Here is a 287,671-nt window from a genome sequence, read left to right on the forward strand (position 1 = left end):
AGTTATGTCTGATACAAGCAGCACCCCAGTGTCCACTATTATCCACCTGCAATCTCAACATACCTCCCCTACAATGATGGATGGCTGCCCTGGTGTCAGGAGATGTATATCTTGAGGGTGGATATCTACATAACATATGTGTATTCAATGCCATAGATACGTAACAATGACCTGTTGTCATTAATTTGATTAAATTATTTTAAAAAGGTGATTCTTATTGGGCATGTGTCTGATTAAACATTTCATGTTTTTAAATTTATATTTAGACATATTATCCTGATGTCAGATAGACTAGAACAGCAGCAGGTCTAAGAACTGTATAGATACTGTGAAAACATAACTAATGAAATGAACACCGCCTATATTCAGAAACTGTGCCTTTAAACAAGCCATCGGGACTTCCGTAAAGATGTGATGTCACACCGAGTGTGTGACATCACAAGTGTTGAAGAGCTGATGCTGAGACACGTTAGGCAATGCTTGCTCAGGCCTGTAATAGCTGTCCAATTGGAGCAGACTGAGCCTTTTGGGGAGGGGGTCTTAACGAGACAGGCACTAAAAAGTTTTTTTAAACAATAGTGCATGACAAGCAATTATTTTTTAGTAGACTACCTTAATACAGTTTTGCATTTTGAATTGAGCATGATAATCTGTTGACCAGCTAAGTGAGGAGAAAATCAAAACACAATCTTACTTTATTAAAATAATAATTGGAAAGTTTTTAGTATTCACAGTATTTAGTAAAATCATGACGTTTACTGTAATTGATTTATAGTTTAGACCAATCTTATTTCTAAAAGTAAGCTTATATTGGTGTCTCAAACATTATAAAAGCTGCAAAATACAGTTCCAGCACTCACATATTTGGACTCGGTGTAAAAAACCTTTTCATACATATCACCTGTAGGCTTGAGATTCTTACCTGGCAGGCTTGATAAAGCAGCTGGTGCTCAAACTTTTTGATGCCGAGGATGTTCTGGAACATCTCGTACAGCTGGTCCTTGCTCAGGATCAGCTCGGAGGCCGCGCTGGCAGTCATGCGCTGCTGTGCCTTGCGCGGATCTTCGTCGCCGCGGTAGATGGTGTCAAACTTGGCCATCCAGGAGCTGAGCACCGTCTCCTTGCTCAGGCCGTCAATCTCTGGGAGGCTGCGCACGCGCTTCTCGATGTGCCTCTTGAACACTTCCCTGAAATCATTGGCTGAAAAGCCGCCGCTCTGGACCATTTTAGCCACACGGTCACTCTTAAGGAACACCTACATTGTGAGAGACAATATAATTTATTGCATAAATCAAAGAACTTATTTTAAATTATTAGCAGAAATGATTCATAGTAGAGCATTTTTGTCACATTCAGTAAATCTTTGCCTTCATCTGCAAAAGAAAACCATTCATTTGTGTTTTTTAACTTTGTATTGAAAAACCAGAGGCATATATGTACGACCGTGACTCAACATGGCTGCATTCTGTCTCCTGTGAAATGACAGACTAACAGGGACAGAGACAGGCGTTCAGCTATACTGTCACATCATCGAGCAAAGTAACCATCAGAGCTGACTGCTTTGTCGCTCTGACAGTCACATTTTGTTCCTAGCATCCATTATGGTTAAAAAGCAGCGACTACTGTACTGAAACATTGCAGTGCAGTGGTACATTAGCCCTGTCATTTTGTGTACACTCAGTGGATAACAAATCTCTGCAGGCTGAAATTAATAAGATGTTAAGTCAATCTTTGGTTTCCCCGTTGTGGAGAACTGCAGACCGCAGCATTTAGGGAGATTTTCGCAAAACGACAGAACACAAAGCAACCTGTGATTGTCCATAATTTAGCTAATAACAGTGTCCCTCACTGCTGTGGACAAGAAAATTAGCATAATTTTTTCATTATTCAACCATTTCACTCTGAGACGGCGTGAATAAAGATCCACACACTGCAGACAAGGTGCTAAATAATCCTAGAGAAATGACATTGGATCATACTCACGCATTATATTTACGTAGTGCAACAGAAGTTGGAGGTTAAAGAGTGACCAGAAAAACAAGTTTCTATCAAACCACAGTTTTCTTACCACAGTCAGACAAAGACGATGATGACATATTGATCGGAAGTGTTTCCAGTTAGGTTTACCTCAGAACATTTTCCAGGATGCTGCAGCGTTCTGGTATCATACTCAACCTCTTAGCCACACAAACACTATAAGGAATATTACAACAACACTAAATCAAGTCGTACTTATCTTGACAGCAACATATCACTACCAAACAAAAAGGAAATGAATACATCCAGTATCACATCTTTAAACAATCTTGTACTTTACTGCTAAATGTATTGCTATATTTATCATATTCTTATCATATTTTTTCTGTTTTTCTTAGGTTAAATTTCTTATTATTGCCTTTACTGCTTTTATTTGTTTTATTGTTGATTAATTCTTTTTGTTTGGCTTAACTGTTGAGTGTTTATTCTAACTCTGTTTCAAACTCTGTTTTTAAAATTGCTATATAAATAAAGTTTAAGAAGACAAAGAAGAAGAAGAAGAAGAATGAGAAGAAGAAGAAGAAAACTATTGGTATTTCTACTTCATTGCTAATAAATGACAAACCATTTGCACAGAGTGAAAGGAAAGAAAAATGTCTCCTGAAATGTCATTTTTATATGTTTAGAAGCCAACCTCACTGACTCTGATGATGGTCAGATGAGACGTTTGTCTTTGCAGTATGTGAGCGAGCCTTCTACAAGACTGCAGCCCGTCTACAGTTATTATAATTTCCCAGCTCTCAATTATAGCACATTTTCACATTAACATCACATATCACATAATAAAGTAACCTTCCGATTAGCTGTCACATACTGCAGAGGGCATCCTGTAATTAACCTCGGTGACAGTCCAGATATGTGTTTCCTAATGGTTACTTCACTTTTTCACAATGGCTACGCTTGTTTTTTCCATCATAGATTTGGCCTTTAATGTATCCTCAGTCTACCCCTGCTTTAATACTATATGCATGTTAATAATGACTTTTTTCATCTGCGGATTGAATGGTGAGCTTTGAAAAGATGGCTGTGTCAGCCACATGCTCTGACTCATAATCTGCACAGTGAAAAGCTTCAGCCACCATTTTACCACTCAGCCGTCTGAATACAAGCATTTTGACAGGGAATAGCAAGAGGACTGCGCCTAGTTTTTTTTTTTTTGACTGAGAGCTGGTCGTTTCTGGTTTTTAATCTTCTGCTCAAGCGTTCCAGAGAATATGGTGCACTTATTTTTTCCGATATGAATATTCAGCTGCATTTTTACATTTACGATATGGATGATGTATGTACAGATAGCTCAACACATTCAGGGATCCATTTGAAAAGCATCTGCACTTGGATAACAAAATGGTCCTGGCTGTGATTGTGCCGCTGCAGTTATGGTGCGTTGGTACCTCGTTGTAGCTCTGCACAGCATTGATGAAAGCCTCATCAGCCACAATTTGTGTGTCTCCGTTGAGGAAGGCCTGGAAACGATCCTTGGTCTGTTGAAGCTGCTGCTTGGTTATCTGCGGAAGTGAGAGCAAACAGAGGACACCTCAGGGTTAAAGCCAGGAAGATAAATGTGTCAAAACAAGCAGACTTTACTTCAAACCACAATTTCAACCCATTTTTAAACAACTGGTGGTGACAGGGTGAGCACAAACATCCTTTTCCCTAGAAGCTTCCTAATGTTCCTCCTGGGGGAGCCCTCCGAGGCGGGTTGGAAGATGTAATCCCTGGAGTGTTTACCGAGTCTACCTTTGCCTCCCCTTTTACACAGTCATGCTCTGCACACCTTTAAAGGCAGGCAACCAGGAGGCATTCTCACAGAGTGCCCAAACCACATAAATGTGAGGCAGCATCAGCTCTATAACAAGGTCCTGCCAAATCACTCACATGGAATGAAACCAGGAACCTCATCCCACAAACTCATTCTCTCAGTTACAATCCTGAGGTTGTGACTGTAGGATCTACTGAGAGCTTTACTTTATAGCTCAGCTCTGTCTTTACTACTTAAAGCCTGATACAAAGCCAGTATTACTGCAACTGGTGCCCCTAAACGGCGGTCAATCTTACAATCCTTTTTTTTTTATTTTTTTATTTTTTTACCACCGCTCATGAATAAAACCCAAAGGAACCTGAATTCTTTCTACTCGGATGCTCCCGCCCTCCTATCCTGAGCCGAGCGATCCACCATCCAACCTGCATCACGCTCAGCTGCGAACAGTTCCAGTGGACATTGTAGGTCACGGCCCGATGAAGCCAAAAGAACAACATCATCTGCAAATAGAAAAGATGCCACCCTAATATAAGCCAACTGGATGAACTCCAGGCCTCAGCTGTGCTGTGATATCCTGTCTGCAAGGGGATGTGATGGGTCACAACCTTGTCAGATATCAATGTAAAAAAAAATTAGAAATAATTCCAAATGTTATACTTTGAATATACAGATAAGAAAAGCATTATAAGAACTATGATAAAACCATAAAATACAATTCATTTGAGACATAGCCGTGGCTCCATGAATGGCACTCCTAAATGTATGCAACAACTATTAGAAGGACTCACTTTTTGAATTTTATAAAGTTATTCTTGGTGCACTAGTTATGTTGGTGACCGCCTGATAATTTCTGAAACACCACTAGCTGCTTACGGGTTTCATATTTCCAGTGAAGTAGCTCAACGTCTCGGCTTCTTAGTGGATTGGCCAAGTTTCGGACAAACATCCATGGTCCCTGGAGGGTATATGAGAGTATGAATGAAGTATGAACTCCCTTTCCCATTTTTCATGTTTATAAACAAATACCTCCAATAGAAATGACATTCACATAAGCCCCAGCTATGTTTTGTGTTTAGTGCACGCAACATATGCTTACATGCTAAGCTAAAATCGTGGGACATGTTCTTAAGCCCGTTGATCATCAGCATGTTAGCATTATCCATTGTGAGTGTGACAGTACGCTCATGGTAGCATCGGAGGGAATATTTTGCTGCAATATCGCGAGTGGCCACTTTGCAAAATTGGAAACAAGGTTGAGCGGTGCAAAGACTTTTAAATGTAGACATCAAATATTCAGGTACAATTAAGGAAAACGATGTACTCTAAATGTATGGAGAAGCTCCTCTGGTTTAACATCCTGAGAGGGATTTGAAAACGTGTCATTATATTTTCAATTAGCACTCAACAGTCTGTCTTCCATTAAAAGATTAAGCCAGGAGATGTTTTGCACACGTGTGATGTTTCCTCCACCCATGTCTCCCTGTCGATCCTTTCTCACTCTGGTCTACATGTCCAAGGATTGATTTCACACATGGTTACAGAGTCAGTGACCTAACCATCAATAGACTGACAATCTCCCCCTGACACCTGCTTTAAATCTACAGTTCAAGCTGTTGTGTGTATCAAACAAGCACAAGGGCCTGCTGGGAACGTGTGTGTATGTGTGTCTGCGCGCCTTCAGCTGAACATTGCAAGTGACAGACTTTGGTGTAGGAGTGAGATGGAAAAGTACCACATATCATGTTGCCTTTGAGGCAATCGCAACACCATCTGCGTGTCCATCGTACAACTCCAACCCCCCTTCAGCAGGATCATGTAAGTGCCAGATTTTGGTGCAATAAGAAAGATAAACAAAGGTGAGGTGGCTTAGAAAGGTTTACGAAGGTGCAAACCAAGTTCCACCAAATATTCCACTCCTGCTACATCCAATTTATGGCTGTTACGGAAGAGTGTAGCTCAGGATGTAAAACCACCTAATGTCCGAACATAAAAGATCCACTTACAACATAACAGCACATCAACAACATCAGAGATCGATACTCGTGTTTCTTCTTCAAGGTTTCAGGTTCATTCATCTCTGAAACAGCTGGATGTGAGATTGAAGAGAAAGCGTGGACCATCCCTGATATGTTTTAATCGACCGTGGTGTTCAAGGAATATCCTGAGGCAAGGAATGTTAATATTAACACCAGCATGCAAATCAGCCCGGTCTATGGAGACACACAGAGGCTTAAGTCGACGTGTTTGTCCTTTGATTGGTGTCCAAATTCTGAAAGTGAGAGGGTCAGGATAAATACATCAGACGGTTTTCACTTTGCATCTTCTATCCTCAACAATATAAAAAAAATAACGCATAGGCGAACATTAATTTGTGAGACTTTTCATTACTCTCTCTCATGAGAACACATTGCTTATTCAATTCTGAAAGTGCTGTTTCCTAAGCTGGAGTCTTATTTAGACTTAACATTTAAATCAGAATTAATACATGAAAAAAAAAAAAAAGTGTGCATACAAGCTCAGTTCGTAGTGCAGGCAGGCTGAATGATAAGCTACAATCAATTCAGCAACGGGCAAATGAAACCAAGAAAACAGCGTATGAATAATGTACCGAGGTAGAACATGGGCTGAGATGCTTTCTGTTGAAAGGCTGCTGGGCTTTTGAGAAAAGGCACAAAAACAAACTTGAACCGAGCTGACTGAAATCTTTCAGGGCAGAGACAGCACTTACACCTCGAGACCTGAGGTTGCACATACCACAGCTTTCTTCAGAACGACATAACACCGGCACATGGCAACGGCTTTACCGTTGAAGGTGTCTGACAATGTTGATAAAATAGACCTCTGATCATTTTTATTGTATCATTATGTTAGAGCTGTAATTAGAAAATGGAACAATGAGTCGATTAATCAATTGACAGCAAGAAAATAATACTTGATCAGTTGCTCCAGTAATTTTTTCAAATTAAATGTCAGGATTTTATGGATAAGGCTAATTATGTGTAGGTGCTGATGAATAAAACAAACATTTGGACAACACTGTCATGAGATCTGGGAAAAAGGGAATTCTTTCACTGTTTATTGGCATAAACAAACCAAAAAATTCATCAAGAAAATAATTGGCAGATTAATCAACAATTAAGATAACAGCCAGGATAAAATGCTGGCAGTTTATGTTTCTGCAAAACCATGAAATAAGTTTTGTGTATTGGCATTTTGATGAAACGGGTCATATAATGTTCACATTACATGTTAATGACCTGACTGTTAAAGGGGTGGGATGAGGGGATGGTTGTGGAGATACTGATACTCTGTATCAATATTTGCAGCATGAAACAACTGCATATATTTGATGAGGGACCACAGATTTTTAACACTGTAAGCAACATAGGTGTCATTTATAAAAAAATAATCTGAAAAAGAGCTTGCACCGAGACATGTCTGCTAGCAAACTAAAATGGCTGACTGACATGCACTGGTGCTGTCTGGTAGATGTAATATTGGTCCTGATGTTGTGGATGTGATGCATATGGATGATTGTTACTTGGTCGGTCGACAATAATGTGTGTTTGTGCCATGTGTTTTCCTATTGATGACTCTGTAGCAGCACCTGTAGCTACATCCTTCTGATGTGCCAGTATATGTTTTCTTCCCCAGCCCTTATGGCCCCACCTCTCTTCAACATAAAGTGACGCCCTTGCCAGTGAATATCTTTAAGGAGAACTCGAGACCTTGTTTCCATCCTTCTCGGTAGGAACAATTCAGTGTTTTTAAAGAGATCTCAGGACATCTCAAGCTGTTGTGCCTAAACCTCACCTGAGCATAAGGACAGCAGCGTTGCAACAAAAAATAAAGAAAATTGGACATAAAAAAGCGTAGAGTTTACATATCCAGTCAGAAACAAACACTTCTAACAATTAAATTGACAATTGTGTTAAGAACAATAATAATATCTGCTGCTCTGGCTGTATACATGTAGCCAGGGACAGTGTGACCTCTATTAACCTTACATATTAACTTTATATTCACATATAGCTGCAGTAGACTCACTATGATATTACAATAAACTTGAGGCGAGGGGGTATTGGCGCTCATCCAAACACTGGCAGAGCACATTTATGTTTTACCTGAAGATTTCGCCGTGAAAGGTCAAAGCTAATAATAGTTTTGCTTCAGCTGACAGTTTCTCTCGGCCGATCTGACTTTATGTGACAACGCAGAAAGCTGCTAACTCTGTGAGCATCTGCATGTTTATTTGGCGAGCTGACACTGGAGTACACGGCAGTGAACCATGTGGAGAACAGACAGAAAAAGGATTGTTCTGCTGCATAAAGTATTTATGACTTTCAGTTCTGCATGCTCTTTATTTCTTTGCTGATTGGGGAACTGTGCTGATTAGCAAACCGCGTTGATGGATGAGAAAAAAAATGCCTCCAATTTCATCAGTATTGCCAGACTCCCAAGACATACTTTCCTGCGTTGCGCTTATTGATTCTCTCTCTGTGGCTCTTATCAGGATTGCAGTGTTACACTGTGATTCATTGGCTTCCAATGAAGTGGGCAGTGACATTAATCACCCTTCACATATCAATAGAGGGGATATGCACATTGCATTGGCCTTATTTACAGTAACTTCATTACAGCTCAAAATGACTATGGATTTGAGTATACTTGACTGTGTGGCTGAAACAATATTTCAGTCACTGTGAAACATTCAATGAGCTATAAATCTTTAATTAAAAACTGACTTCAAGATGAATTATAAACATTTGTACAATACTTTACTTTATGTAACGTCTTGAATTTGACATTTTCCTCATGTCGCTATTTAATAAATAGGGTAGATAAGATGATATAACCCTGGGGATAAGTCTGTCGGCTTTTACTTAACATCATTTCAAAATATACTCTGCGTCTTGAAGCCTTTTGAGGCCCTGAACACAGGTTCATGATTTTATCCCCCTTCAGGCACATGTCTTGCAAAATGAGAGCTGCCTTTAGTGATTCTTCAGTGAACCGAGAAAGATTATTTCTACATTCTGCTTTGTCAATATGTGTTTGGTTCATTTTGCCACCATTTTCCTTCATAGGAGGGAAGGAAGTAGATTTCAGATGAAGGAACTATGAATATCTTTTTTTATGACTTATTTTTGTACTGTTTAAACTGTGCACATCAAATGAATAGCATCAAAAATGTAGAGGTGAATCATTTTAAAGGGCCAGTGTTTGGTATTTATCTTCAGAAATGGAATTAATTCTTCATTAGTTTTTTTTCATTTGTGTATAATCACCTGAAACTAATAGAGTAGTTGTAGTTCTGTTGCATTAGACTGAGCCTTTTATTTCTAAAGGGACAGTGGGTCTGTCGCGGCATTATCTGAGTGGCACATGCACGAGTTTATCCGCCATTTTGGACAGCTGTGTACTGCAACATCACAAACAACATTAAGAACTGCACTAACCCTGGAAATTTTGTTTAGTTAGCTTGTGATTCCATGTACTGATTCATATGATTGGACGGCGATACTTGGGCAGCCACTCACATCGGGTGGTGACAGGTTCCTCTTCCATGCAGTCGGCCATGTTTCTACAGTAGCCCAAAAGGAACGAACCAAACACTGGCTTTAGAGGGGGCCTTTCACATTTTTAGCGGCCACTGTATGGGGTTGGCGAGATGAGGGAGTCATTAGTAACTTGCAATCTGCAAATTCACCACTAGATGCCACTTAATCCTCCATACTGGCCCTTTAAAGGATGTTAAATTGTTCAGAGCTGTCAATCACCACCTCCTATGTGATGAGGGCGTCGTTACATAAAGGATCTCTAGATCGTAGAGACTTTTAAAGGCCAAAGTAAGGATTTTTTTAAATAATACTGAGGCCATGAGTCATAAATAAAGGTTCCTTCAAAGTCTTCCCCATACCGTCAAGTACAAACATCTGTGGGGAAATATCGATTCCTTTATTTATTCATTCATTGGTTGGCCTTAAATATATCATGGTCTGACAAATACTGCAGTTCTTTGCACACCAGGGAGTCTCACAGACGGTGTGCTGGATCAAAAACTCAAACTCTAAGGCCTGATTGAATTATGTGTCACCACTGTAGCATAGAGTTTCTTACAATATGAGTTGCATTGTAAGTGTTTTGTCTTCTCATCGGTTGGTCATTCACCTTGTCCACTCAGCTTTATCTCTTTTTCGATGAGGCAGAGAGCCACATATGAGTGGAGGTCATATTCAGATAAAGTGATTAAGGTTCTTTAGAGGAACAGCTCCTCTTGCGGTATCCCTCTGTGTGTTTGACATGAAAAAAGACTGAACCAGAACAACAGCTGGTTACATAACACCTGTAATACACACTAATCATATACAATTATAACAATTGTATTAGTATTTATTATACAATCTCTTTGACGTTTTTAATCAACATGGCTTGTGAAGTATACAACACATCAGCTGTCCTTGCAGTGCCGTGATGAGTGAAGTAATTAGCTAATTGAATGCAGTATATACTGTAGCTATTCAGCAGCGCCATAAAGCTTCTGCTGTGCTGACTCACTCCTAAGCTTCCTCTGGAAGTTACATAATGTTGGGAAATTAAATTAGGGTTTTTCCAAAATCAGATGGCTGCAAAACACAGTTCAGTAGATGTTCAGCAGTTTTCAGTGGTGCTGAATACACTATTGAAACTAGACCAAAGTTTTAATCCACAGTGCTGAATCTAGAAAAGAGGCCACTGACCACCAACATTGTTCTGATTTGTCATTCTAAAAAGGAGGCTGAGCTTTTGACGGGCTCAATCATGCAAAGTGATGATGACAGGATATTATGCAAACTAAATGTTCCTCTTGTGTGCTCCCCTCTGCTGTTGGTCTCCAGCAAACATGGTATCACTGAATCCTCTGGCCAGACAAAGCATCTTTCAGTCATGTTGCAGATGACACCACCGACCCACATCTGAGTAAACAGCAAACAGGAGTACAGGAGCAAGCGCTGCGAGACAGCTGCACAAAAGCCACCAGCAGCAGGCCTCATCAAACAGGAAAACACCAGCATCATGTAGTGAGCGTGGCCAACAAAACTACAATTATACAAAGACAGATGCACAAGCTATTATCCCAAAACCAGACCTAGACATAGATTTGTTCTGGAGGCACACACTCGCACGCACAGAGCGTTGTGTGAGTAAATACCACTCCACTGGGTTAGTAAACAGCCAGGTGTATACTCTGCAGACGGAGCCTGACACACGGCAAACATGGATAAAACAGAGAGCTCCGGCTCTGTATAACCAGACTGTTGTCATATTCAGGAGCTGTGGCGGTGCTGGTGTATACAGCAGAACACTGTGTTCCCATCTTGCCCCTTCTTGTAACAGTCATCCATTATCACACCACCAACTCACTGGCAGCAGCCATACAGCTCGACTGGTTCCTCATTATGCTCATTCGGTTACTGAGCAGAAAATAAGCCTTTAACCTGATATAACCGAAACAGTATGGGCATGTGAGCTTCTGTAGTACAGAGGGGATCAAATCAATGGGACCATTTTGCATAATTTGGTCCAAAGCAGGTCAAATCAATGCTGCTTATTCCATTGTGCCGCAAGAATCAAATGACAAATGCTTACTGAAAAAATGAAGTGTCGTTTTTTGTATTTGTTGTGCCTGAATTTGATTTTATTCATCTGATGACTTATCATTAAACTAATTCATGTCTACCATAACAATGGCCTATTTGTTAATGTTCCATATGAATGGCTTGTTAAATTAACATGTACATGACCCAACCCGTCCCCCTGAGAGAACCAACGGTGTACTGCAGGTCGATGATGAAGGAAGCTTTTCACTACATGGTCAAATCTGACACTGACTTTACATCAAAAATCACATCATGTCAAATTAGTAAAGTATAGTAGACTTATAATTTAATTTACTTCATGGCTCATACAAATTAAATTTAATAGTCTACTATTTTCTTAGCAACTCTGAGGTAATCTGTTTCCTGACTGGAGAACTTTCACTAATGTTATAACAATGCAAACCTTGTATCTTGCTGCCTTTCCATGTAATATATGATGTTAAATAGAATATCGTTGTGTTTTGTACTGTTGGTTGGACAAAACTTCCCCTTGACTGAAACTAAATGATTAATTAATTCAAATAATTAAAAATGATTCTTATCATCTTCTATATCCTGCTGTTCTTGCAAAAGAAAGAATGGTTTTCAGCACAGCTTTTTGATATGCGAGTCCAAACGATCACTGAGTGGTCTTAGTTAAATTTGGACCTTGTACTGTTTAAAGGTTAAGGCTGCAACATTTCAAAAGTTCAAACAGCTAAAAAGGCCAAGCTTGAAATAGCTCCATTACAAGATGGTCTTCTTAAACATAAAAGAAGAAAAATGGGCCTCTTACGACAGAGACATTTCTATTCATTTATTATTTATTCATTTTATGTTGCATTCATCTTCTTTGTCCATTGTTTTTAAGCTATGGTTCAAGATTAACCCGAAATGTGACCTACTGCAGCGCCGTGGTCTGGCACCCAAATATAACTGTGGCTTGGTATCTGTGTCTGAAGCTGGTGCATTTAAGACAATCATCCTTTTCTTTCCACCCTCCCATCACAAATCACTTACTATCTTTTCCCCTCTTTTCTCTGTCTAGTAAATCTCTCTCCCTCTCGCTCTCTCTCTCTCTCTCTCACTCTGCCTTTAAAGGTGATTATCTTAGATATTTTATTTCTCCGTGCCAATCTGTTCATCTTGTCAGATGCTCTGTATGGTTTGCATTGTGTGCATTAATCAGTATGAAATGCTTCAAGAAGTAATGAAAAATGACCACACAGACAACATTAACGCAACTTTGGAAACAGGATCTTTGCTTAAGTGTTTATTTGGAAGACTGGAAAGGAAAAGATTTGTACAAAATTCTAGGATGACGCCAATTTACCATTGCATTGTGAGATTGATGATAGACATGGGGGAAAATAAGCTTTATATAATAAACATAGCTGACTGATCACAGACTTGGGTGAGGGATACTAGTAGAGGTTAATAGCCTGAAACTACTAGCAGCAGGCTAGCATGCTTTGCTGCATTCACATGCTGATGGTCCAACTTTCCAATTTTGAAAGTTGTTCTCCTGACTTCTGTGTTAATGTTGTGCTCTTTATTCATACATGCATGCTCCTCAATAAGCAAACAGCAGACCTATCAGCATGGATCCAGTGTGATTATTCATGATGTCTTACTGCATTGGTGTTTGGATGATAACGCTTATCCTGTTCTCTGACATCGATGAGAGCTATCACAGCGACGATTTCAAACACATACAGAAGCCTCTGAAACAGATTGTGTTTGACAGAAAGGGAGTGGTGCACTGGCTCTTTCTCGAGGTGGCACAGGAACATGTGACACCCATAATAACACAGGAGAAACGTAGAGTGTCTACCTGTCAAACAGCATCATGGCCGCCGTTTGTTGTTGTTATTTATGCATCAGTGGGAGTCATCAGACAAAGAGGAAGATGGAGGACTACAGTAATGATCCTGCTTCAGCTCTTACCTCCGTCTTCTTTTCTTTAATGTGGAAAATCACCACTGCTAATCTCTGTCTCCGCCTCTCTTCTCTTTGTCTTATTCCGGTCCATCTCAATTCTTGGTGCTGTTCCTGGAACATCAGAATTAATGATGCTCGAGGACCGTCCAGAGTCTACCTTTTGAGCAAGCTATCGGGTCTGAAATGACTTTTACTCATGCTCAGAGTCTATTACTATACTGTTCACTAATTATTTTAATGAAATCAACTGATTTTTTTCTGTTTCTTCTCAGCTTTCTCTTGCTGTTTGATTAGGTTTAGGAAAACATGGTTTGAAGGGATATCTTCTCGCATGTATATTTTTCAGATCTTTCTCCCCAAGTCACAATATTAAAAAACAAATACATGATTGATCAGTTGATGATGGTGCTGGATCAACGTAGTGTTATGATATCAGATGGTGCGTCTTAGTCCAGTCACACCCTTGTGATTGTCCCTTTGCAGCAACATTTCACAGGGTTCAGTGTAACTGCACAAATATATTCTTGTGTCCTAATCGACCACCGACCAGCGGCCTGCCGTCATTTCATGCGTTTCTATAAGCATGATGATGTACATTGTGTTCATCAAAGAAAACTTTTCTCAAACAGTGATTACAACTTCCATACCTCATAATTATGACCTAGAATCTCATAATTACGAGAAAACTATCTTGTAATTATGAGAAAAGAATTACGACAATTACAGCGTAGGGAAAAAAAATGTGTGATTAGAACAGTTTGAGAAGACAGAAAAGTGATGACATGGGCTGATTTAATTCTGATTTGCTTCAGTTTAACTGCTTGGATTGACGCACGAATAGGCATTGAAATGGTTGAGTAATGATGATTACCATGTTAAGGCTGCACAGGCGTCTTTAATTGCTGGAACAGTTGAGCACGTACGTACTAAACACTCGCTGATCTACTTGAGGTTGCTCTTAAAGGTCCACCAATCTCAGCAACTACTGGATGATCTAAAGTTTCAAACCTTAAAGGTCCCATATTATGAAAAGGGTAAGTTTTCTCTGGTCTCTACATATATAAGCCTGTCCTCCCTAAGCCTGCCAACTTCCAGAATAAGGAAAACCAGCTATTCCTGCACGGTCTCTGCAGCCCACCCACTGGTAAAACAGCGCTCCTACAGGCTGTTCAGATTCAGCTCCTTTCGTTACGTAACAAAAGGAGTCATTATCATAGGCCAGCCTCCTCTGCGCGATGATAGGAGATATCAGAGAGGGGGCCTCCATCCCCGAGGTTGTCATTGGAAAATACAAAAAAATCCCAATAAAATAAAATGATAAGATTTGTGGATTTGAATTATTTTAATTAGTTTCTTTTTTCAGTGCCAATACTTGTTTCGATGCCAATACAACTGTTTTCAATACAAATGTTTCAATGACAGTGTTTCCTTTTTCAGTACTGGTTTTGTTTTCAATGCCAATTTTTTTTTTGGATGCCAAATTTTAAAGTCACCGTTCTGGCTCCATATCGCAACCACTTGTTGCAATTGTTTTAAATAACTATTATGAGTACCAATCAGGTTAGTTTAGTTTTTGCTATTTAACATGATTGTCTTTTTGTTCTATTTCCGATTATTTAATTTTATCTAATAAGTTCTTCTGGTGTTGCCTGCAAGGCTGTAATGGTTTTAGTGGTTTGAAGTGACTGAATGTTCACAATTTTATTCTTTTATCACACTAGTGCAGTGCCCGTAAGAAAAATGTTCTCCTATGGAAAAGTGGGAGGTTAAGTAGCTTTTTCATGGATGGCCAAATTAGTCAGGGATATTTAGGTTTGTTGTGAAATCCAACAATCCAGGGTATAATTGGCCGTTTTTGACTATTCTTGATTTTGCCATTATATTTCCCCTTAAAAATTATTTACTTGGTCTCATTATTTTCAGCATAACCTCACATGTGTGACTGTACAGTTATTTTTTTAATTTGACATACTGTATTAACACAATGGACCTAAAATCAGTAGAAAGAGTAGAAAAAGTTAGATTTTTTTACTGTGAAAACCACAAATGCGTTTAACAAACCATTTTTTATTACTTATAATGCAAATATAAATTGTTGTTTGCTAAATACGTGCATACATTTTAAAAATGTACAAAGTTATATGTAACTATTTACATTTAAATGCAGGCAATGCTCAGGTCTGCCTGTGCTCCTTCCAGCTGAATAAAGAGCTGCACTGCCTGCTCCACATTCAGCTTCTCCTCATTGTTCTGACTCATCAAACAAAAAACGACTCTACTACACACTAAACACACTACACCAAACACTACATAACACACTAACTATACACTCCCCATGCTAAATGTCACAAATCTCTCAACTCTCAATATCGCTGTCTATACACCAACCGTCGTTGCCTGTCAATCATCCGCCTTCGTCCCTCCCACAACTTCCTGTTCCTCAACAACCAAACTTGCTGCTTTGACACTTTCGTGACAAAAGCCCATTTTTTACCGTTTCTTCTGCACCAGACACAAAGCAAACGTGACGGCAATGTTCGCGAAAAAGCGTGGTGGACATTATTTACCCTAGGTCCGGTTTTGGACGTGCCGGTGGGTCCGGTCCATTGACTCGGAAGGTGGGCCGTGTAGGTTGGCTAGCGGCTAGCAGCTAGCTACACACGAACATCCACAGATTCCGATTCCACTTTGTTGTCCGCGCGTCTCCGGATCTCCTCATTAATCCACAACAGTCAGTTTAGATGCACAGAACAGAACGGGACCGAACCGCCGGCAAAATCCCGGTCCAGCTCACGCCGCTGCAGGTATAAATCCGCTTGTTTCTTAAGGTGGGGGGTCGCGGTCGGCTCTGCAGTGATTGGCTCTGCTGCGCACGTGACTGTGGTGGCTCGGTGGACAATGCTCTTGGAATTTGTAAAGCATTCATGAAATAATTTATTAACGGTATCATTGCAGTCCAAACAAATGCGAAGTCGCACACGCTTGAACCACGTAGCAGCCATGTTGTAAGTCTCAGGTCAGTCTGATCCTAATCCGCAGAGATATTTGAGGCACACAGACACAGACAGACAGAGATTCCTTGCTTTTTATAGAGAGATTATCCTACATTTTTTTCCGTGGCTTTGGCTTTTTATGAGCCTGTTAGGGTTAGGGTTAGGGTTTTGGGACAGCCTCTGTGTTGTTTGACTCAATGTCAACATGAATTGGGGTCACCCTTCAGTGATTTCTTCAATATAAATAAAGGTTGAATTAATAATTTTTCTAATTAAATAATGCCCAAAAATATTGCATTCTGACTGCTAAAATTACAATTTTTGCTGGTTTTCCAAGTTTTATATGATAATTATTTGAATATTTCTGGACTGGGAAAGTTAGTCTGGAGAAAAAACATGCGCTTTTAAGACATTACATGAAGATGTGATGGAATTTCCACCATTTGTTGACGTTTTATAAACCAAAATGATTGAGAATCACTAGAATATTCAAAATTAAAATAATGCATCCATAGTTTCACAATGTTTTTATTTTCTATGATTACAATAATAGCAAAAGCAAATGTGATGTTAGTCCATGTTTTTCAGAATAGGTATAAATAAAGCTTATGAATTGATTAAGTTATACATTTGTGTTTCTGTACAGTAATAAGTGAAACCTGATGCATTTCTGACATGAAATCTCAGCTCTGAGCCACTCACTCACCATTTGAAGCTGAAGATTGATTTATGATTGACGTTATATTATTTGTTGAAATTGGTTAGTACAAGCTGACATAAGCACAGCTGACACATGACACTGACTTGCACAGACCGATTTTGAAACAAAAAATAAAACGATTATTGACGTATATTGTTGAATAGGCGCACAGCGTGACTGTTTTGATTTGTTGTAAATGGTTAAAAACGCATTTTCATTCCAGATCAGCTTTAAGAGAGACTCTACATATGCTCAAAACGCATAATTTGGCCTGACTACCAACTACGGCTGCTGATGTCTGATGTCCATTTTCGACAAATAGGCTTTAATTTTCCACTTTTTTCTGGCTCATGTGTAGCATGTGGGGTAGGGATTCAATCTTATATGATAATAATTTTAAAAAAAAAGAATGACAGGAGCTCTGCAGATTAATCTGTCTCAATCGATGCATACATCACGATGAGATATCAACTGTCCTCAACCAAACAATTCTGCCTCGTGTCTGAGGATTGTGTCCCTCAGAAAACTTAAATTTCTTTATTGTTCCAGCAGGATAAAGGGTGAGCAAATCTCAACTGTAGATGTAGAACATTTTTATACAAAATAAGATGCAGCTTTGGTCGACAGACTAGAAAGGCTCCTTGATGATACATACGATCTCCTTTAATTAACAGGTACAAGCTGCATCCTGAGAGAGAGCAGTTGAAATAGAAATATCACTAAATGATGTATTGCTTTCAAACCAGAGCAGTTACATCTCTGCCTCTTGTGAGGAATAATCCCTTGCCACTTTGAAACATAAAATATTTTACATTTGCACACGAAACACTCGCACGCCATAACATTTGCATTTCTGCAGCTATTTTTGTCAGCACATGACTCCCCCGCTTACACATGCTAGGTCACAGGAATGGCTTATATAAATTAAATGCACTAGGGCAAATATGAGTCAATTTGATCCTGATTGTGATTGCTGCCTTCAAAGTAGTAAAAACCTCCGGGAAAAGACGGTGTTTTCCTTCCAGCAGGTAAGATCTTAGCCTCCTCTCATGGTTACACGCAGAAAGGGGCAATGTTTAATTTTGGTCCTGCACAGATTGGAGGTGTAGGGGTGTTTCACCTGCTGCTTTTCAGCTGTCATCGCATTAGAATCCACTTTCATATCCAAACCATTGATGAACACCTTTATTCTTCAATACAAGTGTTGCTAAAACATGCTAAAACGTCTGCTACTTAATGGGAGACTGTATCATTCCACAGCAGCAGCCTTCAAATGCTGACTGACGCATTTCATTGTTAACTCAAAGCTTGACTTTCACACTGGCTTGCAAAGCTCCTTTCACTGACGAAGGATGTCTTTTTTCCGGGACGAACACCATTTAACGATCTTACATAATAATGCAAATTATTTCAATGTCATTCTTGCACTCTTCTCCATTTACTGCAGCCGCTCTGCTGTGTGTCTCATGAACATAATGAGCTCAGGCTGCTTCACCTCAGCTAACTGTGTGTCTACATGTATGTGGCTCACATGTCATCTCTGATGTCACTAAAGGAAGACGAGAGAAATAGAAAGCAGTGACATTAAACACTTAACTGGTTTCTATATTTAAAGTTAATGACAGTCCTTACTGCATACACTGGTTAGAGCTTATTCCTATTAATTTTTTAATGTTGCTAATTTTACTCATGTCTCTTTCGATGATTTTCTTCTCCCTCTTCTTCTCCCTCAGCTCCTTCTGCTAGTTTCTCTCCTCATGTCAATGTGTAATCCTTTAACCAGTGGTTAAAAGAGTAGTGAAAATCTATACTCCAGCATGAGTAAAGTTACATTACTAAAATATGAATCATAAAAAGTAAAACTACTGATAGTAAAATTACAAAAAGTAAAAGTAAAGTAAAAGTATTCTCCTCAAACACTACTTGGAATATTAGCTACATTTTAACCACTGATGTTTAATGCATTATCAATAGCAGGCCTTCAATCAAAGGGGTTTCTATTTCTCCAAGTCTTCAGTCTAAATTTCTCCTAACTCCTGCTGAGTTGAGAAAAACTTGAGAAATACCGCAAAATGGCTTAATTATTGTAGTTTGAATAGTTGTAATTAGTTACTCCACTCCTACCTTTAACCGGCTCAGCTGCTGCAGTAACCTAAATCATTTTCACTTACTACAATGTTCATCAATTGAAGAAATAGGTCAACAGGTCATGAAAGGTTATGTTATTATCTCAGTGTTTCCCCTGGTCTGTATGTGGAAGTGTCCTTGGCAAGATACTGAACCCCAAACTGCTCCTGATGTGCTGGTCGGCACCTTGTATGGCAGCCACCACCATCAGTGTATGTATGCATTACTGTAAGTCGCTTTGGACAAAACAACTGTTAAATGTGTATTTTCACTGTGCGCTGCTCTAACCACCATGGCGAGACATTCCCCTTGCTTTTACCAACACAAATCGCAAAAATCAACAGATTTGATACACCGTCATATGAAAATTGACGGTTATTGTACCTTATGCATTTGATTATCTGAGGTATTGGATTATCCTTTATTAGCGTTAAGAAAATATTGTTTATTTAAACATAACATCTGTCGGGAGACAAAAGCACCTGTTCAAACAAAAAACCTTCTGTTTTTATCTCATCACAGGTGCACTGGGAAGTTTTGGTAAAGAAATTTTAATGAGAAGAGAAAAATCTTCATTGACTGATTTTATTTTTACTTCTCTGCCTGAACAAACTCAATAAACAAAATTCATTTTCATGACTGTTTTACTTTTTACTGTTCATATGTGGCAGACCCTGCCACCTTTCTAGCTTCAAAAAGTGTTCTTAGAACATCTTGTTTATTCAGTTATGGAGAAAAATAATATTATTATTATTAATATAGTAAATATAATAACAATACTAATAATAATACAGTAAAAATGTCATACTGTTGCAACCCTACAACAAACACTATCCAGATACAGCAAGTCATCATTAAGAACCACAGCTTTTGCATTAATCACAAACCAATTATTATGAAATAAAACGTAAAAGCATAAAATCAAACCTAGTCTATGTGATACCAGTTGACAATTGGCATCCCAAGATCTTTTGCCAGGCTCAGCACTGAACATCAAAGTAGCAATCTTCCTTTAAGAACCACTGATTTGCATTCTCAGTCCATTTCACATTCACATCACAAAGCCTGCTGCACAATTCAGATCCTTTCCCGCCGAGTATCAATGGACGGCACACTGTATCATATTAGAACGCTGAGCCGAGACGCTCTCCATTAAGTTAGCCTGCTGGCAGACGAGTTGATTGGGTCAGATTATCGTCGGGGCATCACACTTTCTAATTGAAAACATACTGAACCCAGGAGATTATTCAGCTCTGAGATACACACTCGTTGTGATCTGTAAAAAGCATTTGGGTTTGATTAAGCAGGATTAATTTGCAGCAATTTGACTCTTGTTCGATGTTGCTTGGCTGTGCGAGCGCTTCCATTTGTGATTCAAATTCAAATCTGCAATAAATAAGTATATTGGGGCTTTTAGGCCATCTGTATGTACAGTAGACTGACTCTTGATATAATAAAAGCAACATTATGTAACTTTTTTATCTTAAAATAAAAGCTTCAAAATAATGTTGATGGTGGAGTGTCTTGTTTTTGGATCCCATACACTGAAATGAGCAAAAAACACAGCCACAGTGGACTTAATGTGTCTGTAGCTTTGAGTTGATGTTGACGTGAGCATGCTAACATGCTATACTAAGATGATAAACTTTACACCAGCTTGTTAGCACTTTTACTAAGAGCATGTTAGCATGCCCATGTCAGCATTAGCTCAAAGGAGAAGTACATCATGAAGTCTGCTGTGTCTGTAAACTTTTAGTCTTATTAGGAAGGCAAACAAGAATAACAACAACAAAAAAACACAGAAAGATTAATTTATTAATATTTTAGTTTATTTTGCTGCTCAAGACTGTTTTATGGCACAGCAGGGCTTTGAGCTAATGAGGACATCATTATGCTTACATGCTCTGATTGAAAATGCTAACAAGCTGATAGTTAGCAGGTGTGAAATTCACTATTTTGTGATATGGTATCAGTTTAGCATGTAAGCATGCCAATGTCAACATCAGCTCAAAGCACAGCTGTGGCTAAATACAGCCACACAAAGTCAACTGTGGCTGTTATCAGTCAGTAAGGACAACAAAAATATATTTGCACAGAAACAATAAAAAGCTTCAACATCCTTATTTATTGCAGATCTGAATGATGATTGGGAGTTCTCATACAGTCAAACAACATCAAACAGGAGTAAAACTGGTTAATGAAACCCAGATGCCTTAATGAATCACAATTAATTTTTGAGGGTATTTTGTTCATAGATTTGTTCATTTGTTCATGGTGTTAGATGAAAAGTCAGAGATTACAAAAGTGATTACGATCCATCCTGATGGAGACATCAATGTCTGCACCTTAATTTCATGGCAGGCCATCCAACAGTTGCTGAGAGAAATACCACAAATGTGAACCTTGTAATAGCACTAGAGGGAAAATCACAGGATCCCCAAAGTCATTAGGATTCTTCAGGGAACCATGAATGTCTGTACTAAGATTTGTGCCAACTCATCCGCTGGATGCTGAGATATTCCACTGTACTGTTATTGAAGTGAAAACGTTGGACAGCCGGTGGCACTAGATGAAGCCAGGGGTTGAACAACTTCAGTAGACTTCATCCTCTGGAGATCATGAATGCTTGCACAACATTTTTTGGCAAATCATCAATTAAGTCTTGTGTGTTGAGCTATTTCAACATCGCCATCAAAATAAAATTAAATGTCTTTCTAAATTGCTCAACTCATTATTACATAACACATCAAAATAATAACAAAACTCTGTTGTTTCAGCCACAGTAACCCCCCAAAATGTCCTTGATGGTTAATTCCTCCGTGCACTCAGTTCATGTGGCTTATGGCCGTCACATGAAGGAGGCGTTTGCCCTCCAGGACTATCCACAACATCCAGAACATACTTCCATAAATTACCCCCAATACATTCTATATCTGTCAATCATTAACTGACAGCACATTTAGGGATGGGGGCAAGATAATTAGCCTTGCATGCAAACACATGTGCCACCAGTAAAATACGCACCTACACTCAACCAACAAATGAACAGCAGCAGCCTTCAAACGGTTGCTTGTGAGAATGTCTTTCAGACCGAATGGGAAAATATCTCCCTCGCCCTTCAAAAAAAGGAAGCAACTGCCTGTTACTGCCCTATTGTGTTACCCTTTCACAAGGTTACAGCAATACATTTTCAAGAAAGCAGCAGTGGAGCTCGCACACTCTGCAGGCTGGCCTGTTTCTCTGTGATAGCCCATCACTGCCGTTTGTGTGCCAGAGCTCCTAATAACGGATTATCATGGAGCTGCTCCACATGTTTCGCTGAGGCCTCTAAGTCTTTTTCATTACAGAAATTGCTCCATCATATTTCTGTGACTAATCTATAATGGCCAAAATTGCAATAGGCTACATATTCGATGGTGCTCCCAGTTTCCTTAATAGGTGATTGTTTATGGATGTTTGAGGAGGCCACGTTCAAAGGAGGATCACTGTGGAGAGTTCCGTGTGCTTGGTCACAAATATCTTCTGCCACCGCCACACGGGACAGAAACATGATTAAATGGCTGTGAAATGCCATGACTCTACAAAATGCACATAGCCTTCGGAAAAGTAATCAACTCGCATCTTAGTGCTCCGTGTTGATGAATGTTTCTGTGTGATTAGTTATCCTCTTTCAGTGTCATTTCAATTGTTTTTTTTAAGCCAAAGGATGGACATTTGGAGCAAATCATAGTCTTGCAGCAGCAGACTGGAGGCAGACAGACACACTTTGATTCCCTGCTCTGACAGCAAAGCATTGGATTTGTTTGTCCAGATATTCACTCACCCACAGCGGAGGCTTGTGGCTGCCTGAGCGACCAGATATGAAAGTGCATTAGTAAGCATGCACAACACTATCAGTAACCTACGCCGGACGGGACCACAAACAAAACACATAGATGCAAAACACGGTGGTTTATGCCACCCACATGCACTCGGGCATGAGTCAGCACAAAAATCCAGACCATATGGTCTAAACTGTGTCCAGTGGAATTGTCTCCAGGTTAAACAAAAAAACAACGCTCGCAAGAGCAATGCCCATGTTGTTTACAGCGCTCCCTCGCATGAGTGACACATGATCGGCCAGAGATTAACTGAGCTGAATGAATCTCCAGCAGGTACACACTGGGTGCCATCTCTGTCTTGTGAGGAGAAGCTGCTGTAGTCTCCCGTTGAAGCATGTGACGATCAGTGTTTTCACACATGCACCTACAGTACAATTGCATTTGTTCCTAAATCTACCCATGACAGGAAATTGCCTTTACAGCCTTGGAGTACAAACGGCAGATGGTCTATTTCTGGCGTGGCAGACAAATGTACAAACGACTGGCTCCAACAATCAATTCCACCTTCCTTTGGTACAGTACAGCAGCGCCTGTGCACGGTGACTTTGACAGTAAGGACACCATGACCCAAAACTGGCTTCAACATCAATGGAGCACCACAGCAGCAGTGTGAAACCAGGATGAGGGCCCTGTCCCCTCACAGTACAGCACATAAATCACATAATCTGGAGCCTATGTAACAAATAATACATCAAATTCAGTGCTTGGATGTAGAAAAATTGCCCTGAAATTAATTAACTCTAACCCATTGAGAGGAGCCAGGCTCATCTGCAGAGGAGAAAGGCTATTAAGCAACCTTCCTCAAGAGGTTTGTGCCTAAAAGTCACCTTGGGAGGCCAAATTGACGGAATAAGTGATGGCGCAAACGGATTGGTATTGGGTATCCGCCAAGAAGGCAGCTGCATATGTAATGGAGATGCATGATTCTGGATGACATGTAGCCAAAAAAGGGGAATGTCTACATCCTGGTTTTGTTTTTTAGTTTTTTGTTTTTTTGCTTGGTTTTTTTTGTTTGTTTTTTTCTCCGGTTATAGTCGCCATCCACCATCTCTTGAACGCCCTTTCAATTGATGGGCTTGATGTCACTTGTGAGTGTGTACAGAGGGGCTGCACTCAGCCTGCAGCTCTGCAGTGCCATGTGTCCTCTCCTCTCACTATCCCGGAGCTTCGAGCGCTTTTTATGCCTCTGTGTGCTGCTGTCATGCTCCGAGGATTTCAGCATTTTTTTTGCGTCAAAAGACCAAACAATCAGTGGCCTCACCGGGACCGTGCTGGAGCCTCTCCGTGCGCTACCGGATAGGCCTAGTGGCCAAACCACCACCACCCCCCTCTTTCTCTGTACTCTACCTTATGTAGGTCATCAATGACAACATCTGCGATATGAAAGGAGGCATTCCGTCAGCATGTGCTTATTAATGATGCCTTTTGCAGCCGACGGGGCCCTTACCTTCTGCTGTCGCCGTGCCATGTCGGTGGGCTGTTTTGCATTGAAGGGGTACGCGACGCATCGCATCACAAAAACATACAGCTGCAGCTTCTTCTTGCGCTCGTCCTCGTCCCTCTGCAGCTTCTCCAGGTCCTCTTTCTCCTCGCTGGCGGCGGACGGGCTCGGGCTGGTCGGACGGGCGCTGCTGCGGCTGCTGCTGGGCGCCAGTCCTCCAGAGCTCTCGCTGGTCCTGCTCGGAGAGATGCGGGATCCGGCCTGAGGTGCCATCGCCTCTTTGCTCTCCTCCTCCACTATCCCGTCAGATTCCTCCTCGCTGGACGACGGGTCTAACATCTTGCTCTAGAGGTGATAGCCTGACCTACAACAAGGTTTTTTCTTTTTCTTTTCTGGTGTGCGTGTGTGAGAGAGAGAGAGTGCGTGAAATTCCCCAATGGTGGCTGAGTCTTATCCGTGCCTGGATCTCATGTAGAGTATGCCCGATGTCAGGACGGGGATAGGCCCCGGTTGAGCTCGCTCGCTGGGAGATGTGAGCAGGACGAGTGGAGCTGGAGGAGGAGGAGGTTTTTTAGTCTGCTGCTTTCACGCTGAGCTCTCTCCGCCTGCGCCGACCGCTCGTCGATGCTTACGTATCCTCTGTGTTTTATTGGCCAGTCACCGCTGCGGATGTGAGAGGGGGAGGTGAGAAGAGAAGCGGAGGGGAGGGGCAGGGGGAGTGTAGTGTACAGATGAGAGGAGGGAGAGCGGCTTCTTCTTCTCTTCTTCTTCTTCTCTCTCTCTATGTGTGTGTGTGTGTGTGTGTGTGTGTGTTTTCCCTTTTTTCTCTATGAAAGCGGGTGATGGCCTCTCCCTGCCTGTCAGGCGGGGGGACGGAGGCGCGCGGAGCTGGGAGCTGGCCGTGGTCCTGATGGGAGAGCGAGAGGAGAGAGTGAAGGATGCGCGCCTTTCTCTCGTCCTCCGTCTCATCCCGACGGTCTGCAGTGCTTACACCTAAGATGGCTGCCACAGGACTCCTATGATATTGTCACCGAAAACGGGGAACATTGCTCAGTTTATGGGGCTGCGGGTGTCGAGAATGGCTCCTGATCCGAGTCTTGATGGTGAAGGGTGGGGTAGCCATAAAGACCCAACCTCTCTCCCTCCCTCCTTCTCTATCTCTCTCTCTCTCTCCCATCTCCTCCCTCTCTGCCTGCTGGCTGCTGGTCGACAAATTGATTGTTGCAGCATGTGCTGGTATCTGCTGTCAGGACGGTGCCCAACGCTGCAGTCACGCAATAGAGATTTATTAATGAAGCCTGACAGAAATATTCATTTCAGTCAGTAATACTGAGCAGTTTGTGCCTAAATGCAAAAGTGTTGCAAATCAAACACTTGCATGATAAATGGTATATAACATAATAATTAGGAATGCACCATATATAAAGGACAGATAAATCATCAGCCCGATAATGGAAGATGTACATTATCGGTTATCGGCAGTCAAATCTTAGTGCAGCATCTACAGCAGAATGCACCTTTAAAGTTGTTTTGTGAGCAGCCAATAAACACAGAGGAGGACAACAAACACAGCCAATGTCAAATTTGTAATGTCAAACTGCTGCACCTGTTTAGAGCCACGCCAAGAGCCACACATGTCATCACGTTTTGTTTTTTTTGGGGGGGGGGTTTACAACGCAACACGAGGGGAAAAATTCTAGCTATACAATCTCATCATCTATGGAATATCAACAAACCATTTTTGGTCGCTATATTTTAGCCTTTTTTGCACTCACATGTGCATAAAAATAACAGGAGTGGAATGTTTCTATTATTCTATTATCGATTATTTCATTGGTGTCAGACATGAGAGTCAGGTAATTATCGGTTATCGTATCGGCTGAGAAAAATCCATTCCAACATAATTACTGCTTGAATACAGAGTTATTTAACACTTATCTTAATAGGTATATTGTTCTTTGACTGCAGGAGTGACAACTGGCCACATTTACATGAGACTAGCAGCAGGTTCACTTTGTGAGGACAATGATAACAACTTGCGGCAACATTATTCGCTCTACTTTTAACAAATTATAGAATCAAAAACAGGTTAAGTATTATGAATTGGACCAGAACAGGTAGTTATTGGCCAACAGGACATAGAAAATGCAGTGTGATTTGATTTTGACTTGTTGAGTCAAAGACAGCAGCTCTAAAAAGACAATGCAGAACTCTCTGACCCTAACCAGGGGATCTGTTAACCTGTTTACACTGATAAAGATGAATTAGGAGAGACACTACTGATGTAGAAGACGTGATTAAGGAAGATATATTATTATTATTATTATTATTGTTATTATTACTACATGTAACCTGCAGGGACACATATAGAACACCCCACCACAGCTATCTAACAACCCCCTGCTTGCTGTACCACATATCAAGCCAGCAGCTCGCAGTAATGACAGTCTATGGAAAAAGGATGCAGATTTAACCACAGTTGATCGGATAATAATATCTCCCCTGCTGATGAGTGTGAGCTTGTAAAGCTGGTCTGACCACCTGCTCATGACTGGATTTATTCTAACTCTGTTATGTCTGTCTATTTACATCTAATGCTTTTTAAACCTTTTTGACTTATGACCTGTCAGAATTAAGTCATGTCTGCTTGTGACTCCTTCTCACAGGTAGTCTGTGAGTTTGTAGACAAGTCACTTTTAGACCTGAAATCAGTCACTGACTGGCCTCCATCTCAACATGGCAACACGTTTTATATCAAGACAGAGAAGCAGAGGCATGAATAAAAAAAAATGAACGATGATTTTATTTATTCTCTGCTTGGGGTCCGCGTTCATTAATAGTCACTAAGTGCAACTGGAGTGCACACTGACACAAACTGGACTGTTCAGAAATTCAGGGTGCTGCTGGAATATGCACGATCTGATCAATATCGCCATGTTGTTGCTGGAGCTTCATATTTAACATTGCCTCAGGACTATCATTGCAACTGACCAGTCACATGTTTTTTTTATTGTCATAGCTTTGTTACTCGGAGGAAAAGAGAAAATGATATGAGAAAATCTTGTGCAAAGAAAAATCTGCACATGGAAGAAGGTGGCGTTTCAAACACGTGTTTAACTTTGTAAAAGGGTTTATTTTGACCAGAAACCTAACCACATATTATATTTTCCTCACTTTTGCTCTGCTCTTGCAAAAGTGGCGATACATTTTGTTTTATATTGATAGGGACATTTTTCTATTAGGCCATTTTCTGATGGTTGGTGCTTGTGTTAATTCATAGAGAAAGATCAGATTGTACTTCTTTGAACCACCACGCTGTCATTTCAGTCTCAGGATCTGATTTATAGACACACCCCTCCAGTAAAAGGCTTGTGATTTCTGGAAAGAAACATTGCTGTTGAGTTTTCTCAGAGAGTGTCATCGAATTCCATTGTATATTCAAGTGAAGGAAGACACCTCTATGGCCAATATTTCCAAAACATGACATCACACACCAAAACAATCAGGATGGATTAATAGTAGAACAAGAATAAAAATATGTGTTGTATGTTTTAGGGTTGAATTGGCCCTGTAACGTAGGAACACGTGGTGTAAGAGCACAGTTAAATTAAAATAATGAATGTATTAAAACCAGCTTTTGACAAAAGGCCAATCAGTTAATAGATCAGACCTTTAAACATGTCTTTTCTTTTCTTCATCTGCTCAGATTCTTTCACTTTCGGGTTTGAGTCAAGGCTTAAGGATCCCCCCCCCAAACTGATGTTACCCTCCTGACCCTGCATTGTGCTCACCTCCCCCACCATCACAGTACCAGCACACCCATAACAGCCTTTATACTGTGAGTTCAGCATGCACAGAGGATGGGCGGCCCTGCCTACTTCACCTCAGAGATTAAATCGACTCTGACAGCTGGACTGATGGGCCGCTGCTCCAGATGTTCCATTCGCATCTGACCAGCAAATTCCCTGCAGGTACCCATGCTTTCAAGGACTCCTCAGCTCCACTTTTTATTCTAGTGGCTCTCCTGTCGCCCTGACTTGGCATTTAATAGTGCCTCTGTAGTTCACTACACACTGCATTCCCTTGTGTAGTCCCAGCATGAGGCCTGCCTGTGTTCCCAATAGTCCTCAGCTCGTTAGGTTTTCAACAGGCCACTGCCAGCTCCTAAAGGGTGAGGCAGTTAGCAGAATGACACCCTTCCGTATTCTGCGACTGCACACTCTCCAGATGCCCCGGTCCAGCACTAACCTCAGCAGCAGAACTCTCCAAACCTTTTAAACATTAATAATTGACTGGTGTTCTCTGCCCCGCTCCTCCACTTCAGCCAGAGTGTATACACATTAAATGTTGATGTTCTGCAGGGGAGAGCAACACAAAGGCCAGTGGAGAAAAAAGTCACAAGTTTTGTCATGCAAAAAGAGCTTGAATTATTGTTTGTGTTTCTTTTGAGACAAACATTTATGACTTCATTTTGTGGACTGAGGAAAAAGGGTGATACCTGCACACTTACTCCACGCCACAGAAGTTAGGTAAAGACAAAGTTTCAATCCAACTTTGATCATCATCAGCTCAGACTGTTCTTTAAAATGGAAAAACCACGCTTGATTAGTATTGGGAAAATATACTGTTTAGGCTACAAATACCTGATTTTGTCAACACAAACTCTGCTGGAGATCTCCAGATGCCTTGAATACCGGTCTTTTTAGCCACAAACACGGGAGGAATATGTCCCGGTTTCACCCTTACAGATTCCAACGTAGTCTCGAACAGTGGTCACTGGCTTTGCAGACTTCTCACCTAGGTGTAACGGCATCATCATCCCCTCCGCCAACACTGATGATGTGAAATATTTAAGTATAAAGCTGCTTTGAGGTGCATCAACATGTAACAGGGCAAAATCCACCTGCTGATGAGGATCATTCAGTGCAGCATGGATGAATGTTCAAGAACAACTACTCAGTGGACTTTGGTGTGATTATTATCTCAGCTCCTGTGTTCTGAGATGAATTGTAATGTTGACAGTGTCAAAATGTCATGAAATATTTAGTCACATGACCAGCTGAAGAAGGCAACTTCTTAACTTCATATTCACAAAAATCAACACATCTGTCAGATAAATACGAACTCAAACACAGGAGCCGTGTAGCAAGTCTCCTGTTGAATTCGTTTCAACCTGCGGAGAATAATGAATTCTGGAAACACGGCACACTGGGTGCTCAACTATGATGAGCGGATATGAGATGAATCATTTGAACTCCCTTTGACCTGCTGTAGAAATTCATTATTAATTGTAGTCATACTCTACAGGGAACCATCTCATTTTATCGTCACACCTGCTGCCAGTCTGAGCACCGTTTTAAGAGCTTCTTTTTTTTCTCCATTAATTCTGTCTCGAAGTGGTTGAAGACCTGTGAAGAATACAAGGGTCAACAGTAAAATGTGAAATAATAAAACCGCACAAATGGAACCAATAAAGCCGCACTGGAGTCGAGTTCTGTGCTTTAATGTTTTGCATGTCTCTCTCTTTGTATGCCGTCGTGTGTGTGTGTGTGTGTGTGTGTGTGTGTGTGTGTGTGTGTGTGTGTGTGTGTGTGTGTGTGTGTGTGTGTGTGTATGTGTGTGTGTGTGTCTCCGGGGAGAGTTGACACAGACAGCATACAGTATGTAAAGCACACAGTGACGCACCAGACAGCGCAACGCAGCTGAAACATCACAGAAGAAACTGCATGATGATATATTCATGTCTTCCCTGCCTCATTCCTGCTCATTTCATATAGTGTCCCTGACATTCTATGCATATACAATACATGTTTATTTAATTCAGTACTATGTTCTTAAAGAGCGAGCGGGGAGAGAGCTGTGAGGAACGGGATTATTTATGCAGAATCAGATTCATCCTGTGCACTTGAGCTCGTATAGTTCAGATCTGTGTTGCTCTTTTTCAGACTTGAGCTTATGGTGTTTAGTCACCATTCATAAGCTCTAAGTTCAGCTGCATTTGGAAAAGTTTTTTAAAAAAAGGGATTGTCAGAGTGGAAGTGATACACAAACACACACACACTGAGCCTCAGCGTCTCTGGAGTTAGCTGAGGAGCTCTTTGAAATATTTAAATGCCAGGAGCGTTTTTAATGTGAGATTGATGGAATAGGGTCAGTGTCAGCGCTGCAGCTACTATAACCATTTTCAGAAAGAGGGCTTCACACCAAGCAAATACTGTAAAATGACGCTCAATATTTTCACCAAGAACATGTTTACATCCCGGGTTAACTGACATTTGAAGATAGGTGCTGCAAAATACTATCATTTTTTAACTTTTTCATGTGAAACTGACTGGATATATGGATTGCAGAGGAGGGAAATGCTTACCGGAGATGGGTGGTAATTGGCTTTCAAGGAGAAAGGCCATTTAGAAGAAATTAACAATCTGTACAAACCCTTTTACATAACACAGTCGCTCGTGGTTTTTTTAATTTGTTTTTTTCCCAAACACAAAAATAGAAGATGGAGTTCTGATATTTTCATGTTCCCTCTGTGAGGTGGGATCTCAGCACGTCCCCAAGAACCAATTCAGTCTTTAGTTTTATTGCTTTCACATCCTTTTCTGTACAAATCTACTGTTTCTTGTTAACTTACATATTATTTTCCATATTCATTATCTAACAGCTGGACACACTTAACAAAATGAGCTGTGCTCCTTTTGTAGACTATTTGCACAGTTAAGCTACCTTTTTTTATATATAGTTTCAGGCAACTATGACATGGTGTTTTTTTAAGCAAACAGATTTTGCATAAACTCAACCTTAATCACGGGGCTTGCATCTTTTCATTGTCTTTTTCTTTGCCACAGGCTATAGGTTGTCCTCTGGGAGACAAAAAACACTAAATCAACTAAATGGATAGGTAATTTCTTTAGTGGAGGCCCTGTGAAAATTACCAGATTTATGCTTGTCGCTTCCTCGCACAGTTTTCAGGGTAGAGAGGGGGAGATGATGCCAGAAAAAGATTCATTAATAATGCAGCGAGAGGCTGGAGCCTCACCACTTGCACATGATGGAGAAAAAAAAAAAAAGAAAACTACAGCTGTTACACCGGCATAATCTTCGCGCACAACAGTAGGAAAGTTAAGGTGCATTTAGCTTATTGCACATAAAGGAGATACAACCTTCAGCTGGATTTTGGGAGAAAGAGAGAGAGATTAAATGCAGCAAGTAAGTAAGAAGAGCCCCTCTCTGCAGTTTCTCAGATTTTCCTCTCTGGCAGCACAGCTAAGTACTGCCCTCTGTTGGCGTTGAGGTGAACTGTTGTGTCATTGAATAACCAAGACCACAAATAACCTGAATATTTGACGAAAAGTTTGTAGTCTCAGTTGGAAGCAGATGAGGAAAGAACAGCAGAAAATTTGTGGTTTAAAGGTAAAAAAAAAATACAAGTTTTGATATTTAGCTTAACAATCAGTATTTTTTTGATAATCATTATGTGTTAAGGTAGTCAATCCTAAGAAATTCATAATGATAATAAGTCTTAACATGTGGTTATATGACCAGGGACTAGAAGACCAGAAGAATACACATTATATTACCAGGTAGGAAAGTAAGAGGGTCGTTGATGTTCTATCTTCAAAAAGCATTGTATTTCGATTTATAGGACAAGAATGGGAAACATTACCTGTAATGAAATGATAATGAAGAAGAAAAAGATGAGATACTGCAAACAAGAGTGAGACCAGAAGAACACTGTGTTGTTAAAGATATAGCTCAGCTGTCAGTTTAGTCATATTGGTCCTTATAAGAAGAAAAATGAAAACCTCAGTGTCAAAACAGTTGTAAATGAGACATATTATGCTCATTTTCAGGGTTCATAATTTCATTTCTGGGGTTACAACTAGAATAGGTTTGCATGTATTAATGCTCAAAAGACACATTCATTTCCTCATACTGTCCAGCACTACAGCTTTCAAATCCCAAAACCTTTTCTAAGCAAGAGAACCAACATAAACACACTGTTTGTGGAGCAAACATACGTAATGGAAAATAACCAAAAGAAAATACAATGTGCTAAGTTTACCATAATAAAGCTCTTCAAACTAGGTTTTTGACACAGGGCTATTCTTGAATATCCTGGCCACAAATGAACTTATAATGCAAGACCTGCCTCGGTTGATATTGGATTTTAGTGATGCAATTTCCCTGTCAGGTACTCAAGTTATCCAATTACCAAACCTAAGTGATGTAATGAAGGATTGATTATACATAATAGAGTGAGTTTTTATTTAATTTTCTGTGGAAATTAAGAACCTTACACAGATCTCTGCTCTTTTTTGTTTGTTTGTTTGGTTTAACAGAGCAAGATACTAATGAAAGTTCCACATGCACGCATCTCCACAGCACCAGCAACCACAGTCACTTGATTTGGAATTTGAAAGTAACTCGAGGTTTTGATTACAGGTGCAAATTGAGCCAATATATTCCCGCTTCTTTCAGCTTTGGCTAACAAAAACAATCTATTCTTGTCTTTGGCCAACTTGGACAGAAGAGTTTACTGTTATTTCGACTGAATCAACCTTTTTTTTTTTACCCAGTTTACGATCCTGTCAGCCTCCTCTGCAGCATTAACGTTTCTCACTTCTAAAAGTCCTGAATGTTGCTCTCAAATCCTTTTCACCTCAAAAAGCAGCCAGTGAGCTGTTGTGCTTGTTTTTCCACTGCAGACTGAAATGTGATCAGTCATTTTTCCATTCAAAAGCTGTGCCCATGCCTGAGGGAATTAGTCGCACACTTCTGTTGACTTTTCGCACTGATTGTTATTCTTGTTTTTAATCTTAAATTGCCTGCGTCAAGTTTCCAGTGACCCAATTACTTCTATATATATCCCACTGATTCGTAAAGTATATTTTCTACCCTAGCAGCTGGATATCAAACTCTGTTTTATCCACATGAATGAATAACGTTTTTTAAGGTCGTTGAGTGAAGATTTATTTTTATCATTTAACAGTTAGGAGAGGATATCACACATGAAACAGAGCCCTCTGACACACAGCGATGAAAAGTTGAAATCCAGCTGTTACTATAGTTAACAGCCAGATTAGTTTCTGTTTACTTCATGTTATAACTTATATTTTAACCCAGTTTGTTTTACTTTATATTGTTTTTTTAGTCTTTCAGTTTCTCTTTTTATTTTATTGTAAATTAATTTTTTTTAAATCAGTCTTTTATCCCATATCACGGCCTCCATTATGTCTCTGAGGGACTTGTTTCATTTCTTCAATGCACAAAATCAGACCAGTGTGAGCTAACACTAATTATATAACTAAAATTCCAGCGCAGTAAATTATTAATTTACCAGGGTAATGTGCAAATTCATCCTCAGTTTAAAAATAAATCTGTAATACATATTTGTCACCAAAAGAGGTCAGCAAATTCCTTTTTATAGAGATGCCATCAACCAAATCATCAGAGGATCAGGAGACAATAAATTACAATTTAAGGATCTGCAGTGATCAAAATGCAGAAGCACGTTGAGCGCTGATTAACTATTTCAATATCAAATGTTGTTCTGAGAGGAGAAATACTAGATTTGTTGTTTGAAATAAGAACCAAAACCTCATCCTGGATTATTTAATATCCAAACGTAAACTGTGCAAAATCTGAAACTCTTTAAACTTTAGTCAGATTATTCAATCAACAATGGTATAGTTAAATACAGCTAAATACGTGTTGAATCGTGTTAAAACAGGTTTTTAGAAACCCAAACTAAAGGTGCTATGGAAGGTCTAAAAACTGTCAAAAAAAATATTGTGTGTCACAAATGCCACCAGTTTTCTATTCAAATCAATCAATCAAATTACACAATGTACATTAATTCAGAAAGACAAAAAGACAAACTCATGACATCAAATCTGAAGCTGTAACACAAAGTCAAAAGTTTATGTTTGAAGATAAACTTCATGAAGCTGCGACTGAACTTTATTTTGAGGAAAAGAGTTTATATGCTTAAATTGTTTGTGTCTAGTGAAGCTATGCTATCATATAAACAGGCCGGATCCAATCGGTTATTTAAAGGTTGCTTTGAGAAGAATAAGAAATGTCCTCGTCCCAGCAAAACTCCTACTTTAGTGATTTGGACTACTTTACTGATCCATTTTCTCCATCAGATTTTCTTTTCTGCACACTTGCATCTAGAAACACGCTAAAATGTAATGTATGTGTATTTGCTATGATGGTAAATCATTGATTGCTTTTCTAGTCTTGACAATTCGAAGCGCATTACAACACTTGGAACAATCACACATACACTGACAGCAGAGTCTGCTATGCAATGTCATGTTCTGATATCTGTTATAGACCAGAACTTGGTGGCGAGCCTCCACATATCTCAGTGCCAAATGAAGTTGCAAGATGGTCTGGTTGATATCTAGGCTGCTGGGAGACATTGAAGCTAAAATGAAAGCATCATCCACATAATCCATACAGTGGCTCTGGATTATGTGGATGAATCTTTCATTTTTCTATGATATAGGCCATTTGCGTCAATAAAGTCATACATACTTTTGACCCTTTTTAGATCCAGTTTCACCAAGCTTTCTTAAGTACCATGTTTGGATGACCTGAACTCTGCCACTATGTCTCATTTGAGATATTATACATTGTTTTTCATTGATTGGCTAACACATTTTTGTGGGTTTGGTCAAATTACTTAAAATTGCAATAACTCATGAACACTTCGTCCACTTTCAATCACATTGGCTGAGGTGTACTCAATGAGGCCAAGATTAAGATGTCTCAAGTGTTTCAGGGCTTTAGTTCAAGAAACAAAAACTGTAATGGCCTCATTCAAATGTACTGCTGCAAGCAAGTAGCCTTGCAGGAGCTGCAGCAGCTGAAACCTTCAGAAGCTGGAAGTTCAGCAATCAAACTGCATTTTCTTCAGTGAGAGCAGAATGTCGTTCTCTTTGATTTATGTTCTGAGTCTCTTTTTTTAGAAAAAAATATATTTTGAGATCAACATCCTTATGGCCTCACAGTAACAGTAAACACCTTCTTCACACGCATTCTCGCTAATATTGTGTTTACGTTTAGTGCAGTGTTTGTGAACAAATGAAGAGGTACAGAGAATCTCAGACTCCTCCCTGGGGAAGATATCTGCTGTCAGCCCTCCCCTCCCCTGGAAAAGAGTCGCGCTCTTGTTCCTGTCTTCATCAGTGGCTTCTCAAACTGATGACAAAAAGCTGTCGACCCGGCACGGAGTTGGAGTTGAGATCTGTGATTTTTAAATGTGTATGGTTATATTTGCTCCGGTAAGTCTCATTTTTCCATCGGCTTGTCATTTTATTCATTTATCTAGTCACTTTGGTTGTATTGATTTTTCTGCTTTCTTTCCACTTCTAATGCACACTGCACTGTATGAATTACAATATCAAGCGAGAACTCGGTGCTTTTGATCCATGTTTGCTGATTGAAAAAAAACACTTAATGAAATGTCTGCCTGGTTCAGCATCAGTGCAGTTTGTGCCACTCATTTAAAAGAAAAATCTGTGCAAAGCTGATAACACGGAGTAAAACTCTGATTATTCTCCATAAGAGCTATAAAGATAAAATGGGTAACAGACTTCAGACCTGTGTGTTACATCCTCAGACTGAGTGTCACTGTACTGCTGTGGCCACCCTCCAGCTCACAGTCAGCAGCTCTGTTAGTTGTCTTCCGACCTTTGAATTATTCAGATTTTGTTTTCAAACCAATTATAAATCCTAATATAACCAGTCAGGCTGTGGTTTATATACGAGTATACGTGTTGCAGTATTATGATCCTTTTATGACTATTCATTGTTTTTGCCTTTGTAGATTTTTGCCATCTGTGCTTTTGCAACATGTGGAGGATACTATGGTCACCTCCAGGTTAAAGTGGACTGTGCAGACAGGAGGCAGGGTAACCTCAGCATCAACATTGATTTTGGCTACCCCTTCAGGTAAAGCAGTTGTTTGTGGTTCATTTTACATAAGTCCACCTAATCACGCTATTGATCAAATTCATTTGCCATACTGTGTTTACTGCCGATCTTGATACATGATTACATGAATGCATGAAGAACAAACAATAATTGTCATGTAATACAATTTCTGTGACATTAAATCACATTTTTGACATGTAACGGCACATAACCGATTTACATGCTTCGATTTAGGTTACTTTCAGAATGTGAATTCACAGACTAATTGACAAAAGTGAAGAAGCTTGTGTTGTGTGGGTTTAAAAAATGAATAAATACATTTGTAAACATCGAAATAAAGTTCATAAAGAGTCGTTTTAGATTTTATATTTTCTAAATATTTCAAAATGTATGTTAAACATTATTACAAGTAGGCAGTTTTTTTCTCCTCGCTCTGGGCCCCCTACTGTCAATGAAAGACCATGGCATGTGCTTTTTAATGCTTATGCCTTTCTGCCCAGATCATTTATTATTCTCATTTCAGGAAACTGGTCAGACTTAAGAAAAGAGATTTAAAAGCTGCACAGCTCTCCTCCGTCATGTCAGGTTCAGCAGGGAGGAGCTGTTCTCTATCAATTTAAGAACAGGAAGCTGAATGTCTAAGTAGAAGGCCTACCCAATTTAAGATCCCTGAGTCTGAGAGGTTTCACTGCATCATTAGACAGAAATCTACCTGGAGTGCAGTCAGGATTAATGCGGGTGGTCCCCTGTGATGATACAGCACTTTATAGCTATATCTCTCATTGCAGCAGGCAACTTGATGTGCCTCATGAAACGATAATGAGGGACAGAAAATGGTTATATTCGTTCATTGTGACTCCTGTGGACCTCTATGTGCTCAGGACTATCTGGGGTTAGGGTTAGGTACTCATCTATGTGATTATAAAAGATCGTTAAGTTTCAGGGTGGATGCTATGATGGATTATAATCCTTTCGACAGATGTGAAACTACACAGCTGCCTCGTTTAACAAACAAATGAATGGTGTGTATGTATGTGTGTTTTTTTGTTAACTCTCACTGAAGTGAGGTCGACCACCCACAAACTCCTACACATGCTTCAGAGTGTCAGTGATGGCCGAGTGTCTAATTAACACTTCAGCAGACTTGACACGTGTGTCTGTGTGTGAGTTCAGCACTCTGGTCATGTATTAATAGCACATGAACCCAAATTTAACAGAACGAAAGAATGATTTAAGTGTTATTTATTTATCTTTTTAGTTCTTTTGAAACTTAATATCAGTTAAATGTAATAAATAAGACATTTCAAAAGAAGCTTTCATCTTTTGAGTCCAAACATTTCGATTGCAGGTTTTTGGATTAGAAAGTGTGTGTGTGTGTGTGTGTGTGTGTGTGTGTGTGTGTGTGTGTGTGTGTGTGTGTGTGTGTGTGCGTGTGTGTGTGCGTGTGTTTGTGTGTGCGTGTGCGTGTGTGTGCGGCATGTGTGCGTGCGTGTGTGTTCACACATTGATTGATAACAAAATAGGCAATGACTAATGACTGAAATATTTTTAGACGCAGCTAAATATATAAATTCAGTTTCATAATCTATAACAATGATAAAAGCAGAGTCCAAATCTTTGCTTTAAGGTCCAGAGTGCAGGATTTAAATGAGCCTTTTCTATATATCCACAGAGGGAGTGGTGATCTACCTGATGTGAATGATCTGAGTGATCCACCACTTGGACAAGCTCACACATATTATTGACATAGAAATTATGAGAACATTTTTGGCAAAGCGTTACTGTACACTTTGTCAAAATATTTGGGAAGTAAACCAACTTATTTGCTACAGCAGGCAGGTTTTTATCTATTTAGGTTTTTTTTTTAAAGGCAATATCATGCATTTGTTTGTACTACTTTGTTTGCCTTTATGCTGAATGTTTCACATTAGGAAGGTGGCTTGAAAAGCCCTTTTGTTTTTGTTTTTTGTGGTACCTTTTGCTCATTTCTCTCTTAGGTTATAGCTTTTTATTTTCTAGTCGTATGTACTGCATGTATTCCTTTCTTTTCACTGAACTGTATTGTCTTTTTTCATATACGATGTAAAAAAAAATGCAACAAGCGACCATGTACATTTATCTGAAATAATCATCAGCAATTGTAATAGTATTCATGCAGTAACTTGACAAGATCTCTTGTTTTTCTAGCTAGCACGTGCACTGCTTACATCAGGAAGCATAATTCAGATGGGGTACTGGCCGTCTTCCACAGAGCCTTTCATGTACAACCACAGTAGCCCAGAACCGACAAAGCAAACACTGACTCTAGAGAACGCCTCTCACCTTTAGTGGCCACCATAAGAGAGGGTGAGATCATACACATAGCGCCTTTAACTTACAGCAAAAGAATGTATTTTGCCACAATTCGCTCAATGGCTGCTGTTTTGCCCCAGTGCTGTATTGTTACTCTTGTGGTCAATAACCTATCCCTTTATCCACAGTTGTGTTAATATTGTCACAGTCACACAGTAATTAAATGGCGCGACTGAAACAACAAATGTAATTATTTTTGCTTATAAAAAAATTGTAATAATAAAAAGGTTGGGTAAACCCAGCCATTGAATAAGCCATTGATTAAAGGGTAACTCCACAAATTTAAAGCCCTTTAAAGCCCTTTGTGTCTATAGCTGCAAGTAATCATATAAATTGCCTCAGGTGATATCACTTAGTGACTACGTTGCATTTTGGGTAATGTAGGCACCGGGTTTTAAAAGGAAGAAGAATGTTTGGAATAAAGACGGTGATATTTCTGGTTCTGCTGTCCATAAAGTGCCCAACAGTGTTGTGCATTGCTATACCAGTGGATTGCTTTTTCGAAACTTGGTGCCTAGATTCCCGCAGAGGTCAACTTAGCCACTGAGTGACATCACTGGAGCCACAAAAGGCAGTAATACTCAGGTACCCAAGACCTTTGACACACTTTAATGTGTAGATTTGGTGAAGTGAACCCTTTAATTTGTTTGTTGGCAACATTGAACTTGGTGCCCTCAAGGTAACATTTTCTCTCTTTGCTACTGTCTGAGTGTGAGCTTGTTAACTGTTTCCCTTCCTGTTGTCACACAGACAACCCAAGCTATACATCTGCTGATGTCTTCTCTGCCTCCTCATGAATCTCATCACTTTTGTCCCTTGTTGTCTCACAGGAAAGAAAAAAAAACAGATTTGTTTTCAATAAAGTACAACACGGTTTCCTATCTGTTTCTATATTCTTGCAAGCTTGAAAATTCATTTTTTTAGACAGCTAATGAAATTGCTCTCTGAGCTAAAGTGACAGGTTTTCTTACATATAACAACTTTTTTCTTTTCCTTTCCTCTTTCGGTCTCGTAGATTGAAAGAAGTGCATTTCAAGGCTCCCCTGTGTGACGCGAAGAGAGATGAGATTCTTTTCCTGGATGGTGACTTTTCCTCACCTGCTCAGTTTTTCCTGATCGTGGGTGTTTTTGCTTTCCTGTACTCTCTGCTGGCAACCATTGTCTATGTCTTCTACCAGAACAAGTACCTGAAGCACAACAGAGGCCCGCTTGTGGTCAGTCAACAAAAACTCTTCCAATGTCCCAGCATGAATTACATTTCTATGACACACAACATTAATTTTACTTGTGTTATTCTAATTTGTGACTTCCTTCCTTCATGTTTCTACTCTTTTGTCCTGAGCAGGATTTTCTTGTTACCCTCACCTTCTCCTTCATGTGGCTGGTCAGCAGCTGCTGTTGGGCCAAAGCTCTTTCGGATATCAAGACAGCCACAAACCCAACACAGGTGCTTCTGCTCTTCTCAGCCTGCAGAGCTCAGGAGAACAAATGCACAGTTACCCAGGAGCCTCGCTGGTCACGTCTCAATACATCCGTGGTAGGTGTTCAGTCTACGAATAAAGCACCGCAAAACACAACTGGATAAAACAAGCCATTTACTCCCATCACTTCTTCTATCTCCAGGTTTTTGGTTTTGTAAACATCGTCCTGTGGGTTGGAAACATCTGGTTTGTCTTCAAAGAGACAGGTTGGTACAAGACAGGTCAGAGATATCCGACCAGGAGCGCTTCTGGGAAACGTGCCAGTGAAATGCGACAGCGGCTCTACAGCGAGAGCAGCTTTGAGCAGTCGGAGGAGAGTTTCGCTCCACAGCCGTCCAGACAAGACAGTTTCAATCAGTCAAAGGTGGAGTTAAAAGGTGGAGGTCAACATGTACACAGACAAAGTAGCTTCAGCCAGCCCCAAGTAAGCTTGAGCTTACCACACGCATATCTCGGTAAACAAGTCGTTTATGACAGGGAGAACAAAGAAGTTTCCAAGGGCCCGAGGATATTTGTCAATCAGATGTGATTTAGTTCTTCGGTGTCATGCTGTGAATACATCACACATAACTTGAAAACACTGATAGTGGTAATGATGTTTTTCTCCATTGGATGAATTAATATAGCTACACCAGTTGAAAAAAAAAACATTGACGTCATTACTGTAATCTCCCAAAGCATTAATCTGCAATGTTTCTAGTCTGTTTGTTTTCATTTATCTTGAAAAGTGAATTTTGCCAATAGGCAGGTGTTGCTGTGTTGCTCTGTGAGTCTCAGAAACTTGACAGTCAGACTGAGAATTCTTACTTAGCAAAACTAATAATAAAAACAATTGTTTGTTGCCACCTTTCTGCCCTTTCGGAGCACCTTGTCAATGCCTTTTTAGCCACTAGAAGGGACATGATATTATCGCTTAATTAAAAAGGACCAAAACAATTACAAATCAAAAATGTAATAATTAATTTGGATGCTTTTTTTATTATTTCCTCCAGTGTTGTAGAGGCTTGTGTGCATGTAAAATATCTTAAAATTTAAGAAGGTCGAGGTCCACCTCCTAATAAGTCCCACCTTTTAATTCTTTGACTTTGTGACATCACACTACATTGAGGAGTCACAGATTTGCATCATTTATGCCTATAGCGGCTAGTTTGGCACCTAAGAATTGATTTAGCAAAGCAGCTTTGTGATTTAGCAAAGCTGCTCTGCCAGCCGTGCTGGTTCAGGCATGAGTGAGCTGACCTATCAGAGCAGACATGGCATTTGGGAACTGGTGGCCTTAAAGAGACAGGAGCTAAAACAGAGCGTTTCATACGGAGGGGGACCGCAGTGCTGCAGCACTGGACAGTATGAGAGAAGCAATGTGTTTTTTGAGTATTAAAGCATTTAAGCCTATTTTTGTAGAACCCTACAATAGAATTATGAACCTGAAATTGAGCAAAATATAATGATAATGTAACCGCAGAAAAACTAGAACAACAACCACACAGTGGTTCTGACCCGTGACTACTCAGTAGACATTATTACATATTTAGATGATTACACAGTACTTGTGTGTCAGACCACAGCTGTAAAGTTACCTGACTGCATCAGAACAAATGTTGACCAGGTGGCTTAAAGTATGAAGGGGCCACCCTCCTAATTTTGGCGCCCCTTGCTTGGACCACATTCATCTTCAAACTTGGCCTTCATTTTGATCTCAGTTATGTACCGGTGAAGTTTCATGACTGCATCTTTCTTTGTGATGACAAAATCTGTCCACTGATAGCTAGATAGATAGATAGATAGATAGATAGATAGATAGATAGATAGATAGATAGATAGATAGATAGATAGATAGATAGATACCAAGGGGAAATAAGGTCATTATAGCAGTGGTACAAATCTATTTAAAATGTAATGATAGTTCCCGCTACAAAAGGTGTCTCCAGGACCACATTTTACTATGATGACACACTCACAGAATCACAAACTGAAAACAATATCAGCCAACACTTTGGCAGCTATTAAAAAATTACATAAAGCTGGAGAGACCTGATTTTGATGCAGAGTACCTTTAACACAGACTGTAATGTAACTGCTAACTTTAGCTTGCATAGATTTAGAGATTACATTTTCAGAGATTACATGGCATTTAATTACTTAATATATGGTGGAAAGTATTTACAAGTGCTACATAGAAGATGTTGATAGTTTGAAAATTAAGGTGAGCTCAGATGTAGTGTTATTGAGAATTTGGGGTGCTATGGACTCTCCGTGTGAACTTCATTATTATTGTAACCAATTGTTTTCTTTTGGCTTTCGAAGGTTTTGACCATATGATTCTCTTTGAATAATATAAAATAAAATTTGGAAAAAAGCGATCTAGTTTCATTAGCATAGTGTCAGGACTTTCTATCTGCTGTTGATATTGAACTGATTTCTCCTGATTTATATTACACGTCTTCATGTTAGATGTCAGAAGAAAATAATTTTTGAGGAAGCCAGTTACTCAAATGTACAGTATACATTACAAGCCTTTAGAGTATGTTTGATAGAAAACGTGTACAGTGTGAGTTCAGCAATGCTTGTAATCAATGTGCTCTCAATAAATATTTAATATATGATTGTCATTTATTCCCTTTACTGATAGATTTCCTGATGTTATCATTAGTGTGGTACTGCGGTGTCTTCGTTGTACTGCGTTGTTCTTTCATTTTACTTTTCAGGATTTTTTGTATAAATACATGTATATTCACATTTCATTACAGCTGTGACAATGTAAAAATTATTCTCTTTTATATGTTGCATCATTTGGAATGTGTAAAACTGCTTATGTTACATTTATGATCCATCTCACTAAGATATCCTTAATGACCTGACATGATTCATTGACTGTAGTTACAGTAGGGAAGATGATGGTGATATAATTCACAAAACATGACTGAAATGTGTTTTCAGTAGCTTAAATGTGTGCGTTATGTGATACTGAGTTCATGTCAGGTATTTAATTTAGTGTTGCTGCAGACGTCTCCGGTGTCTTCACCTAAATCAAAGTGAGTGTGGAACTGTTGTTACCATGGTTTTTTACTTGTGGTGAGAGCTGGCAGCCTCTTCATTTCCATTAGAAAAGGAATCCAGAGCAGAGGAGACAGAAAGTGAGGAAACACTGAGAAAGAAACGCATGGAAACAATACAGGGAATCAGTAATGAATATTGACTCTCGCAGAGACGCCGGTGCAGACATTAAAGCTTGTTTCACACTGAGTATCGGGATGATCTCCACTGCAAAGGCCAAAGGGATAATCCCTTAGGGTGTTTATGTCATCCAGTCTAAGACAGTTAACACACTGTAAGACTCTCTAATACCCAAAGCTTCTCACTCACACTGCAACCATCAAACAACCTTTGGAGTGTGAACACAATTTGAGTTTACTTAACATGTGGACAAATTCTCATCAGCAAATTATATAAGTATTGCTATAAAATTCATTGATTAGTTCCTACCTACACAAAACACCAAGTTCCAAGAACCACGGGCAAAGCACATTTTCCTTATCATTACCCTTAATGATGAAAAGATTATCATTAAACCCTCTGTCCTGCCTTGATTTACTCCATCAGTTTTACAGATGGAGTTCAGTTTACTGGGTTATTTATCAAATTATTCATATTTCCATCCTACAGCCCCCTTTCCTTTTTGGTTTGTTTGTTTTGCTTTGTTTTGTTTTTGTTTTGGCTTCTTTCTCAGTTTTTCTGTCTGTCCCTCTATTTATTCATTACCTCTACTAACTTAATTTTGTCATCCAGTATCCCTCTTAGACTAATGTCTAGTTTATGTAATGTCATATGATATTCCGGAGTTGTGTTCAAGCACACAAATGTTTAAAACAATAATAATAATAAAGTAAAGAATAGAAAAGTAAAGAAAGAGTACTGCATAGCCTTTAATGTAACGTGCTGATGTCATCTGTGTGATGTCATCTGAGTGTAGTAGCCAAGTATATATTAAATGACTGTGGTTATTGTGTCTCCAACAACTAAACCAATATTGATAATAATAAATGCGAACATTTTATCATCAAGCTCACTCTCTCTCACACAAATAAACCATGTCGTCTTCTCCCAGGCCTCCTCACAGCCTGGAAATATATCCAGTGCGTCTCCAAGTTTGTTATTAAGACCTCTGTATGCCGCTCCTCCCCTCGGATCCGAGCAATTAGAACAAAGAGAGGCGACGTTCGTGTCCGCCGCCCCCCTGACAGAGACACTAAGCGCATGCAGGTGTCCAGAGGAGGCTCTTTGAAGAAAATTACAGCGTGTGTGCGCGCAGCATGACAATTAGGGTCAGGTTATCAGCAGGAAATAGAGGGCTACACCATGAGATGGACGGGCCCATCGGGTATGGCAGAGGGGTGTATTTATATGTAATAATCCCCTGTGAGCTGGTGCATGTTATGTGTAACATTTAACGAACGGAGGAAACATAAAGCAGTCCTGACTTTTATGTACAAATGGAGCGCAAATGTGGGGAAGATGCTACACAATGTTCCCCATATATCCCTAAAAGACACGTGTCGATTCCTCGTAGTCACCTGCAGGGGGCATCCTCTGCCTGTCTTATCATCTATAGGAGCTCGCCAGCAGAAGGTCCAGCTCGTTTTATAATGATGAAACAATCTAATTTCGCTCAGCTCTCGCTCTTTACTCTATTTACGTTAACACAAGAGCAAATCTCACATGTATTTGTACATGTATGCACTGTGTAAAGCCACAGAGTGTGACACACTGTTAGTGTTAATGCACTGACACCGGCCTCAAGAGGGTGGTAGAGCATCACACCAGACATACAGCGGTTATCATCCTGTCTGCGGTCGACAGGATTTTCCATTTGACTGAAGCCAAGTGACTTTCCCCTCTTCACCTGCTCCCTTCAGCTGTCACTGTGAGATAAGAAAGGACATAAGAGGAGTTTTTAAAGAATTTATGGTGGACCCGTTGACAGAAATGGAATATTAGATTCACAATAACGCTTTCATTCGTGTATAATCCCCTGAAACTAAGAATGTTTTTTTTCATTTCCTTAGAATGACCCCCTCATATTCACAGAGAGGACGTGCTCATCCACAGAGTCCGCCATGTTGCACCGCTATGATTCCACATGAGCCCGGGAAAGACAAACCAAACGCTGGCTCTAGAGGCTTTTTGTAGCCACCACAGGGCAGGTTGAGCAGCTTCCATTAAATCCTCCACACGGGCATGTTCATTATTCATTCTTATGAAAACAGCCAATTATTTTCAGATTTAGTTTCCACAATGGACCCTGTTTACCCGTGTTTATGTGTTTAAGCAACTAATGTGTAGAACAATGTTTTTTAATCATTTAAAAATGGTTGTCTCTGTTAGTCGCTTGGACACAAAAATCATGGGAAAATAGGGTCCAAGTTGAAAAATACTAAAGTTGCCATTTGAAATGTTTGATTTTGCGAATTAAAGAGAAGCACTTTGCCGTATTTCCATGTAAATGCTCTTACCCTCTTAGACATTTTCACTATTCAAACATATCTTATATTTATATCTTACATCTTATAATATCTTCAGTCATATTGTCTGAACCTGTAGGTGTATAAACCATACCCATGCCCAAAGATGTCAACCTATTTGCAGACCTGTGTTCAAACTCAGCACTTGTACACATTCTGAATGCCATCTGTCTTGCACATTTTCATACCTCAGTTATTCCCTGTGGTTTTCAACTTCTGTTGATGTTGCACAAAGTCACATCATAGTGAAGTAATTACTGCAAATCTAACATGACTAATTGGTTGAGCAGCAGTTCCTGGAACACCCTCATATCTTTATGGACATGTTAAAAGGTTCACACAGGACTACAACGATGGATAACAGTGTGAATCGCACCCATGTCAGGTCAAAAGGGAGGTAAACCTGACCTTATGTTCTCTGTCATTATTGCGTAGTAATTTTCCTATAGGTTGAGGTTTCTTCCATGTTTTTTTCTCCCCCCCCGTTTGAATGCTTTTTTCCTTGCTCAAACTGAGGGTCTAAGGACAGAGGATATCGTTCACTGTACAGATTTTAAAGCCCACTGAGGAAATGTGACTGTTATTTAAGGGTATATAAATAAAATGTATGTGAATATACAACATTTTAATTCAAATGGCAACATGACATCAGCATGGGGAAAAGGGGATCCACCCTCTATAGCTTCACTTTAGGTTTTTATTCCTTTTATTCCCTGTCAAATGTTTTGGTTCTAAGTCTTTTCTTATCAAATTCAAAGAGACAATGTTGGCATGGTTTTCTCTAAATGTATACTTTATTCAGAAATAAATGAACATACCAGTACTGTGTGTTTGGTACGGAGTCTGTTTGTCATATCGTACTCCATAAAGCAGAAGATCAAGCCTTGTTTTTCTCTTTGGAGCTTTTTTTAAAAATCTGAAAGCAAGCAAGGAAAAATGTCCTGAGGTTTGCGTATGCCATTGTAATTAAGACAGAAACAGACACTTCTGTCTTGCTTTTAGAAACTCTGGTCTACATCCTGCACCATGCTGCCCAGTCTAATAGTGAATATTATGCAGTAATGGAACCAGAAAAGGGAGCAAAGACATCAAATTCAGAAACGAGAAAACAGTCCAGTGTTGAATCAAGAAGGAAAGGGAAAATAGAAAGCATATCAAACAACCACTTTGACAAACACACATAGATAACAGGATTACACAGAGTTGAACTCTTTGCAAAACAGCCATTGGCAGCTGCCATCAGTGCTGTGAAGTAAGCTCGCTTATTCATGAAGATCCAAGCTCCATAAGTGATATGGAATCCCAGGTAGGTCGTCACCTTGGGTGAAGTCTCGTTACAATGTTTGAAAACAATGACCACCCGTACTGCCAAAAATACGCCCATGTCATTATGGAACTTTTAAAGGATTCACATGGGATTACAAGGAGGGATTATTTCCATGCCTGCTTAAATGTCTCAGTGTCAGACTGGCAGACACACCGCAGCAGCTGCTGCTCTTGGTTCCGTCTTATCAAGTTCAAGGGACTAAGGAAAGTGGATGTCATATAATGCTCAGCTTAAAAGTCCTGTAACACAACTTAAAGATAAAACTAACTTTGCCTGAGGGACAAATGTTAGCCTTATAAATATTCTGTATCTCAAACCAGTTGTAATTAAACCACATAGTATAGTTCAGAGACGAGTCGACACAACAGGATGTTTCTTTTCAAGCATGCGTTTATTATCTAGTCTGTCTTTTTTTTGTCTTCTTTTACATATAATACATGAAAATGAGAGCACTGGTTGACCAGTAAAACATAATAACATGAAAACAGCAGAAAGTGTGTCACATTTCATCAGGTTTAGTTTGACTTGAGAATTGATGTGTCTCTTTGTGTCATTCAATGCTGTACAGTGAGTCATAGTTCATTCACACTCTCACGCTCTCTCACTCACTCATAGGCTCTTGCATGCACACAGCCACACAAATGCTGCACAAAAGATCATTTCTGCAGCAATAGCATTTTCTTCACATTTACATATTAACAGGTGAGACACAATTCCTCTTGTGTTTGGTCCAGAGTCCGTTGGTCAAATCCATGAATCCATTTGGCAAAAGTTCAAAACTTTTTTCCCTTTTTTTTTTAAATTCTAGAAGCAAGTAAGAAAAATGTCCATTATATAACACAGTTGCTGAGATTTGAGAGCGTTTAGGAGGCAGTAGACACTTCTGTCTTGCTGGCAGAGACTGAGGTCTCATCCTCCACCATGCCACCCATTCCAATAGTGCTCAGCATGCAGTTACGGAACTGAAAGAGAAGCAAAGATAGCAGAGTCAGACACGATGGTTTGAAGTTTGAAGAAAGAAAAAAAATGGAAATACTAGAAACTAACTGACCTGTTTGTTGAACAGCACATAGATGACAGGGTTGTACAGAGCTGAGCTCTTTGCAAAGAAGGCAGGGATAGCTGCTGTCAGAGCGGAGAAGGCAGCTCCCTTGTTCAGGAAGATCCAGCCGGCAAATGTGGCGTATGGAGTCCAAGCTACCAGGAAGCCCAAGACCATCAGGACGCACATGCGTGTTACTTCCCTCTCAGCCTTCTGGGTGGACTCTGACTCCTGCTGCTGGGCTGCAGCCTAAAGAGTTTGATAGAATTAAAGATAATCAGCCTCTCGCAATGTGTTTAAGAATCACAGGATGAAGAACATGCTTATAAACTTCACTTACAGCTTTGACTGTCATTACAAGGCTTCCATAGGTGAAGAAAATGAGGAAGACAGGGACGAAGAAGTGGACAACGAACATGTAAATGACAAATGATTCATTGTTGAAGCCTGGAGCCAGAGTGTAGTAGTCAGGTCCACAGGAGCACTGCATGCCCTCAGGAAGGTACCTGCGTGAGGTTTAAGAAGAACAAATCATGTGTTTATTCTACAGCAACTAAAGGCATCTGATTTGTGTGGTTTAAATGGTTTACAAGTCAATGAATCAAGTTCAAGATAGAAAAGAATGTGTGAATTACCTGGACCAGCCGAATAGAGGAGGAGCAGCACAAGCCAGAGCCATGATCCAGGTGAAGATGACTCCCGCTGCAGCGTGAGTTCCAGTGAACTTGAAGCTTCCCATGGGTTTGCAGACGACAATGTATCTCTCAATAGCCAGGACGACCAGTGACCAGAGAGCAACTTCACCTGGAAGAGAAAGGGAAGAATTGTTAGTATTTCATGTTTGCTGTGCCATGTCTTGTTTCAAAGAATTTCCTGCTTCTTCTTTTCCGACCTCCGAGTGTGGCCATGAACCCCTCAATAGCGCAGAAAGTGGCTCCGAGGATGAAGTAGCCGTTCATAGCAGATGTGATGGTGATGGTGAATCCAAAGGCGCACATGATCAGTCCAGCCACAGCCAGGTTGACGAGGATGTAGTTGAGAGGCTGCCGGAGCTTCTTGTTCTGAGCCGTTACCAACAATGTCAGAGCGTTGATGGGAGTTCCAGTGCAGATCAGGAAGAACATGTAGAAAGCCAGAAGCTTGAACACCATGGGATCCACCATGTAATACTGTGGGTATTCAAAAGGACTTCTAACGATCCCACTCCTGTTGGACATGGGAATGTAGAAGTTCTTGCCCTCAGTGCCATTGGGCTCGATTCCTCCTTCCCAAACCATCTTGAGTCGCTTACTTTGCCGGAGCTCGGATCGTCAGGCAGTGGTAACTGTGTGTGAGGTCACTCAGTGCTCTGCTGTCCCGGGTGCTGTTTTATACCTTCCTGGGGTTATCCGCAAATTGGCAAAGTTAGATTACAAGAGGATTGTGAGAAAGGGACAGCTCAACTCAATTTGATAATTGAATTTAAGAAAGCCGGTGGTGATCGTGCAAGGGTGGGGGGTGACCACCAGACAAAGCTTAACATCTTTGTCTTCCTGTTTGTCTTTTACTAGTTCTGTTTCTTCGCTGATAAATGATGTCTTCACCTATGTGTTATGAATAAGCAAAGAATAAGGACAAAATTTTGCTTTCCATTATATCCAAATTTCTTATATGTGTATGACCTTTTCTCTGTTTATAGGGTGGTTCAATCTCATGGTGATGGAAAGAAAAAAAAAAGGATTATTGTCGGAGAAACAGTTGAAGTTGAAATAATAAGTCTTTTAAAATTATTTTCGACCAACTGATAAATAGTCAGTATCTCTCTGAGATGGCAATGATTACAATCTAAAATTGATTTTAAAAGAAATAGATCATGAGGTTGCTCATTACTTATCTACGTTTTAGAAGAAAGAAAGAGTTATGTTCCATTTAAAAAAAAATGTCGCGCTGCTTTTTCCGACTCTCCAAAAACAACATCTTTCAGAAAGTCTTTATTTTCGAGGATGGAAGTGAGAATTGGATGTAGGACCGGAGATCAGGACAGTCGGATGAGACATCCAGACACAGGCTGGGAAACAGGGTAAGTACCCATTTAAGAAAGTCTGACTATGAGATTATTAGAAACTAACTGGATACACTCGTCTCGCTGAGTTTGTCAATTCTGTGTCTGTTTGTTGGGCGATACACACAAGTCAGTAACTTATTTCAGCTCTATGTTACACCAAAACTGTAATGGTGAAGTGGTGAGAAACGCAGTCCAGCTCCTTTGTAGACCTGCACACAGGCTGCGCTTCCCCATGGGTAGTTTATCTTTTAACTAAATGACCTTACTACGGCTCATTCACTCGTTTATAATCAAACCTCTTATCGTGGAGCACTTCTTGTGAGGATCGTGAAAGTGTAGGTCAAATCGGACAGCAACAGCATCTAGATGTCCGAGTTTTCCGAGTTTTATTTTGAAGTACCGTTTTCTGCCGCGCGGTGCGACCGGAGGGGACTTGTATTTTCATTTTAGGCTATACTATATCGCAGGCAAGACGTCTAGTCAGTATTTACTTTCAAGTTTAAAACTATATTGTCCATTAAAAACACACGCGAAGCTTCTAAATTAACAATCCAGTGTTAAGATTAAACAAGTAGCTCCGCACCAGTCAGTTTGTCTAATAAAGCAATAAATACGATTTTAAAAAGTTATTTGTTTTTGTTGTATGGCATGTATTTGACTGAATATCAGTAATTATAACACTAATTACTTAATTGTCAAACTTTTTGAACATGTTAGATCAATTGGCCACCAATAAAGCCTAATTATCACCTTGTCTTTTCTGTTTATATGTATTTGTTCTTTATTTTGTGACTTGACTTGGGAGTACCTGGAGACTTGGACCGAAAGTCTTGAGTGTCTTTTTTTTTTTTTTTTTTTTGAAAGAGGTTAAAGAATTGAATGTTTGACAAAAAGCAAATATAAAGAGAAGTGTACAGACAAATATGAAAGCAGATGTATTTATCAGAACTTTATTGTTCTGTTCTATTTCATTTTATATTGTGAGCCTGGCCTTGGGGAATCACTCGACTGATTTACTTAATTGTCATTAGGGCGTCTGTATCTCAGGAGGTAGAGTGGGTCATCGAGTAATCAGAAGGTCGATTCCCTCCCTCCATCCTGATGAGTAGTGTATGAATGTGTGTGTGAACAGATGAATGTGACAAGTGTTGTGTTACTGTAGCCTGGTTAAAATGAGTTCCACCTTAAGCAACTATGGCAGTAAAACTCTTCTTACACATTGATGCATCGGAAATAACAATCTTGTGAAGTCATATATAATAATACATCAGTCACAGGAGACATTTTACAACACGTTGACTGCTTCTACTTATATGCTTATTACATTGTATATGATTATAAATGCACTAGGCCTCTATTTGCATTTCTTGAATTCAATAGTTGTGTTAGAATTAGAAGACATAGAATAGCTCATTATAGTTGTCACAGAGAATTATAATTGTGATGCAGGTAACATCAGTGGTGAGATTCAGATCCTTTATTTAGGTTAATGTACGATTATAAAATGTGGAAAGGCATTTACGAGACATTTTTAATTTAGAGAAAAATAATTCAGAAAGAAATTCTTGCAAAATAAAAAACATTCAAGTGCTCATAGTGGCATTGTTGTAAATATTATCATCAGATTGAAATAGGATACAGAAAACAGGATATAACTGTGTATTATATTTTATACACCAACTGTGTTTTCTCACATAGTTTTAGGAGATAGACACACTCGAGTAATGAACAAGTTGTTTACATTTGACCTGAGTAAATCACAATAACGCTGTAACCAGCAGTTTAAAGTGTATAAGCTTTGTGCAATAGTGTAGTTATACCTTATAGGCTTCAACAGCAGAATGAACAGCACATGCTGACATTCAGAAATTTAAACTGTGTTTCAGTTTTCCCTCAAAAAATGTCCTGATTTAGATGACTTTGCTCAGTTGAGTCAGTGTTTGTGGTTGATCCTCTGGTTTGAATGGATACTTAATCTGAGGGTAAGGTAGTAGCAGGATGCCCATAATCCCTACGGGTTTGCAAGGGTCAGCTCAGGTCCCACCAGCCTGTTACTTAGGTCTACTGAAGAGTGGCTCACACAGGCTCTCTGGTAATTCCCAGTTTACTAAAGTAGGACAGTTGAAATCAGTCCACACTTCACAGTGACACAGAATAAAAAAGACAGAGAAAGCTCCAAAATGCCTTCCTAGGATACAATGAAGATTTATGTCTAACTGGTTCACACTGGGGTTTCCAGCATTTCACTAAAGGCACTGAGCATACAGACAAAGGAACAGGACTTTAAAGAACACTGGTGTCAATCGATTCAAATACCACTAATATTTTATAATATAAAGAACAGTAAGTCACCCTACAAAATAAATTACATGTAGGCTAAAGTTTATTTAACTTGCTCACCTAAGCTTTTTTTTCACAGCATAACATTTTTACAATATTGAATATGTTTAATCCAAACATTAACAGCATCAGACAATATGCACATTTAGCAAATAGGTAGTTGTAGATTGGTGTTTGTGTAATTGCTTCTCATAATTAAAACAACCAGACAACACGGGGAGGTTCCAGCTTTTTAAAGAGCAGCCTGTTTGTTTTGTCATTGGCACTTGGATAGCAGGATAACACGGAGCTGGATAACACACAATACAGCCATAAAGAGACACAAAACAACCACAAAGAGACACAAAACGACAGGATTAAAGGGACAGTGTGTAATATATGTAAGGGATAATGCCCGACGAGGTGTCCATAAACAGGAGATAATGGACGACGCGGAGGCCTGAAAACCGTCCGACGCGCAGCGGAGAACGGTTGCCTCGGCAAAGTCCACTAACTCCTGTTTATGGACGCCTTGAAGGGCATTATCCCTCTTATACCATGGTCACTTGCCAAAGAAAAGAAATTCGGACCATTAATTTACATTTTCATGCGTTTTACAATCAAAATATAAAGTTTTTCACAAGCCATAACTTAGTTTCCCAGTGCTGTGTTCCGATATCCATACTTCCATGAGTACACTTAAACGTAGTACACTATCCACACTTACTAAGTACGCAGATTTCAGCAGGTGAGTATTGTTCCAAATCTAATACTCCGTGGTGCACTTACCGGAAATTACGATCGCGACAGCCGCCGCGGCGGCAAAAACATCCCGCTTTGAACGGTGAACATAAGACATCTACGGCTATACTTTTTAACAATTACAATCCTGCAATATGGCTCCGCTGCAGGCCCTGTTGTCTCAGAAGCTATTAAAAAAAAAAATCCGAGCGGAGCGCCTCTGCCTGGCTCCGCTTCTTCCGCTACGTAGACAAGATCGCGGCCGTTGAGTGCGCAAAGTGTACATCGTTGCACACTCAACGATTTTGCCGTTATGAGTGCAACATCCGGGTCCTTTAAGTACACTTCTTTTCACCGCGATAGATATCGGAACACCCTACGTACTCAAACTAAGTATAGTAAGTACGGAAAGTATGGATATTGGAACACGGCACTGGTAACGCCTGAGGGTTTGACTAATACCTGGAACAATCATTACTCTCCCGTAAGATTCTTATGCAACGGAGACGTTGTTCACTCCTCCAGTAAATAGGATGGACCATAGATACGACTTGGCAATGGGAGATATTCTAGTCCGCTCAGCGATGAGCAAGAAAGTTAACGTTATGCTAGCAATATTCAAAGTCAATAACATTACATACGGTTAACAAACAGTAAATATAATTTGACAGTATGCTAGCTAACACGATTAGCTAACTAACCAGTCATGTCATTGTCCCCAAATCAATAGCAAGATGTTCACGAACAAATGACAAGCCGTGTGTAACGTCACTGTGGCCGCAACCTGAAGCAGAGAGTTGAACAGCGAACGGATGTGAGATTATTCGCTTATCAGTAAATTTAGAGGGGAAGTGTACTTTCTGCAGCTTGTGTGTTACAGTCGCCACCCTGTGGTGTTCAGAGGATAAGACACTGAAGGACTGACTGACTGAACTCAGTGCAGGAAATAAAATATTCAGATTTGATATGCCAGCTAGCGCATTGATTTACAGCGGTGAACAGTCAATTTGACTCGAACTAATTAGTATGTGTCCATATATCAGGGATTAATGAACACCCTGCAGCCAATCAGAATCGAGTATTCCCCCAGACCATGGTATAACAAGAATTTAGCGCCATCTAGCTGTGAGGTTCTACATTGCAACACTCCTTGGCTCACCCCTCCCGTTCTGAAGACGTTGGAGACGTTCCGGAAGCTACAGTGGCCCTGACGGACAAGAAACTCATTTTCAAAATATGGACTCTTTCCCAACAGCGTCGAGTATTTCTACTGATCCAAGTAATGAGGTAAAGATTTAGTTAGTTATTAAGGCTATAAAATTAGAGGTTATAACTAAAAAGCTCCCTCTCAGTTCTGCAGTCAAGCTGGCTCTGAACGAAAACGCGTTTAGCCTTACTACGTAGTACCACTAGTGCTTTGTCTCCCTCTCGGCAGTCCATAGTTTTTTTTAAACCGGAAAGACATGGCGGCCTTCATAGAGCTTGCCCGTGCTATGTATATTCAGATAGGTAATTCTTCGCTCAGGAGGATAAGTCAGATTGTTGGCAGAGGTAATTGTACACCAATGAGGACTTACTTATGAACGAAGACGTTGATTTGAGTTAATAAATTACTTTAATCGTTACACACTGTCCCTTTAAAAAAAACACTAAGAGATAAAATAATGGCACAAAAAGACTCAAAACAACCAAAAGAACGCACAAAAAACACATGGAAAAATAAACAACCATGAGACACAAAAAAACTACTTAACAACTACAAATCGATGAAAAAGCAACCACAAACCAGTTCAATAAGGTGACATTGTTTATCAATCCAAGGCGTTTGGTGCCTAAACCTAACTAATGCATAAGCACAGCACAGAAACATACATTGTCAACATTGTCTCTGTTGATTGGACCTCATTTAACCCCAGAATGATGTACAGTGTCTTTAATCACTTCATCTACTGAGGTGCAAAGTTTTGTTTCACAAATTAGTCATAAAGAATCTAATGAAAATGAAAGCTCTGTCCAGCAGTACAATGCCCCATAATTGAGGAACTATTTTAAATTATTGGTTCTTTAAAGGACCTCCAAAAGTCACCATTGTGCAAACGTCAGTAAGTATTTCATCATACCACAATGATAAAGTAGTTCTTGGGCAACAACCATTTATTAAGAATAGCATAAAATAGCTGAAATGAAATATGTCAAGTAAAATATTTGAAGAGAAAATTATTTAGAATTTTAAGTGTAATCAATATTCATCTTTTTTTATTTTTGGATGGCCCCTCTGACATAAACCCACCATACCCACCTGAACATCTTTAGCTGAGGCCATCATGAAAGGTTAATTTAGGTTTGGCCACTGCCACATAGAGCCAAGCTGGAAGTAATATCTTAAAAAGCTCAAATTGGAACATCTAAAAAGTCACAGACTAATGTTTCAACAAAAAAAAACGACTTTGAAGTTTTATAATTATCTATATCATGTTATATAGAAATGAAGCTTGTACTATCATGAGTAGCAGTGGTGATAGCAGCACTTGTAGCATTTGTAAAGTACCAATGTTTTGACAGTGTGTATTTTCAGTTCAAGTAAAGCCATATACAGAGGTTTAAAAAAGAAGCATACTCATGTATATAACATCTTCCCTTGTACTTTACCTCCATGTGTGGCTGTGAATCCCTGATCAAACAGGCGGTTTAGTCGGCGTGTTGAAGATGTTGAAGCAGCAGCAGCCCGACATCGGTCCGAACACCAGTCAACAAGGATGAAAACGAGAGGTTGCCCTAAATTCCTGATGCAGATATGATGGGAGGCCATTGATGGGAGTTCCACCTCAGATCCGGACAAATATAAATGAATTTTCCTGTAAATTACCAGACTAAACTGTCACTGGTCAGAAACACTGTCCAGTCAATGTGAGAACTTAGAAGCCCTGTTCCTCAATAGATGTTCAATCCTAATGTTGATGTGCATGATTGCCAACTGCTTAATTAATTTAATTACAGTTTGTTGATTTATAAATGGTGACAGACTCAAATTAGTGAAATCAGATTTAAGATTTGTTAATGACCTTATCCCGGATACTGTACTGAGCATCCTTCTTAATTTGGTGTTAAGGTAAGTAACGAAGGTGACGCACGGTCTGCCTTTAGCATGCAAGTAAGGTCAAAGCATGTCGCCTACCATTCCTCCAGTCAGTGAAATGGAAATAGAAGAAGTACATGGATTATTTCTTTCAGTCAAGTTAACTTGTGTGTACAGAAGACACCCCAATATCTCAGGAAATTTTATTTTTCTTTGTTCTGCATAATTCTACAGTATATCACTGTCAGTCATAGCATGCGTCTGTGTCTGTCTGTCACTCTTGGCCTATCGTGAAGCTGACTTTAAGCTCCTTTCGAGTAATTTAGGGACACTCAATACATAGAAAACAAGGATGACTACATTAACGAGCAAAACTACCTCATGGAAGCATGAACTACGTTAAACAAGCAAAAATGACTTACAATAAGCCCATACCTATATGTCAACATCACGAGCAGCCTTTCTTTGCATAGAATTCAAAATGTTATTTTGTTTCTTTGTAGTCTATGGTTCATAAACAATTGCAGTTACTGTTCTTTTGTCAACAATGGACTTTTTTGCAGAATGTGCTCTTAAAATAAACACAAGACATTTTATACCGTAAGTTCTTGACCACTGATAGTATCACTCTGGCCCAAGGAAGATAGACATTATACACTGTCTTTCCAGCCTGTGACAGTAAGCTTTCTCCTGTCTTATCCAGGTCAGTTCAGGTGTGAGACTGAAGTTAATCACATTAGGACAATGACGCCTACAGTTCATACAAATGGATTCTGGTCTGGCCTGAAAAAACAAACAAATGCATAAAGATTAAACACAGTAAGCAAGGAAGTAAAGTAAGGAAAGTCTAGAAAGTTCTAATCCCCAGGTCATCAAATACATTTCGTCTCCACAATGTACACTTAAATGTCTGAATGAGACTCATCAGGCATTCGTCTGCCTGCATTTTAAAACAATTTTATTTTTTAATTTTATTTATTTATTTAAAAGGGACAATGCACATCAATTGACATGTTCAGTTTACACTCAAAATGTAAATATGCCAGAGTTAGCAAAAAAGCTAATTTTCATCTGTAGCAATATTAGGTGCTCGTCACAAGTGTAGTATAAAAAAGACATTGGGGAACACAAGAGACAGCTGTTTGTGTTGTGTTCATGTGAAACTAAAAGTCAGTGTTTATTTATTTTATCTCAAGACATTCACACGTCACATGAAAACACACAAGTGCATGTTTTTTTTCCATTATTTGAAGTATATTATTCCTGAATGTTTAATCTCATTGGCCCATATTTAATACAAACTGACCGGTGCAAAAATCAATGGGCCTCTTTGATGAACCGTTCTTAGGAACAAATTTGTTCTTAAGTCCCACTTCCGAAGATTTTACGAAGATTGTGGCATTCATGAATTTTTTCTTATCTAGGATTTTTTCTTAGGCAAGAACAAATCCTACGAACACTCAAGAGTACTCTTACGCACATTTCAGTGCCAAAATGTTGGCATGGTTGTGTTTTCTTCTCTTGTGTAGTTCAATAAAATGCAATATTACAGTGATAATTCTGTCATATTTATTAATTTATTTATTCATTTCATATTTTTGGTAATTTACAAAGAATTTAAATTCTAAAATAAATTAAATGTGCCAATGATTCAAGATAAATCAAGTAAATTGGAAACATGCCATCAATTAGTAACCCCCCCACCATATTTATACGTGGCATTTCTCCATCCAAGGCCCGCAAAACAATGGCATATATATTGCTCCTGCGGCTTTCATTAATGTAAGAACACGGTTGCGAACAATTCTGAGGCTTACGAACGCGTTGGTGAATCTGACGTAGGGTTTTCTTAAGGAACCTCTTAAGAACAACTTAAGAAAGAATCTAAGAAGATTCTTAAGAAGATATTGGTGAATGAGGCCCAATGTCCTTAGAGAAGAGGTAAATAATGTACACTACACCATAAACTTAGACAGTCCTTTTGATTCCAGCTTTGGTTGGCTTCTTTAGAAGGAGTGTACTGAGTGCCTAGATAATGTCCTGAATGAAATGAACTTCATTACATGTCTTTAATCAGGATTAAGATAATTCATCCGGATCTGGAAATCGGAGCAAATTACTTTGGGTGTTAGGCTCTGTAGCTGGTGTTAAGGCCAATTACTGACCTCTGACAAACTATTTGGCATCTTATAGTCCTGTAATCCAATTCTGGCACATTAACAATTGGGTTAGTGGTGAGGTATAAAAGTCACACACAGCAGCCCTGACTCACTGTCCATCAGCACTTTCAGGTTCTTTAGGAGAAGAAACTCAATAGAACAACAGACCAGTCAAGATGGTTTGGGAAGGAGGAATCGAGCCCAATGGCACTGAGGGCAAGAACTTCTACATCCCCATGTCCAACAGGAGTGGGATCGTTAGAAGTCCTTTTGAATACCCACAGTATTACATGGTGGATCCCATGATTTACAAGCTTCTGGCTTTCTACATGTTCTTCCTGATCTGCACTGGAACTCCCATCAATGGCCTGACATTGTTGGTAACGGCTCAGAACAAGAAGCTCCGGCAGCCTCTCAACTACATCCTCGTCAACCTGGCTGTGGCTGGACTGATCATGTGCGCCTTCGGATTCACCATCACCATCACATCTGCTATAAACGGCTACTTCATCCTCGGAGCCACTTTCTGTGCTATTGAGGGGTTCATGGCCACACTCGGAGGTCGGAAAAGAAGAAGCAGGAAATTATTTGAAACAAGACATGGCACAGCAAACATGAAATACTAACTATTCTTCCCTTTCTCTTACAGGTGAAGTTGCTCTCTGGTCACTGGTCGTCCTGGCTATTGAGAGATACATTGTCGTCTGCAAACCCATGGGAAGCTTCAAGTTCACTGGAACTCACGCTGCAGCGGGAGTCATCTTCACCTGGGTCATGGCTCTGGCTTGTGCTGCTCCTCCTCTATTCGGCTGGTCCAGGTAATTCACACATTCTTTTCTATCTTGAACTTGATTCATTGACTTGTAAACCATTCAAACACAGAAATCAGATGCTTTTAGTTGCTGTAGAATAAACACATGATTTGTTCTTCTTAAACCTCACGCAGGTACCTTCCTGAGGGCATGCAGTGCTCCTGTGGACCCGACTACTACACTCTGGCTCCAGGCTACAACAATGAATCATTTGTCATTTACATGTTCGTCGTCCACTTCTTCGTCCCTGTCTTCATCATTTTCTTCACCTATGGAAGCCTTGTGATGACAGTCAAAGCTGTAAGTGAAGTTTTTAGGCCTGTTCTTCGTCCTGTGATTCTTAAACACATTGCGAGAGGCTGATTATCTTTATTTTATCAAACTCTTTAGGCCGCAGCCCAGCAGCAGGAGTCAGAGTCCACCCAGAAGGCTGAGAGGGAAGTGACACGCATGTGCATCCTGATGGTCTTGGGCTTCCTGGTAGCTTGGACTCCATACGCCACATTTGCCGGCTGGATCTTCCTGAACAAGGGAGCTGCCTTCACCGCTCTGACAGCAGCTCTCCCTGCCTTCTTTGCAAAGAGCTCAGCTCTGTACAACCCTGTCATCTATGTGCTGTTCAACAAACAGGTTAGTTTATATGAAAATGATCTCACCTAAAATTATGACAGCTAAAACCCACCAGGATGTGTACTAAGATGCTCATTTTGTTCTCTCTTTCAGTTCCGTAACTGCATGCTGAGCACTATTGGAATGGGCGGCATGGTGGAGGATGAGACCTCAGTCTCTACCAGCAAGACAGAAGTGTCTTCTGTTTCTTAAACATGGAGACATTTTCTTATACCTGGACATTTTACTTTCTCCTGTCTACTGGATCTGGAATAATCCTCAGTGTGGATTGAGTGAAGTTCAGGGACGTGAACAGCTCCTGGAGCAAACTCATGAACTGCATTTTCTCATCTTTTATTTAAAGGATGTTGGGAAGTGTTTGTCTTGTTGACGTCAATTCAAAATCAATGCACATAATGATAAGATTTGAGAATGCTTGTATGTGGATGCTCACTTTGTCTCCCCCTGCTGTCCGAAGCACAGTGCTCTTTACATATTTCAGCTAACTGGCATCATTGAATCTACATGACATCCTTTAAAAAGCATTAGGTTTGATGCTGTTACATCAGTGGGAACACATTTTGTACTGTTTTTTTCAAAGTGAGCAACTGCATATAATGTATAACTCTATTTTTGTCATTTGCTGAGTTGGTCATCATGAATTGTAAACATTGTATATATATATATATATGAAAATTAGTATAGAAACAATAAATGCATGCATAAAAATGTGTTGCCATATTGAGTTTATTTCAAGCTATAGACAATAGAAAATTACTGCCAATACAGGAAAGTTGCAACCTCAAAAGGCAGTTCATGAGACATATTGAACTCTTTAATTGATCAAGATTTAAATGGGTTTAATGGACCACACAGAGAAGCTCAACGTCATCTAAACTGATTGACCAAATTCAACTCCAAAAACGGTTTTAATGTGTAAGCCTTAGGTTGTTTCTACATGATGCCTGTAGAGGGCATCAGTCTCCACAGCAGGCACATTACGATCATGTCATCAGGGTTGACTGATCATGGCGGTAACCGAGACAGAAAGGAATGCTCAGACCTAGCTCCAGTTAACATGGACAAGAGCAGGCTTAAGTATACCAGAGTGCTGCAGTCATTGTTGGCCTCACATATATTGGCACAATAAATGTGTTGAATGCAGAAACTTCATTTGAAACAGATAAAAGTTAGACTAAAGATCTAATGAGCTGGGGCGGCGGTGGTTGAAATTTTGGGCAATTTGTAAATTGGAATTAATATGAAATAGGATGTGACAGGATAGGGAGAAGTCAATGTGAGCCTTTAAAATCTGACATGAGCAGCAATTTTTATTGAGTTAAAACTTGAGATTTTATCTAAGATACAAGTGTACTGGGCTCCCTTTTTGTGTAGGAAGTCCAGTACAGAATCATTGAACTTTATTTTTCACACCCAAAACACTCTGTGTATTTATAATATCAAGGTTAAACCAAACAAAACTGTAGAAAAGGTATTAAGTTATTAGTCAACTGTTTTTTGAGGGGACACCTACAAACAAAGTATAGGCCTTGCAGTACCTGAAGTGCAAGACATAAAAACACTTGCCAGTAAGTACCAAAACATCTACAATATCAATATGCAACTGACAACATAGTCTTGTCAGAAAGTGTGAGAGTTCTGGAGGTGACAAAATTGTTTGCTGTGTCTGCTTGGTTGTTTTTGTTTATTTTACTCAAACTATCGCTTAAAATGAAGGGGTATTAAGTATATACAGTGTATTTGAACAAAAACTATACTAATATTAATACCAAAGCATCTTATATAGCAGCGTTTTTCAATCTTCGCACTGGGGGCTTTATTCTGCATGTTTTGGATGTTTCCCAGCTCCAACACACCTGAATAAATAAGATCAGCTCATCATCAAGCTCTGCTGAAGCCTGATAATGAGACTATGATAAAAAAAAAAAACATTGTTATATAGTATACAGTTTATATATAAAGCTATCACACATTTTGGAAAAAGAAGGCTAAAATTGACAATGCTGTCGAATGAATGTAATGGACTGAAACCCCAAAAATTTAGCCTGAAGATATAAAGTAGAGTTACATTTTAATAGGCTTCTAAAATAACGAATTCAATTATAATACAGTTTTCAAAAATTTTTCAAATCACAAACTGGTAAAATTAGATTACTGAGACCTACAAAACAATGTACCTTTCTTTCACATTTACAGGTTCTTGTCATCTGGACACTCAGAAATGAGAGCCCAAGGTTAAGTTTTGAGGAAGAAAATACACATTTGAGGTGGTGTCTGGAGAGAGCCCTTTGACCTCCAGACCTAAATGGTGATTCCGGTCTGTCTCCTAAACCCTGCTGATTCCCATTAGCGTAACACCAGTTGGTCGAATGACGTCTGGACCCACCTTAATCACTATGCTATATGTGTGCCCCCATATTTTCCCCCACTCCCTGCTGTTCACACTCTCCAAAGAGCAGATTTCTTGTTTCTTTCTTCTTAATGTATAAAATGCTACTGTTTCAGTTGCTCTAGGTCCACTCACCGGCTCAGAACCGCTCGGTTCACCAGTTTTACCGGTATTCTTTGAATGGAATGAGGCAGGGCCAGAGGCTGGATGCTACTATGGCAGGCTGGGAAGACAACCCACGCAGTTCAAATCAAAATAACCCTTCTACTTTGTCCTTAGCTAGCTAGATTTATTGGCGGGGCTGGTGGGGAAGGACACAAATGCAGACATCTGAGACAGAGCGGGTGCAGTTTAATACATTTGTTACAAAATATCAAGACACAAAAAGCTTATGGGAGGGTGAGGTAGACAATGACCAAAGAGCAGTCCAACACAACCAAACAAAAGGCCAACTACACAGGTAAGGCAAATAGAGACACAGGGAACTGAGGCATGAGGCCTCTATATAAAACATAATATAGCGATCTGGCATGGAACTACAGAAGAGAACGTTTATAAGCAGTGAAGGCTTACTAGGGAATGAGGTGCAGGTGGGGAGGCTCAGGTGGCTGCATGGCTGGTGAAACACAGGATGGGTGGGGCAGGCAGGGAGACAGGCAGGCAGGCAGGCGATGAGGGAAGGAGGGAAAGTCTGAGGACCTCTGCTGGACTGATGGCAGGTCTGGACAAAAACAGAAATATAGAGTCAACACTTAAGTTTTTCACAAGTTGAAAGAAAATATATAAAACCTTTTCTGTGCACACAAAAGGTTTTCTAACTTTCAAATTTGTAGCATATCCACTTGACAAGTGAGGCATATCAAGATGCTGATTATTCAGCATTATTATTGCACAGGTCTAAAAAGTGCAATTCTATCACACAACACAGTGCCAGAGATGTCACAATGCCGTACAAAGTCTGCCATCTTCATGGTACAGTAAAAACTGGGATTCATCTGCAAAGTGCACATTTTCCCAGTCCTCACAAAGAGCTGCAGTCAGGTCAAGACCTTGTTGTGGGAACAAGCGCACAGTAGAGCTTCCCTGAGACACTTTCTGACAGTTTGTGTGGAAATACTTTGGTTGTAGGAACCAACTGTTGCATCAGCTGTCCAGGTGGATGCTTCAGACAATCTTGCAGGTGAAGAAGCCAATTGTGGATCTTGGGCTGGTCTGTGGTTGTGGGGCCAGTTATGGTGGTGAAATTAAAATTCTGTTAACCGGCAACATAACTGGTGGACTATCTTGCAGTCAACACGCCAACTACATGTTTCTCAAAATGCAACATCCGTGGCATTGTGGCTGTGTTCAGACTGCAAATCTAAATCTATTTTTTGGCATATCCACATTGTCCTGATTTCTACAGTTCAGACGTTCCTGCTGCTCAAATCCAATCTCAAAGTGTCTCTTGCATCATTTGGAGTGCGATTCACAATAACAAGATCAAATCCAGAGTGATGGAAGTGCATCAGAGCAGCTGAGCAGAATTCATGTTGCTACCAGCAATTTGGAGGGTGATGTGATTGATCCTGTTACCACAGCAAGCAACCCAGGCAGACATGTTGGTGATACCTGGACTCCGAAATCCAATATGATCACCTGCAAATAAAAGTGTCTCCATCTTTAAAACCCTGAGTTGAAAACTAAATCAGATTTGACTGCTGTCTCACTTGCACTGAGCATTGTTGGGTGATAAAACTGCATGTTTTATATTGACCTTTTACTGTGAGGAGCTCAAGACACACCTGTGCACTAACCATGCTGTTTAATCACCTGCCAAGTGGATGGATCGACTTGGTCCAAGTCGGTGCTCATATGATTTAAACAAATCTGTGCTCAGTGTTAGGGAGTAAAAGCCTTTCATATCTCCGATCCTTTAGATTAAACTCATTAAAAAAAACAAAAGTGTTGCATTTGTTTTGTCATGTCTTTGTTGAGTGTAAGTGAGCAGGGAAAAGTGAGCAAGGGCTGAGGACAGGGACTGAGAGCATTGGGGAGGAAGGAGATGAGACAATGGTAGAAGAGGGGAACCTTTAATCTTATCCTTGGCCTAATCTCAGGTTTCCGGTCACAGACACAGCAAAAGCTTTGGGCTGTTTGTAGACCACACTTGTTCGCACTGAAAAAGTAATGAAAGAGATGGCCTTCTGTGTCTTTCATAAATTAGTGTGTAAGTATAAGTATCCAGGGTCCACTTTCCGTAACTCAAGTAAAAACAAGAGGATATCAGCAAAAGCCTTGGGCAAGCGGCTAAGTGTCTGCATTTAGAGCCACCGGCCTGCACTTGAGCTCACCATCTCTTCCTGCCAGCAATCCTCCGTATGATCACCTTTCAAGTCACTACCTGTTTGGCGTCACTTTTGGGTCCACCTGTTTCAAAACTACAATCGTTCCAACCAACACATATGGATTCCTATCCAACAAGTACAACCAAGTATGAAGTCAACCATTTGAATGTAAATTAAAATAAAACCGCAACCGCCAAGACATCTTTTCATGAATGCATTTATTAACTTCTTCTAAACTTTTTTTGTTTATAAAATATATACAGAACATTATGACAGAGGTCAATAGATCTGCCAACCCTTTCCATGTCATGAATATACACAGATTCTCACACACTCGCACATCCAAACATATCCACACAATGATAACAAGAAAACATTTCAGGCTGTGTTTCACGGATGTTTTGCCTGATTCTCTTCAAGCGGTTTTAGAGTCCAGGTTTCTATCACGGACGCACACAAACAAAAACTGTGCCCAGGCGTGTATTCTTAGATTAATGTCCACTTGTTGCATTCTCTCGTATCCATTTGTTTATTTCCATTTTCAAGACAGACATTCAGAATCCAGAAGACATCAGGAAGGAGGATGTCCGCAGTTGTGAACTTGTTAAGTTTAAGAGGCAGTAGACACTTCTGTCTTGCTGGTTGATACTGAGGTCTCATCGTCAACCATGCCACCCATTCCAACTGTGGAGAGCATGCAGTTACGGAACTGAAAAAGGAGAAAAAGCACACATTGGTGAGAAATCAAACAATGTTGTACATTTCTCACAAGAAGAAACCTTCATTTGAAGGAAATAATTATAACTAAATATTGAATGGCTACAATCTCAGCTGCTCTCAGCCATCGGTTGGGTAAAATTCCGCCTTTGTAAAGTTTTTATCACTTGTATGTAGCAGCTGTAGTAATGGATTGATAAATAACTTTTGGTTTGCCAGGTTGTGGCTCATGTTCATCCTCCACCAGCAGGACACCTGATTTGTCTTTTCAGGTTATCAGTTCTCCCCATTTGACCTCTGACCTCCTAGAAAAGGGTTGCAGAGTGTCTAAAACTCACGTATGTACTATTTACAATTAAATCTGCAGACCTGGAACATCTATAACTGTTGATGACTCACTAACTTTTGCTGTTGTGAGAAACTCTTAACTGCATTCCAGATGTTAACTACCCATTATCAAATATATATTAAAAAAACATACAGAAAAGCAGACCTGGTGTTTGATTTCCTTTTACAAATAACTTGTGTATAAGACTCAAAAAAGATTATTCCCAACCTGGATACCCAAAAAAAAAAAAAAAAAAGCCTTATAAAATGGTCACTTATCATGAAGAGACAGCATTGGGGCAGTGAGGCAGTTTAAATATAAACCAACCTGTTTGTTGAATAGCACATAGATAACAGGATTGAACAATGCCGAGCTCTTTGAGAAGAAGGCAGGGATAGCCATGGCTGTGGCTGAGAAAGCAGCTCCCTTGTTGAAGAAGATCCAGGCAGCAAAGCTGGCATATGGAGTCCAAGCCACAAGGAAGCCCAAGACCATCAGGACGCACATGCGTGTCACTTCCCTCTCAGCCTTCTGGGTGGACTCTGACTCCTGCTGCTGGGCTGCTGCCTGAAATGTGTTGAACACAAGGAACTTAGTAAGACATACAGTCTAAGAACATTTATTTGAATTTCAACTTATTCGCTTTAACTATTCTCTCATTTGCATGAAATGATCCATCAATTATTAGAAAAGATTATTGGCGGATGAATAGATAATTAGTCGTATCACTGAAATAACTCATGGTGGATGTATGTTGATCATCAGAAAGATTTGCTGAAAGAATTTGGATGAACCTTTTTGACATTTAAGTTATATTGATAATGCACTTAAAAATGTTGTGGAGCCGAATCAGTCTTACATTAATAAAATAACATTAATATAACTAAATTAAACTACAGGTACAGGCTTGTTAAAGGGAGGGGCAATTAAAAAGACATTGCCTGCCACCGTATCAGGTACAGTATACCTACAGTATACCTACGGTATAGCCACAGTTAAGATGATAAGACTTACAGCTTTGACTGTCAGCACAAGGCTTCCATAGGTGAAGAAAATGGTGCCGACTGGGACGCAGAAGTGGCAGGCGAACATGTACATGACGTAGGACTCATTGTTGAAGCCTGGGGCCAGAGTGTAGTAGTCAGGTCCACATGAGCACTGCAGACCCTCTGGGATGTATCTGTGAGAGAACAGGGGAAATTGCTCAATACTGTACACTGAAGGAAACATTTAAGCGTGCAAATTTACACCACAACATGACTGGAGCAACAGTGCAGGATTCTTTATCCACTATCAACTTTTAGACTGTACAAATATCTCGTTTGACAGCAGATCATCAGAGGACAAATTTTGTATTTTTTGATCACCATCTATTTGGGCTCCATTTAACTGTGACACAACACTGAACATCTAAATGTTCAGCTTGGTTCATGCTTGATCCAGGTTACAGCTGGCTTAGTGCAGTGCAGTTGTAGGAGTTTACTGAGAAATTTAAATGCATTCAAGTACTTTATTTAATTACAATGGAAAGTTATAGATTAAACAACAAATCTCCACCAGCTGCCACACTGAAATGCTCCTTGCATGTTATCCATGAGTTCCTATAATACATTATCTAATCTTTAACAAAAAATAGAATCAAGACTGCATACATGGTGCTCATTACATTTAAAAACTTTGAAAACATTTGGCTGGTTTGATAATGCTTGTATCTGAGTAGGATTCGAATGCCGGACTTGTACTTTTAATGGAGTATTATTAGACTGTACCAGTGCTACGTTTACTTAGGTAGAGGATCTGAATACTTTACATCACAGGGACAGCAATGATTAGCATTGAAGGAGGTCTCATCAATGAAAAGAGAGAGAAACTGAAAGGTTCTTGACTGCTTGCAAGACACTATTCATCATTACGACTACCGTCAGTGTTAAAACTTTTACTGTTAGTAGTTTGTAGCTATTTTGGTTTGTAAAGCTTACCTGGGACACTGTACAGAGTGACAAATGTGTATATGTGTGCGTGTATGTGTATGTGTATGTGTGTGTGTGTGTGTGTGTGTGTGTGTGTGTGTGTGTGTGTGTGTGTGTGTTTGTGTGTTTGTGCGTTGGCTGCTGTCCAGGTTTACCAGCATTAGCTACTGGGTCCTGCCTGTTCTTCCAGTGTCACTTAGACGAAACTAAAACAGACTTTAAACACCCCTTCAGAAACCAGAGAAGCCAAGAATGGATCACAGGGTGATTATTTTGTATCTTCACCTACAAGCTTTGTCAATTTGAAGTAACAAGATAATCAACTACTTATCAGGAGATAACAAGCTTTTTTGTCCTAAGATAATGAAGAAAGATAGTAGGCCTTAGTTTCTGTGTTTAGAATTTCTGATATTTTTTAGATTCTGACATCTGCCTTTATACAGGACAGGTTTTTTCAAGTGTATCTTAAATTACTAAGATACTTTCATTTACTTCCAACAGTTTTTGGCTGCTGTAATTGTTCATCCTGCCCTTGCTTTCCTGATTTTTTTCTTATTTTAGTGTAGGCACAGATGTTTGATCGTTGAATTACCTGGACCAGCCAACCAGTGGAGGGACAGCACAAGCCATAGCCATGATCCAGGTGAAAGCGACGCCAATTCCTGCGTGAGTTCCACTGAATTTGAAGCTTCCCATTGGTTTACAGACAACAATGTATCTTTCAACAGCCAGGACTACCAGTGACCAGAGAGCAACCTGACCTGGGAGAGAGCAAAGAAACAGAAAACATACGGTTATAATTGAAGCTGAGATTTTCTTAAATTTAAAAAGTAGCTTCAAAGACGTTCTTATATCATACCTCCTAGCGTAGCCATGAATCCCTCAACAGCACAGCCCAAAGGTCCAAAAACAAAGTAGCCACTGATGGCAGTGACGAAGGTGATGGTAAAACCAAAGCAGACCATAATCAGTCCAGCCACAGCAAGGTTGACCAGAATGAAGTTGAGAGGTTGCCGCAGCTTCTTGTTCTGGGCTGTGACCAGCAGTGTTAGGAAGTTGATGGGGAAGCCAGTACAGATCAGGAAGAACATGTAGACAGCAAGCATTTTGAATAGAATTGGATCCCCCAGGTAGTACTGTGGATATTCAAAAGGACTCCTGGCAAGCCCCGTCCTGTTGGACATTGGGATGTAGAAGTTCTTTCCCTCAGTGCCGTTGGGCTCCATTCCTCCTTCCCAAGTCATTTTCGCTGCTAGTCTGTTGTTGTGTGGAGCTTCTTTGGCTAAAGCAGTATCAAGCCCCTCTGTAACTCATTGGACGTCTAGGAGTTTGCTTTATACTGGTCAAAAGGGGGATTATAGGAGGATCATATCTCATACTGCAATATAATTTGGGCCAGCACCTACTCTTCTTATTTACAAGCAATTCATAGATGTCAGAAATCCTTTGTAAGAATTGCCACCAACTCTTCTTATCTAGCCCCAACAAAACCACTATTTAAACAATTACAACTTCTTACAATTTATGAGGTGAACAAGTACCAAACAGGGGTTCTTATGTATAAAGTAATCTGCCTTCCTGCATCTCTACCTAATTTTTTTCCAAGCTATTTTGAGTTTAACTCACATTATCATACACATTCTACAAGAAGAAAGAATGATTTACATATTCCTTTCTGTAGGACCTCTGTTGCTAAATTCTCATTTGTCTATCAAGGTGCAGTGTTGTGGAATGATATAAAACATTTTTTAGAATCTAGTTTCTCTATAAATACATTTAAAACCAAGTTCAAACAATACCTACAGACCTAGTCACATCTTTACATCATTGGGTTTTAATTGAAATGAATCTGCAATTTTATGGATATTTTCTGTTTGTTGTTTTTTTTTTTTTTTTTTTTTTTTTTTTTTTTTTTTTTTTGTTTGTTTGTTTTCCCCTTTTTTTTCTTTTTCTTTTCTTTTTCTATTGATTGATCTGTTTTAGTGATTTTGTATTGAGGGGGAGGATCTTATATAAGCCCTTTGGGTTTCTTTTCCTCTCCTGCACAATTATTTGTCTTTGTATTATTAAACAGAATTCTTGTTTTATCATTGTGCATATAAATAAATAAATAAAAATAAAATAAAATTATGAATAAGTCTTTAATCCAATCATCTCTTATATTCTTTAACACCGGATAATCACAACACTTGAGGAGTTTTAAAGTTTTAGCGGCACTCTGTCTCGCCGTCTTGCTCAGTTAAAGAGGCCCACTGCAATTGAGGAAGAAAACACTGAACCTATCCGAAGCATTTTTATTTTTAATGGTTAAAGTTATTGATTTCTAATTTACAACCACAACTGATTAACTCTTACACAGTCAATGGTTCCTATGAATTGTTAAGTCATTAATACACAAGTTAGTGGATTTGGATCCACTAAGATTTGGGATATATTCTAATGTTTAACAGCTTGTTTTTGAATTTATTTATAAAAGTGTTTTATTTTATACATTTATTTCCTAACAAATAAAATAATTTGACTCACAAAAAATCATGAAATCTTGTTTTATAATTATTGTTATTTTATGCTTATCTCTTTATTACCCATTGTCCTCATTGTTCATCGATCAATAGTTTAACTGTAATCAAAAACAAAATATGAAACCTTTTTGTTCTTTTAAAATATAATGTTTATTTCTTAATTCAGGTAGAAATACTGTTAACTAGTATAAAACATTATTTAGATTATATTATAGTTTACTTACTATACTTTATTTACAGTATATAGTATATGAAAATTACATTTAAGTCATACGTACTTTTAGCGTCATTCTTTTATCGATGTATAGTATGAGGGGACTGGAGGGTGTTCAAATATGCACGTGGTGGACAGTAATAAGTGCTTATGTCCTATTGTGAATATGAAGGTTTAGTTTAGACTCCAGAAACCTGACTGCTTTTTCAGTCACATGATCAGTCCTGGGTAGGAAACTTTATCATTCCTGAACATTTACCACCTTTGGTGTCATGTTGGTACTTTTAATGGGGGAAACTGACTATTGGTAAACTGAAACTGATACAAGAAGGATTCTTGAATTATAAATTATAGAATTGTAGAGGATATCATTTTACATAATCTTTGAATTTATGTTATTATTTGAAGTGTTTATCATTTTACTTCCCTCTTCTTGTTAATTGCTTTGATTGATTTTGTGTCAGCCTTTCCTTGCTTTACTTTTTTTGTAGGGCACTGGTCACTGTAAACTTTACTCATCCATGTCTGTATCCATGACCCACTTATCCTGTAGGGAGTATGGCTGGCTAGAGCCTCTTTGCTCACATTGGGCAAGAGATCAGGAATAACACAGCTAATAAGTTTGTCACAGGGCTGAGCTCAGCTGACACATATACTGTCACTGTTTCAGTCAGAGTGATCAAATCACCTGACATGACTGTCATGTCATAGATTTATTTGTCCATGTGCCCATGCAAACACAACAGTTGCATGTAAGTGCAGGGACATGATTACCAATTGTCTTTCATGTTTGGTGTGAAAAATGCTAGTTGAGCTACACTTTAAACTACTGTGATACATCAAAAATACAATTCAGCAGACAGTTTTGGATACATGCATTTATTTACCTACATTTGCAATTTCATAAGCATTTATAAAATATATACAACTGGCTGGGAAAATAAATTCCAGCCCACAAAAAATAAAGATGCCATACAGGACAAAGTAAGTGTCAGTACATTTTTATAATGATGAAGACAAGTCATCCAGAGAAGTTATGATGCTTCTGTCATTTATTCTGAAATACAATGTTACTGTACAGCATGGAAAGGGTTTATTCCGGATGACTCAGAGCCTGAAAAGACCCCACTGAATTTAACCAAATGACACCACTCTCTGTAAATACTTGTTAAAAGTCCATGCGTAAAAATCCATTATAGTTGCTGAGATTTGAGAGCATTTAGGAAGTAGTAGACACTTCTGTCTTGCTGGTGGATACTGAGGTTTCATCCTCTACCATGCCGCCCATTCCAATGGTGGTCAGCATGCAGTTACGGAACTGAAAACACAAGACATTGTATGATTAGACATTAAACAAAATTCATTTTAACAGTACTTTAATATTATAAATAATAATATATATATATGTATATAAACTACTGTGTATATATATATATATTATATACTATTATATATTATATATATATATATTCTTGAGAGGCAAGAGGAAGATCAATTTTTTTTTTAAGAAAGAATAACTGGTTGAAATAAATCATTACCAAATCTCAGTATCTCAGTATCATTTATAAAATATTATATATATATTATATCATTAAAAAAAGTTTCTTCTTTGGAAGAAAATCCACTTAAAACGGTTGAACAGCGACAGCTGCAGACGGAGGAGACAGAGCAGTCTGTGAGAGGAGCAGGGAGCAGGAAGGTGGGGGCTAGAGGAGGACGGAGGGCTTCTGTCCTCCGTGGGAGGGATCTCCTTCCATTGACTCATTCCATTGATTTTTTCATGCTGATCTATGATTGGCTAAGACACGTAATTTGACGCGCTAAGGGAGGCCGTCCTCCCTTACCAATCAGCAACCAGAATACAAGATTGACAGCAGGTTGGTCCAATAACAGTTCCCAAATTTCATTCTCACATTTATACAACCGTAAACAAAAAATACTACTATGTATTTTACAGCTTTGGAGTTTTCAGCGAAATTGGAATCGGTTTCAAAGGAAATATAAGCAAATTTCTGAAAGAAAAAAAACTGTTAGGAGAAATCAGAGAGAAGCAGTCAGAAACATAATTCATAGTTTTCGTTTCTTTCGTTCGTCCATCTGGAGGACATAAAGTTAGAGGCACAACCGGGACAGCAACACAGCACAGGGGGTAACGCAGTTACCTGCTGTTCAGGTGACTGGGTTCGAATCCTGACAGAGATAGAAATTTATGTATTTTTTTGTCTTGTATATTAGCCTTTTAATGAAATGTTTTTTTAAATAAGTCTTGTAAGTCATTGTTTTATTGCTTAATTTTCATTGAATATAAGAAAGTAGGGTTAATTAGTTGACTTGTATAAAATAACATGACACCGTGGACTGGTTTTCCTCCTGTCCTCCCCAATTTTTTCAGTCACCAGGCACCACTGATATATATATATATATATACATATATATATACATATATATATATACATATATATATATATATATATATATATATATATATATATATATATATATATATATATATATATTAGGGCCGGGACTCGATTAAAAAAATTAAACGAATTAATCAGAGGCTTTGTAATTAATTAATCGAAATTAATCGCATTTTAATCGCATATAAATATTTGACCTGAGAACAGTGAGAAGCAATTTTTTTCACATGGATTTTAGTATACCATTGAATGATGACTGAATACAGAAGCTTAAGAAACAAAAAATTGTTTTTGTTTTTTCAAGACCAACAGACTAGTGCAATTTTTTTATATATTTTTTTGGCCTTTTATGGCTTTATTGACAGAGCAGCTGAAGATATGACAGGAAACAGGGAGAGAGAGAGGGAGTGACACGCAGCAAACGGACCCAGGCCGGGAGTCGAACTTGGGTCCGCGCGCTCTACCCACTGAGCTAAACGGCGCCCCGACAAGTGCAGTTTTTGCCATAAAGTGCAGCAATAGCATGCTCTTATCTACGCTGCCATCCGTCCGCTTTTGAAAACAAAATTTCCCATCCATGGGGCCAACCAAAGCAGTCTCATCTGCTTCTTCGTTCATTGTTGTTGTCTGAAGTCATGAACGTTAGTTGGTGCTCCAGTATAATCGGTACCCCTGAAACTCTTCCAGTGAGAAACGTTCCGCGGTGCAAAAATAAGTGCGATTAAAATGCGTAAATTTTTATATATATATATATATATATATATATCCTGTGGCTCTCCTGAAGCTCTCCATCAACTGGTGTATGAACAATGATAAATATGTGACAATAGAATATATGAAACAGCTTTTCATATAAAATATGTATGCCTATAGATGCATGTGAAATATGCATATACTGGTTACTGGTTATATATTGTATAACTAATTAATGTTCTCTGATTTTGATTATGGCAAATTTTTTTATTTACAACTACATATCTTTGCTTCCTGTGACCACTGAGCAAACTCTTATCAAGATCACAAGATAAAGCTACAATGAAGAACTCTAGCAAGTCGATCTTGAGTCACTTTTATCATGTGTGTTTATCCCATTTTAAGGACAAGTTTTGAATTATTTGTGCATGTAGATAAATAGATAATAAATGTATTAAATAAATTTAAGTTTGATGGTGCACTGTGAAGGTGTGTCATTTAATATGATATGAATATAATTTTCTCACGGTAAACTTTTACAGAAAAAAGTTAGAAAATATATTAATAAACACTTAAAAACTTCCTTATATTTGCTTTGAAACACTGAATAGGGACTTTAAAGTGTAAAGATTATTCCCAATGCGGTATTAGAGTATTAGAGTGTATTAGAAGTTATCTATAAAGCATAAGAAAAACGCTTAATAATCATTCATTTCAGCAGATAAACACCTTTTAAAAAACGGTCACTTATCATGAAGAGACAGCACCGTGCAGTGAGACAATAATAAACCAACCTGTTTGTTCATCAGCACATAGATGATAGGATTGAACAATGCCGAGCTCTTTGAGAAGAAGGCAGGGATGGCCATGGCCGTGGCTGAAAAAGCAGCCCCCTTGTTGAAGAAGATCCAGGCAGCAAAGCTGGCATATGGGGTCCATGCCACCAAGAAGCCACAGACCATCAAGATGCACATGCGTGTCACTTCCTTCTCAGCCTTCTGGGTGGAGGCCGAGTCCTGCTGCTGGGCTGCAGCCTGGAAATGACATCAACATCAGTTATTTTCTGTATTGCATACTTTCTGTTGTTTTCACCGAAGGTAAAAAAAGAAACGAAAAAAAAAAAGAAATGAAAACCTGTGAATGTTTTCTTTTCAAATACGTATGATTATATGAAAATAAAAACAATCACATTAAAGCCACTGTCTCTTACCGCTTTCACAGTGCATACTAAGTTTCCATAAGTGAAGAATATGGTGAAGACAGGAACACAGAAGTGGCAGCTGAACATGTACATGACGTATGATTCATTGTTGTAGCCAGGGGCCTGAGTGTAGTAATCAGGTCCGCAGGACACCTGAATACCCTCTGGAATAAACCTGCAATACAGGACATAAAATGCGGGGTGCTTAATATGAATTGTAAGATTACAATATTCAGTTACAAGTGAGACTCTAATCTACAAGATGATACCACTGTACAGTTGAAACATAAGGATTTCATGAAGAAATCTTGAGCATCAAATAATTCAAAAAGTTTTGGCATTTGCACCAAAAAGCAGAGATCAAGTTACGTCCTGGTTGAGTCTGCAGAATGTGACTGGAAGTCTGGAACATGGACCATCTAATCCCATCCTTGTTACCATGGAGATGCTGCCAGGTGGGTTTATGTAAATAAACGTTGCCTTCAGATATGGAAAATGTGTGAAAACTCAATATAAATATAATGAGTTATATTTTTGGGAATATATCAAATTCAGGTCTCAGGAGCTAGACTCACAGTAATACTTGCTGAAATGACTGATGACTCTAGATTAAGGGTTTAAACACCTCCTTTAAAATATAACATTAATCCACACGGTTTTAGTTGTGTGAAGTTAAGGCAATGATAATCATCGTAGGTGGGAACAGCGAATCCCTACACTATATGTAAATGCTACAAGGTGCTAATGCATGTTAAGATTGCATGCAATTACTTAACATATTCATTACATAATGTGCAAAAGTGCTCGAAATGTAAAACACAGGTAGCAATGAGAAATAGCTTTAGTGCAGTATTCATCTCATGACGTTTAATAAAAGGACAAGAAGTCATCAAATTTGTTTGTTAAATATGAAACTAATATTTCAAGACCAGTGTCATTTGATCATATTAGTTTGTTTTTCAGGCATCACCTGGCACCTGCATCAGTATAGTCATGAATTACTAAAGTGGATTTAAGAAAGGCTTGTACCACTGAACCTCGCAACATCTATTTTCAGTCCAATGAAGAATCTGTAACATGAAATTTTGTTTTTTTTCTGGAGTCATTAAATGGGACAAATCATCACATATAAAACAATGTTGGAGCATTATATATTGATTCACTTTGTTTACATTTACACTGTTACCAATGCTATAGGTAAACTAGATGTTCATTTGAGTTATGCTAGTTTGAAAGTTAAAGTCTGTCTCTTCTTTCCCCCTTTACTCACTCTGTTATCACAAGAAGTTCTTGTATCACCAGAAGCAGGAGCAGTCACGTGACCAGTAAACACACCTCCAGCATATATAGATCATGTTAAGATTTGACAGATAACTCCCACAAACTTAGCAATATAGTCATCCATTGTATAGAGGAGGAAGACTTTGAGAGTATTTTTTGCTCTGCAAAAACTTGATGGAGGTTATCCAAAGGCGATTTTCCTAATGACCTCAAAATATATAATTCTTTTTTTTCTAATTCAGTGGTCTAGTCACTATGGTGGTGTTTGTTCTAAACCTGCAAGATCATGTGACTTCTTGTGTCCCTAGTGGATCTACTCTCATAACATCACCAAATCGCAATGTCTGAGTAGTTAGGTTGGTGTTCAAATAGTTGCAAACCAAGAAGAAGAAGGAATGAGCTGCGTAGGAGCTAAGTAGGAGTGTGAATTCTGGTGTGGTGAGGACCTCTCTATTCAAGACATGTAATCTACTTTGGTGGGGGGAGTAACTCATTACCTGGACCACCCAACAAGAGGAGGGATGGCACAGGAACAAGCCATGATCCAGGTGAATGCACAACCTGTTGCAGCATGAGTGGCTGAAAATTTGAAACTACCCATGGGTTTGCAGACCACGATGTATCTCTCAATAGCCAGAACCACCAGAGACCACAGAGACACTTGACCTGTTGAGGAAAAACAGAGACAACAGAAGTTGTGATGGGAACCCTCAAAAGTTTTGCCCTTTGTTGTAGCAGCTTAGAGCTCCACAGTCTCACATGACCAGTCAGGAAATGATGTTGTTAAGTAACCAATAAACTGTAGTACAACAACAAGTGAACATCCCTTTTACCAAAGTTTACCTCCAATGGTAGACATAAATCCTTCAATAGCACAGCCCATGGTTCCCAAGGAGAAGTAGCCCATCAGGGCAGTATAGAAGGTGACTGTGAATCCAAAGAAGACCATGATCAGTCCAGCCACAGCAAGGTTGACCAGGATGAAGTTGAGAGGTTGCCGCAGCTTCTTGTTCTGGACCGTGACCAGCAGTGTCAGGAAGTTGATGGGGAAGCCAGTGCAGATCAGGAAGAACATGTAGAAAGCCAGTAGTTTGAACATCCATGGATCTGCCAGATAATACTGTGGATATTCAAAAGGACTCCTCACAAGCCCTGTCCTGTTGTTCATTGGGACGTAGAAGTTCCTTCCTTCAGTGCCGTTCTCCATCTTTCTGTGTTAGGATTTGGATTGGCTGTGTCGATTAGGCTTGGAGCACAGGTGTCCACTCTCTGACTTGTTGCATGTTATACTGCAGCTATGGTTATAAAGGCTCCTGGGGGATTGACTCACAGTGGTTCAAGAAGATAAGAGAGGATCTACATGAGAATTTAGCGAATTATCTGTCAGAGTATAATCTCTGAGAAAAGAGTTTAGCTTCAATGGAATGAGGTCAGAGATTCACAAAGGTCACATTTGAAACAGACACATCCCTCTTTTCCTTTTTTTCTTCGTGTAAGGAGCATTTTTACCGCTCACTTCTTCAGTTATTTCAACGTGAGGAAAGCACACACAAAAACCAGCCCAACTTTTCTTTTCACGATCACGTTCAAAATACATTCCTGTCCATCTATCCGTTTTTATAGCTACTTCAGTACGAGTTTTCCTTTGGAGAAGTTGTGTAGGACTGCAACTCAGATCTGATTTTTGTCAACAGTGTAATTGAATGATGCAACTTTAAATGAAACATAATGTGTTAATAAGCTAATTAGCCAAACACCATTTAAGGAAATCTCTGACAGTTAGCTTTAACTTGATGAGCTGACTATCCATTTAGTGATGGCAGCACTTTGTTAACAGGATTTAAGAGTGCAGGCAAGTAAACAGCCACTGCAGCAATGCCAGTATATGTGTAGATAGATAGATAGATAGATAGATATGTATCGAACAAGCCCTATTAAAATGGGCACCGAAAACTCATCAGCTGTTATCAATCAGGATCTCTCAGAAGAAGTTAACAGACCATGCTGTTATGATATACACAACTTTCTATAATCACCATGGATTGTTCAAGTTAATGTTTGTTTATTTTTGAACCAGCAGATTTGGTCACATCCACAATAAATTCAGATTTGAACCAAATGTCATGAATGTTTTTTGTGACAAAGTAGTCTCCTCCTCCTCTCTTTTCATTCAGGCTCCCTTATTCTCCTGGCTCCTGGGAACATCTCTCTTTCCTGGCTCCCGCTGCCTCACATATTGACAGATCTGGATCGCCATATCCTGGGCTCTGCTGGAATATTGCTCTCCTCTTTTTTACAATCTCCTTATATTTGTATCTTTATTCTAATGTTGTCTTTGTTTACTGCTAATTATATTGTGTGGCCTGCCTTTTTCCAAGTCACCATGATGGAGAAGCGGTCGTGTGGCTTGGACATCACTTGGCGATTCCCCGGCCTGCTCATTCACCCTCCTGGATCCACACACTTGACGTATATTATATAATTTGTATCAAATATTCTGTCAATGCAAATTGTTAACTGTGATTTTGTTGTTCTGTTGTGTACATGCAACATGTATTGCATGTCCAACCATCCTGGGAGAGAGATCCTTCCACTGTGGCTCTTCCACAGAGAAAGGATCTGAAATTGATTTGATTTGATTTGATTTGATTTGATTTGATTTGATTTGATTTGATTTGATTTGTATGTGATCCACTCATTCATCACAGAAAAATGCTATAGAAATCACTGGGAGTGAAGACTGCCAGCAAAACTGAATGGTTCACTATAACAACAAACACAAACTGAACGTTCAATAAAGTTCAATACTGTAAATATTCAAATACACTGCAAAAGCAACAGGTATGTTCAACAAGTATGTTGTAGAAGTTATAAAAGTTCAGAAGTTCTCAGCCTGTGTGGTAAATCCTTTGGGTCAAAGGTTCCCACTGAAGACTCAGGGTTATCCATTAAGAAGATTATTGGTTGGTTATGTTGTCAGCATGGCTTGGTCAATGTTTGCAAACTCATGGATACAGGTCTGATCTATTCTTCAGACTTCTTCAGTGTTTTGGGGTTACACTGTCCAAATGTCGTCTCAAACTGTGTAATGTACAGCACTTGCTTATAGCCTGCATTATTGCCATGATAAAGAATACATAGTTTTATGTTTTCATGACAGATATACAGAAACCAAGAACAGACATGCTTGCAATTATGTTTCTATTTGTCTTGTTATCATGAGAAAATAAAAGTCAAATTTCTTAAGATAAAGAGATAATTTACTATGCAACGAACAACTTCATGAGAGTGTTTTTTTATTATTATTATTATTTTGGTATTTCATGGCTTCATTTGACAGGATGGCTTTAAGAGTGACAGGACATGGGATGAGAGATATAATGGCCTGCATTATTGTCTTCATAAGTGGACGCACCTTCTAATTAATGATTACCTGAGGTAATCCTTTTACAGGAAGGTCTAGTCTATGATGAGGTTATTGAGCTTATTTTATTAGAGAGTCAAAACATGTATAACCTGAATAAGGATAAATACTTAATACTGACTGAACCACTTTGCTTTACCTAAAATCTATTGCCTCAATTTTGCTATACGGTAATGTGCAGCAATTCATGTCATGTTATTACAATTACTGACTGTTCATGATAGGACAGCGTATTGTAGTACAGTGGGATCAAGTGGTGCTCCATGGAGATCAATGGATTTTACGTGTAAGAAACTGTATGTTACCCTTACAATTTTGTGTTTTCATTTAGTTTTTCATACTGTGAATTATATAATCTGGATATACTGTAGTGTGTACATACCGTGGCTGGGTGATACTGTAGATACATTTAGAGTTAAATGACCTTCATTATACCACACAGCACTTAAATTATATGGTATTCTAATGAGCTTCCATACACTTGAAACATTAGAAAGCAATAATAAGTATTTCATATTGAATGGTGTTTTTACGACCGACAGTGGTTCAGTTATAGATTCAATGGATTTTTAATCCTGCCCATTAGAGAAAGGCTGTTTGACCTGCAGTAAGTTAGAAGCTGATTTAGGAGTTACAGATGACATTTATTTCAAATGTATTGTGAGAACCTTTTATTTATTTGTTATGGCCCTCCATTGATATTGTGGTAATTTATAATGCAAGTTAGTTAAACTACATTGATAAGTGATAACATTTGTACCTATATATTTCTACAACAAAATAAAAAAACATGTTCTATGACTTTCTTAAGCTATATTCAAGCATAATCCTTGTTTACAGAAACATAGGTAGATCAAATCAGACACAAGGTTAAGCAATAATGTAACACTTCACAGGTGCAACATGGAGTGAGTTCAGGAGTGGATTTAAATCCCATTTGATTAAAAAAGATATGATGGTTAAGAAAATGTTTCATCAATTCAACAGAATGGCTTTGAATAACATTTTTAAGCTATATATTGTAAATCTTAATATACTTCAAAAGCAGAATGACTGTTCAACAACACATTGTAGGTGTTCGTGTGTTCACAGGCTGTATGGTAAATCCTTTGGGTCAAAAGTTCCCACTGAAGACTCAGGGTTATCCATTAAGAAGATTATTTGGTTGGTTATGTTGTCAGCATGGTTTGTCCAGAGTTTGCAAACTCATGGATACAGGTCTGACTCTATTCTTCAGATGCAAATCTTGAATGCCTCTGAGATTTACTACTTTTTACTAGTGTTTTGGAGTTAAACTATCCAAATGTTGTCTCAAACGGTGTAATGTGTAGCACTTGCTTATAGCTTGCATTATAGCCATGATAAAAAATACATAGTTTTATGCTACCAAATTACAGATATACAGAAATCAAGAACAGACATGCTTGCAAATATATTGTTTTCATTGTCTTGTTATCATGAGAAAATAAAGGCCGAATTTCTTCTTCAAAACTTCATCAGAGTGTTTTTTTTAAATGTTATTATTATTTTGGTATTTCAGGGCTTTATTTGACAAGACAGCTTTAAACTGACAGGAAATGGGATAAGAGATAGGATGACTGACATATAGCAAAGGGCCACAGGTTTTTATACAATGTCCTTAAACAGGCATATCAAACTGTATTCAAAAAAGCAGTTACCCCTTGCCTGAATTATTGCCTTCATAAAAGAGAGGCAAAAGTGTTTTGCTACCAATTGATTGATGGATTAGTGTTTACAGTTTTTCTTTATAGTATCAACCCCTCCAAGGTGCTTTAACATTTACCTGTCCATTTGAGATTCAAGCAGGTTGTTCAAACTTTTACCTTTATAAACGTTTTACTTGGATAAGCATAAACTGTCCTGTCCATTCCCCCTGTGAGTGGAGTCATCTGTTAAACAGCAGTAACCTTTGGCCGTCTGACACTGAAGGTGCCCTAATAAATTTAAATTATTAGATTACAACCGTAAATCGACATGCCTTCTAATTATTGATTACCTGAGGTAATCCTTTTACAGGATGCTCCAGTCTTAGATGAGGAAAAAGTGCTTATCTCATTAGAGAGTAAAAACATGTATCACCTGAATAAGGATAAATACTGACTGAACAACTTTGCTTGACTATTAGTTAATTTTTGGGCCCTTGCCATACGGTAATGTGCAGCAATTCATGTCATGGTGATGAAGGTTCTCAGTCATCCAGATCATGGTAAATCCAAGTGCTGTATAGTAGGCAACTGCTCTTGTTTCAGTTTCTTGAAGAGGTTTCAGCTCTCATCCAAAAGGCCTCCTCAGTTTTAACGAACTGGAGGGGAGTTTGCAGGCTTTCACACACTGTGTGGGTGATGTCATGTTATTACAATCACTGACTGTGTGGTAAACACAGCCAATTTTAATTTCCCAATACCAACTGAAAAGACATAAAAGTTTCACAAAACAAAAAATTATCACATACATATTGATAATATGGACACCACCAATGAGAAATGTTGTGAGTTTATCATGATTTGATATTGAAGTAAGCTGATTTCTCACAGAACAGTTGTGTTTGTTGAGGGTAAATGTTAATCAGTTAACATTTAAACATTAACTGATTTAATATATGAAGATATATTTGTTTGTTTATTTGTTGGCCTCACTTAATCTCATGACTCTTATATATTCTAGTATTAATGGAATGAGTTCAGGAGTGTATTTAAATCCCATTTTTATTCAAAGAGATGTGATGGTTTAGAAAATATTTAATCAATTCAACTGAACGGCTTTACAGTCATACATCTTTCGTCTTAGTGGTATTTACTGTGTTTTTCCGACTCTCCGATATCATAAGACCCTTTGAGAAGATGACTAAATGAAAAAAAAGATCTACATACTGTATTTATACATTCGTAATAAAAAAATAAAAGCAAATACATGGGGGGGGGGGGGTCACGTGATGACAGCCTAGGAGACGGTCGATTTTGCGGGAGCTCCGCCAACACCCTTCATATTTTTTGCATTCCCTCTTAAACCACGTTTCTTTTTATAATGCCAGTGTTACAGTATGACTCTTGAACAATTCTGGACAAAACAACACCAAACAATGCGAAAGGGAAAGATTAAGCCGCGACAGCCGACTGACAACACGCAAAGTTACGGAGCTAGCCCAACATGGCAGCGAGCATGATGAAGACGGTGAGGAGGCAGAACTTGACCCCGGACTTGCAAAAGCGCTGGATTTGATGACCACTAAACTAATGGTGGCTATTGATAACAAACTCGACCCTTTGGCTAAAACAGTCCTCTCTCATACTACCGAGCTGAAGAGGGCTAATGACCGTTTGGATGAAGCAGAGGCTAGGATGCTACAGCTCGAGACCGCTAGCGAGCCGCAAGCTAACCGAATGGTAGCTTTGGAGAGAAAAGTCGAATCCCTCCTCGACCACATAGACGAACTGGAAAACAGAGGGCGGCGGAAGAATGTCCGCATATTCAACCTGCCCGAGAACATGGAGGGGAGAAATGCTTTGGACTTCTTTGAACACTGGCTACCGGATTTTCTCGACATGGATGCTGAGCGGGGTCGAGTCAAGCTAGAACGGGCTCACCGCTCTCTAAAGCCCAGGCCCGGGTCTGACCAGCGACCGCACCCCGTCATCATTCGGTTCCACGCGTTCCCGGACAAGCAGAGAGTGATGGCAGCAGTCGGGGATATTACTCTGGAGGGAAGTTAGATATCCTTCTACCACGATCTGTCTGCTTCAGTACTTCGCAAACGGAAAGAGTTTAATGAAGCCAAACAACATCTCAGACAAATCGGTCCTGATTACTCCATGCTCTTCACTGCAAAGTTACAAGTGTCACTGAATGGCACCAAGAAAACCTTCCTCTCCCCCGACAGAGGCTCTGACCTTCGCAACTAGTGCAGCACGTCAGGAATGACGCATTCTCCGACCACATGAGAGCTAAGTTTGGACAATCGTTCATGTATACTGGTGACTATACTGTTTTACTATACATCTTACATTCATGTGAATGATTATTCATTATCATATGTATTAAGGTATCCCCCTTGCTCAATTATACACCAGTGTTCATTCAGTCTAAGTCCAGCTGGCTCAAGAGCAGATGACGATTCATATCTAGAGGCTTACAGGTTTAAAACGTTTGTTTATCATGTAATAATTGGGTGTTGCTGTGAGCCCCGGTCAACTGGCTTTGCTTTCTTTCTGTTTACATGGTGTGAGAAACACATTCGGCCCCAGTGGAGGCGCCCTATGGAACAGCAATCCCTCCGCAACCTGGGGAGGGACCCCCATTATCCATTTTCTTTTCTGTCAACATTTCCCTTTTTCCTTTTCTTTTTTTCAACATGTATAGTTTCTTACTGTTGTGGTTCCATATGTTCTGGTTTTTTTGTTACTCGTAGTTCATGCCCAGTACTGGTCTTCTACATTCAGTGTATCATGTCGACATATTCAGGTAAACTACCTAAAAACACGCCCCTAAAAGCAGTACAATGTAATATAGGTGATATAAAACTGCATCTCTGGTCATCTGTATGGATACTCAATTCAGTTCATTATAGTTGCCAAAAGTATGATGCCAACTTATAAGTTAAAACTCTGTTCATGGAATATAAGACGCTTGAGGGGTAATGTGAAGCGAAGAAAGGTTTATTCTCTGTTGAAGAGGGAGGGGGTAGATGTGGCTGTACTTCAGGAGTCCCACTTGGAGGACAATGAGCATCTCAAACTTAAATACAGTTGGGTTGGCCAGGTGTACTTTTCCTCTTTTACCAGCAGTAGCAGAGGGGTTGTTATATTGATACACAAGAATCTGCCATTCCAATTAAAAAAGTGTATAAAGGACAAGTACGGCAGATTTGTGATTATAAATGGTGTCTTAAATGGCAAAGAAATTACTATCATGAATCTTTATTGCCCACCTAATTATTCTCCAGATTTATTAACTAAAGCATTTTCAGAATTTGCAGAAGTATCCTCGCCACTGGCCTTGGTGGGAGGTGACTTTAATTGTTTACTTAATCCTGGACTTGATAGACATCCCCCACAAAATTCTTCTCTGACAAACCAGGCTAGAGCCCTCTTGTCGACTTGTGAGGAAATCAACCTGGTTTATATATGGCGAGTATTACATCAATCTGATAGAGAATTCACCTTTTACTCCCCTCCTCACAAGTGCCACACACGCATTGATTATTTTTTTGTACCCCAGTCTGTGATGCAATTTGTGTCCTCCTGCTCAATAGGCAATATTGTGGTTAGTGATCATGCAATTCTGCTCCTTGAGGTGTCTCTTGACATAGAATTTGTTAAAAGTAAATGCTGGAGTTTCAACACGCGTCTCCTGAAAGATGACAAATTTATCTCTTATCTGAAAAGTGAATTTAAAATATTTTTGTCTATTAATTCACAATCTACTAACAACCCATCCTTACTGTGGGAAACGGCTAAAGCATACATCAGAGGTATGATCATAGGTTACTCAGCCTCGAAAAAGAGAAAACAACTAGAACAGCAATTAAAACCCCCCAAAAAGCTGGCAGATATTAAAAGTGCATTTAGCACAACATCAGACCTGTTACTGTTGCAGAGGAAATGCGCAATACAGGCTGCACTGGACACTCTACTAACCCAGCAGGCTAAGAGTGCTCTACTCTTCTCAAAGCAAAGGCTATATGAGTATGGGGATAAGCCCAGTAAGTAGGGTAAGTGTACCTATTAAGCCCACGTACCATATAAGCCCACTTGTGACTTCTGAGTCAATTTTAAAAAAAACTACACCACCATTTTTGCTGGTTGATGGTTCTTCCAATGAAGCTGCTTGTTACATAAATTATTCTTTTGATTGTAAGCCAATCAGATTTGTCGATCTTGAGTTATCGAAGCACATGTGTGACATGTGCCTGCTGCTCCCAGAAGAAGTTACAAAAAAACTTAGGTGATTTTGATGCCCTGAAAACCAACATTTTTTTTCCATATTTCTACCCCTGCTTTTGGTAAACTAGTGCAGTGCCCGTAAGAAAAATTTATTCCTATAAAAAAGTGGGAGGTTAGGTAGCTTTTTCATGGATGGCCAAATGAGGCTGTGTTTGAAGGTGGGACGTCAGGGATATTTAGGTTTGTTGTGAAATCCGATATTCCGGGGTATAATTGGCCGTTTTTGACTATTTTTGATTTTGCCATTATATTTCACCTTAAAAACTATTTACTTGGTGTCATTATTTCCAGTACAACCTCACATGTGTGACTGTACAGTTATTTTATTATTTTGACATACTGTATTAACACAATGGACCTAAAATCACCAAAAAAAAAACATAAAATCCAAGTAGAAAAAGTTAAATTTTTTTACTGTGAAAACCACAAATATGTTTAACAAACCGTTTTTTTTTTTTTACTTATAATGCAAATATAAATTGTTGTTTGTTAAATTTGTGCATACATTTTAAAAATTTACAAAGTTATATGTAACTATTTACATTTAAATGCAGGCAATGCTCAGGTCTGCCTGTGCTCCTTCCAGCTGAATTAAGAGCTGCACTGCCTGCTCCACATTCAGCTTCTCCTCATTGTTCTGACTTATTAAACAAAAAACCGACTCCACTACTTACTTAACACACTACACCAAACACTGCATAACACACTAACTATACAGTCCAAACACGCTAAATGTCACAAATCTCTCAACTCTCAATATCGCTGTCTATACACCGACCGTCGTTGCCTGTCAATCATACGCCTACATCCCTCCCACAACTTCCTGTTCTGCTTGGACACTTTCGTGACAAAAGCCCGTTTTTACCGTTTCTTCCTGCACTAGACACAAAGCAAACGTGATGGCAATGTTCGCGAAAAAGCGTGGCGGACATTATTTACCCTAAGTCCAGTTTTGGACGTGCCGTTGCGTCCGGTCCTTTGCCTCGGGAGGTGGGCCGTGTAGCTAGTGGCTAGCAGCTAGCCTAGGCTAGCTACACACGAACATCCACAGATTCCGATTCCACTTTGTTGTCCACGCGTCTCCGGATCTCCTCAGACCCGAACAGACTCTGTCCGGACTCTTTTAGTCTCATTAATTCACACCAGTCAGTTTAGATGCACAGAACAGAACAGGTCCGAACCGCCGGCAAAATCCCAGTCCAGCTCGCGCCGCTGCAGATATAAATCTGCTTGTTTCTTAAGGTGGGGGGTCCATGGTGGGCTCTGCAGTGATTGGCTCTGCTGCGCACGTGACTGTGGTGGCTCGGTGGACAATGCTCGCGAATTTGTAAAGAATTTATGAAATAATTTATTAACGGTGTCATTGCAGTCCAAACAAATGCGAAGTCGCACACCCTTGAAACACGCAGAAGCCATGTTGTAAGTCTCAGGTCAGTCTGATCCTGATCCGCAGAGATATTTGGTAAACACACACACACAATCACACACACAGACAGACAGACAGACAGACAGACAGAGATGCCTTGCTTTTATAGAGAGATACTCATTTGTTATTGAAATTTAAGAGATTAGTGCTTTAAATAAAACATATGTTAGAATTTTACTAGAATTAGAATTTTTTCTTTTGCAGTCAAAATATGTGTTTTAGCATGCTAGCCAACAGCCCACATGCTGTATCAATACAGTCACTGCATAGCATTGTTCATTGCAATGACATAAAGCATGATAAGCATGTGTAGTTTACATTTTTGTAGGCAGAATATCCTATTGTACTGTTAAATAGATAATACATGTGTATATTTATCTTTATTTATTTTTTAATTGACATTTTTACCAAGTGGGCTTAAAGGGGACACTAGCAAAAAAAACACACCATTTAGGGTGGATGTAAATGAGTATAGCTAATTACTTAAATGCACGATCAATTGATACTTTTCATGTTATGTTAGTACAGCATATATAGATTCATGTCATGTAGTTGTTTTTTAATGTCATGTGTGTAGAAAAAAATATTCTGACTTTTAACCAGAAATTCACTGATGTTCCCTTTAAGCCCACCAGCTCACATTAAGCCCACTTAGCTGTGTTTCAATGGAGATTTTCTCCCTTTTGACTTTTGAACCATTTTCCTGCCTAACATTGACCTCACCTAATCAATCAGCTTCATAATTCAGATAATTAAACACCCAAATTTAAATATCAGTGATGTTGCATAGGTCAATTCATTCTGGATAGGCCTACATTCTGTCCTACTTTTAGCATAATTTTCAACCCTTTACTTTTCAGATGACATGACTAGAACACGGAAAAAGTACAGCTCATGCAAACACATTGCAGAAGCATGCCGCCAATATACAGGGCGGGAACAATGACAAATCTCTCAGTTCTGGCAAGAACTTACTCTTTAATGTTACTCTACAATGGTTTTAATGGTTTCTATGTAAGCTGTTTTTATGTTTTAAAAATCAATTAAAGTTATTTGTTTAATTGTAAATACTGACTTATTTATTATCCTTAAAATATTAGTATTGAACCAGTACACTGCCTTTCTTTCAGTCATTAGGTCTTCAGAAATCTAGATAAAAACATCTGCACTCTCATCCAGCTGGCTGGACCAGAAATTTTGGCCAATTGCAAATGCCAACAGTACAATGTAGGATAGAGATAGACAAAATGACAACACATATTGAAAAATGAGGTATTCAAGAGTAATTTCCATTCTAATTTTGATTTTGTCAATGAATAGTTTTTTGGCTACATTCCAAAGAAGACATGTTGTAAGTTTAGCTTTTTCTGTGTTGACAACACAGCAAAAGGCTGATCACGCCTATTTCAAATGCAATTTACAGGCCAGAGGAAAGGAGTGGAGACAAAATAAAAATAGCTATTGAGAGCTAAGACATTACATTTCTTAATAGAATAAGTTTGGATTGTTAAGATTTTTAAATATATATATTTATTTATCAACAAATCATGAAGTGGGCTTATTTGGAACACCCATGGGCTTAATGGGTATATTAAGTACCCATTAAGCCCATGCCAGACTTTTGACATATTTTGACAAATTAAACTATGAAAACATTAAAAATTGGTATAAATGAATTATTGACACTTCAAATGAGACATCATTTTAACTAAAATGTTCTCTCTTTAATTGGGGCGGTATATATTAAAAATGTCTGAAAAACAGATTTGGTGGGCTTAATAGGGACATTTACCCTATCTATCTCATTTGACCAAAATTAAAAGGGACCCTCAAGTGATTCCTTCAATTTTAGATGGAAATGCACCCACCACTTTGATAACAAAAACATTAATAACACTTTCAGGCAATTTTATGCTAGGTTGTATGAATCAGGTCAACCACAGGGAGTTTCAGATAGGATGGAATCCTTTTTAGGGAGACTAACCCTTCCATATCTGATTCCCAAAAACAAGAATTAGATGCTCCCATCTCCAGGGAGGAGGCCTTATTGGCACTTAAAGCCTGCAATCAGGCAAAGCACCAGGGCCTGATGGCATGAGCAGTGAATTTCATTGGGAATTTCAAGATGTGCTTGTGGACCCCTTCTTGGAGATGTTGGAACATCACTGGTAGCCTCCCCCATTCACTAAGAGAAGCTGATATCTCCTTAATTTAAAAAAAAAAAAGGAAAGTCCCCTGAGGACTACTCAGGATATAGGCCTATTGCTCTTCTGAATCAGGACATTAAATTACTATCCAAAATACTGGCATTACGTCTCGAGAAAGTTCTTCCTTTCTCATCAGAGAGGACCTGACAGGCTTTAGGCCTGTCCTGGACTGGCAAAGTACTGAAGCTGCTTAATGGCTGGCTGAGTGACTTTATTTGGAGCAAGAGAAAGCCCAGGCTAAAAGTAGCAAAATTACAACTCCCTAGTTCGAAGGGTGGCTTAGATCTTCCCAACATCAGATGGTACCAGTTAGCATCCCATTTAAGATTTATAGCAGAATGGGTCAAGGAGGATCCTACTTCTGACTTGCTGAGTTTAGAAAAGTTGCAGACCTCAGGCTCCTTGTTAGGCCTTTTGGCCTTCAAGGACTTAAAGTCAGCCAGGAGCCATTGTAAAAACAACCCTATAATCTCTAATGCATTAAAAGCATTGTTTATTACACAAAAACTTGAAGGGAGGTCTGGACTAACATCTCCATTGGTTCCTATTCAGGGTTATCCTAACTTCTTACCAGGCATGGGGGATGGTGGGTATAACACTTGGACATCTCGAGGGATAAAGAGGATGCGTGATTTATTTCAGGGTGCATCCATGCTATCGTTTGCCCAACTCCAAGAAAAGTATAATCTCCCCAGGCATGACTTTTTCAAATATCTGCAGATTCGGGACTTCATAAGCAGGGGAACTACTCTTAATATTGATGCCACTACATCGGCAGTTGAACAATTACTCCTCCTTGGCCCAGCTAAGAAATCCATCATTGATTTTATAATGTCCTAAGCCAGACTGATGTGATAAATGTACAGGATGTTATGCAGACGTGGCAAGATGAACTTGGTATGGATATTGATGGGGATAAATGGACTAAGTTATGGGCTCAAACAAAGAAAATATCTGTATGTAACCGTGCCAGATTGCTGCAATTTAAGCACCGTTTACAAATCTCTCCTAACAAAAGACATAAAATGAACTCTCAACTCTCACCTGCATGTTTAAAATGTAAAATCTCAGTGGGCACCTATACTCATTGTATTTGGTCTTGTCCTAATATTCAAGCATACTGGATTGATGTTTTGCAAGATCTGGAAAATATACTTGGTGTTGTGTTGCACATGGACCCTCTTTCTTTAATCCTGGGTTACCCCAGTCAAGACACTATTGTGGATGCTAACTCTACCAGACTGTTTAATATCCTCACATATGCGGCAAGGAAGAACATCTTTCTGTCCTGGATAAGTGATAAACCCCCCCACTAAATCAAACTGGCACAGGATAGTTATGGAATGTTTTCCCCTTGAGTACCTGTCATGTCTGCTTTACTCTTCAGTGGGACAGTTTATGAACATTTGGACTCCATATCTTCACTTTTCCGGCTCTACAGTGGCTTCTGTGCTTTCAAATGTTGTCCTTGGCTAGCCTTTGGCTCTTCTCCTATGTCTTGCTCATAATACTGAGCAACCTGGTCATTTTGAAAATGTCAGAACTACAATCTGGGGTGTATATTTACTCATTGTACTGGTCGGGTGTATGTATAATGTAAATGTGTATAGACTGTCCAGACCAGTGTTGTACTGAGCCTTGTTGTTGTTTTATATGTTAACATGTAAAAAGCTCAATAAACATATTTGAGGAAAAAAAAAAAAAAAGCAGATGCATGGATGGATGGATAAACACAAAAAACACAAACTGAACTTTTAGAATAAAATTTTATTAAGAGTTAATCATTGTAAATATCTAAATACAATGCAAAAGCATTATGACTGTTTAACAAGTATGTTGTAGTTTCTTCACAGACTGTATGGTAAATCCTTTGGGTCACCCAGGTTCATCCATTAAGAAGATTATTGGTTGGTTATGTTTGTCTACATGGTTTTTTCAGTGTTTGCTAACTGATGGATTATTTGACTAACAACTTGCCCCTGGCCTGCCTTATTGCCTTCATAAAGAAGAGACAATAGTGTTTTGCTACCAAAGGATTACTGTTTACAGCATTTCTTTACAGCATCAAATCCTCCAAGTACTTTAACATTCACCTGTTCATTTGAGATTCAAGCAGGTTTTTACAAATCTTTTACTTGGATAAGAATAAACAGTTTTGTCCATTCTCCCTGTGAGTGGAGTCATCTGTTAAACAGCAGAAACCTTTGGCTGTCTGACACTGAAGGTTCCCTGATATAATTAAATTATTGAATTACAACTGTAAATCCATGTGCCTTCTAATTAATGATTACCTGAAGTAATCCTTTTACAGGATGCTCCAGTCTTTAATGAGAAAATTGAGTTTATTTCATTAGAGAGTCAAAACAGGTATTACCTGAATAGGGATGAATACTTAATACTGACTCAACAACTTTGGTTGACCTATAAATCTATAAGTTATACGGTAATGTGTGGCAATTCAAGTCATGTTGATGAAGGTTCTCAGTCATCTGTATCGTAGGCAACTGTTCTTCAATTTCCCAATACCAACTGAAAACAGTCCTGATAGAAATGTTTGATGACATAAAAGTTTCCCAAAACAAAGAACATTGCATACATATTTATAATATGAACACCACCAATGAGAAATGTTGTGAGTTTATCATGATTTAATATTGAAGTAAGCAGATTTCTCACAAAACAGTTGTGTTTATGGAGGGTAAATGTTAATCAGTTAATATTCAAACTGTAAATGTTTAAAAATATGAATATGTATTTGTTATTTTATTCTTGATATGAATTTATAAAGATAATGTGTACCAATTTGTTCAAGGCAAATATTGGCTCTATTATTAAATGAATTTGAGTTAACTGAATCACAACTACTTTTGAACAGTTACAGATGGTAACGCTTTATGAATTACACATCATCGCTGTAAGCATGCAAGTGTGTGCAGTCAATTCTGATACTGTAGATACACTTAGAGTTAAATGGCCTTCATTTTACCATGTAGCCCTTAATTTATATCATATCGCAATGAGCTTCCATACACTTTAATGCAGTTATAAGTATTTATTACTGAATGGTGTTTTTACAGATGACAGTGGTTGAGTTATAGATACCATCGATGTCAATTGATTTTTTAAATCCTTCCCGGTATAGAAAGTCTGCCTGACCTGTGGTAAGTGAGAAGTCGATTGGTTGATTACAGTTTTTGCCTAATGCTTAAACACTAAAAGTGGTTGCTATGCCCAAAGCATCACAACATCTAACTTTGCTGACCATGCACTAAACAAAAGCACCAAACCTGCAAACACAATAAATGCTTTGCACTGTGTTTGAAATTCTCCAACACACTTCTTGCAAAATACTACACACTGTTTTTTTACATAAGACACATTGTTCAAAAAGGAATACAAAACACAACTCAAATTGGAAAAGCACACAGACTCACACACATGAAAACATTTAAAATCTAATTGTAGACCAATCAGTCTCAGCCATAGCAGTACAAATACACCTGATGTGAGCTCAGCTCCTTTGTGCCAACTTTGGAAACATGGAGGCAGAAAAAGGAAAAGGGAGCGGAAGAGCAGCAGCAGGAGGAGGAAGAGGACAAAGAAGGGGAGCAGGCAACAGAAGGAGACAAATATCCGATGACATGAGGGCCACTTTGGTGGACCATGTTATAAATCATGGCCTTACAATGAGGGAGGCTGGGCAGAGTCCATCCAAACCTAAGTCGCTACTCAGTAGCCTCAATTAGAACATTCAGACTGGAAAACAGGTATGTTTTGAAGTTTCCACACTAAACTGTACCAAAGAAATTGCAGTATTGCACATTGTTCAAACGCACAGTACAATACATTGCTGTATTACTGTAGGTCTATGGGTCTAAAGTACAAAATGTATGATGTTTCATTTTCTACAGAACTGCCAGACGACCTGCACAGGGTGAAAGGCAGGCTATGTTCAGTGATGAACAGGAGGTGGCCATAGTCAATGTTGTTTTGGCAAATAACGAAATCCAGCTTCGTGATTTGAGAGAGCAGATCATCACAGATCAAATAACCTTCGCTGGCATCAACACTGTCAGCATATCTACACTCTCCTACATCCTTAAAAAGCACAACATCTCACTGAAGAAGCTGTATAGAGTTCCATTCGAGAGGAACAGCGCGAAAGTAAAAGACCTACGTCAAGACTATGTGCAAGTAAGCCACACACACACACAGACACACACATTACAGTATTGTGTGTAAATGTATATGTGATAGTCCTGTGTTTTCAATCACACTATATTCACTGTACATTATCTACATTTTTCTGTTTTAGAGATTCCTGGAACTTGATGCAGCTCCACAGCAACATGAGTTCTTTTATGTAAATGAGGCTGGGTTCAACCTGGCGAAAACCAGACGTCGGGGCCAAAACATTATTGGGCAAAGGGCCATAGTGCATGTCCCTGGTCAGCGTGGGGCAAATATCACCTTATGTGCAGCCATCCGTGTACAGGGAGTCCTGCATCACCACTCCATCCTCGGTCCCTACAACACAGCCCTCATTATTCGCTTTCTGGACACACTTCATGAAACAGTAGTCCAGGACGGGCCAGAGCAGCCCCAGTTTGTTGTCGTCTGGGATAATGTCAGTTTCCATCGGGCTGCTCTGGTCCGGGACTGGTTCACCAATCATAATAGAGTCATTACACTCAACTTGCCACCATACAGCCCATTTCTGAATCCAATTGAGTTCTTTTCAACCACATGCCCGCATGCCTCTTCTACAAGCCATGGAAGAGGCATGCGGCGACATTGAGGTGAGGTCCATACAGGGTTGGAGTCGGCATGCAAGGAGATATTTCCCCCGTTGCTTGGCAAGGGAGGACATTCAATCAATCAATCAATCAACTTTATTTATAAAGCACTTTTCATACATGAGTATGTAGCACAAAGTGCTTTACACAGGAAACATAAAACAATAATAAAGAAAGCCCCTCCCTCCCATCCTCCGTACTATATACATGCACACATACGTACACACACATACACACACACACACACACACTCTTACTACAGGAAATAAGGAGACATGGCAAGGCACTGAGGATTGAGGAAACGCCACCTTTGGGGCCGTCCACACTGGGAGGAGTCACAGGCTGTGCCACTGAGATTTGGTAATGATTTATTTCAACCAGTTACTCTTTCTTAAAAAAAAAATTTATCTTCCTCTTGCCTCTCAAAAATAGAGGAGGACCAACCTCCTCTGCCTCAATGGACGAGCCTCCTCTGATGTGCATAAAGCACATCTGTGTGTTGTTGCTGCTAGGAAAGAGTGCAAACAAAGGTGCATGTGTTTAATGTTTTGAAGCTAAAAACAGTTTTGAAATGGGATTGGTAGGTTTTGTTTCAAGAGTTTCATTTTGCCGTATAAGTTAGGAGTTTTTCTCCATGTGCTGTGTCTTACTCGACCTGTGTGTTAAGTTATGACACAGTGAGCCAAAGTCTGCAACGTGTGTAAGCATTCGGCAAAAACTGTGAGAAGCAACACATTACTTTTATTTAAAATGTATTGTGAGAACCTTTTATCAGTGTATTATAAACTTCAGTTATCGTTGTGGTAATTTATGATACAAGTTATTTGAACTACATTCAAAAAATCATGTTCTGTGCCTTTCTTAAGCAATATTCGGCTCTTCACAAGTGCAACATGGAGAGAGTTCAGGAGTGGACTTCAATCCCATTTGATTCAAAAAGATATGATGGTTAAAAAACATTTGAATCAACTCAACTGAATGTCCTTGCAGTCTTTTAGTGGTATTTACTGTGTTTTCTGACTCTCTGATATCATGTGACCCTTTAAAACAATGGCTAGATGAAAAAAGATCTATCCACTGTATTTACACATTTATGAAATAGATTTTTTTTAAAAAAGGAAATAAGATTAAAAGGTAAAATGTACCATTTATAAAATAACCCATCCTTAGTCAATTGTAAATTTATGTTTTCCATTCACACATTTTAATCATATGTATTTTAAGTTAATATCTATTACAACAAATATTAAATTCCTTAAAAACATTTTATTTTGCAAGACGTATTTGTAAAGTTTCTAGCTGATGTTTATAAATAATTCTAATTACTAAAAGGTCCTATTTGTTTTGAGTTCACTCCCAGTTCTACAATCCCAAAGCTTGGAAATGAGACTCAAAAAATAAAATGTGTTTTATATGGATTTACAAATCAACCAAATCATGGTTCTTTTAGATGAAAGTGATGTGTAATGATAATATGATGATACAACCATATATGGTCATGCCCTGGATGTACAAACAGGAAACCATCTGTCACACTTAAGTATGCCAATTCCCACAAGTGGGATTTCCACACCAAGGAGCTTGTGTTCATCTGCTTAGCATCCAAAAATTGTCACCAGCAAGCTGTTAAACCGGAGGGGTTGGGCGCTTTCTAATCTTCAATCCTCACAAATTGGATTCACACCTTGTGCGCAAGTTGGAGTTGTTGAGCAGGTTGTCTGGGAGTCAGGGCACGCATTAGAGATGACACCTGTCTCCTTCAATTCATGTTGGCTTCAAAGGTGATTACAGAAGTTACACAGTGACTCTAGAGGCCAAAGACCTCAGGTTTACTCTAAAAGCAGTAACTGAAGGTCATATTATATCACGTATCAGAGCCAGTTCTGCCCTTAATTAATTACAATACAATGACATTTAATGTACATCTCTGTACCCAAGCATGTTCGTTGAAATATTTAGATGTAACTGCCTATACTGACACAACATGAATTGTGCCTGTCTTTGGGTTAGACCGTAATGTAATTAAGATTCTTTAGATAGATAGATAGATAGATAGATAGACAGATAGATAGATAGATATATAGATAGATAGATAGATAGATAGATTAGGGTGAAGGTGTAGCTGATTGGTCAGAGGGGCAATTTGCGTATGTTGGGCATCTGGTACAGCGAGGATGTGAAAGCTGAGCTCCAAATGAGATTGATAAAGAAGCTTGGATACCCTTAAGCCTGGGGCAGGTGAGAAGTCCAATAAGCTTAGATCAAAACGGTGCATGCCTCACACCTAAAGTCACACATAAAAACAAGCTAATTGGCATTAAAGCTAATTGGCATTAAAGCTAATCTCTTTGTAAGTCAGGAAGACACATTATATGGCTGGTGTAGGACATAATGTACCATGTTAAGACACATTATATGACTATGTAGGACATTAAATACCATGTTAAGACACATTATATGACTGATGTAAGACATATAATACCATGTTAAGACACATTATATGTCTGATCAGGAACATAATGTACCATATTCAGACACAGTATATGTTGGATGTAGAACATAATGTGCGATGATAAGACACATTATATGTCTGAACTAAAACATATTGTCCCATGTTAAGACACATTATATGTCTGATTTAGAACATAATGGACCATATTGAGACATTACCACACATAGACAGGTAGGTTTGATTATTGTTCTATTAATTTTTCAAGTGTAAAAGTTAGGTTGGTTGGTACATTGGAAGTTTGTTGTGAGTTGATCCTGTCAGGTGATTCAGTTATTAAAAGATGAAGATGGGAATCCTATGTTTGAATCTGAAAAATCGAATGAACTGTGTGCTGGGTTGTCTTTGTAGGTCACTGTGTTGCCGTGGGATTTTCATTGCATGTGTGAACACTTTCTCTTAGGCCGTGCTGTCACAGACTTAACATAATGCCTGATGAGACCTGTGCTGTGTCTTATCTCTGATTCCACAGTGGCCCAGACACCTAGACACTCATGTACACCAAAGGATTAGGATCTAATGCTCACCTCTCCAACGTACATATGCATCAATTTTACAATCCATTGATACTGCATCCAACAAATTCCCAGTATATTCCCCAAGTCATAAAGTTCTGATAATGTTAAAGGAATATCTCTTTGAATTCATAAATATAATAATGGCAAGAACACAAGAAGTGATTTATGACTGTCACTAAATATTTATTTCAGAATAAAATATTTGCACCATTACATCGAGACAATGTGTATCTGATTATCAACTCACTTTTTAAGGTTTAATAATCATGTAGTTACCATGTTCATTGGTATCTAAGGGATCGTAACAGGTGGATCAAATGTATGAATAACATTTGTTTGTAGAGCGTCCTCTGGTGCGTCAATTATTGTCAAAACTGTTTTAGAGAGGTGTTGATTTAACTTTACTGGTCAATTTGAGACTGATAATTGTGGTGCTGTTGAATTGTTTTGTGAAATATAATATAAAAAGGTGTTTCTTACATTTGTCCATCGAAATTATATCAATGTGGGAGGAAAAACTTACAGTTTTTCTCTATTGTTTACACACATTTTCTGAAAGCATGCCTCATGCTGTCAGAACTCTACACACAAATTAAGAAAACACACACACAATGGGCAAAACCCCTCAATTCTCCTGCAAAATGAAACTTTACATTCAAAACAATGTTATTTCTTCTCAAAATGGTATTTTGTTTTTAAAAGACACACACAAACCATCATATGAATAGACATTTATAAGAACCAGTTGAACACTGATGTGCTCAATGTAAAACACTGTGATGAATGGAAAGCACTTCTTCTCCATTGATCATAATGACTTAGGCCTTTTTTGTTCAGTTACACATTCTACAGTCAGTACATACATAAGTGTGTTGTAAAATATTTGAGAATATTGTTTTTATACTCAGAACACACAAATACACGGTAACAGATATATTTTATTTTTCCCACAAAAACAATGTACACAGTGTATATCCCAACCAACACAAAGTTGCATTATACAACAATATACGGTCTACATACAAAACAACAGAAGAATTTACTGTACACAGTTATAGTAAAAAAAAAATTGTAAAAAACTGTGCAGCATGTTCTCCTCTGTTTCAGTCTGGCAACAGCACCTCATCCACATCACAAGCCATGTTTTCCCTGGCCAAGTAGCACAAGAAATATCGCCTAGCATGGTGAATCCAGCCATGAAAAGCAACCAACTGCTATATATCCACATGCGTCTTCCATAGCTTGGAGAAGGGGTATACGCATTTGTGGATTTTGGTCATACACTTTCCATCTCCAGGCAGAAAAGCAATTCTCAATAGGATTGAGGAATGGAGAATATGAAGGGAGATAAACAACTATAAAGCGTGGGTGGACTGTGAACCAGTTACGAACCAGAGCAGCCCAGTGGAAACTTGCGTTGTTCCAAATGACAACATACCTGAGCTGATCTGGTGGAATGAGTGTGTTGTGTAGGGTGTCCAGGGGTCCGTTTCACAAAGCAGGTTTAGTGAAAACTCTGAGTCTGTTAACCCTGAAATGAGGGAAACTCTGAGTTTTCCGTTTCACAAAGGGAGGTAACTCAAACCAGAGAAAGAGGGGTAACTCTAGCCTGTTTCACAGAGAGAGGTAACTTAAGCTCTCGGTCAGTTACCATAGTAACATACTCTCTGAACCTAACCTGGTTGGGACCAGGTTTTTCTAAACAAACCTCGAGTTTCTCTCTGTCTCCGCCCTCTTTCAGCCACACACGGTATTTGATTTCCTCATTCATCCAGTCAGCAGGCGAATTTTGCCGTAGTATAGTTCTCATTGATCATTGCAAAAATCAGTCAGTAGGCCTACATTAGAAGTTATATTAGGTGGCGACTATTTTCACATGGCATGTCCTTTTGATAATGATCCCGTGGATGAAGGTGCAGCATTAGCCTACTGTGCAGAGAATTAAATATTCGTCGGGAGATGATTATCAGACCGCGCATAGATGTTCTTGCATTTCCAGACAATTATCTTTTTGAGCGGTACCGTTTCACGTCACAGTCCATCATTTACATACACAACCTAATCCGTCCTTACATTTCCAACATTACCAACCGAAGTCATGCTCTCACATCCCAGCAGATATTGTGTGTTGCGCTGCGTTTTTTGCAAATGGGAGTTTTTTTATACAACATCGGAGATGCAGAGCACTTGAGCAAGGCAACTGTATGCAGAGCGGTCAGAAAAGTGTGCCTCGCCCTGAAACAGCTATTACCCATCTTTATCATTTTCAGCTCCTCTGCCTCCGTTAGAGGTGGTGGTGCTGGGCCACGACCCGTTTTACAGGCATCTGCTTTCTTTCTGTTGGCTGAGTAGAAGTCTGTGTTAGTTTAAATAGGCTTAATTATTTAACAGAACATGATATAGATGAGAAGACATTTATATGTGTGAAAACAGCATTATGTTGGGGATAAAACAACTGTACAGTCAAACAGCCACTTAATATTTACTTTACAATGTAAAACATGATCAAAATGAGGTACCCCCATGAGATTATGCCGAGGTCTAATGTTTTTATGTTTCATCTTAAGCTGCAGCCAAGTGCGCTTCTCCCCCGCTGGATAGCACCTAAATTAAATAAATTAATAGGCTACCACTCAAGTTTCCCCCTGTAATATTATTGTGATTGCAAAGGACTACATTTAAACTTAGGCGTTGACCTGAGCACCAATGTTCTCCCACGCCGTCTCCCTCTCTTTTGCTGCTGCAGCGGTGTTACACTTCCTTCTAAAAACGTGCTCAAACTCACCGTATGAGCGCATTAATATTTCCAATTTCAGTGGGATGAAAAACGTAGCCCTCCTCTTCCCCGTTGCCATGGTGACTCGTCGAATCGGGGCTCCATTGATGCTGTCTTTTTATACTTGTGGTGCACGTGCTTAACTCCAGGTTAAACTACTCGGAGTTGATCAAACTAACTCAAATAAGCTGTTCTGGAACCGAAAACCCAGAGTTTCCTATCTCAGAGTAGATCAACTCAGAGTTCAGGGTTAGACTCAGAGTTTGTTGAACCTGCTTTGTGAAACGGACCCCAGGTGTTTGCCCATGTGATGAGTCAGTATGCATAGTAGGGCAATTAACTTTAGAATTTTCAATGACAGTGTGTTCCTTGTGAAAACAAGAGATTTTCTGTATGAAAATTGTGCCAAATGCAGAGAATTGTATGTAGTGTTTTGAAAAAAGTGTGTTTTAGAACTGCATTTTGAGTGTAAAGCAGGAATTGTGCCTGTAGTTTAGCAGAATTGGTTCAGGGGGTTGGTGCATGAGTTACATGTTGTGGTCATTGTGTCTCAAGTACCAATTTTTGTGTGTAAACAATTGAGAAAAACTGTAACTCACAAGCTTCCAAACCTCTCTGTATTTGACAGTGTAGCCGGCAGCTACCCCCTCTACTGGACTGATGATGCATCACTTCCTTTATCTCCACCTTTATCACATTAGCACTCATATCAGCTGCTGCCAATTTACTGCACATTGAATATGAAGTCCTCTCTTTTCCCTAATTTCGGATACTATTATAAAGATGATACTGGTTATCATTTAGAGTAAGTTCTGTCTGTTCCATTTTGCTAAATACATTTTTAGTGTGTTTTATTTACGTGGGAACTAGGTCATATTTATATATCATGTGCTGCATGTTTTCCTCAACTTTTTGCCCTGACAATAAATTATAACAATCAAAAATGATGTTATTATAGAAACAGTAAGAAGCAGAGGACGAACAGGAGCAAGAACAAGGACACCAATTTATGACTAAAAATGGCCTTTAATGCCTTGAGTATGTGGGTACCTCCTGGACAGATAACTAAATACCTACAGTGAACCAACAACATAATCACTAAAATAAATTGGAAATTGTGAAATGTCCATATTATGTGTATGTTACACTTGTTTGTGTTTCCATTTACCACTGAAGCGCCCTCTGGTGGTCTATTTTGTTCTGCTCAGCATAGTTCAATCTTTGGCTGGTGGTTCTTTGATACAGCATTTCTGCCAAAAATAAAAAATACCATTATTATGTTTATTTATACTGGTTTCTACTATTTGTGTTAAAACCATACCAATTTCCGTGATAGTGGATGTATTTGACATAATATGAAAGGTTTCACTGTCTGTATTATTGGTCCTGTTTTTTAGGTGATTCAATATGATTTGTATCTTATTACAGTTTTTCTCGATTGTTTACACACATTTTCTGAAAGCATGCCTCATGCTCTCAGAACTCTACACACAAATTAAAAAACACACACACAATGGGCAAAACCCTTCAATTCTCCCGCAAAATGAAACTTTACATTCAAAACAATGTTATTTCTTCTCAAAATGGTATTTTGTTTTCAAATGACACACACAAACCATCATATAAATAGACATTTATAAGAAACCAGTTGAACACTGATGTGCTCAATGTAAAACACTATGATGAATGGAAAACACTTCTTCTCCATTGATCATAATGACTTAGGCCTTTTTTGTTCAGTTACACATTCTACAGTCAGTACATACATAAGTGTGTTGTAAAATATTTGAGAATATTGTTTTTATACTCAAAACACACAAATACACCGTAACAGATATATTTTATTTTTCCCACAAAAACAATGTGCACAGTGCATATCCCAACCAACACAAAGTTGCACATACAACAATATACGGTCTACATACAAAACAACAGAAGAATTTACTGTACACAGTTACAGTAAAAAGAAAAAAAAAACTGCAGCATGCTCTCCTATGTTTCAGTCTGCCCACAGCACCTCATCACATCACAAGCCATGTTTTCCCTGGCCAAGTAGCAAGAGAAATATCGCATAGCATGGTGAATCCAGCATGAAAAGCACCAAATGCTATATCTCCACATGCGTCTTCCATAGCTTGGAGAAGGGGTATACACATTTGTGGATTTCGGTCATACACTTTTCATCTCCAGGCAGAAATATTGAGAAATGGAGAATATGGAGGGAGATAAACAACTAAAAAGCATAGTTGGGCAGTGAACCAGTTACAAACAGAGCAGCCCAATGGAAACTTATTGTCCCAAATGACAATGTACCTGAGCTGATCTGGTGGAATAAGAGTGTTGTGTAGGGTGTCCAGGTGTTTCCCCATGTGATTTAGAATTTTCAATGACAGTGTGTTCCTTGTAAAAACAAGAGATTTTCTGTATGAAAATTGTGCCAAATGCAGAGAATTGTGCATAGTGTTTTTAAAAGAGTGTTTTTTAGAACCGCAATTTGAGTGTAAAGCAGGAGTTGTGCTTGTAGTTCAGCAGATCTAGGGGGTTGGTGCATGAGTTACACGTTGTGGTCATTGTGTCTCAAGTACCATTTTTTGTGTGTAAACAATTGAGAAGAAATGTAATTGACAGTTTTTTGTTTTTTCTTTTTATTTAAAATTAACAAATAACTTTAATAATGCTCTCTTAATGTTATCTTAGTGACCTAACTGTATGTGAAGATTAAAAAGCATCTGTTTTCTTTTTATATTTGCATAGAATTATTCCTATTCAGAGAGGAGAAGGAATTTCCCATCAGTACAATGAATTTTCATTCACACCTTAACATGCACATGATTTTGAGAACCTTATGAGAATCTTTTTTGGTTTGTTTTTATTTAGAGCCGTTTTAATTATCAACATTCAACCCTCATAAATACACAAAAGACACAGCTCCAACCTCATGTCCCCTCCTGTTATTAGTGTGTGTGTGAGTTCAGCCAGCAGATGCCCTACTGTCTATATCCATGCAGCGAGAACAATTTTATAAAACACAATGGATATAAATACAAATATAAATCTATATAGGAAAAAGTGAGACACTCTTTTTAAGTGACATATTACATAGGTGCATGGATATATTCCTGCAGCTACAGAGGCAATGTCAGAGATGTCAGAAAATATATTGTCTCTAATGTTTTAACTATAATTTCGCAGCGCCTCCCAGAGGCAGAACTCTACAAGAGCTGAAGTCTAGCATAAACAGCCTCAGATGTGTATTTTACAAGGTACAGAGATATATTTTAACAGAATAACAAAGTCAAGAGGGCTCATAAACTCATGCAGTTGTTGTGACAGAATTAATTTTAAAAAAATGCTTTGCAAGAAAGATAAAAGAACATAAAAGTCTTGGGAAAGGTTGTGATTCTAAGAAACATGCTGTAGTTATGACGTACTCATGTAATGTTCTGTCTTTTTAATAAAAACAAAAAAACAACACAGTTACTAAATGCACTTGGGCATCATATTGTTGTTTTGGTATGGGAACATAGCAGGAGATAAAGAAGCAGAAATTAGTTCTAAAAGACACCAGGAAATCATTTAATCTGTTCTCTTAGTCGTTGTTCAGAATCTAACTTCTGCATCAGACGATATGTGACATATGACAAGTTGGACTTTCTCAGCGTTACAGTTTTTTCCAATTCCAATTAACACAATTTTGCAAACTAGGCTGGTTTTATCAAAATACTTAACACAATTCACAAAACCACACACCTAAACTGCAAAATACCCAATATATCCTGTAAAATGAAGCACCCCAACCTAAACTACATATAGCATTATCAAAATCAAACTTTTGCACCAAATGGCACACACTTCATTCATATTACAGTTTTTGCTGAATGCTTACACACATGTTGCAGACTTTGGCTCACTGTGTCATAACTTAACACGCAGGCTGAGTAAGACACAGCACATAGGGATAAACTCCTAACTTATAAGGCAAAATGAAACTCTTGAAACATATCCTAACAATCCCATTTCAAAACTGTTTTTAGCATCAAAATGTTAAACACATGCACCTTTCAATTACTCTTTCTTAGCAGCAACAACACACCGATGTGCTTTATGCAAAATACAGCTGTATTCAGTACTTTGGATGGTCTCTGACTTTCAAAGTCAAGTTTTGTGAAAGATTGATCACTACAGTTGATCTAGACGCGTGAAAACAAAATGGAAACGCTTCAGAATTATTTTTTGTTTTTCAGGTTTTTGCAAAAGTAAAAAACAAACACAAAGATGGCCACATCACCTCATCCACATCACAGGCAATGTCCTCCCTTGCCAAGCAACAGGGGAAATATTGCCTTGCATGCCATATCCAACCCTGTATGGACCTCACCTCAATGTCGCCGCATGCCTCTTCCATGGACTGTAGAAGAGGCATGCGGGCATGTGGTTGACGGTCATAAACTTTCCAGCGCCATGCTGAAAAAAACTCCTCAATTGAATTCAAAAATGGGGTGTATGGTGGCAAGTTGAGTGCAATAAATCTATTATGGTTGATGAACCAGTCCCGAACCAGAGCAGCCTGATGGAAACTGACATTATCCCAGATGACAACAAACTGGGTCTGCTCTGGCCCGTCCTGGACTACTGTGTCATGAAGGGCTGAGTCGTATGGACCGAGGATGAGTTGTGATGCAGTGTCACTGTTGCCTGCTCCCCTTCTTTATCCTCTTCCTCGTCCTTCTGCTGCACTTACTCGCCCTCTTCCTCTTTCTGCCTCCCTGTTTCCAAAGTTGCCACAAAGGAGCTGAGCTCACATCAGGTGTATTTGTAGTGCTATGGTTTAGACTGATTGGTCTACAATTATATTTTAAATGTTTTCATGTGTGTGAGTCTGTGTGCTTTTCCAATTTTAGTAGATGTGTTTTCCCAATGATTGCATGAGATTTCCTTTTTGAACAATGTGTTTTATGTAAAAAACTGTGTAGTGTTTTGCAAGAAGTGTGTTAGGGAATTTCAAACACAGTGCAAAGCATATATTGTGTTTGCAGGGTTAGTGCTTCTGTTTAAGGCATGGTCACCAAAGTTAGAGGTTGTGATGCTTTGGGCATAGCAACCACTTTTAGTGTTTAAGGATTAGGCAAAAACTGTAACAGATTTTTGTCTAACTAACTACACACTGTTGGGCATTATGAAAGCACTCTCATCTTTAGTATGCTTTGTCGTAATACTAAAATAATTCAAATTGTAGAGAATTCTTCAGATTGTTCACATGCACAGAAATATTTGCAGATACACACACATGCTGTCGAAACATTTATTCTTTTTATTTTTCACCAAACAAGTCAGTGCAACATATGCACAGCAGATATGTTTACATTATAGTTTACAAAAATATGCTCACAAAACAGTAAACTGAAAAAGAAAATTGCAGAAAAAAAATGCAACAATGCGAGAGGCTGCACTCTCTGTCCAGCCTCTTCCATTGTCAGCCCAGTTGATGACATGATCAACTAAAGTTGCTCTGATTTAATTTTAAAGTTGTTGTCTTCTTTGGCCATGACCTCCTCTACCAGCTCTACCCCTACCTCTCACTCTTCCTCCCCCTCTTATTCTCACCCTCCCTCTTCTTCTCTCTGCAACATCTTCCATTGTTGCTCACCTGTGGTCTTTTACAGTTTTTATTGATTGCTTTGACCTGTTTAAACAAACTAGAATCCACTCAGTTTTCATCATCACTGTCTCAGAAGAGCACAAGACACCTCTTGCAGATGTGTTAACCCTTTCTCATTGGATTGACACATTTTCCCCACCCTTTTGCAGAACAGTTAACACAGATGTCATTCAAGCAGTCCAAACTCCATTGTTTTAGCTATGGTAACCAAACAGAAACCATCTGTTCCTAACTATTAGAAACTACCTACATCAGTATGAAATCACTAAAGCACCTGTTTCACACTCCTAAACACAAATCTTCAATGAGCAATCAGTCTGCAGGCCTTAAAAAGTGCAGCGGCTGTGTTGTTCTTTGCCAACATGGATTGAAGAGGTCTAAGGCAGATGAGAGTGAGAAATAGGTGCAGAGGAATGTCAAGGTTGGATGACATGCAAGAAGATTTTTCCCTTGGTTCATTGCAAGAGAGGATAATGAATGCGATGTGGATGAGGCCATGTGGCCCCATCGTCAATACAGAAGAGCCTGAGTATCAATAGTGGCTATTTCTTATACTCTACAGTAATAGATTGTTATACTTTACTGTAATATTTTATATCTTTAACTTCTTTTCCATGTTTTAAAACAGGTCAGTTGTTCAGGAAAATGCTTGCTGTGAAGCTGCAGAAATGTTTTGTGGACTATGAGACTACCAGCTTTCTTATTTTCTTATACTCTAATAGATTCTATTTTGGTTTCCATGTATTTTGTGTAATATTTACAGTATTTCAGTTTTCAGCCACAGTTCGAAAAAAAGAATCAATGGAATCAAAAAAATGCATCAAAGCATTTATGATTCTGGATTCAATTCTTTGCAAGACGGCAAATTTGACAACAAATGGCATGAAAGCTACGTAGAGTAATAGGCCACAATGAAAAGCAATGGTGCACCGATTCGAGTGCTGTATTTTGTATTTTGTTGTCCACTGTGTAATGGTTGATTGGAAGAGCTCATACACTTGTTTGCAAGTTGTGTTGTTTGAAAGCAAAATTAGCTTTTGTTGCATATTTTAAATGTTTTGGTACGGTTGCAAACAAAATGAGTAATTTCGACCATGAGTGCCACTGTTTCGGCCTGTGTGTTAACTGTTTTGAAAATGTGGAGTTTGAGTTGACTGCTGCATCAAAGCAATCAATAAAAACTGTAGTGCTAACTTCCTGACTGAAGTGGTAACAATTAAAAATTGTTTGGCCAGGTGGCACTTATAATGGTCAATTAGCTTATGTAGTGTCAATTTGAATTGCAGTGTTTTGAAATGGCAAAAATGTGACTTTATGTCAGATTGTTGTGTCTTATGCAAAGAACCGTGTTCAGTGCATTTAAAAGGTGTCATTTTTAATTGCAAAATGTGTGTAAAGCAGAAAATTTGCTTAAAGTTTTGGAGATGTGAGAAGAGGTTTTGCTCTCTGTGTGTAAGTTTAAATATTTGTGTTATGAATTTTAGTGTGTTATCAATTGGAAAAAGCTGTGATACCTGAAACTGTCTTTTTATTGCTTTTGTTCTTTATTTTTCCATTAATATATTCAATTAATTATCATAATTATAATTACAGTTTTATTATGACAACTAACCTCGGATATAAATACAGTTGAGCCGAAAGTCAGTGTGTGTAAAAGATAAAAATAATTATCCCATAACAGGGGAACATAACAACATACAACAACATAATAACAACATAACAACATAATCACCAACATCAATTCTATATGCTGCAGGGATGTGGCACACCAATTAGCAGGCCGATGCACCGGAAGTATGCTATCACAAGAAATAACCCTTATTTCAACAGAAAAAAACATCAAAGCTAGTACTAGTGCCACAGCAAAATTTAAATAATATCACCACAAATCAAGTTGTGAACACGTTTTGAACTCCTAGTGCTTCAGACTGGAGACCAACACCAGCTGCAGAACAAGATTCAACTGTAAATCGCCACTATAACAACACATGGTAATTTCTAACCACAGGTAAACACATCCTAATACAACATTATATAGAAATGGGCTTCTCTGGGATTTTGTTTCCCCTGAGTTTTTGAGTGCAACACTATCCTACCCTCTCAGTGAAGTTACATAGTGCAGAAACAAGTGATGGGGGATAGAGTGACTGAAACAGAGACACTACTCACCCTATTACAAGACACTGTACCATCAACGTGATTTTGAATCTGTTATTTTGAGTGAAAAAATTTACATAATGTGGCTTTAATATCAGAGACAATTTCATCCTTTTCCACATTCTGTAGTAAATATCAAACAAATTCAATATTCACACAACAATCCCATACCTATATGCACTCCTACATTAGTTAAGTTAACCCTTGGTCAAATCTTAATGTGCAGCTCCACCAATTTTGAATATCAAGTTTTTTTTACAGGTCTTCAGGAGTCTTACTGCATATGTCTGAAAGGTAGTGTAAATATATCCAGAAAAAGCTGTGTGTTAATCATCTAAAATGCCTAAGTTGCATTGTGGGTAATGTAGACAATTTCTCTGGTTCTACTGTATTAATTGGAATGAAGCTGGCAACTGACACTGTGTTAATTTACATTACTGTGTGTAACTGAATTCTTTGACGAAAGCTTGTACTTTTTGTGATTACAGGAAAATCACAAAAGGAATGCAGTAGTTTTATATTGCAGCCCTCATAATGTGTATTTATCCTGTGATCGAAGTTTAAACGGTAGAACAATGGAGTGTTATATTACTCTGTAATTCAAATAGGTAAAGCTCTGAACCTGCAGTGTGTTGAATTACAGCCTGAACTAAGGTTTCTCATGTGTTAAATGGACAGGTGTGGTCTCTTATGCCTGAGACACCCACTGCATTGCACAGTTCCATCATAAAGTGCTTCACTTACCTAAAAAGCACCTTTAACTCTATAACTAATTTACTACTTTATACACCTAAAACTATATTTATAATTATATATATATATTATATACCTATATTTTCAGTAAGTATTTAAATATTTATGTACATTAATCACAGCGATTTCAATTTCTAAATGAATTAGCTTTGAGTAAATGTTCCCTTTTTGTCTGTTTTTTTGTTTGTTACCGAATAACTATAATAATGTATATTATACTTAGTATTACACTATTTTAAAGTTTGTATTTAACTTTTTGGGCTAAATGTAATTTAGAAGTACACTGCAAAACTTCTTTAGAATATTGCTTTAATTGTCAACATTCTTAGTCTTGTTATCCACACTACTCAACACCTCATATCATGTAGAATTTAATTTCATCATACTCCATCATTATGACTCAGAAACTGTATATAAAACAATTTTAATCAAAGGAAATAGATTTTTTTTCCTTCCAAAATATAAATGATTTTGTAGTTGTGACATGTCATACGTATCATATTTGTGTCAAGAGGTAGAGGGTATGATTCTGAGCAGGACGGCTGCCAGGTCAGAGGCTACAGTTTGACACAGCATTCCAACATTTGTAAGTGTTGCTTTAAGTTGTTTTTGTGCCTAAACCTAACCAGACCATAAGCACAGCGCTCTCACAACATAAATTTGATAATTTAAGCGGAAGAAACATAAACGTCATGGTTTGCAGAAAACCTGTATTGCCAATATTTCTTCTTGCAATTGGGTTGTTTATTACTCTCTCTTAATTTTTTTAATCTTACAGTGTGATAGTGAATATCTTCTGTAATGTATATCATTATAAGAAGTATACAGCCAGCTGGAACATACAAGAGAAATAGAAGGTATTTTAATGGCACAACCTGGAAGATCAGATCTCCTTAATGCTATCAGATGCTACAAACACTGTAGTATATAAGGATTTGTTCGACATTCGCTAATAATGTTTTTGTTTTGTCGGTTGGTAAAACTGTTCAGCATTTCTCTCCTTTATTTTTCTTGGATTCTAAATAATGGCTGATCTCCGAACTCTGTCACTTCTGTCATCGGGACTTTCTGCGGTGCGCAGTGTGTGCAAGCTTGTGAAAGTCAGAAATGCTTCTTCATTTGCTGCCTTCTTTAATATACGATTAGACAAGTCCTTTGCTGGAGTGCACAGTACTTTTAGTCTCTGTGTGGAGAAAGAATAGGTTAGTGGTGATGAAATAACACATTTTATGAACTATAATCATCCTAATCAGGAGGAAACAATGCAAGGTTGTTATAGAGCTATAAGGTCAGTAGAGGGATGGAGGATGGAGGTTGTGGGTGGTTGGATGGGCCACTAAACATCAGACTTTAATATATGTAACAGCTGATCGTTTAACTATAACCAAAATATTGTTTTAACAAGAACAATAATTAAATAATTCTATTAACAGATAAGTTGTCAACTATTATGTTAACTGTAAACCATTCTGAAAATTAATTAATCAATTTGAATTTTTATTTTAAGGGAATAAAAAGTTAAAATTCTCTCATTCCAGCTTCTTAAAAATGATTATGTCCTGGTTTCTCTACTCCTCTATGACAATAAATGGAATATCTGTGGGGTAAGGACAAAAAAAGACATTTGACAGTGTCTTCTCCAGCTTTGGGAAACACTGATCGTGTTTCCAACAACTAATCGATTAATGGATAAAAAATTGACCAATTATTCAACAATGCTAATAATTGCAAATTGCAGCCATGAATTTAATCCAAATTATAATCCTTCTCTTGCCCTTACCAAGTTGGATAATGCCTACATTTTTTATTGTTGCAGGTGCAAATAAAATTCTGCTTTGATTATTAATTATTTTATATTTTGCAACTAATCTTACTCTATCATCTGATCTACTTTTGTTTGTAACAGTGAAAACATGTGACTGTACCTGTCTTAGAGTTCCCGGAGTTACAATCACTGCATACAACATCCACAGAGGAACCATGAGTGTTGAGGAGAGCGTGAAGAATCCTCCAATGGCGTAACCCCACCAGGGGTATTCATAAGTGTTGTTGAATTTGAGTGGGGTATATTTGACCAAGGAGAAGAGAAATGTGCACTAGAAAACACACAAGCAGAGAGGAAGAAGACAGTGCATAAAAAACACATTCAAAATGTCCTTCTTTTTTGCTTTTAATTTAGTTTAATAAAACTTACAACTTAAGAAAATGTACAATGGAAACTGAGACTGCATTGTTCAGGCAGAATACTGACACAGGATTGATCACTTACAGTAAATGTAGAATATGTCATTTCTGCCACTAGGAGTCTCTCTATCGAAACAAAACTAAAGATGTTTGCCAAGTGCTGTTTACTGATTGGAGGAGAAGACTTTTAAACATTTTTGGGATTAAAAAGTGGATTTATCTTCACTCCTGTTTATCAACCTGACTGCAGCAGCCATCTGCAGAGCTGACCTCTGTTTTTGGGTGTTTACGTTCTGTAATGTTGATTGCTTACTGACGCTGGAGGGGGAATACACTTTACATCATGAAGGTAACATCACAGAGAGGATAATGGGAAGTACAGGAGTGAGAAATGGAGTCTCTCGTGAGTGGGCCACTGAATTCAAAGAGAGTTGCTCCCTGAATTTAACGACACGGACGCACACATCTGATGTTAGCTTATGGCTAGTGCACAGTAAAGTAAACTAGTTTATTAGGGCAGATAAACACTGCACGAGTAACGCAAATAAACACAAATGTTCCTGCTGCCAGACTTGCCTTACTGTTAATGTATACATCATTAAATAACTGCCACAGCTGATATAATTGGAGCCAGTGATGAGTTAAGTTACCTCTTTTCTTATCTTATCTTCCTGACTTACACAGATTCCTTAAAAAATCCACTTAAAATGAAACTGAACAGCCTTGGGTTGCAATACAGCACTGCAATGATAGTTCTGGTTTCCATCTGGTTGAGACATTGACTACCTTCAGGACAGAAGCCTCTGGCAGCTGTCAGATACACTTGCCTGTTAGTAAAGCAAGAACAAAGTTAAAGGGCAGGCATGCTTGCATTTCCAGTACTTACGGTACAGATAGCTGGTGTGACATACTGCCAACAATATTTCATAAACGGCCAAGGACGATATCCAATCATGTCTTGTATATTGTCATACTGACGATCTGCACCTGAAGAAAATAGGTATTAAATACATTAGCATTACGGTGTATACAGTGTTGGGGGGTGGGATTTTTCTTGTGACCCCTTAAAAGATGTTTATTATGAGAGGAAACACACCCGTGATTTGTTCTAGTTTAATTCAAATCTTTTTAGAGTAATTCACAAGAAAAGAGGCAAAGATTAGATCACTGTTTAAAAACTAAATAAAGAGATATTTGCATACATTAAATTATCTGCCATCCTATCCTGCTACCTGTCCCCCCTCAAGATGGGACCCACTGGATTAGAATCAAATGAGGGATCCAACAGTGGCTCTGGCAGATTTAACTAAATTAAAAGTTTTCCTTACCATAGACCCATCCAATACAGACGGACTGAAGAATAGCAAAAAGCAGGAGTGTCATCCCACTGCAGGCGTAGTAGTCAAACAGCTGGAAAATATAAAGGCCACCCTGCGAATAGGAAGAAATAGAGTCGTTCAGCAAAAGACAAAACAACATTGTCATCTAAAATGGAAATGATCAAAATGAAAGCCGCTGTGAAGATGAAATTGTGAATGAGTTTATGGACATAAGACATGGGAAGGATGAAATGTGGCTCGCAAAATGGGGAATAGTTAAACTTAAATTGATACTGACACATTGTACCTGTACCAGATACTCAACCATGAAGCAAATTTAACTGGCTTCCTTTATTACTTTGACATATTGTTAAAATAAAGGCTTATCTTTCAGTACTCACTTCCGTGACCATCAGAAGGCCAAGAAAGAAGCTCCCCACAGAAATCGCAAGAAGAAGGAGTTTACGACGACAGCCGCCTCGAAAGAAGTTAGGATACATGTCGGAGATGGTTGTGACCAGTGCCTCTTGATATACAAACTACGGTGATAAGAGATTTGTTATTAATTAAAACTGTATTTGGTTTCTCAGTGTAATTACTGCAGTCCAAACAACCTTAATGCATTGTCCTACCTCACTGTCTAATCCTAAGAAGATGATCATGATGAAAAAGGAAATGGCCCAGAGCTGAGGAAGTGGCATCAGAGCAACAGCACGAGGATAAGCTATAAATGCCAACCCTGGACCTGAAGGCACATGTAAAGAACTGTCATATTCTAAAACAACTCAGACAGTTTCATTCTGGGTTTCTGTCCCACATTATATACCCTTCATACCTGATTCAGCCACCATCGATATATCCACACCTTGCTCCTTTGCCATAAAGCCGAGCACAGAAAAGATGGCGAATCCAGCTATGAAACTGGTTAAACTGTTCAACAGGCACAGGTAAACACAGTCCCTGTTGGTGATAAATCAAAAAATTTGTAAACCTGGGCTCTTTTTTTTCAGGAACTAACTGATGGAGTTCAGTCAATATGGAGGAGAAAAATACAAACCTATAGCAGTTGTTGCTGTACTTGTTATAACTTCCTAAAGAAGTAAGAACACCAGTGCAGACGCCATAAGAGTAGAAAATTTGGCTGCCAGCATCCATCCATACCTGAGAGATTTGGATAAATGTATGTTTAGTTTAGGTTTGTAAAGGGGCAATTCTCCTAGGAATGAAAGTGATGTGCTATTAACTGCTACTAATGAGGAAATGTTTTTAATGTGAGTATCTGCCAAGTTGCAAAATGTATCTGCAAAATGTTCACTTACAAAGTGATTTATTTAGTTTCTTGAGAGACTTGACGGATCCCCTGACTTCTCTTCTAGCACCACCATGAGGTTATCATTCTTTTGTTTTAAATGACATTTCTCGACAACTGTAGATCGTAACGAAATTTGGTATAAACATTCATCTTCAAAAACGAACTGCAATCCTGTCAACATTTCTGTTCGTCCAATATTGTTTATAACCCATACCCGACTAACTAATGACATTGTCATCAGTCTCAGCTGTACCTTATGTTAGTGGTAAATAGCAAATGTTAGCATGCTAACGTGCTAAACTAAGAAAATGAACATGGAAAAAGTTAGTATGTTGATGGTAGTATTCAAACGCTGGCATTTAGCTCAAACCACTGCTGTCTGCCACTAGCCTTTCTATAGACTATCTTGAGTCTTGTATATTCTGTATATTCAGGCACTCAAAGCACTTGGTTATACTTGTACCTCTGGATCAGTGAGGCGGGATGGGTCTGGGTAGAGGTAAAACCTGATTCCTTCTTTGGCCCCTGGTAATGTAAGACCACGAACAAGCAGCACCACCAGCATTAAATATGGAAATGTTGCAGTGAAGTAGACCACCTATGACAAAAACAACAGCTAAGGTTTGTGGCAATTTAATATTTAAGAACAGGGATTTGCATGAAAGTAGACACAAATAAGAAGTTAAAGGAGCGATGTGGATCTTCTGTGTTGTGCTAGAAGCAATGCACTCCATTTCAATTCTAATATGTAAGCTTCTGTTGCCCCTGTTAGCGGAGCAGAGAGGCGCTGGGATGAGAACGTGCATTACATCACATCCTTTCACAAAGAAATCGACAGTGCAGCAGCATTTATCAAAAACAAATCATCCAGGCTTGTATAGGCACCTGAGAGAGACGGGGAAGGTCCAGTTTTTCATGTCATGTTACAATCTGCTCACATATGCCCAATAAAAAAGTGATTAATACAAGTAACTTGCTACACATTGTTACACAGAACCCCTTTAACATTAAGACTGTGCCATACCTTTCCTGTTGTCTTCACTCCGTTCCAGACACAAAAGTAGCACAACATCCAGGCAAGAAGCAGACAAAGGGCCAGGTCCCAACGGATATTACCAATTCTCTCAATCCCACTGGACAAGCCCAAGATTCTCCTCCTGCAACAAAGTTTATTAAGGAGCAATACAACAACAAAGAACAGCCATCATATGATGCATTATAATACTCACTCCCAAAATTCTATGACTGAAGATGTGCTGTTTCCATACAGGAGCAAAGTGGATGTTTGATTGGGACCATTCTCAAAACAGTCATCTTACATAAAAGAAAAAGAAAACTTGTGATTACTGATAAAGTAAATACAATGCATAGTTATGTTTATCAAAACTGGAAAATAAAGTCCCTGTACCTGTGTTCCAGCTGTTGCCACAGCTTGCCCATGGAAGCTCAGACCTGAAGGATGAAAACAGGTAGAGAAACGTCCAAGCCAGTATGATTATGTAGTACACACCAGTGTACAAAACAACCACTTGGCTCCCATAACCTAAGCCTGTAGACAGATAGAGATACCATGTTGTAGTATTGTGAATAAATCCTGATAAAGTAACACAACAATGGCTCAGTTAAGTGTCCCGTCAATCTATTCCAATCTGGCTCTTTAGCAGCTAAATGCTCCACCTTTTGCACAAAGTATTCTCTAATATTGTCTTTCTGCTGTTTGGTGCTTGGCAGGTGCTGTGCAGCGGATCTATCAGAGCTTTTTTTTCAGCTAGAAACCAAAACATGAAAGTTGTGAGTTATAATTTCACTTTTGAAAAACTGGAGGCAACTAAAGGATCCAGTGAATTTGTGGTCACGTACACATAGTCAGTTAAGGCATTGTTTATATAATAATATAAAGCAGTGCAGCTTTTAGTACACAACCACCAATATTGTAAGACATAACAAAACAGCAGTTTTAATAAATCAACTATATCCAGTCTACAAAACTGTGTTCATTAAAACAACAGTCGGCAGCATTGTATGGCAGCATTTTTTTTTTTTAACATCACACAGAATTGTTTTACATATGTTCTTATTTTTGTAGCTGATCCAAATAGGAAAAAAAAGATGTACCTTCAAAAAGTGGGCAGATTTTCCTCCAACATGTTATTCCACCCTGACTGGTGTACTGTCCCAACGATGTCTCCAGGAAGAAGAGTGGGATGCCACAGGTGAACAAAAACAAAACATATGGTATGAAGAAAACCCCTTTAAGATAAAAGAAATATACATATGTTGTTAAAATGATGATCAAATTGTACACACAGATTATTGTCAGGGTGTGGCGAGCTTGTTTTTGTAAGGTAATACAGCTGCTAAAGAACTTCAAGAAACCATAATCAATTTATAACAATACTGCTGGAGTTGGCTGGGTTTTTTATTCCACCACTGGCATGAGAGAAATGTTGCCCTACAAGCTGACTATTAACTGCTAACAATCCAGATGCCTGCAATACAACAAAGCATTTTGTACATGATGTATCTGTCCGCAAAAACAAAGATTTACCTCCTCCATTTTTGTAGCAGAGGTATGGAAACCTCCAGACATTTCCCAGTCCAACAATGTGTCCTGCCACAGCGAGGATGAACTCAATCTTACTGCCCCACTGCTCCCTTTCCTGAAGTTCAGGCAGGGTATGTCCTGGTGCAGTCCCGAGGTTCATCAGATTCATTTTCACCTGTGAGTTTTGTTTTTGGTCCATTTCAACCTGTGACAAAACAATTCCATTCAGCATTCTTAGAGAGAATGAATAAGTTCTCTGGTTTCTCTTCGATATTATCTGGCTTCACTCAGCCTGAATTATTCCCTGAAAGGTGTAACACATGTACACTATATTAGATACAATTCCTGAACAAGGCCAAAGACAGGGGATACAACTTACCACCTTCATAATCAGAACGTAAAACATTTTGAAACAATAATAGGAGTCAGCAATGCTATCAGCCTTGAGACTATCCTTTTCGCTCTTCTTTGTTTTTTCTTTCCCCAGACACTAACTGTATGTTCTGAGGAAAAAGTTACTTTTTCAGGATCTTAGATTAGGATGAGGCTTGTATAATTACAAGATACATTCTTACATATTGTGCATACTGTAGATTCTGTACAGATACCACTCAAGGCTTTCTTGCGAAGATTCTCCGGAAAGTGTGTACAATCTTATCAACACAAATTTGCACATTTTAACACAGCAGTTGAAAAGGTCAGACTACCGCTTACAACAGGTTTCTGTCTGTTATCTATGTGAAATTTATATCAGTACAATAACATTCAAGCACCTGGTTATGTTTCAAAATATACATATATGTCTCTAACTTTAGTCTACATTTCTTATTAATATTATCTTATCACGTGATGAGTGAGAAACATAATGGCATTGGCATTAGTCAATGATATCCTAATATAAAGTAAAACCAAGTATTGTTTATGATCAAAAACATCTCAGCGAACAGGGATTTGCATGAAAGTAGAAGCAAATATAAAGTTAAAGGAGCTATGTGGATCTTCTGTGTTGTGCTAGAAGCCAATGGACTCCATTTCAATTCTAATATGTAAGCTGCTGTTGCCCCTGTTAGCGGAGCAGAGAGGTGCTGGGATGAGAACGTGCATTACGTCATATCCTTTCACAACGAAACGTCCATGCAGCAGCATTAATCAAAAACAAATCATCCAGGCTTGTATAGGCAACTGAGAGAGACAAGGAAGGTCCAGTTTTTCATGTCATGTTACAATCCACTCACATATGCCCAATGAAAAAGTGATTAATACAAGTGACCCGCTACACACTGTTACACAGAACCCTTGTTGTTACACAAAACGTCTTTCAGCAAAACGAATTAATGTATGGGGTCAAAAGACACATTTAGGGTTTAACAAGGCATTTTTATAGCTTTTGCCTTTAATGTGATATAAAGTATATGAACAAATAGATTTAACATGGCATTAATAACCGATTCAATTTCCTGCATTCATGCAAAACATGAGCTAAACTTGAACATGTTACTTTACACCATGAAGTCAGATTTAAAATATGCACACATTACCTTGAGCAGGTGAGATCTTTCCTCCTCTGACACTTGTTGGATTAAAAGAAAACAAGCCTCTGCCCAAGATTAAGTCGAGAGAAAGGGGCTTCTCGGAGGAGTGGCCACTGGGACTGACCTAACCAGTTTTCTTCTGTAGAAACCAACCATACAGGGCACACAGGGCACTTGATACAGACACACACACACACGCACATGCACGCACACACACACACACACACACACACACACACACACACACACACAGTATCACTGTCTGTTTTGTCTGTTTGCCAAGATAAGACAGATAATAAAGAAGGGAGTGGGGTTCTCCTTTATCTTGGGACTACACACTGAACTGCAGTGCATTTGCATTTTGAACACATTTGCATACACATGAAGAAGCTGGGTCATGTCTAAAAGCAGCTTCATCGTTTTTCATAATTCCATCAGTAATATCATATTTTCTTTATGGACTCAGAGAAAGCAAACTGAATTGCAGCAGTGTCCCTTTTTTGTTATTGTTAAGAGTGATGGGGGGCTTTTACTCCTCGTTTATGCTTCCTTACCTTTCTGGACAGGAAGGAGCCCCCACCCACAATTTTAAATTCTGGTCACATTTTACAGAGGAGCAATAGAAAACATCCTGACTGGACACATCACAAACTGGCATGCTTCTGGCACGGCACAGGACAGGAATGCTCAGAGCATCAGTACCATCTGTGAAGTGAGAAGTCTGCACAGAGCCCGAGGGATACTCAAAGAAAACACCCACCATAGCCACAGTCTGTCCACCCTGCTGCCATCTGGAGAACAATACAGGAGCAACCGCTACTGTTCCACCAGACTACAGAGCAGCTTCATTCCCTAGGCCATGAGACTCCTTAACTCATCATCAATGCTCCATTTTATATATAAAAAAAAGTGAATGTAGCACAAAATGACTGAGAGGTAGTTTGATATTTTTAACCCCCAGTGTTGTAAAAATGATAATAAGTTTATCATTCACCCCAGAGAAAGCTGCTTGTATTTTGGTACATTTCCTCCATTGATGTCACTCAGATGCATTGTGGGTAATGTAGGCACCAGGTTTTGAATAGGTAGAAGAATGCATGGAATAAAAAATGGTGACATTTGGTTCTGCTGTACCATTTTTTGATTTGTGCTTATAAGTTGTCCACAATGAGACCAAAATGTATCTGGCGCCTACATTACCCACAATGCAACATAGCCACTGAGTGACATCACTGAAGTAAATTTATCAGATTACGTGCAGCTTCCTCTAGAGCCACAAAATCTTTATATCACTTTTATACTAATTGGTGGAGTGACTCTTTAATTCCTAGGTCTGCATATTAGCAACTCAATCTGGTTTTCGCAATTTTTCACAGGTTTTGTTTAAAGCAACACTCACAAGTGAGTTTCCCTCTTTTCACATTTGTCTCACGTTGCATAAAAACAATGAAAGCATCCAGTCGGGAGGATTAGAGCTCTCACCTTTCTTGTTTTCATTGGTTCCCTGAGAATTCAAGCCAAGACGGAGTCATGGGCGTGAATGCTGCATTCACAACACATGTTCACACTCTCAGGAATGTTTTAACATTTGGTTCCTTATTGTGAGTTTAGTACTAGAACATTTTTATTTTATTTTACCACCATAATACAGAAGCAGTTATTCATTTAAGCTGTTAAGTTCAGCTCACAGTCATTAGTGAAGCAGAGCATCTCTTCTCTCAGCTTTTACTATCTAGCATCCTTCATCCATATCCAACTGTTCTAGCTGTTCGTGCCCTTTTAACTTTCACCTTTTCATAAGAACTCTCAGCTAGAAATGCCACAAACTTTTATTCAACTGTAAAATCCTATTCATAACTAGACCCTTTACCCCATTTATCCAATACTTCATACTCCTTCACCGGCTCCCCTCTGTAAATAAAAGCAAGCTATTCAGTTTTAGAATCAGATTCCAATCAGAAATCACATTAAAATGAAATCATTCAACTTTTAAAGACAACAATTTTATTTTGCATCAGTGCTCAACGTCCAGAATTCACTCCACAATTTCGTCAGAGGTTGTCTTCCTTTTTTATTGGTGGTATTGCTGGAAGCTATGAACTCAGTTCAAATGTATTACATATGTTATTCTTTTTTGAATACGTTCAAATCACGCTAAAACATCTCAAGGAATTCAGCTTTCTTTTAAGCTTAGTTACAATGCAAGTCAATTAGAAAACCCTTTCCATGCCATCGTATGGGTTTTTGGTTTAGTTAATGTTTGCTGTTTTATTTTGTAAGGTTCATCCCCATGTGCCATGTTACGTTACTTCCTATCTGTCAGCATGTTTTCCCTGCCTTGTGATTGTCCTGATTAGTTTCACCTGTCCCTGATTAGTCTCCTGTGAATTGAGGTCAACTTCGCTCTCACTTTGTCGGGGACACTGTTTTGTTCCTGGTGGCTCTGTGGTGTGTCTCATGTTTTCTGACCCTGTGTTTTGATTTCCTGCCTGTGTTCCCCATTCCTCCTGGTTTGTACTTCTTCTGTTTTTTATGGATTTGCATCTGCCTGTTCAAAATCAGCCACAATTCTTTTTTAATTCAAAACACAAATTTCATCTTTCTGTACATTTTGTTCATCTGGACCAAAAACCCTGCCCTCAAAATGCCACACCCTAATTACCAAATGGTTTCATCCACTTCTCGCCTGTGTAAAATACTTCAATCACCTCTCAGAATATAAAAGAGGCATCAGACAGAAAAAAAAGCTAGCGGAAAAGCACAGGAGTAGCCCGTTGCGATGACAGTCACATTTTGAGCTGTCAGGTACTGTTGACCCGGCTATAATAGAGGTAGTTTTAAGAAAACTTTTAAGTCTATTTCTTTAAAGTAATCTGACCAAACTCTAAGTGTCATGTGGCCTTTCTAGGTTTGATACATAATATTCTATATGATGGCACCAAATGGTACTTAAAAGCAGGGTTAAAGACGTTAAATGTTAACAGCTACAGAAAACTGCAGCTGACTGATCATTCCCTCCACTCCAACCTCCACTTCCAAACAAATACTGCAAGCCTGTAGACACTAGAGGGTGACAATGATCTGCAAAGGAGCTTTTCTCTAAAACTGACTCACATCTTGTCCAGTCATAAGCACACACACAAATATGTGTTTTACCAGTGACACGTGTCCTTCTTTTATTCACAATTGTTGTCATCATTAATCATTCATCAAAAAAGTAAAATTATATTTACACCCACATACATTTGTGTAATTTACACTCCGGACACGTTACTTGAAATGGTCTTGTTTGACCTCATTACTTTTTAAAAGCACAACAAGTTCAAGATGTGCAAAAGTGAGCCACACCCTAATCACCGAATAGTCTTCATCACCTCTTTAAAACACAACTGTCAAAACACCTGAGTCATCTCTGAGCTTAAAAGAGACCTTGGGCGAAACAATGGAGCATCATGGACAACAAAGAGGAAGAGGACTCAAGAGGAATAAGAGGAGGAGGATGCAAGTGATAAAATATTTCTAGTGACATCTGTGCCAATTTGTTTTGAATTTGTACAATACAGGGCTGTATTAAATATATGGATTGCACAATGCAGACATATTTTTCGGGCCCCCTCCTGCACACATATTTTGGTATGTTAGCACACATAGAGAACACAAATGGGCCTAATAACTAACGCTGAATATAAGTTATCAAAATAATAAAAGATGAAGAAAAAGATCAATACAAGCTCGCTATAAAAGTGTGCATCAGTCTCTCTTTGATGGTCAGAGAGAGAAATTAGTCAAAAACCACTACTAGAGATCTTGCTTCTTGGTCTGGGTTGGTGCATATATAAGTCCAGTTTCTCTCTCTGAGCCTTTGAACCAATGATTGTTTCTTTTCTGGTTGAGATTAAAAATGTCTGTGACATCCAGGCCATGATATCTAAAAATACAGTGAGCCAGGAGTACTTTTGTTGTATTGTTTTAAATGCATTACACCAGTGTGTATATTTTGCATTGTTACTGATATTAATACGATAGATGTGTGCATTGTTTGGGTTAAATGAGCCATGACATGGTTTTGAGCGCAGTGTCTCATTTTGCAAAAGATACAGTATGTGTATGGTATGAGCTTTGGCAAAATGGTTGACTGATTTCAGTGTTGTCATAAGAGTTTTGAGAGATTGAGCTGAAGACTGTTAAAACATTATCCATGCCAGCCGAGTTAGCTTACCAGTTACAGTAATATGGACCGTATCTACAGTTTAATAGGTACATTAAGCTGTTTTTTCCATTTAAAATATTCATTTGAAATCTATCAGTGGGTGAAAAAAAAAAATTATCTAACAAGGTAATAATAAATACCCTGATGACATGATGTTCAGATTTTGGGTGTACATTGTCCCTTACTGTTAAGTTTGAAACCATAAGCTTATGATATAAATAACACCCTGCAAGCCTAAAGTTAAAGATTATAACAATGAGTTAGTTTGTGAAGAAGTCAGACTCGTCTTGTGAGATCAGGAGACAGCTGTGTTTCTTTGAACTCCAGTACCCCTGTGCAGCTTCACATCGGATGATGTTGCCGAAGATGATTCATTAACCACCAGCACAATGTTTTTTCCAACATCTTGTATCTACTACACCCTACACACTTTCTGCAAGCTCCTGTGTCAGAGAGACACGGACAGACATTGGCATTGAACAACAGAAGAGTATTTTGAGATGAAAAACAGTGAGACAAAACCCAAACATCCACAAGGATATCACCCTGCTCCATATGATGACAGCTGGTGAGTATAAGATCTATTTTCTTCATTTATCTGCAAGTAACAGCTTACATGTGTGATTCATTTAATGAAATTCCATTTAAAAAAGCAAACTTACTGACAAGTTTATGTCTCATATACTGCATGAATGAATAACTGTGCAAGGCCATTTTTCAAACTTTTACTCAAATTTGCTTTATCAGTCTGAAGATAATAAATACATCAGAGCCAAGTCAAGCTGAACGATTGAGCATGAATGTTATATTTACATATATGTATAGACTACTTGGGTTGACCCATATTTAGGAGTACAAGTATATCGTAGCAAAAAATGGAAATTCTCAATTTTCACTTTATATAGTGTTTGCTTTGTGAAACGTGTTGTAAATACAACTTTGTCGTTGTCATTTTAATTTCCACAAACATCCCTCTGTTGCATTTAAATAGGAAGTTGGGAATACCAACTTGGAAATACCAACTTCTGATTTTCAATAGAACGCAGCATTAATGTTCGATCACTCCATTTCTGAACTAAGTATAAAACTCTTCAGTTGACTCTCTCCTCTTGGAAGCACAGTACAGCCTTATAGTAAACCTCCAGAATGCAACAGGCGATGGCTCTGGTTAATCTCTGCAGCGAGGCACTGAGGTGAGGCACTGAGAACAAGCATAAAGTCACATCCTTTGGAATGTAGCTGAAAACCTGCCTCAAGTCCTTCACAAAGAAGTGTACAGCCCTTGAGCGTTTAATACCTGATAACAGATCATCCACAGGTTTGTACAGGCAACCAAGAAACAGGAAAGGTCTAGCTAGTTTGTCAAATCAACTTATATGGTGACGATATGTCAATATTCTGTTCACAACTTGTTTCTACTACCAAGAAAGCTATTACTACAATATACCAATAGGTGAGCAAAAACGTTTTGTTATACGGAATGCACTCATCAGAACACAAGACTTTGAGAGAGATTGCATGGTCTTCACAGACTTTGTACATTTGTGAAATCATCTGTGTTGAAAATAGCAAAATACCATGGTGGGGGACTGTGGATGTTGGACCTCGGGGTGCCTGTGTGGGACAGAGACTGACACAGAGGGAGGGAGAGACAGGATCATCTTGGGTCACCAGCTGTGTCAGGAAAGATTATTTTGTCGCTGTGAGGAAATATTTACCCTCTCTAGTATTCGCCCAAGTGACTTTAATACCTTTCTGTTTTTGACATTCTCCCCAAATCTCGTTATAGTTGTGTATAACTGGAGACAAACTGTATCTTAAGTTATTCACTTTGTCATTTCCACTACTGTGGTTTTATAACATGACATATTTTGTGTCAGTTGCTTGAAGTATATTTGTTAATGACTCATAATAGTTGATCTGATGTTCCTCTATGTATGTTTGTGAAATGGGGATCACTTGCTGCAGCATTTTGGGCAAGCGAAGGAAAACAGCAAGTCTCAATTATTAATAGCTTGCTCTGTCTTCGGCTAACCAGAGAAAATCATAAACAACAACTACCATGCCAACTCTTCAGTTCAACAGCTGTCAGCTGTTCAGACTGCTGTGCAGTCAGTGCAGGGTTTTTTGGGTTTTTTTGTCATTTATTTGTGGGTGAACCACTTAACACTTCACAATCTTGTGTGTAGGATTTGAACGTTTTTATAAGCATTTGGTAATTCACAGTGGAAGTAAAACATACTGCTGCTGCACACAGAAACCCATGGCTCCACCCCCATCCGAAGAACAATAACAAGCATGTTTTTCAGAAACTGTGATTTAATGTTTAATGTTAAAATGTTACCAGACTCTTGAAAAACTTTTTTGTGTGTATTATGTCATCCCCTGAAAAAAATGGGTCAAGCAGGGAGAAGAGGAAGTTTCTCTGGTCTGTGTGCTGAGCTGTGCACTTTAATTTCTTTCCAAGCCTCCGTCATTTTGATAAATTGACCTCACCATGAAATTAAGTGATGAATTTCCTGCCTAATACAAATCCCAAGAGTATGTTTGACCAAAACATAACCAGATGTAAACCAGATTTGTGTTTTATGAGGGGGAGTTACATGCTGGAACTAATTCTTGGTGGCCAACAGTTAGACGCAGTGTGTCCCAAAAAAAAAATAATTGGTGACCTGCACTATAGCCATAAATCCTCCACAGAAGTACTCTGCAACATAGTATAAACTTGTATTCAACAAAAAATATCTAGCATCATCATTAAACTCCTCCTGAAATGCCAAACTGCCATTTTTATATTTCAAGACGGCTCTGGAGATCTGCAAGCTTTTCTTCCTGGAAATGTATTAAGAAAATTATCAGCTATGTATTACTGTTACTGCATATACGTATAGAATGTCATTATTAAATCAAATTAAGGTCATTTTCAATAGATTTCAAGCTAATTATTGTGATGTTGGGCAAACTCTAGTAATCACTACCAACTTACCATGAAATTTCCAAACCTGTGAAATAAAGTGTTTCAGGAGTTAGCGTTTATCCTGGTGATTTAATACTAAACATATGTAAATGCATACCATAGACACTAAACATAAATAAGATAACTTTTATTTTATTCTTATTAACGAGTATTGTGTATTCAGTTAAGACTCAAGACTAGAGTGATGATGCATGAGACTCTTACATGTTTACAGCCTGGTTTATCACATTAAGAATCAGAATTTCCTTTACTAGTCCTGCAAACAGAAGCATTTTTTCATCAAAGCAGCCAAAGGACAGTAATATTGTAATAAATAATAATAATACTACAAAAATAAACTATAAAATACAATAAAATAAAATAAAATAAGAAATAGAAATAGACTTGTATACATTGTGTATACATAATGTTTTACACTGTTAACAGTGTAATTGTAAGCAGTGTGGCAGTGTGTTGTTGAATAAATAATAAATATGGATATGAAAAATTGTCCAGTTAGTGTGAAAAAACTGAGAAATTAGTTATTTTATGACATAGTGTACATGTGAGGTCTATTTGGAGCAGTGCTGGAAGGAAGGACCTGCGGTACCCCTCCTTCACACACTTACGGTGTATCAGTCTGTTGCTGGAGGAGCTGCCCAGTGCTGTGACAGTGACCTGCAGGGGGCGGGACTCCTACATTGGCAGCGATGACAGCTTGTCCATCATCCTGCTCTCTCACACCACATGTACTGGGTCAAGAGGGCATCCCAGGATGGAGCTGGCCTTCTTTATAAGTTTATCCATCCTCTTCCTACCTGCTGCTGAGAAGTTGCTGCTCCAGAAGACCACTCCATAGAAAATGGCTGATGCCACCACAGAGTCGTAGAAAGTACTCCAAAGGATCCGATCTTCCTCAGCAGATGGAGTCTGCTCTGCACTTACTTATATGTTTGTAGTGTGATCAGTCCAGTCCATCATATTGTTCAGGTGAACTCCGAGGTATTTGTAAGATGTCACAATCTCAATGTCCGCTCCCTGGATGTTCACCTGTGTGCAGGGTTGTCTGTGCCTGCGGAAATCCACCACCAGCGCTTTTGTCTTCCCAGCACTGTAATCCTGTTAGCAATCCCCCTTTTTTACTGAACTAGTGCAGTGCCCGTAAGAAAAGTATATTCCTATAAAAAAAAGTGGGAGGTTAAGCAGCTTTTTCATGGATGGCCAAATGAGGCTGTGTTTGAAGGTGGGACATCAGGGATATTTAGGTTTGTTGTGAAATCCGATATTCCATGGTATAATTGGCTGTTTTTGACTATTTTTGATTTTGCCATTATATTTCACCTTAAAAGCTATTTACTTGGTGTCATTATTTTCAGCACAACCTCACATGTGTGACTGTACAGTTCTATTTTCATTTTGACATACTGTATTAACACAATGGACCTAAAATCACAAAAAAACATAAAATCCGAGTAGAAAAAGTTAGATTTTTTACTGTGAAAACCACAAATATGTTTAACAAACCATTTTTTTTCTAACTTATAATGCAAATATAAATTGTTGTTTGCTAAATTTGTGCATACATTTAAAAAATGTTCAAAGTTATATGTAACTATTTAAATTTAAATGCAGGCAATGCTCAGGTCTGCCTGAGCTCCTTCCAGCTGAATAAATAGCTGGACTGCCTGCTCCACATTCAGCTTCTCCTCATTATTCTGACTCATTAAACAAAAAACCGACTCCACTACACACTAAACACACTACACCAAACACTACTTAACACACTAACTACATGCTCCAAACACGCTAAATGTCACAAATCTCTCAACTCTCAATATCGCTGTCTACACACCGACCGTCGTTGCCTGTCAATCATCCGCCTAGGTCCCTCCCTCCCACAACTTCCTGTTCCTCAACAACCAAACTTGCTGCTTGGACACTTTCGTGACAAAAGCCAGTTTTTACCGTTTCTTCCTGCACCAGACACAAAGCAAACGTGACGGCAATGTTCGCGAAAAAGCGTAGCGGACATTATTTTACCCTAGGTCTGGTTTTGGACATGCCGATGCGTCCGGTCCGTCGCCTCGGGAGGTGGGCCGTGTAGCTAGCGGCTAGCGGCTAGCTAGCTACACATGAACATCCACAGATTCCGATTCCACTTTGTTGTCCGCGCGTCTACGGATCTCCTCAGACCCGAACAGACTCGGTCCGGACTCGTTTAATCTCATTAATCCACAACAGTCAGTTTAGATGCACAGAACAGAACAGAACAGCCGGCAAAATCCCGGTCCAGTTCGCGCCGCTGCAGGTATAAATCCGCTTGTTTCTTCAGGTATGTCGTGGGCTTGAGCTCTGCAGTGATTGGCTCTGGTGCGCACGTGGCCACGGTGTGCAGTGATTGGCTCTGGTGCGCACGTGACTGTGGTTGCTCTGGTGGACAATGCTCGGCGGAATTTGTAAAGCATTTATGAAATAATTTATTCACGGTATCATTGCAGTCCAAACAAATGCTTAGATGCACACCACTGAACCATGCGGCAGCCATGTTGAAAGTCTCGGGTCAGTGTGATCCTTATCCACAGAGATATTTGACCAACAGACACATACACACACACACACACACACACACACACACACAGACAGACAGAGATTCCTTGTATTTATAGATAGATGTATCTGTAATCTAAGTAGCCTTAATCTTTTTCTGTAACTTACGCAGTAGGGGTGGGAATCTCTTGGCATGTCACGATTCGATTAGATCCGATTCAGAGGTCAACGATTCGATTCTAAATCGATTCTCGATGCATCTCGATGCAGCAAGTTTTTTATGTACATTTCCATGCACGATTTAAAAAAAATCAATAAATTAAATCTGAGTTTGCTGATCACTTCCTACTTTTTTCTCACTGTCTGACTACTTGGTACTTTCAAAGCAAAGTATTTGTAATGATCCATACTTAATTTGCTTCCAATATATTTAATTAATAAAACAAATGAAAGAAATGTGGCAAGTCAACTGGAAGGTTACATTTGCTAGCAAACATCCAGCTTTGCAAAGAACCAAAAGGAAAAGAAAAGCGTTCCTGTAGCAGCATACATGTAGTACATTAATACAGCTGCAGCTGGTCGACGGTCGATACAGGTGTTTGTATCACAGGTTGATCTGTACGTCTCACACTCAGCTGACTGACCTCACGCTAAGTTCGGGCTGGATTTCAACATACTGTGCGGGCTGTTTGACAGTGTACAGTTTTCACATCGACTTGGATTCAACTTAATAACGATGTAAGCGGCTGGGAACGATGGCTTTAAGTAACCATTCGAACGCACGGAGGAATGACAGAAATACCCGATAGTTAGTTACAGGTGTCGCAAGTTAACCTGGACGCTGCGCACTCAACGCCACAGCTAACAGCTATCAGCTAACAGCCAACAGCGGTCTCCACGCTGCTCTTGAGCCGCCCAGCATGAACAAATGCCTCAGACGTTCCACCCATGAGTTGTTTGTGAGTACAGACATTCACGACACATCCCATATTTTTTGTTGTGTGCACACTGTCAACTGTCCGGGCGCTGCACTTCCGCGCTTCTGAGTTCCGCCTCTTGCGTTCCGTCAACATTACGTTGTCAATTAACATGTAGAAAATCGATTTTTGACATTTGTGAATCGATTCAGAATTATCCACGTCCGAATCGCGATTCATCTAAGAATCGATTATTTTTCCCACCCCTATTACGCAGGGCCCCTGAAGCTACCAGAGTTTTGAGATGAACAGAAACAGATGTTAAAAGAACTAGACTGCTGTAATTAAACGCTGCCTTCTTATGGTTGCACTTGATAATTTTCTGAGGTTGTACGAGGTGTAAAAAGTTAAAGAATAACAGCCTTGGATGTTTTGGAACGCCCCAATATAGTTCCACAGAATAGGGGCCACCAAAAAGCTTGACACAGCCCTGACAGTTACCTTTTTAAAGTATACTTATAATGTAATCCAGTTACATGTAGTCTTTACTCCCCTGTACAAAAACAAACGATATTGGCCTCAACGTATATTGTGCATATGCTGTTCATATCTAATGTGTGGAACAAAAGTGGTGGCTGACACCCTGACAGTCTTCATCACCACCCACAGAGCCATACACTGCTGCTGTTACCGCTACTGTACACCCGCCCTGTGTACTGTGCTGCCATGTGGTGCGTTCAACAGTCTCCGCCTTGAGTGGCTCATTCAGAAACACACAGACCGGCCCGCCCCCCGGCTGCCTCTCACCCTCTCTCCCTCCTGCTCTGTCTATTCGCCCCCATTGTCACACATCGCTCTCTCAAGCCACCCCTCATGGGCTCACTCATGGTCAGAGCCGAAAAGAGCACTTGTCCCGGGGAAGACTAGACTTTCATTTGCCCCCTAAAGGCACCAGATGAATCCCGCCAACAGGCGACACATGGACGCCTAACACAGAAGCAAAGGCTACTGACGTGACGCGATCTTTTCTCAGGTACCAATCTCTTTACCTTCAGGTCACATGCATAGTTTATTTTTTGCCTTTATCGTTTATTTTTTTTAAATCCTTTGTGTGAAATTTTAGTGTACACTTCTGTGGTGTCGTTTCGCCAGAAGGAAATAAAAAGGGTATCCTCGCAGCGCAGTGACAGCTGGGCTTTTGTGGTGGAACTTCTGCTTGGAGCTCGGAGCTCTAATATGTAGGCCAAAGGTTACCGGCTCTGCTGCAGGGAGAGAGAGCAGCTATTTCCCTTGTTTAGTGTACACCTCAGGCTGCTCTGTGATCATTAGGGCTGCAAGCTCACATTGTTTCACACAGTGCAGTGCTCGTGTGCAAATATTTGGACAGACTGAAAATCTTAATCATTTGTTTGATTGATATTGATACATCAATTTCTTGCTTTGATTGTGTGTTTAGAAAATACAAGCTGCATACATTAAAAACAAATAGTTGTCAGCAACTTTATCCTAAAAGCTGTTAATGTTAATACACAGCAGAACAACAGAATGGAGCTCATGAATGTTATGTATATAGAGAGAGATTTAAAAAAAAAAAAAAACCATGATCTGAAACTAATGACCTCAGTGGTGAACAGCCAATAAGCGGTAGTGACCCGAAGTTTTCCTAACACTGCCTGTTTTGCAAGGTTTGGTCACATTGAGAGTTATTTTTGATCTTGACGCACTCTATCAGGCTCTTCAGGGTTTGTGATGAGTCAGATTTATTTATATACTCCAACATCACAAATCACAAATTCCCCTAAAGGCGCTTTAATGAACTGTTCAGATGGCACCTTTCCCAGAGGTATAGTAAGTCTGGTGTAAAGCACTTTTTTTTCTTTGCCCCCCCTGGAATAACATTCCTGTGAGACTAATTTTCGATACCATATCTGATCCAACAGCCTCAGCCAGACAAAAATATTTTCCAATATGTTTGTTAAACCAAATACTGGGGTTTTCTGTCAGGTGCACATCAATAGTACACTACTTTTTAGCCCCTTAAGAATGTAGGGATGGCAGCTTCAGTCAGTCCAGTGCTGTGGTCCAGGCAAAATATCAAGAAAACGGTTGGATTTATATGAAATGCTGTACTGAAATTCACATTTTCCAACTGACTCCTGTCAAAATTTGTCAAACTGTTTATTTACAATACCAATTTTAGTAATGGCGTTTACATCAGCAAAGCTTGACCTTGTTACACATGTTAGAAATGACACGTTAACATGCTAAATTATGGTGGTGTACATGGTAAACATCAAAATATCTGCTACACAGCAGCATGTCAGCACTGTCACTGTGACCAGGTGACGATGCTGGCGTTAGTATTTAGCTCAAAGGATTGTTGCTTCACAGAGCTGCAGGCTCTCACTGTATGTCCCAAACCCCTGGAAAGCGGGGACTTGCCCCTACATAGACACCTACTGCTCTGTCTATGTAGGGGTCGACCGATACGATTTTTTTTTTAGGGCCGAAATCGATTGTCAGAAATCAAAGAGACTGAAAACCGATCATTTGCAGTGAAAGTGAAACAGTTTTTTGTTAAAATTTCAAACAACCTGAGATGGAATTTACTCAAGAACTATGATTAGTACAATTTCACCAGTGACTTTGTAGATTCCGATCAATCAGTGTTTATAGGCTATTAATCCTGATATGTTACTGTTCAGATAACCAGATGATCAGGTGTTGTGTGCGGGACATTGCATAAGAAGATGTTGCATCTGAGCCAAAGTACCTACAATGACCAGAACGCACCGCACCTTCCAATAAACGATAAAAGAGCAATAAATATCTTCCACTGATGAGTACAGGAATGCGACTGCAGTTCTTGGTTTTGGCTCGGTGACAGTTTTGAAACAGAAAACAGTAAAACATCCAGTCAGTAACAAATAATATTGTTACAGTGGTAACTAAAATATGTCTACGAAAGAATTTTAGCTGAGAAATAGACAGTTAACAGGAACCCTGGTTTATATTTGATTGGCAGCTCCCAATTTTACATTTTGGCCTTTGTTTTCAAAACACAGGAACAATATGGTGGCCACTTCTGGTACTGCAGCTGAACAGTACACACATGTTTTGAGAGGTAAGCAGAGTAGGAACAGAACCTTGGTTTATATCAGCTCTGCCTGGTTTAGGCCCACTCTCTCGATCTGACTATGGTTTTTGCAGGCAAAATGGAGAGAGGTTTATCACAGTTCATTTGCATGAGCTACCATCACTGTACTCTACAAAACAGGTTTAAAGTTAGCAAAGCTCCCGTTTAAGGAGCGGATATTAAAGCCCTATAATCATATTATGATAACCCCTGATAACATTTTTAAAGCTGGATTTGTAAGTAGGGTAAAGTTTAGTTTAGTCAAATGTTTTGCAGCACTTCGATTGAATTGATTAATGCTGCTTAGATCTGTCCGTCCTTACAACTACTGCAGTAGACTGTGTAACCACGTATGTGCTGTGTCATATTATGTACGGTTTAACAAGGACTGAGGGTGTAGTTGTAACTATGTGTGAAAAAACAAATTAAATCTGGTTTAAAACAAGTATTTATTGTTAATGTGGTAACCTGTTTATCATTTGTTATTTGAAGACAAAATAAAACATTTTCCACACAGTTATGAATGAATAAGACCCATTGTGAATGAATGTGCTTTTCCTATGTTGAGCAGCTGTGTCCCCATAGAGTGTTGTGTCTTCCAGGACAACAATGGCACCATTTATAGGATATGATCTCAGTGGATGAAAAACAAGACAGTAAGGCCATGAGCTGTGGCTCAGTTGATTCCCTGGTTTGAACCTTACACCAAGGGGAGGAATGTCTCAAGTGAGCAGGAGGAGGGACACCACCCTTGATGGCAGTAGTCGAGGAAAATGAAATGTCTCTGAGGACAACACTGAACCCCTTCAACTTTACGGGCACTGGTCACCTCACTATGACAGTGGGCTGTCAGAAAGAGAGAGACACAGAAACACTACACAAATAATGCCGTGATATGATCAAAACTAACTGGTTTGTCCAGCCGACATGTTGTTGCCCTCGAAGTAATTTGAAAAGAAAAGAGGAAAGAAGAAAGCTAGAGAGAAAAGTTGAAGTCCTCAGCAACATAATCACAACAATAACCAACCAGTCGCTGCGTGAAGTGAGTGTGAATGTCATACTGTTGGTTTAAAAACATGACAAAACTTGTCAGACCTCCTAAACCCCCACCTCAGTGCTCTTTTGGAAGCAGCATACTGATGTCTTTATATTCTCTGAAGAACATGAGCGTATTGGAGCGCTCACCTCGCCTGCTCCGTCCACACCAAGCTCTTTGGGGTCCCTAAGCAGACCTTGTTCCAGAAGATAGTTTGTCTCCATGAAAGTCTCTGTGTACAAGGAAATACTCTGTGCCCACAGATAATTTATAGGATAAGGCAAATAGGACACAGTTATTTGAATGTTCTGTGACTTGCTTAAGCAACTGCCAAAAAAAGTTAAAACCACTGAAGTGATGGCAGACTACCAACATGTTTCCAACCAGCTGTACCACCATTGGTAATACGCCCTTAAGTCTGTGCCTGAAACAGGGGTAAAGCATGAGTGTTTGTGTTAGAAACACATTTTTGACCTCTTGTAAAGTTTTCCATTTGACGCAGCCTTTTTGTGTCCTGTAAACGTTGTATATGGACTCCTTCTACACTCACTGTCCGCTACATGTCACCTTTATTATAAGCTTTGAGCATGATGGATTTTTTCCCCTTCGTGTTATTTTTGTTCTCCTACTCCTATTTCTTAAATACCACACACAATTAACACATAATTGCAGCCCTCTGGTGCTGCTCTGTCCTCTTAGCGTATATACCAAAAGATCACAAAACCACTTAAGGAAGGTTGTTGTGAGCATTTCAGGACGTATATTTAACAACATATTTTCCAGTCTATTTGCTTCACCCCCACATCACATCCAAGGCAGCAGCACAAAAGCAACATTGATGGAGGAATTATCCTCATGCCAAGCAGCACTGACCCTCTGTTGACCTAATACAGCAAGACTGCTGTCATTGTGCGGGTTTTGAACATTAATATACGGATTAAATCATGTGAATATTCCTGCTGTGGTGAGTGATTATGTTGTTAAACTGTTTACTTGCTACTAAAGAGTGAAATATTGTGTTAACATTGAGCTAACATTTGCTAATGAAAAATAAAACCCACAAACAACATCAAAAATTATAATTAATTAGAAAACAGAAACTTGTTTTTACCTCTGCCTCTGTATGAATCTACACTGATCAGAAATCCTACTGAATTCCTGTCCTTTACTTCTTACAGTGCAATGGACAAGCCTTTCGGACCAGATGTCACATTCACGTTGAATGACGCCAGGGCTCATCCTGCACCCAGCACCCAGACCAGAGGACAGTGGTCGAACAAAATGGAGTTCCTCTTGGCTGTCGCAGGACAAATCATAGGCCTGGGAAATGTGTGGCGGTTCCCTTACCTGTGCTACAAAAATGGAGGAGGTGAGTTTCATTCAGCGAAATTAATAAGCAGATACTGTCTTCACGAGTAAACATGCAGAATGTTCAAAATACCTCAAACTTGATGGCAGTGAAAATAGATTGAGAGCTGCGACAGCAAGAATTTATGTCACAACAATATTTGTCTGTTTGTTATCAGCAACAATCGCAACTGCTGTGTAAATATTATTCATTTGAGGTAACCAACATTTGCTGCACCGAGCTGTGTGCAACATAAGAAAACCACGGGCAGACAAACAGACAAAAAGAAAGCATTTCTACAACTGTGCTAACACATACGCTGCATTTGGAAACAAACACTGCGAGTAGCTAAATACAAACTAAGAAACACATTTCATAGGTGTTATAAAGAAACACTTCAGAAACAGAAGGATATCCAGACACAACACACAACAACACCTTCTTCAAATGAAACACTCCCAGACTCTTGAATTGATGGCTGAAAAATAATCTGACTATATATATCTAGTGTAATCTGAGATTAGATTTGGATGTTGTTTGAATGTCATTCTTATGGATTACGAAAAATGTTGAACCTACAAACATCTCATGTGGTGTTTCTTTTCTGTTTTCCCAAGGTGTGTTCTTCATCCCATACGTGCTCTTCCTCTTTACCTGCGGCATCCCTCTGTTCCTCATGGAGACATCTCTCGGCCAGTACACAAAACAGGGGAGTATAACCTGCTGGAAAAAAATCTGTCCCCTTTTTGAAGGTAAGGATCCAAAATAACTGTCCACGTGAAATCAGATTAAATCTGTGTAATTAAACTGAAAGGATGTCGTGGTTAGGGGACGTGTGACATTGAATTACTACAAAGCTATGATCCGATAATTTACAAAATGGCATTATGTCACTAAAATACTATTTATATTATATTGATTTATTGGCTCTTCATTATATAATTTGGGTTTAAAGGTTTTCTGATATTATGATGTTTTTGTTCAGTAATGTTTGCAGACAGAAATAAAACACGTGATCTGTTGTGAAAACACAGATTAATTCAATCTCAAAGACACAACACACATGAGTATCTGTATATGTACGACAAGAAAACAGATCAGAAAACTGTATACATGAGTTCTAAACCTAGGAGGGAAAAAATAAATAATTTGCGACCTCAAATCCAGCAAGTTTCTCTACAGCTGCTGTGGTGAATGTAGGACAAAACATGCAGACACACACTTCAAGACCTGTGACATTTGTACGTACACAAATCTGTATATGAATTATGTAGTGAGAGCACTTATACTGTAATATATTTGTCACAGTTTTTCTATATAAGAATGTTTCATTTGAGTTTGTGTGCTCATTCAAAAAAAGTTGTTCTGTCCTTTTGACATTCAGGCAGATGGATTCGCAAGATCACTCAATCTCGCAAATTCATCTTGCCAGGCTTCAAGCGGTGCATTGATGTGATTGGTTAAAAGTAGCCCATGATCGACAGATGGTTCGTCCAATCACCTGCCAAGTATGTTTTTATAATGGCCATCCACTTTGTCAGTTCTTAGTGGCGCCTTTCCAGATGGTTTTGTTAACATACCATTTAGTGTGTCGTATTCCTTGACTCCCTCGGGTCGACATGACTTCCAGTGGTTAGATATTGCCTAAAGTGACCTGTGACACGTAGTCGAATGATTTACTAAAGTGTCCTTCTCATGTTCACGTGGCTTCATGAACACATTTCTGTAGCAAATTAACAACAGTAGAAAAAGTTATCTTCACCTAGCTGCCTGTCTATATACTGGAAAAGTATATAGCCATCTATTATTTGATAATAGTATATGTTCTTTTTCATAAAGATTTTCAAATTATAGTAGTATTTTGTTCTGTTTTATCGTTTTTCACTTGTTTCATATAATATCTTAATGTGAGGTAATGTAGTCACTTTAAAGATTGTTTTGTAAGATTGTATATTTTATCACTGTATTTACTGCGATAATTTACGTTCTCATTATTATTTTTAATCTGCTCCACATGTTTTCTATATATGTATAATTAAAGGAGCTAAATGGAAGCACTTAAGTTAAAAATGTACTAGAATTTATTAACAGTTAGAAGATAAAACAGCTTTGACCTCATGTCAAATATGTCAGCCTTGTGTTGCTTAGATATGAGCTGATGATAGTTTTGTCACATAACACCACTTTGCACCTCAAGAAGTAATGATGAGTTTCTGTACTTCCTGGTCTGCTCTCAGTACAACATGAGAGGATGAGGAATTAGCTACCTAACCCCCCTTAGCAACAAAGGAAGGAATGACAGTAGTAGAGGCAAAGCAATAGTAGCCCTAGAATCTGTGTTTGGCTAGTAAAGTTGCATATAGCACCTTTGTTAAACTAGTGTTTGGCTCAGAGTAACGTGCTGAACAAAGTTTGTGACAAGTATTTTATACAGAAGTATTTGTTTGCTATTTCAAAGTGTTCAGCTTGTGATTTAAAGACCTTCTGTTTGTTTATTTCAGGGATGGGGTACGGCAGTCAGGTGGTTGTTTTATACTCCAGCATCTATTACATCATCATATTGGCCTGGGCTTTCCTGTATCTGTTCTTCTCTTTCCGATCTGAACTTCCCTGGGCAAGTTGCAGGAACAGCTGGAACACGGGTAGGTTCCATTATGCCATCTGACTGAATATGTCAGATTGTCAACACATGTGGAAACACATTTTTAGGCTTATTTTCGAGTCTGGTTTTGGATCTGGAATGCAAAGTCCAGCTTCTGGAAACATTTAAATCTTGAGGTGATTTGCTCTGCCCGGCTTGTTACATAACTTACTCAAAAATTCTTTCCGGACACATCTTGTGACATAAAGAATATGAAGAAACACTTATGGTTTTCCCCCAAAGAGATCAGTAACATCTTTGACATCTTCTACTGAGACTTTAGGTGAACACAGAGAAACTGTCCTGATATATGAAACTAAATAAAATACTGGCACATTTTACAGACAAGAATAAAAAAAGGAGAAATTTGAAAATATGTGTTAGCGCCCTTAATGCCTGCGATCTTTGCAACAGAGACCTGTGTGGAATTTGATCAAAAGGATGATTTGAACTGGACTGTACCTGCAAATGCAACATCACCTGTGAGAGAGTTTTGGGAGTAAGTATGAGTCCTAAAATTCAAATACGACAGTAAGCTCTGAGAGTGCCATTTGTGAAATATAACTGAGGATATGCTTCACAGGATACGAGTTTTAAATATCACAGGAAGTATCCACGAAATGGGCAGCGTGCGATGGGAGTTGGCTCTGTGTCTTCTGTTGTCGTGGATTATCTGTTACTTCTGTGTCTGGAAAGGAGTAAAGTCTACCGGCAAGGTAGGATCATGTTTTATGTTGTGTGCAAAGTATCAAACAACTCCTAAACTGTTAAAGGTTAACAGGTTAGGAAGACAGATTTACTGGCGGACGTCATTCTCCTCATTGCCTCTTTCACAACAGCTTACGTAACCCTTGTTCTACAAGTGTAAAACAAGATGTCTTTGCACAAAGTTCACGGTTCAAGTAGAAATGAAAGCTCACTGAAAGTTAATGCTAAAGTGAGGCCACGGCACGTGTGCTCATTTTCTCATTTGCACAAACCTGATGCATGGCTCCAGGAACACATCATCAGTCTGAAAGTCTACTGCTGTGGTCCAGACTGAAATATTTCAGCGACTGTTAGATTAATTTTAGATTTTTGCAGATAATTGGTGCGAAGCCAGAGGTTAAAACCTAATAACTTTGGTGATCACATTTGTGGTTTTAGTTAAACATCTCAGCCAATGTTGGATGTATTACTACAGAAACTGGTGCACACTAAAGTGAAATCACTTGTTGATCCTTTAAATTGTTGCCTTGCCAAATTTTAATTGTTTCCAGTTCTTTGTTGACAAACAAATGCAAGGCTACCTTCATTCCTATGTACCTTCGCTAGGCAAGACAAGATAAGACTTTTCACCTTTCCCATATATAGATATGACAAAGATGGATCATTTCAGCAAATGATAAACACGTTGTATCCAGTAGTATGCTGCAATCAAATACAAATATATACACATTGATAAAATATGTACATATAATTGTGCTAATTTGCAAATATTACCATGCTAACATGCTAAACTAAGAATGTAAACATGGCAAACTTAAAGTTGCAATACACAAGAACTGGCCAAAGTCAAATTTTGCTGCTAACTGCTGCTAAATGTTGTTGCTGTTAGCTTGTTAGCGTTGTTGGCTGTGAAGCCCACCTCTGAGGCCAATCTATACTATCAAATTATCCCCCTTTGAGGATATAACTGCAACAAAATACATTGGTGTCTCAATTGTATTAGCTGTTTCAAACATCGGTGGAGCTTTGTAGGACTATGATCTCGCAACATCCATTCTTTAACACTATGTCCACAATTCTTCCACAAATCAACACCACCATGGCTCTTTTACAGGTTGTTTACTTTACTGCCACATTCCCATATTTGATGCTGCTGGTGCTGCTTGTTCGTGGACTCACATTACCAGGGGCCTTAGATGGGATCAAGTTTTATCTCTACCCAGATCCATCCCGCCTCTCTGACCCACAGGTATGAGCACATTTCTCTGCTAACAGATGGGTGTAAATGATGTCACCGAAGTCAGTAGCTATGTAAAACAAAAGCAAATATCCATGAAGTGGTTCTGTAGAGATGCCTGACAGAGTTTCAACACAAGGTAAAGACCTTTGGTATGCAAGTGATCACATGTCTTTATTTGTCTTGCAGGTGTGGATGGACGCTGGCACACAAATCTTTTATTCCTATGCTATTTGCATTGGTTGTCTAATTGCACTTGGCAGTTATAATAAAAACAACAATGACTGCTACAGGTAGGTTCGATATAACATCTGTTATTGATTTTTTTAATGTTTGGATACTGTTGATAGGACACACACAAAACACATATAAAGAACAAACACTTTTCCTACAATGTGGTCCCATGAGCAGCTTCAGATGGCAATTAGAATTAAGAATCATATTTGATAACCCGTCAGCTAACTTCAACATTGCTTTGGTGGTCAAACAGCGATGTTCACTCGGAGGTGGCTGAATGCTAACGTTTAGTGTCTAGAAGTGTTATCAAATATTTTTTTATCCCTTAACATCCCTTCAGATTGCCTTTTTTAGTTGCTGAACAGACAGGACACAGTGAAAAAAACTATTTGTCAGATTCACTGCATTTATTGGACTTGCAATCTGTCACACAGCATTACAGTATTTGAGGTTTCCACCCTGAGCATGATGTCAGGGGAAAATGGCTGCTCTGCTACTATGGTCAATACCTATTTGGAGCAAGATATTTCAGAGTAGTTTATTCAAAGGGAGCCCCATCAGGTATTTGTTTCCTCCAAAAATATGGTTATTCAGGCATCAGGCCAAAAATACTCCTGTCAGGCAAGAGTTTATGAGTCACATCTACTTAAAGAAAAATGTGAACATCTTATGATTTGAATACAAACTAACAGGGTATAAAATTTATGTACTTTTTGTCTGTAGGGACTGTGTGTACTTGTGTCTACTAAACAGTGGGACCAGTTTTGTAGCTGGCTTTGCAATCTTCTCTGCACTGGGATTCATGGCATATGAGCAGAACATGCATATATCAGAAGTAGCAGAATCAGGTGAGAAAAAGAAAATACTATCAGTCAAAGTATATGTGTGTGTGTGTGTGTGTGTGTGTGTGTGTGTGTGTGTGTGTGTGTGTGTGTGTGTGTAAAACATGTGTAATGTGTGTAAAACACCCAGGGGTCCAATCTTTTTTTTTTTGACTGTCTCGTTCTCACCGCAGGTCCCGGCTTGGCATTCATTGCTTACCCTCGAGCAGTCGCCATGATGCCTTTTCCTCAGATCTGGGCGATCTTCTTTTTCGTTATGATCATCCTACTAGGACTGGACAGTCAGGTTAGCTGGATCTTCTTTAGAGCTCAGTGAATAAACATGAACAAATAAAATATTAAAATGCTTATATTTAGAGAGCGAATACATAACAATCTAATCTTGTAGGAGAGTTGGCTCTTGGTTTGAGAGGTGTGGTTGTTTCACAGTTAAAAAGGAGTCATTTAATCACCTCTTTTAGGAAACTTGTGCTTTTGGTCTTGTTAATATTGTGTACTGCATGTCCATGTGCATGTTACCAGAATACCTTAAAAAACGAATAATTATGCAATCGTGAAATTATATCCGTAAAGTCTGAATGTATGTATGCAGCATGTGTGGAGTTATTGTGTAACGTGGAGGCTTGTGTTTCAGTTTGTAGGACTAGAGGCTCTCGCAACATCCATTTCTGACATGAATCCTTCCTTCTTCCACGTCGGCCATCGGCGAAAATTTCTCCTGCTCGGCATCAGCATTGTTTGTTTCTTCATTGGCCTTTCGATGGTGACAGAAGTACGATCAGATTACAATGTCACGTCGCTGATTTCACGACAAACTTTTTTTTTCTCTTGTGGTAAAAGACAATCACAACAGCTGACTGAGGTCCCGTTTCACACACAGGGTGGAATCTACATTTTCCAGGTGTTTGACTACTACGCCTGCAGCGGGATGACTCTACTTCTCTTTGCCCTTCTGCAGTCTGTTGGTGTTGGATGGATTTACGGTGAGTTATTAAACAAGCAGGATGTCCATGCTTTCTTTTTACTGTGATGGTAAAATCCCTCATCGCAGCTTTCCTTGTACTTACAGGTGCAGACCGTTGGTATGAAAACATAGAGGACATGATTGGATACAGGCCTTTACCTCTGATTAAGCTTTGTTTAAAGTACATCACTCCAGTGATATGCACGGTGAGTTGTAGTAAAAGTTGATGATAACGTCATTGTAAACCACACAAGGATTTTAGGTCATTTAGGACTTCAGTTTTTAAGTTGCCTTCTAAAGATTTTTAACTGCTTCCTCTGTGACTTTTTTTTCAGGCAACGTTTGTTTTCTCCTTGATCAAATACACTCCTCTGAAGTTCAACAACACAATTGAGTATCCATGGTGGGGTTACGTTCTCGGGTGGTGGTTCACTCTCTCCTCTACACTCATTGTTCCTCTCTTTTTGCTGTACAATGTAAGCGTCACCCCCGGTTCACTGCGACAGGTGAGCTCTTTGTATTTATAGGTCAACATGTCTCAAAAAAAGCTCTGTTTTGTTGTTGTTCTTTCATTAAAACCTATATTCTTCTTTGTCAGAGGTTCGCCATCTTGTGCACTCCAGCTAACGACCTTACTCTGAACAAATCAGAGAAGAAAACTCTCGAAGTGTTCGACTTGACCTCATCTCCTGACAGCGTGGTGTCCTAGTTACTCAGCAGCGTGAAGCATCAGGAGAAGCTTTCCCTCAGTCCAGCGGTCCTACTCTCAAGTTCCCTTTAAAGCAGTGCTTCATAAAGACTTGTGACACCTTGTGGTGGTCCCAATGTCCTTAAAGAATGCCTCAAAATGTATCATGATTGTAGTTCTTTCAGCACTACAAAGTCTGGTGGCTAACTCAACAGAAATATCATGAAGTATGATATCACGTGCCATCATGTCCTAAATTCATCAGATGATCTATTGATTTTTTTTATTTTTTTTTTTGATGAACTGTATTTCTTAAAGTTTCAGAAAATAGTGGTACTTGAAGTTTCCCAGAGCCAGCGGTGACGTCTTTTAGATGTCTTGTTTTGTCCACACACAAAAAAGTCAGCAACAACAAAGACATTCAGTTTTATAAAGCATACAAAAAAGGCAAGAATGAGAATCTGAGAATCTGGAACTAGAGATTTTGCTTGTTAATAACTCCAGCAATTAATCGATTGCAAATGATTATTCTATATTCTATCTCATTGTTCTCAAACCACCTTATCCTCCACCTCCTGCCACAACAGATGGCCAATAAGCATATAATGTGGATGTGATATTCCACGTTGGATACACGCATCAGCCTCGGACATGACTGTGATCTGCGGTAAACGTTAACTGCCAACAAACAGTAATATCCTGGTGACTGGGCTGTCTTTCTCAAAGCTCATTAATGAACATCCAGGACCAAAACTCGTATCTGATATTTTATATTGTAATTCATTCAAAAAAAAAAAGTGTTATAAGAATAAGTGTTTTTTGTTTGTTTTGCTTTTTAGTTGTAACCAGGTTGTTAACTATTTGTAGTTAAGTAACACTGATAAACTATTGCCAAATAAGCCATACAGATTGAACACTTTTAGGTCACTGTGAAAGACAAATTTCAAACTGTCAATGTTGACTCGAAAGAAGACTCCAGCAGCATGCGGTCCCAGGCACCGTAACCGACTGAGCCGCCATGTTGTCCCTACACTTTAAAGTTTCTGAGCTACAGTGAGCTCAGCTACTGTAAATATGTGCTCTTACTGCCGACACAGGGAGAGAACAATTCAGCACTGACCAGACTGTGTTTGGCATTAGAGGGTTATGTCATTTTAAGTTGTATTGTGATTAAATAAGCACCAACTGTAGAATGAACAAAGAAACACAGGCACACCTGGCTGTTATAGTCAGAATCAGATAATGCTATTTTTCTAACGGTATTTTTTTACTGTAGTCTCAATATTAAACTTGTTTAATTATAGTTACTGTGTATATTCTTTTGTATCCTTTTTTACATCATATATCATTGGGATTTGTGTAAATGCTGGAAGGATCTTTCAAAGTTTATATTTTCTTAAATGTCTGTTTTCAAAAGACATCTGTGGCAGAAGTTGTGTAAATTTCATATTTAAATGAACAATGTCACATTTTATATGACCATTTGTCAACAGCAAATAAATGCTGAACAACCAGTTAGTTAATGTTTTATTAATCAAAATGTTTGTGTGATTGGATGAATCATAGAGCTGGTTCATGATAAGTGAATTTCTTAATTTTAAATTCTGTTAAACAGTGTGCGACACCTTAAACGTTATCTTTAAGAGTGACAAAACTTAGGTATTAATGTGAGTATTATTATTACTTAACATGAATGATAAGAAAGAATCATCACCGTACACCGTATCATTTGCAAACTTTAGTAATGATCAGTTAATAGTTTGTTGTTTCATGATAATTTGTCTTTTTAAAGACCATGAAAACAATGAAAGTCAAATATTTTAGAAAATAAAATTGTACATCAAATGCTAATAGTATTTTGTTAGTAATAGAAATGTTATTTGTTTTCTGAACACTTGAACACTACAGCCCATTAAAGGAGTCAAAAGCATCAATCGTTGTGTCCTTGAATGCACCAACACATGAATGTTTGGAGTGACAAAGCTGCAACACCACGAAACATTAACTTAGTTTAGGAAGCAACATGCATTCAGTCAATCATTTGCTTCTGCTCAGATCACAAGGTTTTTTCCTAGTAGATGGAGTTTGTGTGGTTGCCATGGAAATATACCTTGAGGTCCAAAAACTGTGATTCAAATTCAATTCCTGATCTTGGCTACGGCAGCTGAGAAAAAAATGTAGCTGCTGTTCGGAGGATTCAGTCATATCACACGATCACACTCACCTTCCTTAGATTTTAAGCTATTCTAGACAAAAAAAATATAATTTATATCCACTATTTTGTGACAATTGAGCAAACTGCTGATGAAAACCATCATTATCATAATGATAATGACAATAATTATATAACCCAAGAATAGCTACTATACTTTGTGAAATTGTGAGAGTTTTGGTTTCTTTGTCTGGATGTCAGGGTTTTTATTGGCCCATTTGTAATCGGATAGTCTTATTTGCCACAAAAATCCAAATGAAAGATTTGGATATTTATTCAAATTGTATCAGTACTCAATTATGATTTTAAAAGTAAGTAAGTAGATTACATGGTGTAATACATACTAAATTATGAGTAAAATTACAGACATGAAAATGTGCTTGTAGAAGTACGAGTACCCCAAAAAATGACTTCTTACAGTCATTTAAGTAGCTGTAATTAGCCACTTACACTCCTGATGATAATAATATATCCACCATATGAGTTTAGAAGATAACGATATGTCAGTGTTGTGCTCACGGCTTGTTTCTGCTGCAGGTTTAAAATAATGTCATAAATCTAATGTATGGCTGCCATGACATTAGCCCTGTTTTTTTATTCACAATAGGAGTGTATTACCTGGCTTAACATGAGTGTGAACGATAATCAACATAAATGAGATGCTTTGATTCACATTCATGTTCTGCAAAGACAAACATAGTCAAATTATTCCTGTATCTGTATGTGTCTCCTTAAATACAGTGTTGAAATAAGACAACGCTGAAATGTACACAAACTGTTACAAATCACTAGCACAGAATCAGCTGTTCCCTTCAGCTGTTTCAGTATTACATGTGATACATTAAAACATTCTTTATGACAATAACGCTATGCTTATGTCAAAAGCAAAACATCAGAGATGTTGTTACACTAAATATTGACCTATAACTCGAAGAATGGCGTCTTTCTTTAAATGCAACTCTTGGATTTATTTAATGCTTGTAAAGTGCAAAAAAATAAAATATATATATAAAGAAGACATGAACAAAGGTACCTTGCAGAGTTTTTTTCTTTTGTCTGAAAATATTTCTTTCGCATAAATGTCTGTTGAAAACATTGATCACATTTTCTCATTACAAGTTGAAAATCTTCTGAATACATGTGAACATTTTGTCATTTTGCTGATGTATGACGTATCACACATCAGCCATGCTGCAATTAAATTGGCATTTTATCCTTTTAGTTTATGTCAAATTTGTCCAAATTACACCTGTAATCTGCAGTTATCGATGACAAATGTAGCACTTGAGATATTTTTGTAATTGACAATGGGGATAAATATTCAGTATATTGTTAAACACAATTTATAACTGCTAGAAAAAGTACTTCATGCTCGTTTCCACTGTACAAAATATTTGAATATTAAGAGCCGGCGGTACTTGAAAACATTAAGCAATAAGATGTTTAAAAACCTTGCTAACATACAACAATATATATTTACACACACTCATACAAACACACACACACACACACACATACTGTTGAATTTTTTTTTCTTTTTTTACACAAAATATTTAAGACAGCTAAGGTTTTTCATTCTAAACCAGCCAATGTTTATAAAACATCACGATTATAGTCAAGATTTTAACGTTCCATGAAAAGATAACAGTGTTGGCTTGACAGTCACCAAAGTGCAGCATTGTCCACTATCTACTCACATTCACACATTTAAGAATAACAAAAAAAATAAAAATAAAAATAGATGCAGTGAAATAAAAAAGACAACTGTTTCAGGACTGAGGCAAAAAGAACTACACAGATAAAAGTATGTAGCAGAGCACATTACCAGAGTTGAAAAATTAATGAAACTTGTGAAAAAATGAAAAAAAAAACTGTGGTTCTGACGATTTTAAAGCTTCGATGCAGATCGACTCTCCAGCTTGCACTCACAGAGTCAACGCGAGTGCATCTGATGTAATGCTGCGCTGAAGATTGTGCCATGTTGCTTGAATGCAATTCTCTGATTGACAAACGTACAATGAGTGCAACAGAAGGAGAAACTTAGAGTCAAGCCCAGACACAGAAACATTTCATTTCATATACGTTTTAACTTTTGTTTTTTAAACTAAAGCTTTTGAAGCTTTGATCGAGTAAAATTGTTATCAGTTCATAAAAATTTTATTACCGTCTGTCATCACACCCACAGACACCTATCATGAGTTTGATCAACTCACTATATTACACTGGCTTCCCTGTTTACACTGCGTGATGATGTGTTTAATGAATGAAACACAAGTTTTCAACAAATAAGTGATTATCACTTATGTACTAATGAATAAATAATTTTAGTGCATGACAATGGTCTTATCTTAGCAAAACAATTCTTCAACTTTATGTAAAACAAATGTCTAATCTTGAATTGTATTTGTGGAAATAATCTCTCTACACAACATCTTAAGTGCCATATCACAGGCAACTGGACTTGTTTCATTTCGTTGAAGACGTTTCACCTCTCATCCAGGAGGCTTCTTCATTTCTAACTAACTGGAGGGGATTTGCAGGCTTTTAAACCCTGTGTGGGAGTGTCCTTACAGAATCGTTGAGGACACATGTGAGCTCTGAGTTTCAGAGTTGTAAGGGCCACTTCAAGAAACTGAAACAAGTCCAGTTGCCTACGATACAGCACTTAGAATTACCCTGACCTGGACGACTGTGAACCTTCATCAACATCTCTATACCACAGTTTAGGTTCTGGTCTAGACATTCACAAAAAAATTGGCTTTGTAGGTAGTATCCCATTGATTCAGCTGTTACTGGCAGTAACCAAATACACTAAATAGTACATTTGCCAGAATGTTTTGGTATAATTTAGGGTTAGATGGATTCGTCCCGAGTTTACTAGAAGGAATCCCAACTTTCAGTGTCGTTCCATTCCACTTTTTCTAGGAGCGGTTCCTAGTTGTCTGAAACGCAGCAGAATGTTTTGTTTGATGTAACCGATTGTTCGCTATGATTGGATGAACAATTGTGAAAAGAAATGTGTGAGGTGATGGGTGGAGAACCGAGAGCATCATGCGATCAGGAAGAGAGTGGCAGTGGTTGGAGGATGGAGGGGCAGAGAGGCAGAGTGGGACACTTCGAACAGAGAAGTAGAAATCATCATGTTTTTGTTTCAAGCACCACTACGGTAACGGGGCTTGTTACACTTCTTATTCAAAGTACATATTGCACATTAAAAAAAAAGCAAGGTTTCAAGTCTGAATCCCAAACACCTCATGATACATGCATGCAGCTGCCCAAGAAAAGGCTTCATACCAAATACAGGTCAGGGGGCAGTTTTGGAATTAGAAACACACTGTCGAGGCACATCTCAACTCTACATAGTCGCCTAATAACAAATAACATGGAATTCCTCTGCTTTTGAAGAAATAAATTATATTTTTATCAAAATATAGTAGGGGCTAAAAGTGTTCACCAGTCTGAGCTCACTGATTCTGCAGTCCACTGGAAGCTGCGTCCTGGCAGTTGTACAGTCTGTGCAACAGGGGAAAAGCTGTTTGGCTTGCAAACGTCCCTGTTAACACTCTGCTTAATATGCAGGAATGGTAACGTTGGATTTTGGGATAAAGAAGTTTGGATTAGAGGCCTTTAAATGACTTTGTTCCTGCCTCTGCTCCCACGGCTTGGAAAGCAAAAACAGGCATGTCTTTCTTTTTCTCCCATTCAAATGTCGCCATTACGACGGACAGTCCTGACTCCTCCGCCGTCGCTTCATGCCCACTTCACCGTTCATGCTGCTCCTCGTGCTGTCGTCCCGCCTCCTCTTCGTTTTACCAGTCTGTCGAGGAGAGATGAAGCACAAGTGACTACAACAGTCTAAAATAAACTACTTTGAATAAGGCATTAGTCATTTCACTGATGAAAATAATCTCTACATGTCCCTTTCAATTTAGAATTTTGTGAGAATGCACATCCTTAGAAAACAACTGACCATTAAAAATACATACACATTTTTATTTTTGTGTTAAAATAAAAAAATAGCTATATTAAATTTTGTTTTGAGATCTTTTTTTTTGTGTCTAACAAAGCGTAGGATCCAAAGCGTTAGCTGAGAGATAGACCCATTCCTGAATGAACACTAGAGGGCAGCATACGACTGAAGAAGAAACAATAATGCACAGGATGATGATTTTGTATTAAAATCTTACCAAAATCTTTAGACCAATAATGAATTACCCATATGAATTGTATATCTATATCTTTTAATAAAGGGTTCCTGCAAACAGCATTAAAACATTTGGCAGGCCATTTGGCTGGTATTGTTGGGATGGATCTCCATCAATTGTATCAATATTTCTCACCATGATACACAAAATGGCTGACCATCACATTATAACAAAGTCTCACAACCAAGTGAACTAATTTGTAGGGTGGAATGTGAGTTTAATGTCTCAAATGTAATTTATTGAGCTGAAATACAACAATTGTGAAGTCCTGCCCTTAAGCTCTTTGTTGTTTAAATTCTACATGTACAGCAACACAAAACCACTCTGGCCATAAAACGGTTGAAAATAATTCCATGGTTGTGTTTGTTGAGAGCCCAGTGTGAGTATAAGTTATACAGTTTCTAGACCTGTCTGTGTCTTGAAACATGAAATGTTTTAAATTGAATTAAATTTAGCTGAAAGAAAAAGAAAAAAGAAAAGAAAAAGATTGTTTAAAGAGTGAAAAGAAAAGAAAAGAAAAGAAAAGAAAAGAAAAGAAAAGAAAAAACACAAATGAGTCAGGCTGACTGTTTGTCTACACTTAGCCAAGAACAGTGAGTTTACAGACCTTGGCATCCCGCTCTGCAAATTTCTGGAACATGTTGGCATAGGTCTTCTTGTCCTGCTCATGATGTTCCTTAATCTTGCTCTGGCAGATGGAAATCTGAGCACGAGCTGCTCGATTTGAGGGGTTGACTTGAAGCACTTGCTGAAAGTCTGCCATAGCCAGGGTGAACTCATTGCGAAGGAGGCGAGCTTCCCCACGGCGATACAAGGCCTTCTCATTGTTCTCATCAAGTTCGATCACCTAATCAACACACACAAAATTACACACATAGTAATTACCAAAGAATGTATCCAAAAAGTATTTGGCAGCGAGGAGACATTGACTTCAGCTCACCTTGTTGCAATTCTCCACCACTTGCGAGTACTCTTTTAACCGCAGGAAACACAGCGCTAAATTGAGGTGTGACGTCAAAATGAAGTCCTGTATCTTCTTCTGCTGCTCTATCCCAGTACCACACTCCATTTCTAGCCAGGAAACGATGCGCTGGTACTGGATGACTGCCTGGTGGTGCCGCCCCGCCTATGACAGGAAAGACAATACCATTTTCTGACAATATGCAGAATAGGAATGCAAATTTGTGAAGATAAAAGATCGGCATGGGTAACGTACCTTAAAATATTGATTCCCTTTATGCTTAACTCCAGCAGCCAAATCCAGCTTTTGTTTCAAGTCCATTTCCCAGGATTCTTTAGCCTTGTGGAAACACAGTCAGGTTTGGAGAAAGTGAGTAAACACTGTTTTTGTTTCCGTTTCGGAAAGTATCAACATAACCGTATAAGACTTATTAAAGGTACAGTATGCAATTTTTTTTTTAACCTGCCTGTTAAAAAGTGGCGTTCAACTGGCGCTGAAGGCTAATTCAACTCTGGTTCTTTTAAAGGGAGCCAAAATCTGGTCTGGGACGTCGGGGTGGTACCATTGTTTGTCCCGGATTAAACATTATGCGAGGGGTTTAGAGATCAAGCCGTACATGAGTTTCTTGATGTATTAAAAAATCATCTGATAACATTTCAATGCAAAAAAGAGGTGTGTATTTTGAGTTCAGGTGGGTTGAGATCAAAAAGAGCCAATTACCCGTCCTACAGGTCAAGAGTTTAGGTCCAAAAAGTTACATAGTGCCCCTTTAAAATCAAAAATCAAAAGTGTGTTTGAATTTGGTCAAACCAAAACCACACTCATAACATTGTTATTTCTTTGGATTGAAAACAATAGAAAGCAGGGCTCACCCTTTGAAAGTCTTTCAAGGTAACTTCGTATATGATGTCTTTGTCTGGTCCAATTTTGTACTCTGGTTTACCTTCGCTTCCAAAGCCGTACCTATATAAACAAGGACAGACACGACAGAGCATGAGCCTGGTGATGATGCTGCTGAGAAGAACAATAAACAAACTGTTGAACCTTCATTCTGAAACAACCCACTTCTCTGTGTCGAACAGCCAAACTGGGCACAATGACGGTATTAACTGTCAACTCAAGCCGTTTGACATTTAAACTGCAGTGTGGGAAATACCAACTGTTGTAGAATTCAAAACCCGACACTGGTAAAAAAAAAAAAAAAAAAAAGAAGAAATCCCTAGATGTTTTAGGGATACTTTTTATTTTCTATTTTATAGCAATGTTCCAGAAACTTACTCAAAATGCAATGATGCAAAGGAAAAACTGTGGGAGAGGAAGTACAACATACATGACATCAGTTGGTCTCAATACACCTCCCTGTTACGAACTATTTATTATTAATCCATACCCTGCAGACTTTAATACAAAACAAAGTGCGCATTTTAAAAGCTCTTAACCGGATAATTATTTTAGGATGGTTCCTTTCTTGTAAAAAAAAAGGTGAACATTTTTTGTGAAGAATTGTTAAAACAGTATTTCCCCTCTTTTGTTTGTTTGTTTGTTTACATGTCTTCACTCTCTTACTTCACATTTGTTTCATTGTTAGTTGATTGCTTGCTGGCATGAACTCTCGATAGTTAGTGTGTCATAAATTCCTGGTACTTAACACCAGCACTTGCTTGAGGGGATCATGGGGAGGGTTGGTGTGGGCAGGGTTAAGGCAATGATATGATGTGGTTTTTGGGAGCACAGTGTCCTCTATCTATTTTTGTAATTCCTTATTTATGTTATGAGGTTTAGGCTGTACAGTGTGCAGTGTTGTGTGTATGTGTTTTTACTCTCTTTTTTTGTCTGCGTTGTTTATGAAAAGAGAAAACTGGAGGGAAACATGAACAGGAATCTGCCTTTTGTGTGTTCGAATGAGTTTATGTAAAACATTATTTGCAATAATTATGATCATCTACTTTATAATATGTCAAAGACTGTGACAAATGCACATCTAATTTCGCAGGATCTAAAGTTTCTTCTTCAAGTTGCATCCTCAACCGACCAACAGTCCAAAAGTTAAAGGCTCGACATCTACTATTACAGAGAAAAGTAGCAAATTCTTATATTTAAGAAGCTGGATACCGTAAATGTTTGACCTTTTTTAATAGAAAAAATGATTACAATTCTTAATTCTTTAATTATTCAGCATACAGCTAGCAACTCTAATAATAATCTGAACATTCTTTTGTTTTTTGGATGACTGACAGTTCAGTCACGTCCTGAAGATCAAAATAACACACGTCATGCCTCCATCTCTATGAATCAAGATCCTGACAGCTACGACTTGAAAAAAATCATAAAGGCTTTTATTAAACACTATAGTGTGTTGGGGAAGCAATTTCAGCAACATATTCACATTATATCAGGTGAATGTTAGCATTTTGTTAGCAGCAGATTGCTGTCTGTGATTGTTTTCCACTGCTGAGAACTCACTCGATTGTTGGGGACCGCAGGACTTGTGACTCAAATCAATAAGTACGAACTGTTTACTATAAATAGAAGCAAGTAACAATATTGATGTAAGAACATATTTTACATAAACAATATGCAGCAATCTGTAGAGAGCTGTACACATTTTTAGTTAATTGTACTGTTCTTTGTATTGATGTGTTTTGGTATGTGTGCTGTTATGTGTGTATTTCATTGTATTTCCATAAGTGAACACTGACAGATGTGTATTTTTAAATGCAGTGTTAAAGTCCACCAGGGACAAAATCTGAGAATTACTAAAAGCTACACACTCTGTGTGGTACAAGTTTCATGCTTTGTGTTGGAGCTATGTTATATTTCATAAAGTTCAAATTAGTAAGCTAAAAACTAAAGCTAGGTGTGAAAAAAAAACTGGACGTGAGAGAAAAAAAAACAATTAAAATTATGTACAGAAAATATACAGAAAATGTCTTTGGTTTTAGCCTTTGTTAAACATCTCAACACAAGCGTGAGGAGAAACTCAGACTGGGACGTGATTTTGAGCGATGTGCATTAGCAAAGCGAGGCGAAGTGTATTTGAACAACTTTTATGAACTTCTTAAATCTCTCATCCCTGACAAATACCCCAAACATATTTACAATCAAACTAAAAATAAAAACAAAGCTGAATGAGCAAACACAAATTGGAAACTAACCACTGGAAAACCTTCAAATATAATAACTCGGGTTTGTACATTGTGGGTCTATCTTTTTTTCTACCTATCTCTGGTCATCTTTGCCATCTTTGTTTTTAGCTGTTGGTCTGTTTCTATCGTCTCTAAATTGTTTTTTAGAACTGTGTGTAACACAGAGCAACTTAAGACTGGAGTCAAATTCCTTCAAATTGTACACGTACATTGGCCATAAAGCTGATTACGTGGAAATACTGACTGTAAATTTAGAGGATTTTTCTGATTACAGTCTCGGTCTTCAAAAGTCCATATCAGACAAACACTGAAGGAAAACTGTACTGTAAAATAGAAAATGATTATAATCAGCATCTGATGCCATGAAATAAAAGGTTCCTGGGGATCTTAATTGCATTTTGTCTTCACGGGCGTAATGAAGGACCAAAGCAGAGACAATCCCACATAAATACTGGCTCACTGTAATTGAACCAAGGGAGGAAAAGAAGTGACAAGGATCACATTTTAAGCTTGAAGTTTCAGCAACTTACTTTGGCTTTAAGTAGAGTATACAGCACTCTCCCTTCTGCATCTTGTCCATGGCCCGGTCGACACCGAGAGGAACGCCTTTATCTTCAGCCTCACCAACAATGAAGCTGATGTCCCTGCAGTCAAACAATCTGCCACCACAGCTTCCCTCCAGGTGCACTGTGGGACAATAATCATGCCAAGGGTTTAACCTCTGATGCAATTGCTCAATAAAGAAATATCCGTGAAGAAAAACAAAAAGGGGTTTTACCATCAACTGTTGCACCATCGTTGGGATTACTGTAACCATCCCCTTTGACCTTTATTCTCCTTAAGATGCCGCTGTCATCCGTAAGCATCTCCCCTTCGAAATTGAGTAGCTCCATCTGTTCGTTGAACGTTTTATTTAGTCATTGCGCCGCACAAACAGTGATATACAGCAGAACACAAAATTACAGCTCAGCCTAACTCTGTGTAGGTGTGGGAGGAGAAACGAATACATAATGAAAAACAAGTAGGAGTGAACACACAAGTCAGGGATGTAAAACAGAAAAAAGAGAAATAATGACCAGCGGGAAAAGTTGTCTGTTGCCACTTTAATAAACCCCAGTGATGTAAAAAGTACCAAAAGTCGTACTTGCATGAAAAAGTAAAGATATCGCATTAAAGTCGCCCATACAAATAAAATAAATTGTACATAGTATACTTGAGTAAAGGTCAAAGTCGAAAGTATCCGCCATTAAAGGGATAGTTTGGTTTTGAAGTGGGGTCATATAAAGTACATTTCTATAGTCGATCTGTTTCCTACAGTAATCACCGATCAGCGAGGCCTCAGTTTGGAGAAGTAGAGAGCCGCTCCAGCCCAGAGGCTCAGCTTTGTACTGCAGTGAACGGGGTTCAGCATAAAAGCGAAATTAACCACCTAAAACAAGGCTCACCTAAAAAAATTTACATCAGGTCAAGTGTACGTTGTATAGGTAAAATTCACAGCGCTTTACATCGCCGTCAGGCCGCGCTTTCTTTTGGCACTACATTTTCTCAACCGCAGAACCCCCGTATCCCTACGCACTAGCGTAACTGGGCAACAGCTGATCTGCGAGCGGCGGAATACAGCGCGAGGCCCAGCTGCTGGACGAGAGGTTTACTTTCGCTAAAAACGAAACTTAACTCTCCGTATCCTTCCACATTATGCGGAAGGATACGGAGGGATACGGGGTTCTGCAGTTCTGCGGTTCTGCGTAGGAATACGGGGGTTCTGCGGTTGAGAAAATGTAGTGCCAAAAGAAAGCGCGGCCTTTGGTGGTTCTGTTTTGGTGGTTAATTTCGCTTTTTTGCTGAACCCCGTTCACTGCAGTACAAAGCTGAGCCTCTGGGCTGGAGCAGCTCTCTACTTCTCCAAACTGAGGCCTCGCTGATCGGTGATTACGTTAGGAAACAGATCGACTATAGATATGTACTTTATATGACCCGACTTCAAAAAAACTGAACTATCCCTTTAAATCTATTTACAACAAGTAATTTTCTGGTAATGAAAGTACTTAAAAGTCAAAACTGTATTTATTCACATGTATGTAAATACCATACACTATTTCTACATAATGTTGCTTTAAGTACAGTACTTGTGTTTATGTACTTAGTTACAATCAAACACTAAATACCAATCAGGGCGAGTTGAAGTTAAATATTACCCTAACAAAAATAAACAATCTGAATGTGTCGGCACACTCTGAGCGATCACGTGAGCAAATAACGACGAACACCTGATGATATAATGCTTGGTGACATCTGCCCAGTTACTTTTTTTGTTAGCGGCGATGCGGGGGACGCAGACGAAAGACAATTTCAAAGATCATGTCCACAATTGTCCACAGGGGGTGACTTGTGAGGCAGATCATTTAGCTCAATGTCTTTTGATTCTTCCTAGAACTGACTTATAATTATAATTGATTACAGAGGACAGAGAAAGCCTGAACTGTGTCTCCACTGAGCTCCAAACAGACATCTGAACTGCTCTGAGTGTTATGCTGAGAAGGATTAAAATAGACAAACCAGTTAATTTTATGAGCACGGAGCAGCGTCTGCAGAGACTGACACATGCTCCTGAATTATCAGGGTGCCTCGGTGTGATGCAGTTAATGCAAAGCACAAAAGGCAGCACTGACGCAGCACACCTACCTCGAACACTACTGGAGTGCTGGGAGGTATTTTGTCGGGATTACCAGCAGGTCCATAAGCGTACTCTGGTTGGCAGAGTAATGTGCACACCTCGCCTCTCTGCATGGACAACACACCAATATCCCAAGCCTTGAGGACTTGTCCTGTGAGAGAATGCAGAAAATAAAAACACTATGAGAAGAGATGCTGCTGATTTGTTAAGCTGCCTCAAAGATCATGCAATCATAATCTGACACCAAAGGTAAAGGGGAAGACAGTGAGGAGACAGTACATAAAGACAGGGCTAGCCTGGCTCCATCCAAAGATTAAAGAAATCAGCCAACCAGCTACTCTAGAACTCATTAATCAACACCTTACATCTATTTATTTTGAGCAAAGATGTAAGAATGACAAGCTGTGGTTTCAAAAGGCCAGTAGCTAATATACCAGACTAGCCGTTGTTTTTTGAGTAACAAGCAGATACTCCAGGAAGTTATTGCAACCAGCCAAGAAATGGTCTGGCGCATAACCATATAATCGCCCTGTAAAACCACGACTTGTTGTTTTTACGCTTTGTTTTATATATGAAAATATAATGTGTTAATTAGGGAGCTTTATGGGAGCAAGTGAGTGGGTTTTGCTGTCGTTGGACGCAGCAAAGCTACCTTGTTTTCCCTGTGTTTTCCAGCCGAACCAACCGTCGCCTGACTTTAACTTCATATCTAACTGACGTGAAAGCGGATAGCTCATCTAACGCTCAGTAAATAAACAGTCATAATTCTGTTGCTTTAAATGCACAGTTTGTAACATCTACCAATAACTGTCTCTCAATCAAACAAAGACAATGGATTTGCGATCTGGCAGATGATAACCTATTACAGTTTTATTCACATTGTGTTGTACACCCACTATAAATAGATGACGGACTTCTTTCCCATTGATAATCGTCAAATTTGCCAATTTTTTATTTATGGTGTGACATCACAAATGTAGAAAGTAGAAAGCAGCATGAAGGCTGTCTCTTTTTTATATCTTTTAATTCAGTCTCTCTTTCGAACTCAGCGCCGATATAGAATCACGGCTGTGACGGGAACACAACAACATACTGAATTAACATCCATCCTTCGATGTAAAGCTGCACTTTAACATCGTACAGTCAGCGCTGAGTTTGAAAGAAAAAATTTAATAAAAAATGTGAAAAAAGGTAACCAGCATTACGTGTGGTCTGAGCTGAGTCAGCTGCCTGATTAGCACTGGACATGTGCAACTCTTAACGGAGATGACAAAAGAACCGCATTGTGTCACTCCTTAGCAACGTACGTTCTCAGCTACTGAGAAAACAATGTATCTTATTCAAAATACTATTGGTATCTATTAAGATTTTTAAAAACAAGTTTCAATGTGTTCTGGATATAATCTGATGAGGTTTATTCCATTGTATACTTTTTAGTGTTTCCTGCTTTTCTGACATGTTTGTGACACACAAAGAAAAAAAACAGAGAGACAAACTTTTCTTAATGCAGTGATTGTCATTGTGGTGTAAAAATTGGTATTAATCAAACGGAGCCGATAACAGAGCCTGTGACCTCTGAAGAGTCATTTGACGCAGGAATGAATGCCGACTGTACCCTTTTGTCACTCAAGACAATAACCAATATGTTAGTCGGATTCAGGCACCATCAGGTTTTAACAGTAATACATAAAGTCACCTACCCTTGCCCACATTGAAACAAAAAGGTTCTTTGCGATCTCGACTGCAGTCAAACTTCTTCCCGTTCAGCAACTTCCCTGTGTAGTGGACAGTCACTCTGTCCCCTATCATTGGTTGGTCTCCATCTCGGCCCTCATGCTTCACAACCTGCAGGTGGTAAAGACAAGTTTCCAGTTCAACTGAGAAACCTTTTCAACAGAGAACAGACAAATATCACGACTGTTGCGCATGAGCGATGAGTCCTCAACGTGCCTGAACGCCTACAATACAATGTTCAATTTTAAAGCGTCGATGATGAATACCTTGATAACTCCGTGGTCTTTGTTAGTTGTTACGTCAATGCCCTTTGCAGCAAACACGGCTGTGGCTGACTGGCCATCCATTGGCAGATCCTGATCAGTGGTCATTTCTGAGTGTGGGCATCACACACAGTAACACTGTAGAAACAAGGAACACACAAGCCTATGTGTTAGCAATCTGAGCAGCATAAATAACATGTGGTGGTGCCTCATCCTTTTCACTTTGGGACAAACTTGGAGCAAGGAAAAAAGCCACCGGAAAATAAATCCAATTTGTGGAGCCGGACTGGAAACTTCTGATCCCTGACAAGAATATCAATACACGATCTCCATAATCCACCCAGCAAAACTTGACTTTTTTTCCTCCACATTATATAACTTGCAGCTATTTAAGGACACACGTTCCAATTCCATGTACTGTACTGGAGACATCTTTATAGTTTTACTGCAAAAGCCACATTAACATCGATCCCAGCTGTGTGAGGAACATTACTTTGCACTGCAGTTGTGATATCATTCAACTGCACCGCACCTCGTCTGATTCCCCACAGTAATAACACGACTATAAATATGTGAAAGGCAGCACCGTGTTGCCTACTTCGGTCATTTTATTTTGAAACACACGCAGTGCTCACCAAAGTACAGTACGTTCCCTGCTATTACTTTATGGCCCTTTGTGCTCTTTGTCAATCTATAAATAACAGTGACACATCTTACGGACACCAGAATTAAATGTGCAGCGTGGCACAACCTCATTTAGTGATTTTCACTCTTGATTTTGTAACGAGTGCTTCAGTCTTCTTCCTCGTATGCGCATGAAAAGTGTGGGGTCGACTGTGCGAGCAGACTCTGTGCTGATAAAGCTGCGCCATCACAAATACAGTCATGTAATCTCTGTCAGTGTTTGTGATGAGGCAGGTAAAAATCTTGAGCTGGATAGGTGATACACTGACAAGATTTTATCATAAATATCAGTGCTGCCCCTTTTAGGTTTTTCAGTCTGCAGTACCATTCAAATATTTTTTTATTGAACAGTATTTGACCTGCACAGCCATCATATCCATATATTTTGATATGACCAGTTCTCACCCCATATACAGCATACTGATATCAATATCAATATCACCGTGTTCTGTCAATAAAAAATGTTTTCTTGCACTGTTTTGTAAAATGACAAATTAGCTTTCTCACATAAATGTAATACAATTTATCAGACAAATAATGTTCCCTTTACTTGTCCTTCATAACAGCAAAATAATACAACAACCTCAAAGGATAAATTCACCCAAAAAGGAAAATTCAGTCCTCTACTCCTAAAGAACAAAAGTAGATGGAGACTGCAAATCATCATAAAAAGGCTCCGTACAGCTCGTCTAGCGTATTCAAGTTCTCCAGAAGCTTTCAAAAGATGTTATTTACACCCTCGACAAGCGGTCGAGCTTGTGCGCCCACTTCAGATGAGGTGCACACTCAAACTTTTAGCCTAGTAGCTGCAGTGAAGATTTCAGCTTTACACGGGGGTGTAAATAACATCCTTCTAACTAAATTATGTTTTTGTCGTTTCCAGTCTTTTAAATGCTTAAAAACAAGTCCCCATCTACATCAGTTGTTTAGGAGAATGATGCAACGGACGGACGGACGGACGGACGGACGGACAGACAGACAGACAGACAGACAGACAGACAGACAGTCAGATAGATAGATAGATAGATAAAGCAATAAAACTGTAAGGACCTGTTGGTGTTATAATTGCTAAGTGTTGCCTCTCTCATCACAGCAGTGATTGCTGTCGACAGGCATCGTCACTACCTCAATGGATGCACATTGCCGCATTTTTTCGGTCTGCCCCAGCACAAATGTGTTGAAATTGTTTGAAGACAATGAAGAAGTTAGTTAGCTATGTCAAGCATGTTGGCAAACGCTATTTGGCGCTTATCATCACATGTGGCAGCTGAGACGTTAACACTTGCTTGAATAGCATCAGCGCACAGCTGTTCTGGGACTTTGGGATGTTACTAATGTCAGGACTTTTGGCCAGGGGTGGCGAGGCTTTGTCCACAAACCAGACATACTTAGTTTATTCTGAAAGAGGAGTAAAGAAGCCAGAACATATTCACATTTAAGAAGCTAAAGAAATTACTGAAGCCAATGAATTTATTATCAAGGTAGTTGGGAGACGAATTTGATAGCCGACAATTAATCGATGAATTGTTGCAGCTCTATATCTACAATGACAAAATAGGGCGAATCCATATTCTCGCAAGACTTAAAACACTGTTGACTGCTCCCGTTAAAAACATTTAACTTTATCATATTATGAAACACAAACTCCCTCTCTATCTATCAGAATAAAGGCAGTATTGGATAGTACTTCTTGTAAATGTTGTGAGGTAGAAACAGAAATCATAGCACAAATTATGGATTTCTGCACCTAGACAGAATGAGTTGTATGTGTGCAAATTAACAAGATACTTGCTATTTTAAAATAAAATATCACAAGAAAAAATGATGTCAGTTTTTTCTTAAATTGTTAGGTGGTGAGAGGTAAAGGTTTATATTAAGGCTCATGTCGCATGGTTAATATATAAATAAATAAGAGGAAATGTCGCAGTCAAAACTCTGTGCCTGAGAGTATTTATCACATCACACCTTCTTGTAATCATCACCATCATCTGAGCTCCCCCTTCATGTACCATTAAGACAAGTTTGGGCAATTAATTAGATTGAACTCATCAGTCTGGTAATGTCAAGTTCAGATTGGCTGCACATCCTCAAGATAGTAATATGAGTGATAGGTTTTGCTGTTTGCTGATCAGACGGCACTCTTGTGGTCACTTGATATTTCCACAGCTTCACGGCTACAAACTTTGGGTTTTCCCTGCATCAGCGCTCTAAATCTTTCCACCAGTTGTCCTGTTCTTCAGTTGCTGTTGATGAGCATGTGCAAATATTTAGATGTCCTGCTATGGTGACTAAGTTCTTAGAGATCCTTTACGAAAAATGAAGCAACAGAGCTTGGCCCTAGAGAGAACTAGGCAGTGAATGCTCACTGGATTACGTATTGATCAAGATCCCAGTTCTGATTTTTCTGTGTGTGAGAAAGACCATAGTACCAGTTTGAGCCCAAGCTGTGTGCCTCAACCCACAGGGTGAAAAACCAAAAAGATGCGTCTTGCTGATATCTGCACCGTTTATTCTGTCTCTTCTGTTTGGTGTCGTTCACTAGTGTTCGTTTGCTGCACAAAATGTCTTTTTTATTCTAGAAGCAGCACCTGTGTCTTTTAAATTTCATGGATAGCATTTTAGATGTAACTTGTTGTGCGCACACGTGCGCGTGTGTGTGTGTGTGTGTGTATGTGTGTGTGTGTGTGTGTCTGAACACAATGTTCCTTCTATTCACAGTTCCCCGCTGGCAAAGCCTGATGGTGTTCACCAATCTGATACCCCCTCACGTACGAGCCAGCTTCTTTTTTTAAATAAAAAATGAGATCAGATTCAATTATTCAAATTGACCGTACCTTGAATTTGAATATGAATTTAAACGAAGGATATTTAAATTTCAATTAGTGGTGACCGTGTTGTGATCATCAGCACGTTCACATAATCAAAAGTTATTAATTCCCTCAATTTCATTATTTGACTTTGTTCTTTTGTGGTAGGAAAAATGTTATTTTTCATGAAAAACTCTGAGCAGGGAACTACAGACACTTAGGACACTGATAAAATGGCATGTGAGCTTCATGTACATAAAACTCAGATACCCTGCAGAGGAATGCAGGAACAGAACACAATGAAGCAAAGACCACAGACGCACACGGTGTATCTGTACATTCTGTCTCACATCCGTACTCTGCTGCTGCTGCTGCTGCTTCATATAGGAACATGAGAGCACACAGTGTGCATGACCAAGCCATAGGCTGACGTCCTGAAGCAGGGCTTTTTTTTTTTTTTTAAACCTCACACATACATGACAAAGAGTTTGAAAACGAAGCTTGTAAAGTACGAGCATCACTTTGCTGCTTGAGAGGCACAGATTATTTGTACTTTAAATGTAAAACCAACAGTGAGAACCTTTGAATTTTACTGCTTCTTTTTCAGGCAGTGCCACCCTTCAATTTTCTGTGAGGGTTTCTATAGACATGAAGTCGATGTATCTTCCTATGTGTCGCCCTGAGGCGCTCTCACTCATCACTGGGACTCTGTCTCAACCTGTGTCCATGTCAGCAAGCCAGCTCATCTCAATCTAAATACATGAGCGATGACACCAGCATACTTTAAGTTATTCAGAGGCTTCCATTATGACCTGTAATGCTCTTAAATGAGTAAGAATCATCTGGGACTGAGCTCCAGTCATTACTGCCTCTGTCTCAGAGACAGGGCTGGGACAACCTGTACTTTGGTAAGATACACCTAAGCCTTGAGGGATCCTGGGATGTAAACTGTTGTCCTCACCTACCTCCACGAAGAAACCACAGCCAACCACCACACACACACGCGCGCGCACTTTTCCAGTAAACACTCACAGGGAGTCTTATCAGCCCTTATTTTTTTTTTCCAGAGCACACTGTTAGGGCTGTAACCCCAGATGCCCCCATACACGTGCGGCAAATCCATCCATCCTGGAACACCTTATAATGATCGCCTATACAGTGAGAAACGCGTGATTTTCTATCTGCAAACGGGTGCATTTTAATACACTATGATGCATAACAAATGTCCCTTTTTATTTGTTACTGTTATTATTATGATTTTTTCTAAGCGGAGCATAAAGAACACTCGACTGCCGGCACGTTACGTCTCCGGGAACTCCTGAATGAAGTCTCTCTCCGCTGCAGGAAAAATAAACAGACAATGAATTAAAATACTCACATTTCCTCGCGCTCCTTTTCTTTTCCAAACCGCCTCTCCTTCCTCCCAGAAGAAGAAGCAGATGATGACGAGGAAGAAGAAGAAGACAAAGAAGAAGAAGAAGAAGAAGAAGAATAGACCGGTGAGTGTTGCAGGTCGTGCGCCCGCGTCTATTCCTCCAAACTCGAGCCCGCCCCTCTCATCTCGTGTCCAGGGTACTAAATGTTCTGCCCATGCGGGTTACTACGTAGCGCCTGTTTATTCTGTTGCTGTTTGTCCCCCCTCCTCCTCCTCCTCCTTTATCCCTCGCAGCCCCCTCTGGCGATAAACGTGCCGGTGAAGTAACCACATGGATCCCGGGACTTCAGAAAATGACAGTGGCGTGGAGAGGAGAGGCAGAGGAGAGGGAGAGAGAGAGAGAGAGAGAGAGAGAGAGCGGTAGTTGTGGGAGGGCGTTTAGTGTAAAATGAAGGGGCAGGTCTTGGAAAGAAGCCACAAAGTAACACAATGTTCCGGCTGTACTGTAGCTGTACCGCCGCCGCCGCTGATGAGAACACTGTGTTCCAATAGACACCCTGACCTGTAACCCGTTCCGTGCCGAGCCAGGCCGGGAACAGCCTGTACCGCAGCAGGCTGTTCTCTCCGCTCAGCTGACAACACATATCATCAACACTGCTGTGTAATAGCCTGACACAGACACACACACACACACAGATAGACACACACACAGAGACACACAGACAGACGAGGATGTGTAACACCGACACAAAAGCACATCACGCTGCCCGATAAGACGCGCGCTGAGACGGATTACTGTCGGGGAAAAAAAAGCCGCTTCTCCCGACATTTTTGCGCGATAGGTACAATCGGTGTCGCGTTTCTGTAAACTTATACGAAGGTAGGGACTTCGAACAATGTGCATAAATTTGTGCTTTTAACACTTGTTCTTGTATTTTTGTATTATTTTTATTATTTTTATTATTATTATTGTGATTATTGTTGTATTTATTTTTAACTGCCTTGCTTGTTATTTCTTCCCTTGCTGTATGGAGATCGACAACAAGTGTTTACGTTACTGCGAGTCTTTTGTCAGTTGTGGAAAAACAAGTCACCACCACGTCTGTTGTGGGGGGGAAAAAAGTACCAGCACTAACACAAGTATGATAATTTATTCTATTTTGTTGTGTCCAATCATGTTAATGTAAACATGTATGAAAAGAAGAAAAGAAAAGTAGTTCCTGATCCATGTGATTTTAATGAGCTACTTATTTCCTTTTTGCAAGTTACATTTTAACTTGCAAAAGATAACTAGTACAGCTGTTCAACAGAATGCAGGCTTAAATGTCCGGACTGTAAATGTTTTATTGCAACCTAAAATGTCACCGTAGTCTCATTAGCTTTCCCTGATAATTGCACCCGTAGACTGTAGGATCCTGTTTTTTTTCCTAGACCTGTCTTTGTCTCAAAGTTGGGATTTCTACACAGTCTGTGCAGAGGCAGACGGGTTTAATCAGGGGACAGATCTGTGTACTGTGACATTACTGCAGCGTTAGGTCTACAGCGTCTTGATTACATCTGATAGAAGTGGGGTCTAGTAGTAGTCATAAATAATGCAGGGTGACCGACATGAAAACAAGATATTCAATGAATGACATTTCATTTTTGTTCTAATCATTTTTTTCCCATCAAATACAACCTGTACCACCAGCAAAACCAACATGAGATGCTGTGTGATAAATTTACACAGCATCTTTTATCACCTTTGTTAAAACCTACCCAATCAAGTATTGAGTACATTAAATTCGCCTACTACTTAATTCTAAAAAAAAAAATATTAGTAGTAGTATTTAGGAAAATACAAAAGCATGACACCCACCCTGCTGCCATCTGGGAAAAGATACAGAAATATCCGCTGCCGTACCACCAGACTAAGAAACAGCTTCATTCCCGGGCCGTGAGACTCCTGAACTCATCCTCAACACTCACATTGTCAAAATAGATGGAGCAGAACACAAGACTCGATCAATTTCTAGTTTTTTTAAACCCTTGTTTAAACAAATGATGACAAATTTACCTTGTACCTTGAACCTTGTATTCTCTGTAACATCGCCGAAGTCACACAGTGAAGCCCAACATCGATGACGTTACCTGTTGGCTAATATTATACAAGGTAATTCAAAGGTGCCATTTGTAAAAAGTGGCCACCTGTGGAATATGTACTCCAGACAAATAGGGGGCAGCATATCACCAGAGTAACCGCTAACTGCTGCAAAGTGTAGCGCCTTTATGTAGTTAGTTCAGTTAGCCATGACAAAAACATCCATATCAACCATCGACACCGCAGGCTATATACTTTTGGCGGGGGAGGGTGTGTAGTTATCTTAAAGATATCGTCAGAACTATTACTTCACATTCTGTTGATTGTTTTGACTTTAAGCTTGCATTTAGACAGTTATAAGTTCCCTCCTTTCTCACATTTTAAATCCCAATTGTGTTTATTCAAGTACAGGTACATGCTGCGATTTAAAGTAGTCACTGTGCAGGATCCTGTCAAAATGTTGAATGACTAATTAAACTAATAAACCTGGTCCAGGTGTCGGTATTTGTAATTACTTCTTGATGAGGTAATGCATTAGGTTTAATGAGTAGTTACTCAGCCTGTCACATCTCAATCAAAGAGAGTAGTGCCACTATTGTACAGTAAATTGTACAATACAAATAGCCTTTCATTACTTCCCAACTAATCTGTTACTGTAGCCTGATTGGGGTTTTCATCTTGTCCATATTTAAATACAGTATGTAAGAGAACACTGAAAGTTAAACTCCTCACTGGTGATAAGGTTAAGTAATAAAACCTGATCATGGTGTTGCTGTTTGTAATGATGTCTTGTTATGCTGGGAAGTAGTGTAATGTATCATATTTTATGAGCTCTTGATGCAGGTCACAACTTAATCTAAGTAGTACAGCTGTTTGCAGTGAAGCATACAGTAATTTCCTCTGACCTGACTTGTTGCTGTAGCCTAATTAGGTTTCCTGTGTGACCCATAAAGCAAGTATTAGAAAGACGTACCGGGCCTTGCAGTAAAATACATATCCAAGTACTCACTTGGATCGTAGTTTCCCAAAAGACAGCTCCTGCTTTATTGCCTTTACGGTACATTCATTACATAATGGAAGCTTTATTATTCTGTGAAATCTAAATACATTAATATTGGACTTTTGCCAGGTTTAGACCACCCATCATCTATTATGCTCTGAGAGTTGTTCTCCTTCATTGGCATTCCATCGCATCTGCTTAAAAATAATCTACTTACCACTTATCTATTAACTGCACTGGCGAGTTGCCAGTACGTGCCAGTGAAGTTAACATGTGTGTAAAGAATTCAAAAAGAGCAACAAGAGTGAGTGAGTTGAACAGAGATGTTTGTAAAAAAATTAAAAAAAATGCGCAGGATCTGACAAAAGACTTGGGTTTCAGTTGTTTCTAACCACATTCAGTGAAAAATTGGTATTTCAAATTGCTCACAGACCAACAACGTGCCTGATTGTGATCCATCAGCCTGCAGCGATCCATGTATGTCACCATAAGTTGTTCGAACAAAAATGTACAAAAGGCAGCATATGTAGGCAATCAAGACCCTCTCCAACCTCACGCACACAGCACACTCGATGAATCACATCAGCACATATCTCTTGAACTCGATCGTGTGTATTCTTTAAATTAGCACTGTAAACTTCACATTCCCTGGTCAGTGTTTTGCACAAACTGTACAGCTCTTCCTTTCCAAGGTGCACTATGTAGATCTTCATCGACTGAATAAATAAACGGACCTTAAAGAACAACACAATCTCATACTGTTTTACTCTGTTTATATGAGGCGGACCCTGCCACCCTTCTAGCGTCAAACAGTGTTCTGAGGAAGTTATTTTCCTCTGAGAACAGCTTGTTTGTCCAGTTAGGGCAAAAAATAAATATTTATGAGTTTGTTTCATTACCTCATTAATATTGTAAATATTTTGAGTTTGAGTTTCTTCTCCAAAACATCATAGTGCCCCTTTAATCAGGTGTATTTTACATATTATTTTATTGTTTTGATGATAGATGTTATGGTCAGTTTTTAATTTTCTGCTTCTTGACTTGCTCTCATTTACTTTTATGTTTTTTTTATTATTGTTATGCACCAACAGGCAGGTAGACTCTTTAGTGTATTGCTGCAGTAACTCACTGTTACAGCACCTTTACAGTAGCTAATGGGTTCAAGCGATTCACAGTTGGACGCCCTTGCTGCAGTTTCATTTCACAGCACAAAACATGAACTGCAACTATTCTTTACGGTATAATAAACTTACTGCAACTACGTTTTACGGCATAATAACTGTAGAGTAATAGTAATGTTGTGAATGAAAGGATTTCCATATTGGAATGAAAGCTTGTTTTCAACATGCATTTAGAATTTAAAGTATCAGGTAAATTCATCTGCTTTTGTGTTTAAATTATTGTGTCAACGGTTGCACACAGAGCTGATGAAAAGGAGAGGGGGGGTGTGCATGAGCAGTTTCCATAAGAGCTGTAAAATAGATTTATGGCTTTGCTTTTCTGCTTTTCTGGTCTGAGGGTGAGGATACATTATTATGTCCGTGCAGGATGTTTGCAATATGTTTCATGGCTGCTGCTTATGCTTATGCTTATCACATCTTTGCATTAACAGCTTTAGAATATGGCATCAGTTCTTGGTGTGAGATTTGTTCACGTGCAGGAGTTGAGGTTCTTGAGCTTAGGCACTGAGACGGTTAAAACTTTATTGCAGGGGTGAATCCCACAGTCAGAGGTGGTAAGAACACTCTCTCACCACACTCACGCTGCTGGCAGACACCCAGACAGCTATTGAAGGGAACATGATGATCCTGTTAATTATAAAGGTGACATTATACAAGTGAACCTGATTCTGCAAACCTCAGAAGGGATGTTGTAACGTGGCTGAGTAATCTTCTGAGCTATCGCTAAGAGCAAGAAAGTGGGTTGGACACATTCCTTGAATTTGGTACATTTTATTCAAATCAAAAACAAACAATAGTACAGAAACAGAACAACTGTGGCTTTTGTGATCTAATGACAAGACCACCCACCTGACGCTATTAAGAATAAATACATAGATCCACTTTTAAAAACTTGAGGCAGTTGACTGCAGCCCAGGCAGAGATTGTGTTTGTTTTCCCAAACCCTCGTCTGAGTTGCGGTGTACTGGTAGCTTTGTTGGCAACTTCCCCCTTCGTCTTGTGTGCATAAGTGGAGGTCAAAAAAGAACTCGACTGACCTGAGCTGAACCGAAATGCATGAATAGATTTCTATAGCAACACATGGCCCGAGATGTTTTCTTCCTTCCTGAAACATCTTGAACATCTTGTTTCTGTTCTGGTGAGAGCAGCAACCTGGACGGAAACAGGAAAATCCGACAGTTGAAAGTTAAATAAACTGTTCGTGGCTGTTAATTATGACTATATTGAACTTATTTGTGTGAGATTTATCAGTCAGATTTTCATCTTATTGTTCTGAGAGAGAAAGATTAGCTCTGTACTTTTTTTTTTTTTTTTTTAAACTCTTGTGTTCTTTTTTTCAAATAAACCAATAAACAGAAGGGCTTCTTGATAATTGGCTGAGATGTTTACTAGGCTAAATATTGTAGGAAGTACTAAAATCTGACAAGCATTTGCAAGGATATGTGTGCCTGAATGAGTGTCTTGGTGTAACCAGAAGCACGCGGGTGAGTTCATTCAGGGATACAGGCTGCACAGTCATCAGGAAGTGAAACAGAACAGAATGTGCTGTACTAATCTGATTGAAAAACACTGCCCTGAGTGGAGGCAGGAAAAAAAAAAAAAAGATGTTTCATTTAAACGGCTAAAGGAGAATCCTATGGCAGCGGGGGGGATATGTACAAGCAAAACAAACAGGGCTTAACTCTTCATTTGGCAATATAAAGACAAGGATAAGGTTAGAGAAACACTGGCTCCCACACAAACATGCACGCTGCGACTAAAATAAAGCTGAGCAACATAATGCTCTTTGTTTGTGTTCTAGGCATCCGCGTTACGTACATGGGAGTAATCTCCTGAGTGATCCCTTTTATCCCTGAACTTTTGCCCCCTGAAGCAACAGTTCTGTACTTGCGCGTCTGCCAAGTCCCCTAAATAAATGAGTCCTCGCTGCTCGAATGACGCTGTATTATGCCTTTATCTTTTTTTGTTTTACTTTCCTAAATAGTCAGTTATGATGACTGGTATTAAGTCAGCCTTCATAATAATCATATAAAAAGTTGGAGTTAACGGCATAAAGATGGTTTACAGTCACAATACAACAGTGGGAAAATACTGTATCATAAGTTATATCATGATATCATATTACAAATTTCAAATGAAAAGTAAAGTGAAAGTATTTATTGTGCAAACAGATTAGCTTGGTCAGTGTTACATTACACTACAGTAGTAAAGTATATATTGGATTAATGTTATTATGTATGTAAAGCATTTTATGTTGTAGCTGTAAGGCTATTAGGTTGTATAAAGCTGTAAAGTTAAGAGATTTAATGCTCTATTAATGTGTTGTTTTTTGTTTTTAATCGTGTGGACATGTTTGTGGTTGTATTTCTCTGCTACAGCTGGACAATACAGTTATTCTGTACTTCTCTATTCCAGTTATTTGATAGGGAAATAATTTAAATGTCTGAATATGTACTGAATATGTATGGCTGGTTTACATTGCTCACAATCATGTGGTTTTTTTTGTCGCTTTTCGAAAATTGCATTGGAATAAAAAAGCACAATAAATCTCTCTGAAATGAAGTAAAGTAGAGGTAAGAAGTGGCAGCAAATGTACTCAAGTAAAGTGCAAGTGCCTTGAAATTATAAGTAAATGTACTCAGTTACATTCCATCACAGACTGTGGTCAAGCCACCAAATATTTGTGTGTATGGGTGGGGGGGGGGGGTTAAATACAAAATGTCTGTATTCAATTATTCATTTCATTTTCATTTTCAGAGTCTGTGATTCCCCTTCAGTATCGTGGGAGTTTGTTTGTTGTGTGGCCTCTCAGAACTGGATTACTGTTATGCATGATTGGAATAAAAGAGTACAAGTACAAGACAACATGTGTGGCTCATTTTGTTTACATTTTTATATTCTGCTCTGAATGGAAAAATGTAACTGCATTCAACATGAGTCTAATTTTCAGCTCAGTCAACTTCATGACTCTTTCTTATATAAGAGATAAATGCTTATGTTGACCTAATGACATGTTTCACAATTCTACAGAAAATGATGCAACATTTTTGTTTGGGGTCTCAGATACTCCAGCTGTAAACCCTGGTAAAATACAATGGATTTTATGTGTTTTGTACCCTTCACTGATGTTGAAACTACTTTTTAGGAGGCACTAACCAAAACAATCCTACATTCGTCATCCGGATTTCTTCAGAGGGCTGTTTCTGTTAACTGACCTACATTGATGGAAATGGGGTGGACAAAGCAAAATGTTTAACGCAATTTAGCAGCACCACAAGCTATTTTCTTCAAAATGACCATTCAGTTGAATACACAGCTCTCCAGAGCAGCAGTTCTCAACCTTGTCAACCAGTGACCCCTCAGTGGTGAACCCCAAAAAATCCTGTTGGGGTTCACCTCCCATCATCCCCAGCACTGGAATTTTTAACTCGCAACATCCTGAAAATGCCCAAATTAAGAAAGTGTTTTTTGTTTGTTTTTTTAGCTCACACATTTGATAAAATGTATTTTGATGTTTAAGGAAATGTAAAAACTGCCCCTCAGACCAAATTATATTATTTAATTTTTTTCTCCACGACCATCTGGTGACCCCTGGGAATTAACTCATGACCCCTTGGAGGTCCCTATGCCAGGTTGACAACCAGTGCTCCAGAATATTGAATATTATAACTTTTATGTAGGAAGGAATTATTGCAAAACAGTTGTCTTAGACTGTATTCATTTCATCAGGGTGTACCTAATAAACTGGAGTGTATGTATTCATGTTTAGCCCATAATACATAAAACAATGACACATGGTTATTTCCACATTTCATCACCATCATCCAATGTGTAAACAGTTTGTGGCTTCGAGAAAAGACAACAATTCAATACTTTGCCTTATTTAGTGGGTCTCAGTGGAGTCAGAAACTTTGGTTTGTGACATCAACAAAACAAGAGTTAAGTTAAATGTAAACAAAGCTCTCTCCTCATCGTCGTCCATCATTATCTGACTTGAAAAGAAAATTGAGCACGTGGTAGTTTCATCTGTCATCTGTCATGTTATGGTGATCATTAATCAGAAATCCGAGTGAGGTGTCGGTGAATGCTCGATAGCCAACTTTACTGCTCACAATGGCTAGTGACATCCCTAATTACTACAAACAAGACTGATAAAAAGAAATGGTTTAATGATGATGCCACACCCGATTCCAAAATGTGATAAAGACTATAATCAGGACTTGTGTGTTGACATGTTGATTAAAAAGTAAAGCAGATAATTCACCATCAGCTCGAGCTGAAATAAAGACAGATTAAATATAAATCATTTTCCTGTCTCACGTTACATTCTGCAGGTTGAGGAGAGAGTGGTTAGAATAAGGGTCAGAGATGTACAAGGACTTTTGTTTCCGTCACCTCTTCTTCTGCTCAACACCAGCTTTTTCTTGAATGTGTCCCGATACAGGAAGCGTACATACAGTATCTAACCAACCACCACCCCCCCTACACACACACACACACACACACACACACACACACACACACACCCCACCCCCACCCCCACCCCTGAACTCTGACAAGGGGTCGTTTGTGGTGTTTTTTCGCCATGTTGAGCAATAACCTTCCCGCTCTGTGGAGGTACTTCCCTGCACAGCTGTAACTGTTTTTCCGTTTTTAAGGTCAAACTGCATGAATGAAGTTTTTATTTCCTGTCAACACAGAACATAACAACTACATCATATACTCTGCACTGCTTCGCACAATGCATTTAATGTTACATGACGTAAATGTAGGGATGATTTTTCTCGGGCTCTCTGGTTAAGGCAATAGGTTTTCTCTTGTACGTTGCACATTTACTGGATAGTTGCAGGCAAATGTCAGTAATTAAAACCTCTTGTAATTAAGTTATTTTATTATTTTATTATTTAACACACTTTTTATTAAGTCAACAACCCCATGTGATGGACGTGATAACATAATTGATACTGAAAGTAAGACTAGTTTTAAATACCTATAGATAGGTATTTAAATCCGGTGGTGTACCAAACTGTGGGTCGAGGCCTCTAGCAAAGGGTTACATAATGAATGTGGGTGTTTGTGAGATGATTCATGGGAAACAGAAGAAAAAAACAGTTCTGCAATTTAATCTTGGATTAATATTTCAGACAATTCTCTTTTGGTGTAACATCTTTGGACCTTAAACTCTTATTTGAACTTAGCTGAGTTCATGGGGAGAATCTCTTTTTGGTAGAAGTGCTAAGAACTCTTAGACATCCAAAACATCAGGATCAGGAGCCCCATTATTTAAGGATGCATTGTATTTTGCAATGTGATTTTTATTGGGAAATACTAATCTTAAATCACCTAAAACTGTAAAATGAATATAGTGGAGTCGAAGTATCATCCTAAAGAACAAGTATCTTGTTTTGTTTTCTGTTGTCTGCATTGCCGTTGAACACTTCCATGGGCTTTTCAATAGGACAGACATACAGGCATGTTGCTATTTTGTGTTGAAAATCATTATAGATGATATGGAAGGAGAGGGGATGATTTAAAGGAAAAGAAGCCACACAGTGCCTGAAATCTAGGCTGAAGGAGACAGAAACACGGCCAACCGTTAATAGACCATCTTTATCCTTAAAGCACAGGAGGTTAAAAATGTAAGTAATCTATGGATGGACAGAAAAAATACTCAAAGGTAGGAGAGGGCATTTGCCAAAAAAAGCTAAACATCCGTCTCTGTACAGTGGTAACACTATTAGTATTCATGACCCTTTTATTTATCATTTCGTTTTCATCTCTTCTGTTTGGGATTTACATAACATCGCAATTTCCAGCTGTGTGTCATCAGCTTCAAATCTCTTACTTTCTATCCACCTGTTTATTTTATTGAAGTAGATGAGGATGGTGATGGAGAGGGGAGAACACTGCAGTGGCTGGAAAACTGAAGTGGGTCACAAAGGCTCTCTTTATTTGTGTCAGATGTTCAAGAAATGAGTGTGTACTGGGCTGTTGATTCCCCTGTTTTGCAAAAATATTTACAAGTTTGTTTTGTCTAATAGATGTAGATTTAACCTACTTGACCTACAAAATGCATACAGTGTCTGTCTACAGGTGGTGTTGTGCACCCACCTCAAATAATACATGTTTGTAAAGAAGCTCTCTGTTAAACCTTCTCCTCGGGTAATGTCTTTACATTTCTATTGTTAAAGTTGACAGGAGAATTTGCATGAAGATTGTAGTATACGGTGTGCTGTGACTGTCCACTCCGGTGCAGCAGGTGGCGCTGTGTGCATGTAACGCTGCCGATAGACATAAAGAAGAAGAGCGGGCTGTTGCGTCTGCGACTGACATGCTAACAACAAGTCAGGTTAGCAGCACCTGAGACCAACGGCGTAAAACCTGCTGCTAATATTATTTGTCACAAAAGGTAAGCCTCATTTATTGAACACATTGGCCTGCTTGGGTTGCCCATGCTGGGTATCATGTCACATATTTTAGCGTGCTTTCAAATCATTTTCTTAACCGTTTCGACGTGATTCATGCTACATTCTCTGTCGTAGCTAGCATGGCGTTGATGTTTGTAAGTTATAGCTGTTGGGGAAACCTGGTAGCATGAATATTTTGGAGCCCAGTTGGACACAAGAGTTCCAGATTTGAGCAGTGTTTGTGTAATTTGTCCAGTTTGTGTTTTAAACTGACAAAGCGTTATTCAAATCGTAGCTGGTACGCACACGCCAATGAATCCTGAATACTTCTGTGTGCTAGCTGGTGGTAGCTTGCTTACTGTCAGTCACTAGACTGACGTGGTCATGACACATTAGCCAGCTCTTATTATAGTGTCATGGTAGGACTTTAATGGCAGGTAATACAGTAACGTTAAATGTGACTCCAGAGGCGAGTACAGCGTTGAAGCTATTTTTGTTTGGCTATTTTTACGAAACGAATACCACGTTTTCCTCTTGAGTTTGAATCGCATGACAAAAGCTTGTTGTTGACTTTGATTGCACACAGGTGTCAGCACGTATCAACAGGTTTTAACTGATTTTCTTTTATTTCAGGTACATCTGATTGTAGGACTCAAACAAGAATATATTTGAACCTAGTGAAATGGCAGGTAAGATACCATGCCTTGTTACTTCCTCTTACTACTTGTAACTTGTTACTCCAGTTCCAAACACTACAGTGTTTCCCCCAGGGGAATGATTTAGCTGACATGGTAAGCCACTGAGAGTCTGTTCAGACGTGCCCTTCTTTTGCATATCTCACTTTATACAACCTTGCCTCCTCTCATCTTAGTCCCTCCCCCATGAGATGTGAGTACAGCAGGTCAGGAACAGAAACGAGGAGAGCAGATAGGAGGCCTCCTTTCTCCTTGAGGAGCTTTTTACCAATTGAGACATTCCTCAATATCGTGCAAACATGCAGGAGGACAGAGTAGACGAGGATGCACAAAGTATAGAAGTGTGAAGAGCCTCTGGTATTGCCATCCATCCCAAGTGGAAAAAAAAACAGGCACAATGTATTGTATCAAATAGAATTTACAAGAAGGCCCAAATATTTAAAAATGTGTTGTCTACATCTTCTCACAATGTTTAAAGCTGTTATGTGGGCAGGTTTGACACATGAGCTAGACAGACACTGACAAAGTGCAGTATTGTAGGTAACTGGACTGTTTCAGTTTCTTGATGATGTTTCACCTCTCATCCAAGAGTACTTAAGGTCTATCTAACTGGAGGGGAGTTGCAGGCTTTTACACTCTCTGTGGGTGTGTCCTTACAGAGTTGTTAAGGACACGTGTGTGCTCAGAATTTCGTCGTTAGGGCCACTTGTGGGTCGTTGACTTAACCTTAGGAAAATCCATCTTTTGATGACAACAATGTAAACATCTTGGCCACAGAAGACCGATGGTTTGACAGAGTAGTAAAATAATCCATCTCTGTCAAACTGCAACGATCGTCTTTTTAACAGAGGAGGTGGCCTATGACATTACTTATCAACTGCCTACAATGCGGTACGGAGTTTCCTCCCCAGATAGCTGATCAACCATTCAGACATGGGAGTTTTCTGGAAGGTGTCGGTTGCACAGACAGTTCTTCAGTGTTTCATCTCCAAATGTCTGAGTGAACAGATTTAAATGCATATTGAGGGATTTCGATGTATATTGAGTACGACTGTACTCCTTGTGATCGGATCTATCAAGACAGATGTTGATACCAGGTCTGAACAGCCTCTCAGTAGTCGAAACCATAGTATCTGAAGCATTAGTGTAATTACTGCCTGGCTAGCAGGTAGTGACTCACTTGAATGAATGTTGCAGGCAAAGAACTGGTGAGAGAGCCAATATTCTTACTGAAATATCACTAAGATTAGCCAAGAAATTCAAGTGAGTTCTGATGTTGCCTCAGGTTTTGATATGCACAAAAACATTCTTATAATAGTTTGTTATATTGAAATGTATACGTTTTACAGTGTGTTTACTAGGCTGGGCATGCTAACTATAACAGATTCTGGGGCGTTTATCACTGGGATTTGAAACATTAAAACAGGACTGCAAAAAACGCTGTGCCTTGTCAAATGGGCTTCCCCTGCTGCATTGATTTGTTCTCAGAGTGATTACATTAGTGGCTGCTGTGAGGAGGCTAAGAGTACAAGAAGCTCATATTATAAATATAGCAAAGTATGCCATATTCTAAAAGGTGTTTTAGTGAGACTCATTCATATAATCATTGTCATGTTTTGGGCACATGAAGGAGAGCACAATCCTCAAATTGTTGTTAAAATCCTGTAAATCAAGTGTTATACAGATGCCCTGCTTTCACAGCTTTACACAACCAGTGATAATAGTAGTATGGCCTTCTCAATCTCAATTAAGGCAAATGTTTGTCTTTCAGATGTGGTGGATTGGAATTTTTCAACCAAAAGTAATTCAGAATTAATTACAACAATGTGTAAGCAATGTTCCTCATGTCTTCCGTGTGTGTTTGTGTCTTTTTCTCTCAGACCCTGCCCTTAATAGAGACTGTCCCCTTGACTGCAAAGTTTACGTTGGAAATCTAGGAAACAATGGAAACAAAACAGAATTAGAAAGAGCTTTTGGCTACTATGGTCCTTTAAGAAGTGTTTGGGTTGCCCGGAATCCCCCGGGCTTTGCTTTTGTAGAGTTTGAAGATCCTAGAGATGCATCCGATGCCGTGAGGGAACTGGATGGAAGGTAACTCCCTCAGCACATTTTATTTAGTTATTTTTGTTGTGCTTCTTTTTTGCAATTTCCTCTCACGTGACGTCTTTTTATTCAGAAACATGTGTGGCTGTCGAGTGCGTGTTGAGTTATCCACCGGGCAAAAGCGCTCGAGGAGCCGAGGTCCTCCTCCATCCTGGAGTAGACGCCCTCGTGAAGATGTAAGGCGACGAGGTAGTCCTCCAGTCAAACGCAGGTATATTATTCATTTTACTGTTTTATTTAAACATGTTTTTCAAATGATTACATTTCCCACACACTGTAAGATTTGTTTTTTTACTCCTTCCAAATATTTGTTAGTTTGGCAAAGCCATTCAAATGAACAACCTCCTGCACCAGCAAACCATCTTAAATCCATAGAGCTCAAACCTGTTAAAGGTTTGTTAGCTTTTAAGTTAAGTAGGAGGAAAAGTTTCTGATTGGTCATGGTATTGCTTGAATCCATTTGTAAGCACTGTTACTGCTGTAGATCTTTTTTTGTAAAAAAAATAAATAATGATTGTTGTTGCTATTATTATTATTATCATTATTATTATCATTATTATTATCATTATTATTATTATTATTATTATTATTATTATTATTATTATTATTATAAGCACAAATATAAAAAAGAGAGTTCATCAATAGATAATCTGTTGATGATCTAGCTGATTCAGGTTTTGATATATTGATGTTACTCCCTTTCTTTAATGTGTTAATTGGATTGATACTTTGAACACATTTATTTTATCAATTTAAGGTTATTTATTTTCTTATCTTTTGTCAATTTTGCTAAAGTTGATTGCAGCAAGTCTAAAAGCAGCATATGTCAGTGCTTGAATATTTATGAACTCTTAGAACGGTATGTCTCTAAACAGACCAAGCTGTACTAAAATTATATTGGTTTATGGGAACATCTTAAAAGGCACAGTTAGCACTTCATCATCCATCCAACATTTTTATAGGTACTTTCTAGAATTACTTTCTGCAGGTGTAAACTTTGTTTTCTTTCTGAGTTCAGTTGCCATCTATTAATAAACTGAACCCCGTTGCAGAGTCACCACCACGCTTCTCACCATCTGAGTCAGTCAACTAGTCCTCTTTCAGCATCATGTGACTGCTGACCAGCGAGCCCCAATCAGCTTGGCTGGTGTTGTCACATGACCCAGGCGCACCACCGCCAGTCGTCAGGTTCCACCAACCTTTTGGTTCCTGAGCATGCAGTTCCCAGCATCCTCCTCTTCTTCCTCCAACCTTAATCCAATCGACAGCGATCCACTTCACATTATCAACCAATCAGCGTCTTTACTCTTTCTATTCTCCACACAACTTCTGTGTCAACGGGAACAGCCCTTGGCTTACACCCCCTCCCATCCTTCCCCCCCAAAAAAGGCAGGGAAACTCTACAACTACCCCCTCCAACCAGCCACCAAGCAACTTCATATCGCCACCATTTGCATCATGTGGCAAATCCTCTCTGCAATTCGACCTCCCTCACCATCAGTCTGGCTTCCTTGCGTCATTTCTATCTTGTCAAAATCCCCCAAAATAGTAAGTTGATTTTATCCTGCTCTTTGTAGATGTTATGCTTAATCTAACTTTCAAAGCTGCTTGACAGTTTTCCATCAAGAGTTATGTAATTAAGAGCAATTTCAGTGCAGAGCTGCAAAAATCTAAAGATCAAAAGTTGTGGTCAAGGAACTTTGCCGTCAGTCTTTGATTTTCATTTCCAAAATTGTATTGGATGTTCACAGTGTAATTGCTGCAAAGTGCAAATTCATGGCTTGACATTAAGTCACCTAGAGTGATATTAATTGGAAAAAAGTGTTCTGTTTTTGACTTTATTTATTTTATATGGTCACTCTTTTCCATGAAAATATCCTTTCACATCAAGCACAGCAGTTTTTAAACTAAATATCATGCTTCAAATGTCGGTGATCTTTAGAGCCAACACTTGAAGGTTACTAGTGGTCTCAGCCTGATCACGTCAACAGAAAAGATCTGCTTACTTTTAGAAATAACTTTGTGTAGATCATTGTGTACAAGCTGTGTGCATCCAGTGTTGCTTAAATAAACATTAATGGCATCACTACAGTGGACAGATCATCAAAAAATATGTTTTCCATTTTTCATGATTAATTTGAAACATATTTTACTTGGTGTTTGTCCAGTAAAGTCTTAATGTCGAGCCCTGATTTTGTTCTACATTCTGGAGTCTGGCTCCATGATTGGTGCTCATTGGACAAAGTTTCCTTTAATGGGTTTATCTTAATGCAGTTCATGGATGCAGATGATCCTTCTATTAACAGACAAGGAACTACGTGTAACCACGTTTCCACCCCATGTCTCCTTAAGGATCACGAATACCAAAGGTTGCTTTAGTTAGAGAAAGGGTTAGATTGTTTTTCCTAATGTTCATTTCATTTTCCAACTTCACCTGCACTGTAGATCCCCGAAGAGGAGGAGTCTAAGCCGCAGTCGCAGCAGGTAAGCTTCTACTTGTGTGTATTGAATTTGTGCGTTTGCCAAATAAGTCCTGTTAATTTGTTTTTGTTTTTGTTCATCAGGTCTCTTTCGAGAGACAGACGCAGATATCGGTCTCTCTCCAGAGACAAGAATCATAAGCGCTCAAGATCGATCTCACGGTCAAGGAGGTATGCTTTATTATGATCACACTGTACTCTAAAGGCTAGTTCAGACCTAAGATTTGTGTTACGACTAGACCATTTTTGGAGCATTTAAGGGGAAGGTTGCAGCAGTGGCTGCTCAGCTTGACTCCGGCTGACTGATGGTGTCACTTGCAACTCGGCATGTAACGTTGATAGCGATTGGTTTCAGGACCTAAAGCCCATCACCTGTTTCACCAGCTAATCAGTGCCTCATAGTGTCGACTGGTGATGTCAACTCATCTCACCTCATCAATTTGTTTGAGAAATATCAGTTTCTGTCTGACGCAAGGCTTACAATTAAAATTTACTGGTACACTGGCAACTTCACTGCTTTTTCAGCTGTTCATTCACCATCACTCGCAGCCGATCGCTTTTATTTTAGCTGTTTCATCAATACTATAAATACAACGGTAGCAAGTTACTTACCATGACTATCCTTATTCATTTTTTAAGACGCCACAACTTGTATCCAGCTATAAAAACCAAAGTACAGAGTTGTTGCAACGGAGATGATACAGTCTTGTTTAATCTAAACAAATTTGCAGGTTTTCATAATGTTGCTATTGGGTGCAAGTTGTAGCAAGTTTCTACCAGGGTCTGACCGATATGGATTTTTCGGGGCTGATACCGCTATTGGGGAGTTATAATTTATTATTACAAATTTTTATAATGTTACATGGGCTATTTTGAAACTCAGACATTAAGCATTTTTCCTACCGCGAGGCATGTCAAAATATAGATATAGATGTCTATCTATATCTATCTATCTATATATCTATATCTATATCTATATATACATATATATATTTTGAAATGCACCTCTCTGATGCCCTCTAAAAGTTAATTGACATTTTTGTACGCACCATTCAGTCATTATGAACCAAAATCGCCTTTTCCTGCTTAACGTTGTCGAAACATGTCATCTTTTGCAGTATTTCTTTTTTAGTGTACTGTGGTCACAAACAGTCTAGATGACTAATGCCTCTGCTATTGGTTGCAGGGGGAACTCTCAAAGTAATGTAAATTAATCCAATGTAAAGAAGAAAAAAAACAAACACCAGTGTGCTGTTGTTAATATAGCCTTAATGTGCTCAGTCCAAAGGTTAACATAATATGGCAAAGAGATCTATTCTTATTATCAATACGAGTGACATGTTTTTGCAGAAGAGTAAGGAATTGGGACGTTAATTTATTTCCTGCACTTTATTAGGAAGTGATAACAATGACATCTGTCAGACAACTTTTGGCCGATAAGGATTATTGTCAGATAGGTGAAAATCAGTCGACTAAATCGGCCGGGTCCTAGTTTCAACTCATCTTGTAAATCTTTGGTCTGAACAGGGCTTTATACTTAATGTCATCCTAGTCATTGTGTGTTTACTCACCAGTTTTGTCTATTTTACAGTCGCTCCACGTCTGAGAGGAAAGAAAGACCGTAAACGATGGTTCATCAGCAGGATCCTGCTACGGTTGTGAAAAACCACGGTTTTTATAGTTATGTTTTTCTTTTTAAATTGTGTTTGCCAGCTCAAGGCAGTCTTAGGTTGGTAATGATACATTTTATGTAATAGCAGTCTGTCAAATTAACAGCAAAGGACCAGAAGTGTTCATCTTTAGTTTTCATGGAAAGATTTACCCATTTCACTGGAACATTTTTTTCTTTAATTTGCTCTATAAAGGATACAGAATTATTTCTTCCCCTGCACATTTTGAAATTGATAACTGGGTTTAGGTTAACATTGCCATCCTGTTTTAACCATTGAGTTTAAGTTCATAGAATGTTTTTATTTTTTTTTTGTTGAGGTTTTTTTTTTTCTTTCTTTTTTTTAATAAATCTTGGTCTACTCTTTGGTTACTGGCGTTGGGTTGCTGTGAGCTGCATCACTGTGTATACTTTATACTAGTGACAGAAAGCAAACTGGCAACACATGTTGTAAATAATGGTGCTGCTAATTGCAGACTATCCTTGAAGCCTAAAACATCTTTAAGTCTGTATTTTACCTGTGTCACTTTTGCAAAAGAAGGCATTTATTCAACTTTGCATGGCTCTCTGAGCTCTGACAATTGTGCTGATGCAGTTTAACAACTTGTTCAATAAATGTTTTTTCAAGGTGAAATGATCTCAAGGTCTTACTTTTTTTTGTTTGAATACTTTCATATACTAATCAGATTTAAAGTATGTAAAATCTCACCATATACAACAATCGAATGTAAGGAAATATGGGAAAAGTAAGCTTGATTCAGTTCAGGAAGTAGTGTATGTTGTTGCTGTTGCCTGATAAAGGCTGCAAGTATAACCCACACAGGAAACTATCAGTCACAGTTGCAGTAAAGGAACAACCCCTTAGTGTGAAATGTAACTACCGTTCAGCATATGCAGATGACATTACGAAGCAACTCATGTTGTGAGGCGACAAAAGTGCCAGATTGGGGTGGTGAGTACATGTGGCATTTTAACAACTATGTAAAAGGCCTGAAATCTTTTTTGGTTGTAATTGTCTTTTAAACCTTCTTTGTTGCCTGATGAACATATGTAGAGCAGTAAACCGTTTTAAAAGGAAATTACTGAGTTCTCACTTAGGAGTGACCAAGCAGTATACAATAGTATTAGGCCATACGTATCTGAAATCAGTGTACGTGTAGATGGTTTGTGTTTGCATATTATTGGAGAATGAAATTATTGTTATTAATTATTGTTTCCCATAAGTTTATGGAGACAAATTTTTAGAACATATTAACTGTTGTATATATCTTCTCGAGATTCAGTCGATCTCTGATGCTGATATGTGCTGAATGTTAATTTGATTTGCTGACTCATTGCATGACTGAATGTCTCATGCTCTAGGAGAGAAGATTAGAAGTCATGTCGGCTCAGAGTGGAAAGAAAAAAAGAATTGGTTCACGTCGTCGGGTAGCAAACCAAAATAAAACCTCTGAAGCTGATGAGTTCCAGGTTACAGACAGTGCCTCTGTAGCACAACCCTTCATATCAGAAGTAAACTGTGAATCATTAAATGAATTTGATAATTCTAATAATTCACAATCTGAGACCCAAAAAACACCTTCACCAGAACTCCCAGTAAACAGAAGAAAACTGGGGTGTAGTCGAAGAAATAAAGGACAGCATGTGAAGGAATCTGAATTATACCTCAACTCTAGAGAGAAAGTTGAGGAACAGACAAGGGGTAATGAAACCGAGAAAACAATACAACCTCAGAGGCAGGAAGAATTAAGTAAAGAGACTGAGTCTGCGACACATGACAGCTCTGTCTTGGCCAATACACCCGATTATTCTTCTGAGATTCGTAACTCTACTACAACAAACTCTCCTGATGTGAACCTGGAAAGTTTTATTCCCAAAAGCAAAAATTTGCTAGCAGACAAAGATGAAATTTCCACCGATGATAAAGTAGTGTCTGATTCTTTTAACTTTGTGGAAACTAAGCATGGAGGAACTGACAAAACTGACACTCTTCAGAGTGAGGAACTCATAGAAAATGCAGAAACATTTGGCATCTCTGAGTTAACTACAAGTGTAACAGTAACAGAAGACGAAAAAAGAGATAAGGGCCAAGAATTGTTAAAGCAGGATGGAAATTTACAGGGCAACTATGTGGTAAGTGAGTCACATTTAAAATCAGAGGATGTAGAGTTCTCTACCACAGCGGAGGTAACCACAGATAAAAGCAGCCCTAGAGAAAATATCGGACTTGAACACGTTGTTGGGCAAGAAGCATTTTCCTCATCAAATGAGAAGTTGCAGATTGACGAGGAAAAAAAAGAAGACTTCAATGTATCTGAGGTCAAAGTTGCTCAGCATTTAGAGGATGCTGTCAACAAGGTGCATAAACAGGAGGCTAATCCAACCGAAATGCATGAAATCAATCACTCCCCTGAGAGAGTGACACAAGGAGAAAATTATGATGTTATCTCTGTCTATCTGACAGACAAAGCTGAAGTCAGTAACACAAACCAATCTGAATCGATGGTGGAAAGTGCTGATGATTCTGCTACTAAGCAGGAAGATTCAGATGACAAACAGGACGAACATCCGACAAAACAAGATGACTTTAAGGCTTTAGAACAGACAAATGAGCATACCAAGATACCACAGATCGGTGGCATAGAACAAGTAGACAATGCATTAGGTCAGGTGAATGAGGTTGAATGCCAAGTAGGGGATGATGTGATACCCAGTGCTGAACAAACAGTTCATCAGGAGAAGGAAGGACTCGTCTCTGAAAAGGAGGAGAGTGACTCTTCTTCACAAACCCTGCCATCAGAAACACATGCTCCTTTGGACTCCCACCCTCAACAAAATGTCACAGACTCCCACCCCCTTGGTAGCAGGAGAAAACTGGGCTCGAGTCGTAGACATAAAGGACGACAGCATGCCAAGGACTCTGTTGCTGAATCATACCATGAAGAAAAAGATAAAGTTGTAGAAAGTATCACGAGTAAGGAAGCCCTCGAAACAACACATATGCTGGTGGTATTAGAGAGAACGAGTCAAGAAGAATTCAGTCAAAGGAGTGAGAATGATATTGTCATGCCTACCACACACGACAGCTCTTTGAATGCAGACATCATGCTGGATTACTCTTCTGAGGTCCAGAACCTGAATACATCAAACTGTCCAAAGACTGATCTGGAAAGTTTAGCCCCTAAAAGTGAAAATCTTCAAGAAGACAATTATGAAAGAGAGTCTGACATTAAGGTGTCTTTTGAATCAGTGGAAGACAGACTGGAGGAAATGGACAAATTGGACACTCTTCAGAGTCAAGAAATCAGGGTTGCTCAACATTCAGAGGATATTGGAAACAAAGTGCATGAACAGGAGGTCAGTTTGACACAGATGGATGAAATTGATCACTCCTCTGAAAGTGTCACACTTAATGCCACAGAAAAGTCTGAAAGAATCTCTGACAACCTGATAGACCAAGCTGAAGACAGTGACACGAACCAGTCTGAATTGATTGTGGAAAGTACTGATGATTCTGCCACCAAACAGGAAGATTCAGATGACAAACAGGAAGAACATCCTATAAAACAAGATGACTTTATGGCTTTAGAACAGACAAATGAGGATGCCAAGATACGACAGATCAGTGGCATAGAACAAGTAGACAATGCATTAGGTCAGGTGTATGAGGTTGAAGGCCAAGTAGGGGATGATATGATACCCAGTGCTGAACAAACAGTTCACCAGGAGAAGGAAGGACTCATCTCTGAAATGGAGGAGAGTGACTCTTCTGCACAAACCCTGCAATCAGAAATACATTCTCCTTTCGACTCCCAACCTCAACAAAATGACACAGACTCACACCCCCTTGGGAGCAGGAGAAAACTGGGCTCTAGTCGTAGACATAAAGGACGACAGCATGCCAAGGACTCTGCAGCTGAATCATACCATGAAGAAAAAGATGAAGTTACAGAAAGTATCAGGAGTAAGGAAGCCCTCGAAACAACACAAATGCTGGCAGCAATAGAGAGAACGAGTCAAGAAGAATTCAGTCAAGGGAGTGAAAATGATGTTGTCATGCCTACCACACACGACAGCTCTTTGTATGCAGACATCATGCTGGATTACTCTTCTGAGGTCCAGGACCTGAATACATCAAACTATCCAAAGACTGATCTGGAAAGTTTTGCCCCTGAAAGTGAAAATCTTCAAGAAGACAATTATGAAAGAGAGTCTGACATTAAGGTGTCTGTTGAATCAGTTGGAGACAGGCTGGAGGAAATGGACAAACTGGACACTCTTCAGAGTCAAGAAGTCAGAGCTGCTCAACATTCAGAGGATGTTGGAAACAAAGTGCATGAACAGGAGGTCAATTTGACACAGATGCATGAAATTGATCACTCCTCTGAAAGTGTCACACTTAATGCCACAGAAAAGTCTGAAAAAATCTCTGACAACCTCATAGACCAAGCTGAAGTCATTGACACAAACCAATCTGAGTTGATTGTGGAAAGTACTGATGATTCTGCCACCAAACAGGAAGATTCAAATCTGGATGACAAACAGGGCGTCCACCCTGCTAAAGAAGACAACTTAGAGCCTTCAGAACAGACAAATGAGGATCGTAATGTCTATGATACAAAGCAAATACAAATCAATGACATAGAAAGCGTAGACACTGCCCTTGCCCAGGTTTATGAGATTGAAGGCAGAGTCGAAGATGATGTAAAACCCAGTGCTGAACCATCAGTTCTTCAGGAGAAAGAAGGACAGTCCTCTGAAGATGAGGAAGACAGATCTTTACAGACCCTGCCATCAGAACTATATCCTCCCTCTGACTCCCAACCTCAGGAAAGTGACACAAACTTCAAACCCATTGGTAACAGAAGAAAACTGGGGTGTAGCCGTAGAATTAAAGGAAGACAACATGCCAAGGACTCGGTTGCAGAATCATACCACAGACCTACAGAGGAAGTTGTTGGACATCTCGGGGATAATGAATCCATTGAAACAACAAAAATGTCATTCACAACAGAGACAGCAGTGCAGGAAAAATCAGTGGAAACCATCCAGGAAGGAATTGACACAGGTGACACCTCTCAAACTGAAGAGGTCAAACAGTATGCTCATATTGGCATCACTGAGCTTACTGCTTCAAGTTTACTGCTTTCAACAGCAGGTCAACAGCTAATTGACCAATCAAATTCCATGGAGATACCAGAAGAACTTCCCAGTGTGTACTCTGTAACAGAAAAAGAAAGCAAGGATGGAGACAAGTATACCGAGTCATTAAGGCAGGATGGAAATTTACAGGACAACTATTTGGTGAAGGAGTCATTTTTAAAATTAGAGGATATAGAGTATTCTATGAGAGGGATAGCCAAAGCAAACGACAGCTCAAGAGAGCATACAGAACCTCAGTACAGTGTTGAACAAGCAATAGTTTCATCACCAAAAGAGGAGTTGTCTACACATGAGGAAACAATTGAGCATTTCAGCTTACATGAAGTCAAAGTTGTTCAGCATGCAGACAATGTTGTGCACAAAGTACACGAACAGGAGGTTAAACCAACAGAAATACATGAAATTGTTTACCATTCTGATAATGTGACACATGATGCGACAGAAAAGTCGGAAATAATTTCTGGCAACCTGATAGACAAAGCTGAAGTCAGTAACACAAACCAATCTGAGTGGATGTTGGAAAGTACTGATGATTCTGCCACCAAACAGGAAGATTCAAATCCTGATGACCAACAGGGCATCCATCCTGCTAAAGAAGACAACTTAGAGGCTTCAGAACAGACAAATGAGCATCCCAAGATACCACAGATCAGTGGCATAGAGCAAGTAGATAGTGCATTAGGTCAGGTGTATGAAGTTGAAGGTCAAGTAGGGGATGATATGATACCCAGTGCTGAACAAACAGGTCATCAGAAGAAGGAAGGACCCTTCTCTGAAATGGAAGAGAGTGACTCTTCTGCACAAACCCTGCCATCAGAAATACATGCTCCTTTTGACTCCAAACCTCAACAAAATGACACAGACTCACACCCCCTTGCGAGCAGGAGAAAACTGGGCTCTAGTCGTAGACATAAAGGACAACAGCATGCCAAGGACTCTGTTGCTGAATCATATCATGAAGAAAAAGATGAAGTTGTAGAAAGTATCACGGGTAAGGAAGCCCTCGAAACAACACAAATGCTGGCGGCAATAGAGAGAACGAGTCAAGAAGAATTCAGTCAAGGGAGTGAGAATGATATTGTCATGCCTACCTCACATGACAGCTCTTTGTATGCAGACATCATGCCGGATTACTTTTCTGAGGTCCAGAACCTAAATACATCAAACTATTCAGAGGCTGATCTGAAAACTTTAGCTCCTAAAAGTGAAAATCTTCAAGAAGACCAATTTGAAAGAGAGTCTGACATTAAGGTGTCTTTTGAATCATTGGGAGACAGGCAGGAGGAAATGGACAAATTGGACACTCTTCATAGTCAAGAAATCAGGGTTGCTCAACATTCAGAGGATGTTGGAAACGAAGTGCATGAACAGGAGGTCAATTTGACACAGATGCAGGAAATTGATCACTCCTCTGAAAGTATCACACTTGATGCCACAGAAAAGTCTGAAATAATTTCTGACAACCTGATAGACAAAGCTGAAGACAGTGACGCAAACCAATCTGAGTTGATGGTGGAAAGTGCTGATGATTCTGCTACCAAACAGGAAGATTCAGATGACAAACAGGATGAACATCCTACAAAACAAGATGACTTTGTGGCTTTAGGACAGACAAATGAGGATGCCAAGATACCACAGATCAGTGGCATAGAACAAGTAGACAATGCATTAGGTCAGGTGTATGAGGTTGAAGGCCAAGTAGGGGATGATATGATACCCAGTGCTGAACAAACAGTTCACCAGGAGCTGGAAGGACTCATCTCTGAAATGGAGGAGAGTGACTCTTTTGCACAAACCCTGCCATCAGAAATACATGCTCCTTTGGACTCCCACCCTCAACAAAATGACACAGACTCACACCCCCTTGGGAGCAGGAGAAAACTGGGCTCTAGTCGTAGACATAAAGGACGACAGCATGCCAAGGACTCTGTTGCTGAATCATACCATGAAGAAAAAGATGAAGCTGTAGAAAGTATCACGGGTAAGGAAGCCCTCGAAACAACACAAATGCTGGCGGCAATAGAGAGAACGAGTCAAGAAGAATTCAGTCAAGGGAGTGAGAATGATATTGTCATGCCTACCACACATGACAGCTCTTTGTATGCAGACGTCATGCCGGATTACTCTTCTGAGGTCCAGAACCTAAATACATCAAACTATTCAGAGGCTGATCTGAAAACTTTAGCTCCTAAAAGTGAAAATCTTCAAGAAGACCAATATGAAAGAGAGTCTGACATTAAGGTGTCTTTTGAATCATTGGGAGACAGGCAGGAGGAAATGGACAAATTGGACACTCTTCATAGTCAAGAAATCAGGGTTGCTCAACATTCAGAGGATGTTGGAAACGAAGTGCATGAACAGGAGGTCAATTTGACACAGATGCAGGAAATTGATCACTCCTCTGAAAGTGTCACACTTGATGCCACAGAAAAGTCTGAAATAATTTCTGACAACCTGATAGACAAAGCTGAAGACAGTGACGCAAACCAATCTGAGTTGATGGTGGAAAGTGCTGATGATTCTGCTACCAAACAGGAAGATTCAGATGACAAACAGGATGAACATCCTACAAAACAAGATGACTTTGTGGCTTTAGGACAGACAAATGAGGATGCCAAGATACCACAGATCAGTGGCATAGAACAAGTAGACAATGCATTAGGTCAGGTGTATGAGGTTGAAGGCCAAGTAGGGGATGATATGATACCCAGTGCTGAACAAACAGTTCACCAGGAGCTGGAAGGACTCATCTCTGAAATGGAGGAGAGTGACTCTTTTGCACAAACCCTGCCATCAGAAATACATGCTCCTTTGGACTCCCACCCTCAACAAAATGACACAGACTCACACCCCCTTGGGAGCAGGAGAAAACTGGGCTCTAGTCGTAGACATAAAGGACGACAGCATGCCAAGGACTCTGTTGCTGAATCATACCATGAAGAAAAAGATGAAGCTGTAGAAAGTATCACGGGTAAGGAAGCCCTCGAAACAACACAAATGCTGGCGGCAATAGAGAGAACGAGTCAAGAAGAATTCAGTCAAGGGAGTGAGAATGATATTGTCATGCCTACCACACACGACAGCTCTTTGTATGCAGACATCATGCCGGATTACTCTTCTGAGGTCCAGAACCTAAGTACATCAAACTATTCAGAGGCTGATCTGAAAACTTTAGCTCCTAAAAGTGAAAATCTTCAAGAAGACCAATATGAAAGAGAGTCTGACATTAAGGTGTCTTTTGAATCATTGGGAGACAGGCAGGAGGAAATGGACAAATTGGACACTCTTCATAGTCAAGAAATCAGGGTTGCTCAACATTCAGAGGATGTTGGAAACGAAGTGCATGAACAGGAGGTCAATTTGACACAGATGCAGGAAATTGATCACTCCTCTGAAAGTGTCACACTTGATGCCACAGAAAAGTCTGAAATAAATTCTGACAACCTGATAGACAAAGCTGAAGACAGTGACGCAAACCAATCTGAGTTGATGGTGGAAAGTGCTGATGATTCTGCCACCAAACAGGAAGATTCAGATGACAAACAGGATGAACATCCTACAAAACAAGATGACTTTGTGGCTTTAGGACAGACAAACGAGGATGCCAAGATACCACAGATCAGTGGTATAGAACAAGTAGACAATGCATTAGGTCAGGTGTATGAGGTTGAAGGCCAAGTAGGGGGTGATATGATACCCAGTGCTGAACAAACAGTTCACCAGGAGCTGGAAGGACTCATCTCTGAAATGGAGGAGAGTGACTCTTTTGCACAAACCCTGCCATCAGAAATACATGCTCCTTTGGACTCCCACCCTCAACAAAATGACACAGACTCACACCCCCTTGGGAGCAGGAGAAAACTGGGCTCTAGTCGTAGACATAAAGGACGACAGCATGCCAAGGACTCTGTTGCTGAATCATACCATGAAGAAAAAGATGAAGATGTAGAAAGTATCACGGGTAAGGAAGCCCTCGAAACAACACAAATGCTGGCGGCAATAGAGAGAACGATTCAAGAAGAATTCAGTCAAGGGAGTGAGAATGATATTGTCATGCCTACCACACATGACAGCTCTTTGTATGCAGACATCATGCCGGATTACTCTTCTGAGGTCCAGAACCTAAGTACATCAAACTATTCAGAGGCTGATCTTAAAACTTTAGCTCCTAAAAGTGAAAATCTTCAAGAAGACAATCATGAAAGAGAGTCTGACTTTAAGGTGTCTGTTGAATCAGTGGGAGACAGACTCGAGGAAATGGACAAATTGGACACTCTTCAGAGTCAAGAAATCAGAGCTGCTCAACATTCAGAGGATGTTGGAAACAAAGTGCATGAACAGGAGGTCAATTTGACACAGATGCATGAAACTGATCACTCCTCTGAAAGTGTCACACTTAATGCCACAGAAAAGTCTGAAAAAATCTCTGACAACCCGATAGACCAAGCTGAAGACAGTCACACAAACCAATCTGAATTGATTGTGGAAAGTACTGATGATTCTGCCACCAAACAGGAAGATTCAAATCCTGATGACAAACAGGACATCCATCCTGCTAAAGAAGACAACTTAGAGGCTTCAGAACAGACAAATGAGGATTGTAATGTCTATGATACAAAGCAAATACATATCAATGACATAGAAAGTGTAGACACTGCACTTGCTCAGGTTTATGAGATTGAAGGCAGAGTCGAAGATGATGTAAAACCCAGTGCTGAACCATCAGTTCTTCAGGAGAAAGTTAGACAGTCCTCTGAAGATGAGGAAGACAGATCTTTACAGACCCTGCCATCAGAACTATATCCTCCCTCTGACTCCCAACCTCAGGAAAGTGACACAAACTTCAAACCCATTGGTAACAGAAGAAAACTGGGGTCTAGCCGTAGAATTAAAGGAAGACAACATGCCAAGGACTCTGTTGCAGAATCATACCACAGACCTACAGAGGAAGTTGTTGGACATCCCAGGGATAATGAATCCATTGAAACAACAAAAATGTACTTCACAACAGAGACAGCAGTGCAGGAAAAATCAGTGGAAACCATCCAGGAAGAAATTGACACAGGTGACACCCCTCAAACTGAAGACATTAATGATCAGGTCAAAGAAAATGCAGCTGTTGGCATCTTTGAGCATATTGCTTCAAGTTTACATTCAAGTGCAACACTAGATGAACTACTAGTCAACCAAACAAATTCCATGAAGATGCCAGAAGAAGAACGTCCCAATTTGCATTCTGCAACAGAGAGAAAAAGCAAACATGAAGACAATGACACAGAATTGTTAGGGCAGAATGAAAAGATGGAAAATGGTTTGTTTAGGGAGTCGCATTTAAAATCAGAGGGAGCAGACTCCTCTGTCACGCTGGAGAAAGACATAGAACAACACAGCTTAGGAGAACATACTGACATTAAATGCAGTGTTGAGCAAGCATCATTTTCATCATCAAAAGATATACATGAGGCACAAAAAGAGCATGTTAACTTATCTCAAGTCAGAGGATCTCCACAGTCAGAGGGTGCTGTAAATGAAGTGCATGAAGGGTTAGTACAGTTGAAGCAAGTGCAAGAAATGTATCAAATTGGTTTCTCCTCAATTGAGGAGAGTGAATCTTTACAAACCCTGCAATCGGGAACGAATGCTCCTTTGGACACCCAACATCAGGACAATTATTTAAGTAGAGAGGAGCAAACCCTCACAGGCATCAAGACCACTGGGAACAGAAGAAAACTGGGATCTAGCCGTAGAAATAAAGGAAGACAGCAGGTTGAGAAATCTGTTGCTGAATCATACCATGAACACAAAGAAGATGTAGAAACTAGAAGAAGTGATGGAGTCCTTGACCCAACAAAGACGTCATTAGCAGTGGAGACAGCAAAGCAGGAAGAAGTGCAAAGGCAAGCTGACCTAGACTTCAGATCTGTTCCAAAAATTAGAAAAATTAGATCAACCCTAAAAGACGAAGACAGCACGGAAATAATGCTGGAGAAAGACACAGTTTTCTCACAGAAGATTATAGACAACAGTTCTAATGTGACAACCAATGTTGCTTCAAGCTCAAGTAAAGATGACAAATCCAACAAGGATTACAATGAGGAGGAAAAGAATGTCACAAAAGAGCCTGAGAATTTAGTTGTGTTTACAGGACATGACACAGTTAAAGCTGACTTGATACAATCACCAGAGGATGATTCAGATATACAGAATATCTCATATCATGATGACTGTGTCACTACAAGGCCAATCACTTTGGATGTTCTTGAGCAAGAAGATATGAATATGCAACAGACAAATGGTGCAACAGAAACAGTGGGAGATGTCACGATCAAAGACTATAACACAGAAGCAGAGAGTTCAATGGATGTGCATGTTTTTGGAGAAAGATTTGAAGATCCAACAAAGAAAGACCAAGAAATGAATGCTTCACCGGAGTTCACACATGCTGAACCATTTGCTGCTGTACAGAACAAAACTGAAACTTCAACTCTATCTGGTCACAAGGAAAACTTCAGAGGAGAGCCAGCTGTGGATGTGTCTGAGGAAGGCAGAATTTCTACAGAGGTGGGTGTATCTGATAGTCAACAAGGGATAAAAGAGAAAACTGAATTAGATAACAGTGGAAATTTGCAAGGAAAATCCAAACAGAAGAGGAGAAAATTGGGCTCTACTCGCCGGACTCAACTTAGTAGGAAACCAGAAGAATGCATGGACAACAATGATGAAACAAAAGACAGAGATGACATGAGAAACTTGGATGAAATGGAAGTCGTGGAGGAGTTACCATTGAGTGTAACTGCAGAGGTATCAAAGGATGAAAATACAAACCCATCACTCAGCACGGCAAGTAAAGAAGAACAGGAAGCTGCTAAGACTGCTGCTGTTCCCGACAAGGGGCAAAAGCTTCAAAGCAATAACGTCGGCCTGCAGATCATACAGAGCAATATGATATCAGACATAGATTATTCAAAGGCCAGACTTCCTGAGCAATTAGCCTCCAACAACGAAGTTGTTAATCCTATCAAGTTTGCTCATGCAGCTGATATAAGAGATAGCGAAAGGAATGTAGATAATGTGGAGGCATCACAAGTAGATGATTTTACCGTCAGTGAGATGCATGTTACCTCTGTTTCTACACAAAGTGATATAGAAAGGCCAGAGAGTGTAAATGTAATACAAGACCAAGCTTTGGAATCAGCAGAAGCATCAGCTATGGCTGTGGCAGATTTGGAAATAGTGAAATCTGTAGTCAGAGGAGAAGTTGGAGAAGAGCAAAAACACGCCCAGGCTAGTGTACAAGATCTGAAAGAGGTGAATGAAGAAGCTCAGAACAAAAATCTCGAGATGAGGAGCACAAGTCCACACAGGAGAAGAAAGATGGGCTCAACCCGGAGGAATCTTGGATCACGAAGCAAACGGGAAGACTTGCATGAAAAGCAGGATGTGGATGATGAGGCAACAGCCACAAATGGTGAAGATGTAAAGACTGAATGTTTCCAAAGCATCAAAGAAAAAGAAGAACCACAACTTGAGACAGACGACAAAGACAGTGAAAATGTTAAGTCTCACTTCAGACCTCCATCTGAACAGACATTTGAGGAAAATCCTGTTTCTCATGGCCAAGTAGTAGAAACAGAGCATCAACTAACTCCCAGTTATTTACCTGTGATGCCATCCACTTCTCCCAAACCTGATGAAATGTCAGAAGCAGCTGGGGGACGAAGAAGAAAAATGGGATCTAGCCGGAAGTCACGTGGACGGCAGAGCCAAACTCCAGGACAGGACAGAGTAACAGATACTCAAAATGGAGGAGATTTGGCAAGTATCATAGATGAAGGTGTCATCAAGACAGCTGAAGAAGAGTCTTTTGGCCTGGACAAAATATCAGAGGTAAGCAGTAAAGAGGTTTTATTCTTCTTTTTCACAATCAAATTATTTATTTTGAGAAACTTCAATGATTTTTTCCAATGTACCTCAACTGATTCTTGTACTTGACTTGAACAAACTTATTAGACCAATTATCAGGGAGGTTTCTAAACAAATGCAGCTCTATTTATCATTATTATTATTATATATCATTATACTCTATGTATTTCATTCCCTTAGCCTGACGTAGATGATTAATACTGGACTAAGTCTCAGTGTTCTTTTGCAAGATAAGTCTATGATGTCCTGTACTTCCTGTTTTCATAAAACCTCTTGCACACTGGTCAAGTGTTTGTTGTAAAGAGAACAAAATGACACAAGCAACTAAAATGAGGAACCTGCGGCTCACACTATACATTTCACATGGGAAAAAGGAGAACATAAACATTTATCTGACTCCTTGATCTCAATGGGGGGGGGGGGTGCATTTCTGTCTCTTACTCACTTCTGTTAGGCCTAAATGACAGCAATTCACGGAGCCATGACAAAGGAGTTAGGTAAAAGCGTAGCATGCAAAGCTGAATCTTAAGAGACAAGGCCTTGCACAGCTTGTAATGTATATTTATCTAATAATAAAAGCCCTTTTCCTAAAATGTCATATTTTAGTGGTGGTTGCAGTTAGATCATATATCAATGGGACTACAAACTACAAATTCCTGAAAGTCTGATAATAGCCTCAAATAGTACTTCACAAAACAAACACCACACTTTCCATGTGCCAGAGGATTACTCCCGTCAAACGCAAAGTTTAGATCTGTAACTGCTGACTTTCAAGGGCTTAGTTTGAAAAATATGAAGATGATCTTCTTGGTTTGACAAACCAAAGAGAAAACAATATGTGAGCTGTATGTCAAATATAGAGATTATAGATGAACTCTGCAATCAAGGTAGAATCTGCTCAAGTGTCGCCTCATGATGGAGATGTTTTTGGCTGTGCAGGTTGATGAAAGTGCAAAGAAACCATCATCCAACATCAGCAACTCAAAGGCAGGCGAACACTTGAAGCCTGTGAGGTAAGTGTGGTTTATACTTCTTCCTTCTCTTTTTCTTAACATGTAAACTTTTTTTTGAGTATTTCTTTACTGACTTTGTTTGCTGTTTTCATTTCTGTGTTTTAGCTTTTTTCTTTTAAAGCTCTTATTTTACTATTCTTTTATTTTGTTTTTACATTTTTGAAATTAAATATATCTATCAATTAATCCAAAAAGTCAGACACGGACTGACTGCAGCCTCAAAGGCTTGTCTAGCTGCCTCATTAACTTCCGGCAGTAAAGTGTTAATCTACTTGGTTGAGTTAGCATCACCGGTGTATCAGCTGAGCATCAGCTGCTATTCTACTTGTTGGCTGCGTTCAGCTTATCAGGAAATAAGATGCCATTCACAGATAGCTGTGGCAGACATTTATCTGTTGTGTTACACCAATTCTGCATTGGCCCACCCATGAGCTGTTGGCTCATGACATCCCTGCGATCATCTTTTAAGGTTACATAAGTGCTGAAAGATACTTTGTAGCAGTTAACTTTGAAAAGAAATATTATTTTCATGACAAAGATGTGTATCTTGTGTAAGGTGTATGATCGATTTAGTGCCAGTTCAAAGACGCAATGAAAGACTGAATGACTTTAAAATAGTTTCGTTATTTTTCTTATAATGATGACTTAGTTTTTTACTTTTTGCCAAATTGTTATTTTCAACATCAGTATCAGCCGCGAACCTCACAATCAGTTATCAGTCACGATCCTTATTCATATCAACATGGATCAACTGTCAGTAAAATTATAGCTCTATTACAGCTTATTTGATTTAATTACAGGCTCACTGGATCACAGTGGTTATATACAGCAATGAACTATAACCTCAGCCACTAAAACATCAGTGTAGATAGTCTGGGTTCATGTGAAACTGTTAATCAGAATCAGTAAACAATGATTATCTCAAGAGTTATGTGACCTAACTCTAACCCTGAGACATTCGATTTACCCTCCACATAGTTTTTAGGCAAAGTATAATATTTGCCAGCCTGTCATTTAATCCCTTTTGTATTTTTGCACAAACACTTCCACTCAACCATGTGACTCATCCAAGCGGCTAAGCCTCTGACTCACACAAGCCTGAGGTGTACACTTATCATCACGCATAAGTTATATGTAGCAAACACACTATGTGGCGAAACAGGTTTGTTTCAGGGATGTTAGTGACATTGGTTGTTTTGTATCCAGCTTCATAACAGGATGAGACATGAAAGATGGACACGATCGATAGTGTATCTGCAGCAGAGTTACTCTGATGCTAAATCAATCAATCGTTGAGTCTCACCACCAGAACGTAAAAAATACTGACACTTCGGACTGGCAGCTCAGGTTGGATTCCAACCCATAGTGTCTACTTGATGACGTGTGGGAGACACACAACAATCAGTTTTGTTGCTTTAAAAGACAAGATGCGGGACGCCGTTAGCTCAGTTGGTAGAGTGGACGTCCCATGTGCAGAGGCCTTGTCCTCGCTGCAGCGGCTCAGGTTCGAATCCTGGCCTGGGGTTATTTGCTGCGTGTCACTGCCCCTCTCTCCTTCATCCTGTTTCCTGTCTAGTCTGCAGCTGTGCCATCAATAAAGCCTTACAGAGGCCAAAAAAAATACTTTAAAAGACGAGTTGCAAACAAAACTGTTAAAAACACTTATTCTCCCTCAGTCAGTTTTAACTTTTAATCAGGTGTCTAATGTAGGATGGGACAAAGGGAAGGGCTCATTGAGATAACAATAGTTTTGTGCTTTTTAGAGGAGGGCTTTCTCTGTGGAGGAGGAGGTGTGTTTTATGAATTCTTGTATGTTTTTTAACTTTGTTTACTGCTTTTTTTCCCCCATGTTTGTCCTTTTGACACAATGACAGGTTGTTTTTTGATTAATGTATCTATTTCAATATCTTTTTTATTTAACTAGCTAATGTTATAATCAAAACTGTTTCGTTCTTTATGTCCTTCCTTATTCTTTGTGTGCTTTGGCCACACATAAAAGGTAATGCCACTTAAATCCATTGAATTGAATTGAAATTGAAAGCAACCTTGACTCGACCGTGTCATATTTTCTTTTATATAAGTCAGAGGAAGAAATCTGATATTATTTGATGTGATTTGTTAATTTAAACTGACAAAGATGAGATTATCTTTCATCTACCTTTTCTACAATTTAAGTGAATCTTTAAAATTGATTTACTGCACACACGAAATGACAGACTCAAAAAAGTAGTTTTTAAAGGGTTAAGCAGAACACTTGGTGGGGAATACTGACGACTGAACAAGAAACTTGCAAACTTTAAGTATGCCACTGTACAGCGCTTTGTTTGAACTGTTCTTGGTTGTCTGTTCCACAGTGAGAAGACTCCTGCACACGTGACGACAGTTCAACATCCTTATGCTGAAATCCGCCTTAGTCAAGAGAGTCAACAGTCATTATCTCTTGGTAAACAGAACATTCATTAATTCCTCTCAGCAGAGTGTAGCTGACTGTAGACCGATAATGCATGAAGAAATAGAAATATAATGTGTGACCAGGAGGTGTGTTTGTTTTCATTTCAGCAGGTAGTTCGACAGGAGCAGCTTTCAGATCAAACAGATACAACGTGCTGATGGTTGGAGACAGCAGTGTGGGAAAAACCTCCTATATTAAGAGAGCTCAAAGTGGGAAGTTTTCTTTAGACTTACCCGCCTCTGTTGGTAAGATCCCGATTCTATTCTACTAAATTCCCATAAATGCATCTAAATACAGAATAATGTAACATGAATACATTCTGTAGGCATTGATTCCTTTATGTGGACTGTGGTGGTGGATGGAAAACCTGTTGTGCTGCAGTTGTGGGATACAGCAGGTCAAGAAAGGTGAGTTTATTTTTTTCTTTTTTGCATGTATGAACTGTTGGGGAAATATGAGTGATCCCATTCATTTTTACCATTTTGGGAGTCTGTTTTCCTCTTCAGGCAGTTATTGAGACATAAGTTGGTTGATTTCAGGGAGACTCAGGTAGAGCAGGTCAACCACTAATCAGAGCATCAGCAGTACTGAACCCAAAATTGCTCCGAGTGGTTGATCCGTCGGTGTGTGAGTTTATGTGTGAATGACTGGGTGTAAAAATATCTTAAGGCACTTTGGTAAGGAGGTGCTGCCCTGCTCCTGATGAGCAGGTTACCACCACCATAAAGTCTTTCAACAAGTTTTTAGAGCGCTTTTCATCTGAATAGTGCATTTACCATTTCCTCAGTGCATATTGCATGTATGAGAATTGTAAATCAAAGATATCAGAGATACTTTGGACAGTGCATTATGATATACACAAAGCCTGAGGCACAAAATATTTCCAAATCCTGGTCAGCTTTCAAGTTTCATCTTAGCAAGTGTTAAAAAGATCAACCGTTATTTATGAGTAGGAGGTAACATACAGTATACAAAGTATTCTACCCCCTTTGTATCCATAAACTACAACTAACATTAATATAACTATTAAGGTGATTTGGGGTCCCTCATAGTCATAGTGTCCTTTAGGTCGATCTTGACACTGACACGCTTGCTTTGTGTGCCTCATGAAGAGCACGCTGAACCACTTGCTGTAGGCCAGATGTCATCAATGCACAGTTCACTTTTTTGGTGTGATCACGTAACGAGGCGCACTGTCTGGTCCAGCAGCTCTGCTGTGGGTAGGAACAGTACAGACATTGTGAGGAAGTCATCATCAGAGGTACAGGGTGTTATTTTGAGGTTTATGATGACCTGAATGTTTGCACCACATGTACTGTGTGTCTTTTTACTCCTGGAAGTGGGGATGGATCTTCTGTGTATGGGTACACTTTACCTATCTGGTGGCTGGGGCAGCTTGTCCCTCTGTCCCAAGGGCTTCCTGAAGACAATATCCTCCAGCAGTCGTACAGCTTGGCCTGCCAAGACATCTCATGGGCACACTTGCCAAATCTTTCATAAATAACATCTGCTATGCACTTTCTATTGTTGCCGGTCAAAGAAATTGTAAACAAGAGATACCTCAGAACATGTTGTTCTGTCTCCTTCAGGCCAGGTTGTAACCTGTTCAGGAACTGGTTGGCATACCCAAGCATTTTTTTTGTACTGTGGAATTAGGACAACATGTCCATGTGTTCATTTCACATGTTGCATGTGGGCTGACCTGTTTAGAATAGCGTTGTTTGAAATGCAATGTTGGTTTTCAGCCACATAAATGTCACCACTGAGATGGTCAAACCAGGTCATCGTTTGTCATGTAAACTCATTTTAACATCAGTTGTGTCATTTTTGCTTTCAGCAGATATGGATTCAAATTTAGACTGCAAGCCCCAAAACACAAATAAAAGGAGATGACATAAAAACAGGACAGTCTGACACAATTTTGTGGATTTGAAATATTGAAACACTCTTGAATTCATTGTTGAGGCTGTTGTGCAATCACCGTATTTGTTTACATCACCAGTCTTTCCAGGAAAGATTGAGTGTGTTTCTTGAGAAACACCTCAGGGGAGGTTTTGCAAACTTAACTAACCAGAATCATTGTATAATTAGAAGCAGACACTCTACTTTTGAGGCTCATGACCAAGTATTTTTTCACCATTTTGCAACACAGTTTTGTGATGTTCACTTGTTCATGGTTGTGAGAAAAGTAATTAACTTGTTGTTTTGTTATAAAGTTTGTGGCTTCTTCTGATTTAAAGAGGTCAGATTTCTGATGACATCTTTGTTGTTCTTCAAAGGTTTCACAGCATCACAAGACAGATTTTCCATAAAGCCCAGGCCTTTCTCCTGATGTATGACATCACTTCCTCTCAGAGTTTCTCTGCAGTCAGCTACTGGGCAAACTGTATTCAGGTGAGGTGTTCAGAAAGCTTGAGCGGCTGTTTAATGATGTCACCCGTCAAACAACTGGCTTTGTTTACAGTGATTTTTGAAAGTACAGGATTCTATTGAAGGCCACATATACTGTACAATGGTTTATATGTATAATAAATATTTTTGTTATAATGAGTGTGTACTGAAACAGCAGCACATATTACTAGTGAGGTGGAAAGGTTAGCAGTAGTGCATTTAATAGCGTGCAATATTTAGGTTATTTACTCGAGTATTCCCATTAATTACTTTACAACATTTTGTAGGTAAATATTGTACTTTTACTGCACTGCATTTATTTTTTAATTTAGTTACTTTGCAGACTCAGATTATTAAAATATAATCAACACATAAATGATGCCCAGTAGTATATAAAATAGTTGAAAATTAAGCATATTTACCAGGTTCAACATTTAAGTGATGTACACATTAAAGCATCCATAATTATAATTATATTAATTACATCCATATTTGTTCTGTCAGTCCCAACAATAATCAAACTGTTTTGCAGGAGGGGGCTGCAGAAGATGTGACCATTTTACTTCTCGGGAATAAGAGTGATCATGCAAAGCGGCAGATAAAATTTCAGGAGGGGGAAGTTCTCGCTAAGGTATCTGTGGCATTACAACCTCTCACACTGTTAGCTCGTCTGCTGGTGTCAGAATATAATACTGATTATGAAACATGCACTAAAGACAGCAGTTTTACTTCCACAGGAGTACAACTATGAATTCATGGAGTGCAGCGCTGCCACGGGCGAAAATGTGATTCAGTCTTTGGAGACTGTGGCCAGGTATAGACATCCCACCTCTGACTTTTCTTTTATCCTGCGCTTATTTTTTAAAAGCCTAAAGTTCTCTAATCTTGGTGCTGATTGTGTTGTTGCCAGGATGTTGAGTCAAAAAGTTGAACCAAGAGAGGAAACCACGGTGTTGCACAAAGAGCCCCAACAAAAAAAATCATCAGGATGTTGCTGAACAGATTTGTCAGAAGCCTCAGTGACCAACATCTGAAAAGTTTGTTTGTACATTACAACTAGAGCTGTTAAATTATAGATTGTATTCATTTATACAAATGTAAGTTACATTTCCTTGTTACTACTGCTTTCATCTGGTTTATTATTTCTAACAAGCTGTACAACTAAATAGTTGATGTAGAGGATAATATAGAGAACAATTTAAGTGTAAGATATTCTAGTATCATAAAATATCCTTTTTATATACTCTTTAGAGAGGAAGCCTCAAAGGAGACTCTACTGTATACCTTCTTGTATATACTACACTGTATAGCGGGCGCAGGCTTTCTTTAGAGGAAGGTGAATAAACACTTGATCAGTTTTATCTTGTTAAATTGTTTTTCCTACTTGAATATGAAAGCCTTACTGTTCTAGTGCAATTGCAGATGATCACATGAAGTCATTGTCTTTTGACTCTTGTTCCAGGCGGATGCATTTCCATTTGAAGATGTATTAACAATATCAGTTTTATTTTTCAGGGTTTTAGGCTGAAAAACTGAGAGAATCTGTTACATTGTAAGGCTATTGAGTATTTGTTCTGTTCTTTGTACAGTGTCTATTCTTTGTGCTTAATTCATGACACAAATGTGTATTTAATTGAGTGGGTAGACATATTTAAATGTATAAATCGAAGGCACCAGGCAAATTACTTCTTGGAAGTTACAATACATGGTACAAAACTGATATTACAAAAGGTCTACTAAATTTTGAGTAGTAATACATTTTGAAGTACATTTCAGTGTTCACAAGCAATTTGTGCAATACGCCTGTGAACAAAAGCATCTTGTTATTTTTGCAGTTGTCAACAAACAGTGTTGTTTAATAATCCCATCAAGTGTGTCATGATTTTGTATGTTTACCATCTGTTCTACATGAACACTGTCAGCACTTGTCTTACTTGCAGTTCCCATGTCTGCCAGATAATCATAAATACATTTCATGGCTCTATAATTAAAGACGGCAGCTGTGAAATGCTTAACAGGCTTTAAATATACATGCAAAATATGTTTTATGTTTCTGTGCACCTCTCTATGACCTGCATCGTTAAATGCCTTTAATTTGTTTGTGAAGTTGTCCTTATGTCGTGTCTTGTGCTAAATAAACCTCCAGAACATAACTGCGTGCTCTGGAAGTTAATTTGTGTCCTCGTGGAAGTCGTCTTTCTCAACACTGACAAAGACAACAGTGTTCCGACTGGAACAACAAGTCCTTCTCTGGTATGAAGAGCACGTCAACGGCAACAATGGCACCACTGCAGTAACCTCATAAGATCCCAGAAGAGCTGTTGTGGGAAACAGAAAATGCTGACACACCATCATCCAACATCATCAGAGGACACCAAATCTGATATTAGTGATTGGCTCGGACTTCATTGGCGTCATTTAACAGGAGATTTATTCAGATAATTCAGTTTTAGGCTGGAACATGTACATATCATAACTCTGTTAAACATCAAACATCAGAAAACAGCGTTTTTTTGTTTCTTTTCAGGGGGCTGTAATTTATAAGAGGTTGCCAGGAAAACACTGTAATTTGGTTGTAAAAGACACAGTGTTCAATTAGTAAACTTCCAATTAGTCAGTGCCAGTTAATTCCTGCTGTAAAGAGTCCTTTAGCCACACAGCAGGTCAGCAGAACAACCCTTAAAAGACTAAATCTGTCCACAATGAAGCACAAAATTCAACATTTATAAGAATATAGTTCTGATAAATATTGAATATTTACATATAAAGGAAACCTGAAAAATTATTTAAATATATTTTTTATGTAAACCCTTGTAAATGAATTAAAGCAAAATATTAAAGGCAGTTTCAGAGTCTGGGCCAGAGAGTGGTTTAAATTCCTACTAGTTTCATAATTTGTTTCTCCTGTATTACACAGGCGATCTTTAATGGTTTCCAGTGGGAGAGCTGGCCTGCAGCTGTCTGTTGACTTTGGTTTTTTTTTGTCTCATGACAACAGAGACACTCCAACCACAGCAGGGATCAGAAGGTTGTTAAACAGAAGCAAACAGGATATGTCTTAACCATACCAGCAAACAACAGCAGAGAAGTCCCTGAAATAACTTTGACCTTTTGCCACAGGGGGGAGTACTTGCGCTAATAAAGCAGGTGTCTACAGACCTCATAGGATGTTGGTTTAAATTAAACTGTCATTAAAACACCTCTAAACCTGGCACCACTTTGCCCAAATGCACTGTTGAATCTTTTTGTGTATTGACACTGAAATAAGATCAAATGGCAAGAAAACCACTAAACACAAATCTTGAAAATCTTTTGAATTTATTTTCACAATAATAAATAAAGTTTCATATTAACATTTGGGGAATAATTTAATGTTACCCACACAACATTTAACAAAGGTTAAAACACTGGAACATTCATGCCACAGACTGATCAATAAGGTTTTTTTTTTAGGGCCAGTACTGATGCAGATTATTAGTAATCAAGGACACTGATAACCGATATTTGGGAAGAATAAAATTATACCAGTAAACGTAGAAATTTTGTTGTCAAATTTTACAATAGCCAGTGATGGAATATAACTGAGTACGATTTACTCAAGTAAAGTACTTAAGAACAGTTTTGAGGTAAATACTTGAGCATTTCCATTTTCTGCTCATTTATACATCCACTCTCCTATCGAATGCTGCGTCAGAGCTAAAGTAGCACATTTTTAAATTAATTGTTTTTTTTGGTGATCAATCTATAATATGAAATAAATATAAATTTCAGCCCTGATAAAGCAGGCCAGTAATCGGTCCATCCCTAATACCTGAGATACATCAGCTGTTCTTATAGATGGAGGAGAGAAAGGTTGCATATTAAACAAAAAGCATAATGTTGTGAACCTTGTCCACTTTTCACCCTTGGAAACCAGCATTTCAGCAGTTCAGTTCTTTGTGAAATGTTTGGGATCAACTACCAGAGTGACTCAGCGACAGCTTATTTAATTCTACCTTCAGCTGTAGCTGCTTCATCACTTGTTTCATTTTGTTGCCTGGCTGTCGTATTCTCTGGTGGTTGTAATCCTGAGTCCTTGATCTGTGTGTGGGGAAATCTTTTGTTCTTTTTGGAGGAGTGGTATTGACTGATGGCCTGCCTAACATCAGAAGCAGTCCACTGGTGGTGTGTCAGGGCATCCTGCAGGGTGAAGGGGCCGTCTCGGGTCCGTCTGACTGCTTTACATACCGCCGTGCTGCGAAGCTCGAGTCCGATCTCATGTACAACTTTGCGCAAATATTTCTGAGTTTCATTCAGACACTGCACCTCTGTAAGTAAACAAAAAAAAAAACAAACAAGATCTTGATCTACATATTCTATACAAGGTTTCCCCTGTGTTCGACTGAAGATTATTTACCTAAAGTGAAGTTGGGAGGCTGGAAGCGAATGCAACGCAAGCCTGTCAAGATAGGCTGTGATTTCCCTTCTGGACCCAGTAAACCTTGTGCAGCCAACTCATAGGCTTCCTGTGAACGCATGTCTACGTTGGAATACCTGTATTAAAAAAGAGTTTAAAAAAAAAAAACAGTCATCAATCCGCACTCAGTATAATCATACAGCACTTTGTGGACCGATCTATTATATGTAAAGCGAGGTTTTCTTCAAAAGTACAGAGGTAACTGTCGACTAAGGAGGAATTTAACAGTAAAAATGTCAATATTGTGTTTATAGAAATGTAATTAATTTTAATGTAGTTAGCATACATTAACAAGGCCTTCTGATTTGCTCCCTGCAGCATCGCCAAGACCTTGTCCAGCTTGTCCTGTGTGATGTGACCTGTCAAACACAACCATATTTTAGCGTCAGATACAGCCGAGTCTTGTCAAACCGCTATCCAGGGAATTAACAGCTAAAACTGAACATATTTAAGAAAAAACTAAAGCATCGTACCATAGGTGGACCTTTCCACAACTCTGCCCGCATGAGAGAAATCATCCGTTGCAGTCCCAAATTCACCCTCCAGTGTGTAATCCTGAAATATATCAAACAGCATTTAATCTTAAATATTGCATCTTTACACATCTGATGTAAAAAAAAAAAAAAAAAAAAAGCAGGAATGATAAATTACCCTGGTGATTCGTGTTCTGTAGAGATCGCTCAGGGCCCTGTTTCCATTCCCGACAGCAAGAACTAAAGTGACAAAGGTGTGAAAAAGAAGCATCGTACATTAAATACAACTAAAGATGCAATGATCCATATGCACGTGACCGGAATTTTAACCTAATTTAAGTGCACTCTTTTCATTTGTCCTTTCATCCCACAGACACGCAGAGACATGAAGGTTACTCCACTTGACAACAAAGGGGATTGTTATATAGCTCTGTTGGCACCTGTTTTCTTTGGGGGAAATAAAACATAAAACATTGTTCAGGAACTGAGCATTTACTTTGAGGAAAATATAAAGTAAAGCTGTGTTGTCTGAAACAGAGCAGACAACTTTTTTATTCCGCTCACACACTCATTAAAGAAAGACACAAAAACATTTGTGTATGCTGTTAATTACAGTTCTTAGGGGGAAAGAAAATGGGAAAAGGCAGCTCAGACTTTTGAAAGAAACAGGGTTCCCTGTGTGATAAACTCTAAAAATATCCATACCTAGGACACCAGAGGAGGGTGCATCCAGGCGATGTCCTACTCCAACTTTAATTTGCTGGAATTCAGGTCCAGTCACTGAAATAGAAGAGAAATTACATTTTATTCACTCAGTTCTCAATGAGCGCAAATATATAATATGCATTTATATATCAATCAGGCGTTCCAGCTAATCTTAACATGCACTAATGTGGGAATTAAGTCAGTATTGTGTCATCAGGCCAAACTTCATTTACACTCATGGACGAAAGTATTTGCACCCCTGGAACTTTTCCAGAAAATGCACCATTTCTCCCAGAAAAGTGTTGCAATTACAAATGTTTTGGTATACACATGTTTATTCCCTTTAAGTGCACTGGGACAACACAAAAAAGCATAAGAAAAAAGCCAAATTTGACATCATTTTAAACAAAACTCAAAACTTGGGTTGGACAAAATCAAACTTAATATTTGGTTGCACACCCTTTGGAGAAAATAACTGAACCAATCGCTTCCTATAACCAGCTACAAGTTTCCTACACCTCTCAACTGGAATTTTGGATCACTCCTCTTTCGCAAACTGCTCCAGGTCTCTCAGATTTGAAGGGTGCCTTCTCGCAACAGCAATTTTGAGATCTTTCCATAGGTGTTCTATGGGATCCGGACTCATTGCTGGCCACTTCAGAATTCTCCTGCGCTTTGTCTCTAACCATTTCTGGGTGCTTTGTGAGGTATGTTTTGGGTCATGGTCCTGCTGGAGATTGACTTGTAACCTTGAGATTGTTGATATTTTTCGACAACTTTGCTTCTGAAGTCCTCAGACAATTCTTGGCTCTTCTTTCTCCTCTCCATGCTTGATGTGGCACACACAGGCACACAACACAAAGGTTGAGTCAACTTTTACACACTCTAACTGGCTTCAGTTTCCATTTCTATATAGCCAGCACCTGTTACTTGCCACAGGTGAGTTTAAACGAAGATCACATGCTTGAAATGAAATTATTTACCCACAGTTTTAATAGGGTGCCAATGATTTTGTCCAGTCGATTTTTGGAGTTTCGTGTAAAATGATGTCAAATTTGGCTTTTTTCCTTCTGCTTTTTTGTGTTGTCCCAATGCACTTAAACAATAACTTTTCTGGGAGAAATGGTGCATTTTCTGGAAAAGTTCCAGGGATTGCCAATACTTTCATCCATGACTGTGTAGTCGACCAGAGCAGGCAAGTGCAACTAATAACATTACTGTAACACTAAAAGACTTACACCTGATATGACAAATTATCAGATTTGTATTGTATTATTATCATTATTATTTAGGAACAGTACTGTTTATACTGACAAGACACTAAGTAAATTAATAACTTAATTAGTTGTACAAACATAGCACCAGTAGCGCCAAGATCGAAAAGTGGCTAAAGGTATGTCGATTGCTGCTTAACGGCATATACCGATCCCTAGAATGGCATACCGATCCCCAGACTGACATACAGATTCTCGGAGTGGTATATACCGATCTCCAGACTGACATACAGATTCTCGGTGTGGTATATACCGATCCCCAGACTGACATACAGATTCTCGAAGTGGTATATACCGATCCCCAGACTGACATACAGATTCTCGGAGTGGTATGCTGCTATTATGCCGCTGTTATTCCACCGACACATGACGGTATGTGCCGCTTGAGATTGTTACTGAGAGACTGTTGGATGGGTACCGCTCCCTGATGAATATGCAAATGTAATGCCATTGGGCTGGTTTGACAAGTACAGCCGTAAACATATACTTTTTTTTTTTTTTTTTTTTGTCTTTATTGACAATGCTAACTTAACACTTTACCGCAAGTAATGTTATGTTGTTGGGATTGTAGGCATATAGACAGTAATTACACGTGGGACTCTTACGATATGATAGAAAAGCAATATGTCTAAATGTCCGCCTATAAACTACTTAAAGCTAATGAAAGCGCTAACCTTAGCTAACATGGCTAATATTAGCCCAGCGACCGTAATAATGAAAACCCATCACTAAGTATTGTTTTGTTGGCAGGCTCAAAAGTTCTGCTATCGATTAGTCAGACTGGCTATAAGGTGGCTGGGTTAATATTAGCCATGTTAGCTAAGGTTAGCGCTTTCATTAGCTTTAAGTAGTTTATAGGCGGATATTTAGACATATTACTTTACTATCATATCGTAAGAGTCCCACGTGTAATTACTGTCTATCTGCCTACAATCCCAACAACATAACATTACTTGCGGTAAAGTGTAAAGTTAGCATTGTCAATAAAGACAAAAAAAAAAAAAAAAGTTTATGTTTACGGCTGCACTTGTCGTCAAACCAGCCCAGTGGCATTACATTTGCATATTCATCAGGGAGCGGTACCCATCCAACAGTCTCTCAGTGCCGTAACAATCTCAAGCGGCACATACCATCATGTGTCGGTGGAATAACAGCGGCATAATAGCAGCATACCACTCCGAGAATCTGTATGTCAGTCTGGGGATCGGTATATACCACTCCGAGAATCTGTATGTCAGTCTGGGGATCGGTATATACCACTCCGAGAATCTGTATGTCAGTCTGGGGATCGGTATATACCACTCCGAGAATCTGTATGTCAGTCTGGGGATCGGTATGCCATTCTAGGGATCGGTATATGCCGTTGAGCAGCAATCGACATACCTTTAGCCACTTTTCGATCTCGCTGTCACTCCATAGCACTGCAGTAACACATATAGAAATAGACAGGTGAGACAGGAGACACATACCCAGGGGATGCTTGGACAGTACTGGCACAGAGGCTACACTGAGTGTGAATCCCTTGGGTGCTTCAGTCTCACTGCCTGGCTGTGGCAAGAAGCGGACCTCCTGAGGAAGTGGCTGAGACGGTGTAGCATTTAAACCTAAAATAAGACACAAACAAGAGTCAACAGGATAAAGCGACTTGGTGAGTCCAAGGTTAAAATGTAAGGCTGACTGACACGTTGGTAAATGTTGAGCATTAGCTGTGTCACGCCTCGCTGTCAGAGCAGACGCAGACATGTAACCTGGAGAGTGCTTGATTGACGTTAGGATGACTTCTAAAGATTATGTTATCCTCACCTTTCAGCAGATTTGTCTCGATGCTGTCCCGCACAAGTTTCCAGTGGACGCCTGGAGGTTTGTATACACAAAACAGACCCTCTAACCTCCGAAACATCCGAATAGCTGGAGTCGCCATTATGTCAATAACATTCCGACTCGAAAAAGGTTACATCTGTTGAGATGTCTCCAGTAAACTGCGTGTTTTAAAAAACATGGGTTGCATTTCCTCTGCCTTACTTGACTTTACGCCATGTGATCCTTTGCGCATGCGTACATCTCTGGCAAATGCAGCTTGAGCAACCACTTTGTGAGCGTACTGCCGCCTGCTGACCTGGATGTATGACAGCACACGACAAGCCATAGGCGAGAAGAAAGGAAATGACGGCGTTGTAAAGGACAGAACAATACAAAAATTAGTGGGGTTAGGGTTTTTATACACACACACACACACACACACACACACACACACACACACACACACACACATATATATATATATATATATATATATATATATATATAATATATATATATATATATATATATATATATATATATATATATATATATATATATATATATATATACACATATATATATGCGGATGACAGCCAGATCTATATCCCCCTCAAAAAGTATATATTATAATATATATATATATATATATATATATATATATATATATATATATATATATATATATATATATATATGTATATATATACATATATATATATATATATGTATATATATACATATTATAAATCATACTAGATGGGTATTACCTTGCAATGTTATTCGAGGAATCATACTACACATAATCACTATTAGTCATATTAGTTGATACACCTGTGAAACATCATGCAGTGCAGTCTGCTTTTATAAATCTTTTACATGTTCAGTTTTTGTTGACATTATCAGAAAGGTGTTTATTCTACTTTGTGTTATTTGTTGAGGTCATAGTGGGTGGTGGTGCTGTGCTGGACTGCATTATCTCGACAATTGTTGCTTTTATTTTGGCTTAAAGTATTCAAGCCACCATGGTGACCTGGAAGATGGCAGGCCACACAAGATAATTAGTTATAAAAAAGAAAAACATCAGCATGAAGTGGCATGAAATTCATCATGTCATCAGCAGCACCTTAAAGTCTGATCTTACATGAATCGGAGGCCAATCGGGTGAGAATAGGATTAGTGTTCTACGATCACATTTTCTTTTATGTGTTAAGACTATACTTTGGGTATATCTTCTATAGAATTCTCTATAAAGACATTAGCTAGATATTTCAAACTGAACTGGTGCAGATTTTACCCTCCCTAATCTATCAAATTATAAAAAAACAAATTCAGCCGTTCAGTATCATGGTCAGGGACAGTTAAATTCGGCACCTTGGACACTGAAAAAAAGCACTGCAAGTCATTTACAACTATTCAGGTAGACACCTCCGCAACTCATGGGCAGAGAGGTATCTAGCCCTACCCGGCCTCGAACGAGTAACACTACGTATCCCAATGGTTGAGCGCATGCGCACTATCTCGCTTTTACCCATTTAAACCGCTCGGCCATCGGACTTAATGGTTTTCCGCATGGAAAAACGGCCTGGTCTATGGTGCGCTTTTAGTGTTGTGTTTCAAAGTCTAATGTACATCGAGGAACAACAGGGAGGCTGTTCTTCTTTATTTCTTACTTTGTTTATGTGTTTTTTTCAAGGCGGTGCGGTGGCGCACGCCTGTAATCCAAGTTCGCGAGAGGCTGAGGCTGGAGGATCGTTTGAGCTCAGGACCTCTGAGCTGCAGCGGACTATGTCGGTCGGATGTCTGCACTAAGTTCGTCCTTGGGGAGCTCGGGATCAGCAGGTTGTCCAAGGACGGCTGCACCATCAGTCACACCAGGCAATGTGACACCACACACACAGTCAACTAACAGGGTCTTCTCTCAGTCACTGAATCAACTTGGAGCTGATGGAGAGGAGAAAACACATACTTTTGCTGTCTTTGTCTAATATCTACCTTTTTGTGAGGTTGGTGGTGTGTGTGTGTGTGTGTGTGTGTCTCAAAAATGGTTTGGCTTTTTGTGATAATTTTGGAAGTTTGAGCTTCGCTGTGCAGTGATGTATGTGGTGGTTTGACACCAGAAGGTCATTTTCAACTCATCTGCTCAAAGAGTCACCTCCTATAAAAGCACGTTGGAAGCCAATCATTTTCAAGAATGGAACTTGCACAAAACTGAGACAAAGAGAGAATGTACCTTAGAGTTAAGCAAGAGGCATTTTGTGTCCAGTATTTCAACTTTTCAAATCATAAACATTCGTATCGTCAATGACAATGGGATCTTTTTTTTTAATGACGAAGAAGTAGGCTACAGGTCATTTTAAGATTTTTATTTTTTTTTTAAATAAGGTAAAATCATATGAGACACAAAATATCATTCAAAGCAGAATATCTTCCATGTGTTCAAACATTTCTGGAGTAGATGTTAAACAATAATATCTTTTTAAAAATAATTGTTTCTAATGTCCCTAGAAAGTTATTTGCCCCCCTGAACCGTTTACATACCTGTCCACCTTGAGGTGTAAAAAATAATGATTTAGCATTATTATGTCAAGGTCAGTATGAAAGAGCAAAAAAAAAAAAAAAAGAAAGAAAAGAAAAGGAAAAATGATAATTAAATTAATTAAATAGATTTTTTTATTATTATTATTTAATAGAAAAAAATCTAGCGTCCAGCTAGGTAGGTTCTGATTTCACCACCGCTTCTACCGCTATACTACAATCCAACTCAACCGGGTCCACTGCCGAACCCAGAGCCGGAACAAGATCGCTATCAGGGCGTCCCTCTGCCTGTGTTGGGGAGCCAGGCCCCAACCGTAGCTAATGGCCGGGACGGCCCGTCTGCGATACTAATGCAATCAACCAAGCGGGACCCAACGGATCAACCAGCTATGAGAAGGCTCTGAGGAGAGTCTCAGAGCCCGGCTAGCGGGAGCAGTATCAGTGAAATCATTCCTACAATATCGCATTAGAACTCCGCTCATATTTATAGGCCTCTGGTGTCGTCCTGGCATCACTCATGGTGCCCATTTATATTTTTAGCCAGTTATTATGCCTGACACACAGTCACAAGCAGTACTCCCTCACACCCTCACTCACCAAACAGTTTTCACATTTCAAATTGCTTTACTTTTGTAATTATTGGCCTCCGTTTGGCTGAGATGGCCTGAAAAGAATTTTCATGAAGTAATAATTCATGAGAATTCATAAAGGGGCGGAGCTACAGGGATGGCCGTGGTAGCACCAGAGTCCTATAGAGTCTCTTGGGGTTATGTGCGCTTAGAAATGGGTGAAAAAGAGGAACATAGGTCATTAATGTTGAGGTCGATCGACAGATTGAACGTCGGAGGAGCTGAAACTCCACAAGGTGGCGATAGCTACCCTAAAACCAAACAGCGAAGAAGAAGAGGACAGGAAGTGTAGCTAGCTAATGAGCTAAGCTTGTTTACAGTCTGAAGACTTGACTTCGGTAACGTTTAAACTGTCTTTTAGTTTTCGTAGCGGTTGTCTCTGCCGGAGAAACTCTCCAACATGTGCTGACAAGCAGCTAATAATGCGAAGTTAACGAGCGCGATGTTAGCTTAGCTAGTGATAACATTTCCATTTATATGAAGGGCGTTTAGCAGAAAAAGATAAGAATAAGTACAAGGAAATTTTACGTAACGTTACTGTCAGCTAGGTAACTTCTTGGTTTTGGGTTTAACTGTTAATGTTGCTAAACTTTGACGTAGTTTGTCACCATGAACCTCTAATTTTTTGTGAAGAAAATTAATGAGCGTCAGCAAGCGTTTAATATTAACCTCTATTGATAATCTAGCGTTAGCATAGCACAGGGTTGTCAGGTTCACTGTCACTTCTGACACTCTGATCTCTAACAATGTGTACTCCACAAAATGTCTTTAACACAGCATTTCCATGTCCAAAAGCACCTTTTTGTCTGATGGGTTCAAAGACATGTAACATGTTTCAGTAGGAAAAGCACAAGTCTAAGTAATTAAAGGGCAAATAGCTACATTTCAATTAACTGCTTCAGTTTAAGGGTCCTGGTGTTGATAATGCTGGTTAACTGTCATGATGTACTGGTGTACAAGCACTACAAATCCATGGTCCATCCACACAGGTGTTTCCCTTTTTATCTACATGGTAAGATATCAGCTAACAGGGCACTATGTGGTTTTGGAGAAGAAATTAAAACTAAATATTAATGTGATGATAATAATACAGACTTCCCATAACTGAATAATCAAGCTGTTCTCAGAGAAAAAATGTTAGAAGATAGAAATGTGGCAGGGTCTGCCACATATAAACAAAGTTAAACAATATGAAATTGTGTTGTCCTTTTAAGGTCACTTTGTTTAATCGGGTAATTCGGAAGACAGTTTGTTTTTTTAGTTTGTTTAGGCATAACAATTAAGTCATTAAAGATCGTTCTCTTTGGATTAAATGTACTCGCCAAAACTAAATAGTGCACCTATAAGACCGGATAATATACACTTTCAACCTTTTCATTGATCGAGCCTGATGACTTCATGGAAGTAAACTGCCAGCAAAGCCACATACCTCTTCAACTTCAGTAATGTTCTCATCAGCCAGAATCATTGAAAACACCTGTGTGGGTGAGGAGGCCTTTTGATGTTAGTAACAACAACACCTGCCAGTCCAAATGTCTAATGCGATAGAAGCCTTCACAGTTAAAGATTTAAAGTATATCAGTCATGGTCGATCAACTGTTAATAAGGGCGAGTGGCCCTCAGCTTGTGATGCTCTGGTTAAATAGACTATTGAGTATTATCCATTATTATGTCATGAATAATGTAAACCTTTACACAGGGCCCCTCTAAAAGACAAAAACAGACAATAAGCAAAGCTAAGGAAGGACCCAGCTTAAGGCTTTTATCATTTTGGCTGGTAAAATGCTTTAGAAGTGCATATCTCCAAACAGAATAATGAAATTACTACAAATTATTTTAAAATTGCTACCGTGGCTCGTGTCTTGTAAACAATTCAACCTGAACTCTAGTGAGCCAGATTGATGGTTGAGGAACCAAAAATATCTTTAAGACAGTAGTGTATTTTAATGGTACAAGTAAGTATAGTAGAGTAGATGTTTAGACAATCTGAATCATTCCAATACAAACATCCTGGTGATGAAACATTTATATGTCTTGTTTAGACCTTAATCTGTCTTGCATTTGTGGTGTTGCCTCTGAAGGTGTGATGCGAGCCCCTCTGCGATGGGTGCTATGGGATGTGAAGGACACCTTGCTGAAGGTGCGTGCATCAGTGGGAGAGCAGTACTGCAAGGAAGCTGAACGAGTGGGCTTGGATCTCAGTCCTGTGGAGGTCGAAGCTGCTTTCCTCCAGGCATATCGACAACAGTCCAGAGGATACCCAAACTACGGCATCTCTAAGGGCCTGGATGGACGGTCTTGGTGGATGGGGGTGGTGCGAGACACTTTCTCTAGGTGCGGGGTACAGGACCCAGCCCTGCTTAATACAGTGGCTCACAACCTTTATCATAACTTCTGCAATTCAGAGAACTGGGAGGTAAATAACATGTGATATTTATAGCATACATAAATGTATATTACGTTTTGTAATAAACAAAACCTATTTCCTGGTGGTTTCTGTGAAAAATGTGTCAGAAAAACAACATAATTAAAATGTTTTGTTTTAAAATGGTTATGTGTGTGTGTGTGTGTGTGTGTGTGTGTTAATGTAATCAGCAGTGGACAAAGTAGCACTAAAACATAAACTTGAATTTGTGTTATGTCTCCTTGATTTAGGTATTTCCAGACTCACTGAAGGCCCTGGAGCATTGTTCTTCACTAGGACTGAAGCTGGGCGTGGTGTCAAACTTTGATATCCGCCTTGAAGAGATTTTACGTGTTTGTGGCCTTCGGTCTCACTTCAGCTTTTTGATAACATCAGAGGAGGCTGGTGTAGCAAAGCCAAGTCCAGCCATCTTTAATCAGGCGCTGCTGAAATGTGGTGTACCTGCTGCCAGTGTAGCTCATATTGGGGACCACTATGTGAACGATTACCTCGCCTCTCGGTCTGTGGGCATCAATGGGTTCCTGTTGGACAGACACAACAAGCCAAACCGTCCCGACGTTCCTCGGAAGCATCTGCTCAGCTCCCTGGAGGAGCTGCCATCACAGCTTAAACAGCACATGGTGTAATGCCAGACAGTCATGGGCTCAAGTGCAAAGCTACTCAGCCTAACTCTGAACTGTGGTTCAGTTATTTGAATTCATTTCTGTGATCGAGCCACGTTTACCTGACTGGACTCCAGTCCACCAAAATGATGATACTTATCGAAAAAAAAATTTGTAATATAAAAACTGTATGTGCAGTGTGTAATTATGTATTTACTGTAAATGAATAGGGAGAAATAAATATCTATGGATTGTTCTGCGTCTGTCTTTGAATTTTTTCTTTCAGACGACAGAATTAAAGGGTTTTGAGACGTAAACTTGGTACTGAAAAACACTTATACAGTCGTCAGAGCTCCAAGTAATACATTGTGAGAACACTAACACTGAGAACACTGCAACCAAAATATAGGCAACACAGAGACGAGGAACATATAGATGGGTGTTAAAAGTAAAGAAAAAACAAGCACATAGCGTCCCAGTAAGTTTTTGGGCCACCATCTGTGAACTCCACTGGGAGTATGAACCCATTTCCTCCAAAACACACTCCCTCATCTAGTGTTATTCCAAAATCTCCCAAAGATGTTCAGATTTTCGTACTCACTGATGCATGCAGTGACTCCATCAAAATAGAAATGTTTCCCCACCGGCCTCTGAAGGGGAAAGGTTACTCAAAATCTTGCCATTAAAATTGACTGTACGTAAGCATTGTTTGTTTTTTGTCTGATTTACTCAGTGTCTTCCGTATTGAGTATTTTTGTATTCACTCAGATTTGTTGCCTAAGACCATTAGGCTCCTACTCTGGCTTTTAAGGAACACATACAATATTAAACCAGCAACACTAAGATAGCTTAAAGTCAGTAGGGGGACATAATTCTCAAATATCTTCCACCCTGATTCAGCAAGTAAACACTGTCAGGGACACAAGAGGTCCTCAAAAGGGTGTCACTTTGGACTGAACCAACATGATCACACTGCTGAATTGTTGCCTCAACAGTGTGATAATAATAATACAAGTAAGGAGAAGACGTAGCAGTTTTCATAACAAAATGTTTTTCATTGTTGAAACATTAGACTCAAACATTTGGGACTCGGGTAAAGGAAATCAGACATGTAGAATGAAAAAAAATAAATCATTTAAACACCCAAAAATAAAGATAGAATAATGATGCTAAACACCAATAGCATAGAAGGTTTAGAATGCATCTGGACAAAGAAAGAGGGCTGGGTTTTGTGCCTCATCGCCTAAGGAACAGCCCCAAAATACTTGTACTACAAGTACTTGAGTGACAGTCACCCATACAAATAGTACTTCATTAACATCTTAAACTTTCTGATACTACATATGCTTAATCCTGAGAAGTAATTTTTGGGGAATAAATGTACTTAAATATCAAAAGTATAAAAATAAACGTCAAATATACTTTTACTTACATGTGTGTATATACTGTGATTATTATCAGGTCCAATATTCAGCATTTTTCTGATTATCGGAATGAATGATCATCTTAAAATATGCTACTTTGGCTCTGATGCATTCTTCAAAGTAACTGGTAACTCAACTTATCAAATAAATTTTGTGAGTGAAAAGTACAATATCTGCCTCCAAAATGTAGTGTAGTATAAAGTAGCAGAAAGTGGAATTACTCAATTAAATTACAAATACTTCAACATTGTACTTAAGTACAGAACCTAAGTAGTATCTTTAAAGATATTCAACAAATATTCAAACTATCTTTTAATGCAGATGAACAGAGGAGAGGCAAGGGTGGAGGCAGAATGGCGGTCAAATAATTTAAACATACGTATGTAAACTTCAGTAATCAATTTCTAAACATGAGATTAAACATGGTAACATCACATTCCTGCTGTATTAAAGTGTCTTTAAGGTTGTCTGACAGTTTGAGCTGCACTCAGAATCAGCCACCAGTGTAAAATTGCACTTTTTGTATACGTTTTGGGTGAAGTGACCCTTTTGACTGTAGCTCTGAGCTTTCTCCTACTGATTTGTTGCAGTGCTTAGCAGTGAGGAGAACAAGGCAGGGTTGCTTAACCCTAATACCTTTGTAAATACTCTTATTTCAAACCATCTGGTCAGAGGCAGATACTGGGAATGTTGGGCTGAGGATCAAAAGGGCCAGAAGAGGAAGCTGAGGGAGAGGGAAAAAAAGGCCAGAATGGCATTGCAATTCAAAGCAGAGCTTCAGCCTCTTATGGGGAAGAGGGATTGACGCTTGTCCAAATCAGATTTAAGAGTTTAGGAGAATTTCCTGATGCTGACAACACACAGACTTCCTCTCTGTGTCACCAAATGCGAATGGAAACAGATTTTTAGTACTAATTCCCTTTACTTAACCTTCTTTTCACTGCATTTTATTTGTTTCCCCTCGCGCTCCTTTGTATGTTAAAAGGTATTGTGAATCTTTACGGAGGCGCCCACGAGAGCTGCTTAATTCAAAGCTGGTTTAGTAGCTCAGCCAGACGGCTCTAAAGGGCTCCCCAGAAATCCAATTGCAGACATAATGGGATTGTGAAACAAAACGAAGCTCCTCATGCGGAGAGCGAAAGGGAAGGGAAGGGAAGAGGAGACGTTAAAGAGGGTAGAACCCAACGACATACAACTGAAAAAGAATAGGATGTATGTGGCACAGTCCTGCACATCGCACAAATGCTTTAACATGAATGGGTATACATCCAGTTGAGTCAGAGACACAATAAATTAAAAAAAAAGTTAATGGTGATATAGAGGAGGGTTGAAACATTTCCTTCAGCTATAAAAGCACTTTAGAGTTCAGCTCTTTGTTCAATTGTGCCCGGGGTTCAGGGTTTCATGTTGGCAATTCTGCATCTTGAAATATTCAGTGGAAGAGAAAAATGGAGGAGCAGAGCATCCAGAAAGAGAAGAGAGAGAGAAAAGAGCTTCAGGAGTGAAAAGAAGGTCACGCGATGAATCAAGTAACAGACTCCAGAGACGGGGTGGTGATTAACACGCACATGAATAAAAAAAGAAATATCCACACACACACACACACACAATTGCATTTTTTATTCAATTCATTGGAAAACAAACACAGATAACAGAGGCTTTCCAACTGTGACAACATAAATCCGACAAAATAAAGGGTTAATGTATCAACAGCGCGTATATACACTGAATATTTCCACATTGGTTTTGATATATACACGTAAAATGCTGTAATAACAAACACATAATCTGGATGTAAATATCAACCACGTACTGTAAACAAAGAGAACAAATCATCCCCTTAGGGTCTCTTGGCATATAAATACCATCACATTCATTTTACGGTGCACACAAAGTGCGTACACACTTGTACATCGAGTCAGTTTGTATTCCTTCACCAATTATCATTAAATATTTTGTTTTGAATTAACCTCCAGAGGCTTTTCTCTCTTTAAAAGCATTTCAATTCAAAGCAGAGGCAATGCTATAACACACCACTGTGGAATTAAAAAAAAGGATTCTGTGTGTTTAGAAATAAAAAGCTGTGATTTAAGTGCATGCATGCTTTAAAGGACGTGTACAAACCGCGTGCCTCTTCCCTTCAGTGCTCGTTCAGGCAAAGTTAGAAACAAGTGTATTTGGCATCTCTCATTATGTGGACACTTTTCTCCGAGTGACTACATTGTACAGTAAGTGATCAGTAAGCAAGCTTGCAGAAAAGTGCACCATTCCCCACTAATGTGGAATAATGTGGCGTGTGTCGATGCAGTTATAGCTTGCGAAATCCCAAAACCTCTGATGTGTTCAAGTACAGCTCAGGAATAAAAAATAAAACTGACACATGTTTCAGCTTCAGTAGAAATACTGGAGACAAATTGTCCATATTGAACCATATTGGAACTGTTTTAAGTTGCGCGCTTTGTGTATAATTACAGATTGACTGAAGTCCATGGTTTTTCAAATCCATCAGCAGTCAGACTATTTAACAATTCCTACTCTTGTCAGGTGAAGTGAGTTCCTTCTTTAAAAACAGACACTAAAACTTTTTTAAAGCATCAGTTTCCACCACCACCAATTCTTTAAAATGTCCTCTGTGCTTGAGTTCTGACGAAAAGTGCGCAAAGTTGTTAAAAGACAAAAATAGGAATTCTTCCGACTTCAGTAAATGAATTCTTGTTGTCCCATAGTAAACACATCCACACTGGATGACTGACGGCCTAGCAGATCATTTCTCATGTCCTCGATGCCAGCCATAAACAGGACACACGGAGCTCTTCCGTGTGTCATCCACAATACAACAGTTTGTTGTAAAGCTGTGGCTGTTTCCACAGAATCAAAGGGTGAAGTAAACACGTTCCTGTGGTGCTGCAGGTCAAAAGTCCCAGTCAGTGCGAAAAAAAGAAATGTCATGGAACGTTTAACCTCCCACATTAAGCAGGCCTTCCTAAGCCCCACTGAAGATGAAGCTTCTTCTTCCTCGGCCAAGAATTTTGATGTGAACACGTGCGTAGGACCTTTGAGCCGATACTCCGAGTGTGTTGGCCAGACATGATGAGGAAAACTAAACACACCATGACGAAAACAGCTCATGTTCCAGCAAGATGTCTTCTCAAACCACTGAAAGGGAAATAATCATGAAAGTTATCTTGTTTCCTGTACGCTCGCAAAAACTCTTTGAAGGATTAGAATACTACAAACAAGTGTTGTCTGTGCAGCAGAAGACATGGCTTGTTCCTGTGTGCCAACAATCAGCTACACGTTACGCTGGATGACATTTTCCTTCATTGCTAGAGGTGTTGCGATTTCAATGCGATTTTCAAATCAAACTTTTTTTTCAGCACTGACTGCTACTGCATACTGCAAAGCTTATTTTGACCAGTTTTTTATTTATAATCGAAAATCATGACATCATTACAATCACTGGGCACTGTGGTCTATTTTCAGTCAATCCCACAAACACCATCCTGCTGTTGGAAATGCTCACTAGTGCACCAAATGTAGATATTCCACAGCTGATAATAGTACAGATAATAGTCCCTAACAGATGCACTATTCAATCTTGTTTGAGTTACATTTGCTAACAACTACAGTGGCCAGCTGATTAAACCAGTGCTGCACAATATTGGCAAAAACTGACAATGTGACATTCTAATTTTTGTGTGATATATTTTGCTATAAACAAACACATGAGTGAATGTCATCACAATCGAAGACGGCCCTGCTGTGTTTGATGAAATGATCAAGAATGATTACTCCCACGTCCAAGAACCGTTAAATCATACAAAATTATGTAATAACAGACAGACTTCTCATGAAGATGAATCATGGCAAATGAGAATTGCGCAAGTCTTGCTTTTGTGTCGAGCAGTCATTTTTCCTTATTTGACATCGCACATCCTGTGATGTGACTATTGTGCAACCACATATTGAGATGCTGAGGCTGACACAATATGCTGAACCTGAGATAATACTATATATCTGTGACCTGTTTGTTAAGGATTACATCTTTATTGGGATCAAATGGGCATAGGCATTGGACTTGTGGACTGATGTAATTGCTTTCTTGGCGGAAAAAAAAGGCTACTCATGCAACCCTTAAAACTTTTATCGCATAATTTTCATCCACAACAGACATTCCAAGGACACAGAGGTGCCATCTATTTGTTTAACATGCACGGCCTGCAGATGTAGAGGTTTTTTTTAACTCTTCACATCAACATAATACAATTTTTCACTGATCTCAAATGTATTCATCAGTTATTAACATCCCCAGCAGCTGATAGAAGAAATAAAAAGTGTACCACTCTCAGAAGGATGGCAGGACGCTCCGTGCTTCTCTGGGACGTAGTGAAGTGCATGTCTCCGCCTGCGACAGTCCTGCCTCCACCAGCAACTGCATGAGAAAAGATTTAAAACCTTCAAAATCCTTTTCCTTATTATTTTATTCCTTGAAAAGGAAAACTGTGACCACATGATTGCTTTCCCAAACACTATAGAGTTCATCAGCAATGATCTCTGTGAAAACAATACCATGAAATATAAGATATGCCATGCGTATCACTTACTGTAACAGTGTGCACAACACCATGATGAGAACACACCCAATCACACACAACACCAGCACCGTGGCAACCGTCTGTTGTCTGTGATTAGTCGCAACTACAGCGAGCAGGTCTGCATGCTCACACCTCATCCCGACAAAGCCCGGATGACACCTGCACCGAGGCAGAAAATCACTTAATGAATTCTTCAAATTGCTTGTTTTCTCCAACAAGCAGTCTAAAACCCAAAGACTTATCTGCCATCATAAATGCCAAAGAAAAACAGTAATATCTTTACATTTAACAAGCTGGAAGTAACAAATGTTTTATGTTTTGCCTGAAAAGTAACTGAGACGATTCATTAATAATCAATTAAGGTGGTGATTAATTCCATTGAAATAAATTCACTGACTTATTGTTGCATTTCTTATCTTAACAGTTGTCCAAAATAAAGGCCATGAAGTGCTTCAATTGCTCAAACACAAGAGTGACCGCAGCAATTTAAAATGCAAATGTTGAAAATGATATATCATTTTACATTTACACTCTGATTTAATTCTAAGAGTATTTTCACATGTTTGGGTAAAAGTGGTTCAGACTGCCAGCTGTCTTGTTTGATCGCAAACAACAGTCAATTGAACAATGTTGGCATTTTACATTTAAAGGGTAACTCCACAAATATGACACATTAAAGTGTGTTTACAGGTCTTGGCAAGTACTACTGCATATGTGATACAGTAGTATGAAGTCTTTTGTGGCTCCAGAGGAAGCTGTATGTAATTTGAGAAATTGCCTCCAGTGATACCACTCAGTGACTAAATTGCATTGTGGGTAATGTAGGGTACAGGATCTGAAAAAGGCAGAAAAAGCACATGGAATAAAAAGCTGACATCTCTGATTCTGCTATAATGATTTTAATTATTCCTTTTTAAGCTGTCCATAATGAGTGAAACACTGTTATAGGAGTGCAACATCTGACCAGTGGACTGCTTTTCAAAACCCGGTGTCTACATTACCCACAAGGCATTTATCAGGTTACATGCGACTTCTTCTGGAGCCACAAAAGGCTTTATATTACTTTATTTGTCATGTGCAGTAGTACTCCCCAAGACGTTTAAACACTTCAATGCAAAATTGATGATGTTACCCTTTGCGACTGCAACAACTTACACGCATGCTGGCGTCTCTTCTAATATCAGGAAGCGACACGTGCCGTGGAAGCAGAAATGGCGGTGGGAGTCCGGACAGTCATCAAAATGAGACCGAACAGCCGCTGCCACGAACTCTGTGAGGATGGAAGAAGAGATAGTGTATGTGGGTTTTTAAAGTTTAGGATACGTTTTATACTTCCTTCCAGGACCATAAAAAACCCTAACCCTAATATATCCCACTGTTGGATGACCAGTAGGGAATAATGAAGCCTCCACTGACATCTACTGATAACTATGACCTTTAGAAGTCCTCCAGGGCATGAATTCAACCCTAAATGACAGTTTCAAAAATGATCCAAGTTCATTTAGTTAGAACAGGCACCAGGACGCAGGTGAATATCATAAATCTAAAAATAGCCTAAGCCTGCAGAGACCTGAAACAACAGCATGTACTAAATCCTAAAGCTGACACCCACGCCACCAACGGTCGACTGAAGCCTTTTGTTACCAGTTGCGTGTGGATTTGTGGTGGCTTACATCTCTTGCTGTACCTGGGAGGGACTATTAGAGTCTAGAGTCTCGAAAAGTCACAGCGAGACACTGCGAAACAAAAACCTCTGTCCATCAGCCGACATTAGGACTCAGGAGAGAGCACACCCCTGCAGGGACTCTCGTTCTTTCGCAGAAATTAAACCCTTCAAGCCACTACTCAGTTTTCACGAAAATATCTAATTAAATGAAAACCCAGACAGAACGGGACATTTCTCACACGTTTAGCTGTACAGTCAGACAAATTCCTACATAACTGACCCAAACAAAAGTCAGTGTTTCCCCGAGTGGCTGAAACAGATGCACAGTGTTGCATTCAGGGTGGGAAGGAGGATGAGCATCCAGACAGATAGCTTGCATTACAGCCTCCGTCACACACTCCATTCCAACGGTAAATGGGCTTTTGGATTGCAGCCTACATGTATTGTCTCCTTCTTTCAGACTCTGTGAAAGCCCTCCGTTGTCCCTGAGGCATCTGCCTACCAACCCCTCTCTCTTTCCATGTGATTTTGGCAGTCGGACGAGATAAACATTGAGACAGAAAACAGCCTTTGGGCCACATGAGGCGCTTTTCAGCTGATAATTCAATACTGTACGTGCATCATCTTTTTGTATGAAATGTCTGCATATGCTGCTCATATGTGCTGCTCATAATCTTTAATGTACCACAACTGCTGCCCTCACTCACGCTAACAGGATCAATTATCAGTGAGCGCCACACTGTCTGCATGTGTTGATGTACTGCAATTCTCTATGTGAAAGCAACGCTGCAGTGAGAGTGGATCACAGGCTGCAGCGAGAACAACCGGACAGTTTTCAAATTAGATATCGTGAATGTTTGCTTAAATGGTTCAAAATAGAGCTCGACCCTTCACTCGTCAGGACCAGGGATGGGGGGAAAGAGATTTTATTACATTTGATTGACATATAAAAAATAAAAAAAACACTCAACACAATAATCGTGGTGAATTTTTTTATTATCTGGATTATCATGAATATATCGGCACGTGAATGACTCGAAAAAGCTGTCTAGCTCGCTGACGTACAGTCCCATATTGGTTTTCTGATATATTTGGAATAGCCTAAGCTTAAATGTCTGAAGGATGGGCTTGTACATTGTGTACCGCACAAAAACAAGTTAAATCAGACATGTGTAAGTACTACAGATTCCAAACTAAAATACACCAGGAAGATGAGGTTACCACCATTTATTTATCCTTTATTTCTGCAGGAAGACCTTATGATTTATGAATACTTAATGAAGATTCTTTGATTGATTGTTTATCACAAGAAAAGATGTGCGATACAATTAAAAATATTGTTAAAGTTGAGTTGTTATTATGTTAAAGTGGTTTCCGCAATTTCAGTTTTTATTTTAAAAGCGCAATGTGTACAATATATGAGAATACATAGGAAAGATAAGATATTAGAATATATATGATAATATGTCTAAGTTTAAAACACTCAAAATTGAAATAAAATCATCAAAAGAATGTGAAAAAAATGCCTGTTTTGATGTTATGTGTAAGTATTTTGTTGCAGAGACTTTAGTTGAAGTTAACATGCTCGCCATGTAAACAACAAAAACACTCCCCTGTTATTTCAAGCTCCAGATCGGTAACTGCATTGCTAAATGAGCCAACTAGCTAACAGCAGATACAGTTAGCAGCAGTTAGTGGTTACTCTTGTGATATGCTATGTTTTGTTTTGAGTTCTTATTGTGTCTTTAAAGATTTAAGCTTTATTTTGATGATTATTGCGATAATATCTTGAACCGTCCTATTGCCCTAATGTGGAGATATGATGACTGTACTTACTTTTAACTGGAGGGATGATAGTAGTTGTAGTAGTTGCAATAGTTAGGGTCGTTGCTGCAGAGACGCTTGCAGATGCATTTGGAGGAGCAGTGGAGTTTGTGTCGATGGAGATGTTGGCTTCAGTGATTACTGAGTCACTTGGCCCCACTCCTAATGTAAAGAGGGAACCTGCAGATAGGAAAATAAACCACTGTTAGCATATGATGTGAACCTGATGGAATAAAAAATATAGAAATAAAATTTCTTCCAGGAGGCATGTTATGCTTTTTATTTTTTTCCCCTTTCCTTCAGTGTTTTATATGTTCTTGTGCATGAAAAAGATCTTGAAGGTTAAAAAAGGTAAAGTCCAGACCAACAAAAGCTCCCCTCTCCCACAGAAAACACTGCTCCTGAAACAACTCACCAGTAGTTCGCCTTTAATTCTGTGATTTTGTGACATCACACAATGACATCATGTCGTAATACTTCATATCAAGCAGCTAGTTTGACATGTAAGAATTGATTTAGCACAGCTGCTCTGTTGTTGTTTGTGGTGCTGGCTCAGGCATGTGTGAGCTGACCAATCAGAGGAGACTAGCTATTCAGGAGGGGGGACCTTTAAGAGCAGTAAACCCGTTCTAGTAGTAACCCAAAATAAAATTATGAACCTGAAAATGTGTATAATATTTCCTTTAAAGAATACAATATCAGATACAGAAATACATGTTCTTAGCAATGACCTTCAACCTTCTTTTGCAGTTTCACAAAACATGACTGTTCTGAAACTTACTTTTAACTGAAGGTACATTAGTTGTGGTCGGTGTGATGGTTGTGGTCATTGTGCTTCTGCTGCTGGATGTTGCAGAGCTGCTTGTCGAGGCGTTTCGAGTAGCGGTGGAGTTTGTGTTGATGGAGATGCTGGCTTCAATGATTGTCGAATTGCTTGGCCCTGCTCCGAATGTAAAGAGGGAACCTGCAGGGAGGATATTAAAACACTGCTGACATATGATGAAGTTTTGATGTGGAAAAAACTAAATTACAACAAATCCCTAATAACTAGAATACCAAAAAGTTCACTGTTAACTCACCATTGAGTACCACAGACATACTAAAAGCACCTATAGGAATATAAGAAATATGTGTTACTCTATTGTGATTCCCCCCACCCCCCAAAGAAAACTAGGTGTTTCACATCATACTTTACGATGAACAATATACGATCCCCAGTATAGTTATGCCCATGTGACCTGGTCTTCAGTGTGATATCGATGCTTCATTGAGTAACTAGTACCCAACAATAGTAACAGGGTCAAGCATCCACTAAAAGGATGAGACCAAAGCTCTATAAATAAAGCGGGTTCATGTGAAGACACGCAATCACTGCTTGAGACTAAAAATAAAACCAGCTGGTAAACACCAGAAGATGGTTTGTTGAAGAAAAAGAAAAAAAGAAAAATTATAGAAACATGAGAGATAGTCTCCGTTATCTCACCACAATAATGTAGAGCACATAAATGAATCACAACGACACACCCAATTGAGTTTGAATGTATTGTGTAACACCAGGCAGAAGGATCATTACAACAAGGGCTGCAACTAACACTTGTTTTTCAGTCATTTCATTATTTTCTCAGTCAGTTGTTGAAAAGTGTCCATTTGTTTGTTGTGATGTCCTCAATGTATTGTTTTGTTCACAATTTCAAAGATATTCAGTTTGCGGACACAGAGGAGTCGATAACCAGAAAACATTCATATTTAAGAAGCTGAAATCAGGGAATTTGACGTTATTTCTTCATTTAAAAATATAATAATAAAAAATTACTCAAACCAATTAATCCTTTTTGAAAAAAAAGTTTCCCATTAATTTAAAAGGGAGACAACTTTTCTAACTGATTGATGTTTGCAGCTTTAAATACATTTAGCAAAATTAACAGGGTGTCACGGATAAAAATGTTAAACATTTAGATAAGAGCTTTGCACTGATTCTCAATGCAAGTCACCAAGTGAATTAACATGAAATAAAAGCATTAATTGGGGACAACACTGACGATTCAGATCCAACTGTTGACTTTAATCACTAATCACTTCATTTACATGAAATAAAAATGCAAATTTTCCCTAAAATGTTTTACTCACCGCTTATGAGGAAAATTGTATCCCAGAAGATCCGAGTCATCATGACGACTTGCGGTCTGAACGACGGTCAATGACGGGCAGCTTCAGTGAAACGCGTCCGTGTGCTGAGACAGCACATTAGTCATTAGTGTTGCAGGCTGCAGGACGAGCAGCAGCAGCACAGACCGTCAGGAAACATTCAGTCCCGGGATCACAGACCTGCACACCGCTGTCATTTACAATCATCTGATCCGATTCAGGCGCAGAAAAAGTCCTTTTTTCCTTTTTATTTCAGTCAGCAGCAGCGCAGCCTTCCAGCAGGATGTCCGAGCGTTTAACTTCACTGTGTTCAATTGAGGAAACTCGTGTAATCCTGTCAGAGGCTGACCAATTAGAGACAGAGGAGGAGGAGGAGGAGGGTGTCGTCTCATTATGACCTCAATATCAGGCTTCTTCTCTTTTAATTGTATTTCTCGTGCCTTTTGTATGATTAGCCTTTTATCCATTTTGCAGTGTACGAATATTTTTGTTTTAATCTAACTTTGTTAAATACCACGATATCATAGAGTATATCAAATAAAATTAGTCTGCTTTGAAATGTTCCGTGTTAAAGGTTCACCCATAAATGTAAATGCAATCATTATCTGCTCACCCTCATGTGGATAGAAAGTCAGGTGAAGGTGTGTAGTCCACGCAACATTTCTGGAGTTTTGCAGTATTCTCCCAAACAACTGCAATAGAAGGGGACTTGTTCTAAAACTTAAAATAGCAACTGACATAAAAACATAAAATGGCTCCATACAGCTCCATTTTCAGAAACCCTGAGGTCCCAAATACATTTTAAAAGATGTTATATTAACCCTTTTTAAAGCTGGAAATCTTCACTAGTTACCCATTGCGGATGTAAAATCTGGGATCAAGTCTCAAATCTCAGATCAGTCTTGGAGCCCAGGGCATCTGGAGACTTGGATTACGAAGGAGGAGTTGATGGAGCTTTACAGTAAGAACTTCCTGGGTTCAAACCTGTGTGGGTTTCCTCCGGGTGCTCAGGTTTCCCCCACCATCAAAAAACATGCACAAATAGGTTGATTCTCCAGTAATTGTAATTCTCCCTTGACCAAAGGCACTGGCTAAAATCTGGTCCCTGCGCACACTGCTCCCTACTGATGGGTTAAACGCAGAGCACCAATTTCACCATGTTGTGCATTGTATGACATGTGATTAAATAAAGATTATTTTTCTTCTTAAAACAAGTCCCCATCTACTCCAGTCGTTCGGGAGGAGGATGCAGTGCTGTTTTTGCTATGAAGCTACGGAAATGAGTTGTGGACATCAAGGCTTCACCTGACTTTCCACCATCTTTGTCTACATCCTTACATTTGACTTTACTTGCTTACTTTAAGGTAAGCATCATTTTGACTTCTTCCCATACTGCTGCATACACAAATGCATCATACGCTATATGTTCGTCACATGTCTGTGGCATCGCCGCCTGTTAGAACCAAATCCAATCTCTGAAAAGTAAACTTTCCATAAGTTTAGAAATAAGTCTTATTTCAGCTTTGTGACAATGTATTTTCCAGCTAATCAATTCTGAAGAAATAAAGGAACAATTTATCCTTCAGTATATCAGAAAAATCAAAAACTCATCAAATTTGTAGACACAGTTTTTTTTTTTCCTTAACAGAAAGGGTAAGAAAAAACTATAATCTGAAAGGCAACAAGTAACTGAAGCTGCCAGACAAATGTGGTGGAGTAGGAAGTAAAATACAAGTACCTTGAATTTGAACTCAGGTACAGCATAGTGGTTGGTAAAATAAAAAATAACATGTTACCATATATGTAAGTAAGTTTCCTTGACTTTCTGTCACAATTTTGTCTGTTTTTTGATAATCGTCAGTTGTACTGACTGTAAAACCCTGTAAAAATAAAGGTGATTCTTATTCTCCTGATATAGTAATTTGTTATAGGGGTCCTCTTCATCTCCTGGTTATAATATGAATAAAAATTGTTTTGTGCAGAAGGGCATAAGAATAGCTCCGCTGCTCCGTCTGTTCATTCATCTGTCCAACAGTTTGGACCAGAGCAAGATGCGACTGGCCAGATTCCCATTGGGCTCATTGTGGATATTAATGGACTCCAAAGGATTATTCCTAATGTTTTCAGTGATTCTCTGACCTTTTGTCAACAGTGTCACTATGTCTTTTATTAGGTTCGTGATAGCTGCCAGACTCTCCAGGAAAGTGCTGCAGTGAGCTGATTCAGACATGTACAAACAGGATACTGTGCAGACTGTGTTTCTTTTACACTCAATCATATAGGCAGATCATCCTCTCTTTCCAAAATGTGTCTCATTTTCTCAGTAGCCTCTGGATTCAGATTAAACATCTTGGTTACATCTACTCTCAGCTGATAATCATGTGCTGCAACAACAAATAAGGTTGTTCAAAAGGGGTGTGAATGTGTCCAGCAGTCAACTGAAGATAAAATGCATTAGAACCTTCTGAATGATCACTTAAATCATGAGATAACCTCCTTTTAATAATAATGCATGAAAGAATACATTATTTCTTTCATTTTATTTATAATATTTATAATTGACCCTCTTATCGCAGTAACAACATTTTTTTGTTTGACGGAGTTGTAAATTGTTGGAGAGGAAATGTGTAGTGCAGAGATGCACAACAGTGAACAACATTTTGAAGCAGCTCCATCTGCTGGACATCAATAAGAAGTTGTTCAGTTGTCCTATTGGATCTTATAATTAACCTTCTACATTTGCCTTTCTACAGTATTGAATTCTACCATATTAATGTTATTAAAATATAGGCTACCTATATTTCAAGTTAAAGTGAAACTCTTGCCAAAATGCAACCTCGGCTTTTTTTGTGAATGTATATGAGTCAAACCTTTGTGTAAAAGCATAATTACGACGAAAGAGGCACTTTTAAGATGTACCGTATTTTCGTTTTCGGGTCAAGCTCATTTTAAATTGGAGTGCTAGGGGCAAATTAGTGATAGCATCAAAATCGCTAAGAAGGCACGACACAACATGAAACTTTGCTCATAGTATCACCAGGGTCTCTACACAGGAACACGAGCATTGAGAACACTGTTTGTGTACACAGAGTTTACTAAAAAGAAAGTTTTTGGACAACTGACGTTAGCAGATGTTTCCTACACTCTCCGCCTTCCCGCCAGTGAGAAGTATCGATCTCCGAATGGGATGTAACATGGAATTGAGTTAAGGTGGACCGCTCTTAAAGCTTAGTTTCATATAAATGCACAGATAATTTGTTGTTTTGTCATTAGCGAAAAACAATATTGACCTTGAAGTTGAAAATGAGCCTCATATAAGAAACAATACTAAAATCAAAAGCCAGAAAAGTCATGTGAGATATCGCGTGGATAGTTGTTGTCGGAGACAATAGCGTTCCACCTTAACTCTCCTCCAGGTTACGTCGCATTCGGAGATCAATACTTCTCGGCTGCCTTGATGGTGGCTAGAGGAACTAGCTACTGCTAAGGTGAGTTGATAGAAAACTTTTTTTTTAGCAAACTCTGTTTACACAAATAATGTTCTCAATGCTCGTGTTCATGTGTAGAGACCCTGGTGATACCATGAGTTTCATGTTGTGTCGAGCCTTCTTAGTGTTTTAAAAAATAGAGATTTTGATGCTATCGCTAATTTGCACTCCCATTGAAAAGGAGTTTGACCCGAAAACGAAAATACGACAAATCTTAAAAGTGCCTCTTTCATTGTAATTACGCTTTCACACGAAGGTTTGAATCATATACATCCACAAAAAGAGCCTAAGTTGCACTGTGGCAAGAGTTCTTACTTTAATATGAAATTTCATGTCCGTCAGAACATTCTGGTAAGGAGTCACTGAAAAGATAAAACCATGATACCATAAAACCGTGATTATTTCTGAGAGGGTCATGATTTTGAAAATATCATAAGCTCATATCTCGTTGCCGCCCAACTAACAGGACATATTCCTGAAAAAAGTTGCATACAAATTAACACAAACTGACACATGGGGTCACATTTTCACATGGGGAAACCTAGGGGTCAGTAAATGAGCAAACAATAAACTTGAATGTAAAAATTTCCTTTTAATTCAAAACATCTTTGTAAAGTCAGTACTTTCCCATAAGAGATGAATAATATAAATTACACTTCATTGTTTTTTTGAGACCCAGGAAATAAAAATGTTTCTTAATTACTATCTTTTTTTTTACATACATTTAGTGTTTGGGTGGTAAAAAAAACATATTGCTAAGAAAAAATTTTTACAACACGTCCACTGTAGCGGACAACAGAATGTGAAACATTTAAAGGCTGAGTATGGACATGGAAAGTTCCACTGGAATCATCCAGTAAAATACAACACCAAATATAAAACATACAGCAAAGGTAGATTAATCTTTTTGTAACCATTACACCTGAACCTTTTGTAATTTCTTTATTAGACGTTTGACACTTCATGGTATCATCCTCGGATAGATCTATGACGATCAGGAATAACATTATGACCACTGAGAGGTGAAGTGAATAACACTGATTATCTCTTCATCATGGCACCTGTTAGTGGGATATATTAGGCAGCAAGAGAACATGTTGGCCTCAAAGTTGATGTGTTAGAAGCAGGAAAAATGGGCAAACATAAGGATTTGAGCAAGTTTGAAAAGGGCCAAATTGTGATGGCTAGACGACTCATCATACCACAGCACGCCTTCAGGGGTCTCGAGGAGTCCATGCCTCGATGGGTCAAGGCTGTTTTGGCAGCAAAAGTGGGACCAACACAATATTAGGCGGGTGGTCATAATGTTATGCCTGATCAGTGTATGTCTGAATCTCACTGAATGATTCTATTAGGAATCCTCTCTGCCCCGTCATAGAGCTGTCTACTGATAAAATGTGAAACAAACATAAGTAGAAAGTCCTGACGGATAGTACAGAGGACATTTATAAATTAGCTGTTTTTCAAATGAAAATGAATAAGCTCAACTCTGAATATTCCTGAGTTTTTTTTTTTAATTATGAATATCATGCATACCTTTCTTTTTTTTCCATAAAATGTGCTTACTGGGACAGCAGTCATTATGAAAAGACATGCACACAGGCAAGTTAACAGGGCCAACCCCCACAAATGTGGTGTCACTTTAAAGCTCCAGTTGCCCCCCTTAAGGAACAACAGGACTTAATAGAGTGACATGTATGAGAGATGTTAGCAAAAACGTAATGTCCACTACAGAGGACAAAAATGAATTGCTGGGTCCATAAGTAGAGAAATGTCACATTCAGGATGTAAAATGTTTGGGTAAGACTATCATAACCATAATGAATTAATACATTTAATACATTAAATACATTAAATGTCAATAGCAACTTTATAATGAACACTTGCTTCATAAATGTTTCCTAAAGTTTATTGTTATTGATTGTTAACAGTGAAATAACGATTAACTAGGGTTTAACTAGTTATACATTTTCCATTTATTAAAGGGGCACTGTGTTGTTTTGGAGAATAATATTTACAATAGGAATGAATGAGGTAATAATCGAAACTAATAAATATTTACCTTTTCCATAACTGAATAAACAAGCTGTTCTCAGAGGAAATTAAGGTCCGCAGAACACTGTTTGAAGCTAGAAAGGTGGCAGGGTCCGCCACATAAGAACGAGGTGAAACAGTATGAAATTGTGTTGGCCTTTAAGGTCAGCTTGTTTATTCAGACATGAAAACAAAGACTTATTTCGTTTATTTAGGCATTTATCTTTCTCCTCTGATTAAAATGTCTTCCAACAAAACTACATAGTCCACATTGACAGACGGTCGTTATAATGTTTTTGTGAAAGAAAAGAAAGAAAGAACGCATGATGGTTATTATAAAATGTTACCAGTGTTTGAACACCAGTTGTATAAATGAAGTGAAACCACACCTCCTGTACTCCTGGTCCCTGAACGTCACTCCTCGATGTTGTTCTTAATTATTCACCTGAGACAGTTCGTCAGTCCTCCGCGCTGAGGTGAGACCCTGCGACAGAACAGGTCGTCACTGTGAATTATTGCTGTGGCGTTATACGAGTCAGACGTCAGCTCACTACTCGGTTACTTGTCGATTGCAAAACTGCAGCCAATCAGAGGGGGGCTTACGCAGGCACACGCACGCTTCACGCGCGCCCTTGGTCTCGTGCTGTATGTAGAGGACCGGTGTTGGGGAGTTGGGGCTGACCTGTTGGCTTCTCTGTCGGACCTGATCACACACATCAACTTCTTCGATTAAGAATGTCGCGTGGTGGTGCACAAAAGGTAAATGGGTTTGTTACACATCACACAGCACTTTATCTCACAGTTTAACTCCTTTTTATTTAACTGTACCCTCGATAAAACTTAATTTTGACGGACGTTTATTGTATTGTGTTGAGACGTAGCCAAATGAATTCTCAATTACTCAGTTAAAGTAGGAATACAGAATACTCTTTTAGTAAACGAAACGTAAGAAAATACAGATTCTGTGGAGTACTCAAGGTATAAAAGGCAAAATTATCCCTCTGAAGGATATTTCTTCCGTATATAAATTATTAAAGGTTAAATCAGTGGTATTTGTTAACTCATTAACGCACCACAAAGATAGTTTATTGTTGAGTTTCATTCCAAGGACGTCAAATGCCAATACCAACTGCTATAATGCGATCATCTATTAAGTTTCTTGGTGTAGAATGTAGTAATTAATTAATGTGTTAGTTAGCTTTGGCAGTAATGTATCTTGAACATTAAGCTTATTTGAATTTAATCTAGATATTAAAGGTGTTATCTTGCATGACATCATCTCTCCAACTGCATGATGTAAAGTTGGTTTTAAATTAAAGATGTGTTTATTTGTTTGATTGAATAGGACAGAGCACCATAATGAACATCAATATCAGTATAAAAAAATACAATGTAAATATGCCAGATTTAGCATAAATGCTGATTTTCAACCAGTGGCGGTTCTAGGCAGTTTTAATAGGGGGGCGAGGGGGCCTACAGGGGGGTCCAGTTACAGGGACGTCACTGTTTTCAACTTAAGTCATTTGGCGGGTAACAAAAACAGTAATATACTAATAATAATATACAAATATACCATACACAATGCTAAAATGAACAGAATACATTATACAGTTTGTCCATTTAATAGGGTAGTAAAGAAACAAATGGTCATTTTAGCTAATTAGTAGGTCACTTGATACTGTTGAGGAAATCATTCAAGTCCTGTTGAGCAGTTTGCTGTGGTGATGTGTTTATTCAAAGAATACCTGTAAACTGGTGAACCGACAGGCACAGAGCGGATCTGGGCCGGTGAGCGGACCCAGAGCAAATGAAACAGTAGCATTTTATACAGTATTAACAAAGAATGGCAGATATATAATCAATAGGTAAACATAAGGGGATGCAAAGGGAGGGGAACTGCTCTTTGGGGAGTGTGAACAGCAGGGAGTGGGAGGAGGTATGGGGGCACACATTTAACATCAAGTGATCAAACCAGGTCCAGATGTCTCTTGATCAACTGGTGTTACACAAATAGTGTGACACAAACAGGGTGTAGGAGACGGACAGAAATCACCATTTAATGTCAGGAGGTCAAAAGGGCTCTTTCCAGACATCACTTCAAATGTGTATTTTCTTCCTCAATACGTTAAGATGATGTCTATCTAATGAGAAATGTCTTTCTGTCTCTGTCTGTCTGTCTGTCTGTCTACCTGTTTGTGTTAGCAGAGCAGTCCGCTGACATTGGTGCTGATGGTTGCTTCTGCAGCCATTGGAGGAACTCTTCAGTATGGCTACAACCTCGCCATAATGAACTCTCCCACAATTGTAAGTTTGTGTATGTAGCAGGTTTCCCTGTGTAGTGTTAAATATGAATTGAGGCACATTCACATTGCAGTGTTTGCATGCGGGGATCCTGCGCCAGTTCTCCGCATCCTCCCTACACCGAACCAGTGTAAACGGATAAGACTACGGCACGGAGCGGGGCTTGTAGATTGGACGGTCGGTTCACTACACAGGTCCTTCACTCAACTTAATACAGAGATATTTCCCACAAAGCAACGTTACATGGCAAAAAACTTTAACTCACGGAATGTTTGTGATGAAAATAAATCACCACGACGGTCAGCCCTCCCGACCAAGACTTCAAACTACAGAATACAGCCTCTGCCCCTGCGAGTGAGTCAGACAGCTTCCAGTTTTCTGATGGCGATTATGTAGCCTAATTATGTAATTTAGCACGAAAAACATAACTTCTTCACTTTCCAGGATGTTTGGTGGGTCAGGATATCAATCACAATACATTACAACAGCATCCATATGCAGTGTTGGGAAAGTTCACTTTCTACATGAACTAGTTCAAAGATCAGTTCACAAATTTTAAAATGAACTAGTTCAGTTCATAGTTCATAATTCAAAATTTTGAACTAAGTTCACAGTTCCAAAAATGCACTAGTTCATAGTTTTTTTTTTTTTTTTCAATATGTTAATGCAAACTATTATTTTTCAAAATGATTGCCACAGCCCATATAGAACCACAGACGGCTATTATTCTATCAGTTTTAACACTGAAACTGCAGCTCTTCGACAATATTCTGCAAAACCAGGTTGTCCAGCTGCGGCTGGGAGATGAAGACAATGGAGCCGTTAATGCAATTTGGGTGGTAGAGGATCTATTTTGACTCGCCGTTGCCATGTCTTTTGATTTTTTATTCACTTGCACATAACTTGAAAGGCTTGCGGGGTGCTTTAGAGTTCAAATTAAAAATAGTAAGTAAATAAATAAATAATTTTTTAAAAAAGAAGAAGAAGAAAGGGAAAAATAAAATAATAAATAAATAGATAGTTCAGACAGTGGCTTCAGGGAAAAAATTTTCATAATGACTCAGTAAGGTATTACTTTTTTTTAAACAGAGATTTAAGCAAAGAGCTCATTTCCAGGAGAAAAGGAGCCAATTTAGGTAGTGATTTTGCAAATTTTTGTTTGTGAATAAAACATTTTGCATAGGATAACAAAGTTCATCATGTGTTCAAGAGCATTGTCTTCTGGGTTAACAGCAAATAACATGTTTAAGGGTAAGAGAATGGACAGAGAGCAGCATTAAAAAAATGAGATTCAATATCACTCCAAAACTTTTTAGATATATCACAATACAAAAACAGATGTGAAGCCTTCATTTGTTTTTGCCTCCATGCTTAGCACATTGATGACGCATGCGGCGGTGCGACTCTGTGGTGGCTGGTGTTGCCAGTGTTCTGTCCGTTCAGGACAAATTCATCTGTGTTCGTTTGGTAGTGCCTCACTACATGTTTGGTATGCAGCTGTTTCTGTCTGAAATAGTTAAGATTCGGTTTGATCGAAAGTAAAGCGAGTTACACAAACCTCTCGTCCAGCGTCCTTTTTATACACAACAGCCAGATTGGGTGTTTTTCCGCTACATCAAAGCCTGTTCACGGTGTGTTTTAGCCGGTTTTCGCCTGGAAAGCTCGATGAAAATCTGGCACTGTCTTGAACGAAGTTAAACTGTAAGAACGCACCGTTCACAAACGCCAGAATTAACGCGTTCACAATAACGTTCATCAGGCAGAAATACAGTCAGTCAGTTCACGTTCGCCCAAAATATGAACGCGTTCATGAACGATCGTTCATTGAACGCGTTCAGGCACAACACTGTCCATATGATTATAAACCGTTTGCAGGTTTAGATTGACAGGGATAGTATCACCAGGGTCTCTACACATGAACACAAGCATTGAGAACATTGTTTGTGTACACAGAGTTTACTAAAAAGAAAGTTTTTGGACAACTCACCTTAGAAGATGTTTCCTCCGCTAGCCGCCGCCCTGGCAGCCGAGAAGTTCGATATCCGAATGCACCGTAACTTGGACAAGAGTTAAGGTGGACCGCTCCTAAAGCTTAGTTCCATATAAATGCACGAATAATTCGTTGTTTTGTCGTTAGCGCAAAACAGTATTGACCTTGAAGTTGAAAAAGGAGCCTCATATAAGAAACAATACTAAAATCAAAAGCGTGTATAATTGTTGCCGCAAGACAGTAGCGTTCCACCTTAACTCTCCTCCAAGGTAATGTGAGTTGTTCAAAAACTTTCTTTTTAGTAAACTCTGTGAATACAATGTTCTCAATGCTCCTGTTCATGTATAGAAACCCTGGTGATACTACGAGCAAAGTTTCATGTTGTGTCGAGCCTTCTTAGTGCTTTAAAGATTTGATGCTATCATAAAATTGCCCCTAGCACTCCCATTGAAAATGATTTTGACCCTAAAACGAAAATATGGTCAATCTTAAAAGTGGCGCTTTCATCGTAATTATGCTTTTAAACAAACATTTGATTCGGTTACATTCACAAAAAGACCCCAGGTTGCTTTTTGGCGAGAGTTTCACTTTAAGGCTGTTTTTAGCCAGTCTGACTCAGAACACATACAATTGTAAATGTTTGTTTAAATGTGGTTGTCTCAAGATCACATGCCAATCCTTATGTTACCTCTAAGGATAACAAAGGATGGACAAGCATAAAGACATCACAAACTCTGTTGGTAGGAGTAATGAGTGTCAGCTTTAACCACTGATCTGTTTGTGTGTGTGTTTAGTTAACTCAGTGAGACTTTAAAGGTTGACTATCTCGTCTTTTCTCGCAGTTTATTCAAACTTTTGTCAATGAGACGTTCCTGGAGCGCTGGGACATCCAGCTGGAGGATTACCAAGTGACTCTGGTCTGGACAATCATTGTCTCCATCTTCTCGTTGGGAGGGTTAGCAGGGGCCATTATCGCAGGACCTATGACCATACGCTTCGGGAGGTAATATAAGATACCAGTGTATGTAAATGTATGAATGTATTGCACTTATGTGTAGAGAGTGAATGATCAACCTGCACATGTATGAATGAATAAATGAAAAGATTCTTGATTAGTGTGAATGATTGCAGCATATTGTCCTTCTGGAATTTGTTATTTACTCCTGCTGTCACGTGTAGACAGTATATGTCCCCGGTCTGAGCCTTGATCATCCGAGAAACACACAATCAAGCTTCAATAATTGTCACTGAATTAAAAGCATAAGGCTGATTTGCTCCATTTTTGTCTAATTTTTGAACAAATCCTATGAAAAGACCAAAACCAACCACGCATTTATCCATGCTCTTTGCAGGACAGTGTATGTGGGATTGACTTTAAAGAAACTAAAGTGCTCATGTTCATCATAATATAGAAAATGTCCACTGAAGTCTTTTTAGGCTCAGTTTTCTATTTTATTTCATGACAACACTGTGCTCATGGCCTGGTTAGTTCGAGACACAAACACCATTTGGTTGTGGTTATAAAATATAATGTTTAGGCTTAAAGTAGCTCCTTTGGTCGCCACAAGCATGACTGGAGATTTTCCTGAGGTCTCCCTAAAAATGTTCAGTGGTGTCACGCTGCGTGTGTGGGTTCAAAGTCTTAAGCTGTATCGGCCAGCTACTCCACCACCATCACCTCCTCCTCTCGCTATGACGGTCATGAACAATTAATGTGAACATGATATGACATTACTGAAGTGTCAATATGATACATAGCCTAAGAATGTGAGCGTATCAGAGGTTTGCAGAAACTGCCCACATTTTAATCTGGCGACGGGGCTGGAAATGTCATTATTACAATATTACAACATATTTTTAGCTGTTGTTTGGACACCAGTGGAGCTCTGTGGCACAGAGGAATAAGATGAATCCAGCTTTAACTTAACAGATTAATGCTTGATGCTTGAATCTATTTATTGTTGGTTTGTGGATTTTAATACAATAAATACGTCCACCAAACAGAAGGTTTCAGAGTCTGTAATTCTTTAGACTTGAACTGTCCTGACCATTGTCTGGAATATATCAACTTTGTCCTCTTTTTCCCTCCCTAGGAAGAAATGCTTGTTGTTGAACAACATTTTCCTCATGTCCGGTGCACTCTTAGCTCTGACAAGTAGAGCTGCCAATTCTTTTGAGATGATCATTATCTCACGCGTGCTGATTGGAATAAATTCCGGTATGTCATTTAGTCTCAAGTGCTATATATTCATATCGCCTGTAGTGGACTGCAGTGAGAACTGAACTAAACTTAGACATTGAAGACTCTTTGCTGTGTGTTTTGCAGGGATCAGCATGAATGTGCAGCCAATGTATTTTGGAGAAAGTGCACCAAAGCACTTAAGAGGGGCGATCTCCTTGTCATCAGCTGTTTTCACATCATTTGGTGTCGTGTTAGGACAGGTGGTCGGACTAAGGTGTGGACACTGTCTGACAAGTTTCTGTCCAAATGGGCCAATCCTTTACTGCAAAACAAGAACAATATGGGTCGTAGATTGTGTATCCACAGTAACGCTCTGGATTTTCTGTTTTAAGAGAGATTTTGGGCAGCGAGTCGTGTTGGCACTATCTTCTTGCCAGTAATGCCATTCCTGGCTTCATTCAGCTCCTCACCCTGCCATGGTTCCCAGAGAGCCCCAGATACCTGCTCATCGACCGTGGGGACAAGGAGGCTTGTATTAAAGGTGCGTACTGTAATATGTCAAACAGTGGTGGAAAGTAACAATTGACATATGAGTATTCCACATTTTATGCTACATTATACTTCCACTCAACTACATTTCTGAGGGAAATCTTTTTTTACTTTATAAACATGTGTCTACCAGCTGTACTTACGTACTGAAAGATCTTACATGAAGAAACATGTGATAAGCTTATGAAGTGAAACACATTGTTAAAGATTAAACCAGCTGCTCCCAACAAAGTATCGGTGAGCAGTGTTTCAGATTTCTTTTAGTTTGTAAGCAGTTCCAGCGAAGATAAATATTCAGATGTTTCATTTCAAAAAGATTTGTTTTTTATGTTGTTCTCCCATTATTTAACTCACAACTCATCAGATATATCTGGGTTTCCTTTCCTTTCCTACGGACCTAACTGCTTGGTTGATAGCCACAGACCTATACTAGCAAAGTGTGTGAAAGGGTAGTTAAAGGTAAACTCCACCAGTTTTAGACATTATTTCTTGTGTACAGGTCTTGGTGAGTACAACTGCATACGTGAAGAAAGTAGTAGAAAGTCTTTTGTGGCTCCATCGGAAACTGCATGTAACCTGATAAACTGCATCCAGTGATGTCACTCAGTGGGGATGTTGCATTGTGGATAATGTAGGCGATATCTGTGGCTCTGCTGTTTTGATTTTGATTATTTGTTTCTAAACTGTCCATACTGAGTCCAACAGTGTTTTAGGAGTGCAGTGCTAGATCTGGTGCCTACATTACCCACAATGGAACTTATTCACTCACTCAGTACGTTTACATGCACAGCTTTGTCGGATTACAGCCATAGTTCGACTATGCTACTCAATCAGACAACTGCAATTGTCCAAGTATACATGCCGGTGAGAAAATCGGATTATTGTCCTTCTACTTCCGGCTCACGACCCTGGGAAACAAATCTCGCGCCTTGTAGAACGCAAAATCTGATCCGATCTGATAGAACGTATACATGCAGGAGTAATGCGACTATCAATCGAATAATCTAGGTGTTTTAATTTGACTATGAGAAATCCGATCCGGTCCGATTTTAGTCAGACTAAGGTGTATACATGCATCTTAAAAATCCGATCATAGCCGGAATAACACAGTAATTCAGTTTTCTTGATTGTCATGTAAACGCACTGACTGACATCACTGCAGGCAATGTATGCAGCTTTATAATCCTTTTTTCAGACCTGTAAACACACTTGAATGTGTAAAATTGGTGGAATTAACCTTCAGCTCAGCACATTAAAATCTATATGAAACATACAGCATAATCGATTTAGCCAGAGACTGACAGAAACAAAAAACTTCTCATCTAAGTTGTTTTTTTTTTCTCTGTCAGCTCTGAGGCAGCTGCGGGGCTGTGAGGTCCAGAGCAGCGAGCTGGATGAGATCCTGCAGGAACAGGCTGATACTAAAGGCATGAGGCCACGCCGACCCTGGGAGCTGTTTGCTGACCGCTCGGTGCGCTGGCAGCTCATCACTGTCATGATCATCAGCAGTGCCATGCAGCTCTGTGGGAACGACTCGGTAACAAGAGCTGGGAACATCGGGAGACTTTAACAGTGTGATCTGTGTCTCCGTAGGAAATATTGTTACATAACCCACGAGGATCCGTGTTACTGATACTGAGCTACAGTGTCATGTTCTTTCTGCTCTCAGCTCCGTCAGGAGGTTGATTAGAAATTTGAGATGATCCATCAGCAGATTGTGTTTTGGGTTTTTCAATGTTCCTGCAGGTGATATTAATAATGTAAACTGTAGTTGAAGCAGCATCAGTGATGAGTGAAGACAGCATATTGTTTTAGAATCTGCCTTTTGTATTAAAAGTCATTCTTTGTTGTTGCAGAGTGTTAATATCACGTCTAAACTGGTTTCGAGAGTTGCAACAGGTTTGCTTCTCTGTTAGGAAATGCTGACTGTATTTCAGGGCTTTTAACCACATGCTTGGCAGTTTTATGGCGGGGACTGGGTATTAACATAGTTACTCTTTGTCCCAAATGCTGGCTTAATCGGCTTATGAACACTTGAGGAACTTGTAATGATGCTCTGCAGTTATCTAATGTCTTTCTATGTTCGTTGTCTTTTAGATTTACTTCTACGCATCGTATGTTTTCAAAGAGGCTGGAATATCCGATGACCAGATCCAGTATATTACAATTGGCACTGGTACATGTGAGTTCACAGCATGTATTATGTGTGTAAGTATCTGACACTAAAACACCTTACATAAGCAGCTAGAAGCAGAGAGAGACTGTTGTTTTCTGAAAGCTTTAACACAGACTGAGGACTTAGAACAGACCTATGTACTGTACTGTACAAAAGGTTTGCATTTTTATCAGTTGTGTATATGATTTTACACTCGCACATATGAACAATTGACCTTAGATAAACAAATTCTTTAGCCGCTAACTGCTAACAAGAGTAATAAGAAGTTCCTGAATATTTTTAAATTGACAGTATTTTATCACTTGAGAAGGAAGATGTTATATTTACAAAATGTTTTGATGTTTTGGGAAAGAACACTTATCCACTTTTTTGCCAAAACTTAGACAAGAAGATTGATATTGCATCTCAATACCTTAAATATGATGCTGCCACCAGAAGCTGATTAGCCTAGCTTAGCATTAAGACTGGAAACAAGAGTAACAGCTAGTCTGGCTCTCTCTGAATGACAAACAAAATGTGCTTACTGGCACCTCTACAGCCCACTTACTAACAGGCTATATACTAATTGTTTAATCCAGGTCTATACAAAAAGCCATAAGTAGCACATTTTAAAATGCATAGGTAATCTAAAAGAAAAATTGTACAGATAATCGGTAAAAAGCTGAATATCGGCCCAGATAATCAACCAGGCTAGCTGCTTCCCCTTTTCAGGTCTTTATATAAAATTTAAGCTAACTAGCTGCTGGCTACAGGGACATTTTTACTGCACAGACATGAGACTGGTAATATCCCATGAGCTCATTTATGCAGCACATTAGTCATGGCTATTCACCAACCAGAAGTTTCGTATTTGTTCATTGGTTACTGTTGGACTTGAGATATAATTCAGTATTGAAAAGAATAGGGTCTGACATACATTGCTGTTTTGATCTTTTCAGAACCTGCTGATAGAACGTAAGGGCCGGAGGTTCATGCTGATGGGAGGATTCATCCTCATGACTGTCTGGGCTGTCGTCTTTACAATTGCTCTGTCGTTTGAGGTAGATTTAACCACTTATATGTCCTACATACTTGGCTTTTCCTATGAAAAACCATGCATGTATCTTTAAAGATGAAAATCAGTTATTATCTGTAATTATTATTTGAGTTTTCTACAGTGAACACATTTTTGTTTGGATTAGAGTGTTTGTGATTGTTTATTGCTTATTGAGCAAATACTAAACAGTATCCAGTATCAGGGCAATTTAAATTGCTCTCGGTTATTGATAGCCAAGCAATTTTTTGTCTCAGAAAACATGCCTGTGGGTTTTACCACCCATGTTACTGCATGTCAAACTGCATGAAAACATTGTGATGCTGTATAAAGTACGTAATATGAGGAGTGTGAGAACAGGGGAATCCACATTTCAGTGTGTTATTTAGTCCACTAGGAGGCGGCACAAGTCAACATTCAGCCATTAGACAATGTTAGAGTTTTGGAGAGTGAAGGTAAAAGGAAGATAATTTATCTAATTACACTGGATTACAGGCCTGTGATTGAAAATATTGAATTTCCTCAACTGGATCTTCTTCTTCTTCTTCTTCTTCTTCTTCTTCTTCTTCTTCTTCTTCTTCTTTCCTCCCCATGTGTGAACAGCACTATGTATCCTGGATGCCGTACCTGAGCATGGCCTGCATCTTCACCTACATTCTCAGCTTTGGCATGGGACCAGGTCAGTTTATGGAGAATTATTTTCTCTATTTGCATTTTTACAGCAAAGGGATTCACAAAATGTCTGCTTTAGATACATGAATGAAATGAAAACATACAGTCTGTTTTTTATGTAACTAAGCTGCACTAGTTAGATATTTTATTTGAAAGTTCAATACAGTTTTAGTTATTTTCTCACCCAGAAGTCTTTACAGCAGCTGTTTAAGTGCTAAATACAATTTTGGATGTTGACGGCCATTCAACATCCAATTAAGCCATAAACACTCCCCGCACGTCTCAACAGCTGTTTCCATTTCCATAAAAACTCACATTGTCTCCTGAGAGAACATTTCAGGTGATATACTCTCTGAGGTGCCAGTTTAATACGTACACATAGCTTAAACGAATACGGTCGGAAAAACTACATCCTGCTTTAACCCTTATGTTGTGTTCTGGTCAAATCTGTCCGATTTAAAAGTTTTATCTCTGAAAAATGTACTTAATTTGATCAGACTGACCTAAGAGTCCATGACTTTGTCCACAAAGAGGATTTCAACACACAAAATAAATAGTATTTATTTGCATACAATTTTGCGTATTTTATTCAACTTTTGTACACTCTTGGTGTTCATTAGAAATGAATGGGGGAGACTAAACTTAGTGTAAAAAACTGATCTCAGGTACATCCTCATTTGTCATATGGACACACACACACACGCACACACACACATGCACACACACACACACCTTGGTTCCCAGGCAACCACCACGGGAACCTTAGCCCAGTAGAGTCTCTCTCCCGCGGGAACAACACCTGTTCTCAGAAAGTTGTTGGAACAACAATAATATTGAACTTTTCTCGCAGCTTTGGTAGCCTATATAAATGCTTTTTTGAGGCCTTGCTCACAGTTCATTGTGTGGCAGCACCATGGCACTTCGATATACCATAAGTGAGGCTATTGATTACATATGTGATCACCACACTGGTGAGGAGGACAGAGGCCAGGAAACTGACAGTGAGGATGGATTAGAGGAGGAAGTGTCAGACGATGAAGACAACACAGAATATAATCCAGACAAAGAACTAACTGATGGGGAGGAATCCAGTGATGAAGAGGATGGCCATGCTGAGGCTGCTGTCACATTCAAGTCAAAGAATAGGAACTTATCCTGGTCTTCATCCCCACCTGAGACCCACCTAACCCTTTGACCGGGAACACGACTAGTGTTACTTCATGTGACTGTATAAAAAAATTAAATGGTTTCAAAACAAATGTCCTTGGTAACTTTGACCCTAAGTAGTCTGTGATAAACAATATACTATGTTTCATCTGATTATGTTTTATAGTCAAAATAATCCAGAAATGATGCTTTTTAGAACTCGAATTCAAGATGTATACGCTCATATCAGTGAGGTATACAGGCCATAAATAACAAATAGAAATTCAAAACTTGTGATGTTCACAAGAACTGAAGTTGATAAAAAGATCTAACACAACAAGTAGTGATAATATATGTATTATACAGTTTTTATGATGAGTTTAAATGGACCGGTCATTTTTGACCGGGAACACAAAATTGTTTAACATGAAACAAACACAACATGAGGGTAAAATCCTCCCTTCATATATGTCATAATGTTGAGGTGTTGATTCAACTTTATGATCATTTTGGAGGATTTCGTTTTTGAGGATGTTGAATGGTGTAACATATCTAGTAGCATTGACATTTCTAAGGATGTGATAGTGCAGCTTACTCTGATCAATATGTTTTTTTCTCATTTCAGCTGGAGTGACTGGCGTTCTGCCCACAGAGATCTTCAATCAGACCGCTCGGCCGGCGGCCTACATGATCGCCGGCTCCATGATGTGGATCAACCTCTTTGTCATTGGAATGATCTTCCCCTTTCTAGTGGTCAGTCTGATGATACGTCCATTCAGCTGTCAGAATCTGTCCATATATACATCCATCCAACCATTTAACAAACATACTGTGACATTAAACAAGCATTATTGCATGTTAAAACACAGTATACACACAGCTACAACATTATCAATGAGACAAAACTAAGACATTATTGAGACATTATTTTTGCACACTGTTTTCTGTCTGTCACTACCATAACCCATATTTTAAATTAAACATGACATCTTTCAATCACCTGGTATTCAACGACAAGTAATTTATTTGGAGACTACAAGCTAACATGCAGGTAAAATGCAACATTAAAGATTTCTTAGCAATATTTTTTGGTTATTAAAGACACCCTATAGCGCCCCCAGGGGTCCCAGGCTCAAATTGAGGAAAAAAGAGATAAGGACATCATTTTCAGATGTTCATGGCTTCATCTCTGGGCCCTGTGATCTTTCTAACATTAGGAATTTGAAGATTGCATATGTTTGCATACAGGGAAAGATACAGCCAGGTTAGGTGCTGGCTAAGACTGACACACACAGTAAGACATCATGAATCAGTCTGACAGCTTCCTGTTGTCTTCTCTTTCACAGAGCGAGTTGAGCGAGTACTGCTTTGTGCCTTTCGGAGCGGTCTGCCTGTTGTCAGCTCTGTATGTCGGCCTGTTTTTGCCTGAGACCAAGGGGAAGTCTCTGTCAGCCATCACAAGCGAATTCCACAAACTCAACTTCAAAGGCGAGGACAAAAGGAAGGAATCGCAAACACAAGCTCAGTATCAGCTGGGTGAGGTGTGTCTCTCCACGGCCTTATAGACAGACTTTTGTCACATCTGCTCTCAGCCTCACTTTAACCTGATCTGCCTGAGCTGGAAGAAGTTGTGCGCAGTCCAACAGGAACGAGAGGAAATGGTCACTTTAATATATCCGAAAGCAACTTAAATCTGCTGTTCCTCCTTTATCTGGAGTGTATGACACAGGAAGAAACAACAGTTGTTTGGAATTAATTTATAAAATTACCAGAGGGTGAGCCTGAACGATTGTAGTCACCTTTGCTGGAAAAAAATCCTGTGAGAACACATAAATGTATAAATGTTTTTCAGTGACACATTATATTACAGATTGTTATGTTATGGTATCATTTTTGCACATTTTAAGATTTGTAAATGTGTAATTCCACTGAATATACAGCATCATGTTGCTGTATGAATTAATACGTATAAAATACTTTTACCAATTCCAACTGGTACTTCAATGTAGGTTCAGTGGAACAAGTGAGTAACAATTGGGAATTTTACAGAAATTAATGTATAAATTAGACTGTAAGTACTGGTCAATGTCAATTACACAGTTCATTTCCGTAAATTATACTATAATTGGCAGGCTGTGTTATTAAGTTCTAATGTTTCTTGTTCAATGGGACAAAGGACACAGTTGCCATCCATGTTACTAGAAGAGTCAATACTGATTGTGACAAACTATCAGAGGTTTGAGAGGTTTTTATGTTTTTACTGAAGTAAAAAGTCTTGTATTCAAGCTTTCGCTTAAGGGAAACAGTAAACTGTACTTAAAGTATCAAAGTTAAAGTACTTGTTAGGCAGAGCGGTCCCTTTCAGAGACTTATATTATTTAGTTATTTTATGCCACTTTAAACAATGCCCTCAATGTTGCACCATAAAGAATGTATTTAGATAGAAAAACAGAGATTATTTGCACCATATTAAATATAAACTGAATGCATCAGTGTGCACAGCTCACTCATTAATGAAGGTATTGTGACATGAAGCATTTTTGTCATGAAACGGAAATCGGCTGTTTCTACATGAGTTGAATATGTGAAAATGTTTCTGTTGAATATTGCTGTCATTCTTTTTTGTTTAAATGATAATACTCTGAGCCAATAAAATATTATATTAACATAGCTTTCCATAGTTAAATGTGCAGCAAGCAATTATAGTCCCATTCCCAGGTGGTTAAATACCAACACTGTCTGTCAACAACTGTCTTTCTCCTGCTCTCGCTGCTGCGCCTTTAACTTTCAATGACATCATTACAAAAGGTGCCTTTCAAACATGATGCAGTAATAAAAGTCATGTCAAATAAATGTTTTCTGGTGTCAAAAGAAGAAGTGGAAAGTTGCTTTTTTTTGTTTAGCCACTGTTGGTTTGGTGACCATCACTAACACAGATCTTCTATCTATCTATTGTATCACTCATATATTGGAGTTTAGGCAGGCAGATGTCTGTAATCACCTGGTTGGTGGTATTATAGTTTTTCTGTATGCCCTAAATGGGTTTTATGTAAGCTGTTCACCTGTCATCTCTTTGTCCACTGTTTGTCCAGCTTTGTAAAATAAAGATACCAAAATGTAAGGAAAACTTTGTAGGAAAGGTATTTTAAATTGTGCCCAAGACAAAAAGAATATTAGATCTTTGTAAAGTTAGGGAGAACCAAATAGATATCTTTGTTGTATACATTTCACTTTGTATAAGTATCATATAATGTCAAAAGAATGATGTAACATGCAGATTATAAATGTGATGTGTAGAAAACAAAATCTTCTTTTCTCACTGGAAAGAAAACTGATTTGTGGGAATAACAATAAAATTCCTCAAGATGTTAAAGACATTGTATTCAAATGTTTCTGCCTTTCTTTCAGGCTGTACGCTATATTGAATTGGGCGCATTTGACCACATTCCTTGTCATTCACAGTGATGAGGTTGATTCACAACCGCTCCTTGTCCTGTTACAAATCGAAACTTGTTGTAAAAGGTCTTATAAGCATCATGTATAGTTAATATAACGATCGAACAAATGTAGAACAAGGTCTGGGATCTTGGCCGTGTTGGTATAACATGTGATCTGTGGGATTGACGTGAGTAAAATTACGTACACTATATTGCCAAAAGTATTCACTCACCTGCCTTGATTCGCATATGAACTTAAGTCACATCCTATTCTTAATCCAAAGGGTTTAATATGACGTCGGTCCACCCTTTGCAGCTATAACAGCTTCAACTCTTCTGGGAAGGCTTTCCACAAGATTTAGGAATGTTTATGTGAATTTTTGACCCTTCTTCCAGAAGTGCAATTGTGAGGTCACACACTGATGTTGGACTGGAAGGCCTGGCTCTCAGTCTCCACTCTAACTCATCCCAAAGGTGTTCTATCGGGTTGAGGTCAGGACTCTGTGCAGGCCAGTCAAGTTTATCCACACAAACTCTCTCTCAATGTCTTTATGGATCTTGCTTTGTGCACTGGTGCACAATCATGTTGGAACAGGAAGGAGACATCCCCAAACTGTTCCCACAAAGTTGGGAGCATGGAATTGTCCAACATCTCTTGGTATGCTGAAGCATTCAGAGTTCTTTTCACTGGAGCTAAGGGGCCAAGCCCACCTCCTGAAAAACAACCCCACACCATAATCGCCCTCCACCAAACTTTACACTTGGCACAGTGTAGTCAGACAAGTACCGTTCTCCTGGCAACCGCCAAACCCAAACTCGTCCATCAGATTGCCAGATTGAGAAGTGCGATTCGTCACTCCAGAGAACGCGTCTCCACTGCTCAAAAGTCCAGTGGCGGCGTAATTTACACCACTGAGTCGCTTAACATTGCACTTGCTGGTGTATGACTTGGATGCAGCTGCTCGGCCATGGAAACCCATTCCATGAAGCTCTCTACGCACTGTTCTCGAGCTAATCTGAAGGCCAAATAAAGTTTGGAGGTCTGGAGCGATTGACTTTGCAGAAAGTTGGCAACCCCTGCACACTATGCGCCTCAGCATGTCATTTTACGTGGCCTACCACTTCGTGGCTGAGCTGCTGTCGTTCCCAATCGCTTCCACTTTGTTATAATACCACTGACAGTTGACTGTGGAATATTTAGGAGCAAGGAAATTTCACGACTGGACTTGTTGCACAGGTGGCATCCTATCACAGTACCATGCTGGAACTCACTGAGCTCCTGAGAGCGACTCATTCTTTCACAAATGTTTGTAGAAACAGTCTGCATGCCTAGGTGCTTGCTTTTATACACCTGTGGCCATGGAAGTGATTGGACCACCTGATTTCAATTATTTGGATGGGTGTGTGAATACTTTTGGCAATATAGTGTATAATACTACAATGATGATCATAATATTATCTGCATTTTTAAAGAGGAGGAGAAACTCTTGTGTATGCAGTTTGTAGTGGTTTCTCAAGAAGGCACCTGTAAACAGCAAATATGCAGAATTTGTGTTCTCGCACTGGTTGGCTGAGTATTCGTCATTTGACAGTGCAAATATACATTTACAGCACAAGCTTTCAGAGTAGTGCGAACATGGTGCAGACACAAGCAGTAAATTAATCACAGCAACATTGGAATCACTGCAAATTGGATCAAACAAAACTCTGAGACCTTGGTGTCATTTACACTGAGGATGCTGGTAACATGTTCCCACCAATTTTGTCACAAAGAGCTAGAAATGTGCTAAAAATGCACCTTTAAAAAAAGAGCCTGTACTTTAACTTACAATTCATTCACCTAATGAACTTTGATGCGCCATTGTGAAATGATTTTCCTGTTGTAAATGTCTTCTCTAACCTCATTTGATAATGTAGTTTCTGGGCTTTCCTCCTCAAAGGTGTCGGCGTGTAGTTTGATGATAAAAGAATTCTGCGGAGGCAAGACTGGGTGGAATGATAGAGCAATCTTTATTGAAACAGAATCTAGAGCCCTGCGTCCGGATCAGAAGCGGCCGCGTTCTAATATTATCAAATCTCTGGAAAAAGCAATGCCAAAATGCTTCTCCCTCTGCCCTATCAGAACTCTATATCAGCCTTTGATCTAAGGAGATCTACCAAGTGCCACCTTCTCGTTCTTCCTGTGAGGGCCTTTTTAGAGTCCCTTCTCAAGTACACCCACTTCTTCAGATTGGTCCCCTTTCCAAATTATCCAATAGACTAAAAGAGGCGCACCATTTGGCGTGCAGGTCAAACTTAGCTAAGCACTTTATTGTTTGTTAACCATCTGAGCCCTGATGTCCCCACAACTCCTCCACACCTTGCTCTGAGACACTAGACACACTTAATTACATGATGTGGAATTCATTTTAACCAAGAAAAAAACGTGTTTCTTAGTGTGTGTCATTTATGCAAACATTTAAATGTAAAATATACCACTGCTAATCCTTTGCAAGAACAATTAAAAGACGGTGTATAGTTTTTAAGTCCAGCAATTTAATGTTGCATTTTCCCTAAAGTTTAAGGACGGTGGCTGGTCATGTTTAAAGTCTGAGCCGCAGTAGTCAAGATATTCTGCTTTCAGTCTCTGGTATTGTTCAACATCTCCACATACTGCATCTGACATATCCCACAGTGCATCTGGACTGTTTTTTTATCAGATCACGCGTGCCTGGTTAAGACCCACACCTTTCAAACGGCGCAATCCCAATTTGTAAGACAGGCTTACTGTATATCCATTAACTCTTTAAGGTCCCACCATAACCACAATGACATCACAATGACTTCATCAGAGTTATTGTGCCATACTTGTCAAAGCGCTACAAAGGGGAGTATGCAACTTGTCGGAGTAGATGAGTTGTCCTTCCCTCAATGAGTAACCAGATCTTCATGTTCAAAATCATTGTACTACATCTCAAGTGTTTGCATGAACTTTGCAATCCCACTATGACGAAGAGGAAGGAGACAAATCTCTTACCATTGTCAAACTTTTAATGCTCAGTGCCTGATACACAAGACAAAGGTCAGTCTGTAATACACACACCGATGGGCAGCTGTACTCTCTGTTTGAACCGTGGCTCGGTCTTTTCCTCTTGTTGAAGTCTCTTCTATAGCATCTTGGACATCCTTGTTCGAGAGAAATGGGGCTCATAAGTCAAACATCAGAATCTGATCACATCCAGGTGGACGACAACGTCTTGGTTAAGGTCAGTTAGACCAAAGTTTATTTAATCAACGTGTGATTGAATAAATGTATGAGCTCTTTTTTTTGCAATTTTCTCTTAAACCTTTGTGTGTGTGTGTGTGTATGTGTTTTTTTTAAACACACCTCTTTACCCGTAATATCTCACCAGTGAAAAGATCATACTGGCAGATCTTTTTATCGTCTAGTGGAATCATCCGGACAGACCAGGCTGGGTCCGGCACAGTGTCTAATCATCCTTGTGACACAGGTCAAAAACATGACGGCCTTATGCTCTAACGACATGAATGGACAACTAAAGTCTATTGATGTGTAACTTCAGAGGATCCTTCATATATGCTGCTCCTCTGCTCATTCCGTAGCCAGAATTCAAGAAATAATGGACGGCGCATCAAAAAAGGTAGGTGCTCTTTCATTACAGCGCTGTCTGAGATCCATGCATGTTATATCTGAATACTTTGTCTGTGACAACTGCAGATTTAAAAACTTCCATGTATCCAAAAATTCAGTTGGGGAACATTTTATCATAGTCTACAAGCAAAAGAAGAAAACATGTTCATCAATTTGTCAACTTTTAAATGCAAATTGAATAAAGAAAACTGAAGACAAAAATACTGTACATAAAATATATATTTTTTAAGTATTTTCTACGTATGACAAACTAGCTGATAAAAAGACAGTACAGATGTAAACAATGAAATAATTTGAGACTAATGCAGATAGGACAAAACATTAAAATATAGTAATTAAACCAATAGAATAGATAGAAATAAAGATAAATCATTATGTATTCATAAAACACATAGAAAGTAACATTTTACTGTTATTAAAAGGTCGGTCCATCCAAATCTGGGAATGATATGAGATAAAAGATAAAAGAATTACACTTCTGCTGCCACCCCAGACAAATTGGGATAAATGAATTTGAACTGTTTCCAATCAAAGAAATAATGTTATCGACAGAAAAGTCCCCTCATTATCCACAGAAACTGGGATGAGGCAACTTTTGATTATGTGTGTCAATGCACTGAGTATCAAAACTCAAAATCCTCTAGCCTTTGTTGTACAAACCTAAGCACATAAACTGAAATCATCTGTATGGTTGCCTGAATATCAGTTCAGGTATCTTTATTTTATTTTATTTTTCTAAAAACGCCGTAACGTTTGTATTTATATATTTCAATACAGGTAAAGTAAATGTTAGTGGCAATAAAATAAGTTGTACATGCAGCACTGGAGGATGTAATCAGATTATTTTGTTCTACTAATAAGTAAAAAACTGCTTCATCAGCCAACGTTTGTCTTGAGGTGGTACTATAAGCTAAATGCTCTTGAGGAATCAAAAGTGAAAGAACCATACGCCCTGTAACTGCTTATAATGGAAATGTATTTTAATTAAGTATTTTACGAATAACGTTTTGCTGTTGTATTTGTCAAGGTGGAGCTAAATTTTAATGTTGGGTAGTTTTGTCAAATAAAGCATCATCATGTGACTTTTTGTAAAATATAAATCTGTGAATTAATTAGTAAATCATGAATCAAAATATATTCGTCAAATAGCCTATGTAGTGGAGTAGGAACAGTCAATCATCGGTGGTTCATGGTCTTGGTTTTTGTCTTTTATTGGTTCCACATGTGGAAATTCTAACTGACGTGTAAAAAAACAAACAAACAAACAAATAGTGAAATAAATACAAAAAACAATCACATATATCGTATGTAATATAATTCACATTTTACATCATTTTGTGTGCCGTTTTTTGTTTTCCACCTGTGGACAGAGTCAATCAATGTGAAAACATCCAGTTCACATGTGATATTTTTCTATTTCACATATCAAAATTTGAGTTCAGCTGTGAAAACAGCCTATTTAGATTGTTCGGTGCCCACTGAATTGTTAAAAAAAAACATAAAGAGGAATCATTACATTTTTACAACAAGAACAAAACTAATTAACACTCTTTATAGCTTTAATCATAATATTTGACTGTGTGTGTGCATTTATAACAAGAAGTTGAAGGTTAAACTGAAATCTGTAACAGAGCAGAACGAGGAACGCGGTGTCGAAAGAGCATCACACAGGTTAACACATAATAATATTCAGAATCATTAAACACATGTTTGGCCCACACCGCTGGCCTCTACTACAGTGTTTAAATATGTCCAGTGAATAAAAGATTACTGTACATATGATGTCCTTTACATTTTAGCTGCAGTACTGGAGGCTTTACCTGCTGGCGCTGGTGTTGGGAATCGGGGGATCGTTTCAGTATGGGATTCAAGTTTCTGTCATTGCCTCTCCAGCAGTGGTAAGATTTCTATTAATGAGATAATTAGTATGAATGAAAACTGTGAACGAGCCTCTGCAGTTTGTTTTCCTTCAACATCATTCCCTGTGGAGTCTGCACACAGTCTGTGGACGGACTCAGCAGCTCTGTCCATGAGGCTTGAAAATGGTTTGAGCAGGATGATTTAACATCTTTATCTGAGCTTTTGGGTGAACTTATCCTTAATTCAGTCACAGCTTAGCAATCATAAGAGCCATCTTTGGTCAGAAACCTGACAACAAAACACAGGACATCATGACCTTTGACCTCTCTGACCTCTGTGCAGCATGTTCAGAGTTTTGTGAACTACACCTGGATGTTGAGGTACGGAGCTCCGGTGACTGACTCCACCAACCAGCTCATCTGGTCCTTCATCGTGGCTGTGCTGAGTCTTGGAGCCTGGGCCGGGGCGATTCACTCTGGCAGCCTCCCTGTCACTTACGGCCGGTGAGCCAAACATAACATGGTTTATAATCTCAAGTCACATCTGTGGGATGAGTTGGGCTGTTAATTAATAGGAAACACTCAACAATACTTGCTGACATCGCTGTCTTCCTCTGTTTTTAAGCAGTACAGCGGTTTGTAAACTGGAAGGGAAAGCGAAAAAAGAAGATTATTGTTCACCCTCAGTGCCACTATGGATTACAGGCATTTTCACATAATAACACAAGAATCAAGGGACTTTTCCAGCTATTGCTGTTTTGTTTGAAATAAAGTAATTTATTTATTTCAAGGGCAAAACAAAAAAACAAAAAACAAAGCGTTGTTTAATAGAACTAATGTTGCAGACGGACATAAATTGGTTCTAACATAAAATGTCAATTACCAAACGTACTGGAATGTGCTCATAGATTATGTGTAATGTAAAGTTTAATGAAGCCCCAACTTATAAATATATTTCTTTGGATTTTGCAGGAAAAAAGCTCTATTGATCAACAACGTTGTGGCGATTGTTGCTGCTCTTCTCATGCTCTTCAGTCGCATGGCTAAATCATTTGAGATGATCCTACTGGGAAGATTTCTCTATGGTTATAATGTCGGTATGTTCTGATGATATGCAGAGTGTTTTTTTTTTGTCTTGTTGTTTTTTTAAGTGTTTGCAAGACTTTTTGTGTTTCTCTCCGAAGGTCTCGGCCTGAGTGTGCACCTCATGTACATTGGGGAGAGTTCTCCAAAGAAATTCAGAGGTTTCCTGACGCTCACCTGCTCAATCTTCATCGGTTTCGGGAAAGTCACAGGTCAAATAATTGGCATCAAGTAAGAACTGGCTGTTGGCACTCTAAAGCATAAATTAATTCATATTAACAACAAAAAAAACTGACAAGATAAACTGGGCAAAAAAAAACAAACTCCTACTCACTAACTTATGAAGGAGGCCAAGTTTTTCTTTGGGTGAAAACATTACAAAAATCTGGCGGTGCTCCATGTAGTTTTTCGTGTCTTGATCAAAGACTTCTTATGGTTCCTGACTGAAATCCAAGACCTTCTTGACTTCTTCTGACTAATCAGTGACATCCCAGGATAATGTACAAGCAGTCTTGAATACTTTATTTTAAATCCAAATACATAGATCCACAGTATCACCATTTCTTCTGATTGTGTTTGTTATCATCTCTGTTAAGGGAGATGATGGGAGCAGAAGAAATGTGGCCGTATCTCTTAGCTGTCAGTGGTATTCCTGCCATCCTGCAGTTTGTGACGTTGCTCTTCTTCCCTGAGGCGCCTCGCTACCTTTACATTGACAAAGGAGACACTGAAGGCACCAGGAAAGGTGGGTGTGCGCAGCAGGCTGTGCATCTGCAGAAAGAATTCTGACCTTTACAAACATTTTACGAGCTAAGTTGGTCATTTGTCTTCACTGTAAGGCCCAAGTTCTCGGTTCATCAGTTTGATTTGTATGGTGGCCCCTGAGTGCCAAAACATAATGTCATTTCAGACAACACAGCAGCAGGGGTGTTTTGCAAAAAGTGTTTTCTGAAAGGTTGTCGTGTTTTGACCCCTCAAGGCCATTGTAGTTTTGGTCATTTACTTCACCTTTCTGTAAACTGAGCTTTTTGAACACATTCTGGCAATGAAGAAGAAGTAGTCAGATTCTGTGCCCGTCCAGAATTCATTTCATATCAGACAGTTCATGTGTGATTTGATCGTCAGGATCGGGTCTTAAATGAACAGCAGTTTCATTGTGTCTTTGTGACGTGTGCATGTGCGTGCGTATAAAGCCTTGCAGTGGCTGTGGCAGGAGGATGAATTGAAGCAGGAGCTGGACGACATGCAGAAAGAGAGGGAGAGCACGCTGGGAGAGAGGGCGAAGACTGTGAAGGATGTTCTCACCTCTCGCTGCGTCCGGTGGCAGCTACTGACTCTGGCCATCCCCTGCGCCGGTGTTCAGTTCTGTGGCATCAATGCCGTACGTTCATTTCAATTTTCCCCTCCATGACATGAACATGAACATGAACATGTACATTCACTGAACTGTGTCTTACATTTCACTGCCTCCTCCAGCTGTACTTCTACGCCTTTGACATCTTCCGTGAGTCAGGAGTGCCAGAGGACCAGATGCATTACTTGTCCATTGGCATTGGAGCGACAGAGCTCATCACTGTAACACTGTGTGTGAGTGTCTCTTTTTCAAAAACAACATTAACAATCTCATGAAATCACTGCTGGAGAAGGATAACAACTTGGCCGCATGTGCAAAGCAAACTGAGTGGGAAGTGTATCACGATAACAGAAGTCTGATGAAACAACTGAACACAGATTTTATTTGCCATCTTCGCTGCGTCTCAGTCGCTCTTGATAGACCGCGCTGGCAGAAAGAAGCTGATGGGCTACGGTTATCTGATGATGGGTGTCACCATGTCTATGCTTACCATCACGCTGTCCTATAAGGTAAGTACACTCCAACGACATGCCATGCACACACTTTGTTTTCTCCAGGCTGTGATGTAGAGGACAGATTATAAATGTTTCATTTCTCAAACAGGATCTGAACTCGTGGATCCCATATGTGAACATCGCCCTGATCTTTTTTGTCATCAGCATCTATGGACTTGGGCCTTGTGAGTTTTTTTTGTCACTTGACTCCAGCTCAAAACATTTCCCATATATTTTATGCATCTTTAAGTAATTGCGTGATCCTCGCTCAGCTGGAGTGTCTATGGCTCTCCCTGCTGACCTCTTCCTGCAAGCCTGGCGTCCTTCTGCTTACGTGATCAGCGGGACCATCAACTGGATCAGCATGTTCCTCGTGGGGATGTTGTTCGGCTACATTGTGGTGAGATGTCTGCTGTGTATCGTCTTATCTCAAATGACCCAGATACATTCAATCTGCTATCTTTATGTCACATCGCAATCTGATTTCATGTGTGTCCTCGCAGGATGGACTCGGCCAGTTCTGCTTCCTGATTTTTGTGGCTTACAGCGTATTCAGCGCGGCATTCCTGATATTTTTCGTCCCAGAGACCAAAGGAAAGACAATGGTAGAGATTATGGAGGACTTCAACACGCTGAATTACAAGAGCAGGTCCGCTGACGCCGAGAGGACTGAAATTGATCTCGCAACTAAGTTCTAAGAGATTTAATTCATAGTTTATCACTTTGGACTTTTTCTTTTGAGTATCAAACTATTTCAAGAAAAATAAACGTGCAGTTAATTGTCACTAATCATTTAACAATAACTAATAAATATGTGCGTGTATGTATAAATGTATATTACATTTTTGTGAAGCCATTAAACAGATTAGGAAACAGATAGAATTCTGATAATGACATTGTTTGTAAATATAGTACCATGCAAAATAAAACTTTTGTAATCACATCTAGATATTGTCTCTCATTTTTACAGCTGTTTATTTAATTAATATTTTCTACTATAAATACTACAGTTTAGGCAAATTAATCATTTTGGCAGAACCATAAGGATATATAATATTCCTTTTCGCTGTGGACATGCTGGTAAAAATGTTTTATAGATTATAAGTTATATCCATCCACATCCTACAGGCAGTAGTGAAAGACACATTTAGATCTTTTACCTAAATATACAAAATATTACTTCCTGGAGAAAGATAGTTCAATGTTACTTGTCATCCCAACATCGTCAAATACTGATGCTTGGGGTTGGTAGCTCGGGTCAGGTGCTAACCCAGAGTGTCAGTATTTGACGATCTTGGGATGAGGCTCAATAATCAACTGTTTTACTCCAAGTTACATTTTGTTGCTTTTAAATAAAAGTGGAATTACCTTGGGGTAAAATAACTTTTCTAGAATTTAAATTATTGCGTTCAAATCCTGCAATTTACAAGTTTTATGAAGTAAACTGGTTGTAGAGCCCAACTGATCTTTGACTTTTTCAGACATTGTTATATCTGCCGATATACACACATTTTTTGCAATGACTTCTCAGATGTGTTGATCAAACCATCTATGGCTCCAACAGGATAGTGCTAGTGTTGATCTTTTTTATCTATTTTTGACTATTTTTGGCTGCCACGGAGCACAAAATCACCTGGGAAAAGAAGACAGAAAGGCAGCGTGTCTGTCTGCTTTCACATCTCCATTAATGACAAAATGAGTGAATAACCTTGTGTCTTCGCATGTGTTGTTGGAGTGGCAGCTTGCGGACACAGGGGCCAGTAGCTATAAATACATATCTCCTGCAGCAAGCAAACACACATGAAATAGCAAATGATAGTTTTCATCACACATTGGTGCAGCGTAATGTATTTTAAGTATCAAAAGCAAATTGCATCAATTTAGCTTTGATTTCACAAAATTAATTTTTGCTATTACCTGGATTTGCTAGAGTAGCAGCTGACAGACTTGGTAAATTGGTGGTAAATGTTTGTCTGTGGGTTTTAATTAAGTTTCCCCAACACCACAGAGGCATAATGCGTCCTACTGTACCAGTATAGCTGCTATACATATACCCTAGGCTATACCCTGCCCCACTCATTACTGCCGATGGATTTACCAGTAACAATTAAAAGAAGAAAGGTTAGGAGCTTTTTCAGTTGCAATTTATTTGACGCTCACCTCTGTACCAACAAGAGAGATGAGACTCAATAACAGAGTACAAAAACAAATATCTATAGAAAAGTATGCTTATATTGAAATAAGTCCAAAGATGTTATAACAAAACATGTAGCCCACATGTTTTAAGAGCAATCTTGTTGAGTACGATGATAAAATACCAAGTTAACATATTGTACATTTTCTGTGTGTGTTTTTATACAAAAGTGTCAATGCAAGTCACTCTGTACAATTCCTAACCTTTAGAAAAGAGGACCTTTTTTAATCCACTGCTGTGCACAATCAGTATTTGGAAGGCACTTTGCAACAGACCAAAAGCACAAAGCAAAAACATTTAGGCCTAAATAATCCTTGAAAATCAGTTTTTTTTTTCTTTTCTTTTTTTACACTGGAGTACCAACACGAAGTGAAAACAAAAATCATATATCCCAGTGAGGAAAAATAAACAAAAAAAGAACGTCACTTCCTTACAGCATCAATAACAAAAACAACCCTTATTACCTTTTCAAGAAGTAAATACTAGTGCAGAGTGGATCAAAAAAGGACAAAAAACTTGGTCAAAGACATGAGTCGTGCAGCTGGCAGTGTGAGCGCTACCAGAGCAGAGTGACAGCGAAAACCATTACTGCCACCAACCAGTGATCGACATTCAGTCCCCAGCTCGGCTCGCAGGCCAGAACATGCAGTTTTACACTTCCAATCGAATGGCCATAACTTAACATCCCTCCACATGATAGACGAGAAAAAAAAGATCTTTATATCTACAGGACCACCATTGACAAACACTGATCATATTGGTTGGTTCATATATATTTATATATATATTTATAGAATGTGTATATGAATAGTATATACACTTGTTACAATCACAACATAATCATAAATAATATAGGAATGTACGGAATTTAACAGATTGAATTACTCACAAATAAAAATTAAAACAGAAAAAACACAGATCAAACACAGACGCACATGGAGACATGTATATTCTTTTTTTTTCTTTTTCTCTTTTTTTACAGAGCCATCACCACACACACAAACTCAAGCAAGCACGCACACACAGACACGCGTGCACGGACAGACAGACAGATGCACGCACGCACACACAGACACGCGTGCACGGACAGACAGACAGATGCACGCACGCAAGCAAGCACGCACACACAGACACGCGCGCACGGACAGACAGACAGATGCACGCACGCACACACGCACACACGCACCCACGCACACACACAGCTAAGCCCCTTCAATGTTGGATGGGTTTGATTTTCATAATGATTCGGGTTTTACAACACAAAATGATGCACTGACCTATTAGAAAGATGTTAAATCGACTGATGTGTGAGTGTAAGAAAGTCAATATGATACAAGATGTTCGTTTGGACACTTGTTGTTTTACAGTGGCTCTCTTCTTTAGAAGTGTTTCAATGCCACTTTTCTGTCCTTACTGACACTGATCTAAAACCACTGATCTTTTTTTTAAAGAGAAATGACCTTCACACACACACACACACACACACACACACAACATCTTCTAATCAACAGCATCCTGAGTTTTCTTTTAAGACGTAAAACCAATCGAGAACCAAAGTTTAAATTAAAATAGGGCTTTACTAGTTTACTAGTAAGGTAAACTCCACAAATTCTACACATGACAGTGTGTTTACAGGTTTGAGGGAGTACTACTGCATATGTTAAAAGAGTAGTATAAAGTCTTTTGTGGCTCCATAGGAAGTTGCGTGTAATACGTGTATTAAAAATGTACACATCTCTGGTTCCGTTGCATCAGTTCTTATCACTTGATCATTTGATCCATCATGAGTCCAACAGTGTTACAGGAGTGCAACGCTAGACCAGTGGACCGCTTTTTGACACCTGGCACCAACATTACCCACAATGCTACAGACACTGAATGACGTCACTGGAGGCAATTTATCAGATTACATGTAGCTTCTTCTAGTGCCACCAAAGACTATGCTTTAGTCAAGACCTGTAAACACAAATGAATGTGTACAATTGGTGGAGCTAACCTTTAACTTAGTTATTTTCGTTAGCAATTAATTGCAGATTGTGTTCACGATTAATAATTTAGTCTGTAAAATGTCAAAAAGTATGAAAATGGTCATTACAAATTCCCAGAGCCCAAAGTGACATCTTCAAATCGCTTTTTTTTTTATCCAACCATCAGTCAAAAACACAAAGACTCTTCATTTACTGCCACAAATGACAAAGAAAAGCAGCCAGTCTTTACATTTAAGAAGCGGAAACCAGCAAATGTTTGACATTTCTGCTTGGAAAATGGACAAAACAATGGATTATTAGAATAGCTGGGAATTAATTGCAGCTCTACATTACAGTGCAGCGAGATTTCAAATCAAACAGACCAAACCACAAAAGTGAATTTGAGGCTCCCGCTGCATATTGATTTGAAGTGCTCGTCACAGGAATGTCTTGGATTAAACACATTCAATGGATAGCTTGTGCATTAACCTAGCGACCATTAGTGCAAACACAAGACATGTCATCTACTAACAGCACTAGCCGATCTGACAGGTGAGCAACACAAAAGAGTAAAGAGACACTGGAGAATTAAATCAAGCGCAAGTATGTGACTCTGTAAAGGTTGCATTACATTTGGTCGGTCCAGAGGTTGGTGGGTCAGGGTGTGACTCCTTCGTCCAACACACACATTAACCACACATCTCCATTTAACATAATTTAGATTTAAACATTATCAAAATGAACAAATCACGATTTTTCATTAGACAATTAAAAAAAACTGTACACAAAAGCGAGGGCGTGAATAAGTTAATAAAATATAATCTACATTTCTCAAAATATATACTGAAAATATACCTGACCTTGGTCCCTGTTTAATGTACACAAGTGATTTAAGCCCTAACGAACAAGAACTGGAAACCTTGTCATTGTAGGGGGAGGGTACAAAAATCATTCCTAACAAGCTCAAGCCCTGTCTCAGGACAAACTGTACAGGTTCAAGGCATTTTATCCGAGTAAAAAGTATTTTTTTCAACAACAACAAAAAAAAAAAGGTATGCCTGTATGCAGTATCGATCATGCTAATAATGGCTTTGCTCTCCTTACTTCTACAATTCACGTATGAATACTTCATTTTAAAAAAATCATCAAATCAAAAATCATCCAAATGAGATGCCAGCAGATCTGCTTCATTTACAGCAGCAATCTCTCCAGTCTTCATACTTCATACCCACTCAGGTTAAAGGTGAATAGCAACATTCCTTAAAGCCCCACACCCATTGGATTTTGATATTTCTATGATATTTCATGTCCTTTCATATCCTATCCTTCCTGGCAATGTTAATGAGCCACACTGTTCACCAAATATTTTTTAACAAATAACTTAATGCTTGATAACAACATTTGAGGGATCATTGCAAAAAAAAAAAAAAATTAAAAAATGGTAAATCAGCCAATATATTGATAGGGGCATTTTTTGACTCCACAGTATCGATATTGGCCCCCAAAAATCGAGTATCGATCGGGCCCTAAAAGAAAACCAACCTCAAAATGAGAAAGCAGAGGCGCAACTGGAACTTGAAATACAGTTGTTTTTTCTGTAGGTATTCCTAATTACTGACTAGTCAAATGGTGGTGGTTTAAGTCATGATTTTTCTTTTCTCCTTATTCTTTACATCTAATGACGACACACAAAACACTATGGTGTCATTTTCTTCTCTGAGGTAGCTTAATCATTTTCTATTTTTGCGGTGGCAGATGGGCTTTGTGTGGATGCTGTAACAATTGAAAATTAAGTTTCATCAATACACATTTTAAAAGTGCTTCAACACTGTTGTCCTGTCAATAGTAATTCATTAAGGTCCTTGACAGTTACCAGTGCTACTCAGAGGGCAGAAATCACGGTGTATGAAGCTGAAGAAAACTGCTTCTAGTAAATGTGCCATGAAATAAGCTTCGGGCCTGTTAGGAATGCTTCTTGGAATAATTTACAGATTCAAAGAAAACCTGCTATCAAAACTGAGGCCAATTTAAATCCCTGTCCTTAAGAAAAACAAAATCCTTCTTAAAAAGACGCAGAGAAACAACATAAATACAGAATTCACGGATAGACAATAAGCAATTACTTGTTTTAAGGTTGCAGTAAATAATTCATCTCATGTCAAGAAACATTTGTGCAGCTAAGAAAGCTCAATAACACACAAGCCAAAAAAAACTAATGGGAGCATACCGAACTTAACTTCAACAGATCCACGTCAGGTAAAGGACATAAAACCTTCATGTCGTTTCTTTATAAAGAAAATTAAACACCGTACACACACTTTTCATACTCTGAAAAAGTAGAAAAAGTAGGAATCGCATCGCAGTCTGTGACAAAATATATTGAATACACATTAAGCAATGTCACCAACGGAAAAAGTAGTCTTGAGGCAAAGTTATTCCTAAATACAGAGCATCTTCTGTGGGCAACCCGGATTTATCCTAAGAATCAGAGGCTTTGCAAGGATTTAAGCAAATGTGTCACTTCCCTCCAAAGTCGATTCCACTCTGACCTGCCTCAGCGTCCACCAGTGAAGAGGCAAACGCAGACTGGACTATCTGAAAGCCAAATGACTCAAGCAGAGACATGTTTTGTTGAGGGGAGAAGGGAGAGGTCAGGGAGGGGGCCAGCTCATTTAAGCCAGACCCTGAAACCCCCTGAGCCTTCTGGGCTTTGTGAACTCTGTGCTGGTGCTTGTTGAGGTAGGACTTGGTGCGGAAGGCCTGGCCGCAGATGCCACAGGTAAACTTCTTCTCAGGGTCCGTCTTGGCTTTAGATCCTTCAGGAGACCCCATGGTCCCCGCAGAGGCTCCGTTGCAGGCTAAAGAGGGCATCTCGAGCTCCGGCCCATCGGGTTTGTGGGGGGATTTAAGCTCATCGCCATTGGACAACTCCCCAAATGAAGGATCTGATTCTTCTGATTCCAGGTGAGGACATTTCCCAGTGTTTTCCTGCCCGTCTGTGGTGAAACCATCATGGATAGGAAGGCAGAGAGTGAGACAGAGACAGAGAGAGAAAGGGGGGTAAATGGGAGGAAAGGGAAGCGTGAATTAGGAATATTGGATTATAAAACAGATTTTATCATATAACTTTGGTCCAGTAGCTGGCTGGCACCTGCAAAACTTAAAATTGAATTTGAGTGAGAAGGTTCCATCACAAGCAGAACCAACTGACAATTTTACACATGAATCACTAAATATAGTTTAAAAAAACAAAGAGACAATTCTTCAAAATGTAGCTACAGCATTTAACTACACAATCATCTATCTCATTCCATTTGCCCAGTGTCCAATGACAATGCTGTGTTGCTCATCCAACATGTGGGCAGTGCTAGCACCATGCCCCCACCCATCCTCCTGCTTGACCGTACTGACCTGCGACAGGCCCATGGACAGGGAAGCCAGGCAACCCGCTAGAGCGACACTCCCAGAAATATGGAGCCCCACCTGCCTTCCCCATGAGCAGCTCAGGCTGCAGGCCCAAGGCTGGAGGGCCAGGCTGGGGAAGAACTGGGTGTCCAGAGAGCCCATGAAAGCGACCCTCTGCCTCAGACGAGGTGAGAAGCAGCTGGCGACTGGCGCACATTTCTACACAACACCCATCCAGGGGAGAAAGGAAGGGGGAGGGGGAGCAGACACAACAGGCCGGCGGAAACCATACGGACAGAATTACCTTCGTTTCATAACTAGTGTTTAGAAAGCTGTCTATTGAAGCAAGCTAGACAGACTGGATAGTTTGAATGTTGATGAGCAATGAAATAATTACCTCTTTCCTATTTTCCCCTTAAGCAAATACCAAATCACTGAATTTGGTGATTTGTGGTGTAAAGGAATATCATAATAATAGACAAAAACAGTTGATATTTGTGGTACTTTCAGATAAAATTAAATCAAAGTGTGTAACATTTGAGTACAGACCTTTCTCACACTCAATGAAGGGGATTATACACATTAAAAATGACCAAACTGTTAACTTGACTAAATAAACATGCACAAAATCTTCCAGTTTTTGCCCTTATTATGAAAAAGACAATATTCCTACTGAGCTGTTTTAAAAGCTAATGAATATTCCAATAACATTCCTGTTCCATGCAGCCGTGCATACTCCAATAATGTGGCTTAACATGTCGTTTATCGCGAAAACCTTCTGATACAAGTCTTTCATCATGTTTAAAAGTAGTTGTTGGTTGGTTAGTTGCAAACTGCAGTAAAAAAAAAAGTCCTAAAACCCTAGCAAATATCGGGGCTCATTTATCGTGATCAGAAAATGCAACATTTGGAAAAAGGCCTAATAATATCTGAACATCTAAATGGAAAATGTTGTTGACATGAATTCCGTATATTGTTTCATTCAGAATAATATTGGAATATTAATGTATGCCTGTAGTCACTGTCAGGAAACTGCTTGAGTGAATGCTGGCTCCCTGAGACAACTTAAGGAACAGAAACTCATTACGATTATTAGTAACACCTGTGCATCCTGCTGTGACATGCAAGAAGACCCCGGTGAGAAAAGTCCGTACTGTGTATAACAAAGTATAACGTTCACTCACTCACACTCACACACACACACACACACACACACACACACACACACACACACACACACACACACACACACACACACACACACACACACACACACACACGCGTAGCTTGTTTGTCTCAATACATGGCGTGACACTAAATGGTCGCTAAATTGCAGTACATATAGTGACAGTACACATGTTTAGCCATGGACATTTTCAAGGGTAACCCTTATTTTCTGCTTTTATTCTGCTGATGTATCTGATGAGCTTGATCACTCAGAATTAAATCATTAAAAACTAAATGATTGCCTGATTGATGAGTTATCAGCTCACCAAATGCTAATTGGTATTCACTCAAAATTGCCTAAAGGGAACCTTACTGTCTGAACACCTTATATCCTGGATGAGTTTGTTAGCTTTGTGGTAACTATGGTAACTGCTCAGAGAGGGGGGGAGGGGAAGAGGTCTGCTCATTTAGTGACACCACAGAATGGCTCCACAACCAATTATTTAATCCTCTAACAATTTCAGCAGTGCTGCTCTTAAACTGACTCATTATGGAAATAAGAACAAAAAGACTAACTTGCATAACAGCATCACCTGAGCCATGAGCAGGCAAATAAAAACAATGCAGCTGTCCAAAGGACACATCATTAACAGCACGCATCATTTCATATCTGACTGTGCATATCTGTGAGTCATTGTGTACGAGTGACATGCTGTTCTGATCCCAGAAGTTGCCGTCAAAAACTACGACAACCAAAATCGATTAATCCTGAATTTACCTCAAAGGAAACTGCTAACTCACTACCACTTAATAAACTTGTCCAGTCTCTGCTTGCCAAAGACGGATGCTTTTCCCCAGCTAGGCCGGGATTCTAAGGTCAAAATGGTGCTAATTAATTCCTACTTATGGTATTAGGACAGATAATATCACTCATTAAAAAGAGGCTTGTACAGTTTCTCAAAATAACTCCTTAAGGGTTACCTCACTAAAGGAAAATGTCAAATATCTATCAAGTTGGTTATCAGCACATATGTACAATATGATATCATGATATGAGATGGTATATGATCTTAAGATTTTGGATATTGTTATATCCTGAAGTGTTGTCTTTTCCTGGTAATTAAGGTTTGCATCACAGTTAAGTGATGTAATTTTCTGAGCTTACCACTATTAATCATTGAATCATTAAAGCCATATTACTGATGATTATTTACCAAAACTCTAATTGTCTTAATAATTTGTGAATGTGCCAATAGTTATCCCAACATTGTCGCAATATTGAAATCAAGGCATTTGGCTCGAAAATATTGTGATATTTGATTTTGTCACCCAGTCCTACCATCTATTACATGCTTTTTAAAAAGGGAAAAATATCAAAAAATCTATCCTGTACGACGACAAGGTTGTATTTCAGAGCCCTAATAGGATCTGCAGCAAAATATCTACTATTGCACAATTTACAAGTTGGTAAACAAAATGACTGGGCATAATTAGTTTTAATGAGTTATTAGGTGGCTAATGTTTCACCTTATAAAAGCAGCACTTATATGAATCATTTTGATAGCCAACCTTTGGTTGGTAATTATGCCAATATATACAGCATAGTTTTGTCTCTGATCATTTGTATGTGATTGAGGCTCACATTGTGCACTGTCTCTATGCTACTGCTTCTTCCACAAGAATGGAACAACTACACAGGTTTCATTAAATCTGTAAATCTGCAAATGGAGCACACATTAGGACGATCATGCAACACTGTGCATTGTTGAACAACTGCTGATGGACCAGCCAAGCAGAAAACAGACACTGTTAACCAAACGATGCTATGGCCATGCTGGACAGACATACATGTACAAAAAATAAAAAAAAGACAAAAGTGACTCTTGTCTGTTGTATACGGTACTTCAAGCTACGTCTTCACTCTAAGTAGTACTATTTAAAATCAAATAAATTGGATTTATATAGCCCAAAATCACAATCACATTGCCTCACAATCTATATAGTGAAGGACATTCTCTGTCCTTTGACCCTCGGTTCGAGTATCGAAAAACTCTTTAGAATGTATGCAAGTAATTGAGTCCTCTGCCTACTGACTTGCATTTATTTTAGTCAATCTTAAAACATGCAATGTGCATAGATACAGCATAAAATGGTTTCTTCCAGTCATTTCTACAATTCTGACCTTTGACATGAGACAATGAGTACACGTGGGTGTTTTCAACACCTGTCCCACTCTTTATGCAGCACTAGGGACTGAAAATGGTGTAGTAGTTAGAAAATAAGTAGAGAAAATGTTCTCAAAAAAGGTGTGGGATACTTCCAACTGTTTTCCCTCTAACCAATTACCATAGAAAGGTTCTGTATACACTGCCCCCTTTGAATAAAAGATGCCAGACATGAGCTAGCACAAGATAAAGCCAGCACATTAAATTTTACGACAGTAAATGTTTGAGCAAAAAGCTTGGCAGCAGAGGTTGATGTACGCTTGTGTTTTAAACATACACAAAGATGCAGCAGCATGTTTCTCCAAAAAGCAGCAGAGCAAATGAAAAAGCCAGAAACATGGAGGTTTGGGATGGGGCGGCCGGCTGCTTGCCTTCCAATGAGCACTGGCGTCCCATGTGGTAAGGGTTGCCGTTGTGCATCTGCAGTTCCCCCCTTGGCTCAGGGAAGGTGTGCATTGTGGCAGAGGGGGGCAGTGGAGAGCCATGGTGTGTCTTTATATGCACCTTAAGGTAGGACGCAGTGGAGAAACCTGGGACCAGAAGAACAAAGAACAAGGCAGTTGTTTGACACACTCAAGGCCTTGACTGCGAAGAGGGGCGCCCTGTTGCACAACCACAGGCTTTTCGTTGTCAATGATCTGATGACTGGTTCGACCAGATTAACACTTGATAAGTGTTAATGATTAATTGAGGGGAAGATAAATCAATATCCATCTCTTTGAATTTCATCTCTCAACAGTGAAGACTATCACAATGTTATGGGCAAGAGGCAAAGATATAAATTCCCATCTTGAGGAAACTGTGATGCACAGGGATTTTATCTTAGCTTCACTCTCTGATTAACCAATGATGCATTTGCAGGTGCAAAGTTGTCTATATTTCTGCTCACCATTTATCTTGCCTCACCTCTAAGAGCCCTGGAGTGGCCATGGAGACAAAACATATATACTGAGGCCATGTTTTACTATATAAAGTGCTCAAAAAACGCAAATCGTTCCAACCTTTTGATAAAATGGGATAAGTGTATATACTTAGTTTAACGCATGGGTAGGCTATCAGGACGCAACTATGGTATGTCTTGATCCAAGTCTGACCACCGTGCATAATAATGCACACAACTTATTCTACACACCGTTAGCTACCTTTTAAATAAAGACACAGCTTTTTGCCAGCTGTTTAAAAAAAAACACCTGCATACATTTTTTTTTTTTTTATCTTATACCCTTTTATACACTTAACCCATTATTTCAGTTGCAGCTTTATACATTTCATGTGACTTATCGTGTTTGTACTTGTATTTGTAAATGTAACACTGCCCTTACTTTCTTTGTAAAAGGCGCACTCATGCAAAACAAGATACAACACTTTCATCTGACCTCTGTGAAGAGAAAAATGGTTGAATTAATGAAAAAATTAAGTCTCCAGAATAATCTCAACCAGTTCAACCACAGAGGGATTCTTGTGTTTGTGCTTTTTGGGCACAAAAAAGCAGAAGCCGGGGAAGCCTGAAAACATTTTCACCAGGGAGCACCAAGACTTTATGTACAAGGTAAAGACCAACTTTCAGACATATTTGTCACATTTAATATGTGAATTCTGTCTACAGACGAAACAACAACAACAGCAACGGAAGAAATATAAATATTTTGTTAAATTCAATGCATCATGTCCCCATAAGACAGTGCATGATCCAGATGGAATGATTTGAATCAAGATGTAGCCTTTACCTTCACAAGGAAGAGGCACTCATCTAAGTCATTGCGTTTACAATTTTGTTTGTGTAGCACCATTAAAATCAGGAAGCAAAAGCAACTAAAATAGGACCCAACACACCTTGAACAACACTTTGGAGAGTCAAGAATGTTTGTGCTTTCTCCTTAAGATATTCTGTGACTCTTATACAGTACATTTCAGTGTTTATGGAAGATATTTAACCACCTATTATTTCAATGTAAATCCAAAAGATGCAGTAGGTGACCAATTTCAAATCTGGACCAACATTAAAAAAGAAACCAAAACCCCTCATTCATTACAGTGACCTCACTCTACACACTGCAGAGCCAACCAAATACCAAAACCCGGTCACGGCAAGCTTTTATCCCCTGAGTGTCCATGACTTCAGTGCCAACTGAATATTTGTCTGGACACGAGGAGCTTGTAACAGTGTGGTGCACACTGAGGTATTTTAAACAATTACCTTTGTTGCAAATGCCACAGTAGTTATGCGTTCCTTCACTGTGTTTCTTGAGATGGTCTGTCATGTAGGCAGCGCGCAGGAACTTGCCACAAACTTTGCAGGGGATTTTGTCCTCATGGCATGCGAGGTGCGACCTGAGGCGATCTCTTGTGGCAAATGAGGCATTACAAATCTGCAAAACAGAAAGCAACATGGTAACATGTATTATGGTTTAAAATCAGCAGTAGCTAAACTGTGGGATAATAAATCTGATCTGTCGATCTTTATGGTTACCTGGCACTTGTGGGGTCTCTCTGTTGTGTGAACCTGTTTGATATGTCCATTCAGGTGGTCTGGTCTAAAAAGAAAAAAGGAAAATAACATTTGTAATGGAAATTAACCATAGATGGACTGAACATACACGCTCCTACACAGCTAAATAAATTTTCTTACCATTATCATTCTTACCTTAAACTGTAAGAAAAATCTCTGTCTTTGTTAAGACTTTGTCGTAAAAGACATTTTATTTCCTTTTATTCCATTTTATTCATCTTTGTACTTTTCCCATGTTAAGAAAATGTAATGACTTGTTTATTACAAAACAGTGATAATAATGGTCAGAGCAAAATCAAAGTCACTCCTAGACTGTGTACAAAATGTTTTCTCCATACAAAAGAGCAATTATGATCCGAGAGGTTTTTAATAAGTTTACCAGACAAAAATCTAAAAAAATAAAAAAAAAAGTATTAAATTGAAATGTATTTCTATTGTTTGGGTTAAATTATGTAATGATGCTAATACACATTCAAAAATGTCTAATTTTGGTTTTCAAAAGAATGGTTAACTTATTTTGGGGGGTGACATGCATGAATTACTTTTCTCTTGTCGTTTTGTTCATATTCCTGGAGGATAGCTTAAACTGATAAGAGTTAAGGACAGGCATATGTAAGAAAGAAAATCTAAACGTAAAGAATAAGGTTGAACATGACCAGTGCACTTCCAAACCCTCCCTCTTCCACATTTTTTGCTTTCCTTAAGCTGTTAGCATGCAACTTCTTGTGACTTCTCCTTAATTTTTTTCTGCATGTACTTTAACCTCCACAGCAGTAGGTGGTGGCAGTGAGTTCCCAACAGGGCCTGAGAACACCGAGCCTGGGAAACTAGTTTCTGCGGTTGAGGCCAAATTACACAGATGACAAGTCCTTAAGTGACGGTTCTGCAGTTTTGTGAGAACAGAAACAGAGACACTAGTGTGTGCTAACACTGAAGAGTGTGTCAGTGTTTGCAGAAAGTGGACTTCCTAAAATAGCTTTGGACTCTGTCCTGTCTCTGTTAATTAGTACCAACTTTCAAGAAGGGCATTAGTAGCTTCGCCAATTTGGCTGTTTTAAGGCTAAAGCTGGACATCAGGCTGCTGGTGATAGAATAGCTGACTACATGGTGTGTCTTTGTATTTTTGTGCATCCATCAAAGCTGATTAAACAGGAACATCTGGGCTGTCAGGAACTGCTCCCACTAGCTCCTGTTTTTGTTTTGTTTTTTTTGTTTTTGTTTTTTTTACAAAACTGGGTTTAACCTGTAGCTACTGTCCTTTAGGTATTACATCTCACATGCAGATATGTAGGGTTGCACTGCAAAAAAAACAAAAAAACTGCAAACTGTGCAGGGTGTCTGATGATTGAGGCACAGTCACACCAGTGTGTCTGTACCAACTCCACAACACTGGACACACTGTCAGTGGAGTCAACTCACCTTGAAAACCCTTTACCGCAGCTTTGGCACACATAAGGTTTGCCGACAGACCCGTCATGGGACCGCACATGGTATGACATCCTGTCCTTGCGTTTGAACCGGAGCCCGCACACATGGCACGCATACGGCTTCTCCCCGGAGTGGGACAGCTTGTGTCGGTTCAGGTGGTACACGTCGCGGAAAACTTTACCGCAAATGTCACAGCCAACATGCCGCCGGGTCCTCTCCCTTTTGCGGCCGTTGTCCATAGTCAGCCCTCCGTGTACTTGCACGCCGTTTTCCAGCAGACCGGGCTGAGACATGCCCGACATGCCGCCCGCCGCTGTCACGCTGTCACCGACGTTGTTGTTTACACCGCCGGTGTGGGCTCCGTGCTGCGCTTCGTGGTTCTTCAAGCGGGAAGCCTCTGTAAAAGCTTTACCGCACGTCCCGCAAGGAAACAGCCCATTGTCTTTCTGCGTGCTGTGATTAAACTGTACAGCCTCCACCGGCCCGCCAGGTTTCTTTGGTCTCCCTCTGTTCCTTTTCGACCCGGGGGAGCCAGCGTCGTGCTGGAACACGTTCCCCGGCATTTCCGTTGATGGGGACACGGAGAGTCCTTCCACAGGCTCCAGCATCGGCACGGAAGACTCGCCGCCGTCCTCCAGCAACACGACGGCGGTGTCTTCGCTCCTCTCCACATGCATCTGTGCATTGTTACCGAAGCTCTGGCCGTTCACCAGCATTCCCGTTCCGTTTACCAGATCCTGCTGCTGTGCCACCGGGAAACCCAGCTCCGTGGTCCCCGTGGCCTGGAAAAGGCTGGCGTCACCCCCGCGGGAGGTCGGGACGAGAATCTGCACATTGGACTGTTTGATCACCTCCTGACATATCTCAATGACTGACCGCATCAGCAGAAACTTGGCAGCTGTCATCAACTCCGGGAAGCACTCCAGTCGCACCACAATCCTGGAGGTGTAAGCGAAGTCCAAAACGTCTTTAAAAACTTTCGGGCTGATGGTGTGCATCTCCAGCTCCTTGGCGTCGCCTTCCCCCTCTGTCTGGCGACTGAAGACGGACTCGAAATACTCGCTGCACGCTGCTAACACAGCTTTGTGAGCAGGGAAGCTCTCCTCGCCGACGCGTAATATCACATCGCAGAACCTGCCTCCATCTTTCCTCTGAATGTTGAGGTTGTGTAGCATCTCCGCACTGTGCTTGCTCACCTGGTAGGTGTACGAAGAAGTCCAAGACGGCTCCGCTACCTTCTCCATGCCGAATTCATCCAATAACAATGGTTGTTAACAGACGCGGTCGAAGAAAATGACGGATTTTTGTGTGGACGATATCGTGCCGTTGATTCCAGCTAGCTACAGGATCCAACACCAGCCGCCCCTCCCCGTCGTTTTAGCATCTAACGTTAAAACGTTAGCAGTAGCAGCAGCAGCAGGGAAAAATGGCAGCCCCCCAGCTTCCTGTGAACTTTGACCCCGGTTTTCTTGAGGGGTGGGGGTCGCTCTTGTCTTGTGAAAAAGATGTTTCCCTGCGGTTTGAATCTTTTTTTTGTTGTCATTAATGCTTATTTAACTGTAATGACAGCCTCCTGGAAGAGCAGAGCCCCTCGCACCGCAGGGGGCTGTATGTCTTCAGCTATGTGTAAATGTTAGCGCGCAGGTCTCTTCCTGCCTGCTCTGTTTGTAAAACCCCTCCCCCAACCAACAAACCACTAACATGAAAAACCCCCTTCTCCTCTGTGCGAGCGCTGTCTGTGCGCGCAGTCAACACTCACGTCCAGGCAGTGTACTGTACAAGTCACTTCAGGGAAGTTATAGATATAAAAAAGGTACCCGTGAAAATGCATTTCAACAAAAAACAAAACAGGCCCTCACATCAGTATAAACCAGTATTACAGTAAAGAATCAACACATAATGTATATGTGACGTTCAGGTTAAAGAATGTTTTGAGGATGATTCAGAGTGAAAAATGTCATAAGCAACTTTTACATTGTTTATGTCTGATGTGTGTATATTTGTGTTTTTCCAATAGTTAATAAAAAAAAAATGACCATCTTTCAAGGTGCATTGTCTAGTTTTAGGGAGGACATTTTTAATCAGAAGAGAAGGAGCTTCATGTACCGATTTTTTTTTAAAATGCCTAAACAAACTAAATAAAGAAACATCTTAATTTTGATGATTGAACAATCTAACCTTAAAAAGGACAGTACAATTTCATACCATTTTACTTTGTTTGAATCTAGAAAGGTGGCAGGGTCTGCCACATATAAACAGTGATCTGGGGACCTTGTTTTCATCTAAGAGCTGCTTGTTTATTCAGTTATGGAAACAAAAAATATATTTCCAACTTACTATTATTAGTTTAAATGTCTTCTCCAAATCAACATGGTGCCCATTTGAACAATAAAAAAAAGTTAGTTTGTCCTATCCCATTTAATAGGGGTTTCCAAAGTGCAGCCCACCTTAAGGTTCATTTCCACCCACCAAATGTTTGTAGTCAAAAATATTCCCAGTTTTGTTGGAGGTAAAATGCTCTTAAAATATAATCCCAGAGTGACACTTTGCAAGAAGTCAGTAAATCAAGGAAATGTTGTATCCTAGAGTCATTTTGCATCTTTATACAGTATGATAGGTGTGTTTGCTTTTGGCCGTCTAAGGGAAAAAAGTGTGGGCATCCCTGATATGTAGATTAGGGGGCACAATATTAAAAACTAATACAATCCATTCCACTGCCATCTTCATAAATCAACTACTTTCTGAAAGAATCAAATATTGAAGATTACAAGCTTCACTACACTGAGATATAGTGCAGGCTATTGCATCGGAATAGAGCCTGATACCATTTAGTTAATTCTAATCATGTCTGTTGTGTTTTTAAAACCCAATAACAAACAATGAGGAGTCATTAGATGTGATTAAATCATAACGCTAATGTGCATTTAAATGTTGCAAATAGTAGATAATATTTCTTGAAAGAATGTGTGACATTTCTGCACAAACATGTCCTGTCAATTACTGGCCCACACATACTTGCCAATGCTGTGATATCTGCAATATGCCATCATCAGCAGAGGCAGATATCCTGGCCAATTAATCAGCCTGGCTCTGCATTGGACTGTAAACTTTAACAAAACAAACAACTCAGTTAACTCTTACAAACTAATTTGACAAACATTTTCGCAATTCTCGTGGCAAGTACAGTCAATATAGAATAGAGAACAGACCACCGTCTGTTTAGAGATCACAGTTACACTGAGCAAACCAAGTGTGTGTGTCTGTCATACATACATATAAATAGCACAAAAGCATTAAACCAATTAAGCAAATTGTGTTTTACTGAATTTTATTTATTAATTCTATTTGTGCTTTTTATAACTTAATAGCACATAAACAAACTGAATCCCAACCACCCTCAAAAAATTGACAATGTGAGCAGTGCTGCCCCCCCAGTGACAGGTTGGATATGAGAGGATACAGTTTTAAAAAAGGAAGGAAAACAACAAAACAAACAAAAAAGGAAAAAAAAAAGGCACAACCAGCTCTAGCTGCATCCCCTGGAGTAGTCTTGAAATGCTCCAGCCAGTCACATCTACAGAAAAAGGGCCACTAGCCATTCAGGAAGGGTATACACAATCCAACATTTCTCACTAGCAGTAGCCCTTTCTCTGAGCATCAGGGGGAAATTAAAGTTGGACAAAGGACAAAGGAATGCTACCAGCTCTTGGTGACTTTGTCTCTCGCAGTTTTCAGATGAGCTGCGAGACAGTTTCAGCTTCCCCCATACCAAGAAAAAGAAAAATAGCTATATACAGGGAGAATAAGATTCTTTCCCAAGGTCTGTACAATTGGGCCTATACATTATTTACTGCGCAGAGCCGAATACAAATACAAAAAGGGAAAAAAATAATAATTCACTCAGTCGTCCGAACTTCTCACCATCACTCGTCTTCCCATTACTGCCGACAAGCGTCATCAAAAGCAGTGACTTCAAGGTTGAAGACAAAGCATGGCATGGTTAGACTATCCAGGTCTTTGCACTGTCTTTCAAATTAAAAGTTCACATTTTTAAATGGTAGGAGGAGGTGGAGATGGGCAAAAAGAAAAAAAATAAATCTTGCTATCCAGCAGTTTTCTTATGGCCGGAACTCCAACTCATCGACACTTATGACCTTGGCTGGCATAGAGGGGAGTGGCTGTTCTAGCACGTCCGTACCGAACCACTTGGCGAGGCCGAGAGGGGGGCTGCCCCCATGTCGCTGGGATCCATTTGTCCTGTGAGGGCCTTGGCTCTGTGACTGAGGGCCTGGGATGCCTGGATGCACTGCAGGGAGACAGAAAATGCATAAAATTGGAACCATGATACCGCTGCTAGCAAACGTCTGTAGAGACTCATGTTATACATTACATCCACTCACTTGGTCTCTGTTGCTGAAGTTGCTGCTGCATTACTGCTAACTGCATCTGAGTATTGGCTCTGGGAGGTAGAAGTGGATGCCCTGTTGCACTTAGAGGGTACAGCGGTTGTCCAAGCAGGGCAGGAGGCAAGCCTTGAAGTTGTGCAAGATCAACATGTGGTGGAAATATACCTGGTGTGTAAAATTAAAAGACTTCCATTAGACATCGTCAGGGTTGAACATCAGGTCAATTTCAATAAAAGCCATCACAGTTGTTTTTTTTATTTTTTTGGCCTTTTTATGGCTTTATTGATAGAACAGCTGAAGATATGACAGGAAACAGGGAGAGAGAGAGGGGGAGTGACATGCAGCAAAGGGACCAGGGCCGGGAGTCGAACCTGGGTCCACTGCAGAGCCTCAGCACATGGGACGCCTGCTCTACCAACTGAGCTAAACGGCACCCCAAAAGCCATCAGAGTTTAATATAAATACATTTTACAAAATATCAGTATATGAAGAGAAAGGCCAACCTGCTTGCACAAGAGCAGGTCCAAGTTGTTGGGGCTGGATACCCTGTGCCAGCATTCGTTGAACCACATTAGGGTGGAGCTGGGGAGGAGGCCGCACCATGGGTACGTGTGATAGCAGTGGTACCGGATAGATGGGACGAGGGTAAGATGAGGAGGGTCCCGGAGGCCCCATGGTGGATGTATGGTGTCCAGCAGAGCCAGGCCTGAGACGCTCCTGGTCCTTACTTGGTAAGGTCTGCGAGCCGGCCTTTACCCCTCCTGAGTGAACTGCATTCCCATCCATCACTTCCATGTATAGATTTGGCAAGCTGCTGTCTGAAATCACATAACCCAAAAAGCCAATGTTACAGTGCTATAGTTGATTAGGTAGTCAGCTCAAGTTCAAATTAAGAAGTTGTGAGTAATTATATCCACTGTACCATCCTGAGAGTGGGCAGCTGCCTCCTCCTTGTTGTCTGAACGACTCGATGGTTCGTCTCTTCCCTTTTCTTTTGTCGCATACATTTTGCGGATCACAGATGTGGGTGTAAATGACGGAGACAACTGAAGTAAAACAAATAAAAGATAGAAAAACATTAATAGTAGCAATACCAAAATTATGAAGAGTTTAACAAGACAACCTCAGAGCAATGGCAGCTAGAAGGATAAAGTTTATGCCCACCATGCTGGTGACAGGATTGCCTGGAGAGTTTCTTCCAGCAGGCTGCGGGCCTGGACCAGGGGAGCGATTTGTACGCTGCAGTCTGTGGATCACAAGAAAATCAGCGTAATGTGTATGTGTAACTGAGAAATGCTAAATATCCATTTCGTTATTTGGTTTAAATGAATCCATTTAATAAACTGATGTGTGCCAGGCCTCAAAATATGACAATATTTTTAGGCCATATTACAATACATGACACATATCTTGATATTTTGAAATCTCCTCAAAAGCACTACATTAATGCTAGAAAAAAAACTAAATATTCATCAGTAATGTGGATAGTAAAGGCAACTATCAGTACAAGTAGAACAGTCTGGTAAGTTCAGAAAATTACATCACTCTACTTTAAATGCAGCCCTTAAAAGCAGGAAAAGACAACACTCAAGCCATATCATGATATCCAAAATCTAATCCAAAAGACAATATGTAGTCTCATATCATGATAAAGTTAAAGTATTGATTTATTGCCCAGCCCTAATATGCCAGTAAGCATGATATTTTTCATGATTGTCAAGAGTATTTTAGTACACAAAAAAAACAATTAGTTGTAAGCAGTACATGTAGCATACTACTGTTAAAGTTTCTTAAGTAGCCCAATACAAATCCCCTCTATCAACTAAGGGGTCATTAATCACATTAAAAATCAATTATTCCTGTATTTTAAAACGTTAAAAAATAAATAAATAACCTATTTCGAAAAGATTTATCCTGTGGGTGCTTGTAGCCAGACTGGAATGAGTGGTGGCCATGTAGAGCAAGGTCCTGCTGGAATGCCAGAGCTTCAAGATCTGCCTGATTCACTGGCATGGAGAGCGCCCTCATCTGGATAAACAAAAAACACACAAGAGATATCCAACTGATACCTAAAGGTGGCAAGTGTTTTCTTCTTAAAATATATCATATTATAAAGTAAACAAAAAACCTATACATGCGTTTGTGAAGTGTAAAATAAACCTAGAAATAAAGGTTTTGTGAGGTAGCTTGGAATTTTGGGTGATATGATGGGTTGGCGAGGTAAGAATGGTTACATGCATATACTTAAATTGAAGTCCAACATGTCAAGACATTTAAGTTACCTGTTGCGGTGTAAGCGATCCTGGGCTGATAGACCTGTGTACATCAGCAAACTGCTCTGGCAGCATGGGCTGAGGACCAACAGGAAAACCTTGAGGATGGAGAGGTAGAAAAGCTATTAAAATGATCTAGCTCGTCTGACAATCACCATCAATGCAACCAGGAAAAATATTTAAACTGAAGATGTAGGATGCTGAGGCTGAACTCCAAGTTGCTCACAGAAGGCCTCCGTGCCATGCAATCAGAGCTGTAATCAAGTTTGGACAGCAGCTTAACAATGACTAACTCTCCCTATTGTTGCTTCAAATTTAAAGCATTCAAATGTGTGGTGATGACAAAAGTCCATCCAAGAACATTTCATGATTAATCAATTGTGCCAGTTCTGAGCACTAACATTACATTAAAACACGAGACCCAGTACTTTTCTGATGATGCGATCATGAACTCTTTGGGTAAGGCCTAATGATTAAAAAGAGACTCAATGCATATGATTTTCATTTAAAACAGTATGGTTTTGTGATGAACCTACCTGCTGAAGGCTGCAACCGACTGTTGAAGTAGTCAGGTGAGGGCGCCCTCTGTGGAAACAGAGGGGGGTGATGGGCCCTTGTGTAGTAGACCATGTAATGGGGCAGAGGTTGTTGGGCCATCAGAACTGCCCAACAGATTCCCAAGTAGTGTAGGGGAGCCACTACGAACAGGACCTCCCAAGAGCTCCTACGATACAAGCACAAATGTATTCAAGTCCCAATTCACTATAAAGTTATTGGTCTGGCAGTTAGATTTAACTGTTCGTAAAATGTGGGATTAAGTAATTTCCCCCCCCATTAAGTTCACTCTGGCAATTTGCTCAGTGCCTAGCAAACATCCAACAGCTCTAGTGAAGAAACACTGTCAGATACAGAAGACACAAAAAGTTACAGTGGTGTGATAAATTTTATCTTTTATGGTTTTGCCTGCCCCCAAACAAAACCTGAAGTTTATCAACTCTATCCACCAATTCCATAAAACCTCTTCTGTAAGCTGGACAACAGACTTGTGGCCCAGCCTTCAGTTCACATATGGTATTCTTCTCATGCTGCATCTGTTTCACAGCAATAAAGGCAAATAATTAGACCAATTATTTTTTCTCCTGTAGCAGTATGTAAAGGTTCATTCTGATATGTTTTCGATTGGGAGGCTGCAGCATTCCCACACCTTGCATTTGTAATTTTATTTGGTCAACTGACACCAATTTTGAGGGCCTACACAATTCATAACGCGGCACCAATGACGGCCTTGCAAGTCTGGCCTTGGGAATGCACATTGTCGTCTACCCAGCAGAGGATTTGCAATCAGACAAAGTCAGAAGTCAAAACAGCATTTTCAACAACTAGATACAAATTCATCAGCACCCAACTGTTACGTGGTGGCGTTGCCAACATGCCCAAAAGTCAAAAACGCTCCACATCCTCAATTCTATTTTTTTCAGCACTGATCTGACAGGGAGCAGAGGACGGCAGAGATTGGAAATTGGAAAGCGTAAAACATTAAAAATGAGAAGCAATCCAACACAGGCAGCAGAATGATTGTAACACAAATTAATGAGCAGTCTAATGAAAAGATCAATACCCTTTCTCCCCTGCAGTTTAGCTTATACTTTTCATCTGCTCCAAAAATATAATTTAATCCTGCAATGATTATGACACAACACCACCTGATCGCAAACCAGAGACCTATATTACCTCCCCAGACTGAAAATAGTTTGCACAAGGCCCTGTGAAGATCACTTGCTTAGATTTAACATTTGTCAGCATTAGCCTGAGAAGATGGGCAACATACACACCTGAAATATGTTTTTCTGCTGCTGAGCGGGTGGCGGAGCTTCAGACACGGCCATCACAGCGGGGTCTAAAGGCTGCTGCATTGTACAGGGACAAAGAATGTGTCAGTTGCAAAACCAAAATCTTTATAAACAAATCTTTGTAAAAATCCATCCCAGTGAGTGTACAGTGTTTGGGAGGGATTTTATAGTTCATCAAAATAGACAATGGCCAATAAATTGGCCAGTTAGGTTGTAAATGCTCACCAGATATAAAATTTGGACATCGAGTTCAGAACTGAAGTGAAACTGCAACACTGAGCCCACTGAAATGAGTTTGTACATGCCACTCGCAATCAAAGTGTCCCTCATGCAAGTCAGGTTTGCCTTTGGTTAAATGTACTGTCATTACAGAGCATTTGTCCCTTGGCTCAGAAATAAAACCAGATTACCAATTCAGACACTGACTTGCATAAAAAGTACATATGCATGACATTTTCATGCACAAAAAAAAAAAAAAAACACCTCAAAAACGGTTCAACAAATTTATGCCCATCACTTTCTAGTAGACTCGAAAGATTCAAAAGGGGGTTACTCATGTATAGTTTAACAGGCTTGCATGCAGTATCACACAGGGACAGATTTGTATGAAGTTACCAGTTTCAATGCAGCATGCAAACTGTTGGTAGTTATCCAGTACAAGTCTGGTCAATTCAAATAAAAATATATGGCAAGAATACTTACATTGTTTGTATTGGTTTTGGGGTGAGTTGGCAGAGTTCCACTTGCCTTCATGCTGCTGACCAGTTTATTAAAGGCCGACATGTCTGAGTCACGCGAGTGTGGACGGGTGCAGGAGCCACCGGTTAGAGCCTCCTCTAAATGTTCAGCCATGAAGGGTGTGCCGTTTCCCCTCTGGGGAGCCGGCACCTTTCGCACCTGTGATTCTGAGCCCAGCTTCATCCCCTTCATCGATCCCTCTACTTCCTCCAGTGAAAGTACCGCTCCACAGTTGGCTGGGGACAGATTTATACAGATTAACTTATGTAGGACTGTTCAAAACAGTCAAATAAAAGCTAATAAAAATGTTAAGAAAAACATTAAGACAAATGGAGTACTGGAAAGCTCAGATAGAACAGAGAAGGCCTTTGCGAGTGTTCAGATACAGGAGTTCAGTCAGATATTCATTTCACTGGAACAGCCAAATTATTTCCCATCTAGTAATACATTTATGGCACTCACTGCTTTCCCGTAGCCGAGCCTTGTTCACCGACAACGTAGAAAGAAGAGGCTTCAGGTCTATTTTGGCCTTGTGCAGCAGTTCCAAGATATCCACCTTCTCCTTGCACTCCGATGATTGAATAGGTGTGAAGTATGGAGCAGGGCCGTGGCCTGGGGGCGTGCAATGCGTTTCCAGCCCTTCAGTGGAGCAAACCAAGATAAGAAATCCTCACAGACACTCAAAGAACTGTGTTTTGGGGGCATAAACATTACAAATATGTAGTGTGCTAGTCAGCATTGAAGAGTGACATAGTAAATCAGCAGCTTACTGCTGACAAAGGTTAAAAGATTTTAACCTACCCACATACTGCAGAACACTCAAGATATTCTTAAACAAATATAAGATAAAACTAATGCTCAAATTGTTTTTGCAATCAAATGTACATCAACTGGCTTGTTCCTTGATGCAGCGTTACTAAATTATCTGAATAACTCAAGAACAAACAGAAGTTAAGCTTATATCTAATTAAACCCACTTTTTAATAAACAGGCCTCTGATCTTGAGGTTTTCTACCAACATGCGCCAAGAAACAGCTCCCTCTGGGAAATTAAATCATTTACCTGCAAGTTTTTCCAGCTCCTCATGGGGAGTGGACCTCAGACTGCTGGACCTGCTACCTGAGGGGCTCATGTTACTGGAGAACCACTGACTGAAGCGGCTAGCCGATACAGGGCCCTCTCCCAAGACATCCTCTATCATCTGCGAGACACAAACAGGCGCCATTGAGACAGAGTGGGAGACACAAAACACGGCAGACCGAACAGTACAAGGACAAAAGGTGGCACTTACGTTCAGGGTGTATTCCATCGATTTAGCACAAAAGGTGCTAGAAGATTGAGTGCAGTAGCACTGAATGCACTGCTGTTTTGCTTGTGTTGATTTATTGCCACAAACCAGTCAGTACACAACTTTCTTATCAAGTCTGACTGGTTCACTTAAGTTTTCTAATTAGTAGCAGGTGTAATGTGGCTATAATGATGGGCATAAATTTGGATTGTCGATACCTTTTAATCCCATGCAGTGGTCCACTGACCAGTCAGTGGGAAAAAAAAGAAAAAAAAATATAACACCCACCACCAAAGAGCAAGTTCAGTGAGAGAAAACTAGTGCAGCAGAGGTAATCTTGTGCTGACATAAAGCATTGGCAGATTTCTGTTTAGCAACTGAGTCACAACTGTCAAATATCCTCCAAAATGTTCAATATGACTATATCAATTTATGAAAAAAACATCTAGTTTGAGGGGGAGGCACAGCTGAAAACCTCTGCTAAGCTCAAAGTAGAAAATGCGTTAACAGAAAAAGGGAGTTATAGATGCCATTCCATCCGTGATATTCACACCTTTAAAAAAATAAAATAATAATAAAATAAAATAAAATAAAATACACACACAGTGCACCCCAGTACTTACAGAGGCCAGTCCTGGCATGGTCTTCTCAAGATTGAAGAACTCATTGAAATCGAAGTCTCCTGTCGACTGCTCAGGTAGAACATCAGGGTGGGGAACTTCCTGATCAGCAGAGGACTGACCGATGTCTTTCTCTCCAGCCTGTCCACCATTACATTCCACAACTGTGCATCATCAAATTAAATCAGGGATTAAAAACATGAAAAAAAAAAGGTATAAACTACATTATGATGTTGCATTTCTGATGACCAAGGTTTTTGACATGCCTTCTTTTAAAGACTCTGTCCGCTTCCTTGATCGTTTAGACCGGCGCTTATCATCTTCCAGGATTTTGTCATCAAATCCAATGAGCTCAATTGTCTCAGACTGGCTGGTAGGACCTCCTGAGAACCACTCTGGCTCCTCCTCAGCATAGGAGTCATTCCTTCTTCTTTCACTAAACACACGTTTGTCACCAAAATCTCTCTGCAAAAAGGATGAGACAAGACAAACGTAAAATCCCTGTTTGTACTGCACTCAAATGAGTTTAAATGAATGGGACCATTCTTGAAATAAACTCTTTGTATGAAGAAACTATGTTGCTAAAGCAGGAATCTTTACCCAGGGCAACACCTGCCTAATTTTACAAAGCACTAAGTTAATGTGTGCTTTTATGATATGCAGATGAGTGATCCAAATCAAATTCTTGTGCTTTAATTTTGCACAACTCTTCCTTGGCAATACAACTTTAATTAGCATTCAGCAACTCAAATTAAGTATGGGCTGGGAGCAATGAACACCAACCCTGAATCTTTTATCCTTGAAGTCTCTCTCACGTTCCCTCTCTTTCTCCACACGAGCTTCTCTCTCGAAGGCTCGAGCAGCAATTATGCGGCCACTGCCAATTCTACGTGCCGCTCCCAGACGAAGACTCTCGTTCTCCTTATTTTCCAGGGGGCTGACTGGGCGACGAATGTGGGGTGCAAGTGCAGCGTTGCCTTGACATCCACCTCCAAAGCTGCGTCGCTGTGGGCTCAGTATGACATCCAGATCATCCTCCTTTAACCGCTCACGAGGATCTAATTATAAAAGAGGCATAGAACAGGCTCAGTTTTAGATGTTTAAAAAACCTCTTGATACCCCCCTACAGACATTAAGATCAGTTAGTGATTTTAGCGACATTTACCTGGGATTCTTCGTTTCAAAGGAATTCTATCATCCACATAGTCCTTCTTAAACCCTTCCACTGGAGAGCTACGCTCTGAAGTGGGATATAGGGAGGCATGCCACTTCTCAGGGTCCCAGACACCGTCACTGTATTGAAAACACCATTTGAACCCACAATTAAATCTTCCTCATACTTTTCAAACTAGGAGACAATTGTATAAAATGATTCCAATAAACAAACATTAAATGGGTAAAGTATGATTTTACATGTTAAAAAACATTCAAAATGAACAAGTAAGGAGACATACAGGGCACAGCTTATGTGTCTAATTTGAGTTCTTCTGAGCATTAGAAAGACTGACAATAATGCGGTCTGAATACATCAAGTCAGCATGGGCAACATTTAAAAACTATAACCCTGGATTTCAACCTTTATCTTTGAACTTTTATCATACCAACTATCATCCCATGTCCAAGAATTCCTGTGAATAAATACCTGGAATGAAAACGGCAGGGCTCTGTACATTTGACAGCCAATCAGTTAATGTTAGACGAGAGCAACCCAAAAATACAGACTTCGACAAAAGCACAAGTTTACTTGGCATTTCAAAAACAATTTTGCTTGTAAAATTAGACAAAGCCCTTGAATGACCAATAAAAGCCACTTAGGTTATAGGTTCAGAATAAATGCTTTCATTCTCTTCAGCTCATATTAAAAAAAAAAGGGAGACATCAGTACTCCTTTGACCCACATGATTTATTGAGTTAGTTTCTGAATACGATAATGGCATATATTTTAACATAAAAGGAAATTAAACCTTACCTGTCATATTTCTCAGATAGACAATCTGGTCTTTCATTGGAAACTGGCAGGTCTTTTATTTCCAGAAGCTCCTCCTGTAAAAAATAATTGGTTATGAATAATTTGTGATAACAAAGACCGTGTGGTCCCACTAAATTATATTTTTGGAATCTGTAATCACCTTGGTGTATCTGAAAGGAGCAGTGACTGTTGGCTGTTTAACTTCATCCACAGCAGCATCGCCATTTTTCTGCTCCACACAAGCATCGTTCTCCATGACTGATTTCAGACGCAGAACAAACCGCCTCCAGGCCAGCAATGACTCCTCTTTACCTGTTAGACACGAAGTTAACGTCTGCAAGTTAATCAAGCATGACACTAGCTGCTCCAATTGATTTAATTTTGATTTGCCTTGACAATGTAACCTTAAAGGTTCAGTTGATGTTTATCAATAGATCAGTGGTGTTGATCAAAGTCTTTTAAACTCAGCAACACTGCATCATTCAAGAGCTGATGACATTTGAGGCTTGAATGGGGAAAAATACAAACAAGACATTAGTGATTTAGCTTCAAACATGAGTAAAGTTACAGCTAGAAATGACCATCAAATCAACAATAAACTCCATCTTACGTCGAGCTGGCTTCAAGGTGTAAATTTTAACAAACGCTGCTAGCTAATTAGCAAGTTAATTGACAACAGCCGAGACCGCTGACATCACACTAGACTTGTCAATTACAATAATTTGCCAAGGGTTTACGTCAATTGACACATAGCATGTAGTGTTTAGACTGTTGACTCCAAATATGTTTGGAGAAAATCTACAAAATGTTGACGTATCGTAACCAACATGTAGCCCGATGAATCATGTCTTCGCTGAATTAAAGACATTTGACGCTAACAATTAGCCTACACATTTGTGTTGGGTTAGCTAAGCTAGCGCCATACACACAGGTAGCTAACAGTAAACCTCGTTTGTGGTCTAACATTTGAACTAACTAGTTTGCTAGTTCCTTTAGAAAAACAAACGGCCAACTTACTCAGTTAGAAAGCTGTGTGGAATCCTGGTTGCTGACGGCCAAACAACGGCACTTTACGTTAGTTAGCTAGCTAGCAAACCTAGCACCTCAAGCTAGCTAGCTAACTAGCTGGGGAATGGGGATAATGCCCACCCAGCAAGTACCAAACCTCAAGCCGGTTGAGTTGTTGCAGTGATTTCAGCAGATACACAGTTTACTGGGGTAACTAAACACAATAACACAGGTCTAAATAACTAATTAATTCACACGGAGACTTCGTAATCTCAAATAATTGTCTGATCTTTCTCTGTTTTCTAAGTCGTAGCAGCAATTTTCATCTGATCACCGCTTTAAGAAGGTCCTAGGAAAGATTACATTGTGCCCATCGCGCCTTTGTAGAATTAAAAATAGTCTCGAGTGCATCGGCAGTGTTGCATTTAAATATTCAAATCATAGTATAGAACTATAACCCAGAACTATATAAACGATATAAAAAATCAAACTTGTTTTGTGGAGGTATAATTCAAACTTAATCGAGAACATTCAAGAGGCAATATTTGGGGCAGCTACTTAGTGTCGTGGGGTTTGCCCGATTTGTTGCTCTGTCATAGCCGTCCTTTGGTTTTGCTTTGTGTAAACGTGACACTCCGCCCGCATAGACTGTTTAGGAGTACATTGCAAGTATCCCTTACGCTTAAAGGACCCTGGGTGCGTTCCAGACTTTTATTAACAACATGTACTGCGCCGGGAGAATGAATATGCCACAGTTTAAACTCCTCTATTAAAGACAGTTTGTTTTAATTATTTAATAAGTTTCAGCCTAAAAAGACAATTTAATATTTAGAAAACGTAAAACGTCTTACGCAGAGCACCGGCGCTGCCTGTTGCCATTGACAACTGCGTCTGGAACAGAACCTGGCGTCACACCCGCGACCACGTGATCAGGAAAAACAAACGCGCGGCACTTAGTTACCCAAACAATCTCATCACATTGATGAAGTAGCAAACAAATGACTTAAAACGTTGTAAAGTTTTGTTGCTCTCAGTCAGATTTGTTATCGAGGTTTTAAAGTTCTGTGCGTTAGTGTCCTGATTTAACATAATGCAAAGTAACGTCAGAAAGCCAAATCTAGTAAGACCCCGACCAAGCAGTGTCAGTTCTGGTGATGGGACAAAACAAGCCCGCAGAGTTCACACCAGAAAGGTTCCTTACAAAGTTGGGTACAGCTGGAACAAAGGTGGACGGCTCAAGGAGCTGAGAATAAGGTGCTGATTCTCTCCATGTATTCCAGTTTACAACTTTTATCTCATCGTGTGTCACTTAGTCCAACTGTTTCACCTCCTTCAGGCACTTGGCAAGGAAGTTCCTGAAGATATGGATGCACAACACCTTTGGACGAATTCTTCCTTATAAAGCCAGGTGACATGTGACACCTATTTTGCAAACTGGAGTTGTTGTAATCAGAGCTTTCTAAATGATTTCACTTTTCAAGTTGGATCGTAATCTGGTTACCACTTTCATTGACTGAGTCCTCTTGCATGTTTCAGATCCCACTATAGGAGCATGGTCCTGAGAAGAGCCTTTGGAGGGTGGAGAGATGAGTGGTGGACATCTAGGAGGGAATGGAGTCTCACAATGCGGGCAGAGTGTCACTACAGGTGCATAATACAGTCTTGAACCTCAGTCAACTGGTCACAGACAGTCTTTGCGTCTGCTGCTGATGATTTTTGTGTTTCAGGTATTACCTGTACAACCTGGCATTCCAGCGCTGGCGATTGTTTGTGTCACTGCAGGTGGAAAAGAAGAGCAAAATCCAACATGCTAAATCATTTGGTAAAATATTGGACCTTGTAGCTTTACATTTATTACACGTGACGTCACAATCAGCTGTTTTGTCATTCATCACTTTGTTTCCTTATCTAGCTGACAGGCAGCGTATGCGTCTGGCTTTGGACGGATGGGAGGTTTTCACAGAGATGAGGCAAATGAAGAACAGGATGCTTGAATCTGCCCTCGAGCTGAACAGACTCACAACCCTGCAGTATGATCACTGTATTTATAAATCAGACATACACTTATAACGCTTAGTGGATAATTGATTTTAACACAGCTGGGTTTTTAACACCTCTGCAGTTCAGTATGGAGGTTGTGGCAGAGCAGGCTGCAGCAGTATCAAGACCTTTACGCTTTACAGGACCAAGTCCTGAATCAAAGAGCACTAACTTTACAGAGCAGGGTAAAGACGTGATCCATAAATGATATATAGTCAACATTTTGTGTGCTGATCGTTGATCTCTGATCCTTTGTATGCTGTGTTGTTCTGTTTTTTAGACTTGGTTCCAGTGGAAAGAAATGCACACAGCTGCTTGTTGCCAGAGAGAGAAAGAATCCAAAGCTGCACTACTCTTCACGCTCTTACTGAAAAGAAAAGCTTTACATCGCTGGAAAGGTTATGTGTCTTGTGTCCAAACCAAGAAAAAGTCTCAAGGTCATTCAAATTTACCTCTTTCTTTATTTAAACACACCCCTGGTCTCACCCGCCCTTAGAGTCCTGACATACCAATATAGGTGCTGTCCGTGAGCATATGTGGCCCCGCATTGTTGGCATTAGTCAACCCTTGTGTGCGGCTTTTCAGCTGATTGATCATATTGAATCTTTCGTGGAGCCGTTGGTGAGAGAAATCACTGTGACTGTTCAGCTCAGCGAATCAATGCACAATAAGTAAAACAGAAAAAGGAAAGGAAAGCCCCTTGAGCCGGTCGCTGTTGTGTCCACAATTTCTCTGACTTAGCCTGGTTTCTCCTTATGTATCACCTTTGCCTCTTTGCTAGTGCCATTTGTAACTTTTAATCAGACATATTCTCGATTAGAAGTGGCGACATTACCAAGAGTGGTGATTAAATGATCCTACTTTATCATAACAACATGTTGCCACTAGTTTTTGATGTTGGTATTGTGTGTCTGGTTCCTTTCAGTTGCTCCTTAAAATGCAAAAGGCCATCTGTAGAGCCAGTAATTGACTTGACTTGTCAGTTCAGGGCTGCTGTAGAAACCTGGCAGTGCAACATAGGAGAGGACTTGCTCGACTCTGTAGATATAAACCACAAGCTCTTTCATGCCATACCTCATGTATAAATTAATCTACTTGCTTTTAATGTTTTAGCTGTGGCTCAGCATGCATACCATCTCCACCTGTTGACGATGTGTTGGAGTAAATGGAGCAGCGCGTTGCATCACAAGCAGAGTAAGGAGGACCGTTTGCGAGCTGCAGGGCATTTGGCTGTACAGAGCACCCAGCGCAGAGCACTGGAGCGCTGGAGAGCTTGTATCCTAAACATAAAACAAATCAACCTTACACTTTCATTGCTATTCTACTGAGGGAACGTCAGTACAGCTGTTTGATTCTTGAGCTTACAAGCAGATGTGACCTTGTGCAGAGAAGAGGATGAAAGAAACAGGACTGCACGTCAACATCATCATCATCATCTACTAGTGAGATTCTCCCAAAATTAAGAAAACTGCGCAGAAACCAAAGGTGCAATAATTTTTTGCGTTGATCACTCTGTTCTTGTTGCAGCGTGCTGGATTGCAGGGTCTTTCTCTTAACATCGTCTGGAACAAAACGCACCGACTCAACAACAACATGGCTATCCAACATCATCATCAAACTGTAACAGACGAGCACTCCATCAGCCTGATATCACATTGTAAAAAAAGTACGTTTCTAAAGGTTTAATGTCTTTCATAGATGACAAGTGCGTTTTGGAAGCTGTGGCAGGATCGTCTGGAGGAAGCCGAAGACAAGAGCTTTCAACCCCTTGGAGACATGGCACTGGCTAAACACAGGTGCTGTAATTTCCACTTCCCAATCCTTACCTGCTATGTTTCACCTAGTGTGAAAAACTGTATTAAGGGTTCAGTGTATATGATTTAGGAGGATTAAGGGGTCAAAATTACGTTTTCATTAGGTTATAATCAACTCAATTTAAAAGTTACACACTGGACCTTTAATTTCTTCATGTTGTAACATCCAGGTTACAAGCATGTTGCCTATTTCATAAGACATTGTTGCATATGTTTGATTTAATTTTAGCAGGAATATTTTTTTCTTCACAGCTCATCTTTGTTAAGCAGCTGTTTCCACCACTGGAGAGAGATGCTTGCTGAACGGAGACACACAAAGGTATTTTTAGATCCAGAACCTGCAGAGTAGAGACAGGGACATTTTTCTGCAGATATTCTCAGAGTATTCTGTATAAATTACTAACATTATAATGTCACAGTTTATTGATTCCTTCCAAATTAAGGCAAAAAGTTGTTAAAAATATGAGGGATATCTGGTGACCTAAAGAGCAGCAGTGATTCATTGATTCTTCAATAAAAAGAAATTAAGTGTTTGTCATTTTTCAAACATTTGCTGGTTCCAGCCTCTTTAATATCCCTTAAATGTGAGTCTTAAGGTTTTGGACCTTTGGATGGACAGAAGAAGCAATTTAAAGACGTCACCACAGATTTTTTTTTATAAATTTGTTTGACTGATCATTTAACTGTGAAAACAATCCTTAGATTAATCGATAATGAAAATATTTGTATATGTATCTTAATTGCAAACTCACGAACATCATGTTTTTCTGCAGGAACTGGAGCATCGTGCGGACATTTGGTTTGCTGAACGCATGTTGCCCCGGTGTTTCAACTCGTGGATCGAGTTCACGCTGCAGAGAAGACTCCACGAACAGAGGAGACACAAAGCAGAATTCTTTAATCAGTGAGTAACCACCTGGATTTGTACGTCTGTTGTAGATGAAGCAGAGCTGATCTGACTGTTGTAATTTGTAATTTGATGTGTTGTCAGGCAGCGTCAGTACACTTGGGTGTTTTACACCTGGTGGGGACGATCAGAGGCGCAAAAGGAGCAGATGCTTTCTGAGAGGATGGTCTGTTCAGCTTTAAAGGGAAACACAAACTATTGCATGTTGTTGATTGAGAGCCCGGGTGTATATCAGATACTGAGGGATATCTCTCTCCTGTCAGGCTATTCTACACGAGGAGCGGAGCCACTTGCAGAGAGCCTGGTGTCGCTGGAGGCAGCAGACAGAGCAGCAGATCGACGAGGAGGAGAAACAGACGGCTTCGGACAGTCTGTACCTGCACAAGCTGCTTCACAAGACGATGACACAGTGGAAGGACAACAGCACAGAGATACGAGACAGGTGAGGCAACAAATTGCCGATGAAGTGTTCGAGTAGAGATGGTCGACTAGTTGGTCTGTTGTCCAACTTTTATTTTTGTATTTTGTTTGAATGTCAGGAGAAATCGAGAGCAGCAAGCTTGTCATCAGGGTGACCTGTGCTGCATGAGATGGGCTCTCGCAAAATGGAAACAGGTAAGTCTGTAGTATTTGATCATAATATGTCATGGGCATCATTTCTTTAAGCTAAAGGTTTAAAAAAAAAAA

General features: G+C 39.3%; 17 protein-coding genes and 1 long non-coding RNA gene across 49 annotated transcripts in view; 8 read left to right on the forward strand and 10 right to left on the reverse strand.

Annotated features, from left to right (window-relative positions):
• Positions 1 to 25,251, reverse strand: part of cadpsb (Ca2+-dependent activator protein for secretion b) — a 77,357-nt gene extending 52,106 nt beyond the window's left edge. For 6 of the 15 annotated variants that reach the window (XM_030419241.1, XM_030419238.1, XM_030419245.1 and 3 more), the window contains exons 1-3: positions 24,505 to 25,247; positions 3,429 to 3,542; positions 923 to 1,255 (exon numbers count right to left, since the gene is read on the reverse strand). In XM_030419241.1, the coding sequence (XP_030275101.1) occupies positions 923 to 1,255; positions 3,429 to 3,542; positions 24,505 to 24,837 (780 nt within the window). In that variant the 5' untranslated portion in view covers positions 24,838 to 25,247. Of the gene's footprint in view, positions 1 to 922; positions 1,256 to 3,428; positions 3,543 to 24,504 lie in introns of all 15 variants that reach the window. The other 9 variants (XM_030419248.1, XM_030419247.1, XM_030419246.1 and 6 more) reach the window with 4 other exon arrangements.
• A 10,159-nt stretch (positions 25,252 to 35,410) lies between these two features.
• synprb (synaptoporin b) lies at positions 35,411 to 42,878 on the forward strand. The gene is made up of 5 exons (XM_030418846.1): positions 35,411 to 35,792; positions 36,338 to 36,462; positions 39,812 to 40,010; positions 40,142 to 40,333; positions 40,420 to 42,878. The coding sequence occupies exons 1-5, from the start codon at positions 35,769 to 35,771 to the stop codon at positions 40,804 to 40,806; spliced, it is 927 nt and encodes a 308-aa protein (XP_030274706.1). The 5' UTR covers positions 35,411 to 35,768; the 3' UTR covers positions 40,807 to 42,878.
• Positions 42,879 to 47,507: 4,629 nt separating this feature from the next.
• LOC115584113 (green-sensitive opsin-like) lies at positions 47,508 to 49,490 on the reverse strand. Its single transcript, XM_030421530.1, has 5 exons — positions 49,058 to 49,490; positions 48,801 to 48,969; positions 48,506 to 48,671; positions 48,175 to 48,414; positions 47,508 to 48,085 (listed from the first exon to the last, which is right to left on the reverse strand). The coding sequence occupies exons 1-5, from the start codon at positions 49,440 to 49,442 to the stop codon at positions 47,987 to 47,989; spliced, it is 1,059 nt and encodes a 352-aa protein (XP_030277390.1). The 5' UTR covers positions 49,443 to 49,490; the 3' UTR covers positions 47,508 to 47,986.
• Positions 49,465 to 60,383, forward strand: LOC115584115 (green-sensitive opsin-like). 5 transcript variants are annotated; one of them, XM_030421534.1, is made up of 7 exons: positions 49,479 to 49,495; positions 55,091 to 55,092; positions 58,676 to 59,065; positions 59,154 to 59,322; positions 59,451 to 59,616; positions 59,707 to 59,946; positions 60,040 to 60,383. In XM_030421534.1, exons 3-7 carry the CDS (start codon positions 58,681 to 58,683, stop codon positions 60,136 to 60,138), a joined length of 1,059 nt encoding a protein of 352 aa, XP_030277394.1. In that variant the 5' UTR covers positions 49,479 to 49,495; positions 55,091 to 55,092; positions 58,676 to 58,680; the 3' UTR covers positions 60,139 to 60,383. The 5 variants fall into 5 exon arrangements, with proteins under 5 accessions (XP_030277395.1, XP_030277393.1, XP_030277396.1 ...); XM_030421535.1 differs by lacking the exon at positions 55,091 to 55,092 and having other exon boundaries at positions 49,465 to 49,485; XM_030421533.1 differs by lacking the exon at positions 55,091 to 55,092 and having other exon boundaries at positions 49,472 to 49,500.
• A 4,480-nt stretch (positions 60,384 to 64,863) lies between these two features.
• LOC115584114 (green-sensitive opsin-like) lies at positions 64,864 to 69,007 on the reverse strand. The gene is made up of 5 exons (XM_030421531.1): positions 68,537 to 69,007; positions 68,270 to 68,438; positions 66,722 to 66,887; positions 66,035 to 66,274; positions 64,864 to 65,371 (listed from the first exon to the last, which is right to left on the reverse strand). The coding sequence occupies exons 1-5, from the start codon at positions 68,919 to 68,921 to the stop codon at positions 65,273 to 65,275; spliced, it is 1,059 nt and encodes a 352-aa protein (XP_030277391.1). The 5' UTR covers positions 68,922 to 69,007; the 3' UTR covers positions 64,864 to 65,272.
• A 2,269-nt stretch (positions 69,008 to 71,276) lies between these two features.
• LOC115583901 (green-sensitive opsin) lies at positions 71,277 to 77,303 on the reverse strand. Its single transcript, XM_030421138.1, has 5 exons — positions 76,852 to 77,303; positions 76,506 to 76,674; positions 74,737 to 74,902; positions 74,321 to 74,560; positions 71,277 to 71,731 (listed from the first exon to the last, which is right to left on the reverse strand). Exons 1-5 carry the CDS (start codon positions 77,213 to 77,215, stop codon positions 71,633 to 71,635), a joined length of 1,038 nt encoding a protein of 345 aa, XP_030276998.1. The 5' UTR covers positions 77,216 to 77,303; the 3' UTR covers positions 71,277 to 71,632.
• A 29,505-nt stretch (positions 77,304 to 106,808) lies between these two features.
• On the reverse strand, positions 106,809 to 117,228 carry LOC115584144 (sodium- and chloride-dependent GABA transporter 2-like). Its single transcript, XM_030421577.1, has 15 exons — positions 117,092 to 117,228; positions 115,557 to 115,758; positions 115,124 to 115,258; positions 114,417 to 114,557; positions 114,238 to 114,322; positions 114,033 to 114,165; positions 113,472 to 113,606; positions 112,754 to 112,857; positions 112,532 to 112,656; positions 112,329 to 112,441; positions 112,098 to 112,235; positions 111,706 to 111,808; positions 111,264 to 111,364; positions 110,119 to 110,289; positions 106,809 to 109,376 (listed from the first exon to the last, which is right to left on the reverse strand). Exons 2-15 carry the CDS (start codon positions 115,750 to 115,752, stop codon positions 109,212 to 109,214), a joined length of 1,845 nt encoding a protein of 614 aa, XP_030277437.1. The 5' UTR covers positions 115,753 to 115,758; positions 117,092 to 117,228; the 3' UTR covers positions 106,809 to 109,211.
• Positions 117,229 to 121,593: 4,365 nt separating this feature from the next.
• LOC115583881 (sodium- and chloride-dependent GABA transporter 2-like) lies at positions 121,594 to 142,482 on the forward strand. 2 transcript variants are annotated; one of them, XM_030421108.1, is made up of 15 exons: positions 121,594 to 121,863; positions 133,066 to 133,256; positions 133,853 to 133,987; positions 135,737 to 135,877; positions 136,291 to 136,375; positions 136,460 to 136,592; positions 137,699 to 137,833; positions 138,011 to 138,114; positions 138,782 to 138,906; positions 139,074 to 139,186; positions 139,535 to 139,672; positions 139,781 to 139,883; positions 139,970 to 140,070; positions 140,200 to 140,370; positions 140,463 to 142,482. In XM_030421108.1, the coding sequence occupies exons 1-15, from the start codon at positions 121,796 to 121,798 to the stop codon at positions 140,571 to 140,573; spliced, it is 1,854 nt and encodes a 617-aa protein (XP_030276968.1). In that variant the 5' UTR covers positions 121,594 to 121,795; the 3' UTR covers positions 140,574 to 142,482. The 2 variants fall into 2 exon arrangements, with proteins under 2 accessions (XP_030276968.1, XP_030276969.1); XM_030421109.1 differs by lacking the exon at positions 121,594 to 121,863 and adding an exon at positions 128,496 to 128,748.
• Positions 142,483 to 143,794: 1,312 nt separating this feature from the next.
• Positions 143,795 to 162,587, reverse strand: fkbp5 (FKBP prolyl isomerase 5). 2 transcript variants are annotated; one of them, XM_030421111.1, is made up of 11 exons: positions 162,472 to 162,587; positions 155,751 to 155,885; positions 155,451 to 155,595; positions 153,759 to 153,901; positions 151,855 to 151,969; positions 151,607 to 151,763; positions 148,803 to 148,893; positions 148,186 to 148,269; positions 147,910 to 148,095; positions 147,577 to 147,816; positions 143,795 to 146,581 (listed from the first exon to the last, which is right to left on the reverse strand). In XM_030421111.1, exons 2-11 carry the CDS (start codon positions 155,853 to 155,855, stop codon positions 146,480 to 146,482), a joined length of 1,368 nt encoding a protein of 455 aa, XP_030276971.1. In that variant the 5' UTR covers positions 155,856 to 155,885; positions 162,472 to 162,587; the 3' UTR covers positions 143,795 to 146,479. The 2 variants fall into 2 exon arrangements, with proteins under 2 accessions (XP_030276971.1, XP_030276970.1); XM_030421110.1 differs by lacking the exon at positions 162,472 to 162,587 and adding an exon at positions 160,617 to 160,852.
• Positions 161,023 to 167,736, forward strand: LOC115583883 (uncharacterized). The gene is made up of 2 exons (XR_003984446.1): positions 161,023 to 161,753; positions 167,632 to 167,736. It is a non-coding gene; the product is annotated as an uncharacterized LOC115583883 (long non-coding RNA).
• A 3,415-nt stretch (positions 167,737 to 171,151) lies between these two features.
• Positions 171,152 to 199,673, forward strand: LOC115582826 (serine/arginine-rich splicing factor 3-like). Of its 6 annotated transcripts, none has more exons than XM_030419042.1 (12): positions 174,818 to 176,563; positions 176,644 to 176,730; positions 178,151 to 184,016; positions 187,983 to 191,278; positions 192,254 to 192,327; positions 194,682 to 194,770; positions 194,887 to 195,024; positions 195,105 to 195,186; positions 197,059 to 197,173; positions 197,703 to 197,801; positions 197,908 to 197,984; positions 198,081 to 199,673. In XM_030419042.1, the coding sequence occupies exons 3-12, from the start codon at positions 179,609 to 179,611 to the stop codon at positions 198,166 to 198,168; spliced, it is 8,466 nt and encodes a 2,821-aa protein (XP_030274902.1). In that variant the 5' UTR covers positions 174,818 to 176,563; positions 176,644 to 176,730; positions 178,151 to 179,608; the 3' UTR covers positions 198,169 to 199,673. The 6 variants fall into 6 exon arrangements, with proteins under 6 accessions (XP_030274904.1, XP_030274902.1, XP_030274899.1 ...); XM_030419039.1 differs by having other exon boundaries at positions 178,151 to 179,180; positions 179,591 to 191,278; XM_030419040.1 differs by having other exon boundaries at positions 174,818 to 175,627; positions 176,525 to 176,563; positions 178,151 to 191,278.
• Positions 199,674 to 200,469: 796 nt separating this feature from the next.
• On the reverse strand, positions 200,470 to 206,142 carry trub2 (TruB pseudouridine (psi) synthase family member 2). The gene is made up of 8 exons (XM_030419045.1): positions 205,882 to 206,142; positions 205,548 to 205,682; positions 202,805 to 202,879; positions 202,278 to 202,339; positions 202,100 to 202,181; positions 201,913 to 201,985; positions 201,567 to 201,703; positions 200,470 to 201,477 (listed from the first exon to the last, which is right to left on the reverse strand). The coding sequence occupies exons 1-8, from the start codon at positions 205,997 to 205,999 to the stop codon at positions 201,152 to 201,154; spliced, it is 1,008 nt and encodes a 335-aa protein (XP_030274905.1). The 5' UTR covers positions 206,000 to 206,142; the 3' UTR covers positions 200,470 to 201,151.
• Positions 206,143 to 207,411: 1,269 nt separating this feature from the next.
• hdhd3 (haloacid dehalogenase-like hydrolase domain containing 3) lies at positions 207,412 to 212,328 on the forward strand. Of its 2 annotated transcripts, XM_030421641.1 has the most exons (4): positions 207,412 to 207,473; positions 207,575 to 207,884; positions 211,127 to 211,461; positions 211,701 to 212,328. In XM_030421641.1, the coding sequence occupies exons 3-4, from the start codon at positions 211,132 to 211,134 to the stop codon at positions 212,094 to 212,096; spliced, it is 726 nt and encodes a 241-aa protein (XP_030277501.1). In that variant the 5' UTR covers positions 207,412 to 207,473; positions 207,575 to 207,884; positions 211,127 to 211,131; the 3' UTR covers positions 212,097 to 212,328. The 2 variants fall into 2 exon arrangements, with proteins under 2 accessions (XP_030277501.1, XP_030277500.1); XM_030421640.1 differs by lacking the exons at positions 207,412 to 207,473; positions 207,575 to 207,884 and adding an exon at positions 208,559 to 209,383.
• Positions 212,329 to 215,101: 2,773 nt separating this feature from the next.
• Positions 215,102 to 224,074, reverse strand: tgfa (transforming growth factor, alpha). Of its 2 annotated transcripts, XM_030418666.1 has the most exons (8): positions 223,709 to 224,074; positions 222,661 to 222,690; positions 222,363 to 222,545; positions 221,594 to 221,761; positions 219,247 to 219,361; positions 218,101 to 218,250; positions 217,837 to 217,928; positions 215,102 to 216,652 (listed from the first exon to the last, which is right to left on the reverse strand). In XM_030418666.1, exons 1-8 carry the CDS (start codon positions 223,749 to 223,751, stop codon positions 216,645 to 216,647), a joined length of 789 nt encoding a protein of 262 aa, XP_030274526.1. In that variant the 5' UTR covers positions 223,752 to 224,074; the 3' UTR covers positions 215,102 to 216,644. The 2 variants fall into 2 exon arrangements, with proteins under 2 accessions (XP_030274526.1, XP_030274527.1); XM_030418667.1 differs by lacking the exon at positions 222,661 to 222,690.
• Positions 224,075 to 229,729: 5,655 nt separating this feature from the next.
• Positions 229,730 to 254,119, forward strand: slc2a11a (solute carrier family 2 member 11a). Its single transcript, XM_030419127.1, has 25 exons — positions 229,730 to 230,007; positions 231,451 to 231,552; positions 234,382 to 234,542; positions 235,633 to 235,757; positions 235,866 to 235,995; positions 236,114 to 236,262; positions 237,620 to 237,807; positions 238,368 to 238,478; positions 239,385 to 239,486; positions 240,083 to 240,158; positions 241,923 to 242,050; positions 242,644 to 242,860; positions 248,127 to 248,225; positions 248,338 to 248,375; positions 250,186 to 250,284; positions 250,589 to 250,749; positions 251,218 to 251,342; positions 251,430 to 251,559; positions 251,925 to 252,073; positions 252,522 to 252,709; positions 252,805 to 252,915; positions 253,090 to 253,191; positions 253,286 to 253,361; positions 253,449 to 253,576; positions 253,680 to 254,119. The coding sequence occupies exons 1-25, from the start codon at positions 229,984 to 229,986 to the stop codon at positions 253,872 to 253,874; spliced, it is 3,114 nt and encodes a 1,037-aa protein (XP_030274987.1). The 5' UTR covers positions 229,730 to 229,983; the 3' UTR covers positions 253,875 to 254,119.
• A 1,183-nt stretch (positions 254,120 to 255,302) lies between these two features.
• On the reverse strand, positions 255,303 to 269,775 carry patz1 (POZ/BTB and AT hook containing zinc finger 1). 3 transcript variants are annotated; one of them, XM_030421491.1, is made up of 6 exons: positions 268,063 to 269,775; positions 266,605 to 266,668; positions 266,332 to 266,503; positions 264,506 to 264,664; positions 260,749 to 260,961; positions 255,303 to 260,333 (listed from the first exon to the last, which is right to left on the reverse strand). In XM_030421491.1, the coding sequence occupies exons 1-6, from the start codon at positions 269,313 to 269,315 to the stop codon at positions 259,855 to 259,857; spliced, it is 2,340 nt and encodes a 779-aa protein (XP_030277351.1). In that variant the 5' UTR covers positions 269,316 to 269,775; the 3' UTR covers positions 255,303 to 259,854. The 3 variants fall into 3 exon arrangements, with proteins under 3 accessions (XP_030277351.1, XP_030277352.1, XP_030277354.1); XM_030421492.1 differs by lacking the exon at positions 260,749 to 260,961; XM_030421494.1 differs by lacking the exons at positions 260,749 to 260,961; positions 264,506 to 264,664 and having other exon boundaries at positions 268,063 to 269,774.
• Positions 269,776 to 271,382: 1,607 nt separating this feature from the next.
• eif4enif1 (eukaryotic translation initiation factor 4E nuclear import factor 1) lies at positions 271,383 to 282,716 on the reverse strand. Its single transcript, XM_030421490.1, is given in 20 exon segments — positions 271,383 to 272,377; positions 272,472 to 272,642; positions 272,981 to 273,295; positions 273,400 to 273,523; positions 273,642 to 273,723; positions 274,372 to 274,505; positions 274,760 to 274,848; positions 275,287 to 275,353; positions 275,355 to 275,474; positions 276,583 to 276,657; positions 277,303 to 277,574; positions 277,801 to 277,977; positions 278,401 to 278,539; positions 279,250 to 279,410; positions 279,513 to 279,711; positions 280,030 to 280,304; positions 280,412 to 280,539; positions 281,216 to 281,289; positions 281,376 to 281,527; positions 282,233 to 282,716. Coding segments are annotated over 19 exon segments (2,886 nt in total). The 5' UTR covers positions 281,472 to 281,527; positions 282,233 to 282,716; the 3' UTR covers positions 271,383 to 272,189.
• A 97-nt stretch (positions 282,717 to 282,813) lies between these two features.
• The window catches only part of sfi1 (SFI1 centrin binding protein), a 10,531-nt gene continuing 5,673 nt past the window's right edge, over positions 282,814 to 287,671 (forward strand). The window contains exons 1-16 of one of the 3 annotated variants that reach the window (XM_030421487.1): positions 282,814 to 283,477; positions 283,560 to 283,631; positions 283,760 to 283,870; positions 283,951 to 284,045; positions 284,136 to 284,253; positions 284,346 to 284,448; positions 284,544 to 284,700; positions 285,377 to 285,538; positions 285,635 to 285,705; positions 285,791 to 285,883; positions 285,962 to 286,059; positions 286,330 to 286,396; positions 286,851 to 286,981; positions 287,069 to 287,150; positions 287,248 to 287,426; positions 287,524 to 287,599. In XM_030421487.1, coding sequence (XP_030277347.1) covers positions 283,314 to 283,477; positions 283,560 to 283,631; positions 283,760 to 283,870; positions 283,951 to 284,045; positions 284,136 to 284,253; positions 284,346 to 284,448; positions 284,544 to 284,700; positions 285,377 to 285,538; positions 285,635 to 285,705; positions 285,791 to 285,883; positions 285,962 to 286,059; positions 286,330 to 286,396; positions 286,851 to 286,981; positions 287,069 to 287,150; positions 287,248 to 287,426; positions 287,524 to 287,599 — 1,779 coding nt within the window. In that variant the 5' untranslated portion in view covers positions 282,814 to 283,313. Of the gene's footprint in view, positions 283,478 to 283,559; positions 283,632 to 283,759; positions 283,871 to 283,950; positions 284,046 to 284,135; positions 284,254 to 284,345; positions 284,449 to 284,543; positions 284,701 to 285,376; positions 285,539 to 285,634; positions 285,706 to 285,790; positions 285,884 to 285,961; positions 286,060 to 286,329; positions 286,397 to 286,850; positions 286,982 to 287,068; positions 287,151 to 287,247; positions 287,427 to 287,523; positions 287,600 to 287,671 lie in introns of those variants that run through there. The other 2 variants (XM_030421488.1, XM_030421489.1) reach the window with 2 other exon arrangements.

This window comes from Sparus aurata, chromosome 6, assembly GCF_900880675.1.
Source record: "Sparus aurata chromosome 6, fSpaAur1.1, whole genome shotgun sequence".
Lineage (NCBI taxonomy): Eukaryota > Metazoa > Chordata > Actinopteri > Spariformes > Sparidae > Sparus > Sparus aurata.

Excerpts from the sequence above, each read along its gene's own strand:
- synprb (XM_030418846.1), top strand. The coding sequence starts at position 35,769 with ATGTGTATGGTTATATTTGCTCCG. Across the intron at positions 35,793-36,337 it reads GTATGGTTATATTTGCTCCG|ATTTTTGCCATCTGTGCTTT; the intron begins GTAAGTCTCATT and ends TTGCCTTTGTAG. Across the intron at positions 36,463-39,811 it reads GATTTTGGCTACCCCTTCAG|ATTGAAAGAAGTGCATTTCA; the intron begins GTAAAGCAGTTG and ends TCGGTCTCGTAG.
- LOC115584113 (XM_030421530.1), bottom strand. The coding sequence starts at position 49,442 with ATGGTTTGGGAAGGAGGAATCGAGCCCAATGGCACTGAGGGCAAGAAC. Across the intron at positions 48,970-49,057 it reads GTTCATGGCCACACTCGGAG|GTGAAGTTGCTCTCTGGTCA; the intron begins GTCGGAAAAGAA and ends TTTCTCTTCCAG. Across the intron at positions 48,415-48,505 it reads TTGTAATGACAGTCAAAGCT|GCTGCAGCCCAGCAGCAGGA; the intron begins GTAAGTGAAGTT and ends CAAACTCTTTAG.
- LOC115584115 (XM_030421535.1), top strand. The coding sequence starts at position 58,681 with ATGGTTTGGGAAGGAGGAATCGAGCCCAATGGCACTGAGGGCAAGAAC. Across the intron at positions 59,617-59,706 it reads TTGTGATGACAGTCAAAGCT|GCCGCAGCCCAGCAGCAGGA; the intron begins GTAAGTGAAGTT and ends CAAACTCTTTAG. Across the intron at positions 59,947-60,039 it reads ATGTGCTGTTCAACAAACAG|TTCCGTAACTGCATGCTGAG; the intron begins GTTAGTTTATAT and ends TCTCTCTTTCAG.
- LOC115584114 (XM_030421531.1), bottom strand. The coding sequence starts at position 68,921 with ATGACTTGGGAAGGAGGAATGGAGCCCAACGGCACTGAGGGAAAGAAC. Across the intron at positions 66,275-66,721 it reads TTGTGCTGACAGTCAAAGCT|GCAGCAGCCCAGCAGCAGGA; the intron begins GTAAGTCTTATC and ends AACACATTTCAG. Across the intron at positions 65,372-66,034 it reads ATGTGCTATTCAACAAACAG|TTCCGTAACTGCATGCTCTC; the intron begins GTTGGTTTATAT and ends CTCCTTTTTCAG.
- LOC115583901 (XM_030421138.1), bottom strand. The coding sequence starts at position 77,215 with ATGGAGAACGGCACTGAAGGAAGGAACTTCTACGTCCCAATGAACAAC. Across the intron at positions 74,903-76,505 it reads CCTCTTGTTGGGTGGTCCAG|GTTTATTCCAGAGGGTATTC; the intron begins GTAATGAGTTAC and ends CCTGTATTGCAG. Across the intron at positions 74,561-74,736 it reads TAGTATGCACTGTGAAAGCG|GCTGCAGCCCAGCAGCAGGA; the intron begins GTAAGAGACAGT and ends TGTCATTTCCAG.
- LOC115584144 (XM_030421577.1), bottom strand. The coding sequence starts at position 115,752 with ATGGACCAAAAACAAAACTCACAGGTGAAAATGAATCTGATGAACCTC. Across the intron at positions 113,607-114,032 it reads GAGTGAAGACAACAGGAAAG|GTGGTCTACTTCACTGCAAC; the intron begins GTATGGCACAGT and ends TTTTTGTCATAG. Across the intron at positions 111,365-111,705 it reads CTGTATTGGATGGGTCTATG|GTGCAGATCGTCAGTATGAC; the intron begins GTAAGGAAAACT and ends TATTTTCTTCAG.
- LOC115583881 (XM_030421108.1), top strand. The coding sequence starts at position 121,796 with ATGAAAAACAGTGAGACAAAACCCAAACATCCACAAGGATATCACCCT. Across the intron at positions 121,864-133,065 it reads GCTCCATATGATGACAGCTG|TGCAATGGACAAGCCTTTCG; the intron begins GTGAGTATAAGA and ends TACTTCTTACAG. Across the intron at positions 136,376-136,459 it reads CCTGTGAGAGAGTTTTGGGA|GATACGAGTTTTAAATATCA; the intron begins GTAAGTATGAGT and ends TATGCTTCACAG.
- fkbp5 (XM_030421111.1), bottom strand. The coding sequence starts at position 155,855 with ATGACCACTGATCAGGATCTGCCAATGGATGGCCAGTCAGCCACAGCC. Across the intron at positions 151,764-151,854 it reads CGATGGTGCAACAGTTGATG|TGCACCTGGAGGGAAGCTGT; the intron begins GTAAAACCCCTT and ends ATTGTCCCACAG. Across the intron at positions 146,582-147,576 it reads TTGCAGAGCGGGATGCCAAG|ACTGGTAAAACGAAGAGGAG; the intron begins GTCTGTAAACTC and ends TCTCCTCGACAG.
- LOC115582826 (XM_030419038.1), top strand. The coding sequence starts at position 179,609 with ATGTCGGCTCAGAGTGGAAAGAAAAAAAGAATTGGTTCACGTCGTCGG. Across the intron at positions 192,328-194,681 it reads GAACACTTGAAGCCTGTGAG|TGAGAAGACTCCTGCACACG; the intron begins GTAAGTGTGGTT and ends TCTGTTCCACAG. Across the intron at positions 197,174-197,702 it reads ACTGGGCAAACTGTATTCAG|GAGGGGGCTGCAGAAGATGT; the intron begins GTGAGGTGTTCA and ends ACTGTTTTGCAG.
- trub2 (XM_030419045.1), bottom strand. The coding sequence starts at position 205,999 with ATGGCGACTCCAGCTATTCGGATGTTTCGGAGGTTAGAGGGTCTGTTT. Across the intron at positions 202,182-202,277 it reads ACAGAACACGAATCACCAGG|GATTACACACTGGAGGGTGA; the intron begins GTAATTTATCAT and ends GATATATTTCAG. Across the intron at positions 201,704-201,912 it reads AATCAGAAGGCCTTGTTAAT|GTATTCCAACGTAGACATGC; the intron begins GTATGCTAACTA and ends TTTTTAATACAG.
- hdhd3 (XM_030421641.1), top strand. The coding sequence starts at position 211,132 with ATGCGAGCCCCTCTGCGATGGGTGCTATGGGATGTGAAGGACACCTTG. Across the intron at positions 211,462-211,700 it reads GCAATTCAGAGAACTGGGAG|GTATTTCCAGACTCACTGAA; the intron begins GTAAATAACATG and ends TCCTTGATTTAG.
- tgfa (XM_030418666.1), bottom strand. The coding sequence starts at position 223,751 with ATGATGACTCGGATCTTCTGGGATACAATTTTCCTCATAAGCG. Across the intron at positions 222,546-222,660 it reads TATGTCTGTGGTACTCAATG|GTTCCCTCTTTACATTCGGA; the intron begins GTGAGTTAACAG and ends TCCTCCCTGCAG. Across the intron at positions 221,762-222,362 it reads TAATGTACCTTCAGTTAAAA|GTTCCCTCTTTACATTAGGA; the intron begins GTAAGTTTCAGA and ends TCCTATCTGCAG.
- slc2a11a (XM_030419127.1), top strand. The coding sequence starts at position 229,984 with ATGTCGCGTGGTGGTGCACAAAAG. Across the intron at positions 242,051-242,643 it reads TGATCTTCCCCTTTCTAGTG|AGCGAGTTGAGCGAGTACTG; the intron begins GTCAGTCTGATG and ends TCTCTTTCACAG. Across the intron at positions 251,343-251,429 it reads TCTCTATGGTTATAATGTCG|GTCTCGGCCTGAGTGTGCAC; the intron begins GTATGTTCTGAT and ends TTCTCTCCGAAG.
- patz1 (XM_030421491.1), bottom strand. The coding sequence starts at position 269,315 with ATGGAGAAGGTAGCGGAGCCGTCTTGGACTTCTTCGTACACCTACCAG. Across the intron at positions 266,504-266,604 it reads AGAGACCCCACAAGTGCCAG|ATTTGTAATGCCTCATTTGC; the intron begins GTAACCATAAAG and ends TCTGTTTTGCAG. Across the intron at positions 264,665-266,331 it reads CTGTGGCATTTGCAACAAAG|GTTTCTCCACTGCGTCCTAC; the intron begins GTAATTGTTTAA and ends TTCTGGTCCCAG.